This window comes from Acinonyx jubatus, chromosome B2 (assembly GCF_027475565.1).
Source record: "Acinonyx jubatus isolate Ajub_Pintada_27869175 chromosome B2, VMU_Ajub_asm_v1.0, whole genome shotgun sequence".
In the NCBI taxonomy this organism is placed as follows: domain Eukaryota; kingdom Metazoa; phylum Chordata; class Mammalia; order Carnivora; family Felidae; genus Acinonyx; species Acinonyx jubatus.
The window spans coordinates 137,880,598-138,099,453 of NC_069385.1; the positions used below are offsets into that span (position 1 = coordinate 137,880,598).

The 218,856-nt window shown below is 41.4% G+C and overlaps 1 protein-coding gene and 1 pseudogene across 3 annotated transcripts; both read left to right on the forward strand.

The window, feature by feature from the left end:
* Positions 1-32,228: 32,228 nt before the first annotated feature.
* Positions 32,229-33,113, forward strand: LOC128315788 (S-formylglutathione hydrolase-like; annotated as a pseudogene).
* A 10,294-nt stretch (positions 33,114-43,407) lies between these two features.
* On the forward strand, positions 43,408-193,765 carry CAP2 (cyclase associated actin cytoskeleton regulatory protein 2). Of its 3 annotated transcripts, none has more exons than XM_027040362.2 (13): positions 43,413-43,737; positions 68,808-68,929; positions 73,275-73,375; positions 104,300-104,377; positions 156,436-156,579; positions 156,881-156,966; positions 159,913-160,018; positions 179,650-179,839; positions 180,814-180,989; positions 182,110-182,233; positions 182,331-182,413; positions 188,686-188,826; positions 193,122-193,765. In XM_027040362.2, the coding sequence occupies exons 2-13, from the start codon at positions 68,809-68,811 to the stop codon at positions 193,203-193,205; spliced, it is 1,434 nt and encodes a 477-aa protein (XP_026896163.1). In that variant the 5' UTR covers positions 43,413-43,737; position 68,808; the 3' UTR covers positions 193,206-193,765. The 3 variants fall into 3 exon arrangements, with proteins under 3 accessions (XP_026896164.1, XP_026896163.1, XP_014926850.1); XM_015071364.3 differs by lacking the exon at positions 43,413-43,737 and adding an exon at positions 64,940-65,073; XM_027040363.2 differs by lacking the exon at positions 104,300-104,377 and having other exon boundaries at positions 43,408-43,737.
* The last annotated feature ends 25,091 nt before the right edge of the window (positions 193,766-218,856 follow it).

Sequence of the window (218,856 nt, forward strand, 5' to 3'; positions counted from 1 at the left end):
CCATTCTTAGTTCTCCAGATTCTTCTCCAAACCCCCCACTCATGCTCTTACACTTCAGCATTCTTCGGTTCTCAAACATGTTCTTATGTGCCTAAGTGGATTTGGACATATTTCCTTAGCAAGAGTCATCCTTGCCCCATCTTCTTGCTGTTGAAATCCATAATCATCCTTCAAAAGTTAGCTCAGCTCTCTATCACTTCCACTGTGGAGCTGCCCTCCTCTCGTCAGGCTGAATTGCCTGGGTCTTTTCTCTTCCCCCGAATGTCCTTTTATCATCACACTCACTGTGCTACACAATAACTTTTTACGCACATCCTCCCGACTGTAATGCCAACTTTTTATAACATCCCAACTAGCTCCATGCTCAAAAGAGACCAGACACCTGAGAGATACGCAACAAACATCCCTGGAGAAGATGAACGAGTCTTGTACTTCTAGGTTATCTTTCTTCTAAGAAGCATTGTTTCCAGTCTCCAGTTTACGAGCTGGAATTAATATTTCCTCATAACATTTCCCCATGGTACTTTAGACCATCCTTTTTATGTTTCTTTTGTAGGTCGTTAGAGAGGAAGTTAATTAGACCATCCATACTCAGTAAAATGACTGCCTATCTGCCAGGGGCAGAACAATGAGCTTGAAAACAAACAAAGAAATAATCCCTGGTGCTGTGAAGCTCACAGTCTTATGAGCAGATGACAGCATCATAGGACTTTAGGTCTGGAAGAGACTTGCAGACTTTAATCCAGCCCATCGTGTTATGGAAGAGGAAACTGAGTGGAGGAGAGGCCTTGCAGGCAGGCCGTAGTAAAACTAGGCTAGAACCTAAATTTCCTGGTAGGAATAATACAACACACACACACATACACACAAACACACACACATATGAGGAAGAGTAGAAGAATGATATAAGTGCATGAAGCATTAATGTTTAGTCAGGAAATGAAACCTACATAAAGAGTTGGAAACACTAGCCAAGTGGTGAGACCATTGTCTAGCCTTGGACAAGCAATGTAAACTCTTTGTGCCTCAGTTTCCTCATTTATAAAATAGGGGTAATAATGGCTCCCTTGCAGGTTGTTGTAGGAATTACAAAAAGATGAATGTATAACACTCTGTTAGCTAAGGATGCTTGGGTTGGAAACACCACAAAACCCGATCTATAGTATCTTAAACAAATAAGGCCTTGTTTTCATATTAAAGTTCTGGGAACAGGTGGCTGCTGGTGTTCATCCAGTGACATGTGTTGTTGAATGTTTCTCGGTCTTTTCTTAGGACTGTGGTTTCGTGGTGGCCACACAACTGACAAAGATCCAGACGTCATGCCTGCATTCAAGACAGCAATAAGGAGAAAGGTCTTGCTAGGATATTTATTCCTTTAATGGGGACAGAAAGTTTACCAAGAAACGCTAGCAGACTTCTGCTTGTCACATGTTCTTGTGCTATCATATTATCCCAAGCTAGACAAAAAGCTACAAAAAGCGAGTATTTGGCTTTGAAGCCTCTGTAGTGGGGACATGGAGGAAAAGTGAGTTGGGAATAGCTTTTCACTACTAATGAACAGAACCTTCCATAAGAACCTACCATATAAGAAAAGGCTTAATCAAGGGCAGGTTTTGGAATGTTGAATAAATCTTTGAGGTTTGCTCTGGACCTGTGCCATCATCGTGATCTTTCTGCCCTCAGCAATGAACTTCTCATTACAAAGGATGAATGAGAAAGTATTAGCTGGTTTTGGACGTAACTTCTGGGTTCACTGTACCATTTACTCTTCGCATCTTAAACATTTCTTGAGATCGCCCTGGGATTATGGGAATTTGGTGACTTGAGTCATAAATTCCATTATTTTGGAATTAACCTTCCGGGTATAGATCCAATACTAAGCTGGTCTTTGTATCTATTTTTAACATCTTGGATTGGACGGTAAAAAGGGATTAAGTGAAAATCCAAAACACACTGAGGATTTTGAAGTAATGGAAATATAAGTGGAAACATAAGGAATCAATGTGTTCTTTATCATCCTTAACAGCTTAAATAAAATGACTGACTATTCTCCGAGTCAAAAATAATTCAGAATTTAATTGGCAAAGGTATTTTAAGGTTCTGTCTTTTTCTATTTTTCTCCTGCTTTGGTGAAGCTATGAATTATGTTGCAAGCACAGAGCATCCTGGAATAGGAGTTACTAAGACAACGCCTTGAATTAAGAATTAATTGGATTTTTAAAATTCTCCTGGCTATATGCACACAAACAAAGCCTAATGGTACTGTGCTTCTCATTTTGCCTTGGCACATCTTCCTAAAAGAAACCTAGATACTCTTTAAATTTTCAAAGTCAATGTTTTCACACCTCCATTAGTAAGTAGAATCCTTTAAACACCATGAAGGATCTTCTTCCTAAGAGAAAGCTGCTTATTACATATTACAGAGTTGCATCGAATACTTGTTAGCATACCTCCAGGCTGGCTTCCACCAGAGTATAGGAAAGAGCTACTTTCGCCTAAAAGATGATTTCAGAGTTCCCATGATCATTTGTCAGTGGTGCGCTTTGTTTTCTGTGTGCTTACTTCCTTTCTTATTGTGAGCACCTGAGGTGCCTCTGAAGTGGGAAATTATGAATCTTGGATCTGAGCTTTGAAAGGGCTGACAGGTGCTACTGATGATATGAACCGAATATTCCAGGAGAATGCTGCTGTCTTTCTGGAAACATAAGCCTTCATGTGGACCCAAAAGGTTAAGGGCAAAGGCACTGTAAAGAGGACGCAACTCAACCTTACTTATGTGTCTCAAAGAATCACAGCACAGATTAGCTCACTTCTCCAAGACCATAAACCAGTGGCAGAAGTAAAATTACATCCCAGATCCTCATAAGCTTGAAAAATCCTTCGCACCCTTTTATGGAGATAATGCAGCCATGGTCCCCTCCCCATGGGCTACATTCCTCACCTCTCCGCTGAGTTCAAGCACCAGGCTAGGATGATAGGGCTACAAAAGGGACTGAGACATGATCTTTCTCTTAAAGAGACCACTTAGTTTTTCTCCCTCCAACACTTTGCCCTGCAAGGCTACGAGAAAACTGTCCTTCATTTCCTTCCTCTTGTTTCTTTTGGATCTGGTGACTCCCCAAGCTGTTGTCAATGCAGAACCCCTAGAAATCACAAGAGTGGAGGGTGGGTTCGCGGTGGGAGTAGGGAGGGCTCAGTAGGTTTTGTGGCTTGGGGGGGGGGGGGAGTTGTAGCTACACCCACCGCACGGTTTTTAGCCATGACTGAAGCAAGGCTTCCAGCCCTTTAATCCAGGCCAACTCTAGAGCAGGCGATGAACAAGGAGGGGCCATCGGCCCCAGTGTTCAAGATTTCCGCTGCATCCATACATCTCACGCCTTGCCCTGCGGGCACCAACAGGGGCTGGGGTAACACAATTGAGTCAAATGACGATCTCTCTACTGGGAATAGTTGGAATATTACTTGGTTTTCTACATTATAAAATCATGATGGTTGTCTTCATTGCAAAAGAATACATGTCATTGTTAACAGAAAAAGAAAAATGTTGAACTTAATATTTTGAAGCCCCACCATCTTTTAACTTAAAGCATGGCAGTGAGTTGTTGAAAAAAGGTTTGATAAATGAATATCAATATTTGACCACTGTTTCATGAAAGGCTCTTTTCTCAGCTTAAGCTTTGCAGTGGCACAATAATAGTAAATATATTCAGAGGATTCACTTGCATTATGTCGGGTATCTTGATTGGTAGGTGTTTTATTTTACCTATTTAATATTGTATGTATATTTTGTGCTCATAAATTTGGGAAATGTAAATGAGTATACATTATGGCAAGGACATCTTTGATCTGTAATCATCATAAATTAATGTCTAGTATTCTATGCTTTCTGGACATTGTGAAACACAAAAATAAATGCCCTCAAAGAGCTCACAGTCTAGTTGGGGAAGCAGCCATCTCATTGCTGCCAGAAACTGACCTCATTGTCTTGTTAGCAGCTACTGACTGTAGTCCAAGATTCTAAAAAAAGATATTCCAACTCACAGGTCAACTCCAAATTATAGAATAAATACAGTTGCACACTTAGCCACTGAGTCTATCATCTTTTCTACATCTCTGTGGCTACACCATACACCGTGCACTCACAGAGAAACATAACGGCTGCCGAGATGTACTACTCACACACTAAGATGAAAGACTGAGGAAATTATTCACATGGGTCAAGCCATTTGGGCTTTTAAATGACTAGATTATTTATTCAGAGAAATTTTTGCCTTGAATTACCTAAAGATCTGTCTTGGTTCTCTCATTCATTTTATAAGTATACCCATAAGAGAAGATTGAGTCATTTCAAAAGAATGCTTGTTTATCCACTTATCTGGTACACTAGAACAAGGAGGCATATTTCTCCAAATCTGGGTTGCTTGGCAACTACATCGGCTTTCCATTCTAGTTAACCAGCAGTGGATAAAGCCTGTTAGAATCCAAGGATTGAGCTAACACAAATTCACGGGCGGCCTCGAGCCAAGGTCAGTTATAGAAGCTACGATCTCAATAGAATTGATGCTTCTTGCATTTGTAGGATAATTAGATATAAGGCCCTCAAATTTGAAAGGACCCAAAATGTTATTTAATTTAAGTGCCATCCTGTCTGTAACTTCACAGAGGAGCTCTGGACCAACCGCTGGATGAACGTCTGCCAAGTTTGGTGAACTATTAAACTTGAAACTTTTTTCAACAATGTACTAGCATGCTTGAGTTTAAACAGATGGTGGGGTTTAAAAACATTAACACTGTTTATATCTCAACATTTTTTGCTTTCTGATTTTTTAAAAGGACACGCAGTCTTTTTTACAGTGAAGAAAACCACTGTTACTTATCCCATCAGTTTTTACCCATCAAAATTCCTTTTTTTACTGAGACAAAAACCTCTCTGTTAATTCTCCCCACTAAAGATAGTTTACCTGTTGGGACCTTGTAGATAAAATCTAATTTCTTTCCTATGTGATAGTCCAGTGATACCTTGTTTTCATCTAAGTTTATCCTTCAGGCTAACTTTTCCATTTCTTCAATCAAATCTCACACACAGAGTGCCAAGTCCCTTCATGATCTGACCACTCATCTCTAGTCTCTAACTAATTTTTACATGTTGTTTTGGAACTGGGATTCTGAGAGTGGAATGTGGCCCTCCAAGAATCACAGACAAAATTGAGACCATGCCCTAACTTGAGTTGATTCCATGCTTCCAACCAATGCAACTCAAGATTCAGCGAGTTATTTGATATACACAATATTTGAAGTTGATACATATCAATTTTATTGAAGACAAAAACTTCTGTGGTTTACCCATGTGCACAGCGATTAAACACAGTGTCCCCCATCACGTTCATGTGTTTTAGAGTTTTTGAACCCAAATGCAAGACTTTAAACATATCTTGGCAAACCTCATTTAATTGTGTCCCTCAAGTTAATCAATCAAAATCTTCTGATTCTTTTCTCCAACATAGCCTGTCTTTCAGCGTGGTGTCATATAAATATATGATGAACCACACCATTTATACTCTTCTTCAAGTAAATGACAAAGATGTTTAATGGGGTGGAAAGGGCATGTGGCTCCTGGGTGGCTCAGTCGGTTGAGCAACAGACTTTTGATTTCAGCTCAGGACATGATCCCAGGGGCATGGGATTGACCCCTGCATTGGGCTGTGTGTAGAGCATGGAGTCCGCCTAAGATTCTCTCTTGCTCTCCCTTTGCCCCTCTCCCCCCAATCACACTCATTCTCTCTCTCTCTAAAATAAATTAAAAAAAAAATAGGGTAGAAAGGGCAGAATCCCATGGTAAGTCTTGAAACCCATCCCCAGAATGGCAATAACCTATTTATGCACCCTTGATCATAGCCAGTGAAGAAGATTCTAATCCTTGTCTCCAGCCCCAAATCCTCTATCTTCATGGGGAGCATACCATGAAGAACCTTGTCAAATGCCCTGCAGGAGCCAAAAAAGAAAACTAATAATATACTTTTCCCTTCCTACATTCAAGTAGCTTTCTATTACCTCATTTGTTTATTCAACAAATATTTGTTCAACATCTACATGCCAGGTGCTCTTCTGGACTCTGGGAAAATACAGCAAAATAGGGTGTTGTGTATGACCATACATCCAGGTCTTACCCTCATTTTGCAGAGTAGAAAAATGAATCTCAGAGATGTGAAGTAACTCCCAATGAACATATAAGTGTCAGAGCCAAGATCCAACCTAATTTTGACCACATAAATGCTTGATGCTTTCCATGAAATCAATACTCATGGTAGCTACCCAACTCTCCCTCACTTCAATTTCCTCACCTTTTGCCTTCCATACATAATAGTTTCCTCTTTATCAACACCCTTGTCTCTAGAGTCTATGCCTTAACTATTGGTGACGGTGCGAATTACAGGCATCGCTGTAGACTGATTGGGAAAATGTCTGGGGCAACCAGCTATCCATTTGTAAGGAATCACTAGCTTTCTGTGTTTTCCTTGCAGCAACTCATGTTCTGGTTCTATCGTCATCCTCTTAACCAGGATCCACCGCTTGCAAAAAAATGAATGAAACTCCTGACGGAACGTAGACAGACTGAAGCACGTTCAATTCCATACTTATAAGTCATAAAATGCATCTCAATGATAGTGAGTTATTCACTATGCCATAGCCCCAAATCATGCCTTGGAGAAGAGGACAAGGGTTGAGGATTTCCAGTACCAGTTTTCAGATCCCAAAGAAAATAGTAGCATCGTGTTTAATGCAAATGAAACCAGCAAAGTAGTCCAGAGCCTCTTATATTTGGCTTGATTTGTTTAAGTAACAAATTGAAGTTCACGTGAGGTTCTTCCACAATTATTATTTTGTTCCCGAATAAAACCATAATTAACTACATTTTTATTGAAAAAGTAATAACTGAAACTGTATTAAATTTGTTTAGTAGAACAAAGGGTATATAACAAAACAGAAGCCTTCTGGATCTCCAAGTCTCTCTTTGCCACTCAGAAACAATTGTTGATTATAGTTACCTGTGTGTTCTTCCAGACCTCACATTTTCCATGCACATATTACATGTATGTGAGGTTTTTTTCCTTGGAGATCTTCCCATATTATTTTTTTTAATATCTATTTATTCTTGAGTGAGAAGAGAGAGTGTGAGCATTGGGGGGGGTGCAGAGAGAGAGGGAGACACAGAATCCGAAGCAGGCTCCAGGCTCTGTGCTGCCACCACAGAGCCGGACGCAGGGCTCGAACCCACGAGCTGCGAGATCATGATCGAAGCCAAAGTCTGACACCCAACCGACTGAGCCCCCCAGGTCCCCCAGATCTTCCCATATTAGGCAAGAGAACTTGCCACTGTTCTTGATACTTGCATGGAATACTCCTACATGAACATAGTATATCTGATTTAACCAGCATCCTCCTGATGGACATCTAGCTTGTTTCTAGACTTTGCAATTGAAAGCAATTATTTTAACTTAATTAATTCATTCAAAATATATAACAGGTACGAGTGCCAAATTGTGATCTAAGCAGTTTACAAAAGTCAGCTCACTGAATCTCTGAAATAACCCACTGAGGTAGGCAGTAACGTCATCATCCCTGTCTTACAGATGGGGAAACTGAGAACAGCGTGGCATGGCTCGTCCCAGGTCACATGGCTGTTAACGACAGAGCTGGATTCAAACCCAGGCTGTTCTGAGTCAAGAATAATTGCTAACCTCTGATGGGAATCAAAATTCTTCTCCTTCGCTACAACACAATTGTCTGTTCCCGAAGCAAATCAGTTGCTAGGCATAAGGAATGAAAGATGCTTTTAGTAACCAGCATTAGCATGTGAAAAAAAAATGAGAAAAAAGAGAAAAAATAGATGACAAAAGCCTCTAGAGCCACTTCCATTCCACTCTACCATGCCCGTCCTCGATGGCCTCTGCAAAGCTTTTTGAAAGGCAGACAGACAAACCCTCTTAAGTGACAGATTCTTCTGTGGCATGAAGTCCCTTCAACCAGACACACATCAAAGGAGTGGGAGCATCATCCAAAGAGCATTCGCTTTTAAATCCTGCAGAAAAACACTACGGACACCAACACGGTTTTGTGCAAAGCTTTGTCGGTGTGGACGATTTTAAGTTAAGGGTAAACAGTCAACAATCTCATCAAGACTTTTTAAAAGAAGAATTTGTCTCGAGACATCTTTTTATCAGAGCTACAATTACGGCCTCTCAGTCAGAAGAAAAGCAATTTTCTTGCTCTGAAAAGCTCAAAAGCCAAAATGCACTCCATGTTGTTGTTGTTTTTCCCCAGATGCAGAACAATTGGTTCTCTGATGCCAAGTTTCATCTTCCTTAAAGACGATGTTGCATGTTCCCAGTAGTAGTACTATTTGAATCTCAAAAGATTTGAGGGGAACCTTGTCAATGCTTTGGATTTTAAACTTGACAAACTCCACCCTTCCTTTCTCAAGTGGTAAATACAAAAACTAAATGCCACTCTCTCTTAGTACATACAATGCTCATTAGTTCACTGCTCTAATTTTATTTCTGGCCTTTGGTACAGCTGAAGCTTTGCTGGTATATTAGCAATGACATAAATGTTTGCACAGTTGTGGAATTCTGAGAATATGAATCACCTTGAGAGAAATAGCTTTGATCAGAATGTGAGAGCTACATCTGAAGTTTCTTTACCGTTACTCTTGGTGGTAGGAAGGCAACTTGAACTTCAGGATGAAAAATTTATAGGGAGTATCAATGAAGGGAGGGAGTTTATGCAGCTCTTGGATCAGGCAGTCAGAAGAGAAGAATTCAGAAAATGAATGGCTCATCCGGGAAACACAAGTTAATTTGATGATCTGAGAAAAGAAAAAAGATAACATTTCCCAAGATTTAGGATAATCTACAAATAAATTTCCAGAAATATTGAAAATCTTTGAACTGCTTCTCGATAGTTCATTCGACAACCCTGGAGGCTAGGATCACCAACAATTCAAAGTCTGCTGTGCCCTGATTTCCGTGCCTCATGGCCGATGCCTCCCCTTCCATCTAGCACGATCTCATTATAATACCACATGAGATGCACACTTCAAGAGGGAATTCGATCTCTCAGTGGCCATTCTAATCTTCTGCTTCTGCAAATAGAAGATGAATGTTCACCATTCAAAACTCAAATGTATACTGTTGCTCTATTTGGAATCAATGAATCTGACAGGTCTACATCTGCATCAAAAATACTGAGAGGGTCGCCTGGTTGGCTCAGTTAGTTAAGCATCAGACTCTTGATTTTGGCTCAGCTCATGATCTCACAGATCATGAGTTCAAGCCCCACGTAGGGCTCTGCACTGATAGGCACGGAGTCTGCTTTGGATTCTCTCTCTCTCTCTCTCTCTCTCTCTCTCTGCCCCTCCCCTGCTCACTAGCTCTCTCTCCCTCAAAAATAAATAAGTAAGCATTAAAAAAAAGAAATGCTAAGAACTTTAGACAAGAACAGGGATAATTATGTTTGGTTTTATATCATCTATGTAGGTAAAAACTGTGAAAGACTATGGATTGTACCAAGAGTTTACGGAGTGTTTTCAAAGGAAAACTGACAACTCTTCTTAGAGTACATTCTTTTGGGTTATCTGTGGGGGTTTAGGGGGAGTGTGTCTTTTATTGTCTTTGAGTTGTTTTACAACTCTGTAAATTGGAGATAACAAATCCAATGCAAATATTTTTTTGTCAATAGACCTGCAAATAATTCGGTTGATGGACAGACCGTTGCTTCCTCTCCCCTACCTGCAGAAATAGCCAATTTTTTGCATCTGTGTGCAAATTTATTTCATGCACTACCTAAACCCCCATTTTTTAAATTCTCCTTGAAATTGGTTGGAACATCTTATTGGTTCCCTTATTAATTAATGAATTAAATAAACTCTCTGATATGTACTCATTTTATATGTATAACAAAGTCATGATTGTACCTTTTATGAAAATTATTTTAGACAATTTAGTAAACTACTATATATTCCAATTTAATTGATTTTTAAAATTACCCAAGCCATCATTTCAGTTTGCAAGAGAATCTCTAGGTTCTCTTTCCCAAGAACAGAATATGGAAATACATTATTTCCCCCAACTCTGCTCATCATCCTTACCTTGCAAATAATTTTTTTTTGCATAATTTGTAGGGTGCCTGGGTGGCCCAGCTGGTTAAGCGTCCAACTTCAGCTCAAGTCATGATCTCATAGTTCATGAGTTTGAGCCCCATGTCATGCTCTGCACTGACATCATGGAGCCTGCTTGGAGTTCTCTCTCTCTCTCTCTCTCTCTCTCTCTCTCTCTCTCTCCCTCTGTCTCTCTCTGCTCCCCCTCTACTTGTACACACTGCCTCTCTCTGTCTCAAAATAAATAAATAAACTTAAAAAAATTTTGGCATAATTTTGTAAGATCTTCTGTTTCTCTTATCAATGCTTCACTCACAGACTTCCTTGGGGTCATAAGTCTGGAAAACTCATCAAAGAGGGAACATTATGGCTATTCCATTAGTGAGATAACTTTCCTTTTGGGGGATAATTTTTAATATATACTTTATATATCATTGCTATTCTTCTTTTTCTCTTTTTATCTTATAATATCAAAGTCAATTGAGCCAACAGAGTAAACCTACCTAACGTTTATGTAGCTGGTATGTTTACGATGGGGCCCAAATTCAAGAAATGCCTCCAAGAAGCCCTTTAAGCATAGAGATCTTTCAGTATCTGTTCAGATTCTCCTGGTGCATAAATTAATGCTGAGAGCATATCGGATATTTGAGAGAATAGAATCTCTAGCTTCCAGGAAATCTTCATAAATGAGTATTACAGATCTTTCAGCAATCATTACTAAGGTCTTATATATTATGACAACACACACATATGCCCTCACCCCAAAAGTACTGAGAAGGAAATATGAATTTTTCATTGAAGTTGATGTTAGCCTCAGACTTCCTTTAAAACAGATCAGCACAGGGCACCTGTGTGGCTCAGTTGTTTAGGCGGCCAACTTCGGCTCAGGTCATGATCTCCCAGTCTGTGGGTTCAAGCCCCGTGTCGGGCTCTGTGCCGACAGCTCGGAGCCTGGAGCCTGCTTTGGATTCTCTGTCTCCCTCTCTCTTTGCCCCTCCCCTGCTTGCTCTCTGTCTCTTTCTCAAATAATAAACATTAAAAAAAACAACTGAGATCAGCACATCCTTGACATAAGTGGAAACTTTTGGGACATGTCTGTAAATATGAGTATAAAAAGCAGACAGAAGACCAGCAGTTTGTAGGGATAGAATTTTATTCTATCACCCTCTATCTCTCTGTATCTATATTCTATAGAAATATTCAACTTAAAATTGATTCTTGTGGAAGCTGTAAGTAAAGAGACATAGAAGAGAGGGACTCAAGGATGACCAGAGACATTAGTTACCCCTAATGAACCTGGCACTCCTTGTAGCCATAGCCATCTCTACAAGGGTTGACGCTCACAAGTTTCTTTTTTCTCTTTAACTTATTCTTTCAGAAAATCTGGAAACAGGAACGGTTGTCAATTCTGATCCTTAAGCTCCCCAAGAAACAGTATTTATAGGAATAGACCCAAGAATGCTACTTATGCTTATAGATAAAGCAATCTTGTTTTAGTGTTATATTCACTAATGCTATAAATTGCAACACTTTCTGTAAAACTATGTAATATCAAAGTGATGCTTTGCATGCAAAGGGACTCTGCTGAGTCCCTTTCTGACCAGGAGTTCTGCTGGTCACCTGCAGGACATATGGGTGGCATTTAAGAGTCAAGTTAAATTCCACCATTTACTATCATTTGTTGCATCCCCAAATTCCCACTCTGGAAAATGACTAATAATGGTATCTATCTTAGAGGGCTGGTTTGAGGATTAAGAAAATTGATGTGTGTCAAGCATGGTATCTTGGATGCAGTAGGTACTCAATAAACATTTATTAGCAGCATGAAGGTCAAAGATTGAGTCAAAAACTGGTATATGTGAGGTCATGTCAGGCAATAATCCAGGAACAATCCACTCCAATTAGCACATCGCAGTCTTCCTTCCCAAGAGGATGAGAAGCAGAGAGCTCTTTGTCTTCAGAGGAGGTAGGAGTCAGAAGGTGGAGGGGCAACCCCTCCTCTCCAAAGAATCAACCAACAAAAGGAAGGTGAGGGATCTGTGAGTATTTGTTAAAGGATCTCCTGAGGCAGTAGTCTCAAGAGTATTTCTGATGGCTCTTAAATATCCTCCAGATGGTCTGTGAACTTACTTCCCTAAACACAGTGAGAAAAATTAGGAGTGCACCTTACTGCTATAAAAAAAAAAAAAAAAAATAGGTCTCCCAACTCAGATCAATTCTGTCCCAGAACACAGAGGCCACCAGGAGATAAATTTATTAAATAAATGTCCGTTGTCTTTAAGGAATCTTGGAGAATGAAAGACAAACCAAAAGATTAGAGAAGGGGAAAGTGTTATCTTCATATTGACAAAGGCTGTATTCTGTGAATGATCAATTATGCATTGAGTAGAGACCCCAGACAAAATTCTAAAGAATATTGTTAAATAGTTTTTAAGTACTTGGAAAATAAAGAAGAATGGGTAAAAATTAAAAAGATTGATGACATCTTATTTTAGTGAAGAAAAGACTATATACAGCTATGCTTTCCGAACTTCAATGACCGTGTGGATCACATGGGAATCTTGTCACGTGGTAGAGTCAGTGTGTTGGGATGGGGCCCAAAAGTCTGTTTGCGAAAAGCCCCCAAACCAACCAATTCTGCTTGTCAGAGGACCAGACTTTGCAGAGCTAGGCTTTAGGGTACTCTCGAAAGAACTATATATTGGAGAAAAATTTGTAGTATTCATTTGGATTTTAAAGTGTGCGTGCTTTTTAGATAGCAATTCTATTTCTAGGAATCTATACTACACGAATTCTTTCTCATTTGCTCACGATAAAAGGATGTTCACAGCAGCATTGCTTATTAAAGCAAAAATTTGGCAAAAACCTAAATGGCCAACAATAGGGAAGTAGTAAATTGTAGTAAATTGAGGACTATTTTGAAGCCATTAAAGAGAATATGTACCATCACAGAAAACCTTCCTCAGGTCCCTTATCAAATGAGGTAAGAGAGCATATTTAAGAAAGTGTGAATAATAACACATCTACATGTAAATATGTAAGAAAGTATGCAGAAGGATACACATCGATTTCCCAGTGGTTTCCTCTGAGTAAAGACATGAAACCAGAGCAGAGAAGTAAAAAGGAAACTTTCACTCTTCAGGTCGTTTCCTTCTGTATTTTACACTTTAACAAAGAGAATTCATTTACAGCCACGTAATTGTTTTCAGTAGAACAGCAAGAGGTGAGCGGTGGAAGCTGCCATGGGTTTGTTAGAAATATACCCGTGAATGAAGTTGAGAAGGAAAGTTCCAGACGTCTCTACCGCGATTAGCACCCACACCACTTCTGACACCAAATGTGTGGGTTTCCCACACGAGGCGATCCTGACACTGACTGCCTGGGGCTGGCATCACACCCCACAGTTGAGGGCTCAGTCCCACAAGATAGCCTGCACCTCAAGTGCCTGTCACAAGTACAGGCCTCCAGTCCTCCTGAATACAAAGCAGACATTCCCAAGACCCTCTTCTCAGGCTTTCTAATTTGCTAGAACAACTCACAGAATTCAGGAAAACAATGTGCTCATTATGACTGGTTTAGTTTCAAGGATACAAGTCAGGAACAGACAAATGGAAAAGATGTGCGTAGGGCAAAGGATGGAGAAGAGGTATGAAGCGTCCACGCTTGCTCCGGGCGCATCACCCTCCCAGCACTTAGGTGTGTTCACCAACCCAGAAGCTCTCCAAACCCCTTGGTTCGGGTTTGATATGGAGGCCTCATTATATAGGTGTGGTTGATTAAATCACTAGCCTCCAATGATTAACTCAACCTGCCACCCTTCTCCACTCCCTGGAGGTCAGGAGGTGGGGCAGAAATTTCTAGTCCTCTCAGTTGGTTCCTCTGGCAACCAGCCCACAGCCTCACAGGCTTTCCAAAAGTCACCTCATTAACATAAATTCAGGTGTGGCTTGTTATGAATAACAAAAGACACTCCTTTCTCTTCAATTGCTTTGGAGCTATTTCAGGAACTGGAGATAAAAACCAAATAGTATAACAAAGGATGCTCTTATCACTCTATGGCTTAGGAAATTACAAGGGGCTTCAGAAGCTCTGTGCCAGGATCTGGGGATGAAAACCAAATACATATTTCTCATTATATCACAACATCACAGTGTCCTCATGGATGGACTGGATTCGAGGACAACGAAGTAGATTTGTAATTGTTAGGAAAAAACAAATCCACAGCCTATCCACGGAGAAGAAAGGGGTCTTGTGGCGTGCTCCAGAACTTTGCTCTGGTCCTATTTAAAAACATTAATCTATGCCTTTCCTAGGGGGACACGGGGCATTTAATCAAATATTCAAATGATATGAAGCTGGGGAAAAACAGCTAAATACTTTGAATGGTAAAACTAGGAATTCAAAAATATCTTGACTGGCTGGAAACACTGATCACATCTAAAACAATGAAACTGATTTGCGATAAATGTGAAGTCCTAAAGCTAAGTTTAAAAATCCAACAACACAAGTACAAAGTGAGAAAGACGGGGTTTAATAAAATTGCATTTGATAAACTAGAGAGTTTAGCTGACTGACAGTCCAAATGAGCTGAGGATATAATTTGGCTGTCACAGACATCAAAGATTACACAGCTGAAAAAAAATGCTTTTTAAGACCCATACTAGGACCAAAGAAGGGAAGGTTCGTGAAGACAAGTTTCAGGTCAATACAAGGAAGACCTTTAGCCTAACAATAAAATAGACAGCACTCTTGATTTGCACTCTTGACTTGTGGAAATGTTGAAGCAGAGACCAAGCTACCTCTTGCTGGATGCAGTGGAAAAGCATCAGGTAGACAACCTAAGAGTCCAATTCTGGGATTCTAAAAATGTACATTTTTATGACATGAATTAATAATTGCCTTGTGATTTTTAGTGCTTAAAACCAAGCTATGGTATGACATCTTAAAAAATGTCATTCATATCAATTCTACCAAGAATGAATGTCCTTTGATAGGCTTAGAAAGTGTAACGAGGGTTTTCTGCCTCATTGAATATGGTGCAAAGTTCTTTATTAAAGATGCCTCCTTAAATTCCAAACCTGAAGGAAATTACAAACCTCTAGCCTAGAACGATGTCATTGAAAATGAAATAGAATTGTGTGCCTGAAGTAGATAGAATCCTTTGGGCTCAAGCTCAGCCTCTCCCCAGTGAGTAGAGCTGTGTTGCCTCCCTTCAAGTTTCTACAGTGGCCCAAATCATTCAAGGGCGTGCAGTGTCGAGGAGGGCTGTTACCACTTGAGATACCAGTAACAGTGACATAGCAATTCCTCTACCATACTTATATACCCTCATACTAATTTTTAATGATATTCAGGAAACACAATCCCTCACTCGTAGGCAATGGGGACCAGATCTACAGACAAATTTTCTGCCCTAATCCTAGCCCCTAGGGAGGACTTTACCCTGCCCTATGTCTGCTGATTTGACAATGCTAACCAGAGCTTTCCTGCCAAAAGGTTTCCATGTTGCCCTTGCACACACACACACACACACACACACACACACACACACTCTTCTGATATTTTCATGGCTTAATTTTTTTTAGGCCAGGAAATTTCTACTGACTACCTTGATTCTGGTGTTGGTATCCGTGTTGTCAAGTTAGGGAAAAAATAATGCTTCAAAGGAAAAAAGCAAATAGAGCAGCCATCTGGGGATTCGTGTTGTGTTAGGGGAGGGGAGGAATTTGTTTCTGTATGTGCGTACGATGCTGTCACTCCGAAGACTGATGCGGATGGGTAGGAGTATGCTAGTTGTGGTTTAACTGCCCTTCAGGAAGAAGAAAAACACTAATTTGTAGCAATTAGCCAATTTCTATGGGATAGATATTCCCACCATGGTTGATTTTAGCACAGACCCCACTGGATTTGGGGTTGGAAAGAGACACGCTGGTAGACTGATAAGTCAAGCCAGCCTCTTCAACTGGGAATTTAGTTAGGGATTTAGAGTAAAATCGCAAATTCTTATAACATTTGTTACCCGACGTGAATCTTTCTTCATAAAAGATTTTACAGAGGTTTTTAAGGCTGGCTTGGGCCTGGCACATTAAAGTAAAGGTATTTGTTTCTTTTTTCTGTCGCTATGCCAACTGTTTGGATCACCTGTCTAAATTTGCTTTCTTTTTAAAAAGCATTTTAAGAATGAGAATTGCAGCCATTCTAACATTTATCTTAAGGTCCTTCCCGTCGTGGTGAAGTTTAATCCATATTTTTGTATCGAAGAAGAAACCTCAATGACAATTAAAGCTATGTGGTTGTAAGAAGAAACATAATTATATGTCTTTAGGAGGATTCATTTACTAGCGATACCTCCTTTCCTCTACAAAAGAGCTACATACATGGTTCGATCCCATCCAAAGTAATGAAATCTGTTATTTAAGATTGATATGCTTTGGTGGAAAAGGAGACTGAGAAATTCTTGGCTGGATATCCTAATACCCATTCCCAGCCCCTCTTCCTTGCCTCCCTGAGGAAAGGCTGGACCAGTAAATGAACATTTTCCCAGACTCCCTTGTGATTAGGCTGGAAAACTCCATGTTCGAGAGGTCTGTGCAGTAAGGTGTAAGTAAAATGGACTTAGGGCATATGGGAAAAAAGGAACGGACACAACTGTCAAAATCCTGTTTCCTCCCCCTCCCTTCTTTCTGAGTTGACTACAAACAGAATGCTAGGTCAGTGGCAGCCTATGCCATGGGGCAGCTAGCAAGAGGGTGAAGGCTACCCCCGAAAGGATGCAGATTGGAAAGAGAAAGAGATTGGATGAATCCTGACAACCTGGTCGAACCACTGACTGTATCTGAAATATCTATATCTAGATGTCTTAAGATGAAGAAAATGAGCTTATTATTTTTTTACAGCCTCACTGAAGTATAACTGGTATAGCATGAAGTTCACCTGTCAGAAGTATACAAGTCAGTTGGCTTTAGCAAACTAACAGAATAGTGTCCTATCACCAACCACTTTTCCCCTCAACCCATTTTCAATCAGTTACCATTCCCAGCAATGGCCCCGGGCAAACACTGATCAGTTCTCTGAGTCTAATCTTACCTTTCCTGGACATTTCCTATAAAGAGAATCACGCAATGATTCCATCTTTTGCTTATGGCTTCTTTCATTTAAATAATGCTGTTGAACTTCCCATGCTGTAGCACATACGAGTATTTTATTCTTTTTCAATGCTGAATAGTATTCTATTTGTATACCTCATTTTGTTTATTGATTGGTAACTGGGTTGTTTTCAGTTTGGGGCCATTATAAATAATGCTGATTAGAACATTTATGTATAAGCCTTTTTGTGGATCTATGTTTCCATTTCTCTTGACTAGATTCCTAGGAGTGAAATATGAGAGTCATGTGGTAAGTTTATGTCTCACTTTTTTTGCTGTATATTTATTTTGAGAGAGAGACAGAGTGTGAGCGGTGGGGTGGGGGCGGGGAGGGGGTGTAGAGAGAATGGGAGACACAGAATCTGAAGCAGGGTCCAGGCTCTGAGCTGTCAGCACAGAGCCCGCCACAGGGCTCAAACCCACAAACCATGAGATCATGGCCTGAGCCAAAGTTAGATGATTAACCGACTGAGCCACCCAGGCACCCCTTTTATGACTCATTTTTAAAGAAATTGCCAAAGTGTTTTCCAAAGTGGTTGTGCCATTTTACATTTCCACCCGCAGCGTATAAGAGTTCCTATCTCTCTACATCCTTACCAAAATACTTGGTATTGTGTGTCTTTTTGATTATAAGCATTCTTAGTGTATGATGATATCTTTTTGTGGCTCTAAGTTTTATTTCCCTAATAACTAATAATGTTGAGCACTTTCTTGTGCTAATAAGCCGTTCATATGTCTTCTTTGGTAAAATGTCTATTCAAGTCTTTTGTCCCCTACAATTAGGTTGTTTATCGTCTTATTTCTCATTGTAAGAGTTTTTGTATAAATTCTAGATACATATTCTTTATCAGATATATGGTTTGCAAATATTTCTTTCAGTCTATGGCTTATTTTATCATTTTCTTAATCTTATCTTCTGAAGCAGAAGTTTTTAATTTCAATGAAGTCCAATTTATTAATTTTTTGTCTTGTATGGCTTGTGTTCTTAGTGTCATCTCTGCTAACCCAAGGGCATGAAGATTAACTCCTGTGGGTTTTTATAGAGATTTAACCCTTTTGTTTCTTCTTAGGGCCAAAAAAGTCCTTTGGAGTTACGTTTTTAACTCAGTGTGTTAAGATTCTATGTTTGTTGGTTTATATTATTTATTCCATTTTTTCCTTTTTGCATCTGGACATCCAATGGCCGCATCACTATTTATTGAAAAGACTCTCCTTTCTCTCTTTAATTGTCTTGGCATCTTTGTTGAAATTTAATTTACCACAAATGTAAGGGTTTATTTTTGAACTTTTAGTGCTATTCCATTGATTTGTATAGCAGGGTCACAAAGTATGGTCTGTGGGCCAAATTCAGCCCACCACCTCTTTTGTTCATAAAGGGTTATTGAACACAGGTGTTCTCATGTGTTCACATCTTATTTGAGCTGCTTTTGCACTGACAGCAGCACTGAGTAATTGCAACAGAAACTCCAAAGTGTCAAGTATTTACTATATGGCACTTTTTAAAAACAATGTGCCAAACCCTGATCAAATGCTCATCCTTCTGTCAATACCACGTTCTTGATCACTGTAACTTTACAATAAGTCATGATACCAGATGGTACAAGTCTTCTGACTTAGTTCTTATTAATCAAAATTGTTTTCATTATCCTAGGCACTTTGCATTTCCATATAAATTTTAGGATCAGCCTGTCAATTTCTGAGAAATAGCATGCCAGAGCTTTGATAAAGGTTGTGTTGAATCTGTAGATCAATTTGGGACAAATGACCACCTTGACAATATTGGTCCTTCCAATGCATGAACTTGACATCTCTCTATTTATTAGAGCTTTAATTTTTCTCAACAGTGTTTTTACTTTGCAGTATGCAAGTCTTTGATTTCTTTTGTCAAATATATTTCTAAGTATTTTATTATTTCTGATGTTGTTATAAATGAAATTGTTTTTTCATTTCGTTTTCAGACTTGTTTGTTTTTTAAGGTTTATTTATTCACTTTGAGAGAGAGAGAGAGAAAGAGAGAGAGAGAGAGAGAAAGAGAGCAGGGGAGGGGCAGAGAGAGAGGGTGAGAGAGAATCCCAGACATGCTGTCAGCGTGGAGCCTGATGCAGGGCTCAATCTCACAAACCATTAGATCATGACCTGAGCCAAAACCAAGAGTCAGGTACTCAACCAACTGAGCCACCCAGGGACGCCCCCCATTTTCAAATTTTTTATTGCAACACAATTAATTTTTGCGCACTGATCTTGTATTCTATGAACTAGCTAAATGGTTTATTGCTTCTTTTATGTTTTTGTGGATTTAAATTTTTTTTCTGCATATAGGCTCATGATATATGCAAAGAAACAGTAATTTTATTTCTTCCTTCCCAAACTGGACTGGATGTTTTTTGGGTTTTTTTTTTCACTTTTATACCGGCTAGAACCTCCAGCATGATGTTGAACAAAAGTGTTGATAGTGGACACCTTGGCTTTTTTTACCCTGATCTTATGTGGAAAAGCTTTCAGTCTTTCACCATTAAGTATGATTTTAGCTGTAAGTTTTTCATAGATGTCCTTCATAAGGTTGCATAATTTTCCTTCTATTCTTAGTTTGTTGAGGTTTTTTTTAAACCAGGAATGGGTGTTGGATTTTTTCACATGCTTTCTCTGAAACAATTGAGATAATCATGTTATTTTTGTTCCTTACTATCCTAGTAATATGGTGTTCTATATTAAGTGACTCAGTTGTTAAATCAACTTTGCGTTCTTGAAACAATCACACTGGTTGTTAGTGTAAAACTCTTTTCATATGTTCCTGAATTCTGTTTTCTAATATTTTGTCATTGGTTTTTACATATATGCTCATGATATTGGCTAGTTTTCTTTTCTTGTGATGTTTCTGTCTTCCTTGTTATCGGGATAATATTGGTCTTACAGAATGAATTGATAGGTGTCCTTCTCCTCTATTGTATGCTTTATAAAAGAGTTTGTGAGAAATTGGTGTTGTTTTTAAAGGCTTAATAAACTTTACCAATGAAGCCAACTAGACCTCAGCTTTTCTTTGTGAAAGATTTCTAATTACTAAATCAGTTTCTTTTCTTGTTGTAGGTATATTCAGATTTTCTACTTCTACACGAGTTTTCAGAATTTACATCTCTTCAGGATATTTTTCCATTTCATTTAAGTTGTTTAATTGTTGCCATAATATTGTTTGTAACACTCCTTATAATTCTTTACATTTTAATACAGCCAGTAGTAACATCCCATCTTTGTTCCTGATTTTTGTCATTTGTGTGTTCTCTCTTTATTTTCTTGGTCAGCCTAGCTAAGGGTAGTTTTATTGCACTTTTGGTTTAATCTGTTTTCTCTATGTTTTGTTTTTTTTTTTTCTATTTCAGTGATTTTTATTCTAATCTTCATTATTTCCACCCTTTTGCTCACTCTGGGTGTAGTTTTCTCTTCCTTTTCTAGTTTCTTAAGTTAAAAGTTTGTGTTGTAGATGTGATAGATTTCTCCTTTTCTGAAATCAGTTTTGATGTAGATTTGATGATGTTTCTTATCAAATTCAACTTAAAATTACCAGGAAAGGTGTGCCTGGGTGGCTCACTCCATGAAACATCCAACTCTTGGTTTCATTTCAGGTCACGATCCCAGGGTCTTGGGATGGAGCCCCACATTGGGCTCCACACTGAGCATGGAGCCTGCTTGAGATTCTCTCTCTTTCTGTCTAACCCTCTGCCCCACACACACTATCTCTCTCTCAAATGAATAAATGAATGAATGAATGAATGAATGAATGAATAAATAAATAAATAAATAAAATTACCAGGAAAAAACAGCACTTACATGTCAAACTTATAAGGTAGTGAAGTTGTTCGATAATTTTTAAATTACAAGTAATGTCAGGACACTTTGTATACCTCCTATTCTGGCAAAAGTTAAAACAAGAAGGAAAATCTCTATTTGAATTCTGATTATAAACTAAGAGAAAATCTAATAGAATTTTATGACTATCTTTCAAATTATGAATATACGCTATTAAAATCTTATGATTTCAGTTTTATGTCAATATATGGCAGTGCCTATCTGTGTAAAAAAGGCTTTTTCAAAGATGAAATACATAAAACCTCATTGCAGATTGGCATTAACAGATGCACATTTATATTTGACTGTTACAGAGGGAACACTAAAAATTTGAACCCAGATTAAACAACAACAACAAAAAATCAGGCCCCACAAGAATTCTTCTTATTACTAGATCTATCTTACAAAAGTGCTCCCAATTATTATGGTTATATTTTGCATTTCATCAATAAAAAAAAGTTTGAAAATTTACTTTCTTGTGTTATACAAATATGCACATAATATCCTTGATTTTGCCTCTTGGCCTACAAAACCTAAATTACTTATTATCTGGTCCCTTACAAGAAAAGTTTTCTCACCCCAGTCTAAGATGATATCTGCCAGAAATTTAAAGATTTACTTTCTCTGGAAGAAGATAAGACCTCTAGGACCTCTGGAATTTTCATACACAATGTCTGACATTCAAACAAAAATTACTAGGCATTCCAAGCAATAGAAGTAAATGACAGGAAAACCAAGAGAAAAAACAGAGGATAAAGATGGAGTTGTGTGTGTTCCAGATACTGGGATTATTAGGCAAGAATTTTATTCAGATAAGAATATTTTTTTAAAAGGAAATATGAAGAATTTCACCAGATCATTGGCACATATAAGAAAACATTCCAGGGGCACCTGGGTGGCTCATTCAGTTAAGCATCCAACTTCAGCTCAGGTCACGATCTCATGGCTTATGAGTTCAAGCCCTGCATCAGGCTCTATGCCCACTGCTCAGAGCTTGGAGCCTGCTTCAGATTCTGTGTCTCCCTCTCTCTTTGCCCCTCTCCCGCTTATGCTCTGTCTCTTTCTCTCTCTCTCTCTCTCTCAAAAATAAATAAACGTTAAAAAAATTTTTTTAAAGAAAATATTCCAAATATTACCAAATATAGAAAAAAATCGTAATACTTTTATTAACTAATTTGTGGTACAATACCACAGTGCTTTTTTACCAACTTTTTGGGCCACTTACTCTTTTATTGCCTCTGCATGATAATAATTTATAATACCATATATGGGAGCAACCGATGTATTATTTAGTCTTTTTACTGACATGGTTGATCATTTCCTGAATTAGTAACAATTATGGGTGCTGTTTCCTCAGAAAGCACCAGACTTTGTCAGGTAAATTGTTTGAGATATGCAAAGCAAAATTTAGCATATCGGAAGACCTAAAATTTGTGACCTCTTACAATAGTCACTCTTTGTGACCCTGTTACCGATTTATGTTCTACAAATGCGGAAAGACTTGTAAATGTTATTTTACACAATTCTCATCGGGAAAGAATGAATGGTACATTTATAATCATATATGCTATGTTACTGAGTATATTCATGACAGGAGAGAACTTTAATTTTGAGCAGGTGTCAGTGAGAACCAAATCCTCCATTGATAATTTTACATGTTTGTTTGAAATTTTCCACAGTCTATTTTTGACTCTACGTTTCCAACTTTGTTCCTCCTCCACTGTACATGTTTTTTTTAATTTTTAAAAAAAAATTTTTAGAGAGAGAGAAAGAGAGAGAGAGAGTGCAAATGGGGGAGGGGCAGAGAGAAGGAGACACAGAATCCGAAGCAGGCTCCAGGCTCTGAGCTGTCGCCACAGAGCCCGACACAGGACTCAAACTCGTGAACGGTGAGATCATGACCTGAGCTGAGGTTGGATACTTAACCGACTGAGCCACCCAAGCGCCCCTCCACTGTACACGTTTTTACAGAGTTGTGTAAACTATGACATATCCATTTAGTGGTATCATCTTTGGCCTTGTACCTATGGGCTATTGAGTGGTTCCATACAGTGTAAGTAGAAATAATTTCAGAACAGCTATCAAAAACTATACATGAAAATGTTATAAACCACATAAATATATCCTCATAAATCTAAATCACATGTATCCCTGATCCAACTTCTCTCAGGCTATATTCCAAAATTGGCTTCAACACTCGATCACCACCCGAATGAGGGCAAGTGTAATGGAGGAAAAGCTGAAGTGGAAAGAGACAGTGATCTTACCACAGTTGAAAATGTCTTACGTCTGCAACATTTACGAAAATATATTTCTTTGTGAACGCATCGTTGGGACCCTACCCAGGTTTTAGAAAGGATGCAGATAAGTGTCCTGAAGCTTAAGCGTCATTAGATAAAAATAAATGAGAGACAACTAACAATGAATATGCACCAGAAATTTTGGGACTGGGACGGAAGGAGACAGGGATAACAGACTTTCCAGTGTGTGCCTGGTTACCATTTGGATATTTGTATACCTATTAAAAATAGAAGTGTTTAATTGAGGCCAAATATTCTAAATTGGAAATGAGTGGCAGCTACATTAAGCACTAAGCGAGCACTGCCAAAAGCCAAACTTCCTGAGAAAAAAGAAATAAATCAGAAAAAAACTATGATTGTAAGTAAAACAGTCTATCCAAGGACTCTGAGGGCTTGCGACAGACCCCCGATTCTAAGCAAATAGTGACATCACCATTTCTCATTGACCCTCAGTCTCTCCTTCCCTAGAGAGACTATTATGCTAAGATATAGGCGAGTATTTCATAATGTGATTTCATGGGTGCCAAAATCTGCCATGATAAATTCAGTAAGTGTAGAATTTTAAGGTTGTACCATAGACCAAGTGACATGTGTTTATTGAGCACTTGAAATGTGGCTAGTACAACTTGAGATGTGTTGTAAATGTAAAGTGCTTACTGTGTTTTAAAGATTTAGTTCACTGGTGCCTGGCTGGCTCAGTCAGTAAAGCATGTGACTCTTGATCTCATGGTCATAAGTTCAAGCCCCACGTGGAATGTGGAGCCTACTGAAAAATAATAATAATAATAATAATAACATAAATTAAAGATTTTGTACAAATAAGAATCTCAAAAATAAATTTTATGGAAAATTAGATGATTACATGTTGAAATAATATTTAGAATACATCGAATTAAATAAAACATTAACATTAATTTCACCTTTTTTTAGCTATTGAAAGTATCACTACTAAAAAATTTGAAGGGACATGTGTCTTAAGTCATATTTGTGTTGAAAGTTGCTCCTCCAAAGGCGTACTTCACCTGCCCCTACCATTTATAGGACAGTTGAGGATATCACTTGACATAACTGTGCCAGCTTTATTACTTTTTAAAAAAAAATTTTTTAATGCTTATTTATTTTTGAAAGAGAGAAAGAGAAAGACAGAGCATGAACAGGGGAGAGGCAGGGAGAGAAAGGAAGACACAGAATCTGAAGCAGGCTCCACGCCCTGAGCTGTCAGCATAGAGCCCAACACGGGGCTTGAACTCATGAACCGTGAGATCATGACCTGAGCCAAAGTGGGCCGCTTAACCCACTGAGCCACCCAGGCGCCCTGAGCTTTATTACTTTTAAAGAGAAAGTTAAATTTTAAAATATCAAGAGCTTAAAAACTTCCAGAATGAGAAAATTACATATCTATCACCACGATTGAATAGATCCATTAAAGTGTTATGTAATTACATTGTTTCACAAGTTTGAAATCATCTCAAGAGTTTTCTTTAAAGTAATAAGCAGTTTCTCCAAATAGTTCATTCTGGTTTTTTATTACCAATTCATTTTATGCCTCTCTAAAATATTTTAAGTTATATAAAATGAGAATAATGGCCTTCCATAATCAGTAAAAATAATCTTACAAGAAAAAAATTATAAGCAAGAAAAAGACACAGAGCTGAATGATTTCTTCTTGAAATTGAAATTTCAATTGAAATTTTTTATTATGGTAAATATTGTGCTAGCCCACCCTTCAATATTAGCTAGTCTGTAGACCAAAAACTTATGTGAGATGGTTCAATATATGAAAATCAGTTAGTGTCACATAACATACCACATTAATAAGAATGAAAAAGAGCTACACAATCATCTCAATTGATGCAGAAAAAAGCATTTGAGGGGTGCCTGGATGGCTCAGTTGGTTGGGCATCCGACTTCGGCTCAGGTCATGACCTTGCAGTTCGTGTGTGGCTGCGGGAATTGGGCTCTGGACTGACAGCTTGGAGCCAGAAGCCTACTGGGATTCTGTGTCTCCCTCTCTCTGTGCCCCTCCCCCACTTCTCTCTCTCTCTCTCTCTCTCTCTCTCTCTCTCTCTGTCTCTCTCTCTCTCTGTCTCTCTCTTTCTCTGTCTCAAGAATAAATAAACAATAAAAAATTTTTTTAAAAAAGCATTTAACAAAATCCAGCACCTTTTTAATGATAAAAACACTTAACATACTAGGAATGAAAGGAAGCTACTTCAATGCAATGGAGGCCGTATATGAAAACCAAAAGCTAGTATCATACTCAACGATGAAGTGGAAACTTTTCCTCCAAGATCAGAAACAAGTGTACAATGCCCACTTTAACCACTTCTATTCATCATAGTACTGGAAATCCTACCCAGAGCAATTATGTAAGAAAAAGAGGAAAGAAGTAAAAAAGGCATCTGAATTGGAAAGGAAGAAGTAAAATTATTCCTGTTTTATAGACATCATGATCTTGTAGGTAGAAAACCCTAACAGTTACACACACACACACACACACACACACACACACACACACAAACACACACACAGGATACAAAATCAACACCCAAAACCAGTTGTATTTCTATATCCCAAAAGGATAACTAAGAAAATAATTCAATTTATGAAAACGTTTAGCCAGGAATAAAGTTAACCAAAAGAATTGCATGCTGAAAACTACAAAATGTTACTGAAAGAAATTAGAGAAAACACCAATAAATAGAAAAGCGTCCTACATTCATGAATTGAAAAACTTATTATTGTTATGTTGTCAATACTACCCAAATTGATCTTTGCAGTTCCTATCAAAATTCAATGTAATTCCTATCAAAATCCCAATGATTTTTTTTCTAGAAATAGAAAAGTCTATTCTTAAATTTATATAGACACTCAAGAGAGCTAGATGAGCCAAAATAATCTTGAAAAACTAAAGCTGGAGACCTCACACTTTCTGATTTTAAAACTTATTACGAAGCTACAGTAATCCAAACAGGGGGGTACTGGCATAAAGACATATAGTCAAATGATTTCGGAAAGCATACCAAGACCATTCAACGGCGAAAGAAGAGTCTTTTCCACAGAGGGTGCTGGGAAAACTGGATAACCACAAGAAAAAAATGAAGTTAAATCTTTGCATTGCTATACACAAAAATTAACTCGAAAAAATCTAATCCTGGCAATCACCAATCTACTTTCTGTCTCTACAGATTTGCCTACTCTCAACATTTCATATGAATGCAGTTGTACAATATGTGGCCTTTTGTGTCTGGCTTCTTTCATTCAACCCAATATTTTCATGTTGTAACCTGTGTCCGTACTTCATTTTTTTTTTTTAGGCCTGAATAATATTCTGTTGTATGATTGTACAACATTTTGTTTATCCATTCATCCATTGATGGATATTTAGGTTGTTTCTACTTTTTGGATATTATGACTAATGCTGCCGTGAACATCAGCATGCAACTTTTTACATGACCTTAGGTTTTCATGTCTCTTGACTAGATACCTAGACGTGGGTTGCTGGGGCACATAGAAAATCCATATTTGGCATTTTGAGGAACCTGCCAAACTATTTTCCAAAGTGGTTTCATTGCGTTAAGTCTGTAGATTGATTTGAGGATATTGTTATCTTAACAATATTTTTTAAATCCATGAATATAGGATCTTTCCAATTACTTAGAGCATCTGCAATTTCTTTCAATAATGTTTTGTAGTTTTCAGTGTACAAATCGTGTGCTCTTTTTTATTACATTTACTTTTTTTTAATGTTTATTTATTTTTGACAGGGGGGGGGGGAGGGGCAGAGAGAGAGGGAGACACAGAATCCAAAGCAGGCTCCAGGCTCTGAGCTGTCAGCATAGAGCCCGACGTGGGGCTCGAACTCACAGACGGGGAGATCATGACCTGAACCGAAGTCGGGTGCTCAACCGACTGAGCCACCCAGGCGCCCCATGGTTAAATTTACTTCTAAATATTTTATTGTTTTTGATGCTTTTGTAAATGGAACTGATTCCTGAATTTTATTTTCAGGGTTTCCAGTGCTAAAAATAAAATAATTTTTTTTTGTATGTTGATACTATACCCTTCAATCATGCTGAACATATTTATTCGTTCCAATAGTGTTTTTTGTGTGCTTTCTTAGGAGTTTCATATATACAAGATTCTGTCATCTTCAAATAGAGATAGTTTTACTTCTTCCTTTTCAATCTAGATGTCTTTTTGAAATGGTCTTATTGCCCTGGTTATCCCCTCCAGTACAATGTTGAACAGAAATGGTGAGAATAGACATCTTTGTCTTTTTTCTGGTCTTAGAGAAAAAGCTTTCAGCCTTTCATCATTAAGTATGATGTTAGGTGTGGCTTTTTGTAGATGTCCTTTATCAGACTGAGAAAGATTTCTTTTATTCCTAGTTTGTTGAGTGCTTTTTATCACTTTCTGCATCTATAAAGAGGATCGCATGCTTTTGCTTTTTGTGGGGGTGGGGCGAAATGTCTTTCTCTGATTTTGGTGCTGAGTTCATACTGGCCTCATAGAATGAGTTCAGCAGTGTTCTCTACCTGCACTATTTTCTAAAAGAGTTTGTAAAGAATTCATATTCTGTCTATTTATATTATAATTATAGTTAAAACTATTTGATAAAATTCACAAAGCCATAAGGACTTGGGCTTTTCTTTGTGGGAAGATTCTTAAATACTAATTCAATATCTCTTCTTGTATATCTATTTAGATCTTTTTCCTCTTCTTAAGTCAGCTTGGGTTGTTTGTCTTTCTAGGTACTTGCCCACTTTGCCTAGGTTATTTAGTTGGTTGATATATAATCGTTCACACTAGTCCTGTATAATACTTTTTCTTTCTATAAGGTTGATAATAATATCCTTTCTTCCTTTCCTAATTTTAGTATTTTGAGTCTTGTCTTTTTTTTTTAAATCTTCCCAAAGAAATTACTTTTGGTTTCGCTGATTTTCTCTTTTGTTTTTCTATTCTTTATTTTATTTATTTCTGCTTTAATCTTTATTATTTCCTTCTCTCTCCTTATTTTACATTTAAATTGTTCTTTTTTTTCCTACTTTCTTAAGGTAGAGGTTCAATTATTGATTGATTTCTCTTTCTTTCATATAGGCATTTACAACTATATTTTTTTTCTAAGAATTTCTTTGGCTACATCCTTTATGTTTTTGCGTTATTGTGTTTTTTTCTTTCATCCCAAAGTAATGTTTAATTTCTGTGTATATGTGACAAATTCCTTCTGTTATTAATTTCTAATTTCATTCCATTGTGGTCAAAAAACATACTTTATATAATTTCAATCAGTTTAAATTAATCAAACCTTGATTTTTTTGGCCTAACATACATACTATCCTAGATAAAATACCTTCTCTAGAAATATGTTCCACGTGTAATTGAAAAGAATGTATATTCTAGTCTGCTGTTTTGGGGTAGACTGTTTTTGTTGCTGTTGTTTTACAATTTCATTTTATTTATTTTATTTTGTTTTTAATGTTTATTTATTTTTGAGAGAGAGAGACAGACAGAGCACAAGCTGGTGAGGTATAGAGAGAGAACACACAGATTTCAAAGCAGATGCCAGGCTCTGTGCTGTCCGACAGCCCAACACAGAGCTTGAACTCATGAACCATGAGATCATGACCTGAGCCAGAGTCAGGTGCTTAACCAACTGAGCCACCCAGGCGCCCCTAAGATTTTATTTTTAAGTAACCTCTACACCTAATGTAGCGCTCAAACTCATGACCCTGAATGTCACATGATCACAACTGAGCCAATGGTTCTTGAAATTCACTTGGATATACAAGCGCTTTGGATTACAAGCATGTTTCTGGAATGAATTTTACTTGTAAACGAAGGTTTTACTGTATTTCTGTAAATGGTGTCACAATTGTCTCAATCCTTCAGACTTCAGAACTGGAAAACAATCTCTGGCTATTTTCCTTCTGTGCATAGTCATTTAATTTTATTGATTTTTCCTTTAAAGTTTATTTCTTGATTTACTTTTTTGGTAGGTGATTGGCAGTATCTTTTAAAAACTTTAGCATGCACATTCTTTGGCTGAATAATCATATTTAAAAGAATTTATCATACAATTTTTCTTAAACAACTGGGAAAAGCCTTATACATGTAGATATGTTTATTTCAATATTTGCCAAGTGGAAAATATTTGAAAACAAACTAAATGTCCACCACTCGACTGGTTCTGGATGTACCAGTATAAGTTATCTAAAATACTGTGTTTCATGAAAAAGGCAAGTGGCGAGATTAAATTTATACTGTTATTTTATTTTGTAAAACAAAACCAAAAAAGGATGCACACATAAACACGTATACTTGCATATGCACAGGCAATTTTTGGAATGTATTTTTCACTATTTAAAAAATTTAAGTATGGGGCGCCTGGGTGGCTTGGTCAGTCAAGCGTCCAACTTCGGCTCAGGTCATGATCTCACGGTCCGTGAGTTCGAGCCCCGCGTCGGGCTTTCTGCTGACAGCTCAGAGCCTGGAGCCTGTTTCAGATTCTGTGTCTCCCTCTCTCTCTGCCCCTCCCCTGTTCATGCTCTGTCTCTCTCTGTCTCAAAAATAAATGAACGTTAAAAAAAAAATAAAAATAAATAAAAAAAACATTTAAGTATAATTTACATACAATAAGATTGACCTCTTCTAGTGTGTAGTTCTGAGTGGTTTTTGACAAATGCATACAATTGTGTAATGACCTTACAGTCAAGATATAGAACAGTTAGGTCGGTCCAAAAATCTCTCCTGCACCATTTTGTGGCCCACCCCAATCCTCACCCTCAACCTCTGGGCACTAGTGACGTATTTTTTGTCTTACATACCTTTATCTTTACCAGGACGTTGTACAAATGGAGTCATTCAGTATACAGCCCCTTGACTCTGGCTCCTTTCAGCTGGCACCTCATATTTAGAGCTATCCCTCTTGCTAAGTGTATGAGTAGTTTGCTTCTTTTTATCACTCAGTAGTATTTCATTATATAGATAGACCACAGTTTGATTATCCATTCTCTAGCTGAAGGACTTTGGGTGTTTCCAGATTTTAGCAATTATTAAAAAAAAAAAAAAAAAAAAACAACCCACTATAAACATCTGAGATTAGGCTTGGGAATAAGTCTAAGTTTTTGTCTCACTTAGGTGAATTCAGGAGTAGAATTGATGGCTCATATTAAGTATATGTTTAGCTGTATAAGCAACTAGCACGTTATCTCTAAAATGGCCAAGCCATATTGCTTTCTCACAACCAACAGATGGGAGTTCTAGTTGCTTCACATCTTTGCCAGAACTTAGTATTGTCAGTATTGTTTTGATTATTATTTTACTCTCCTAAAGGGTGGTGTTTCATTGTGATTTCAATGTGCATTTCCTTAATGACTGATATTGAACCTCTTTAGCTGTGCTTATTTTACGTATAGGAATCTTTGAGAAATATTCGGACACACGTTCTTTTTCGTGATTACGCACAGTACCACAAGGGAACCACAATGGGAAGGATTTGCAGTAGCTGATGTGGGATGAGGCTTTTGCATTTACTCTTCTTTATGTACTATTTAAATTTTGTCAAGTGTGTTCATGTTTTTAAAAAATCTTTTTAGGTTAACTTAAAAAAATATTTCCTTTATACAAAACCATCACTGTGTTTTATTAATCCTCTTGTAGGTCTTCATATGCAAAATAGAAGGATAGTAGATTATCCAACCAACTACACGGTAATTCAGAATATAAAGAGGATTGTTTCTAGATCTATAAAAAGATCTCTTGCCTCCATCCTTCCTTTTTAGTTCTCCTAGTTCAGACCTCACCATAAGGTAAAAATTGATGTTATTTATTTCAGAGATCTCCAAAAAATAATAACCCATCACTTTGATGCACTTACTAAGAGAAGTAACAAGAAACCAGTGTTATATGCTCCAAACGTGCCTGTCAAATGAAGCAATAAAGCTTGAAAGGTGAGCGATATGGATTTTTATTTCAAAGTGGAACTCTAATCACAATGTGATACCATTACATACCTATTAGTATGTTTAAAATTGGAAAGACTAAATATATCAAGTATTGGTGAGGGTACAGAAGCCATGGAACTTCTGGTGGGAATATAAAATAGCACACCCAATTTGGAAAGCATCTTGGCAGTTTTTTTTTTTAAAGTTTCCAAAGACATGTGGCATATGACCCAGTCATTCCACTCTAGATATTTACCTGAGAGAAAGGAAAACATATGTCCGTACAAAGACCTGTACAAACATGTTCATAGCAGCTTTATTTGTAACAGCTCCAGACTGGAAATAAACCAATTGTCCAACAACATGTAGATGGATAAACAAATTGAAGGATTCCATACAATGGAATAATACTCAACAATATAAAGAATTAACAGGGTGAATCTTAAAATAATAATGCTGAGAGAAAAATGCCCAACCAAAATAAAATATATATATAGAAGCTGTATGATTTCACTTATATAAAATTCTAAAAATTGGAAACTAGTCAACAGTAACAGAAAGCAGATCAATGGGTGCCTGGGAATGAGAAAAGGGACATGGAGGGGCAAGAGAGAGGGATCACAAAGAAGCAAGAGGAAAGTCTTGGGGGTGATGGAGACATTCATTATCTTGATTATGGTTATGGATTCATAGGTATAAACAGATGTCAAAACGTATCCAATTATGCAGTTTAAGTATGTGCTATTTTTTGTGTGTCAATTAGCCATCAGTGAGAGCTGCTAAAAAAAAAATTGAAACCTAACAATATCTGAAAAGCATTTAGCCTTCTTCTTATATAAACATGCTGGTGAGTGTAGACTGTAGACATGTGGATTTTAAAACTTAGAAGCATCAGATGATGGTGGTCGGAGATGAACTGTTCTCCTCTCAACTTTCTCTCCTATTGAATCGCCCAGGGCTGTACTGTCCAAAACAGGATCCCTTAGCCATATGTGGCTATTGTGTCACCAGACACTTGAAATGTGTCTGGTGAAGCGCTAAACTGTTCCTCTCATTTTATTTTAGTTCACTTTTCAAATCAAACTTAGATGAACACCTACATCATTATAGAAAGTTCTCTTGGACAGCCTGGCTCGGCTCTCTGGAAGGCTGCTGAAGGTGTTTGAACATGACAGGTTCGAGCTCCCGTGCAAAACGAAATTTGCTGTCTGCTTGCTTCTAAAGCCAGGCACTAGAAGAGTTATGGGCCTCTACTAGCTGCAGCTCTTAAAATGCACAGAGCAAATGCTACAGTGAATCAGCCGCCATCAAGCGGGCTCAGAACACAGCCTGGTCGTCACTGTTCCAGACTCTAGGGGAAGATGAGATCTGGGACTTTGGCACTAGCGCGAGATTTTATGTGGGTAGTTGAAAAACTATCTGCAGAATGTACCCTTACATAATGAATAAGCTTCCCTCACTGATAAATGCCAATTTTCCAGAGGACCATGGAAAATTGGCTATTTTTGGCCACTCTGTGGGAGGCCATGGGGCTCTGACTTGTGCTTTGGAGAATCCTGGAAAATGCAAATCTATGTCAGTGTTTGCTCCAATCTGCAACCAGTTCTCTGTCTTTGGGTAGGTGGGAGGGCAAAAATCTCTCAATGGATATTTGGAATCCAATCAAAATAAATGAAAGGCCCGTGGTGCTGCCCTCCTTAGGAAGTTTTATTCAGGTTCTTGTTAGATGTGATCCAGAAGATGATAACTAGACATTTCACTAAACAGCGACTTCCTGACATCAATTGTTTTTAAGACTGTGAGAGGGTTATAATTAGAGTTACTTTTCATTACAAACCTTATTAATGACCACATCAGACTTCATGTAGAATTTCTGAATACAGGAAAAATCAGACACTAGAATGTCTTCTAAGCTATAGAAGTTAGAATAAAGAAAAATACAGTTATCAGGTTTTAAAATATGGGTTTTCATGTCTCCAAAAGAGCTTCATTCTGTAGTTGAATCATCTACAGAAATGTACATAATCCAAACAAAAAAATTTCAAGTATATAATTATAATTTCAGAAGGCTTATCAACCATCAAATACCTTTGGATGGCACCGCACAGTTATTCAGACTTTTCTGTAGTTGCTTTTTTAAAAATGTGGGCAACCTGGTCTTATTTTACAGATCTTTTTGACACTTTTTATGAGGTTATAGTAAATCATTCAAGACTTGTCTGAAGATCAAGTTTTGTTGAATGAAGGATGAATTTTCATTGCTACATCTGTGAGAAGTAAAGATATTAATCACTTTTTTTTTCAGAGTCAACGTAGATTTAAGTCCCCAGTGTTCTTCTTCTTCCATCATGTCAAAAACTTGAAATAAAAACTTTGCCCCATTCTGTGCTGTAGAATTCTCCCCCTTCCCATTTATGGCATTTTCAAAGGTTACCTTGATTTTATTTCATCCACTATTATTTCATCACTACTAGAAGAAATCCACAAAATTATAGTGAGATACTTTTATTTATTTATTTTATTTTAGACAGAGAGAAAGAGAGGGAGAGTAAAGGAGAGGGGCAGAGGGAGAGAGAGAATCTCAAGCTCAGGGCAGAGTCTGATGTGGGGCTCAAACCCACAACCCTGGGATCATGACCTGAGCTGAAATCAAGAGTTGGACAATCGACTGAGCCACTCAGGCGCTTATTAAAGTTCCCAAAATGCAGAATTTCACCCATTAGTGCTTTTATGATTCTTTCTTTTAATGTTTATTTATTTATTTTGAGAGAGAGAGAAAGAGAGCATGAGTGGGGGAAGGGCAGAGAGAGGGAGAGGAAGAGAATGCCAAGCAGGCTCCTCACTGTCAGTGCAGAGCCTGATTTGGGGTTCGATCCCACGAACCAACCGTGAGATCATGCCCTGAGCCGAAATCAAGTGGTGGCTTAACCGACTGAGCCACCCGGACACCCCTGCTTTTATTATTCTTAAAACATGAAACCTGGAGCATAGCCTCTCCGTGCTCCTTCTGTTTAGAGTCCGGACTACTTTCAGCGAGACCTGCCATGTGATCACGGATGGACTAGAAAGTTTTTGGGGGGCGCCTGGGTGGCGGAGTCGGTGAAGCGTCCGACTTCCGCTCAGGTCACGATCTCGCGGTCCGTGAGCTCGAGCCCCGCGTCGGGCTCTGGGCTGACGGCTCGGAGCCTGGAGCCTGCTTCTGATTCTGTGTCCCCCTCTCTCTCTGCCCCTTGCCCGTTCATGCTCTGTCTCTCTCTGTCCCAAAAATAAATAAACGTTGAAAAAAAAAATTAAAAAAAAAGAGTTTTTGTTCCAGCCAGGTCTTGGCTCCACCCCCCGCCCCAGGAGGGGGTGGGCATCTGCAGCCATTTTCCCCACCAACGCTGGCAGCGTGGGCTGGCCCCGGCTCCGACTCTGTCTGTCCGGTCTGCCCTGCACAGCATCCCACACCCGCCCCGCTGTCTCCTCCAGGGCGTCCCTCTCCGCATGCGCCGCCAGATGGATCCATGGGTATCCTGGCCTCCCTCTCTCATTCCCTCTCATTCGCTACACCTCTCGTGCCTCCAGCCTCCAGCCCTACCGATCCTTCACAAGCAGAAGCTGGGAAAAGAGCCAAGGCTAAACAAGGTCCCACTCCTCAGTTAGAGCTGCCCCCTTCCTCCTACCACCATTCCACTAATTATTAACAGATTTGCCAGGACCCAGAAAGTTTCTGAGATGACATAAAATGAACAAGGTATGGTCTATAGCCTAGGAAACCCAGACAGATGCTAATGGTCGAGTCCCACAGGAGATCACATTCAAAAGAACAACCTAAAAAAACCCAGCCGTTGCTGAAGGTTCAGACACGCTTCCAGGAGCACTGGTGGGTGCAGGCAGAGATACACCCCCCTCCCCCGCCACTACCACCAGAAACCCAGATGGGGTGACCCAGAGTGTGCCTGGTGACTCTGTTTCCTTAATTCAGGAATTTCCCTCTGTATGATCAGGTTCTTGTGTTGGCAGCTGAGAAAGCCGCTGACAGCTGGGGAGTTATTTTCTCCTTCAGTCACAGGATGATGGAGATAATCTAGGATGGGAAGTGTGGGGGAGAAAAGGAGGAGACAAATGCTTGCTGCTCTGAGCAGAATTGGGCAACATGGCTCATAGATCTTCCTTTCCTGTAGATCAGACACCTAAATAGCTCACGACTCTATCCCTTACATCTGATGGGAAACAAGTGGATCATATTTTTGTTGATGTCAGACACTTTGAGGTGTCAGAAAGAACGATCAAGTTTCTTTTTTTTAATGTTTATTTTTGACAGAGAGAGAGAGAGAGCGCGCGCGCGCGCGAGCATAAGTGGGGGAGGGGCAGAGAGAGAGAGAGGGAGACACAGAATCCAAAGCAGGCTCCAGGCTCTGAGCTGTCAGCACAGGCATGGGGCTCGAACTCACAGACTGGGAGATCATGACCTGAACTGAAGTCGGACGCTCAACCGGCTGAGCCACCCAGGCGCCCCTAGAAGGATCAAGTTTTTAAATCGGCCTTATTACTTTTCTCAGGATCATTACAAAATACTTGATTCAGGTTGCATTGTTTAAAAAAAAAAAAAAACCTGAAGAATGCATGAAAATCAGGAGAACACAATTTTCCAAGTAGGACATCTGGCTAAGAAAAGTATTTGAAGTTAATCTTTCCTGTTCTGTTGATGAGGGGGCTTCAGGCAGAAACTTGGACATCTAGGGTTGTTCATTGTAGAAACTTGTCAGGTGCCCTGACTAGGAATATACCTCCTTGGTAGGCGGGTTATTGTTTTGGAATTTTCCTCTTGCTATCTTAAAGATTCCATGAAATTGTGGGTCAATCCACTATTTTATAGGTATTAAACATACTCTATTTAATACACACTAAGTATATGATATGTATATATCACATTAAATTAATAATAGACCAATGATTATTTTCTTGTTGAAAATTATTTTGAACAAATAAAGTTCCTTCTAGACAAACATATTTTCCAGATTCTTCCTTTAGTGTTGGGTGTCACAATATGCAGTCCAACCCAATATCTATTGAGAGCCTTCTATGTGCCAGGTAGATGGATATTTTAGCATTTCTTTTACCTAAAAGGGGGTTGTTAATTTTGGCTAAGTTCTAGGTAGACTTCTCCATACCCCTCAGTTTTTCTTTTTTTGCCATCATTAGTGGCCCCATCTTGTAGCAATAGTATAAGTATTGTATACTATAAGTATATAAGTATATACTCTGAGCATAAAAGTATATACTTATATACAAGTAATAATGTAAGTATTTATAGTATAAGTATTTACTCCTGCCATGATTAAATGAGAGATCCAGGAGCATTCCACTTAATAAACATAATCTTATTTTAAAAACTGAAATCTAGGGGTGCCTGGGTGACTCAGTCAGTTAAGCATCTGACTTGACTTCGTCTCAGGTCATGATCTCCTATTTTGTGGGCTGGAGCCATGCATCGGGCTCTGTGCTGACAGTGTGGAGCCTGCTCAGGATTCTCTCTCTCTCTCTCTCTCTCTCTCTCTCTCTCTCTCTCTCTCTGCCTCTCCCTCATTCATACTATCTCTCTCTCTCTCTCAAAATAAACAACTAAACTTTAATTTAAAAAACCCAAAACCAAATTGTCGATTTTAGCTGTAACATTATGGCTTCACTTTTAACTTACAACTGCAAAACATATCACATAGGAGATATGAACAGAAATGAAAAAAAATACAAAAATACTTGCCTATTGTGTAGGATGGCGGGATTATTTTTGTCTGTTCTATATTTCCATTATTTTAAGATACTACCTCAAAATGAAAGATAAATAAGCTTGCCTTCTTACTAATAAACCCTTGTCTAACCATTGGCCTCTGGCAATTCCACCTTCTCAAGCCTTCTTTACACTCAGAGTCCAAGAGTTAAATACCATAGTGCACTTTTTTCTACTCACTCGGAGTTCAAATTGGCCTCTGGACCCCTTAAATTCTCTTGGATAATCTCTCTCCCTTAGGCTGTCTCTAAACTTTTGAATCTGGTTTTTCCCTTATTAGTTCTGTTTTCAAAGCCGTGATCTTATTTCTTCCCAATATTGGAATTTAAAAAAATACATTAAACACTTTTTTGCAATAGTCTTTTTTCTTTTCTGCCCTATTTTGGACAAATTTGTCTATTTCTCTGAGCTCTGACTGTAGGTCTGGATTTGATTCAGTGAAGTGAATCGACAAAATTGTGTATTGACCACTGAGGGCATGCCATTCACGGTCCTTGCTTAGGACTGCTGTGTACAGCTGGGCCGATGTGCCAGGCACAAGGGTCCCTGGCTCACAGGTGAATAGAGGCTATTTGTTCACGTGTGCCGAGAGGGAGAGACAATGGGTAACCTTTCCCTTAGCATTACCTAATGATATATATGAAATGAATTTGAGATATGTAAGGTTCCGCTTCGGGGCACTTAAACACGGACAGAGAAGACTTGGGAAGTAGAGAACGGAAAAATATTAAGAGAGGAATTGCTTTCTAATTTAATGAGTAAACTATAAATTTCAAAGGTATTCAATGATGAGATTAAGGGCGACTAGAGTATCTAGGTATAGCTCCGAGTCAGTGGGATATAAAAAGAATCCTTACGTGTAAGACCAGTGGTCTTTTCTATTTCTAGTTACATAAAATGTTCACGTAGGGACATCTTATCCACAAAGTGGGATGTTAGAGGCGTGCCCTGCTGTTTGAGTGCTGCCCACCAGCCCTTTCATCTTCTTCTTTTTTTTTTTTTTTAATTTATTTTTGAGACAGAGAGAGACAGAGCATGAACGGGGGAGGGGCAGAGAGAGAGGGAGACACAGAATCGGAAGCAGGCTCCAGGCTCTGAGCCATCAGCCCAGAGCCCGACGCGGGGCTCGAACTCACGGACCGCGAGATCGTCACCTGAGCTGAAGTCGGAGGCTTCACCGACTGAGCCACCCAGGCGCCCCCCTTTCATCTTCTTAAATGCTACTGAATCTCACCCCACACCCACCTCCTTGCCCGGGATTAGTAAATTATCCTTTTGCGTTAAGGCATGACCATCACAAGATGCTCTTAAAAAAAAAGAAGTTGTTCCCAAAAGGTTAAACCTACCAAACACGATCTGCCTGGATGATTCTGCTGAGCAAACCTGTTTATGCCCGGGCGCTGGAGAACCAAAGCCTGTGTTCGCCTGAGGTTGAGACGTTGGCTTTGCTGTGGGATGCAGAAAGAAAAGACACTTGTCTCTGTTTTACACTTCTGTAAATCATTGACATCTTGATCAATGTTTAGACATTGACTCGGATTTTTTTCGGAGCCAACACCGAAAAAATATGATAAAAGCTATGGATCATCTTCTCAGACAAATGCACAAAACTGAAACGTTACATATAGTTCGTGGGGCTCACAGAGTCCTGAAGCTTGATCGCAGGTTAAAAAATCCCTGTTCACTGAACACGAAACAAGTGTCATTTCTGGTGTCTCTGTGGTGCTGGAGAATCTGATACTGTTCACCTTCACTTTCTTCTATTTATAGTTCATCGCTCAACTTCTGAGCGCACCCTTTCCCCACCCCACCCCCGTTTGTGGGTGGACAGACCATCAAAATAATGACCAAGAATCCTGACACTGGAAAAAGATGGCTGTGTGCTGATGCCTCCGGTTTGCTTCCATGTGCTGGTGTGTGACCAAGAGCAAGGTGTAACCAAAGGAAGCCAGGGCTGTGTGTGGTTGGTGGTGGGGTGGGGGTGGGGGGAAGGTGGCAATGGAGGTGATATCACAGAGGCCCTGTGATGTGGCCAATTCTGCCATACTTTGTAGCCGCTCGGTCAAAGGCAAGCTCGGTATAACTCCTTCGTATTGGAGCAATTCAAGCCATGAGCATAGCCATCAAAGAGTTCTCTCCCTTTCACTGATGCTGGGCCAGGACATATGGAGGTAGATAAGGTAGAAATCTGTACTAAGGATCTTCATGTGGCAAAAGATCGGAATATTTAAAATTTGTTTCCGGGGCCTTTTACTTCTCTGGCACAAGCTTCCAAAGCTACAACAGAAAGAAGGAAGGTCAGGGTGACAGGGCTGAGCTACTCTGGTTCCTTCTTTGAGAAGAAAGAATAAAGCATTCATTTACTCAAAGCAGTAGGTTACTCACTGTTACCTCTGCCAAGGGAGTTTGTATCACAGGAATGGGGTGACATTTAGCTTCTATAATTGATCTCTGTTTATGTTTCGTGAACTCAAGGGAGTATTACTCACCTGCCCCTTTCTCTGTCATACTATAAAGCTCCATCATTTCTGTAGCTGGGTTTATACATTCCTGGTACATCAGCTCAGTGGGAGCAGGCTATGTTTTATTCCTAGATATTCTTGATGATGCATAGATGTCAATTCCTATCACAACTGTTCAGATACCTAGTCTTGTAGTAAGTATTTGTGCTATTATCCACTGGTAGTTTTCTTCTTCTTTTTTTTAAGTTTATTTATTTTTTTATTGTAATTTCTAGAGCCAACGTGGGACTCAGACTCACAACTTTGAGACCAAGAGTCACGGGCTCTTCCACCTGAGCCAGCTCAGCCCCCTCAATGGTCATTTTCCATTCATTCTTATTTTGTTCCTAGTGCTTCGTGGAAAGTGTAGTGGTTAAGAGCACGAAGTCAGGCCGGACTGATGGATCCAAAATCCCACTACCAATGTTGCTTTGTGATCTTGAGCAAATGGCTAAAGCTCTCTGGGCTTGGTTTTTCATTTAGGAAGTGTAGATAAGAACAGTACCTATTTCACAAGGCTGGGGAGTTAATCCACATAAGATACTTAGAACAGAGAGCTTGGCCCACGGTAAGTGCTCAGAGTTAGTTATTATTCTCTGTTTGCATAGAGTGTTGTATTCTTAGGGCCCAAAATGCGTGAATCAATCACTGGTAAAATTGCCATTGATAACTTTCCACTTGGGAGTTATTAAAATGTAAACTCTCGGGGTGCACTGGTAATGGGTTCTTCAGAACTTCTGTCTCCTGAGAAGGCACATTTGTGGGGGCGCACTGTCATCATCCTTTCCTCCCCAACGACTAGGAAAAGCTCCAAAAAAACATTGTGTTCACTGGGTGTTTTCCATTTGCCTGTCAGGTAAAGGAGAGTAGGCACGATAGCACGGGGGCAGTGGCCTCAGCGGTCTCAGCGACCATGTGTGTGGAGTGGGCCCCACAGAGACCTGGGGTCCTAGCATAACTTCACATAGGGTGCTACCTGGAATCCAGGGACCTATTCTCTTTCTGTGCTCTGGCATGGACCCTGTTTAAGAAAGAGGGTCTATTCAGGTTCATTGTTTCCAGCCACTACACCACTTTCGGGGAGACTTTTCACCAAGTCAACTCACAGATGGTTAGCCCCCAGTATGTCTGACACACAGGAGTCAGGACCTCGGGAGTAGATTCTGGGAGAGGAACGTGAAAGCCTGGATTCCACCTGCCGTTTGTATGAGCTTTATGGACTATGGATTTTAAGGTCCTGAGTCACCTACTGACCATCAAGATTCTAGCAAACCCCTTCACATAACATGGTTAATTTAAAAGTTTTACACTATATACAGAAAGGCAGAAAAACAGTAGAATTGGTCCAGCAATGGGCCCTTCCTCTTCCCCATGTGCCTACCATGTTATCAGCTCTCAGATACAGACATGGCTGGCAGCAATAGAAGTGTTATCCAAGGGGACAAAACCAATGCAGAGGAAGAGGCTTGGATGCAAGAGTATGAGCCCAAGGTGGAAGAAGACAAGAATATTATTAGCTTTGGGAAGGAAGGCGACATTAATTCGAATGAGATATAAAGAGCAGAGGAGAGGAGAGGAAAAATTGGGGGGCTGAAGGGAGAAGAGTGGAAGACACAGAAGCTAACAGGGCATCAGCCTCTTAGTGCAGCAGATCATGAGATGATTGGCTAAGGAAAATGGCAGGTTTGGGTTGGAATCTCAAGGAAGACGGAAAAGATTTAGAAGAACCCGGCTGCCGTCCTCTTCTTTCCAACTCCACCACCTTCGGAACTAATCCTGTAAAAGAAAAACGTTATCAGCAAATATGTACCCAATGACCTTTCTGTGTCAGCCTCCGGGACATAGCCTTGAGCCTTTGAACAGACATGATCCGTGCTTTCTTGGAACTTTCAGGTCTAGATGGAAACCATGGACACTAAATGTTAGAGCATCGTGAGGAAGAAGAGCTCACGGGGGTTGGCCCCATTGGGGCATATGTCAGCAGACAGATGCTGTGCTAGGTGGAAAGAGTTACAGAAAGAATTCAGACACCCAGTTAAGGCTCATTACTTTTCCCTCTAAACTAGTGAGTCTTTTCTCAGAGGATTTCTCTGCCTCTTCTCTCTTTCCAATCCCAGATAACCATTGTTATTGCTCTGCCCCAAATCTGTGCATAGTCCCCTGATGCCTGCCCCTTAGGGGTCAACCATTTTAAGGTTGGAGGCCTCCACCAGCTAGAATCCTTCCTGTATCTGACTCCTCCAGCTCTCCATTCCAGCTAAGGTCACTGGCTGTCCTTCCTGCATGTCCCATCCTTTATCACTTCTCCACTTCTGTCCTTGCTGCTCTTTTCACTGAGTGTCCCCCCCAGACCCTCCACTCCTCTTGTTTTATTTCTACTCCCATGTTCAACTCTCACTTCCAACCAGGATGTATTCTCTGACCCCGGTACTAAAAGCAACCTCCCTCTCTTCTGCATGTCCACAGACCTTCCATCATATTTCTTTTAGGATATTTTTTGCAGTCTTCTTTATACTGTGGTCACCTTATACTCCTGTCTTCTTCCTATTATATTGTGAACCTAAGGGCAGGATTTGGCCTTTTCACCTGTACAGTACTTCATACTCCAATGCAAAATATACTCAGCTAAAAGAAATGCTCTATTAATATTTGTTGATGTTAATTCTAGGAGAAAAAAGGTCCTATTAGACTGGATGCACGAATGTTTCCTGTAAACCTGCACAAGCTGGTTTTTATGGATATGTTACTTTTTGCATTCCTGGAACATAAATGCTCTAATATTTACATATATATATATTTCACATACATATATATATTTCATCCATCTATTAATTCATTTATTCATTATTTAGTAGAAATGTATTGGATACCTACCAAATGCAAGGCATGTGCATGATAGGGAAGGTGCTGGCTCATGGATATATGCAGTGTATGCATCCATTTATCAATGTTTATGCCATTTTGTTTCTCTCCTTTCCAGACAAAGGGGACCAAAGAGGCACTCCCCACCACCACTGTGGGCTAAAAGTGATGTGTAATAGCAATGACCTTCATTTAAGTTGTGACTATGGGGTCAGAATAAGCCTTGTAAGGCACAGAACCAAATTAGATGCAATTTTAACACTGACAGTGAATATTCATCCTCTTGTCTCGAAATTTGCTTTAAGAAGTATGAATTGCACACACACTGCCCCCCTTCTCTCCTCTGTTTAATTTTCCTGGCATTGCTTCAATGAAGAGTTTCAAACCCACGTTTTTCAGATTGAAATAAATGATGAAAATTGAAAATCAACGTTTTCCTTCTACTAATGTTAACAAAAAAGTAAAATGCCTCTAGTTTTATAATTATAATCAATATATAAAAGGGAAATGGCCACAAACAGACACAAAAGTAGACTGGTTTGGGATATGCTTATTTTTAAATAATTGGGTTTTTATTTTCTTTTAAAGATGCTGTGTGCAAGACACATCTTAAAAATACATTAGAAAATGTTTTTACAAGATCTGAATGCACCTGAACTTGATGCCCAGCTAATGCGTTAGAGGTCCCTCTCCTCCCAGGACCCTTATTCATATATTGGGGTCGGGGGACAGGCAGGCCTGTCTCTTGCCTCCTAAGGCCCCGTCATTTCTCTGCAAAGTCTTTGAAGAGCAAACCTATCCGTGGCTCTTTGGGCCAGGAGTCTCCCGGATCTTTCCAGACTTCTTTGCACGGCTGCCTGATGCGGTGAATTCATTGCTTTCAAAGCCGGGCGCTTGGCAGGCTCTCTCTCCTGCCCTCCCCACGTCCCTCTCCCGTCTCCCACGGCCCATCTGCCCCTCCCTTCCTCCAGCCCCCTCTCCGCTCTGCTCCCCTTTATTTCCACTCCCCACCCGCGGGGCTCTGCCCTCCCTCCCTCTCTCTTCCCCTCCGCTCGGCTGTATTTGGAGCTCCCGGAAGCCGCCGGCGACTCTCCCCGGGAGCAGCGTGACTGACACCGGCTCCGCTTCGGGGGGGAGGAGGGCGCGGGAGGAGGGTGCGAGTGGCCGGACTCGGATTTGCGCCGCCGGGGACCCGACCTCGGGGCTCCCAGCAGGTAACCGGGAGCGGCGGGCGGGCGGGCGCGGGCGGGGAGGGGCCGGGGCAGGTGCGGGGGGCGCCCCCGCGGAAGTTGCGCGCCGAACGGGTGGGGTGGGGCGGGGAGGGTGCCGGGACGCGGCGGCGCGCGAGTGAGAAAGGCGGCGCGGGCGCCTGCGGGGCCGGGGGGCCGGGGCCCGGGGCGGGGACGCGGGCGGGGCGGGGGCAGGGCGCCCCATCTGGGGCCGAGCCGCGGCGCCCTGCCCCCATCCCGTCCGCGCCGCGGGCGCCCCGGGCGGACGCGGGAGGGCGGGGTGCGCGCGGGAGCCGGCCGGGGCCTAGCCTTCCTGCGCTGCCGCCCCGGGCCCGTCTTAACTTCGGGGGGTTCTGGCCCGCTAGGCTGCGGGCCCCTCGGCGGTGCGTGCGGAGACGGGGGGCGGGAGGGGGCTGTGATTGGGCTGGATCCGACCGCGGCACCTCCATTGGAAAGTGCTGGAAAGAAACAGACCTGGCTTCCCCGCAGAACCTGACTTGAGGCAATGAGTCACTTTTAAAAAATGCAGAGGCAACTGAGGCATTGAGGGAGAGCTCTATGGAACAGGGCATCTCACACAGCTGCGTCCCCGACTGCTTTTGGGTAGAGGACTAGTCGGTGCGAGTAGCTGCGTTAGCATCACTTTTCGGGCTGCTAATAATTGCGTATGCAGATGGCCTTTCCTTTATTCCCATGAGAGTGGTGTCGGGCATCACAATAGGCTGCAAGTTTCAGCAGCATTTGAATTGATGCATTCTTTAAAATGAGGAAATAGGGGTGACTGCATTTGGGATGTGGAACTAGAATTGGGTCCAAAGGGCCAAAGCGGCAGATTGAACATTTAGCAAAAAAAAAAAAAAAAAAATTAAGAACCTTTGGTTCTATAGTTTTGGGAGTGCAGAAGTCTATGGGTCTCGGGCACTATAGTTTACCAGAATTGTTTGCAGGTACTATTTCCTTACTGCTTATATAGATTTCTTTTAATTTCGGGAGCATGCCTTAGAATTCTTGGTAAAATAATCTAAGCTCACTTAATGTAAGATTACAAGAGTGGAGTGATCTTTGGGGAAATTGTTGTGGTAGTTACTAGAGTCTAATTAGACTGTAAGCCTCTTGAGGGCAAGGGTGGGAGTTTTGATAGTTCTTTCAGCCCCAAAACTGTATTTCACTTACAGCATATATAATAAGCAAGCAATAAAAGTTTGTTAAAGTAATTAACTCAATAGCTTGAGTGGCTGGATCATGATTTCTTGAAGATAGAGCGTATTTTGCAAGGAAAGACTGTTACATGCATTCCCATATCTAAAAGTCCTTAATAGAATTAGAATCAAGGTGTCATATTTATTAAAGAGAGAAAGAAATTGAGAAATCAGGAAGGTGACTATTGACGTGGCCACAGCTGGTAGGAAGTAGGGTATTGGTGCTCCCTGTGGTCAATGAGAAGTAACTTAATTTGTTGATCTGGTGTAAGGTTTGGCAAAATGTTTGAACCAAGGGCTAGATAGTAAATATGTAGGTTTTGCTGGCCATGTGGTTGGTCTCTTTAGCAGCTACTCAACTCTGCTGTTGCAGCTTAAAAGCAACTATAGACAATACATAAAGGGATAGTGAGGCTGTGTTTCACTTTATTTATGGATACCGAAATCTGAAGTTCATAATTTTCACCAGTCACGAAATAGTCTTGTTTTTTTCAGGTATTTAAAAATGGAAAAATAATTCTTAGCTTGGAAGAGGAGGGGGAGACACAGAATCAGGAGGGGGGTAGGGCAGGCTTGTCCTGTTGGCAGGAATTTGCTACATCCACCTGCCATGTGATAGTTTGGAGAAGAGCCTTTGCAAGGATTAGTGAGCCAGATTGTCCGAGTGCCTCAGTCATGCCCACGAGTTGTTAAATACCTTCAAGAATAGCATTAACTTATTTGGGCATTACAGTGTTTTGTTTTGCCTTGAGTATTTCCTAACAGACATCTTTATACATGAAGTGCTGTTTTTAATTTGTTAATTATGTAATATTTTACACATAAAAATAATATGCTAAGTATGCGTACACTATAGCCATTATGTTCAAATGGCCACCTGTGACCCCATCACAGCACTAAAAACTACGGCTTAAGAACCAGATAATTGTAAAAAGAGAACCTACAGAGTGGGAGATGATGTCTTAAAATTATGTATCTGGTAAGGGACTCATGTCCAAAATATATAAAGAGCTCTCCCAACTCAATAATAAAAAAGATAACTCAATATAAAAATTGTCAAAGGGTTTGAATAGACATTTCTCCAAAGAAGATGTGTAGATGGCCAATAAGTAATGGAAAGATACTCAACATCATTATTCATCAGAGAAGTGCAAATCAAAATCACACTGAAATACCATTTCATATCCACTAGGATGGCTAGAATAAAAAGATCAGATGATTAAGTGTTGATAAGGATGTGGAGGAACTGAAACTCTTACTCACTGGTGATGGAGTATCATGGAAATAACCCAAATGTCCATTGACTGATGAATGGATAAATAAAATGTGGTATATCCACATAATGGGGTAATATTTGGCCATAAAAAGAAATGAGGTACTGATCTATGCTAAAACATGTAGAAGCCTTGAAAACATTATTCTGAACTAAAGAAGCAAGTCACAAAAGACCACATATTGTTTGACTCTGGTCCTATGAAAATGTCCAGAATAGGGGAATCTATAGAGACAGGAAATAGATTAGAGCTGGGGAAGGAGGGTAAGGAGGTGATTGTTAAAGGCTGTAGGGTTTTTCTTTGAGCCGATGAAAATGTTCTAAAATTGACTGTGTTGATGATTGCACATATCATTGAATCGTACACTTCCATTAGGTGAATTGTCTCATATGTGTTAGACCTCAGTAAAGCCATTAAAGAGAATAAACAGAAACTAGAAAAAAAAAAAAAACCCACCGTGTCGTTACCTGTACTGTTGCATCTTTGTGCTCTTCTGTGCCATTCCGTGTCCCTCCCGACCCTGAATTTTGTCTTAATTCCTGGTTTTATTGTAAAACTGTTATGACATAGGTATGTAGTCCTAAACCGTTATTTAGTTTTGCTTGTTTTTTGATCTATAAAAAGGGTGCAGGGGCGCCTGGGTAGCTCAGTCGGTTAAGCATCTGACTCTCAGGTCATGAGCTCACGGTTGGTGGGATCGAGCCCCACGTGGGGCTGCTTGGGATTCTCTCTTTCTTTCTCTCTCTCTCTCTCTGTCTCTCTCTCTCTGTCTCTCCCTAGCTCTCTGCCCCTCCCCTGCTCATGCACGTGTCGTGCATGCTCTCTTCCAAAAATAAATTTTTTAAAAAATTTGGAACTCTTTTGAAAAGTGTATATAACCTTCTCACTTAAAAAAAAAAACCCTCAACATTAAATTTTTAAGAATTATCTCTATTGTTGCAGCAGCTACATAGTGCTTCTTAGCAAACAAGCCACAGTGTGGTCATCCATTTTCTTATTGGCGGGCATTTGGGTTGGCCCCCACATTTTGCTGTTATGAAGTGTGCTCCTTTGAAGACTTTCTTGCGAGTGTCTTGGCACACGTATGCCAGAGTTCTCTTCTTCTGTGGTGTGACTGTATCGTATATTTTAATGACAAGAAGATAAAAGAAAAAGTTGGCTCTTCTGACTTGTACATCCCTAGCTTCTTCATTGCCTCCAACCAAGTGAATAGAACTGAGGTCCTGTCTTCTCATTCCATTTAGATTCTGATGGCAATATCTGTTATCTCTTGTCCCAAGAAGTGTGCAAAAGCACGAACTAAAACTGGACAGCTGAATTTCCCCACCACTTACGAGCATCTTCATTCTCTTTTATCACCTGGGTTTAGGACCGGACAGAGGACACCTCATTAAGCCAAAGGGACGTGGCTTTCAGCAAGGTACCTGAGTGGTTTCTAAACTTGACTAGCATTTTCCTTGTATGTGTGTCCCGCTGGGCAGTCCAGGATTTCTAACATGACTTAGTTTGTTTTTTCTGGTAGCAACAAACCAGTCGGCAAGCTGGGGTGTTAGCCTCGGGCGCTTTCTAGGCCTGCCCTGACTCAGGCTGTGAGCTTTTGAATTTCATCCTGGGTGTTTCTACTTGTACTTAGGAAGAGAGGAAGCACCGTAAGGTCAGAGTAGGCCATTATAAGGGATTTTCTAAGTTGTTGTTGTTGTTGTTGTTGTTTTTAATTAATGGTAAAATACACATAACATAAAATTTACCATTTAATCATTTTTAAGTATACAGCTCAGCAGCATTAATTACATTCACAAAGTTGTGCGACCGGCACCATCATCTGTCTCCAGAACCTTTTAATCACCTCAGACTGAAACTCTGTCCCCGTCAGACGATAACCCCCCCATTCCTCCCTCCCCCGCCCCTGGCTTCCACTGTTCTACTTTCTGTCTCTATGAATTTGCCTATTCTCGATGCCTCATGTAAGTGAAATCATACAATATTTGTCTTTTTACATGAGCTTTTACATCCATAGGAATTTTACATTGTTTTGTTTTTCTTAAGTAGACCCATTTCCCACTTAGGGAAAACATACCTTCTTTGACTGAGAAGTTATGTAATGGGACTATTTCCTTTTCAGGATACAGCCCTCTATAGGAAGGGACATAACAAGGGTTGTAAAACCAGAGGGAGAACTTTTGTTTATTATGGATTTATAAGAAGAAGAAGAAGAATTCACCTGACCTGTCTCATTAATTAGACATTTAATGGTCCTGGCTTCTCATTGACTACTTAGCCAAGTGGAGAAGGCAGAGAAGCACCAAGTTAAAAATTCACACCTATCTGATGACAGGATGAATTAGGTAACCTTTGAAGTTCCTGTTAGTCCCCAACTTCTAGAGTTTAAAGGCCATTCTACAATATAAAAGTCTGATCTAAAATTGATTCTAGTTTTGATAGGGAGAGACAAAAAAAAAAAAGAACAGGAAGGTTGTGGGCACTGAAAATAGATGTGAGGTGGTCTTCATGGCAGTATTGAAGAGGGAGGTGGTCCCTGGAGAAGCTGGGTGCTGGAGACACCAGAGATAAACCTTGTAGTACATAGGTGACATTGGTTGTCTTACATCTATACTTAATACACGATACGTACACAGGATAATGAGAAAATAACCGTCATTACTTTGTATCAGTCCACATGGAAATCCAGAGAAACTCTGGGATCCGTTGATTATTTCTTCCTTCCTCTATGTTGAATGACTATTGTATGCCTGGAACAGTGAAGATCGCTGGGGCTGCGAAGAGGGGTATCAGTGAAGGAAGATACAATGAACAGGAGGTGACCTAGGCTGTGAACGTAGATTTCAAATGATCTTCTTAGGTCATAGTCATCATTAGTTCTGACTTTGTTCCCATTTAGTTTTATCCAGAGAAAAATCACTGGATTTTTTAAAAATTTTTTAAATGTTTATTTGTTTTTGAAAGAGAGAGAGAGAGAGAGAGACAAAGTGTGAGCAGGGGAGGGACAGAGAGAGAGAGAGAAACACAGAATCTGAAGCAGGCTCCAGGCTCTGAGCTGTCAGCACAGAGCCCGACGCGGGGCTTGAACCCACGAACTGTGAGATTATGACCTGAGCCGAAGTTGGACACTTAACCGACTCACCCATTCAGGCTCCCCAAGAATCACTAGATTTTTACGAGATAAATTGATTATTATACTCGATGGCAAAAAATGGCAGTCAAAATGGACCACACTAGAAAACTAGCCAGTTGAATCTTCCAGAACCAGGTGAACTAGGCTTCCAAGGGGCGAATGCATATTTCAGTCTGATTATGGTCTGATATGTAAGCAAGGCTGTCCATTTTATGTATTCTCAGTTTAGAAGCCCAGCGTGTGTCGGTAAGGGGTTGGGAAGATAGGAGGGCGTTTTTTTCCTCTACTGAACACTGTCTGGGACTGGTGCTCCCCTCCGTCCAGCGGCAGGGCTCCCCCGTGTCTGCCCTAGTAAGTAGGTTGATAGAAGAGTCCCATCTAATTGGTTTCTTGCATTCGGTAGACCCCACACAGACAGCTTCTCCTGGCTGTCATCTTCCAGCATGTTGGAAGCTGTGGCTGGAGACTTTCAGGGCACAATGCAGGTTCTCCCGTATTTAGCCAGGATTCTTAAAAGTTCCACTTTTGATTCCTCCTTCATTTCCATTTCTGCTTCTTCATTTCTCAGTGCTCTCGTGGTGCGATCTGCGGACAGCCCGCCAGCCCCCTTTTTCCGTCCTGCTTCCGAACAGCCTCTCCCTTCCCGGGATGCCTCTTCCCTCAGCGTCTCTTCTGAGTGGAAGGTGAACAGTTATCTAATGAAAGTTCCTCAGTCCCTGGAAACTTTGAAAAAGAGGTTCGCTGATGCCGATGAGTCTAGGTAGGACAGAATTAGGGGTGGAACTCATTCTTGTGCTTCTTACTTTAGGCCAACAATCTTCACTCTGTGTACCTTAACTGTGTTTGAAGACTTCCCCCAGGTACATGCACACAGGTGTTTTGAGAAAGTCGGTTTCCAAATCTTCCTCTTCCAGGTGTCCTTTTTCCGAAGACTTGTCTTCTTGAGAGCAGGTGTTTCCTAGAGATGCAGATTCTCTCTCTCTCCCACCTTCTTTTCCATAAGCACCTTTCTCTCTTTTTACATAAGACCATCTCTAATCCATCTTCCTAGTTCATCTTATCAAAAAGGGCTGTTTCTCACCCATTTTTACTAAATTGTTGATCAAGGATGTAAAAATCTATGAGATAAGGAAGGGCGGGAAAGGAGGACATTTCAGAATATCAAGTTTAGGGGTAAGAAAATGAATGATTCCAGTGTCCGGACATTGCCAACGTATGTTTTCTAAATCTCTGTTAACACACACACACACACACACACACACACACACACATCAATCTGATCAATTTGTAAATTGATATTAAAGGGCATATTTTGAAGGGGATGAAGTCAGGACTCTTGTACAAATGAAGAGACAAACATTTCTAAACATATGAAAAATGAGAGAGCCAGTAAGGTCTACAGTCAGTTCAAAAAAAACCATTGATAAGAAGGTTGAAGTGAATTTGCTAAATTGACGTGAAATCGGCTTCTTCCACAGAGGGAGAGGAAAGTCCATTGGACTTCCTCAGGGTACGATCTGTTTACATGCCTGCAGATGATAATTACTTGCTTTCCGATCAGTTTTCTGCAAGTTAACTGCTGTCTCTGCAGAGTTGTAAAATGGCCCTAGTCAAAGACAGTGAGTGACTGACATAAGCCAGTTGGATGAGTAGTTAGGGCACTCACTAGTCAGTCTTCTCAGTTTTCCTTACACCGATGATTCACATAATTTTGATATTTCTTCACCATGTGATGTTTTGTACTCCAGAGTTCAAACACTGGCGTGACATTTCTGTCACAAAATGTCATCCGTTCCCATCTCCTCATTTATGTGAACATAGTTTCCCAACATTTACTTTGATAAGAACAAAAATTGAGAAACTGATGTTCAACCCTGACTCGTACTAGTAATAAATATACTCATCCACATATGCATTAAAAATAATTGAAAACTGAAAGTACTCAAGAGAGAGGGTTTTCCAGTAAGAATTACTTTTGTGTACATGTAGGACTAATTTGTTAACATTTGTAATATTTGTGTTGTTTTGATAAGTTGCATTCACAGTTGTGATGGTAACAATCGGAAAAGTATTTTTTTTGCCATTGAGTTTATTTTTAAAAATTTTTTTATGTTTATTCATTTATTGAGAGAGAGTGAGAGAGAGAGAGAGCAATCTGGGGAGGGGCAGAGAGAGTGGGAGAGAGAGAATCCCAAGCAGGCTCCGTGCTGTCAGCGCAGAGCCTGACGTGGGGCTCAATCTCATGAACCGTGAGATCATGACCAAGAGTCAGACGCTTAACCGACTGAGCCACCCAGGCGCCCTGCCATTGAGTTTAAATTTAAGTTTATAAACATATTTTTGATGCAGAAAAGGATAATAGAATAATGAATAAAAGACATTCAAGCATAAAATAAATAAAATGATGATAAATTTCTAAAGGGCCAGAGGAATGGAGACACGAGTTGGAGGAGAGAGTGTAATTATGCAAAATTTGTGACCGTCAAAAAGCAGCCTGCTCATGTATTCTTTGGAAATGAATGATGATGACTTTCATGGATGTATTTCAGTGAGTGAAAAATAGTTTTACTTTTATGGGTCAATATTTAAAAAAATTTTTTTAATGTTTATTTGTAAGAGATTGACAGAGCATGAGTGGGGGAGGGGCAGAGAGCGAGGGAGACACAGAATCTGAATCAGGCTCCAAGCTCTGAGCTGTCAGCACAGAGTCCGACTCAGGGCCCAAAACTTGCAAAGTGGGAGATCGTGACCTGAGCTGACTGAGCCACCCAGGAGCCCCTTTATGGGTCAATATGAACAGAATGCTAAAGGTGATGTTCTTTACAACCATTCACATCTTGGTGAAATTTTTTACGTGTCAATCTAAAAATGGGCAGGAGGGGTTTACAGAATGCATTCTGGATATTTACAAGTGAAAATTTGGAAATCCCTCTGTAGCTTGTCCTTCCTCTGGCTTTGGACCAAAAATCAGGGGTCAGTCATATGACAAACCCTTTCTGCAACTTTAGTGCTGGGAAGGGAACCAGTTTGTTGATTGACAGAGTTCTAGTGACTCCTGGTTTTGCTAGATTTAGGGAAGACATTTAAGGGCTAAAGAACTTGATGCTTGTGACGCCTCTCAAAAGGGAATGATAGCCCATCAGGTTTTATTTCTTTTTAAAGTTTTTTTTAACATCTATTTATTTTTGAGAGACAGAGACAGAGCCCGACCAGGGGAAGGGCAGAGAGGGAGGGAGACACAGAATCCGAAGCAAACTCCAGGCTCTGGGCTGTTAGCAGGGCTCAAACCCACGAACCAGGAGATCATGACCTGAGCAGAAGTTGGCCACTTAACTGACTGAGCCACCCAGGCGCTCCAGGTTTTATTTCTTTTTAAACAGTTGTATCTTCACTTTGCTCTTCTTTCTGGATCTCCCCTTGGGAGGCACTCACTGTGGGTCATCGTGTGTGTGTGTATGTCTGTGTACAATAACCAGATAGATACCACTGTTTGGATCTGTAAACATAAGCTTTCATCAAGTTTGGGAAATTTTTGGCCATCATTTCTTCAGGTATATTTTCTACCTCAATCACTCTGTCCTCTCCTGGGATGCTGAGGACCCTAATATTACACCTCCTAATACTATCTCACAGGCCTCTTAAGCTGTGTTCATTTTTGCATTCAATTCTTTTTCTCTCCGTCATTCAGATTGGATAATATATATACCAACAAGTGCACAGTCACCTCTTTTTGCAATCTCTATCCTGCTATTTGGCTCACCCAGTCATTTTTTGCTATTGTATTTTTCAGCTCTAAAATATTCGTTTTTTTAATGGGTTCTTTAAAAAAATGTTTTTTTCAACGTTCATTTATTTTTGAGAGTGAGAGGCAGACTGCGAGTAGGGGAGGGGCAGAGAGAGAGGGAGGCACAGAATCCCAAGTAGCTCCAGGCTCTGAGCTGTTAGCACAGAGTCCATCATGGGGCTCCAACCCATGAACCGTGAGATCATGACCTGAGCTGAAGTCAGATGCTTAACTGACTGAGCCACCGGGCGCCCCTCTTTTTTATAAGTTCTGTGCCTCTTCTGAGAACTTTGAGAACTTCTGCCTTTCCATTCATTTTAAGAGTGTTTACCTTTGGGGCACCTGGGTGGCTCAGTTGAGTGACCGGCTTCGGCTCAGGTCATGATCTTGCAGTTTGTGGGTTCGAGCCCCACGTCGGGCTCTGTGCAGACAGCTCAGAACCTGGAGCCTGCTTCAGATTCTGTGTCTCCCTCTTTCTTTACCCCTCCCCTGCTCACGCTCAGTGTCTCTCTGTCCCTCAGTAATAAATAAATGGTAAAAAAAAATTTTTTTTCTAAAAAGAGTGTTTACCTCTATCTCCTGGAGCATAGTTGACATCGTTCCTAGAAATCTGGTCATTCCAACATCGTCATTTTGGGGTTGGCCTTTGTGGATTGTCTTTTCTCTTGAGAATTGATCACAGTTCCCCAGTCCCTTGCATGTCACACATGTTTGGATTGAATTCTAGACATTTTGAGGATTGTGTTGTGAGACTCTCAGTCCTTTTGAAATGCTCATTTTTACTGCTGTTGTTTTCCCAGGCAGTCAGCCCAGTTCTCCCTTATAATGGTCCCAACATGAGTGCAGTTTTTAAAACTTTTGCCGTGCTGCTTTGGACTCCCAGGAAGCACTATTTAGGGCTTAGTCTGGGAATTGAGCACTGGCTTCTATTGCGGCACAGGTCTCAAAGCCTGTGGATCTGTCCCCCACATGCACACTATGGGGCAAGACTAGGGCTTGTACTCATTCATGCACAGAATGAAGGGATCCCCCTTTCCAGCTCTGGCTTCTCTGGGATTCTCCTCTGGCAGTGACATCAGAGAAGCTTTTTTTTTCATTTTTTTTTTAACATTTATTCATTTTTGAGACACAGAGAAAATGAGAGACAGAGACAGAGCATGAGTGGGAGAGGGGCAGATAGAGAAGACGACGCAGAATCTGAAGAAGGTCCAGGCTCTGAGCTCTCAGCACAGAGCCTGACATGGGGCTTGAACCCATGAGCTGCGAGATCATGACCTGAGCCAAAGTCGGACATTTAACCCACTGAGCCACCCAGGCGCCCCATGTCAGAGAAGTTTTTAGTGGCTTATGCTGCTGCTTGCTGTTCTGGGGTGCAGTTCTGTAACTAGCCACACACACACACACACACACACACACACACACACACACACAGACCGCTGGACTTTGCATCACATTTTTCCATCCGCAGGACCTCCTTTCCAGGTCTTCTGGCCAAACAGAGGAGGATTCTCTCAGAGATTTTGTTGCCTGAACCCCCTGCATAGCTTCAATCTTGGATCAACCCTGGAGAGAAGAGAGAAAAACAAACAAACAAAGCAGAAACACATTCCCAAATAAATCCCCTTTTCAAGTTTTGATTGCTTCCTTGAATTGGCCTGCTATTGTTTACCTTTCAGTCAGGGAGTTGCTTTTTATGTCTTGAACACAGTTTAGAGATAGGCTGTCATGGGCCAATTCCCTCTTCTTTTTTTAAATTATTTTTAACTTTTATTTATTTTTGAGACAGAGAGAGACAGAGCACAAGGGGGAGGGCCAGAGAGAGAGGCAGACACAGAATCCGAAGCAGGCTCCAGGCTCTGAGCCGTCAGCACAGAGCCCGACGTGGGGCTTGAACCCATGAATCATGAGATCATGACCTGAGCCAAAGTTCTACGCTCAACCCACTGAAGCTCCCAGGCGCCCTGGGCCAATTCCCTCTTGCACAGCACTGGTAGCTCCCTCCTTCTTTTGACACCTGTACCCTCCCCCATTCTCTTCCTTGTGTGTTGTCCACTTTCTCTGTGTCCCCTTTACTTTGGGCTTTCAGTTCCAAAGAACAACAACAAAAAAGAAGAGCCTGTAGTCTTTTGGTGGTCCAGAGCTTATTTGAAAACTCCAGTTTTGTTACACGTAATAAATAGAAGTCAAGTATGAAAGTAGACCCAGGGGGCTGGAGACAATGTGAAGAAGCAGAAGGGGGTTGGGGCCACACGCATCACCTGGCTCTTCTAAATCGAAGGATCGCCCTCACATTTGTTAACAAACGTCATACTCAAAACCGGCTTAGTTCTTGATCTGAACTGATCCTTGGTTTTTCTCTTAAAGAGAGTTGCTGAAGCTGCTATTCAACCGCATATAAAGCCTACACTGCATGCCAGTAAGTAAATTCTGAGATCAGAAGGAATTTCAGCAAACCTTGTTGTCTTCATTATTCCAGGAAGACATGGCATTCTTTTTTTTTTTTAATTAGTTAATTTTTAGAGAGAGACAGTGTGAGTGCGTGAGGGGCAGAGAGACAGGGAGAGAGAGAGAGAACCCCAAGCAGGCTCCGTGCTGCCAGCGCAGAGCCTGATGTGGGGCTCGAAGCCATGAAACCCAAGCTGAAACTGAGAGTCAGATGCTTAACGGACCGAGCCACCCAGGCGCCCCAAGACACGGCATTCTTCACATTGAAATGTCGGGGTTTAGCGACGTGAAATATTTTTAGTCAAGTCGTGAGAAGTAACTGACCATATAAAATGATATCCCCTTTTATGCTTTCAGCCACTAGTGTCTCTTGGTGTTTTTATGGGCTGTGTATGGCAGAACCTTCGAAGCGTGGTATGTGAGATGTCCAGGTCATCATGTTTAGGGGATCAGAGACCTGGTGACATGTGCCGTAATGAGCACTCACTGAGCACTCACTGTGTGCAGATCACTGTGATGAGTGCTGGGGAGCATTCAGAGATAAATCATAATAGTGACAGTTGGCCATCACTTTCTAGTTCACGAAGCTCCCCTCGTCATGTCCTCTGAGCTTCCCAAGAATCCCGACGCAGTTATTACTAGGTAGGTAATACTTGCAATTCCACCTTCGAAAGTCCCCTGGGCTTCCCTTCCCTGCAGCCACCAGCGGTCATCTCGGTGGCCCTTCGAACTCAGTGTCTCACACTGAACTCCTCCCCTTGGACACCTCCATTCCCTCTGTCTGTCCGCACCTGCATCGCCTGACCCTGAGACAAGGCATCTGAGACGCTCTGCCTTCTCTCTTTCCCTCCCAGCCCCACTCAAGCCCCGTGGTCCCCGCTCAGACCTCCTTCATTCTCCGACGTTCTCAGACCTTCTCCAATCCGCTGCCGCCTTGTAGTAAATTCCCACGTCCCCCCTCAGCTTTGTCCACCGCTCCTGCCAGCTACTCATCAATCTCTTATTTTCCCGTGAGCTCTTAGATAGCTTCTGGCACGTGGTGAATGAATGCCCAAGGAATATTTTCTAGCTGCAGTGTCTCCATGTCTTGGCACATGCTGGGCATAGGCTCAGGGATACATCTGCTCTACTTACCTTTCTGCTTTCGATAATGCCTCTTTGTCTTTTGAGATTCCGTTTCGCTCCTAACTGAACTCGAAGGGCCTCCTTACTTCCCAGGGCTCCCTTGAGTACATCCCATCTTGACCCCCACATCCCATGCACACATGCTCCCACAGCATTCCTGGGCACTTCTATGATCAGATTTCCCAAAGCGTGGGTCCTTTGAAGTGTGCTTCTAAGAAATGCAGATTGCCAGGAACACCCAGAACCACTAAATTAGTATTGCTGAGATGGGGGTGGGGTGAGGGGAGGGCAGGAATCTGCATTTTGGAGGCCCCACTTCTGCCCAGCGATTTCTGCTGCTGTGTGAAACACCACCGCTCCGCTCTGTCCCCTCCAGCTGGTTCTGGGAGCGGGAGCGAGGCTGTGGCCACTCAGGGAAGTCTCTGGTTAAGGTTAATTACCACCTGTGTCTTTGCTGGGAGGTGAGAGCAGCAAAGTTAACTCTGACTTAACTGGTTTTTGTACGGTTATAAAGGGGAGCTTGAGGCTTGGCATTAAGCAGCACAGGTTTGAACCACGCAGGGCCACGGAGTGCAGAGTTTTTCAATAAATACAGCAAATACACTGCTGCAACCATAGTTTCTCTTCATGATTTCTTAACGTTTTCTTTTCTCCAGCTTACTTTATTATAAGAATACAGTATATAAATACAGCATACAAAATATGCATCAATTGACTGTGTTATCGGTAAGGCTTCTGGTCAACGGTTGGCTATTAGTAGTTAAGTTTCGGGGGAGTTAAAAGTTATATGTGGATTTTTAATTGCATGGGGGATGTTGGTGTCCCTAAACCCTGTGGGCTCGAGGATCAGTTGTACTTGTTTGTTTTTGAAAACAACATTTATTGAGGTACAGTTTTGCATACCATAAAATTCACCCATTTTAAGTGCACAATTCAATGACTATTATTATATTTCCAGTATTGGGCCCCTACCACCATGATCCTGTCTTAAATCATTTCCCTCACTTCAAATAGAAACTTTATTCCTATTTGTAGTCCCTTCGCATTCCTAGCCTCAGCCCCAGGCAACCACTGATCGACCTTCTGTCTCTAGAAATTTGCTTTTTCTGGATATTCCTAGAAATTGAATTGTATAATACCTGATCTTCTGTGCCTGGCTCTTTCACTTAACATCGTGTTTTGGGCAGGGCGGGGGGGGGGGGGGCGCCTGGGTGGCTCCGTCAGTTAAGCGTCTGACTCATAATTTCAGCTCAGGTCATGATCTCATGGTTCCTGAGATCGAGCCCCGTGCTGTCTCTTCCTCTCTCTCTCTTTTCCCCTCCCCCACTCAGGCACCCTCCTGCCCTCTCTCTTTCCCTTTCCCTCTCTTTCAAAATAAATAAACGTTAAAAAATAAATATAATTTTTTTGAGGTTCATCCATGTTGCAGAACGTATCAGTGCTTCTTCCTTTTTCTATTGCCGGATAATATTCCGTTGTATGGCTATGCCTCATTTGTTTATCTAGTCATCAGCTGCTCCCCGTCATGTTTTGGTTATTATGAGTGATGATGCCATGAACATTTGTGTACAAGTGGTCCTGTGTGTAGACATGTGTTTTAATTGCTCTTGAGTAGATAATGCAAATGGTATGGCTGGGTCATATGGCAGATATATACTTGGCTTTTTAAGAAAGTTCCAAGTGGTTTCCATAGCAGCTGCAGCATTTCACATTCCCACCGGAAGTGTAGGAAGGTTCTGATTTCTCCATGCCCTCACTGGCACTTGTAATCATCTGTCTTCTTGGCCCTGGCCATCCTAGTGGCTGCAAAGTGGGATCTCATTGTGGTTTTGACCTGCATTTCCCTGATGGCTATTGATGTTGAGTCTATGTGCTACACTGCTGGCTAGTTGCATATTTTCTTTGGAAAAATGTTCAAATATTTTGGTCATTTTTTAAAATGTTTAATATTTATTTTGAGAGAGAGCGCGCGCGCGCGCGAGAGCACATGCACGGGAGTGGGGGGAGGGGCAGAGAGAAGGCAAAAGAGAATCCCAAGCAGGCTCCACGCTGTCAGTGCAGAGCCCAATCCAGGGCTTGATCTCACAAATTGTGAGATCATGACCTGAGCTGAAATCAAGAGTCAGATGCTCAACCTCCTGAGCCACTCAGGCGCTCTGTTTTGGCCATTTTTAAGTTGGAATCTTTGTCTTATTATTGAGTTGTAAGAGTTCTTTGTAAATTCTGCACATAAGGAGAGCAATACATTTTTTTATGGAGCGACAAAAGGTCCATAGAAGCCCTTCCCAGGCTGTGATAGATTAGCCAGTGGAGTCTCCATGACTGCTCGCCAGGATGTGGCCCTTGGGGAACTCCTGGAAACACCTTCTTGACCTACACCCCTTCCACGGCCTAAACAAGAGCAAAAGGGCAGTGCAGGGAAATAGGAAAGCATAGGAGCTTAGAAATGGGTCATGAAGTAAGTTAGGGGGGAGCTTCTTTTCAGTGAAGGGTCTCATTTAGCTAAGAGAGTTCACACTTCCTGATAGGGGAATTATTTCATTCCTGGTCCACTCAGCATTCAGACTCTATGATTTTATGACTCTGTCCTTACCCGTCACTACCACAGGGCACAGAGCCAGCCTTCAAGATATACTTAGACTTCCCCCATGGCCTTAGTTCCCACTGGGCTCTTCCTTGCAGCCTGGTGTCCTGGAGGGCTGGCCTGCCCCCAACAGCCAAACTGTCCATTCCTGAGGGGAATCATGGCCCCTGAGGACAGTCTGTGTCTCATCCAGCCGTGTAGCCCCAGCAGCAGCACAGAACTCATCTCAAAACACATTTGCATACAATTTTCTTCAGTCAGCGAATGAAGAAACAGGAATGAACTCCTGTATTAGAAGTGAATAAATTGAGACCCAGATGGATTAAATCATCTGCCTAGAGGGGTGTAAGCTGCCAGTTAAGGGACTGGATCTCAAATGAAGGTCCCCCGATACCAAAATGCTTTTTCTACCATATCAAGTTATGAGCCCTCACCTCTTATCTTCAGAGATTCCAACTTAGACCAGAAATATTTGTATCATGGGACGGATCAGGGATGCTCCTGAGAAGTGATACCACCGGAGTGGGGAGGGCGGATGGAATGGGGAGGTCCTTTCTACGTGTGGTTGATTATTTTACCCTTCTATGTCCAACTTTGGATTTGGTGGAGATGACAGGAAGTAAATGGCGAACCATAAAGCGAGGTTACCTCTGATTTGTAGGACACGAGGCAGCCTCTTGGGAGCGCTGAGTTGCAGAGAATGGGTGCGCCAGTGCCTGGAAGGACCCTTGAGGCAGTGGCAGCAGTAGAAGGGTGGGAGGGGAGAGGGAGCAGTGTGGGGGAGGGGGGCACGTTTGAGTTGTCTCTGCGATTGGGTCTTAGGAACCCTGTGAGTTATAGAGGGCTGGGGTGGGGGGGAGGAGGTCCTTTTGAAAGTCCAGCTGAAGAGAGTTTGCCTTTGTTCTCTGCACTGGGACCTTTGGAGGAATCCGTCGGCTAATCAGGATCTCCTCTGGTAGGTTTTCTCCAGTTTTGTGAAAAATTTAAAAGTGTTCTTTCATTCGCATAACTCTCTGATCTCTCCTATTCTGATATTACTGTCTCAAAATTCAGAGACTTTTGAAACTTCTTTGCAATGAAAAGAAAATGGTGGCTTTTTCTTTTTTCTTTTTTTTTTTTCTTTTTTTTTTTTTTTGATGTTTGGTGAAGCTGGCCCCAGCAGTGCTCTTTGGGAGGGAAAGCGAAAGATAGAAAGGCAGGAACCTTGACAATGGGAATGTGTCTCTGAGAGAACAACTCCCTGGCTTGACAGAGCAGGGTCTCCTTCCAGCCCCCTCCCACGACAGCTGGGCCCAGAAATGTATTTTAATCCCACTTGATTTTCTACCCATGAGCACTGTGCTGGGCGGGTAGAGGGGACTAACTGAATGAATGAACCCAGCGTATCCAGGGAGGCAGCCAATGAAGGGAGGAATGAAGACTGTGGTTTGTTTCTGCTGCACGTACTATTACCCCATCAGCAATACTGAACCACACGATTCCTTCCCCCCAGGGATTGGTAGCTTCTAGAGAAAGGAAAGGAAGTAATTATTACAGTCACAATAAAGAGAAATTAACATCTAGGACAGCCTGGTTCGATGGTAGTTCAACAAATCTTTCTTTAATTCGGGCGGATTTATAGAGAAAGGAGTCCATTGTGACTCTACTGTTTGCTCACACGTAAGCCAGCTGCCCAGTCTGACCATGAGAAAAAGTTAGAGAAGCTCCCATTTCCTGTCACCTCAAATCTGTTTTCTGTGTAAGCTTAGACCCATGATCTTTGGAATCCCTGGAGTCTGGGTCTCCTCTATAGAGTCAGAGGAGAAACGCTCACCACAATTATTTCTGCACCTTTGGCCTCATGAGAGCAGAACTTCAGCCAGCAGTCTGGACCCTGGAACACCCAGCCGTTGTGAACATGAAGATGTTACCGCAGTAGTGTTCTCCCTGGCTTGTTTTATGAACTTGCTGTGAGCGATTTACAAAATCCTTTGGACAGTGTGGAGTTTTAAAAATCTTGAAACCCCGAAGGAAAAAAGGAGCTGTGGAAAACCCGGGTTCACATTCCAGAGAGCGGGTGTGCTCTTGTAAGTCACGGGAAGAAGCCACCGCGGTTTTAAGTGGGTTAAGCTAACCTAATGTCTTCTTTGAAGCAGAAATCTTGGGGCTCCTGGGGGGCTCAGTCGGTTAAGCATCTGACTGTTGGTTTCAGCTCAGGTCATGATCTCACGGTTCGTGAGTTCGAGCCCCACATTGGGGTCCGAGCTGACAGTGCAGAGCCTGCTTGGGATTCTCTCTCTCCTTCTCTCTTCCCACCCCTCCCCCCACTCACTCTATCTCTCTCTCTCAAAAATAAATAAACTTAAAAATATATATACACTAAAAACTAAAATAAACAAGTGGGAAATTCTCCTGTGAAAATCTGGCTCATCACCTGAACTGGGATTATGCCAATGAGTGGGCAGGCAAGGGAAAGGCAGTGAGTGGTAGCCAATTAATTAGTCAATCAAAAAGTATTTATAGAATTCTCCGTGTACACGGCAGCAGGCAGGACTCAGAGGGAGATGCAAAGAAGAGTAAAAGGTAGTACCATAGCACATGGAGAGCTCAGACTTGTGGGAGGCAAGGTGTGTATGTGCTAGTGGAAAGATAGGATGAGGCAGGATTTTAATTGAGCAGAGGTGTCTTCTAGATGCCGAGACTGTAACACAGACAAGCAAGCGGTTATTCTGGGCTTATCACCATTGACGCTGTACCAGAGGGTGGCGATTTTCAAAGCAGCTATAATTGGTTAGACTAAGTAGTTCTGTCTTACCAGACCCCTTACCACTGAGCACAAGACGATTTGGATGAGACAATCTGAGGGATGAAGGAGCATTGTTTTCCAAACGTGATTGCACAGAGATTGGGCTTGTGTCCTTAGCAGAGAGCTCTTTTAAAGCAAACAAATCATTCTGGAAATGTGTAGGGGCCTCCAGTTAGAGGATAAAGAAGTCCTGGGGATGTAATCTACAGCACGGTGACTGTAGTTAACAATATCGTGTTGTATATTTGAAAGTTGCCAAGAGAGCAGATGTTAAAAGTTCCTAACACAAGAAAAAAATTCGTAACTGTGTATGGGGCTGGTTAATTGAGCTTATTGTGGGGATCATTTTGCAATGTACAGAAGTCACCCCCTTTTTTATTTTATTTTTTAAATGTTTATTTTTGAGACGCACGTGCGCACACACACACACACACACAGAGTGCAAGCAGGGGAGGGGCAGAGAGAGAGAGACACACACAGAGTCTGAAGCAGGCTCCAGGCTCCAAGCCGTCAGCACAGAGCCTGACGCGGGGCTTGAATTCCCAAACCTCGAGATCATGACCTGAGCCGAAGTTGGACACTTAATTGATGGAGCCACCCAGGCGCCCCCCCTCCTGCCGCCTCCCCATACAGTAGCCGCCTCTCATCCACAGTTTCAGTTACCTGCAGTCGATCACAGTGATAAAGTAGATACATGATCCTCTTTCTGAGGCCGTGAGGGCAGTAGCAGCCGTGTGCTGCTGTCACAGCGCCTACGTCATTCACTCACCGCATCTCATCACGTAGGCATTTTATCATCTCATGTCATCACAAGAAGAAGCATGGGTACAACACAGTGAGGTATTTTGAGAAAGAGAAAGGTCATATTTACATAATTTTTATTAGAGTACAGTATACTGTTGTAATGGTTCTATTTTATTGTTAGTTATTCTTGTTAACCTCGAACTATGCCTAATAGAGAAATTAAACTTAATCGTAAGAATGTGCATGTAGGAAAAAACACAGGATATACAAAGTTTGGCACTGTCTGTGGTTCCAGGCTTCCTGGGAGCATCTTGGAACAGATCCCTGAGGGATAAGGGAGGACTACTTTATACTATATCAAATCATTAGCTGTGCATCTAAAACTAATGCAGTATATGTTGATCAGTTCTGAATTTTTTTAATGTTTGGGGGAACACATATGACTGCCACACTAATTACATACCAAAAATCTCACATGGACTCGAGAAAGCCACTTTTAGAAATCTTGGCGGAATAAGTATGTGAGTAGAGGAAACTGAGACAAGGAAAAAAAAATTATAAGGGTATAATTATAAGGTATGACCTGAAATGTTTAGCTAGTCATTTCCATTGGCCAGGTTTTGTTTTTTTTTTTTTAATTTTTAAAAAAAATTTTTTTTTTCAACGTTTATTTATTTTTAGGACAGAGAGAGACAGAGCATGAACGGGGGAGGGGCAGAGAGAGAGGGAGACACAGAATCGGAAACAGGCTTCAGGCTCTGAGCCATCAGCCCAGAGCCCGACGCGGGGCTCGAACTCACGGACCTCGAGATCGTGACCTAGCTGAAGTCGGACGCTTAACCGACTGCGCCACCCAGGCGCCCCCAGGTTTTTTATGTTATGTTATTTTATTTTACTTACTTATTTTTCATTTTTTATTGAAGTGTAATTACGTTCAGGCGTACAGCATAGTGATTTGACAACTCTGTTGGCCAGGTCTTTTAGATGATTGCCCAACATTTAAAATGCACAAAGGCTTGATACAGTGGTTTGTAGATCTGTTTGCACCATTAGCAAAAATAAATGAGATGTCTTCCTAACAGTAGCTAACACATCTATCACTGATCATGTCACAGACTTTGTATGCCTTTCTATACACACTTATAGGAACCCTATGTACAGGTAGTAACTAAATAAAGCAAAACAAAATTAAGCTCTTTCCCAAAGAACTTCAGTTAGTGATTCCAAAAGCAGGGCCCCCTCTAAACAGCCCTGGTTAAAAAGAGGCAAACGATTGAGACCTTGTAAAAATGTTTGTAAGTGTGGGGAACTCTCCCTTTCTGGAAACTACTGTGGGAAAGGATAGGAATGTCGTCTCTCTTACTGTTTTAGTCATTGTCTTATTGCAGAGCATTGCACACAAAATTAGTATTAGGAACTATCTGTACTTTAAGGATGGGTTTTATGAAATGACCAATGTTATTTTTTAACTTTTAAGTGATACTATAAAATTAATATAAGTATAATATAAAAGTAATATATGAATAGAAATAATATAACACAAATATAATATAAAATTAATAAATTTTTAAATGATGACAGCCATCCTTTCACCTAGGAAAATGCTACCAAAGACAGTATGTGAGAGAATACTAACTGGCTATATTCTTAATGAAGTGTATGAAATATTTGTAAATGGGTGTATTTGGTGTAAAGGAGTTTAAATTGTTTATTTAGAATCCTAACTACTTTATTTGAAAAAAAAACCCCACAAAATTTAGTTTGTAAACTCACTCAGAGATAAACAGGATGTGATGCCCATTTTCCTATTTTTGCCACACCTTTTTGAAAATCATTAATTAAAACATTTGATCAACCCTGAGGTATGTCATTGTGAAATCCCAAACCCTTGAGGACAAAGACCCTGCAAACTTCCTCCAGAGAGGAAAACAAAGACTGCATCAAGGGATGAAAAATCGGAGAATCAGAACGGCTTTGGACCTCTCAACCGTAACCTAGGAAGCTAGAACACAATGGAGGAATGCCTTGAAAATTTTGAGGAAAACTTCCATCCCAGAATCCTACACTCAGCCAAACCTCCAAAGTGTGAAGGCAAAATCAATGTATTTTCAGACTTGCAGTTTCTCCACAAAAATTGTCCTTTCACATACTTTGTTTTCAGAAGAAAATGCTCTGAAACTAAGAAGACAGTTAAGAAAGTACACCAAGAAAGAGGAGGGTATAGAATCGGAAAAGCAGGTGATACTAGGTAAGAGGGCGCGGGGAGAAGGCCCTGGGGTAAAGGGGAAGGCAGATCTCTGGTCCCAGAGGCACCGTGGGCCTACTGAGCTCTCATGCACTTGGAGTGATTCTCCAGAAGAGATGCCTCTGAGAAGAAAGATGTAATAGCATTCCAGATGTGTTTGCCTCAACTGAAAGGAGACTTGTACAACTGGGAGAAGAGTTCGGGGTGAATAACTTTTAAGTATGTAGAGAAAACTGGGAAGTATGTAGAGAAAACTGAATAACATAGCTGCAGGGAAACAGGTTGTGAAAAAAGAAAATGGAGAATAATTTTAGGATATGTTGTGACTCAGCTGTGAATAGTCATAAACGTGTTGACCCTGATGCTTGGTCACATAGAAATTGTGACACAACAGTACTGGGCAGAAGGAAGTGTTCATGTGTCTGGTGGTGGGGATTGGGCAAAACCTCTTGGTTTTGGTGGGAACTCAGTGGATAATGCCTGGAACTGAAGAGAAACAAGATGCACAGAGATGGCAACATGTTATGTACAGATGAGGAGATAATTACTGAAAGAAACAGCTAAAATCATGGAAATCGGTTGATTCTCAAGGCAAAAATGGAAGGAGGCAGCCTCATAGAACTATTGTAGAGCTATTTAAATTCTGTGCATGTCTAAAGAGTTAAACTTTAAGAAGGGAAAAGTGAGGGGATAATTCAAATGAGGAAAAAAAACCAAGATGAGTTATACTTCCTATTATAAAGGAACTCAAGAAAGAATACTACCAAATTATTACAAAACAAGGAATTAAGATTCACCTCGAGTGTAATTTCCTAAAACAGATCATTAAAAAGAGAAGGTCATGGAATTCTATATTCCTCCCACTTTTTCTTTCCACCCACCCTCACACCCGGTCAGATGATCGTGTTTATCCTCTATAAGCCGGAGGTTATAGGGGACCTCATCTTGGGGTTGGCTTCTGCATGAATTGGAGGACTAGACAGTCTGGAGACCAGGTTTGAGCCTCATCATCTGACCTAGTCTCTTGGTTGCCCAGCTGTGTGTCTGGCTTCTCTCTGCTTCTCATCTGATTCTTAGAACATCTTATGTCTGACCAGTTTGCCATAGATCCCTTCTTCTGTTGGCTTCCTGGTCCAAATCCATCTGTCTGTCCACCTGGCTCTGACTCATTCCTTACCCTGACCTTGCTGTCTACATTTCCTGTCCTATCCATTTCCTCAGCCTGATTCCTAATTCCTGGCCTCATGAAAACTTGGCTAAATCCACTTTGAAAAACCAAGGCGAATGGAACTGCCTGGGAAGAATTTGGAGAATCTGTTGCTCTGTTCTTTCTTCATTCTTGAGAGCCAGGATAGCAGCTGAGGGCACATGTGGGGAGGGGTGTGTGTGTGTGTGTGTGTGTGTGTGTGTGTGTGTGTGTGTGTTGGGAGAAGAAAGCATAGCCATCTTGGACCCCATCATTCTCCCTGGGAATGCTACCATGTATATTTTGGATATCTTTCTCTTTTTTATTCTTTTATTTGTTCTTCCATTTCTCTTAGAAACTGTTCTAAAATTTTAAAGCCAGAGGCATCTTTCCAGCTTCCTTGCCTGGGTTGTATTTTGATCTCTTCAGAGGCTGTGACAAGACTCCAGTCCATGGTGATTTTACGCGAAGTGACATCTGATTTGTTTTCAGACTGCATTCCACACCAGTCAGCCTGGCCCTGCAGTGTGTGGGCTAACTCTTGTTGTCTCTCAACATATGGAGCGCTATTAGATAGTGTGAGTTTGAGTCTTGTCAGGGAGGCCGATTAAGCCCCAGTCGGGGACAGCCATCCTAAGTGTGAAATGTAACAGGCCTTCCTGAAATGGCGCTGTGAGCCTCTGGAGGTGGTGGGTGCCTTTCTGTTGGGGCATCGGGAACTTGCTAACAAAGCAAACACTTTTTTTTTTCCTTAGCATGGGCTAGGTCTATGGTGTAACATTTGGCAAGTTGAGTAACAGAGAACATAGATAACCGTGAACAGATGGACGCCTATTAAAAGATTTGAGGGGCTTTTACCATCTCTCAAATGGCCTTCACCCTCCTACAGGATACCCAGTTCCCTTGCACGATTACGTAAAGGGTTCAATTAAATTGCTTCTTTTTTTTTTTTTTCAATTGCAGTAGAAGCGAAAGCTCTGACGTTAAGAGGAAAAGAATAGATGAGAAACTTCTAATTTTGAATCCCCTTGGGATTAGATGCTGATTTCAGCCGTGCAGAGAACACTGCCCCATATTTTGAAAGCATAGCTGCTGGCAGTTTCAGAGGAGATGACTTTCCAAAATAGGCAGTGAACCCCCCCCATCTGTATCTGATGACCATCTGACGTGTGGATGCAGAAGTACAGAGCTACCCACATGTTTTGATAAGTCTAACCTTGCTCTTGAAAATGGCAGTGACATGTCATCATTATGAAATACAAAACACACACAAAAAAATGCATTACCTGGTTGTTTGCAGAAATAGAAAACATTACCTGTCTTAGAGAAATAGTATTTACTCACCCTCTGGGGCAGCCCTGTCTCCTCTATGGGAGCACGTCTATCTTCTTTGGCTTAAGATGATGCTTAGAAAGTTCGCAAGAGTGAGAACTACAGACACTGATTAAGATGGGGTGTGTTTTACTTTCTCTGGGGCAGCAGCCTGAATTTGCCAAAAGCAGTCGTAGGTTGGTATGGCGGGAGCTATGGTATCTCTAAGCTGGATCTCATGAACTTGGCCAAATTAGATTGGGTTCCATTCCTCAGCGGTTGCCTTTATAACATTACATTGTAGGGCCAGCAATTTTAAGGTACTCACCTGTGCACACTCAGGATAGCTCTCTAAGAAGTGTTTGGACGCAGAAAAGCTAGATACCCAACATGCCCACTCTTATCCTCAATCCCTTATTCAGAGTCAAACCCAATTTATCCCAGCAGAGACTGCTGGGGAACCAAAGCTTCCTGTCTCCAGAAACCACTCCACCTAAAACTAAACTTTGTCCAAAAATAATCAGCAGCAAAATGAAATATACACTGTTAATATTTTAAATTAAAAATTTCCACTATTCGGAATAATTGTAACCTAAAGTAATCCAGCGGCAGACACACTGAAGGTGGTAATAAGTAGAAGACAGCCCTTAGAGATGAAAACCCAGTCACCTGCTAAATGATATGGTTTCATAAACTCAATTCCGAGCTCAGCTGTTTGGCTTAAAGTAATTGAGTAGGTAAACAAGAATTACCAGTGGGTTTAGTGTCCCCTGGAGAGTTATACTTTCACAGAAAGAAATCATTGGAAATAGTTAAAATATGCTCCTACCATTTAGTAGGATAAAAGTTGGCAATATTAATTGTGAGATATATGTTCACAGGCTTTTAGTTTATGCTAGACATAGATTGTATCATAGCACAAGGAAGCATCTGAGGAGATACTTGTTAATGGTGTAGGGAGTGATTTTTTTGTGTATTGCATCTGGAGCTTATAAAGTCATTGAATCGAATAGAAACCAAGATCAATATAATTTGGGTTTTTTGGGGTTTTTTTTGTTCCAAGGTTTACGTTTTTTGGAGTTCCACATATTTTCCTGATGTATAGAAATACTCTGTAGGTAATGAAAGCCATTCCGAGTAATTTTTATTTTCCCTGTTGCTGCTGTTAAATTTAATGGTGTCAGCTTGCTAATCCTCCCTGACATTCACACGGACTCCATTTGTGCCTGTGTTTTTCTAGAATGGCAGAGATGCAAGGACTGATGGAGAGGCTGGAACGGGTGGTCGGCCGACTGGAGTCGCTGTCTGCAGAGTCACACCGGCCTCCTGGGGACTGTGAGGGACTTAATGGTGTCAGTAGAGGTAGGGACACTAACTGTTGTCATTACTTAATGTTCTCCCCATCACTTAGTTCTCAGGAAATATTTTTATCACCCTTTCTTCAGCTTTCGTACTCCTTCCTTCCTTCCTTCCTTCCTTCCTTCATTTGTTTTGTTTACTTTTTTTGAGATGCAGCGGGGAGGGGGAGATAGAATCCCAAGCAGCTTCCTCACTTTCAGCGCACAACCTGAGGTGGGGCTCAAACCCACGAACTGTGAGATCATGACCTGAGCCCAAATCAAGCATTAGACTCTTAACCAACTGAGCCACCCAGGCGCCCCCATACTCCTTCCTTTGTATGTGATCATGATATTCACCAGATGCAAGCCATCCCTGAAGAAGGGAAAGGAAATAAAGTTTCAACCCACAATCTGCAAAAATTACCAGTATCTGTGCCTATTAAGAGCATAATCTATGTGCCAAATGTCGTTATTCGTTTGCTCTAGTGTTTATACTGTTGTTCCACATTCCGCAGTGGCTATACATATATTATCTGAGTAATTTTATCAAAGAGAAATTAATGTTCTCGATTACAGTGTCAATTGGAAGGAATTATCATTCTGTAGATTTGAATTTTAAAGAGAACAAGTCATTAAATTTAAGAATTGCAGTTTTGAAGGAAGTGAGTCTGATGGGAAGCCAAACGTTGGTTCCAAGTAACATGATCACGTCGCATTGTGTCACCTGTGCCTGTTCCTAACCAAATATGCCTTTAAAGTCATATGCTAATGCCACTTAAAAAAAAAGATTTTAAATATATGATCAAACATAAAAAGTTAACAACATAACATAAAAGTTAGCTAGAAGAATACCATACATGGCAAACTCTCTAAGTATCGACAGTAATTTTTCCAGTTCCTTCTTGTCTGAGGTCGTAGATTTAGGAAATAAAAATACAGGACACCCAGTTAAATTTGAATTTCAGATGAACTACTTTTTGGGGGGGGGTATAAGTATGTTCCACACACTGCCTGGGGTATGCTGCATGGTACACACTTAACTCTAAAAATTTATTCATTATTTATTTAAAATTCCAATGTAACTTGGGGATCTGTATCTCATCTGGCAACTCTATTCTTGTCTCAAGTACACTTCCTCCTTATCTGACCCATTTTGAATCCTATCAGGCTTTGGGGACCGAGAAAAGCCTAGGGGAATGGGGGCTTCAAAAAAAAAAGCTTTCACTAGGCAAGATCCACATTGGTGTTTCTAGAATTTCAGGAGTATTTGGGGGCTGTGCCTTGTATCGGATGCCTTAGGACAAAAATTACTGCATGAACACACATGCACAGACTGGTTTTTCCCCCCTGAACATAATGAAAACTAAAATGTTTTGAATGAATTGAAAGGGGATGTTCTTTAAAGGGAGGCTGCCAGGGGCCTGTAAATTTCTTCCACATCAACTGAAACACATCTATGATTTCATTCTGAGCCTCTCTTTGTTAACTGTATAATTGGTGTAGGAGATTCAGTAAACCTCATTTGTAAGGAAATATTTTCATGTTCGCTTCAATAACTTGGGTTTCCTATTTCTTTGACATCAGGAGATCAAAAGACATTTCTGTACGATTGCTGCCCACAAATAGAAAGCCTGTAGATGCATAAAATATAAGTAAAATCCAACTCTCAGAACACTGTGTAGCGTTGTTGAATAAAGGGGGGAAAAACTCAATAATTTGAACCTCATTTGACTAAAGAGGTACTAGTGTATTTTCTTTGTTACAACAGTAATTTTCAGGGAAACTTAATAGACTAAACAAAATTGGAAGGTGTATAATTAAATTACTTAAGTATTTAAACAGATATTTTCTAATACAGAAAATTGTTCCAAACCAGTTATTAGAATGAGGTCTTTTAAAACAACTTACCCAGCGGTTTATTATCCTACTAGGAATGCAGTAGGGTCATTGGTAAGCAGGATAATTAGTAAAATATCTGAATGATAACCATCCTTAAAACATTTTACAACCCTAAACAGCATGGCTTTCATTTCTTCTTAATTTAGTAAGCTTTGATGGTTTTCTAAATTCTATTTTTAACAAATCCTTAAGGACACCCTCTCACCTGAAATATAAAACATCGTTATTATGGTGATGTTATAACTGAAGTTAAAAAATTTTTTTTGATTTAGAAAGAAACTTTTAGGAGCGCCTGGACAGCTCAGTTGGTTAAGGATCCGACTTCAGCTCAGGTCATGATCTCACAGTTTGTGAGTTCAAGCCCCACATCAGGCTCTGTGCTGACAGCTTGGAGCCTGGAGCCTGCTTTGGACTCTCTGCCCCTCCTCTTCTCACTCTCTCTCTCTCTCTATCTGTCTCTCTCTCAAATAAATAAACACTAAAAAATTTAAAAAGAAATAAAAAGAAATTTTTAGATGGAACCCTGTCCACTACATCTGTAATATGCAGAAGTCAGCGAACTGCCTTCTTATGATACAGGTGCTATGTTGTGTTTTATGGTGGTTTTTTTCCCCCTGACGATCAGGTAAGTTTGGTTCAACAGTTGAAGAAGTATTTTTGCACGCACACCAAGTAATGAGTACTTTGTTATATATGAGGAAATCTAAGATGGATTATATGCAGAATCCTCCAGAATCTTTGGTCTCCATGCTTTGCTATTCAGGGCCACAATTGCTTTGATTAAGGGATGCTCACAAGATGCAGGCTGGGAAGAAAGACAGGTCATTAAGGGCTGCCCAGAGGAGGTGTGAACAGAGCTAAGTGATGAAAGGAAATAGGAAAATAATTCCCTTTTATAACCGTTCCTTCTGCTATGTAGAGTCCTTTGTCTCATGTCTCAAACTCTCCAACTTTAAATACATCGCAGACACCTCTCAGGTGTCTCCCCCAGCAACGAACGGGTTTATCTGCTTCCAAATGGACCCCTAAGGAATCTGTGGGCTTGCCCCCCTTTTATATTCCAGAAGTTGGTATGTACTGTATTTTGAACTTTAAGGTTCAGCTTCAATAGCCTGCTTAGAAGTTAGACTGTAGGTGCACAGCACTGTAAGCAGCTGTTTTCATCACCTTCTGGGCCTGTGGAAATGGGCATCTGGGAAAGGAAGGAAGCTTTATCCTACAGCTTTATGAGCATGGCTACTAATGTACAGTTTGAGAAAGGGAATCCTAGGTTTTGGTTTGGATTTTAATTGCCTATAGGGTTGAGTTTTTCAATACTAGGGACATGAAATCTGGGACTAAGACACAATTTTTCTGTTAAAACGCAGGGAAAGAGACACAGAGCACTCCAGGTTAGGCCGTTGTCGCTTGGGTTTTTATGGTAATTTGTCAGATCAAAACTTAACATGAGTTAACTCAGCAGACTTTTTCATGCCTCCCAACTCTGCCTCCCTCCCCCAGGAAGTGAGGACAGGATGGAACAGAATGTGTGACATTGGCATTGTTTTCCTACTTACCAGAGTTTGTTATTGCCTTTTAATTGTCCTGGGTAATCTTGGTAACTGTGTGCAAGGTCTCACAGCACCTGGGCAGATCAGTGTAGTAGAAAGTACACTTGGCTTATGTCAGTTCTTGGATCTGCCTCTTATTTCACTATAGTTTTGGTCAAGTCATGTGCTCCGATTACATCTCCATTTCCTCAACCAGTAAAACTATGATGGTGCTACTTAGACTCGTGAGTTTGGGGAAGAAACAAATTCGTATGTAGGTGAAAGTGCTTACTCAAATAGGAAAGCATTGTGTTTTCTTGAGCCACTGAAAAATGTTTCAGGGGCGCCTGGGTGGCGCAGTCGGTTAAGCGTCCGACTTCAGCCAGGTCACGATCTCGCGGTCCGTGAGTTCGAGCCCCGCGTCGGGCTCTGGGCTGATGGCTCAGAGCCTGGAGCCTGTTTCTGATTCTGTGTCTCCCTCTCTCTCTGCCCCTCCCCCATTCATGCTCTGTCGCTCTCTGTCCCAAAAATAAATAAATGTTGAAAAAAAAAAATTAAAAAAAAAAAAAGAAAAATGTTTCAGGAATACTGACCGAATGAGAATGGCATGGGCGATATTAAGCTTCCATAGGGCCTCTGGCAAAGCAGTATCAGCTTTTCATTAGACTCCTGGGGATTGGGGCACCTGGGTGGCTCAGTCATTTGAGCTTCCTACTTCAGCACAGATCATGACCTCAACAGTTCATGGGTTCAAGTCCCGCGTCAGGTTCTGTGCTGACAGCTCAGAGCCTGCAGCCTGCTTCAGATTCTGTCTCCCTCTCTGTCTGCCTCTCCCCTGCTTGCACTCCATCTCTCTCTCTCTCTCTCTCAAAAATAAATAAAAACATTAAAAAAAAAAAAAAACCTCTCAGAGACTGACAAAATGTGATTCTTCCAAAGGTGTGGCACCCTCCGTGGAAGCCTTTGATAAGCTGATGAACAGCATGGTGGCGGAGTTTTTACAGAAGAGTAGGATCCTTGCTGGCGATGTGGAGACTCACGTGAGTACTTTTCTCTCTTTGTCTCTGTGGAGGAGATGTCTAGTATTTAAAAAACAAACAAACAAACAAACACCCCAGAAGTGACAAGGGTGGGTGAGGATATGGGGAGAGTGGGGTCCTTGTTCACTGCTGCTGGCAATGCAGAGTGACATAGCCAGTGTCGAATCCCGAAAGCAGGATCCCGAAGAGCTATTTGTGTACCCACGTTCCCAGCAGCATGATGCACCAATAGCCAAAAGGTGGAAGCCACCGTGTGTGTGTGGACAGATGAAAGGGCAAACACAATGTGGTCTATGCGTCCAAGGGAATATTATTCAGCCTTAAAAAGGAAGGAAATTCTGACATGCACTACAACATGGTCGCACCTTGAGGATATTTCGTTAAGGGAAATAAGTCAGTTACAAAATGACAAGGACTGTATGATTCCATTATACATGAGGTGTCTATGAATCCGTTGAGCTGAGGGAGGTACCTAGAGTAGCCAACCAGACTCACAGATACAGAAAGTAGAATGCCGGCTGCTCGGGGCTGGCGGGAGAGAGAAGTGGGAACTTGTTTAATGGGTATAGTGTTTTAGTCTTGCAATGAAGGCTAAACTCCAGAGAAAGTTTTGGAGATCTGTTGCAGGACGATGTGAATATACTTAACAGTACCGAGATGTACACTTAAAGATGGTGAAGAGGGTACCATGTGTATTTTACCACAGTGGAAAAGTGCAGCCTGAGGAGGAAGCAAAACCATAGAATTTGATAATCCTTGGATTGATAAAGACCTTTAATGATATCTGGGCCAGACTTCCAGTTTTAGACACTTTGGATACATTTAAAAATGTTTAGGGTCACTTGGGTGGCTCAGTTCATTGAGCGTCTGACTCTTGGTTTCGGCTCAGGTCATGATCCCAGGGTCGTGGGATCAAGACCCGTGTTGGGCTCTGCGTGGAGTGTGGAGTCTGCTTGAGATTCTGTCTTTTCGTCTGCCTTTCCTGCTCTCTCTCTCTCTCTCAAAAATAGAAAAATTTAAAAAAATGTTTAGCATCCTCCTTGACACTAGTCATTATTTGCATGCATTTAGTGAAAATCTAATGTCATAGCCAAACCAATTAAAAAACCTAGGAGAAATTTATCTCCAGGTTCTTCTTTTTTCATTTGCCTTTGTTTCTCACAGAGGATTAAATTCCAAATCCATCTGCTCATGGATTTCTCAGCAATGGCAAAACCATTTTCAGTGTAGATTCACAGAAAACCTGATTCTTGAATAAAGCTGAGGTTTGCAGTTAAAAAAAAAAAGCAACCATAAAAAGGGATTCTCTCTTACTTGTCCCCCAATTAGACATTATATGCAGCACCCAACCCCAGTCTTCCAGGTGATCTGGTGGCTCAGGTGATACCAGAGACTCCAGGATTGTAATTAAATAGGTGCCTGTCTCCTCCCGTTTACAATGCGTGTGTTCGTCACATCTAAGAAAAAGGAAGATTCGTCTCATGACCTCCATTTTTATTAAAATCCCTATGGAAACGCCTCTTGGCAGAAGAGGGGAAACTGTGCTGTACATGGGTTCTAGAAAAGTCCGTGTAATGAGACGTGTTCACTTCCAGTGGATCCCGGAGCTCAGTGGTTACTCGGGTCTGTTCTTGAGCTTAATGTGCTTGTTCTCGAGAAACCTTGTATGCAGTAAGACAGTAGCTGGACTGCTTCTGTTTGAGGCACGACAGCACCTGAAAACTAACACGCAAAGTGGAATATTCCTGCCACTACACTAAGAGGTTCTGAAGAAGCTGACAAACATTTACTGTCTTAAACTCTATTACAAGATTACTGGATCATTACGGTTCCTATCAGTTAACATTGACATTGTACTTGTGAGGTGCAGAGTACATTGTAACTGTCATTAGCAATATCTCACAAAATTAAATATAGAAGTGTTGTACCAGAGCATTGAATTTGCCCTTAAAGAAAACACGCCGTGTTTGCATACCAAGTAAGTCTCTTCAAATTCCATAGTAAACAGTTCCTTTCAATTCTTTTCAGAACAAAGCAAGTTCTAAATAAAGTGTAGCCCGGTTTATATCACGTGTTTTCTCCTCTCCACTCGTCAGCCTGAAAACAATATGACTCAACTGGAGGACAGTTCTCAATAATGGGTGCAGAATGCTTAAAGAAAGGCATGTTTTTCACTAACAAGTTTTTTGAAAAATGAAAGGAGAGAAAGAAGGAAGAAAAGAGAGGGGAGGGGGAGAAGAGAAAAAGAGGCAGAGAAAACCTTGTCATCTCAAAGTTTAGACTCTGCTTCTACAACACAAAGGAAGTACAGACAGCTATTGTCCATCTGCCCATGACTTTAATACACTGAGAAGGCGGTTTATTTTCTCTCTTATAGAACCATGTGTCATTGACATTAAGCTTGCAGCTGCTGCCTCTCACATAAGCCAGAAGTGGGGGTTGAACATTGTTCCAAGAACACACCTGTTGCCTAGAAGAAGAAAAAAAACCCCTCACATACCTGATTGTACAGTATGGAAATCTGAGAATGACACAAATGTGCATCATGTTAAATCCTATCCGTGTATTTAAAAGCTGTTTCACAGATACTAATAATGAATAAGGGCAGCCAAGCTATGATTTAACGTCTGCTTCGATGTGTTGGCTGCTGGCTGGGCTTTAATTTACTGATCACTCAATAGTCCATTGACAGACCAGACCACAAAAAAGAGGAACTAATAGCTACAATTAGGAAGCCCTGTTGAACCAAAGAACATAACAGGTTTAGAAAAGATTAGATCTTGTAAAGCCTTCTTGTGTGCAACATAAACCCAAGGGCTTATTTAAACTAGTCTTCAACCCAGGAACACTGGCGAAGCTTGCACCCCTTTTAAGAAAGAATCCACAGTGCATAATTTTATAATACCTATTTAGGTTAAATATAGTCTTCGATGTCAAAGGAAAGGATCCCCCAGAAACTGGGTGTATGTAATACCGAGCTCTTGGCCAGGCATCATTTATCCTTAACTGGACTTACGTGATTGTTTTTCATAAAGCTGGCCTGCTGTTATTCACAGTCAATGGACCCAATCTCAGGCTATTTCTAAATGATTTGACAATCGCAAAACGACTATGAATCACATAGCTCCTCTCAACGCAAACCCTTTTTGGAGATTTATAGAATTTACATTTTAAAAATGTCTCTGGAAGTCTGGAACCATTTATTTTCTGTTCTTGATTAAAATGGATAAGAAAGAAACACTCTTTTATTCATTGTTTCGTAAAAATGAGAGAACCATACTTTGAATCCAAGGGGAATACAATTCAGTTAAGAAGTACAGCACACTTAAGCATAGTGTGATTAAGTCACAGTGCACCGTGTTATGACCTTGACTTCCCTGCCTTTGTAAAGGACGAACATTTTTAGACAGTTATGATGGGGGCACTCCTGATGGGTCACAATCACTCTAGATGTTTCTAGTCTTTGTTATTTATTTAAATCATCTCTAAAATGTTTTGTTTGTCTTCATGCCATGTTCAGAGAGCGGCTGACTAGGACTAGCAGGTTGTATTTGCATTTTAGAGCTGGCTCGACTTTTTACAGTGTAACCTTGAGCTGGTCCCTTACCCTCCCCAGTGATGAGGCTGGACGACCTCCCTCCCAAGGGCCTTCCCTTTCTCACAGCCCGATGGAGCGACTCCCCCCTGTGTCAGCATTAAAGCATGAGGGAGGGGCTGATGGGTTTCCACACAGGGCTTGCGATAGGGTGTTGTCACCCTTATAAACGTATCTTGAGTCATGCCAGGGAAAGTACCTCAATCATCTGGACATCCCATACAAGCAGAAGGAAACACAACAGAAAAAGGACACAGCCAACAAAATATCATCCTGCTTTACTGTGATAGAGAAGAAAATCAGACTCCTTCATTTCAAGAGACCTTGAGGCCCCCGTGAGTCTGTCCTTTTTGGTCTTAAAGGTTGTCCCTTATTCCTTTACATGGACCTTTTCTCTGGAATAATTAATAACTCTGTCTCTGGAATGAATCACACAAATACGTGTGCATATTAAGTCTACTCATTGCATCCATATCTTCCTTTGACTTTAGAAAATATTCATGGGTAAATCATACTCATTTAAAAAGTGACCATTTGCATTTTTGATGCTTTATAATGGGGGTCTATATAGGACCCTGCCCTTGCCATAAAAAAATCCTCCAAAGCACCAATTTGGGGTTGACTCAACCAAGCAGCCCATTCTACATAGATCCCTCTCATCCTCTCCCGCTCGTCTTCCGCCAAGTTATTTCTCTCATTGACTTCTAGTTTCCTGCTCATTGCTTTATTTTAAACATTTATTTTTACTGTAACAAGATATAGAGTACTTTAGCAACGTCAAGCCCAAAGGATCTGTATGTCTTTCAGATTCTCCACGTGGCAGAGAACCAGAAAATGATTTGTATAAAGAATTCTATGCCGGGGTGCCTTGGGTGGCTCAGTCGGTTAAGCGTCTGACTCTGGATTTCCACTCAGGTCATGGTTTTACGGTTCGTGAGTTCAAGCCCAGGCTCTGCTCTGGCAGTATGGAGGCTGCTTGGGATTCTCTCTCTGCCCCTCCCCAGCTTGCTCTCTCTCTCTCAAAGTAAATAAATAAATTAAAAAAAAAAAAAAAAGGATTCTGCCCCTACATTTCATACAGACTTCGAGTTGGGATTTTTCTTACTGTCTTAGCCAGTTATGATGGTCAGAATTTTTAGAGAAGGAGATACCTTCATATCATCCGTTCTAATATATATCCCCTTTTCCTTTTCTTTCTCCCTCTGTCTCTTTTTTCCTTCCTTCCTTCTTTCCTTCCTTCCTTCCCCCTCTCTCCCTCCACTCCTTCCTTCCCTCATTTCTCCCTCCCTCCTTTCCTTTCCTTTCCTTCCCTCCTCCCTCCCTCCCTCCCTCCTCTCCTCCCTCCTTTCCTTCCTTCCTCCCTCTCTCCCTACATCCCTTCCTTCCTTCTTTCTTTCTCTTCTGAGAGAGGAAAACACACACTAGAGAGGTTAGGTGACACTGGTGATAGGTTGCATGATGAACCATGGCTTGGTTCAGAGCCAGAGTCTGGTCTCTACAGTTCCCAGTCACCATTGGGTGGGGAGATGCCTGCCTTTGACCCTGTGGGCAGCTGTGTCCCCCGTCACCTTTGTGGGGAACTGGGTCCCTAGTGAGAAGCAAGTGGCACTTAACTGCCTCCTTCCTCCCACCCTCTGCAGTCCATAGTGGTTCCCGACCCCCCCCACCCGGTTTCCACAGTATGAGGAAAGTTCATTAGGACCGCTGACTCAGACGAGGAGAAAGGAGAGTGTGGAACATCACCTCTGCTCGTGTGTGAAGTATGTCCTCAGAGCAGTGCTGAGTGAGGCGACAGGGAAGTTGGTGGCCTTCAGGACAGATGCACCGTCTCCCTCATGGGTCTTGGTTTCTGCCCCATCACACCCACCTTGTCCCAGCCTGGTTATCACTCACTGTGCTGTTGGTGCCAAAGTTGCAGAATTCCAGAAGGTCACAGATATCAGTTTCTGTCATCATTTCTTCCCAAGAACGTGAGAATTTTTATTCTCGGCATTGGACACATACTTTGCTACCCAGCATCTGCTCTGACGCACGGCCCACTCCTGCTACGTCACTAGCCTTAGTGGGACATCCCTGAGACTGCTTTTTAACTTAAGGGCGTTTGTGTTTAGGACATATAATCCCCAACTCTTCCCCTGAACATTCTAGTCTGATACCACATTTAGAGCTTTGGAGACCAGGTGGACTTAGAATCCAAACATGTCTTGAAGGGCCACCAGGCATCACTAACCACCAGGATCTCCCCGTCTACCAAACATAAAATGGCACCAAAACATTTTGCTGAAGTAATGAACTGGGTGCCATGATCTTGCAGGTTAAGGCTTTTTCTGCCTTTTTTTCTCCCCCCTTCCTGGATAGTAAATTTGCTTTTACCAAACTCATGCCTGAGTGCTTTTTTTTTTTCCTTGAAGGAAAACTATGGAGTGCTAGTGTTGGTTATCTGTGTCTGTTCTGTGTTCACTAGCACGAGCAACAAGGAAAAGCACGGATGCATTCTGACCGTGCCCAGGCCTGCTGTGCTTGGGGTAAGCAGTGTCCCCCACCAGCTGGCACCTGTTGGCCTGTACCTAGGAACAGAGTAGATTACTGAGTCTCACATGAATGGCCTTGCTCTGTGCAAACTCATAGCAAGAATCTACAGTTCAGGCCACGTCAGGAGTTCCCAAGGGTAACCAGCAACTTCTCTCCGTACATCTTTCTCCTGGGCCGTAACTCTTTCTGAGGGTTGCTTACCATCCATGTCAGAAGTCAGTCATGCTACCCAAGACCGGAAAGTACACGTCCTTGTCCTCACCCTTTTCTTTCCCCCATCCTTCCTTCTTTTCTAAAACGACACCGATAATTGGAACATTTGTTGTTGTTTTCTATCTAGACTTCAGGATAACTTAATTGTCTGCCTGGAGGCTGCTTCAGCCTCTGAAAATTAATACTTTGTCTAAAAGAAATGACCTGATTTCATTTAGATTATCTTGTTATTTCTATCCATGCACCATCCCCACAAAACACACGCACGCGCACACTCGTGTGCATATCCACTATTCACCTAAGAATTCTTTGTCATGCTGTATTAGCTACATGTAAGACAGAGGTCTCCATCAGATATATGGGATGTCAGGTTCAAGAGTCACTCTGTAAGAAATATGTTTGCAGATTTGTCTGTATGCCTAAGGCAATTATAAAATACGCTTTCTTGCTTTTAGTGTTAGTATTTAGATTGTTACTCATTCAATGTATCTATTAGCATACTTAGTATTTAGGTTGTGGTTTACCAACGTAAGTTTTAAAATATGAGAGTTTGTACATTTTATAACACATTACAAGCCAAGTCTTTTTAAAATATCAAATATAAGGGGCACCTGGATGGCTCAGTCGGTTGAGCATTCGACTTCGGCTCACGTCATGATCTTGTGGTCTGTGAGTTCGGCCCGCGTTGGGCTCTGTGCTGATGGCTCAGAGCCTGGAGCCTGCTTCCGATTCTGTGTCTTCCTCTCTCTCTCTGCCCCTCCCCCACTCACACTCTGTCTCTCTCTGTCTCAGAAATAAACATTAAAATTTTTTTTTTTTTAAAAAGGAGAAATTCTAAAACTGAGCTTTGGGGACCACACATCTTAAAAATTAAACAAAAAACAAAAATTCCAGGGTGGCTCAGTGGGTAAGCGTCAGACTGGCTCAGGTCATGATCTCACAGTTGACAAGCTCGAGCCCCTTGCTGGGCTCTGTGCTGACAGCCCAGAGCCTGGAGCCTGCTTCGGATTCTGTGTCTCCTTCTCTCTCTGCCCCTCCCCTGCTCATGCTCGGTCTCTCTCTCTCTGTAAAAAATAAATAAACATTAAAAAATAATAAAAAAATAAAAAAATATCAAATATAAGATGTGTTAGGGATGTAAAAGAAAACAAGGTATTTAATGAATTAATAATTTATCATTCATTAAAGAAGATGTGTATATCATAAATAATCCATTACACACATGCACACACACACTCAGCCGTAAAAATGAATTGCCATTTGCAACAATATGGATGAACCTAAAGGGTACAATGGTAAGTGAAACAAGTTAGACAGAAAGACAAATACCATATAATTTCACTTACACGTGAAATCTAAAAGCCAAACAAACCCGACAGAATAGGAGCAGAGTTATAAATGCAGAGAACAAAACTGGTGGTTGCCAGAGGGGAGGGGAATGGGGGGGATGGGCCAAATGGGAAGAGGAGTAAGAGGCACAAGCTTCCAATTATAAAGTAAATAACCTGGGATTGTAATGTACGGCATAGGGAATATAGTCAGTAACATTGTCACAGCTTTATATGGTGACACATGGTAACCAATGTATTTCAGTGACCATTCCATCCTGTATATCGATATTAAATCACTATGTTGTACACCTGAAACTAATACAGTATTATATCTCCATTATTCTTTAAAAAAAAATAATGATATCACTCATATGTGTTTGCAATAGAAATCCTCTCCTTTTCAGAAAACACTTTTTTTTAAAAAATTATTTATTTATTTATTTAGAGAGTGAGTGGGTGAGGGGCAGACAGAGGGAGACACAGAATCCAAAGCAGGCTCCAGGGTCTGAGCTGTCAGCACAGAGTCTGACATGGGGCTCGAACTCACAGACCGTGAGATCATGACCTGAGCCAAAGTCGGACACTTAACCGACTGAGCCACCCAGGCACCCCTAAAAGATTTAATTTTTAAGTAATCTCTACACCAACGTGGAGCTCGAACTCACAACCCTGAGATCAAGAGTCGGATGCTCCATTGACTGACCCAGCCAAGCACCCTGGGAAAACACTTTTCTAAGGCACTTGGAACATTGATACATGACTTTCAATTAGTGTTGTTAAAACTGACTAATATATGGATAAGGTAGTATGGTTTTTTGAGAATTTGGGGCTCGCCTGTTGAGTGCTGGGGTCTATTACAAGGTTCCAGAAGTATGCTATTTCCTCTGACCCTGGGAGCATCTAGCACTGTGCCCATAGTGAGTGGTTAATCAGTGCTTCGTGAACGAATGAATGAAAATGAATGTTTGAATGAATGAATCAAATCATTAACGAATTAGTGAATCAATGGATAGATGAATGTGCCATAGCCAAAGTTTAAATTAAACAGTATCCTAGACTACCAGTTAAAAAAATACCAAAGCCAAGTATTAAGTCATGAATTAGCAAGTAAAATATGGAAAAACATAGACTCTGTAGATTTTTGTTTCTCTCTCTCTCTCTCATTCTCTCTCTCTCTCTCTCTCTCTCTCTCTCTCTCACACACACACACACACACACACACTCTGAATTTCTCATAGACCTGACAGTTTATCTAGTACCTCCCTCATTCCCTTCATTCTCATTTAAAAAAGCTAAATGAGAATTTTTTAAAATTTATCTGAGGATAGTTGACACACAACATTACATTAGTTTCAGGTATACAATGTAGTGATTCATCATCTCTACTCATTATGCTGTGCTCATCACAAGTGTAACTACCATCTGTCCCGATACAGTATAATATCATTGACTATATTCCCTGTGTTGTGCTTTTTATTCCTGTGACTTACTCATTCCATGACTGGAATCCTGGATCTCCCACTCCCTTCACGCATTCTGCCTGATCCACTCCCCCCCCCCACCCGGCTACCATCAGTGTGCTCTCAGTATTTATAGTTCTGGTTCTGCTTTGTTTGTTTGTTTCTTTGTTTTGTTTTTTTTTTTATTCTACATGTGTGAAATCATATGGTATTTGTCTTTCTCAACATGATATATTTCACTTGACATAATATCTTCTGGGTCCATCCGTGTCACAAATGGCAAGATCTCATCCTTTTTTATGGCTGTGTATATCTGTGTGTGTGTGTCCTCTTTATCCATTCACCTATTGATGGACACAGGTTGCTTCCATATCTTGGTTGTTGTAAATGCTGCAGTAAATATAGGGGTGCATGTATTTTTTGAGTTAGTGTTTTTGTTTTCTTTGAGTAAATACCCAGTAGCAGAATTATTGGATCACATAGTATTTTTATTTTTAATTTTTTGAGGAACCTCTATATTGTTCTCCACAGTGACTGCACCAATTTACGTTCCCACCAACAGAACACAGGGTCACTTTTCCCCACATCCTCGCCAACACTTGTTATTTCTTGTCTTTTTGATTTTAGCCATTCTGACAGATGTAAGATCTAAATGAGAGTTTATAAGGATGTGAAAATCCACCAATATATTGACTGATAGTCACTGCCACTAGAAATCCCATGATCTCTATCTGAGACAAGGTATTTTTGTGAGCTTTACTGTAAGTATTTTAAACTGAAGCCCACATTTAAAAAAGGAATTGAATTTTGTTTTCTGTTTGCATTGTGGTTTGACGTGTTACTTTCTCCTTTGATCGTTAACGTTCAAAATGATAGAGATCAGGTGAGAAATAATGTTGGAGTCTGAAGGGGCCAGTTGGGAAATTCAGTTCTTGTTTGGAACTTCACTGTGTATTTCCAATAATCAACTTTCTTGGGTTCCAAGAATCTTCAGCTGTATTGTTGTAATTTTAAACATCTGGATGAAAACTAAAAAATTGAGTAGATTGGCTCAATATGTCGAAATACTAACCATCCCAATGTTTTAATGGGGACTCTCACCCCAAAGTTCATTTATATTTTAAAAAAAATTTTTTTAATGTTTATTTATTTTTGAGGGAGAAAATGAGCCCAACGGGGGAGGGGCAGAGAGAAAGAGAAAGAGGGAGACACAGAATCTGAAGCAGGCTCCAGGCTCCAAGCTGTCAGCACAGAGCCCGGCGCAGGGCTTGAACCCACAAACCGCGAGATTGTGACCTGAGCTCAAGTCGGACGCTTCACCGACTGAGCCATCCAGGCGCCCCCAAAGTTCACTTATAAATTAGTTCTTAGAAATTTGGAAGACATTTTCCCATAGACCTCATGTAAGCAAGGAGGGGTTCAGTTCCAATGAAAAGGTATGGAAGAACCTCGCTGCGTGTATGGTATGCAGCCTGCTGAGATCTACAGTCTCTTTGCTAACAGTTTGCCACAAGATAAGCACAAATTGTACGACTTTGAAAACTTTGCTAGCAACCCAACAGAGTAATTTTATGTCTGCTAAATCTGGTAATTTAAAAAAAAACTAGGACTTGTGCTTTGTAGGTCTGGCTTTTTAATTTCATTTTCCTAGCAAGGCTCTTTTATTTATTTTACGAAAGTATCAGTCTGTGACAGATGAGAAATTAAAAAGAAAAACCTTTAACCAAATGTTTTGTGAGCAGCACTTATGTAATGCAACATGCGAGAAAAAACTCTTCCACTCTGCTTTTAGTTAAGTGAAGCAGGAAAACAGTAACGTTAACTGCAAAGTAGTTATTTATGGTGAATGCTGATTGATGCCTGGACTGTGAGTTTCATTAGAGAAAGACAAGGAGATAGGGATTTCTATGCAAGTTTGTGTACTTTCAGCTGGTATTTGGCCTGATTCCTTTCTACTCTTGCCACCAAAGATGGGATTTTTCTTTTTCTTTATATGAGTGTAGAGTTACAGCCCTTTGATACTGAGCAACTATTATAAGGGTAGCTTTGAGATTCACAAGTGGCACAAAAAAGGCAGGAAGAGAAATTTTTTCTGAGGATAACTGAGCAAAAATTGAGGGAAGAGAGAGTGAAGAGGTGATATATACACTTAAGAAAGATTCGCTTTGTCAAAAGTAAAGTCTGGAAGGATGTTCATTGAATTGCTGACAATGGTCATTCTGGGGGTGGGGCTGTGGACTTAATGGAAACATTTACTTCCTAAACAGTCATGTCTTTTGAACCTTTTATATCAGGTATGTGCTATGGTTATCATCAAAAGAGGAGGAAAAGGAATGTCTGATTCTGGAAGAAAAACTCTTGGAATCAAGGTATTGCCTAAAAAGGAGTTCGCTGAGCAGGAAAAAACAAGTGAAGAGAAAATACAGGCACTAGGTGGCGCCACTTGGCCCACACACTTGGCTGCTGGGCACCCTTGTGGTCAAGAGTCCAGGGTGCCTGGGAATCCCCTGGGAGTGGGGGAACCAGTGTCAGTCAAAGACTTTTTCATGGGTCAAGTGTTCATAGTAAGAGCTCAGTCTAGATGGATTGATATTGACCAGACATGGTTGATGAATGAACACAATCTGGTTCTTAGCTAACTTTTGTGGTTACTGGAGATCGATCTTATTTCCCTGCCTCATTTTCATTTTCCATATCAGTGAGAGAGGCAATTGGAAAGAAGGGGAAAGAGAACGAGCATTTGTTGAGAGACTGCAATGTGCCAGGCACTCTACACAGCTACTGACAAACCTTCCTTGGTCGGTAGGAGAACCTTTAAGACAGAAGACATTCAAGATGAAGAAGCCAAGCTCAGAAAGACTTGCTTGTAGCCATACATCTAGTAAGGGTTAGAGTTGGATTCTATCTCAAGCCTATCTGAAGGTCTAAAGCTCATGGTCTCTCCACCACACTGCTTTCCAGTAACTTAGGTCTTTCATTATTAAGCAGTAGTTCCTGAGCTTCTGTTGTACCAAAGACCCTTCTATGGAGGCACCCACTGGCCTCGTCTTCAAAACATGCCACCTAGTTGGAGACACAAGGCATGTACACATGCGTGGAAGTTACATAAGAATAGGGCTTAAATAACACAAGTGAGAAGACAGTGCTTAGTGTCACAGTGGCATTCTAGAATAAGGAGAACCTTGTTGTCTCTAGTTTTTGAGACTGGTCTCAGCAACCAAGTACCCTTTCCTTGTGTAGACCCAAGGCTCATTAACCACGAAGCAGTTCTGGCTTACTAAGTCAAAAGATTTGATTTAAACATGTTGATAAAATGCGTTAGATTCCTTAAGTGTTAAAAAAAAAATTAGAGAATTTGGAGAGGGGCCGATCTGCCAAGTATTTTTTAACCACACAGGGATTGAATTTGAAAATGAAGTTAATTTAGGAGAATAGTTTTGTTCAGAATACAGACTTGTAACAATATTCGTACCTGTCAGGAAAGCAAATGGATTTAAACATAGAATGGTGTTTTTTTCCCCTATTCCCATGCCTTGAGAAATACTCAGTGTTTTTCTTTCACATGTTTGGCCTTTTTAAATATAAACTGCAACAGTGAGTTATTTAGAAGAGTTTTGTTGTTGTTGTTATTGTTGGGCTTTTTAAAACCACAGCGATTGTTTTTATATTAGATTTTGCTTTTTTCCCCATTTTTAAAAAATTTATTTTTTAATTCACATCCAAGTTAGTTAGCATACAATGATTTCAGGAGATTTCTTAAGCCACTTACCCATTTAGCCCATCCCACTACCCACAGCAACCCTCTGTTTGTTCTCTATATTTAAGAGTCTCTTATGTTTCATCCCCCTCCCTGTTTTTATATTATTTTTGCTTCCCTTCCCTTATGTTCATCTGTTTTGTATCTTAAATTCCTCATATGAGTGAAGTCATATGATATTTGTCTTTCTCTGATGGACTAATTTCGCTTAGCATAATACCCTCTAGTTCCATCCATGTAGTTGCAAATGGCAAGATTTCATTCTTTTTGATTCCTGAGTAATACTCCATTGTAAATATATACCGCATCTTTATCCATTCACCTGTTGGTGGACATTTGGGCTCTTTCCATACTTTGGCTATTGTCGATAGCGCTGCTTTAAAGTCTTCTGCACATTTTATTTTTGTAAACTGCTTGTTTAATTTAGACTGTATCTTCTGATTCTCTTACCATGTCAGTAGGTTGGAGTCTACATTATCATTTTTAGTGACTGCATAGTACTTCATTTTGTGGTTATACCGTAATTGATTTAAACACTCAAAATTGTATCTCAGTGAAATATAATGTATATATAAGAATGCAGGGCCCAGACTAGGGTGATACAAGTAAGGTCCTCGGGTGTGACCTTGAGAGGGAGAAAGCCTGGGCTTCTCCCCAGTGTCGACCTGGTCCTGTCCCTGCAAGGCTATTTACAGTCATTTTAAAAAGTAGTAACATTTGGGGCACCTGGGTGACTTAGTCAGTTAAGCATCTGACTCTTGATTTCAACTCAGGTCATGATGTCACCATTCATGAGTTCGAGCCCCACATTGGGCTCTGCACTGACAGCGCAGGGCCTGCTTGGGATTCTGTCTCCCTCCCTCTTCCCCTCCCTCCTCTCAAAAATAAAGAAACATTAAGAAAAATCAGTGTTTACAATATACTATCTTAAAAAAAAAAAAAAGTAGTAACATTTGACTTGTTTTCAATTTTTTCCCCAGTTAGAAACAAAACTTCAGTGGATATCCTTGCACAAACATCATTTTATTATTGTACAATTATTTTCTCAAAGAAAATGCCTACAATTGGAAGTGCTAGGTCAATAGTAAACGCTGCCTAATACTTACTGCCCCCCCGCCCTTTCCCTCCCCACCCCCCACCCCCAGCCCCCGACACACACACAGTACTGATTCATATGCTCATAATGTCTTCAAGTTCTTTAGGCAATTTGGTGATAATTATGAACTAGGAAAATAAGAATTTTAGGGAAACAACGCATGATTTGAATGCTTGTTAATATTCGTAATGTTGACTCTAAAAATGCTTTGCCCTCTGCTGGGTGCGCAGGGAAATAAAAACAAAGCTATTCTTCCCCATATAAACAATCTTTTTTTGACAACGAAAACCATCTATCAGTGCTGTCTTTTACTAACTTGACACACCAAGAAATAGGTTTAAATTTCCTCTTTGGTTTGGGGTGGGGTTGGTTGAGCGTTGAGTCACTTTGACTGAGACCACTAATACAGCTGAGCCATATAATAGAAGATTCCAGGCATGGATATAGAAGGGACACATCGGAGCTCTTCTCTAGTGTCAGAAACATGCACCGTGGTTGATGTAAATACTTATGTGAGTTGGAAGTTGCCAAGGCAACAATCCTATTAATGAAGAATAAACCTCTTTTATTATCAGCGCCTGAATGATTACTTTTTTTATAAACTGCGCCTGGAAGTCTAACATTGACGTTCTTAATCTACCTGCTCATCTTTGCTTTCCAGACTGCAAAACTATTGAGCTGTATTCAATAAGCATGCCTCCTTTCTCTGCCAATGAAAGTGGAGTTATCGGGGGAAAAAAATTAGTCAACTGTAAGGGCAGTAAAAATACTAATTTATAACAATTACCTAATATAAAATTATTGCCCTTTTGATATATACTTTGACGAAGGCAGAGCCTGAAATTGACTGAACTCGTTTGGTATTTGAGTGGGCCAGAGTCTTTAAATTAACTTGTCTTTATGATTTAACGGAGCATTGCCAACATATTTTTAAATAAGTGGAGTGTGACATTACTGCTTCCTGCCCCTAGTCAGACTGTAAATTTAGACTCCATTTTATGGCGTGCACACTGGATATTTGAAAAAGGGCAGCTGTGGCTGAGTCATAAGCTTTAGGGAACTCTGTTGTCTCAAAGGACCAGGGAGCCACGTTAAGGGAAATGATGGTTAGAAATGAGTGGTTTCGAAGTAATGCTTCTTGGGTTCTACAGAGAAGGAAATCTTTTCTTCACAAAGGAATACATTCCCTTTTAATGAGAGTGCTTCTTGTGTGTTGTCAAGCTAACCAGATGTTGTCAGGCTTACCCTTTCAATCGTGGGTTGGTGATATCAGCAATCCGTTCCTTTCAGGATTGAATGTTTCTTGTCTGTTCTGTATAATTAGCACCTTATCACTTATTACTCATATCCGTTAACCATTCTCTGTATTCATGACTTGTTTCCCCCATTGAAACCTGGTGGCACATAGGCACTTAGTAGGTACTCAGAAAATACAGTTCAGGGGCGCGGTGCCTGGGTGGCTCAGTCAGTTAAGGGGCCGACTCTTGATTTCAGCCCAGGTCATGATCTCACAGTTCATGAGTTCAAACCCCACATGGGCCTCTGTGCTCACACCAAGGAGCCTGCTTTGAGTCCTCTTTCTTCCTCTCTCTGCCCCTCCCCAACTTGTGCTCTCTTTCTCTCTCGCTTCCTCAAAATTAATAAACATTAAAAACATTTTCTAAGAAAATTTCGATTGTGAAATTCAATAATAAATTTCTGTCTTACTCAGTTATTTATATCTTTTGCATATTTTTCCCAATAATACAATTTAAAAGTTTGATGAAGAAAAATTTCAGAACAAATACATGAGGAAGAGAACAAAAGCTACTCATATAGTTTCAGTACTCAGTGATAACTGCCTTTGATATCATGGCATATTTATTTCATAAGGACATCGTTCCAAGTCCTGTTTTCTCCTCGGTGAGTTAGAATCGACCCTGTAATTTGTGCCAGCCATTTGTATAAGGACAAGTGACACACGCCAGGCACTGACATGGCACAGGTAGTCCAAGTGAGGCATTAGGATGTTGACTGAAATAATGGTGCCATTCGTAGTCTAAGCAAAGCTTGGCCCTTGTCCCGTGTCACTGTGGCAATTTGAAGTTCAACAACAAATTGTCCATCTGATTTCTCCTTTCTTCATTTTTAGCTTTCGACTACATTACTGAACACACAGATCTGCCCTCAGAACAGGTTTTAACACACACGGATGTACGTGTCTCCTTATTAACGGCAACTCAGCTGGCTTGCCTGATGCCTTTTCCTAATGGCACATTGGGAAGGGATAGAGCCGTTGCCCAGCTTATGCAGAATAGCCAAAGGTCTGTGGGAACTAAAGTGCTAGGGAGGAAACATCCCATCCTTGTGTGTTTTATTTTTGGCCGTGACGACATAAAGGAGTGGTCTGACTGTCGCTTTAGTTCCCCACCTCAGTAATCTCCATAAGCACCCCCAGATAAATATGATAAAAATAACAATAGTAAACACAAAGAAGAAACCCTCGTGTAATGAGGATAAAAGCTTCTCTAGAAAACTTTGCTATTTTTAACAAACAGAACAATCCAAGTGGAAATAGTTTTTATCATAGTCTCTTAGTGAGCCCCGCCCCCATCATCATTGTTCTACCACTGTTTCCACGTGATAACTGTCCCCAAGGCCCTCCTACCTAGGTGTTCACAACACCTCTGTGTTCATAACCTCCCTCCCCATGCCTTATCCACATTCCCATGTAAATACGTCAAAAAGCAGGGGATGAGGAGATGTTCTGTCACCAAGAGGATGAAGACGGGATACGAGGTCAAAGATGTCTCAAAATTTAAACAGGATAAATTTTTCTTGCTTAAAAAAAAGTGGAGAAAGGACTTCTGTCTTCTGGGGCCACATTTAAGGAGCTTGGAAGTCACCACACCATGCCAACAACAAGTAATAAGCTGAACAGTTTGAAAGACCAGCAGCTCTGTTTGGATCTGTAAGAGAAGGGAGGACCCAGGGCAGACTGCTGTCCCCGGGGACCAGAGAAACAGGTGACAACAGGAGTTCCTGCATCTGGGAGCAGAGACTCAGGAGTGACGTTGCCATGGGAACCAGCGCCCCGGTGGGAAAACAACCTGAACTGTAATTGATGGATTGTTGGAAGCTCAGCGCAGACGACTCTGAGAGTTCAGAAGTCCAGGAGGACCCAGTTGTTGGGGTCCCCCACAACACTGTGACATTGCCTATGGCAGTTCAGTCAGGTCCCCACAGTAAATATGGAAGAAAAATGCCCTCAGGCTTCTGGCAAGGGGAGGGGGGAAAGGAAGCATTTTAAAATCAGCCAGAGCACTCTGTTCTTAACAAAACCTGTCCTGGGGTGCCAGGGTGGTGCAGTCGGTTAAGCTTCTGACTTTGGCTCGGGTCATGATGTCATGGTTCGTGGGTTCGAGTCCTGCGTCGGCCTCTGTGCTGACAGCCCCGGAGCCTGAAGCCTGCTTCAGATTCTGTGTCTCCCTCTCTGTCTGCCCCTCCCCTGCTTGTGCTCTGTCTCTCTCTCTCTCTCTCCCCCTCTCAAAAATAAAGATTTTAAAAAAGAGAAAAGACCTGTCCTCAGTGGAAGCTAGTTAATCAGAGCCTAACCTGGTAGGGTATTGTCACAGCCCAACTGACCAGGAAAGAGAAATCCCCAACTCCAGCTGGCACTAGTCTTCCACATGGGAAGGGGACACACCCAAGTCCAGATCACTGTAGCCATCCTGTCCCACCTAAAGAGGAAGGAAAAAAATGTGAGAAACACTTGTGAAGTTCACATCCCAGAGGCACAGACTCACTTAAGACTGAGACCTAATCATAGGACTAAAGTACACTTCCTTGTCTTGTCACCACCCCATTACTGAAGTCCTATTTATAGCAGTTTCTGAGGTGCCTGGGTGGCTCAGTTGGTTAAGCATCCGAATTCGGCTCAGGCATGATCTCATGGTTTGTGAGTTCGAGCCCCCCATTGGGCTCTGTGCTGACAGCTCAGAGCCTAGAGCCTCCCTCTCTCTCTGTTCCTCCCCCACTTGCGCGTGCGTGCACGCGCTCTTTCTCTCAAAAATAAACATTAAAAAAAATTAGATAGCTATTAATGGCAGTTTCTCTCACCCAAGTCTGGCAATCAAAAAAATTACCAGATGTAAAAAATTATCAAAAAAATTACAAGGCATACCAAAAGGCAAAAACTCAATTTGAAGAGACAAAGCAAGCCTGAGAACCAGACATAACAGGGATGTTAGAATTACCTAATTGGGAATTTAAAATAACTCTGATTAATTTGTGAAGGGCAATAATGGAGGAAGTAGACAGCAGGCAAGTACAGATGGGCAATGAACAGAGAGACAGAAATCCTAAGAAAGAACCAAAAAGAAATTCTAATGATAAAAAACACTGTAACAGAAGTAAAGAATGGCTTTGATGGGCTTATTAGTAGACTGTACACAACTGAAGAAAGAATCTCAGAGCTAAAGGATGTACCAGTAGAATCTTCAAAAAAACAAAAAGAACAAAGACCAAACAAAACAGAAGAGAATATCCAAGGACTTTGGGACAACTACTAAAGGTGTAACATACGTATAATGTTAATACCCAAAGGAGAATAAAGAGAGAAAGGAATAAAAGAAATGTTTGAAACAATGATAACTGAGAATTTCCCCAAATTAACATCAGAAACCCAACCACAGATCCAGGAAGCTTAAGGAATACCAAGCAGGATAAATACAATAAATAAATAAATAAACAAACAAATAAACAAAAAACCCAAAAAAATCCCTACACCCCAGCATATCCTTTTCAAATTATAGAAAATAAAAAAAAAAAAAAAGAAAGGAAGAAACCAGAAGAAAATACTTTTTCTGTAGAGGAACAAAGACAAAAGTTAAATCTGACCTCTCAGAAACCATGCAAGGAAGAAGAGAATGGAAGGAAATACTTAAAGTATTAGAGAGAAAAAAACCTACCAACCTAGAATTTTGTACCCAGAGAAATTATCCTTCAAAAGTGAAGAAGAGGGATGCCTGGGTGGCTCAGCTGGTTAAGCGTCCAACTTCAGCTCAGGTCATGATATTGCAGTTCATGAGTTTGAGCCCTTCATCGGGCTCTGTGCTGACAGCTCAGAGCCTGGAGCCTGCTTTGGAATCTGTGACTCCCTTTCTCTCTGCTCCTCTTCTCCCCTACTCACGCTCTGTCTCTCTCTGTCAAAAGACAAACGTTAAAAAAATTTTTTTTAAGTGAAGGAGAAATACTTTCTCAGACAAAAATTGAGGGGAACTTGTTGCTGGTAGACCTACCTTGCAAGAAATGTTAAAACAAATTCTTCAGAGAAAAATAATATAATTAGCTCAGAAACTTGTATCTATATAAAGAAGAATATCAAGCAAGAAATAAGTGAAGGTAAAATAAAAACTTTTATTTTTCATTTATTTTCATTTATTTTCATTGTGTGTGTGTGTGTGTGTGTGTGTGTGAAATGAATGACAGCAGTGATACACAGGACAAGATGAAGAGATTAAGATTATTTTGTTATTGGGTCACCTGGGTGGTTCAGTCAGTTAAGCATCTGACTCTTGGTTTTGGTTGAGATCATTTCCTGTGTCTTCATGGGTTCAAGCCCTATATCAGGCTCTGTGCTGGCAGTGTGGAGCCTGCTTGGGATTCTCTCTCTCTCTCTCTCTCTCTCTTTCTCTCTCTCTCTCTCTCTGCCCTTCCCCCACTCATGCTTTATTTTTATTTTTTGATAAAACTCATGTTTTATTTATAAATATATAAAACTTTTTAAAAATATATTATTTTGTTATTGTAAGGTATTCATGCTACTATGAAGTGGTATAATGTTATTTGAAAGTGGACTTGGATTAAATGTATGTGGCGAATTCTTGGGTCACCAGTGTATGATATGCTAAGGAAGGAGAGAAAGTAGAATCATCTAAAATGCTCAGTTAAAACCACAAAAAGCAGAAAAAGAGTGGAAGACAAAAATAGGAACAAATAAGGCAACAAATAGAATATAGTAATGAATATGGTAGATATAATCCAACTATAGCGGTAATCATTTTAATGTCAGTGGTCAACATGCACCAATGAGAAGATAGAGATTGTCAGAGTGGGTCAAAAAACACAACCAACTACATGTTCTCTATAAGAAACCCATTTTAAATATGAACGCACGTATAGATTGAAAGTAAATGGATGTGGAAAATATACCGTGCTAACACTAATTAGAAGAAGGCAGGAGTAGCTGGATTAATGTCAGACAGAGCAGACTTCCAAGTAAGGAAAGTTACCAGGGAAAAGAAGAGCATTGCATTATGACAAAAGGGTCAATTACCCATAAGACCTAACAGTTCTTAACAGTGAATAGCAGTGTGCTCTGAACAACAGAGCATTGTACTCATAGAAGAGCAAATCCACCATCCATGAGAGCGTTACCCCACTATGACAGTTGGAGACGTCAACACCCCTGCCTCAAAAACGGACGGGTCTATCAGGCAGAAAATCAGTAAGGACGTAGCTGAACTCAACTCCATCAATCATAGGCAGACACCTATGAACTATCGAACAACAACAGAATACACATTTTTCTGAAGCTCACATGTCACATTCACCAAGACCACATTCTGAAACACAAAACACACCTTACCAAATTAAAAAAAAAAAAATCAATTCATACATTGTCTGCTCTTAGACCACAGTGGAATTAAACTAGAAATTAATGACAGAAAGATAACTGGAAAATCCTCAAATGTGTGGATGTTAAACAACACGTTTCTAAATGACACGAGTCAAAGATGTTAAAAATTGTTTTGAACTCGGATGTTAACTAGATTTATTGTGGTGATCATTTCACAATATACACATATACTGAATCATTATGTTGTAACCTGAAACTAATACCGTGTTATCTGTTGATTATACCTCAACTGAAAAATATTTTGAACTAAATAAAAATGAAAACAAGATCAAAATTTGGGGAATGCAGTGAAAGCAGTGCTAGGAGGGAAATTTATAGTATTGAATGGGAATGTTAGAGGAGAAGAAAGATCTGAAATACATAATCTAAGCTTCCACCTTAGGAAACTAGAAAAAGAAGAAAAGAAATAATAAGAATTAGAACAAAAATCAATGAAATTGAAAACAGGAAATCAGTAGAGAATATCACCAAAACTAAAAGCTGGTTTTTTGAAATGATCAATAAAATTGAGACGCCTCTAGCCAGGCTAAATAAGTAAAAAAAAAAAAAAAAAAAGAGAGGACACAAATTACTAATGTCAGAAATAAAAGAGGGCATATCACTACAAATCCCATGGAAACTAAAAGTATAATAAAGGAATACTGTGAACAACTCCATGCCCACAGATTTGATAACCAAGATGAAATGGACCAATTTGTTGAAAGATTCATCTGTCACATCTACCAAAACTCACACAAGGAGAAACAGATCATCTGAAAGGCCTATATCTATTAAAGAAATTCAATTAATAATTAATAACCTTTCAAAAATAGAAAGCATCAAGCCCAGTGGGTTCACTGGTGAACTCTACTAAACATTTAAGGAAGATACTATACCGGTTTTCTACAATCTCTTCCGAATCTTCTTCCAAAGAGAAAATACTTCCTAAATCATTCTATGAGGCCAGTATTACCCTAATACCAAAATAAGATAAAGGTATTATAAGAAGAGAAAACTATAGACCTATAACTCTCCTGAACATAAATGTAGAAATCCTCAAAAAAAAAAAAAATATTAGCCAATTGAATCCAAAAAAGTATAGAAAGAATTATACACCATGGTCAAGTGGAATTTTTCCCAGGTATGCAAGGCTGGTTCAACATTCAAAAATCAATTAATGTAATCTGTTCCATCAGCAGACTAAAAAAGAAAAATCACATGGTCATATTAATAGGTGCAGAAAAAGCCATTGGTAAAATCCAATACCCATTCGTAATAAAAATTCTCAATAACCAGGACTAAAGGGGAACTTTCTCAACTTGATAAAGACTATCTACAAGAAACCTACAGCTAGCATAATTAATGAATGGTGAGAAACTCAGAGCTTTCCCACTCAGATCAGGTACAAGGCAAAGATCTCCCCTTTTGGGCATTCCTTTTCAACTCAGACTGGAAGTCTGTGAAATGCAATTAGACAAGAAAAGGAATTAAAAGGTATACAAATTGGCAAGGAAGACATAAAACTGCCCTTTATTGCAGATAATGTGATCATTATCTATCAAGAAAATCCAAGAGAATTGACAAAAAAGACCTCTTAGAATTAATAAGCAATTATATAGCAAGTAGTATTTGTTAGAAATGTAAATTCTCAGGTTCATGGAAACCTACTGAATCTGAAACTTGGGGGATAGGACTCTGTTTTAACAAACCCTCTAGGTGACTATAATACACACTTACGGCTAAGAAGCACTGGTGTAAGCTTTCTTTATGGTTCTTAATATGTCAACCCAGATGCCTTTCATAATCTGACTTTATAGAATTGGTGCTTACGTTCGTTGTTACAAAATTAGGCATCTTCAGGGGCGCCTGGGTGGTTCAGTCGGTTAAGCGGCCGACTTCGGCTCAGGTCATGATCTCGCGGTCCGTGAGTTCGAGCCCCGCGCCGGGCTCTGTGCTGACCGCTCAGAGCCTGGAGCCTGTTTCAGATTCTGTATCTCCCTCTCTCTCTGACCCTCCCCCTTTCATGCTCTGTCTCTCTCTGTTTCAAAAATAAATAAATGTTAAAAAAAATTAAAAAAAAATTAGGCATTTTCAATTTATTTTAAGCAAAATTGCGAAGTGGTCAAATTTGTTTTTGTCATCCTGTCACCTCTTTTCATCAACCCATTTTCTTTGTCTTGCTTTTATCTCTCAGGTCCCTCTTTGCTGAAACTCAAGGAACTTCTCCTTTAGGGTTAAAGGCCCCTGATTAGAGGCCCCTAAGGAATAAAATCTAAAAATACAAAATCTCTAATTATAAAATATAGGGCATTGGCAGACTAATTAGGGAGGGCAGTGGGGATGGCATTGACCATGACCTTTCCAGAGTCCACGTATTGCACCCAAAGACAGATGCCCTTTCCCCTGACCTTAGAAGAGGAGGACCCCCTTCCCTTCACTGTCTGGTTCTCAAGAAGGCTGATGCTGTTTCAGAAGACCTGGGAATCCCTTCATTACAGATGCCCTGATTGGGTACTTTTTCGTCTCCTCCATGTTTTTCCTGCACCCTTTCTCCCAGTTGCACCTGTTCATTTTTTCATCCACATGGTATTTTTCAGCCTGTAACATTCCCTGTGAAATAATGCAAAGATTTGATGAGTATTTAGAGATCACTTGGGCTTCCCCAGGGAGCCAGTTCTCTCCTGAGGGGATTAGATGGAAATGAGTCATATTTGGCTGGCATCTCCTAGTCCTGAGGTTTACTTTAAACTGATTACCAAAATTCATTCTCCTACTCTGTCCTACTGTGTGCTTCTAGGGCAAAAAACAAAGTGGTCCACAGTTCCATCTATCCAAGAATCCCATTTACCTAAGTGATAGTGGATTGAGTTTAAACCAAATGCATAGCCTTGAGTCTTAAATAGTCTCCCTTTCCTCTCTTCACACACGTGCTCAGAGACAGATAGATGCACATATACACCCACAAAGGTCATTGGGGCTCTCTGAGCCCTGCACACATGTGATGGACAAACTCAGCAAAAACCCGCAATTATTTGTTGTTACTGAAAATCCCTACGTTTGGCATTTTCTTTCACAATGTTTTGAGCTGCCTGGGTGAGCCAAATTCTCCCTTTTGAGTTATCAGAACTCAGCAGGTTTAGTAAAATTGCTCCTAAATAGGATGCTGTCTGGTTGAGGGGACTCACAGAACGTTCCAGTAGAAGCAGGTAGATCACAGTATCTCAAGTGTGGAATGAAAGTCCCTTGAAACATGGGCTGATGAGTTAAACATGAATGTGCTTTATAGTCTGCTAATTACGCCCAGGGTTTTAGGGAGCTGGGAGAAGTGCACAGCTGAATCCTCAGAACGATTTCTCTTCATAAGCAAAGTGAAAGAGTTGAAGCGCGTATCTAGGTATTGAGCCATTCTCCACTCCAACTCCGCCTCTCTTGTTGAGTGGAAGGCCATGTGGGGAAGGATTCTAATTAATACAATTGGCCGCCTTTCTGATTAGAGCACCAGAAAATTACTCTACTACCAACAGCTAAATATTCTTTGTAGGGAAAGTAAAAAACACTAACGATAGTGTTCATCCTGAGATAACTACAAAAATATTGTCAATGCCACCTCTGAGCTAGCAGTTCAACTACCGAAGTTAGGCAATCCTGAATTACTGTTCCACAGCAACTATAGTTCAGTCAACTCAGCAAGGCTTGTCATAGATGAGGACAATACTCTATATTATTGTGGCTGAGAGAAGTGCAGGTATTTTATTTATATCCAAGCTGTGGAAAGCGATATTTCATAGTTTTCATTTTGGAAATGTGGTCATTAGAGACTGACAAAAGTCCTTCTGAACCACTGAAAATACACACTTTGATATGTGGATAAACATTCATGCAACTCATAACTTTGCATTCATAAGGTCATAATGGCCTCCAGGACAATAAATATTGAAAATCCTCTATTCTTCCTTAAGGAACATCCAAAATTTGAAATTTTGAGCAATATAATCCCAGAAATCAGGGTACCAGGACAAATAGAAGAGGAGATAGTGTACTATCTACAAAATGGAGTGTACTACAAAATGGAGGATATACCCTCATGTAAACATTCATGAAACTTACTCTGGTATGTTGATGATGATTGAATTTGTTGTTTTAAATGTAAATGGTCTACAAATCTTGGTTTGATCTGAAGCTTTTTTTTTCCTCGGTAGAAAAAATTCCTTGAATGAGAAATGATGAGAAAAGTTAGAAACAAGATCAAGGTGCTCATTTCAGTAAACATTTTGGAAAAATTTGTCAGATGCCAAAACATACTAATGAAGTAGAATGACAAGAACTAGTCACTACCCCCCTCATCACTTTATGGAATGTAGTATTGGAAATCCTGCCATAGCAATTAGGCAAGAAAAAGAAATAAAAGGCATCCAAATTGGAAAGGAAGAGGTAAAACTGTCACTATTTGCAGATGACATGTCCATAGTTTATATAGAGAAAACCTTAAAGACTCCACCAAAAAACTATTAGCACTAATAAATTAATTCAGTAAAGTTGCAGGATACAAGATCAATATATAGAAATCTGTTTCTATACACTAATGATGATGTAACAGAAATTAAGAAATTAAGAAAAGAATTCCATTTACAATGACATCAAAAAGAATAAATTACCTAGGAATAAATTTAAACAAGGAGGTAAAAGACCTGTACTCTGAAAACTATAAGAATTGCAGATGACACAAATAAATGGGAAATTATGCTGTGTTCATGGATTGGAAGAATTAATATTGTTAAAATGTCCATACTATGTAAAACAATCTGTGGATTCAGTGCAATTCCTATCAAAATACCAATGACATTTTTCAAAGAACTAGAACAAATAATCCTAAGGAACCACAAAAGACCCCGAATAACCAAAGTAATGTAGAGGTAAAAAAAGAACATAGATGGAGGTATCACAGTTTCAGATTTCAAACTATACCACAAAGTTATCATAATCAAAACAGGACGATACAGGCACAAAAACAGACATACAGATCAATAAAACAGTAGAGGGAGCCCAGAAATAAACCCACACTAATATGGTCAGTTAATCTATGGCAAAGGAGGCAAGAACATACCATGGGGAAAAGATACTCTCTTCAACAAATTGTCCTGGGAAAACTGGACAGCTACATGCAAAAGAATGAAACTGGATGACTTCCTTACACCATATTCAAAAATTAGCTCAAAATGGATTAAAGGCTTAAATGTAAGACCTAAAACCATAAAATTCCTAGATGGGATTTTTTTTTTTTTTTGGATTTGTTTCCTCAGGCAAGAGCAACAAAAGCAAAAATAAACAAGTGGGACCATATCAAACTAAAAAGGTTTTGCAGTGAAGGAAACCACCAGTAAAATGAAAAGGCAACCTACTGAAGGGAGAAGATATTCACAAATGATGTATCAAACAAGAGGTTAATATCTAAAATGTATAAAGAACTCATACAACCTAAAATAAATAAAAAAAACAATCTGACTTAAAAATGAGCAGAGGTCCTAGATAGTCACTTTCCAAAGAAATACAGATATCCAACAGGCACATGAAAAGATGCTAAACATTACTAACCATCAGGAAAATGCAAATCAAAACCACAGTGAGATATCACCTCACACCAGTCAGAATGGCTGCTATCCAAAAGACAAGATATAACAAGTGTTGTTGAGGGCATGGAAATAAAGGGAACACTTGTGCACTGTTGGTAGGAATGTAAATTGGTGCAACCACTGTGGAAAACAGTATGGTGGTTCCTCAAAAAATTAAAAATTGAACTACCCTATGGTCCAGCAATTTCACATCTAGGTGTTTATCCAAAGAAAATGAAGACAATAATTTTAAAAGACACATGCACCCCTGTGTTCATCGCAACATTGTTTACCATAGCCAAGATATGGAATCACCCCAAATGTCCATTGATAGATAAATGGACAAAGAAGAGGTAGAATGTTACTCAGCCATAAAAAATAACGAAATCTTGCCATATACAATAACATGGATGGACCTACAGGGTATTTATGCTAAGTGAAATAAATAAGGCAGAGAAAGACAAGTGCCATGATTTCACCCATACATGGAATCTGAAAAACAAAACAAACAAAACAACAGAAGTGGACTCATAGATTCAGAGAACAAACTGATGGTTGCCAGAGGGGATGAAAGTGGTAAAGGGGATTAAGAAGGACAGTCCTCTAGCTACAAAATAAGTAAGACATGGGGATATAAATTACAGCACAGGGAATATAGTCAATAATATCGTGACAGATTTGTAGAGTGACAGATGGTAACTTAGAATTATTGTAGTGACCATTTCATAGTATATATAAATATCGGATCACTATATTGTACCCCTGAAACTAATATAATATTGTGTGTCAATTATTCTTCAATTAAAAAAGTTGTAATTTCCCATTTGGTTGATACATTTATCCCTCCAGCCCAGAAAATTGTTTGATATTGACACCAGGATGAAGTGAACCTAATCCTAATGGTCTAGCTATCTGTTATTCAAAATGTATTAAATGTGTTATACTGGTTCTTACCTATTTATCCCAGAAGAAAGAGTTATCCCTGGTGACACAGAGATAGAAACTGCCCCAAACCAGATGTGACACTAACAAAGAAGAGATGAAAGGTGAAATCAGAAAGTTAAAAGATACAACCTGTGACCAAAAAAACACAACTGAATCAGAATTGTACAACCACGATGAGCCAAGAGAAGAAAAAAGAAAAGAGGTAAAAAAAACAAAAAAAATTCACTAATAGTAAGTAAACAAGAAAGCGATAACCGAAAGCAATACATTTCAGTAACTGATGGCTAAGCAGCTTTTGGTTCATAGCTCTTCCCCTATTCTCCACCCCCTTAAAAACATACCTTAAAGGAAATGAAATCAGGAGAAGAAAATAAAAGGGAAAAGGGAACCATAGGGCTGCTTCCCTGTGTAGATGATGGTTCATGTCTGGGTTCTGAATTGGAGGGATGATCTAAAATCTGTGGGACCACTCCATCAGAATGGTGTATGTCCCAGGAATGTGGAGCAAATCATGGCTTAAGATACTCAACTTATTCTCAGAAGAATGAGTAGCACCCAAATTCTCAAAGACTGGACATCACCTCACTGAGCTGTCCCTCTCGTCCCATTCCATCAGGCTCTAAAAGAGTTGACAGAGCACAAACCCTTGAGTGAAGGGGAAAATAACCCAGCCCCCAAAATGGTAGCAAAAGGCTCATGGAATCACCTTCATGACAGCTAGAGGTAGTGTGTCAGACAGGAACATAGCATGCAAAGGGAAAGCACAGGCTCACACTCAAAGAAAAGGAAATGTAAGGAACAGACACAGATTCCTCACAATGGCTTCATAAGAGTATAACTTACACTCTCAGAACTTAATAAGAGTATAAACAGTTTTAAATAGCTTAAAGACGAGGTGATAGAATAAGAGTGAAATGCAAAGGAAAATTGTTAATAAATCAAGAACAAAAGCAACATTCACGCAGAAATGATATATAAATTTAAATTGTGAATGTATATAAGAGATCCTGTTGAAAAATCTGTTAACTCACAATAAAGACTTCATATGATCACAGTAAATACAGATGAAAGACAAAGAAATTAAAGACAGAGAGAATCTAGAAGATACAAAGACACTCAAATATTTCATAATCTAAAGATGATGAATGGAGTCCCTGAACAGAGATTCTAACAAATGGAACAGAGGCGTCTTGAATGATGTAAGGAAACTCTCCTAGAAACAAGTAAAGGGCCAAGCCTACTCCAGCAGATATAACACAGAATACTCAAGACCCAAACGCGTTGTGGTTACGCTGTTAAACCCCAAGGATGAAGAAAGAACTCTCCAGGTGTCAAACTAGAAAAAGCCAATTTTCTGCAAGAGAGAAAAACACCAAGCTGGCTTCGGATTTCTCCATTGCCACATTTAGTGCCATGCTATCTGAAAATGGAGGAAGAAAGCGACCCAAGGAGGTTATATTCAGCCAAGATTCTGTGAAAACATAAAGACAACAGGGAGACGTGTCCAGACTTGAAGAACGAAAAGCAACTTGGAGATCTTTTTTTGAAGAAAATAGTAGCTAATTAGGTTCGGCCAGCAAAAAAATTATCAAGATAACCTAGATCTGGAGAATTCATGGTAAAATGACTGGTGAGAAACATAGGTGTGTTTAAACATGGAACTGATCCTCAAGTCTGTGAATTAATGTTACAAATAGGATATGTATGTCACAACGAGAGCAAAAGAAAAATGAGTAAAAACATAGGAAATATAGGGAGCCAGAGATAGAAAAAAAGTAGGAACATACTTTATATTCTCATCTTTATCAGTAAGAAGTCAGTCAGTTATACCAGGTAATTTAAAATGCAAATACATAATTATTCCAATCTCTTAATGTTATATATATATATATATATATATATATATATATATATATATATTTTTTTTTTTTTTTTTTTTTTTTTTTTACCTTGGAATGATCATTTAGGACATACTAATTATAACAGTGCAGAAGCTTTTAAGTTTACCAATTCTTTCTCTTTCATGTCTACTGCTCAACCATAATCAAAATTTATACTTTTTTTCTTAAAAAATAGTACCTTGGGTATGGTCCCATCTCATAAAAGTCTGTGCATATAGATCTTAAAAGGTGATACAATGGTGTTCATCTGTTGTTAATAAAGATTATTTCTAGATCGTGAGGCATTTTATTAAACTTTAATATTTGTAATTATTTGCATTTAAAAATTATTCTAAGTCATTATACTTTGTCTTCTGAAATCAGTGCATTTTCTTGAAACCTAGAAACATTCTGCCAAAAATGGTCATTTGTAGGTGATACAAGTATTTGGAATGATTTTCTTCTTGGTATTCTTTTTTAAATTTTTTTTTTAATTTTTAATGTTTATTTATTATTGAGAGATGGAGAGACACAGAATGTGAGCAGGGGAGGGGTAGAGAGGGAGGGAGACATAGAATCTGAAGTAGGCTACAGTCTCTGAGCTGTCAGCACAGAGCCCGACGCGAGGCTCAAACTCACAAACTGTGAGATCATGACCTGAGCTGAAGTCAGTTGCTTAACCAACTGAGACACCCAGGCGCCCCTCTTGTTGGTACTCTTATGTGACTTTTTAAATTTGAAAAATTAAAGAATTAATAATTAAGAATGAGTTAGAGGGTGAGGATAAAAGAATATGATAACCATGTATTTGAAGATATTCCCTCCTGCACGACTGCTTAATAGCACTGAAATCTCCAGGTGTGTCTTTTTTTTTAAACGTTTATTTATTTTTGAGAGAGAGATTGAGAGAGAAACAGCACAAGCAGGGTAGGGGCAGAGAGAGGGAGACACAGAATCTGAAACAGGCTCCAGGCTCTGAGCTGTCAGCATGGAGCCCGATGCGGGGCTCGAACCCTTGAACCGTGAGATCATGACCTGAGCTGAAGTCAGCCACTTACCCGACTGAACCACCCAGGACCCCTCCAAATATGTCTTAATGGTTAGTTGTAGAAGCCACTGGCTCATGGGGAACATATATTTATGGGAATGACTTAAGGGACAACTTTCTTTCCACTAGAAGGCATAGAACACACAGGTCTGGGCACCCCGTGAATGAGGACGGGAGAGATACCTTTTGAAAACGATGGTACTTTGGGACTCAGACATTTTTTAACAGCTTTATTGGGATGTCATTGGCACGTAATAATATTCACTCTTTCAGGGTGAACAGTTCATTGGCTTTTACTGTACTCCCCAAGTTGTGAAACCATCAGCACTATGCGATTCCAGCATCACCCCCAAAAGAAACCTCCATTCCTCTCTCCCACAGCCCCGGGCAACTGCGAATGTCCTTTCTGTCTCTCTAGATTTGCTTATTCTGGACATTTCATATCAATGGAATCATACAAATGTGGTCTTTCTGACTGGCTTCCTTCGCTCAGCATGTTTTTAAGGTTCACCCACATTGTAGCATGTATCAGCATTTCATCTCTTTTTAATGCCGAGTAATGTCCATTGTACCGATATATCACATTTCGTTTAGCCATTCATCACTTGATGAACATTCTGGTTGTTTCTACATCTTGGCTATCATGAAGAATGCTGCTGTGAACATTCATTAGCAAGTTTTTATGGGGACATATGTTTTCATTTTGGAGGTTTATACCTAGGGGTAGAATTGCTGGATTATATGGTAACTGTGTGTTGAAGCTCAAACATCTAAACTTGCCTCTTTCTCTTTGTTCCCAGGCGGAAATGGTGCATAGTGCTTTCCAGGCCCAGCGGGCTTTCCTTCTGATGGCCTCTCAGTACCAACAACCCCAAGAGGTGAGAGTGTATATCGAGAGACAAGGCGGCCTAGAGAATGGGTAGTGTAAGACAGAACAAGGAGGCAGCAGAACCATTTACTCTGAGAGACATCCCCAAAGTGAGACATGTAGCATATAGGTCTGTCTCTGGCGTGGAACATTTCTTCTGTCTTCATAATCTTTTCATGGCCAAATTCATACTATTACAATTGACATCACCAGGTTAAAAGGTCAATCTCTTTATGTCTTCTGTAGCCTCTTCTTTTTCTTTGATTGAAATGTAGTTGACACATACAATGTTATATTAGTTTCAGGTGTATAACATAGTGAATTGACAATTCTGCACATCACCCGGATAAATGTAGTTACCCTGTCTCACCATGATCAGGGGCGCCTGGGTGGCTCAGTTGGTTAAGCGTCTGACTTCGGCTCAGGTCGTGATCTCGTGGTTCGTGAGTTTTAGCCCCGCGTCAGGCTCTGTGCTGAAAGCTCAGAGCCTGGAGCCTGCTTCGGATTCTGGGTCTCCCTCTCTCTCTGCCTCTCTCCAGCTTGCACTCTCTCTCTCTCTCTCTGTCTCTCTCTCTCTCTCTCTCTCAAAAACGAATAAACATTAAAAAAAGAAGATGTGATCAGGTAGATAACTAGATAGATAGATAGACAGACAGACACGCACCATGGAATATTAGCCATAAAAGAGGGCCTATTCTTTTTACCAGCCTCACAACTGTTTTATTAACTAAGGAAGACTTTACCACTGATTTTTAGCTGTATTTTGTGCTACTTTGTTATCAAACCTGTTCACATCTATCATCATCTATAAATTGCCTGTATGAATTCGATTAGCTTTGATTTCATAGTTGGCATAGATATAGGCTGTCAACGCTTCTTAAATGTATTGCGTATGTGGATAGTTAGGGAATGTCAGTGCAGTCTCTAACAACTTTTAACCTAACATCACATTGCTACATAAGGCCCAGAGTAAACTTTCATATAAAAATAATGGTGGATGTGGGGCGCCTGGGTGGCTCAGTTGGTTAAGCATCCGACTTCTGCTCAGGTCATGATCTCACAGTTCACAGGTTCCAGCCACGCTCGGGCTCTGTGCTGACAGCTCAGAGCCTGGAGCCTGCTTCAGATTCTGTGTCTTCCTCTCTCTCTGCCCCTTCCCCACTCATGCTTGCACTCTCTCGCTCTCCCTCTCAAAAATAAGTAAATATTAAAAATTAAAAAAACGTAATAGTGGATGTTAAGAGCAAAGTGATGGCTGGAAGGGCTCCTTCTCAATCCCCAGGCCATTTTGAATTTACCACATTCTAAACCCAGCACCGCCTCCCCACCCCGCCCAAACCACAGACATTGTCTCATGTAAATAACATCGTGCTCTCTACCAAGGATTCGTAATAACAATGTTCTGGCCATATTGATTGTGTAGTGAATGAAATTATTCATTAAAAATAGATCTACAGTCTTTAAGCATCTGACTTTGGCTCAGGTCGTGATCTCACGGTTTGTGAGTTCAAGTCCCACACCAGGTGAGCTCCAGCCCCGAATCGGGTGAGCCCCACTTCTCTGTCTCTATCTCTCCCCTCCTCCATTTATCTTTCTCCCTCTGCCCCTCCTGGGATTCTCTCTCTCTCTCTTTCTGCCCTTTGCTCATTGTGCCCTCTCTCAAAAAAAAAAAAAAAAAAACACAATAAAACAAAAATAGATCTATGACCAGCATACATTGTTAAACAAGAAAAAAATAAGAATTGTTCTTTTCACTAAATATTCTGCATCAGAGGTTTGGTGACGACCATATAAATATAAAAGGGACACCTGGGTGGCTCAGTAGGTTGAGCATCCGACTCTTGATTACGGCTCATGTCATGATCCCAGAGTGGTAGGATCAAGCCCTGTCAGCGTCTCTCTCTCTCTCTCTCTCTCTCTCTCTCTCTCTCCTCTCTTTCTCTCTCTTTCTCTCTCTCTCCCCCCATCTGCCCCTCCCTCATGCACACCCATGCTCTTTCTCTCACAAAATAAAATAAAAAAATTAAAAATATAGAAGATAATTGGATGGTCATTTTAATACAATAGCTTAAATTGAATAGCTCCCTTTGAACTCTAAAACAAACTCTTGAAATTGAAAAAGTTTTGCTGAGAATCCTGAGAAACTGGGACTTTGACTTTCAGGGGAGGAAGCTCTCAGCTCCATAAAGGGGCAAGACCCCCAACCCTCCCTGGAACAGCGGTTCCCAGCCCCACCTGTGCAGTGGCATCACCCAGGACATTTTTTTTTTTAAATACCGGCGCCTGGATCTCTCTTTGAGAAGGTCTGGTTTAAGTGGTTCAAGGACTGGTCTTGGCCTTGAGAATTTTATGGGCTTATCAGATGATTTGAACTTGCAGCCAGAGTGGCCAGCCATCCCCACTGCCCCACCATGGATGGCTGTATCACTCCCCTCCTGTGAAATGGGGAGTTAGCGCACAGCCCTAGGCAGGCAGCTTTCTAAGGATGGAGATACTGTGTGTTCTGCTGTGGATGCATTTTCCTCCCTGGCCTCCTCAATCCCTGCTTTCCCACCCCCTCCTTTGCAAAAGGGAACAGTGAAACTAGAAGATCACAGTGCGCTGCATTCTAGATGCGGCCTTAGCCCGGCTTTTCTGTGATTGAAGTAGGAGGAGAGGCCAGTTTGGTGCATCCCTGGGAGTCTCAGGTGCAGGGAAGAGCCATGACCTTCCTGGCTGGTGCCGCCTTCCCCCCAGTCCCTTTTCTAAACACAAGAGACCTCTCCATGGGCCTTGTGGGCCTTGCACATAAAAGTCACCCGTTAAATACTGCACAAAGTGAACGAGTTAAGGAACAAGTTAAGGAATGAATGAGTGCTGTAGAACCATGGCATCCCAAAGTGAGCTGCAGTCAGGGATGCGTATGGGTTAGCATGTGGCTGTGCAGACCATTGGGAATGACAGCTGGGGTTCCCGTTCTTACTCTACTACATTCTTTTTTGTTACTATTATCATGTTTTTATTTATTTTTGAGAGAGAAAGAGCGTGAGCAAGGAGGGGCAGAGAGAGAGAGAGGAGACACAGTATCCGAAGCAGCCTCCAGGCTCTGAGCTGTCAGCACAGAGCCCGACACAGGGCTCAAACTCACGAACCATGAGATCATGACCTGAGTCGAAGTTGGACACTCAACCGACTGAGCCACCCACACGCCCCTCTGTCGCATTCTTGGTAAAAGGGGGGAGGCCTGGATCTGTTCCAGGGGACTCCCTCCCAGGAAGTGTTTTCTGTAGCACTCATCACAGCACTTCAAGTGCAATCAGGCCCAGCAGGATCAAGGAGGCACAAGGCAAAGCAGTTGTTTGATGTCCCCTCCCTTTCTGTACCCTGCTTCTTTACCCACAGCTTTGTCCTAGTACGTCCACCAGATAGAAAAGCAGATTTGAGAGGTCATCACCATGGTAAAAAGAGTCCACAGCCAGGCCTTGATTGTCCCCGTGTACCTTCTAGAAGATACAGTATAAAGAAAGTGACCACGAAACAGGTGGTATTTTCTCATGGGGACAATGTGATAACCATCCCCTTCGTTCAGGAGAGTAGTAACTCCTGTTATTTCAACTCACTGGTATGTGACAGAGGCTCCCAAACTTCGGTGTGTATGAGACTCATATCCAGGGTTGTTAAAACACTGGTTTCTGGGCCCCTTTTACAGTTTCTGAGTCAGTAGATCTTGGTTGAGGCCCAAGAATCTGCATTTCTGAAATAAAGTTCCTACGTGGGGCACCTGGGTGGTTAAGCGTCTGACTCTTGATCTCCGATCAAGCCCTGTGTCGAGTTCTGCACTGACAGCTTGGAGCCTACTTGAGATATTCTCTCTCTCTCTCTCTCTCTCTCCCTCTCCCTCTCCCTCTCCCTCTCCCTCTCCCTCTCCCTCTCCCTCTCCCTCTCCCTCTCCCTCTCCCTCTGCTGCACCCCCACTCAGGCCCTATCTCTCAAAAACAAACAAAAAACAAAAAACGGTTTTTTGTGATGGTGATACTGCTGGTCCAGGGACCGACCACACTTACGAACCTGTGGAATGTGGGTTGCACCCAGTTACACCTCTAGCTCAAATTTATTTCAGGTGCTTCAGACTCTCATTTCCAGTTGCCTCTAGGCCACTGATTCTCAAAACTTTAATCTTCACTTGAATCACCTGGAGGTACAAAGTCTGGTTCAGTAGGTCTGGGGCAGGGCCCGAGAGTCTGCATTTCTAGTCAGCTCCTGGTGACGCTAATGCTGTTGGTCTGTTGCTAATAAACTGTGTGCAGCATTAGATGTCACCACCTAAAATCCCCACAAGCACAAAATCCCTTAGCAATCAATTGTCAACCCCCTGTGCTTTCCTCCTGACATTTCTGCATCGAAGCAGATGGTGTTATGCTGCCGTAACAAACATCTCCAACATCCTAGGGGCTCACAACAGCAGAGGTTTCTTTCTTGCCCACTACATGCCTATTACAAAGCAGCTTACTTCTTACTGAATGAGTTACTAAATAATAACTCCTGTATTTATTTCTTTAGAGTTGTAATAGAGCTCCAAGAGAAAAGGGTAGAGAATGAATCTTTAACAGGAGATTCAGGCATTGGGAAAGAAGATATTTTATGACAGGTGCACCTCCCAGGGGGTTGCCTTCCATCCCCGTTAATGAAGAAGACCACCTATGTTACAGAAGCATAGCACAAGGTCAAAGCTACATTAGGTCAGTTGCGGCCTGAGGGTAGTATAAGCTAGATGCACAAGACCAGGTAAGCATCCCGGCCAGCTGGAAGCTAGCAACATCCTAGAACACAGAAGAGCACTGATAAAATACAGGAACCCACAACAATGTAAGTTCAAAAGTATTCAGTCAACAAACATATTTTTTTGAAGTGCATACCGTGGGCCAGGCACCATAAAGATACCCATGTGATGGGGCAGGGCTTGGAGACAGGCAGATACAGATTATTCAGTGCGAAACGACCTCAGAGATCATCTCTTGCAACACTTTCAGTTTAAAGGGGATCCAGGAGAGGTTCAGAGAGAGGGTAACAGGTTTGCTCATTAGTCCCTAAGCTGATAAATTACCCCCAGATAACTCGGGTCCCCAGAAATCTCAGCCACCATGCTTCCCACTGCACAGCTGTCTCCAATGTTCTACACTGGGGCCTTAAGCCAGAGTTCTGGCCTTCAAAGAGACTAAATTTAGTAGGGGGTGACCATCGACAAGTATTTTATATTTCTCAATTTTATATTTCTCAACTCTATATATCTCAAGTAATTTATATTTCTCAAGCAAACTGCCAATCAAGCAAGGTAAACCATTAGTGTTACCAAAATCTAGAGAAGAAGGATCTCATAGACAAAGGTGATCAGGAAAGGCATCACAGAGGGAATAAAACGATAATACAGGAACAATAATACAACTCTTTCTAGTATAATAGTAGTATTACAGCCATATTAATGTTAATAATGTGGTGAATTGAGTTAGCACAAACCCGAAAAATATTTTCAGGGTTAAAGATGTTTGGGGAAATCCCATATTCTGTTCAGTAAAGAAATATGTTAAATGTTATTAAACCCACATTTTCCCAAACTAAATTGACCGTGGAGGCTCTTTTTTTTTTTTAATGTTTATTTATTTTTGAGAGAGCATGAGTGGGGGAGAGGCAGACAGAGAGGGGGAGGGAGGATCTGAAACGGGCTCTGCACTGACAGCCCGATGTGGGGCTCAAATCCATAAACTGAGGTCATGACCTGAGCTGAAGTCAGATGCTTAACTGCCTGAGCTACCCAGGCGCCCTGACCGTGGAGGCTTTTTGAAGAGGGACATGTATTGATGTCCTGCAGAAGGCTGACACACCAGGTTGGAAAATGCAGACGTGCACATTTCTTTTAGGCTGTTCGAGATGCTTGATGGTTGTTGCTTTATGTGGATTGTAACTACCAGGAGGCTGTGGTATGCAGAATTCCAAGATGGCCTTAAGATCCCCACTGTCTAATGGACACTCCCAGTATAATCTCCTCCTCTAGAATGTAGGTGGCATCTGTGAAGATGTGGGATAGCATTACTTTGATTAAGTTATGAGCAGGGAGATGGGACATCACTCCTGCGATTGTTATGTCACCCAAGACCGTCCTGGTGGCTGGAGAGAGACTCTCCTGCTGGCTATAAAGACCTGAGCTACCAAGTTGTCAGAGGGGCAGCCTCTAGATGCTGAGAGGGACCCCTGCCAATGGCCAGCAGTGAAACAGGGATCAATCTCTCCAACAACCCATGTGAGCCCTGGAGGGGACCCCAAGCTGAAGATGGAACACTGCTGACACCTTGATTCAGCCCTGACACCCTGATCAGAGAATCTGGCTTGACCTTGCCTAGATTTCTGACTTGAAGACACTGTGAGGTGATACACGGATGTTGTTTTAAGCCACTGACTTTGTAGTAATTTGTTATGCAGCCATAGAAAACTAATAGAGATTGCCTCCATTCCCTTCTTCTTGCCAAACTTTAAAATAATTAATCAGGTTCTTATATAAGACTGTGAGCCACAAACCAAAGCATGATGCCTCCCTACCATTTGCTTTCTCTTCCCTACCTGCACCCTCATCCATCCACACTCACTCCTCCTTCTGTCTGGGAGAAGCAGGGTAAGAGGTGTGTCTGCAGCCCCAGTTGACAATGATGACATCCATTTTCAAACTTTCCTCTCTTACTTTGGAGTAAAAAACGGGTTTCTTATATTCTCCAACATAAAGGCTTCCAAAACTTTCTTCAACTGTTGACCCATAAAAAAAGTATATCTTGTTTCACCACCCAGTTCTACAAAACCACAGTAATGCTTACCAGGTATACCACATTCTCATATTTTTCGTCTAGTCCCTTCTGTGGACCTACTGAACTGATTTCATGAAGGACTAATGTGATGGCTCATCACATCTCGCACTTTGAAAGCCTTCCTCTCATTGACCTATTCCCACACTCGTGATACAGAACAAGTTCTAAAACATGGGCAGAACATCTCATGCTTTTCTTCTCTCTCCTTGTTGTAATTTACAAAAATAATCTTTAGGCGGAAGAATGGCCTAGTCCTTACAGTATTTTTGTCTAGGAATTGGAGTGACAATTTATCAAGCTTGGCTTTTCCCAGTTGAGGAAAGGATTCTCACATGGAAAATGACCAAGCTCCCGTTCCATAAGTGCAGAATTTTTCAAGGCAACTTGGAACACTCAACTATGCATTTATTTTTACAACAGGCGGTTACAGGGAAAATGAGTTATTTCTAACCCATCAGCATGAAAAATGAAGTTCAGTGACATGTTAATGACCTGGGCACCGGACCTAGGCTTGGGCCCTGTTCCCTTTGGAACCCCTCTCACCATGCAGAGTCCTTTTCACAGATACTGCATACAAGAAGAGCCACCCTGCACATCATTTATAGGAGTTTCATGTCAGAATACAACTGTAGGGGCGCCTGGGTGGCTAGTCTGTTAAGCATCTGACTCTGGATTTCAGGTCAGGTCATGATCTCACAGTTCATGAGTTCGAGCCCCGCATCAGGCTCTGCACTGATAATGCAGAGTCTGCTTGGGATTCTCTCTCTCCCTCTCTCTCTGCCCCTCCCCTGCTCTTGCTCGCTGTCTCTCAAAAATAAAATAAACATTAAAAAAAGTAAAATAAAATGTAGGAAATGTTCGCTTAAATAGGGAGAGGTGAAACACGTGTTTTTTGGCATTGAAATATCTCACATCACCTGGGAGAGATGTGAAACCTGATCTTTAATCATCTCCATCCTAGGAGACCCCAAAACTCTGCCCTGTGCTGAAAATGTAATCTCCAGTAGACCAGTGCTTCTGAAGCCAGGTATGGGCATCACCCCCAAGGAAGGCTGTCACCACGGGGTTCCCAAGAGGTTTCCCTCCAGGCCCACTACCTCAAGCCCCAGTTAATTTGCAGGAGCAGAGAGGAAGCTTCAGCATGGTGAATTGCACCTGCCGTGGGCAATTACAGTAGGCATTCTTGTTCCCCCCCACATATACTTTCCATATCTTCTCCAACATTTCTCATGCTGCCAAGACCTGACAGTGAAATGAAGTGTGTGTGTGTGTGTGTGTGCGTGCGTGTGTGCATACACATATGCACATGTGCACATGTATGTGTGTGTTCAAATAGAATTAATGTGCACCAGTACATGGAGAAAAAATATTAATCCTAAATTCCAAGTTCAGGGAAGATGATTTATGGTCACTGCCACTGTGGATTTTATTCTATTGAAAAGACCAGGAAGTCTGGGTTTTTTGTTCTTCCAGAAGAGAGAGAGAGAGAAAAGTTTCTTCTACTCGCTCTTCTTTTCTGTCTCTATCTGGACTTGCACTTTAAAAGGAAATAATACCGTCCTGTGTATTGAGCAGGACTCTAAAACTGATTGTCCTTTCATTGCTCACATAGTCTGGAAATTAGAAGAGGAGGGAGATGAGAGGTGGCCATCCCTCCATCTATGAGTGAATGCACATGCCCCCGCACAGTGGTCTCCTCAAAGTACCCATTTAACAGATTTTGCATGGAGCATTAGAGTTTATTAATAATTTGTTCATCTTAAACTAATCAAGAAAGCTTAATGGCAGTAACCTTAGGACTTTACGTAATTGCTTGGTGTATGATAGATCGAGATTACTACTAGGCATAAATATACTTGAGACTTTTATAAAACATACTAATTTGTGAGGGTCATCAGGAATAGAAACTTTGGACTTGGATCTACTCATTGGCTCTGCAAATCCAAATGCAAGAAAAACAAATTTATCAGAGTCTCCTTAAATTGGAGAATCTTCTCTCTTTTTCTGAGTGACCACTGGCAAATTAATCTGGTAAAGTCCCCAGTACATTTACAGTGAGCCATTCTAACCAAACCAACTCGTGTAAGTTGCCCACCTGGGGAAAGACAGTTAAACTCAGCCCATGTTTCCTTATCTTTAAAATGGGAGGGTCACCTGGCTGGCTCAGTCAGGAGAGCATGTGACTCTCAATCTGGGGGCCATGAGTTTGAGCCCCACATTGGGTGTGGAACCTACTTAAAAAACAACAACAACAAAAAATAAAGTGGGGATAATAGTCCCTACCTCAGAGAGCTAATGTGAGGATTAAATGAGAAAAAGCATGGGAGTGTTAGGTGACTGAATAGAAGAATTCAGTGTTAGGGGCATCCAACTGCTTTAGGAAATAGTCCCCAGATCTCAGAGGCATACCATAGTAGACATTTTCTCCTTGCTCAGTAAGGTCTGCTCTGGTGGGTTTGGCTGACAGTCAAGGTCATTCAGGGAACCAGGCTTTTTTCATCTTGTCCCACCTCCTCTACATCCTCAGCCATTGAATTGGGAACGAGAAGGCTGGATCATTCCTGGGAAGGTTTGATGGGCCAGGCCTGGAAGTGGCATATATCACCTCCACCTTCATTCAGTTCTGCGGCCATTCCTAGTTGCAAGGGATGCTGGGAAATGTCATCAACCTGTATGCTGGGAAGAACGTATCCTCAGGTGTGGTGAACGTCTAGCCAGTCTCTGTGGGTAACTTGGTTTGGCTAACGTGAGGTCTATCTCATGAGAAAATATTGTCTTTCTAAACACTCCTTTGGGTTTTTCCAAATTAATCCCCCAGGAACCATCCAGAGAAAGACAAGAAAACCTTCAAATCCAACAGCTGAATTTGTTTTTATTTTACCTGGATATATATAGAGAGAGAGAGATACAGACATAGATACACGTATACAAATATCTTAAAGGTTTGTTTTTTTTTTTTGATGTTTATTTTTGAGACAGAGAGAGACGGACCATGAGCGGGGGAGGGGCAAAGAGAGAGGGAGACACAGAATCCAAGGCAGGCTCCAGGCTCTGAGCTGTCAGCACAGAGCCCAACTCGGTGCTCAAACTCATCAACTGCGAGATCATGACCTGAGCTGAAGTCGGACGCTCAACCGACTGAGCCACCCAGGCGCCCCTTAAACGTTTTTTGTTTTTTTTTTTTTTAACTGGAATGATTTAATCCTGGTTGCTTCTGTTGTGTTTTACCATAATAACTACATGGTGTAGAGTTATTGTCCAGTATTTTAAAATGCCAGACAAAACCGTTTTGTGACTTTGATCTCAGAGCATGCCTTGGGTAATTTAGGTAGTACGGGTGGCAGGTCTGGAAATTGTAAAGGAAAAGCAAACAAAGCCAAACTCCCAAGTGTTGCCTAAGTCCATGCCCAGAAAATGTCACCACGTCGCTGGGGTTGCTGAATTTTCTTGAGAGATTTGGCCATGATTAGCACTGCTAAGTTCTCTTGTGAGGGGGCATATGACAGATAACATAATGCAATAAAAGAATTCTGGCCCTAATGTAAAATGAATGCCTTCTTTAAAGTATTTTTTTTTTAAGTGTTTTTTTTTTCCCCTGAGGACGTTTAGAAATCAAGACATCAAGAAAATATTCTGCTAAGTAACTATTGTGAATATGTGCCAAGCAAGTATTTTAAGTGGATTTTTTAAATATGTGATTCCACATTTATCCTGAAAAAAAGAGAAGAGAAATAAAAGATAAAAAGTTTGTATCCTTTGTATCATAGCTATGTTTTCGTTTAGTACTGGTATTTCCCGGTGATCTGGAGGAGTAGCCCGTTAGCATCGAACCAGCGGCCTACTTTATAGCCTTTTCCAAATTAACTCTGTATTCACACTTCATAAATATGCACAAGTTTCTGCTCTTACTGATATTATTAAATGGACTGGTTCTGCCTAAACTACTGACAAAAAGGCAACCAAAGGCAATACATATATGCTTTTAATTTCTGGAGAAGAGTACGTAGACTTAGGCCCAACTAAAACCTGTGCTCAAGAACAGTCTGTGAAGAGCGGGTAAGACTGATTGCTTCCTGATACATGTAGGATTGCCCGTGTGTAATCAGCAGCCTTCTGAGTAGATCGGTGTGGTGTGGGTGGAGAAGTGGGGGCCGAAAGAAGCCTTTGCTTTCCGTGTGCGCCTTTCCATGGCAAGAAAATTACCCTGGAAATTACCCCCTGGCTAGGGTGTGAAGGCTGGAGAATAATGGTGGTTCACGAAAAATAAAGCACCAGGGAAGGAAGGAGAGGAAGAAGATTGTGTGATACCATCAGGGTCTGCTTGAGTTGACAGCCTGAAGCTACCCAGTCAGTGCTGAATGCCAACAGGAAAGCTAATCATTAGTTTATCAGGATGCAGAGAGGAAGATAATCAGAAAGGAGGGTAATTCTGTCATTCTTCTGCCCAGACTGTTTGTTTTAGGAACATAAAGCTGTCAAAGGGCCTGTGAGCTGTGACCGTGGGTTAGTAGCTTTAAAGGTATTTAGCAACCCAGGACTTTGGAGGCAGAAAGGATTTGCTAAGATCCTGTCCTGTTGGCCATCACTCGTGGTGACTTTTTTTTTTTTAATCTGATAAGGCACATTAGCTCATCTCTCTTTGTGTAAGACTTGAATTAGATAATGAATGACTGCCCAAAGGAAGTGAGGTAGTTTTCACACACAAGGGATTTGGGGGATTATCCGAGGGGTAAAGGTTAATAAAGAAGGATAACGTCCTTTGTTTTATCAACTATTACATACGAAGTTTGTTCCATTCCAGACTGCCTTGAAGGCAAATTCTCCGCAAAGGCTAGAATATGACCAGGGAATTTTTCGTTCTCCATTTACTCAAACGTTGGGATCACTTTGCATCTTTAATAAAATAGTTACTGACTGTTTATCATTCTCCATTGCGAGGCTAAATATTTGGTTGCTAGTCACCATAAAGCCGCCGCAAAAAAAAAAAAAAAAAAAAAAAAGATTGAAAAGGCCGCAAGTTTTTCTTGTAGGACCTGAGTCAGAAATTAATTTAAAGACAGGCAGTGGAGTCATTCCACAAATCTTTTTTAAAAGCCACACGTGTGTCGGCCGTCAGATTTACCATTTGCTTGCGGTTTCGGTAGCCTTAACTCGGGCCCTGTTTGCAGGACATAGATTCTGTGCATCTGTACAAAGCCGTACGTGTGAACACAACAGACCGGGAGAAGGTAACTGCAGCTGGCATTCTAGCCTGGATCCGCCGGCATAAATTACTTAGCAGAGGGCACGGTCCGTTACTTTTTATGGTCATGTTCTATATTTGTATGTGCTGGGGGACGGATCACATGACAGAAACCATCATTTGATATTAGTGTTTATGTGCACCGACGAGGGAGGGCTAGATTTAAGCCTCGCCGTGCAGGACTTTTAATTTGTATAGTTAGCTCTTAATTGAAAATGCAGACACTTCCCTAAATACCCTCACCACAGATAATCCAGAATAAAGTGTCCGAGAAAACAAGCTACTTACTGCACACGCTGATTGAAATGTGCTGTGCCCTCCAGAGATTGTAAAACGTAAATTTTGACCAGGAGCGAGTCAACCCTGCTAGAATAATAGACCCAAATTCACCGCTTTACAGCCTCTCTCACCTCCTAACTTGAGCAAGAGAGCATTTACTGATGGCAGCTTCTTTTCCCAAACTTGGAGAGAAGAAAACACACGCAAGCTTTTTTCCTTACCTTCCCCACATTGTTTCCCTCACTGCAGCTTAATATTTATTTAGGTTTCCAGTGGCAAATACCTAGAGAATATGCTTCTCCTTTGATGATTACTTCTTTTCATAAATGAAACAAGAAAAAAATGGTCTTGTCAGATTTTGGCAGAGCAGCTGCTTCGAGGACTAGTGTTTTCTTTCTTTCTTTTTTTTTTTTAAATGTCTATTTATTTTAAGAGGGAAAGAGAGAAAAAGCAGGGGAGGGGCAGAGAAAGAGAAAATCCCAAGCAGGTTCCACACTGTCAGCACAGAGCCCTGTGCAGAGGCTCGAACTCAGGAATCGTGAGATCATGACCTGAACCAAAATCAAGAGTCAGACGCTTAGCCGACTGATCCACCCAGGGGCCCCATATCTGGAATCACTTCTTAGATACATTGGCCTGAGTAGTTGTTTCAGGTCTCCACTGGGGCCTGTTCATCTTCTGTACTCTAGCCCTCTTTAATTCTTATTTCTTCAGGCTTTTTTTTTTTAACCCAACATTTACCGGATGCCAGCTACAGAGCTGTCCTAACATTTGGCACTTCTGTACGTGTCATTATCTCATTTGTGTGCGAACGCACTTTGGAAAACTATGGTGTGGGTGCTGTTCTTTGTCACGATTCATGTATTCCTGTACTTTGCCCTGGTCTTAGCTGTTACCACACTCCTGCCCCTACCATGGCCACCCTTTCAGCTTTCCTGCCCACTCTCCTCTCCTCTATTAAGGAGCCTATTAACTGTGCCTTCTGATGGTGTCTTCATAGCCTTGAACTTCCTGAGCGCCTATAGTTTCTGTCAATGCACAGATAACTTGTTTATGTGTCGTTTCAGAAACGTGCCCGTTATTTTTTTAGACATATTTTCCATCCCTCTCCCCAACAAGATTCTAAGAGCTTCAGAGATCGTTTGAGTTGATGCTTTTATGACGCAGTATGGTCCTAACTATTTTATTTCATGTCAAGTTTGCCAAGAAGGGAGCCTCAGCAAACTGAGGCTCAGCAAACTGATCACTTTTGGTTGGAAGAATAAAAGCTTGGTTAATGGATTACAGTGGCACAAGAGGGAACAGAGTGGAATGATACTTTTGTTTAGTGATACTGGTGTCATTTACCTAAAAAAAAAAAAAAAAGAAAGAAAAGAGATAGATATTTGGAGGTCAGTTTGGTATGGATTGAGATATCAGTTGAGGGTATAACTGGTAAAATGTAAGTCATGGATCAACCAGGTAGAATTAGCCGTGAGAAAGTATTCCAACTGGGAATGTGGGAAAGGTAAGTTAGAGGAAAAACAGGTGATTAGGTGTTGGAAAGGCATTTTATTTCAAAGGTACCATTTCCTTTATGTACCCTTTTAAAAAAGGAGTGCCTTTAAGGCCTACCATAGAATGGTTCATATTTAGGAGCGTGGAGCATTTAATGACAAGAAGGGATCACAACCAGATTTGGGTGACAGATGTAGTTCAGGCATTCAATGATTATAGAATATAGGTTCTGGGAAGAATGTGCTGATTAAATTCACATGGGTGATGGAGATCCAGCTGGCCTGATATTTAAATGCTGTTGAAAATTTTTCCAATTAGATGGATTCTTTCCTGGGCAGAGTTTTCACATAATGGTGGAAAACAATCCTTTCTTGAGGCTGTGAAATTGTCGTGAATGTCCAGTGTCAACCCTCTGAAGCTGGTAATTATGCCTTTAGAACCACAGACGCTGTAGTGCAAACTTCTGGCTTTATCCCATCTCTGCCTGGACGGATTCTCCACATAGAATGATGGGTAGCACATCACACAAATTGGATTTAAGTCATTCAAACAACAGGAACCCCACCATTCTCTTTGGCTGGGTATCCTATAGCTGAATGTATACAGGATTCCTCTTGGGAAGTCAGAAGTTGGATTATAAGTCCTGTAATGCGGGCATAAACATACTGCTCACTTGTAATAACAAGTCCTTAATGAATTCTAACCGCATATATAGCTCATAAAATGCCCATATCCTACCTTACCTATCTGAAACTGACGGTGGCCACAGGAGATATTTATCACTATAATTTTACTTGACTTTGTAGAATTTGAAGGGTCTTTTTTGGTAGACATATGCTGGATGATCCATGTCTTTAAAATACTTTTTGTGGGAAAATGAGAGCTCTTGCCTTTCCTTGGCGTCTCTTGACAGCATTTCTCTGGCCTGGATGGAGACATTCAGAGTCATTCAGTAGTTCTCAGTACTGTCCTTGAGATTGAAGTATTCTTTTCAAAAATAGCCACCAAAGAATCAGAGCCTTCAGAGACCTTACCAAGAAGTGCATTTGGGATGGTTCTTTTGGCCTTAGTTTGCTCAGTCAACTTTTCGTTGTTCTTCCATCTTACAAGATTTCAGGGAGGAGTCCCAAGAGGAGCAGTGGGAGGGATATGAAGAAAGAGGGTGGAGAAGGACAATCACATCCCTATGGTTTTATCAGTGAGAAGCAGGGGCGAGGGGGAGGGAGCTGTGAGCCGAGCGTGCGACCATACACCTTAGAACTTTCTAGCACGTGACTCCTCTGAACCGCTTTGCTCTCATTTTGTTCTCATTTTAACTTCTTTTGACTTATCTTTAGTATCTTTGAATCCGGTCACCCCACACTTAATGGTTTCCCTATACTGATTGAGTCTTTATGCTCTTATGTTGTCCATGGCACCAAATGAATTTGATTGTTGACGTAGGTAGAGAGTAATCACATAAATTACCACCAGTAAGTACTAGGAAGGGACTAAGATGTGGTAGAATGTGATTATCCAGTACTTGTGAGCCATGATTGCCCAGCCTGTGCCCAGTGCCCATTGTAGGTGCTCAAGAAACAGAGTGAGTAAACCATCCAAAACCAACCAGACCCCAGATATTCTGGATGATTAAAACCGTCTCCCAAGATCACCCATTAAATGACTCTCTTGGAACCTCCTCTTGTCTCTGTGTTTGTGGAAACAGTACATAGAAAGTCAACCCTATCACTTTTTACAGTATGAGAATTTCAGGGAGTCCAGAAGAGGAGATTTTTCTTTCCATATTTATGGAGTGCATGTTTTCTAGCAGAAAGGAGATTGACACTCAACAAGACCATCATGAAAGGGCTTAAGCATGATTATCCCTGGTCTATGGATTGGTTATGAACAAATACTCTTATTCTCATGTGGATAAGGGATAAAACACAAAAATATATTTGTCTGGTATCCTTCCAATTAGAGCAAAAAAGTGGAAAACCAAGGTTTTCCAATTCTTTTTTTTTTAATTTTTATTTAATTTATTTTTTTAATTTACATCCAAGTTAAGTAGCATAAAATGCAACAGTGATTTCAGGAGTTGATTCCTTAATGCCTCTTACCCATTCAGTCCATCCCCCCTCCCATAACTGCACCAGTAACCCTCTGTTTTTTCTCCATATTTATGAGTCGCTTATGTTTTGTCCCCCTCCCTGTTTTTATATTGTTTTTGTTTCCCTTCCCTTATGTTCATCTTTTTTGTCTCTTAAAGTCCTCATATGAGTGAAGTCATATGATATTTGTCTTTCTCTGATGGACTCATTTCACTTAGCATAATACCATCCACGTAGTTGCAAATGGCAAGATTTCATTCTTTTTGATTGCCGAGTAATACTCCATTGTGTGTGTGTGTGTGTGTGTGTGTGTGTGTGTGTGTGTGTGTGTGTATACACCACATCTTCTTTATCCATTCATCCATCAATGGACATTTGGGCTCTTTCCATACTTTGGCTATTGTTGATACTGGTGCTATAAACATTGGGGTGCATGTGCTCCTTCGAAACAGCACACCTGTATCTCTTGGATAAATGCCTAGTCGTGCAATTGCTGAGTTGTAGGGTAGTTCTATTTTTAATTTTTTGAGGAACCTCCATACTATTTTCCAGAGTGGCTGAACCAGTTTGCATTCCCATCAGCAGTGGAAAAGAGATCCTCTCTCTCTGCATCCTTGCCAACATCTGTTGTTGCCTGAGTTGTTAATGTTAGCCATTCTGACAGGTGTGAAGTGGTATCTCATTGTGGTTTTGATTTGTATTTCCCTGATGAGGAGTGACGTTAAGCGTTTTTTCATGTGTTGGTTGGCCATCTGGATGTCTTCTTAGGAGAAGTGTCTATTCATGTCTTTTGCCCATTTCTTCACTGGATTGTTTGTTTTTTGGGTGTTGAGTTTGGTAAGTTCTTTATGGATTTTGGATACTAACCCTTTATTTGATATGTCGTTTGCAAATATCCTCTCCCATTCTGTCAGTTGACTTTTAGTTTTGCTGATTATTTCCTTTGCTGTACCGAAGCTTTTTATTTTGATGAGGTCCCAACAGTTTATTTTTGCTTTTGTTTCCCTTGCCTCCAGAGACGTGTTGAGTAAGAAGTTGCTGCGGCCAAGGTCAAAGAGATTTTTCCCTGCTTTCTCCTCGAGGTTTTTGATAGCTTCCTGTCTTACATTTAGGTCTTTCATCCATTTTGAGTTTATTTTTGTGTATGATGTAAGAAAGTGGTCCAGGTTCATTTTTCTGCATGTCGCTGTCATTTTCCCAGCACCACTTGCTGAAGAGACTGTCTTTATTCCACTGAATATTCTTTCCTGCTTTGTCAGAGATTAGTTGGCTATATGTTTGTGGGCCCATTTCTGGGTTCTCTATTCTGTTCCATTGATCTGAGTGTCTGTTCTTGTGCCAGTACCGTACTGTCTTGATGATTACAGCTTGAAGTCCAGAATTGTGATGCCTCCTACTTTGGTTTTCTTTTTCAAGATTCCTTTGGCTAACAGGGTCTTTTCTGGTTCCATTTCAGGATTGTTCTTTTCTAGCTCTGTGAAGAATGCTGGTGTTATTTTGATAGGTATTGCACTAAATATGTAGATTGCCTAGGGTGTAGTATTGACATTTTAACAACATTTGTTCTTCCTATCCAGGAGCATGGAATATTTTTACATTTTTTTGTGTCTTTTTCAGTTTCTTTCATAAGCTTTCTATAGTTTTCAGTATAGATTTTTCACCTCTTTGGTTAGATTTATTCATAGGTATTTTATGGTTTTTTGGTGCAATTGTAGATGAGACCAATTCCTTGATTTCTCTTTCAGTTGCTTCATTGTTGGTATGTAGGAATGCAACCAATTTCTGTGTATTGATTTTATATCCTGCCACTTCGCTGAATTCATGGATCAGTTCTAGCAGTTTTTTGGTGGAATCTTAGGTTTTCATATAGAGTATCATGTCATCTGCGAAGAGTGAAAGTTTGACCTCCCATTGGCTGATTTTGATGCCTTTTATTTCTTTGTATTGTCTGATTGCTGAGGCTAAAACTTCCAATACTATGTTGAATAACAGTGGTGAGAGTGGACATCCCTGTCTTGTTCCTGATCTTAGGGGGAAAGCTCTCAATTTTTACCCCACTAAGGATGATATTAGCGTTGGGTCTTTCATATGTGGTTTTTATTATCTTGAGGTATGATCCTTCTATCCCTACTTTCTTAAGGGTTTTTATCAAGAAAGGATGCTGTATTTTGTCAAATGCTTTCTCTGCATCTATTGAGAGGATCATGTGGTTCTTGCCCTTTCTTTCATTTATGTGATTAATCACATTGCTTTGTGGGTATTGAACCAGCCCTGCATCCCAGGTATAAATCCCACTTGTCGTGGTGAATAATTTTTTTAATGTATTGTTGGATCTGGTTGGCTGATATCATGTTGAGGATTTTTGCATCCATGTTCATCAGAGAAATTGGTCTATAGTTCTCCTTTTTAGCGGGGTCTTTGTCTGGATTTGGAATCAAGGTAATGCTGGCTTCATAGAAAGAGTTTGAAAGTTTTCCTTCCATTTCTATTTTTTGGAACAGCTTCAAGAGAATAGATGCTAACTCTTCCTTAAATGTTTGGTAGAATTCCCCTGGAAAGCCATCTGGCCCTGGACTCTTGTTTTTGGAGAGATTTTTGATTACTAATTCGATTTCCTTCCTGGTTCTGGGTCTGTTCAGATTTTCTATTTCTTCCTATTTGTTTTGGTAGTGTATATGTTTCTAGGAATTTGTCCATTTCTTCCAGATTGCCCATTTTATTGGTGTATAGTTGCTCATAATATTCTCTTATTGTTGTTTTTATTTCTGCTGTGTTGGTTGTGATCTCTCCTCTTTCATTCTTGATTGTATTTATCTGGGTCCTTTCCTTTTTCTTTTTGATCAAACTGGCTAGTGGTTTATCAATTTTGTTAAGTCTTTCAAAGAACCAGCTTCTGGTTTCATTAATCTGTTCTATTGTTTTTTTGATTTCTATAGCATTGATTTCTGGTCTAATCTTTTATTTCCTGTCTTCTTCTGGTTTGGGGTTTTATTTGCTGTTCTTTTTCCAGCTCTTTAAGGTGTAAGGTTAGGTTGTGTATCCGAGACCTTCCTTCTTTAGGAAGGCCTGGATTACCATATACTTCCCTCTTAGGACCGCCTTTGCTGCGTCCCAGAGGTTTGGGGCTGTGGTGTTATCATTTTCATTGGCTTCCATGTCCTTTTTAATTTCCTCTTTAACTTCTTGGTTAGCCCATTCATTCTTTAGTAGGATGGTCTTTAGTCTCCAAGTATTTGTTATCTTTGCACAATTTTTCTTGTGGGTGATTTCAGGTTTCATAGCGTTGTGGTCTGAAACTATGCACAGTATGATCTCGATCTTTTTGTACTTGTTGAGGGCTGATTTGTATCCCCAGTATGTGATCTATTCTGGAGAACGTTTCATGTGCACTGAAGAAGAATGTATATTCCACTGCTTTTGGATGAAATGTTCTGAATATATCTGTTAAGTCCATCTGGTCCAGTGTGTCATTCAAAGCCGTTGTTTCCTTGTTGATTTTCTGTTTAGATGATCTGTCCAAAGTGGGGTGTTGAGGTTCCCTACTATTATGGTATTATTATCAATGAGTTTCTTTATGTTTGTGATTAATTGATTTATATATTTGGTGCTCTAACCCAACATTTGGAGCATAAATGTTTACAATTATTAGGTCTTCTTGATGGATAGACCAATTAATTATGATATAATGCCCTTCTTCATTACAGTCTTTATTTTAATGTCTACATTGGCTGATGTAAGTATGGCTTCTCGGGTTTTCTTTTGTCAACCATTAACATGATAGATGATTCTCTACCCCCCCCACTCTTTTTTTTAATATGAAATTTATTGTCTAATTGGTTCCCATACAACACACAGTGCTCATCCCAACAGGTGCCCTCCTCAATGCCCATCACCCACCCCACCCCCACCCCCCATCAACTCTCAGTTTTTCTCAGTTTTTAAGAGTCTCTTACGATTTGGCTCTCTCCCTCTCTAACTTTTTTTTTCCTTCCCCTCCCCCATGGTCTTCGGTTAACTTTCTCCATATCCACATAAGAGTGAAAACATATGGTATCTGTCTTTCTCTGTATGACTTACTTCACTTAGCATAACACTCGCCAGTTCCATCCACATTGCTACAGAAGGCCATATTGCATTCTTTCTCATTGCCACGTAGTATTCCATTGTGTATATAAACCACAATTTCTTTATCCATTCATCAGTTGATGAACATTTAGGCTCTTTCCGTAATTTGGCTATTGTTGAAAGCGCTGCTATAAACATAGGGGTACAAGTGCCCCTGTGCATCAGCACTTGTGCATCCCTTGGGTAAATTCCTAGCAGTGCTATTGCTGGGTCATAGGGTAGATCTATTTTTAATTTTTTGACGAACCTCCACACTGTTTTCCAGAGCGGCTGCACCAGTTTGCATTCCCACCAACAGTGCAGGAGGGTTCCTGTTTCTCCACATTGCTCTCCAGCATCTATAGTCTCCTGATTTGTTCATTTTAGCCACTCTGACTGGCATGAGGTGGTATCTCATTGTGGTTTTGATTTGTATTTCCCTGATGAGGAGTGACGTTGAGCATCTTTTCATGTGCCTGTTGGCCATCTGGATGTCTTCTTTAGAGAAGTGTCTATTCATGTTTTCTGCCCTTTCTTCACTGGATTATTTGTTTTTCGGGTGTGGAGTTTGGTGAGTTCCTTATAGATTTTGGATACTAACCCTTTGTCTGATATGTCATTTCACCATGATCAAGTGGGATTCATTCCTGGGCTGGAGGGCTGGTTCAACATTTGCAAATCAATCAATGTGATACATCACATTAATAAAAGAAAAGAACCATATGATCCTGTCAATCGATGCAGGAAAAGGATTTGACAAAATTCAGCATTCTTTCTTATAAAAACCCTTGAGAAAGTCAGGATAGAAGGAACATACTTAAACATCATAAAAGCCATTTATGAAAAGCCCACAGCTAATATCATCTTGTACGGGGGAAAACTGAGAGCTTTCCCCCTGAGATCAGGAACACGACAGGGATGTCCACTCTCACTGCTGTGGTTTAACATAGTGTTGGAAGTTCTAGCATCAGCAATCAGACAACAAAAGGAAATCAAAGGCATCAAAATTGGCAAAGATGAAGTCAAGCTTTCACTTTTTGCAGATGACATGACATTATACATGGAAAACCCAATAGACTCCACCAAAAGTCTGCTAGAACTGATACATAAATTCAGCAAAGTCTCAGGATACAAAATTAATGTACAAAAATCAGTTGCATTCTTATACACTAATAATGAAGCAACAGAAAGACAAATAAAGAAACTGATCCCATTCACAGTTGCACCAAGAATCATAAAATACCTAGGAATAAATCTAACCAAAGATGTAAAAGATCTGTATGCCGAAAACTATAGAAAGCTTATGAAGGAAATAGAAAACTTATGAAGGAAATGAAGATACAAAGAAATGGAAAAACATTCTGTGCTCATGGATTGGAAGAATAAATATTGTTAAAATGTCAATACTACCCAAAGCTATCTACACATTCAATTCAATTCCAATCAAAATTGCACCAGCATTCTTCTCAAAGCTAGAACAAGGAAGCCTAAAATGTGTATGGAACCACAAAAGACCCCAAATAGCCAAAGTAATATCGAAGAAGTCCAAAGTGGGAGACAACACAATCCCAGACTTTAGCCTCTACTACAAAGCTGTAATCATCCAGACAGCATGGTATTGGCACAAAAAACAGACACATAGACCAATGGAATAGAATAAAGACTCAAGAATTGGACCCACAAAAGTATGGCCAACTTATCTTTGACAAAGCAGGAAGGACTATCCAATGGAAAAAAGACAGTCTCTTTAACAAATGGTGCTGGGAGAACTGGACAGCAACATGCAGAAGAATGAAACTAGACCACTTTCTTACACCATTCACAAAAATAAACTCAAAATGGATAAAGGACCTGAATGTGAGACAGGAAACCATCAAAACCCTAGAGGAGAAAACAGGAAAAAAAAAACCTCTCTGACCTCAGCCGCAGCAATTTCTTACTTGACACATCTCCAAAGGCAAGGGAAGTAAAAGCAAAAATGAACTATTGGGACCTCATGAAGATAGAAACCTTCTGCACTGCAGAGGAAACTATCAACAAAACTAAAAGGCAACCGACAGAATGGGAAAAGATATTTGCAAATGACATATCCATCCCCTTACTTTCAACCTGAAGGTGTCTTTAGGTCTAAAGTGGGTCTCTTGTAAACAGAATATAGATAAATCTTGTTTTCTTATCCATTCTGTTACCCTGTGTCTTTTGATTGGAGCATTTAGTCCATTGATGTTTAGAGTGAGTCCTGAAAGATATGATTTATTGCCATTATGTTGCCTATAGAGTTGGAGTTTCTGGTCATGTTCTCTGGTCCTTTCTAGTCTTTGTTGCCTTTGGTCTTTTTTTTTTCTGTCTTTTCTCCCCTCAGAGACTCCCCCTTAAAAATTCTTGCAGCACTGGTTTAGTGGTCATGAACTCCTTTAATTTTTGTTTGGGAAATTTTTAATCTCTCCTTCTATTTTGAATGACAGCCTTGCTGGATAAAGAATTCTTGCCTGCATATTTTTCCGATTCAGCACATTGAATATATCTTGCGACTCCTTTCTGGCCTGCCAAGTTTCTGTAGATAGGTCTGCTGCAAACCTAATCTATCTTCCCTAGTAAGTTAAGAACTTTTTTTCCCTTGCTGCTTTCATGATTCTTTCCTTGCCCTGAGTATTTTGTGAATTTGACTGTTGGTTTGCCTAGTTGTTGGTTGGTTTTTGTTGAATGTAATGGGAGTCCTGTATGCTTCCTGGATTTTTATGTCTGTGTCTTTCCCCAGGTTAGCAAAGTTTTCTGCTATGATTTGCTCATATAACCCCAGGTTAGCAAAGTTTTCTGCTATGATTTGCTCATATAACCCCAGATTAGCAAAGTTTTCCGCTATGATTTGCTCATATAACCCTTCTACCCCTTTTTCTCTCTCTTCATCTTCTGGGACCCCTATGATTCTGATATTGTTCCTTTTTAATGAGTCACTGATTTCTCTAATTCTTAAATCGTGCTCTTTTGCCTTAGTCTCCCTCTTTTTTTCTGCTTAATGAAAGCAGACAAACTCCTACGTTTGTCCTCTATCGCTGATTCACTGCTCTGCCTCATCCATCTTTGCCACCGTGGCATCCATTAGAGATTGCAGCTCAGTTATAGCATTTTTTTATTCACCCTGACTAGTTTTTGCTTCCTTTATCTCCACAGGGAGGGATTCTAATCTATTTTCGACACCAGCTAGTATTCTTATTTTCGTGATTCTAAATTCTGGTTCAGACATCTTGCTTGTATCTGTGTTAAGTCACTGGCTGTTGTTTCTTCCTGCTCTTTCTTTTGGGGTGAATTCCTTCGTTTCATCATTTTGAAGGAAGAAAATGACTTAATAAGGTAAAAAAAAATTAAAATTAAAAAATTAAAAACAACACACATACACACACATAAGTCAAATAAATGATGCTAGATCCTAGGTGTGTTTGGTCTGGTTATTGAAAGGAGCTTGATAGATTAGAGAAAAAAGGGGGGGGAGGGGAGAAAAACAAGGAAAACATTTGAAATTTTGAGAAAATGAATACAATGAAATAGAATAAAATGAAATGAAGGAAGTGAAATAGAATTTGAAAATTTTACGAAAAAGTAAAAAATATAGTGGAAAAAATAAAAAAAATTTTAATAAAAATTGAAAATAAAAATATTTTTTCTCTTTCTGTAATCAAGGGAAAAAAAGAAAATTGAATAGATGGACCAGTGAACAGACTGAAATACGATTAAAATTAATCATTTTCCCCTAGAAGTCAAACTATGAAGCACTTTATAGTTCGTAAACTAAGCAGGCAGAGAGATTTGTGGTGTTCCTGAAGAGCGAAGTTGGCCCAGTTGGGCGGGGCTTAATGTAACGGCTCTGTTCTCCACTAGATGGCGATGCTTACTGGGGTGGATTGTTGTGGCGCTTGTAGGTGTGTATGTGCATGCGTGGGAGTGTTGAAAATGGTGTTACCCAGCTAGCTACCCAATTTCTAGTATTAGAACTCTGTGCTCTCCCCACCCAGCAATTGTGCATCTGTCCTTTGTCTCAGGCTTCCATCCACTACCCACTTTTACACTGTCCGTGACAAAGCCATCAGGTTGCCAGACGACACCTGCCTCCTGAGTTTTATCTCAGATGCGGCTGGGTTTCCTGACCCCTCACTTCTGAGGGACTGCGGCTTTGACCTGCTTGGATCCTCTGGGGGAGTGTCTCACCGAGCAATGTCCGGGTGCCCGCCCGCCCCCAGGAACGTTCACAGGACCATGCTGCTGCCAATGCCCAGAGCCTGCAGCTGGGTGCCAGCTCACCCCAGAAAAAGTTCATGCGATCATGTAGCAGCAGCATTTCAGGGATTATGGAAAATCACAACACACACCTGGCACCCGGCTTCCCCCTTAATGACCTTGTTCCGGCACCAGCGAATGTGGTGGTTCTCTGGGATCTGCTGGGACCAGGTGACCACACAGCCTCTACCAGAGGCTTCCAGCAGTGGAACCACTTCTCCCCATGTGGCCTGAGGACCTCCTGGACCCCACTCTGCTCCTAGGATGCGCCCTTCCCACCAGAGCACCGCCAGGTGTCAAGCTGAGGTGTTTCAGACTCTGCGCTCCCCCTGTTTATAGAGTCTTGATGGAATTTAAGCCCTCTCCTTTCTCCTTTCTGCCTTTTTAGTTCAGGCCCTGCAGCTATTTCCACTTTTCCACTTTCCAGCTGCTTTGGGGGGCAGGGCCCTTTTCCTGTATTCTCCCCATCTTCTCCACCCTCTCTCAGCACGCAAAAACAGCTCCCTGCTTTCTGTGGCTTCTCTCTCCCCCAGTTCACCTGTCCACGCTGCGTACCTGCTAAGTTCTGTGGTTCAGGTTCTGTTGATCCTCAAATCAGTTTTCTAGGTGTGCAGGATGGTTTAGTGTTGATCTGGCTGTATTTCATGGATGCGAGATGCAAAAGAAACTTCCATGCTGTTGTTCCACCATCTTGGCTCCTCTAAGGTTTTCCAATTCTGAGCATGAATGTATCACCCCAATTTCTCTTTCGTTTGGTTTGTTGTTGTTGTTTTCTTTTTTTCCTTTAAATGCTAATTAAATTTTATTCTTCCTACCTGAGCATCAAGATAACTGGCTTATAAGATCTCCCACGTAGACATTGCCACAAATTTCACCATCGAGCTCTTTATTGCTCTGAGATGCTTTATGTGGTTTTTAAAAAAAAATTTTTTTACATTTATTATTTTTGAGAGACAGAGCATGAGCAAGGGAAGGGCAGAGAGAGAGGGAGACACAGAATCAGAAGCAGCCTCCAGGCTCTGAGCTGTCAGCACAGAGCCCAACGCAGGGCTCGAACCCACAAACCGTGAGATCATGACCTGAGCTGAAGTCAGACGCTTAACCGACTGAGCCACCCAGGTGCCCTATGTGGCTTTGGTCTTGTTTAGTTTTTCTAAGTGGAACATTTATTTTACTATTGACAGGACCTGGAGATATATTTGTCTCATTTAAAAAGAGTACTTTTGCTGACATTTTCTATAACCTGCTAGTTTTCTTAACTCTTCAAAGAGGATGACCACTGTTCCATTTTGTCCCTGATTTTTGGTTTTGTTAAAAAAAAAAAAAAAGTAAAGTAAATTGAAGAAATTCTAAAGGAAATAATTTGATGAACATCATTATCTAATGACTTATATTATTTCACATTCTCCTCAGTTTTGTGTCAGAGTACTTTCTCTGCTCTTTGTATGTAATATAACTAAATATTCACATCTTCTTCTATCATCCTAATCCATGTTATTTGTCATCGTAGTAGACATTCTTTATTTGGTAATTATCTATGACATCATTTGAGTAGGCATTCTATTTTTGAGTTAACTTTTGGTTAATCATAAATTCTTATGATCCATATCTTCATTCTTTACCTGATTCTCCAATAAACTTGAGCCCATACATATAAAACATCATTAGTATTTTTAAAGAAGATTGAGTAGAGAAGACCAGCAAACAAATAAGCCTTTATAAAGAGGAAATACCACCCAATGCCTTCAGCTGAGCTTGGGGAGAAATCCTGAAGAATTGAGACCAAAACAAAGATTCAGGAGTGGGGTTCTAAAAGAAATGTAAGAGCACAGGGGTTGGGCCATGGCTTGCTTCTTTAATTGATATTATTTATAAGAAAAAATTTTCTAATTGTATGGTGTTACTTAAATGGAATTCAGTTGATACTGGTTTTCTAACATTGTGGAAGAATATTGTAGGTATATTTTTTTAATGTGTCTTTGTCTCCCTTATGTGATAAATGGTGGGAAGAGATCTGTTTTTAGTGAAAAGAAAATATTTTTTAATTCTGTCATGTTTCTGTTTAATGTTTAATTAAACATGTTTCTGTTTCATGTTTAATTCTCTTTCCTATGTCTGTTAGTTTTTCCTTACTTTTTTGTAAGTTTCAATTTTGTCTGTATTCTTTGTCCAGGCATGTCCTGAATAGAGTTTGTTATGCAGTTACTCTTTTACTTATTTCTTCTTGCTTTCCCCCCACTTCTCTTTTATGTATTTTTTTATGTTGCTTGGGACATAAAAATGTACTATATTAGATAGGTTGTGTCTGTGGCAATCCTATAGTGACCCCTCATTGCTTTTATTCAGAATTCTCTTTTTGATCTGATAACATCATGAGTACCCCATTTATGTGACCACCTCCTGACTTCTCTGGAACCTTATCTAATCAATCGTTCCCTCTTTCTCTCTTTACTGGCTCCTTCTGTTTGGTCTGTCAACCAAATCAGGGTTCTTTCTCCTTTAAACAAACAAAAAAAACCTCATCATCCTTGACCACCTAAACCCATCACGTTACTTCCCTTCATCGCCAGACTTTAGAATACTCTGTCCTCCCTGATTTCATGTCCTCACTTCCCTGTCACTCTTCAGTCTCCTGTCATCTGCCTTCCTTCCTTATCATTTTACCAAAAAAGACTTTCCCAGTGCCCTGGGATCTTCCTGGTTGTCCTCATTCCATTCAACCTCCCTGAAGAAACTTTACTACTGACTGTTCCCCTCTAAAAGTTTTTTCTTCCCTTGCAAATGAAACTCTATTCTCTGCAAGTTGTCTCTCCCATTTCATTTCTTTCTCTGGCTTCTCTTTCTTCCTCTACTCATTAATTATATATATTCCCTCAAGATTTCATTCTTTATCATCAGAAGAGCACTTTCTTGAACCCCGTCTCTCCCTGATCAGTATCCTCAGTTTCCATGGTGGTACCAGTCACCCTTGTGCTAATGGTGCCGATTATGCACCTCCAGACCCCAGGCCCTTACTCCTTATCCCGAGGACTGAATGCTCTACCTGAACCTCAAATGCACCTTGTCCAGAACCCGCACATACACACCTTGGTCAAACTGACCCCCACTCTGATTCTTTCTCTCAGTTGATGGAACCACGAACCACCCTGTCACTTGAATTAGAAATTCCTAAATTCTTTGGACTCCTTTTCCTTCAGCCCCCACATCTAACCAGTCTCTGAGCCCTGACACTGCCCTGACCATAAGACTGTGGAATCTGAAACCCTTACTCCATTCCCATTGCCCTAATACAGAGAGGAAGAAAGGATGACTGGGTTACAGAGGGGAAGGTTTTAAATTTTTTAACATAAAAGTATTCCAAGCTTGCTCTTGAAACAACCGTGAATAAAGAAAGGACAAAAGAAGGGGTGCCTGGGTGGCTCAGTCAGTTAAGCATCCAACTCTTGATCTCACCTCAGGTCATGATCTCATGATTCATGAGTTCAAGCCCCATGTCAGGCTCTGCACTGCTTCCTCTCTCTGACCCGCCCCACTCATGTTCTCATTCTCTCTCTCTCTCAAAATAAATAAACTTAAAAAAAGAAAGGACAGAAGAAGAAAGAAATACCACCACTCACTGACAAACATTATAGGAATGGACTCTCCTAACTAGTTTCTCCACCGTCTGTGCCCCATTCTTTGATCGTGGGCACTGTGACAAAGCAGAGTCAACAAACAGAAAAGAAACTAATCTGGAATCCTGCAGTCAATCCCATAGACCCCATAGGACGACATTCAGGGCCCTTTGCAGCTTGCCGTTTCAGCATCCGAGTCCCCTCCTCTCCCCCAACCCCTTCCCCCAAGCAAATCCAATACGCCATCACAGTGAGCAGCCAAAGTTCTTACAACAGTGTACTTCCATGCCTGTGTTAAAGAAAAGCCCTGGAATGTCCATCTCTATCTTCCAAATCCATTTATGTTTCATTTTGATGGATACATCATAGTCCATCATTTGATTAGCTAGGCTTAGAGACACCAAGAGCTGCTTTCTGCAGGAGCTCAAGGTCTAGTGAGGACCAAAGATCAGTCTAAATGTGGTGCTCTGTAATAAATGCTGAGCTGACGGGGCCCCCCCCGTAGCAGTCTGGAGCGCTGCGTAGGGGTTGGGGAAGTTGCAGACACGGTCACAGAGAAGGGGACCCTGGAACCCAGTCTTGTAAGACAGGCAGGATTCAAGTGTGTGAAATTGCGTCGAACAAATGGAAAAGCCCAAAGTATCTCTGCTCTTGTAGTTAAGTGGGTTAAATCTCAGACCATTCTCCCCCACCCCATTGATCAAAATGAGTTGGTACTAAATATATCTTTTAACAGCAGATTGTTGGATTTTATTTTTTTCATCTGGTCAACTACTGTTTTTGTTATAATAAGCAAGTTCAGGCTGTTCTTGTTTATTTTTGATACATTATTTATCCTTAAGCCCAATCAGTTTATCTCCTATTGTAGTCGTTTAATGCTTTCTCTTTTCATTTCTGTGTTTTCTGTGCTGGATTTTAAACTCTTTATTTCTTTTTGAGCTAGGCCAAAGGATAACCCTAAGTGGTCTGTTCGTTAACATTTTAACATTAATGTATTTCAGAGAAACCATTTTAATTGCTTCTATTTATTTCTACTATTAACTAAATAAACTTTCATTCCCTTTTAGGAATCAGAAAGAGTCTTTGTTTCCCCTTCTAGTATTCATTCTTTATAGTTATTATCTGAGATCCTTTTAGGGTTCTGCTAATACTTGAGAGTTCCAAGAATTTATTTGCTAACTTACCAACTGTTTTCATTATTAGTGAAAGGCGTATTAATTAATCCTTGCTTAATACTCTAATTCATTTGTTTCTCAAAGAGATCTTTAAGTCTCTGTCTAGCCTTAATTATCTCCTGCAGTGACATAATGGGTATGAGTCTTTGTGACCCACTGTTTCTATTTTTAGTTGGTCATTGTTTCAAGTCTACTAAATCTTAAAATATTCTCCTTTGCCCTTAAAGAGCAAGATGACCCTGGTCAAGTATTTTTTCTTGGGTTTGTCATTTCTCCACCCAGGCCTGTTCTCCTCCAAAGTCTAAGGAGAGAAACCAAATTACTTGTTCTCCTTAAATCATTAAATGCCAACTTCCCTTATTTATGGTCGCTTTAAAACTTTCCCTTTACTTTATTTTTTTTTTAAGTGATAGACAAGCCTGTGAAGGGAAATATGGGCATGCCAAGTCACTCGTTACTGAGTAGATTTGTCGGGATTCTCCCGACATCCACGCCAAAGTTCCCTTCCCGGTTAGAAAATTTTCTGTTATCTCTGCTCCTGATTTTGTGCTTATCACAATCCTGACTCCACCATGTGCCTATTCGTCCAAGCTTGAGATTCTCCAGCCTATTAGTCAGGTGTATTCGTTTGCCAGAGCGGCTATAACGAAACACGACCACAAACTGAGGGCTTACACAACAGAAATGTATTGTCTGACAGTAGTGGAGGCCAGAACTCCAAAATCAAGATGGTGCTCTCCCAGCGTGTGTGCCTCCTTATCCAAATTTCCCCTTCTTGTAAGGACACCAGTCATAATGGGTTAGGAGCCCACCCTACTCCGGCATGACTTCATCTTAACTAATTACATCTGCGACACCCCTGCTTCCAGATATGGTCATGTTCTGAGGTACTTGTGGTGAGGATTTCAACATACAAATCTAGGGGAGGCATAATTCAGCGGTTAACACTAGGCTTGTCGGGGACAGTTCCAATGTTACTCTCTGTGTAATGCAGCCATACTTTGGGCCAGTTGTTCTGGCTTGTCATGGTAACACTAACCATCTGGGCTGCACGAATTCTTCTCTTGGTGTTTTTATTTGTCCATAAATTTGCAAGTTTTGCTGAGCTTCCTATCCCTCCTGATTCCTTCATAGTGACAATTATTTCTTCTCTCTCTCTTTGGAAGCTGTTGTCATGAGCTCATTCGGACATGTTTAGGTGGATAGCCCCAGGTCCATGGTTTTTGATGTTGGTGGTGGTGGGTTTTTTTTGTTTCTTTGTTTGTTTTGCTCATTCCTTCTTCAATTGCAAAACTTTTACATGGGACTCAGGCTGTGAATTGGTGAATTTTATTTGTTTGACTTATTTATTATTTATGAAACTTATTATATGGTACTTGTTGTTTCTTGTTTTTCTATTTCAAATCATTTTATGGGGAGGGTGGGTGCTACCATCCCCCCAAATTCCTTCTCAAGAGTCCAGGGTACATCACAAACAGCTGTTTTCTTTCATTCTTTTTTTTCCCTCCCCATTGTTTCCTTTCTAATTTTTCTGGACAGTTCTATAAGAATCCCTGTGACTCCTAAGATGTCATGTGTACACATGGAATGCATATCAATGTGGAGGAAAGACCTCATTGGTGTGCAGGTGGCCACACCTCAGGGAGACGTAACCCACGGTAGACCCGCTCTACAGAGTGCAGATAAGGTAACGATAAAGGACCCAGTTTGACTATCATTATTACAGTGGGATAAAGTTGGGATTAGGCACCTGTGCAAAAGAAGCAAATACCAGTCCATAAAGGGAGGTGTGGAAAGATGGAAATTCAAACCTGCATGGAACCCTAGGACCCCTTGGTAGAGCCTTCTCACATGCCCAGGTCCTGTCACTAGACACAAAGCCCTCAGGAAGGCCAGCCTTAAAGGCAGTTCAGTTATCTTTCCCTGTACTGCCAACAGTATTGTTTTTACCAGCTCATTGGTCAGTAAGAGAAGTAGACCGGGCTCATAAACTATGGACAAGGGGACCCTGAAAAGAACCAGAGGAAGAGCTTGCCCTAGAAAATAGCCCTGTGGGTTCTCTCCTGTGTCTCCCCTGTGTGCCCTCTGTGCCCGCACAAGTCACTCTTATTTGCAGTTATGCAAATCTGGTGGGAAGAAAAGTCCCAGCGAGCCTAGTGGGAAGAACTGGTCCGTTCCCATATTTATGTCCTTGGGGACGTGTCTAGTCTGCTGCTCTGAGATGAGAACCACTTTTGTAGACCCAAATCGAAGACTCCATGTGTTTTCTTCCCAGAACCCTTCCCTGACAGTGAAGATGTTTGTGGGCAGGGCAAGATAGAAGAGAATCCTTTCTACACTGCTTTCAAGAGTCTACTCCAGTGGGTTCGACTCGTGGGTGGGGCTCCCTCTCAGGCAAGCCCTTGTCACGAGCTCCCTGCCATGAATTGTTGGAACCCGCAGCCTGGCTCAAATGACCATAGGGTGTGTCTTTGTTAGACACACGCTGTGCATCTGGCGACATCGCCGGGAGTAACGTGATAGGGCTCGGGATCTTAATTTTAACCAAAAATACATCTGTCACGTTCATTTCAGCTGACAGGATAAATATCGTATTTCTTTACTAGTTTGTAAACACCTTGGTTTTCATCTGGATCTAACGTGTTCCCAGGTGTTTTACAAATGGAAAAGTCAAACAGGATACACATGGAGCTGAGGGTGTGTGCTGTGAGTGTCGGTCAAGTGTTGGGGGAGCTCTATGTGGAACTGGGTCCAGCACAAGCAACGCATAGGTGCGTGACCAGGAAATCTGACCGTGACCACACCGTAGAATTGTCTGGAGTCAGGAAACTCCATAAACAAAATGGTTTTGAGACCACTGAACAGCTGCCTGTAGACACCCGGAGTTATCCCTAGTACAGAAGAAGGAGGATTATGTCATTGTCCCAGGATCCACATCCCCATTGCTTCTCTGGACACAAACTGCCCTTAACTGAAGATGATTTTCTTTCACTGCCTTTGAAAATCATTCTTTCTTATTTTCTAGTATAAAGATTCTTCTAAATGAACCCAAAATGCCAGACTCAAATGCCATTGTCTGATTTCTCTGCTTTCAATAAAAGTGCAGATATAGAAGGGACAGTACTTGTTTTTGAAGTTGGGGGGGGTGGGATTCAGCGGGCAGAGAATTTGAGATAAGTAGAATGGAAAACAGAAATAGTAAAATCAACGGATTTCCCAGTCCTGAGGGTTTTTCCCCCAACTCCTGATGTAAATGGCATAAATACTGATGGCATTTTATGTGAACATTTCCCAGTAACCTTTTAATTCGAGGATCTCGAGATTCTTTTATCACCTGTTAGTTTCCATAATGTCACACAGGAGTGCATGGATAGTAATGTTACACTCCATCTACAGATGGAGACACCAAAGCTCACAGATGTTCCGTTACACAACTTGCCAGAGACCTGCAATGATCGGCGGGGCTTTTACCAGCCTAGAGCACAAGCTTCCGGTTCCCAGTGCCACCAGCTTTCTCCAGCCAGGTTTGCTAGCCAGTGACACTGTGGCCCAAGATGGCAAGGGAGCTAACCCTGAGAGCCCGGTCCTGAGAGCTCTGGGTGTAATGGGGTGAGTGTGGGCATCACCCTGTTGGCTGCCATATCAGCATACTTTTCCTGTCATGCAGGCTCCCACGTCACATCCACTCTTCCTCCTTTCTTGTCAGCCCCTTTATTGCTCTTGGTTGATTTGCATTGACCCTGAAAAAGGGGTTAATTGATAACTACGGGGGCTAATAATTATGAATAAGGTTGTTCTTTTCCAAAAAGTAAATGGATTTTGGAAGGAAAATCTATATGGCAACCATGTCTCTGCAGTCTTAACTTCCTTTTCCTGTTTCAAATGCTCTTCCCTTCATTGTCAGGAGCCAGAGACTCCCAGAACGTTCTATTGAAGTAGCCCTCAAACCACCTCCATGGCAGGCTCTGCGGGGTCCCCACATAGTGCAGGAGCTTCTGGGGATGAGGAGTGAGAAGGAAAGAAGGAATGGGGGAGGGTGAGCTGTGTATCTTCCCACCTTCCACCGTGCCATACTGCTCAAAGAATGAAGGAGTGAAATGGGGCAGTTCCGTGAACCTAAACATTCCTCCTATTACAATAGCCCCCTATGTTTGTGACCAAACATGTTCTAAGCAACAATAAAATAGGAAAATCCGACAAAATAATAGGAAGTAGGACTCCAGGATTTTGTGTTTATAATTTAACTATCTTCAGGCAAGAAACCTAGGTAAAGAACATAATATTCAAGCATGGCCAAGGAAATCATGAAAACACTATAGGAATACTTCTTAAAAAGGATCCCAGACACCACCACATGGGATCATGAAAGGCTAGCAATCTAGAAGTGTTTTCTCTTATCGACTCTGTGACCACAACCCAAAGGCCAGCTGAAGTCACTCTTCCACTTAGGACTCAGACAAGAGCTTGAATTCTCATTCCGCATCCTGCAGAAAGCCCATGCTTGGTAGTCCTTGTGCGCCATGTTCTTACGGTTGCCTTTGGCTTGAAAGATGATTTGCTGGGGACGCAGGGTGCCGTCTCCATCTGCTCATGGAATCCAGCAGCTTCCTTGACTTTATCAGCAGGAGGCAGCAGCAGTTTTAATAGCGTCCTCTAGACAGGGAGCCTTGGAGTCATCCTCTGTGTCTCCGTTTGGTGTCACTTCTCATTTTTACCTCATTCATCAACTCAGCACTCAATTATTGAGTGCCTACTGTGTGCTGGGTCCTCAAGAGGCAGCAGAATAGAAACAGAAGGCATTCTTGTCCTACATGCCTCTCAGATCCGGCCCCTTCTCATGGTCACCCTAGCCACTGCCTTTGTCAGTCCCTCATGAATGCCTTAGAAACACCTCCTACTGGCCTTGCTGCCTCTGCTTTGGTGCTGGTCCCACCCCCGTGCCTTCCTCTGAGTCTCTCCTCCCCACCAGGCTGGTTATTCTCAGTCTCCGGTTGGGGCACTGCTCTGCTTAAAACCCTCCAAGGAGTTCTCTCTAAAATCTGCATTGCTCAGCACCACACGTGGGGCTCCCCAGGCACAGATCCTTGTCTGGCTTGGCAGCCTCATCACCCACAACTCCCCACAGGATTTGCGTTCCATGCCTTCCAGGAAAATTTATTGTTTCCTGCACACTGTGACTTTTTATGCCTCTGTGTCTTTGTTTTTTATAGGAGTGTGTGTATTTTTACCTGCTGTACTCCCAGCTTACAACTCTGCACATTTCTTCTCATTTTTAAAGAACAAGCAAACAGGGGCGCCTGGGTGGTTCTGTCGGTTGAGCGTCGACTCTTGGTTTCAACTCAGGTCATGATCTCACAGTTCATGGGATCAAGCCCCACGTTGGGCTCTTATGCTGACAGCACAGAGCCTGCTCAGGATTCTCTCTCTCTCTCTCTCTCTGTGCCCCTACCCAGCTCGTGCTCTCATGCTTTCTCTCTCTCTCAAAATAAATAAACATTAAAAAAAAAAAAAACAAGCAAAGCTGGCCCCTCTGGATTGTCCCACCTGACCCCACCCACCTCAGACCAGGTCCTCCCCAGTTCCTTCATGGACCACATCTCACCAGGCTGTAGCTGTGCATTCGTGTGACCTTCTTACTCCTTTGGTAACAGCATGGTGGTGGCAATGTGGTCATTGATGCAATTAATAGTAATTGTTCAATGAATTTCGTTCCCTTTTTTATTTTATTTTTTATTTAAATTCAAGTTAGTTAACATACTGTGTAGTCTTGGCTTCAGGAGTAGAACCCAGTGATTCATGTCTTACATATGACACCCAGTACTCATCCTGAAAAGTGCCCTCCTAAATACGCATCACCCATTTAACCCATCTGCCACCTACCCCTCCCTTCCAGCAACCCTCAGTTTGTTCTCTGTATTTAAGAGTCTCTTATGGTTTGCCTCCCATTTCCCATTCCCCTTTTTTAAAAAAACCATTTATAATACAGGCCAACTTCAGAGATAAATTAGTAAGTGTGCCCAAACCTCAGTTTTGTCTGCTGAAACAATGGGATAATAATACTTAATTTCAAAGTCATTAGCAAGAATCAGCATCTATCAAGGTAGACACCGAAGTATCAGTCACTCGGAGGCATCTCACTAGGTAGTAGTTTTTGTTAGTCATTGGACTTTGCCCTCTGAGTTGTCACAGTTGGTCTCAAAGTATACCTTCCAGAAGCATAAGGAGGAAGGGCGTTAATGAATATGAACACCTGTTGCTTCACATCTGTTCTATGAGGTGAATGTTATTCTCTTGGTCAGTAAGAGGCAGAGTTAAGACTAAAATCCTAGGGGCGCCTGGGTGGCTCAGTCGGTTAAGCATCCGACTTCGGCTCATGTCATGATCTCGTGGTCTGTGGGTTCGAGCCCCACGTTGGGCTCTGTGCTGACTGCTCAGAGCCTGGAGCCTGTTTCAGATTCTGTGTCTCCCTCTTTCTCTGACTCTCCCCTGTTCATGCTCTCTGTCTCAAAAATAAATAAAAATGTTAAAAAAAAAAAATTTAAAAAAAAAAAAAAAGACTAAAATCCGAGACTGACTCTGGTGCCTGCAGTGCGTGGCAACTCCATTGTGCTGCCCTTCATATCTGAAAGGTCTGTAGCAAACAGAACGTTCTCCCACTAGAGGCTGCCATGTGTCTTGCCTGTGGCACACTCTTGCTAACGGGAAAACACTTGTACCAGCAAGTCTAGGAAGGATATGAGTTCCAAAATTTACAAAACTGATGGCCACAAGAGAAGTTGTCTTTAAAGAAAATCAGTGATACGGTGACGACTAATCAGTAGCGACTGCAACAGCGAGGTCTCAGAGTCCAGCATGGTGTCAACACATGAGAGGTGATACAATTCCACCTGGCATTGACCTTGGGCAGCCTCTCCCAAAGACTGTTCCTCAGTGCTCCAGTCATTGTCACGGTGCTTCAGCCTATGTCGTATCTAGGAGTACACGAGTAAGTGGCCTGGGAGTCTCAGAAGAGAAGACCTGAGTTTCTACCTCATCCAGGATGGCCTGCGCTGAAAGCTCGTCCTGTGACTACAAATTGTGGGCTGTCGGTTCTCTTACCAGTGATGTTTCACTGAGCAATATATTTTGTTTGGCTATCAATGGCATACTGTTTATTCATACATACAGTCAGTAAAATCTTTGAATAATGGTGAAAATAACAACAGGTCCCATCTTTAGGTCTCTGTGATGTGTATGTGTCAGACGTTATACACACGTTATCTTATTTGGTCACAGATGAGTATTACTCCTTTCCTAGAAGGATTCTGGGGCTCAGAGAGGGGAAGTTAGCCCCAACGGGTGTGAAAGGTGTGGTTTAAACCAGGATGTGCCCTGCTCCAAAGCCAATGCTTTCTTCGTTATGCCTAAGAACATAAGCTTTGAGAAGCAGACATATCTGAATTCAAATCCCAGTTCTGTCCAGATGACCTTGAGCATATCACTAAGTATTTATTGAACTTATCCCCTCATTTGTAAAACAGGAATAATAATGCTAATTTTTCCAAGGTTTTGTGGTGTTTAATTAAGATACAGAATGCAAAGTATAGTACCTGACTGATAGTAGGCAATTCATGTCCTCCCTACCCCCAAACTGATCCCCATATGAGGCTCACCACTGAAGGTCTTATACAGACTTGTGTGGGGTTCCTAACATGGCCTGATGATGAGGAACAAATCCCATTGACTGCCCAGGTCAGTTCCTCTTGGCCTCAGCCTATCTCTCTGTGTTCTGGAAGGAGCATCTAATGTGCCAGAAGGAAGGAAAGAGTTTGACCTTTCAGCCTTTCATTTGCAGGCATTGTATTTTGTACTTAGCAATGCGAGTGTGTGATGTTGGAAAGGTACATCTTAGTAATTCAGAGAAATTTCCTAAAACCAACCATGGGAAACAGTTGTATATTTTCCCTGCCTGTAAATTTACCAACTTTTTATGATGTTGCCCAGTGGTAGGGTACATGTATTCACATTTTAATTTTGTATTTTGGGGTCACCAAAAAAAATCTCTGAGTATATTTAATTTAATAAAGTAACGCTATGCACTGGAAGTCAGAAGGACCCAGAGCTGACAACATGTACCTACAAGAAAAAAATCAAGATTGGTAACACAGAGGTGGTCAAGCAGGTACTAGAAAGTATACTTGGCACATTTTATTCTGTAATGCTAATCAGCAGCAAGCATATTATCCTGTATTGTATGCCAAGGTCAAGACTATCTGAAATTGAAAATGAACTATAGCTTTATGAGCGGCTGAATCCAGGTTAGCCAGTTCTGGGGTGGGAGTGGGGGAGGCAACTTTTATTCCTTTCCAATTCCTATTTTCTCCTCATTGAAATTCCATATTCCACTCTGATCAGCTGCTAGCATGTGACAGGATTGGCTAGAATAAACAGAATTCACCAAATAGTCAAATATTTCAGTCAGCCAGACCTTCTTACCTAAGCCTTTTTACGTTAATAAAACTCCCCAGCACCAACATCCCTTTTTATTGCTCTACTTTTTTTCAACGTAAGATGTATTTATCATGTATATTATTTGCTGTCCGTTCACCACTTACAAACCCAGTAGAGGAAGTCTCTCTTTTTCTCACTAATATATTCCAAATACCTAGAATTAAACCTGGCATATCGTAGGTGCTCTATAAATATTTTAACAGATAATAGGAACAAGAAAGCTTGATGAGATCAAGGTGGATACCATGCAAGGAAAAGCTTATGAAGGAAAACAGAGGAAGAAAACATAGAAAAAAATACCTGATCATTGTGTTCACTTATGAATAAAACAACACATGTATCAAAGAGGATAAACTATTGCCATAGTAAGTAAATAAGTTTATTTCTACTATCCAGATCACGTCTCACTTCTCAGAAGGTTCATTTTTATTTATTACTTCAACATTAATATGTTTATTTATTCATTTACCTGTTACGTGACAAGCACTGTATTTAGCATAAAAAATGCAAGCAAGGGGGCGCCTGACCGGCTCACTAGGTAGAGTGTGCCACTCTTGATCTCAGGATTGTGAGTTTGAGCCCCATGTTGGGTGTAGAGATTATCTGAAAGTAAAACCTTTAAAAAAAAAAAAAAGAGAGAGAGAAAGAAAGAAAGAAAGCTAGATCACCCACAGACACGCATACGACATGATTGGGTCTACCCCAGATCAACCATATTAAACAGTATGTCTCCATCCATTACTCTGATTAGTTAAAATATGGCACAGATGAAGTTAAGTCCAAAGGTTTGAGCTCTCTGTGGGCCAGCTAATTTCAGGATAGAATGAGTAATTGACCTGGGAAATTAACAAAAAAATTTTACCGCCAACCCCAGGATGTACCCATTATCCAGGTGACTTGTCTCGCAGACATTTGCTGCTGGCCAGAGTGGATGACTCAGCACAAACCATCACCAGGAGAGAAACGGCACCGAGCTCACCTCCTGCTGATTGTGGGCCAAAGGCACCATCCTTGTGTATGAGGAGCAACACATGATACACTGTGTTGCACTGAATTGAGAAGGGAGAAGGTGCTCCCGAGCATGGAAACCAGAAAGGAATCAAGCTTAGAAGCAAGGAGGGGAGTTAAGGACATCGGGAGCCGCTTTGCAGACAATCTTAGTGAAGTGTGGCCCTTGGGAAGGCAAGGTTAAGGGTAAACTAAAGAGTGTGTCAACTCTGAACTCCTGGTCTTCCTCCTAAAATCTGTTCCTTCTTCAACTTCTGCTTCTCAGGTGACCACAACTCCATCCTAATTGCTCAGGTCAAAAACCAAGGAGTTATTCTTAACTCCTCCTGTGCTCAGATAGCCCACGTCCAGTCCAGAATCTCCTCACAGCCTCCGCTACGGTCACGCTGGCCCCAGCTGCTTCTGTCTCTCATCCAAATTCTCGCAGAGTCTCAAATACGATCTTCCTGCTTCTACCCTCCCCCTTCCCCCAGTCTATTCTCGGCACAGCGGCCAGAATGATTCTTATAAAAGAAAATCACATCATGTCATTCCTGTGCTGAAAACTCTGTGGCGATTTCTGTTTCATTCAGGATAAGAGCCAGAGTCCTGTCAACAGCCCATGTGATTCGTTCCCCTGCTCCCCACCATTTCCTCTTCCACCTCTTCCTCCAACTCATTCCAGCTCCACTGGTCTTGCTGGCTGATCCTTGAACCCTGGAGACACATTCCAGCCTCAAGACCCCTGTGATGGTTTTTTCCTCTTGAAAAGCTCTTTCTGCTTCCCCCAGACAGCCCCACGGCTAATACCCTCCTCCAAGTATTTATTCAAATGTCACTTCCCTCATGAGACCTCTTCTGGTCATCCTATTTTAGATTGCAACCCATCCCCACATGTATTTCTGATCCCCCTCACTCGACTCCACCTTTTTTCCAGTGGCTTTTAACACCTAACATACTATATAATTTAGTTATTTATTATTCTTTGTTCTTATTGATACCCGGCCCCAATCATCCTTAATCAGAAATCTGCTCCCCGCAGAGTGTACTCTGTCTCCTGTTGTCATGGGTAACTTTATACGTCAGCCTCACTAGGCCATTGGGGTGCCCAGATATTTGATCAAACGTTATTCTAGCTGTTTCTGTGAGGATGTTTTTGGATGAGATTAACACTTAAATCAGTAGGTTGAATAAATAAAGCACCCTAATGTGGGTGGGCCCCATGTGATGAGTTGAAGGCTCAAATAGAACAAAAAGCCTGACCCTCCCCTGGGTAAGGGGGAATTCCTCCTGTCTGACTGCCTTCAAACTGGGACATCAGCTTTCTTTCTGCTTTTGGACTCAAACTTAACACCAGTTCTTCCTGTGTCTCAAGCCTGCCGGCCTTCAGACTGGAGCTCTGCCGTCAGCTCTGGGTCTCTGGCTTGCCAGCTCACCCTGCAGATCTTGGGACTTGCCCACCTCCAAACCCGTATGAGCCAATTCCTTCCCCACCTCGCTTGAACAAAAGAGGGCAGGGATGTAAGAGTCGCTGTATCGTTTGCTGCTGCAAACTGTCTGTATTGGGGTGCCCTACCCCAGCACCTCTGACCGGCCCTGGCACATAGATGGCCCCTGGCATATATTTGTTGGATAAATGAAGAAACAAACAGGTAACAAGATGACTCTCTTTAGAGGCATAATGAATACAATCATCTCCATTTTACTACATAGTCAAGATCAGTAGGCCTTATGTCTAATAACTAAGTCAAAGATCAAAGATGGTCTTCCTGCACATACCTCATAGAAAGTCGTTCTGGATGTATATCATGTTTTGTGCTAGCTTCACACACCCTGTTAGCCGCACTTCCCCTTAGAAGTCAGTGTGAAACACCAGGCACAGGAATCTATAAGCACAGAGAAGACTGAGCCCGTGAGATTTACAACATAACAAAACCTTAAATCAGGAAACTTCTCTGCAGCTGGAAGCAGCCAGAAATCCCTCTTGGATACCAAGAAGCATCCCATGGCCATGGGGCAGCCCAGGGAGAAGAGACAGCTCAAGACCTGGAAGGACCAAAGGCAAATGTCATTAGCCATCAGTTTGCTCTGCAGAAGAAAAAGAATGCTGTGTTTTGTAGGGAGTCTGCCTTTCCACCCAGGGTTCGATCTGCAAGAGAAAAAAAAAGAAAACAAAGATGCTAAGGAGAAGGGAGAGGAAAGACTGGAGCTGCAAATGGTGGGCGTGATTAGAAGTGGGCGCCAGGCGAGTCAGAGAAGGACTGGCAGAGGGATGGGAGTAGAAGACAGAATCTCAGTGCAGAGGGGGGCGGGCTGTGCCAACAGCCCTCCCAGTGTGGGTGTGGGTGTGGGTGTGGGTGTGGGTGTTGGAGGGGGACTAGAGACTTCTTTACCTCCATTAAATGCCCTTGGAAGTATCTCAGTGGTAATGAGCAAGACCAAGTGGAGAGGAGGGGAATGATGGATACCCAATGAGCAGCCCTACAGACTTCTGGGAGTTCCTGCAGCCGCCCCCACGGACTCCCTGGAACAGCATTTCCCACGCTCTGTCCCACAGAGTATCAGTTCCCTAGAAAACCAGGGGTGGGGAAGAGAAAAGGTTCTGTGGGCAAAAACAAAAAACTGTAGAAACATCAGGTTAAACAAAGTTAAATAGGTTTCTTTCGTACTTCTCTAGCAGTATTCTGAGGTGAATCATGACTCACCAAAAGGGGGATACCAAACTCCGTTGACCAGGAAGCACTATTGGTGCTGAGCTGTTCACCAAACTGGATGCCCAGTGGGAAGCATTGTGCTTGATAAAATCGGACAGTGGAATCTCATGGAGATTGTGCTAACCTTAAAAGAAAAAGCAAGTTTCTAATTAAGGATTATTGGAGCTAAGCATTAGTAGCTTGAGACAGTTAATGGTTCACCTACCATGTGACTTAAGACTCACAGGATAGTTGTTGAAATTTTTCTTATCTCCTGAGTTTGGAAGGGAAACTATAGATTTGGGTCATCTCAGCAATATTCTGCATAAATGAATCTCAGGGAGATCTAGCCATGCCTCTACCATGGGCCGCTTATTGAGGGGGAAGATAATAACCCGGTAAATCCAGTTGACTAGGCTGGGATTTTTCAAATGATGCTTTGATAGTTTAAACTGAGATTTATCAAAAAAAAATAATAATAATTAAAAAAAATAAGCTGAGATTTATCAAAAAAATTAAAAAAATAAACTGAGATTTATCAAAAAAAATTAAAAAAACAGATTTATCAAAAAAATTAAAAAAATTAAACTGAGATTTATCAAAAAAATAAAAAAAAATAAACAGATTTATCAAAAAAATTTAAAAAAATGAACTGAGATTTATCAAAAAATTTAAAAAATCAACTGAGATTTATCAAAAAATTAAAAAAATAAACAGATTTATCAAAAAAAATTTAAAAAAATAAACAGATTTATCAAAAAAAATTAAAAAAATAAACAGATTTATCAAAAAATTAAAAAAAATCAACTGAGATTTAGCAAAAATTTAAAAAAATAAACTGAGATTTATCCAAAAAAAATTTTTAAAAATAAACACATTTAGCAAAAATTTAAAAAAATAAACTGAGATTTATCAAAAATAAAAAAAATAAACTGAGATTTATCATTAGAAAGTAGACACAAGTGACTGTATGGTGCTTGGCATACAGTTAGTGCTCAACAAATGTTAATAGGAGAAAAAAGATTAATGGCAGTTCAGTTGTGTGTTTTTTGGTTTTTGGTTTTTGCATTTGCAGAGAACTAATTTCTGATCATAGTATATTGTTGTAGATTTTGTAAAGCTGGTGAATCTGGACAGTTTTGGCAGTGTTCTCCAATTTATGCCCGTAGAGATTGTTAGTGAAGTCCCTGTGCGTTTGAGTAAAGCACAAAATGAGACCTGCTGTTCCTCTCTAATGTTCAGTATCCCATAAAGTAAAATTATAGATCGTTACAAAATTCATCATTCTTAGATGCCAGGTGATACCTCCCCAGATGGGGTCAGAGTTGATATCTTCTCAGCTGGACCCATAAAATAGGCTGAAAACATAACAAAGTTCAAGATAAGATTCTTCTCGGCCACCCAGTCTCCTCTCTTGTGCTCTCTGTGGGTAACCAGGTTAAGTTGTTGATTTTCAACTTAATTTGTTAGCCTGCACACCCATGCGTGAATACAAAAGATGTGTTTTCTCTGTCTGGACTATTCTCTTTTTGTACTACCAGTGAAAGACTCTACCTATCAGAACAACTATAATGAAAACAATAAATCTCAACCTGAGGGAACAGTTAATGTTACAGGGTTTTTGTTGTTGTTGTTGTTGTTGTTTCCATCTTCTGACTCCCATTGTTGCAGCAAGATTCAGGATATGAGGTGTTATAAGGACACAAATTGTTGTGGGTCATTGTGTAAACATTTTGATTTTCGTTGAACTTGACTTTTTATATCTTGTACCTACTCTTCTGAGACATGTCAAACATTGAGAGCTTAGAGAAAATTGTGGTCCACATATCATGTCAGCAGAACTGTGTTCTTGTTCTGATGAATCAATTGTAGGTTTTGGTAGTACACAACAAAAACTAGAAATGATGAGAGATAAGGCTCACCCCTGTGAACAGTGGCAAAGACAAAAATATAAGTGGGGACTGACAAAGTGTCTACTGCTCAGTGTCACGGGCCGTGAAATCCTAAATAAGGCTTTGAATGTTAAAACATATAACTTACAATGTGTCGGTAGCAACAGTGCAAATTATTATTTGTAGTATTATCTGAACAATTAAAACATTTATTTGGAGAAGGCTCTTTACCTGTGGTTTGCTGAATGCTTTTGCAGAAAAGATTTTACGTTAAAAATGCCCAATTTGTGGGAATGTAAATTGGTGCAGCCACTGAACAGGTTCCCCCCAAAATTAAAAATAGGGACCCCTGGGTGGTTTCATCGGTTAAGCATCCGACTTCGGCTCAGGTCATGATTTATCCGTCCATGAGTGCGAGCCCCTGCTCAGAGCCCGGAGCCTGCTTCCAATTCTGTGTCTCCCTCTCTCTCTCTCTCTCTGCCCCTCCCCCGGTCAGGCTCGCTTGCTCTCTCTCTCTCTCTCTCAAAATAATAAACATTTTTTTAAATGTGTGTGTGGGAAAAAAATCAAAACTAGAATTATCATATGATCCAGTAATCCCATTACTGGATATTTTTCCAAAGGAAACAAAAACACTAACTTGAGGAGGTATCTGCACCCCGTGTCCATTGTGGCATTATTTACAATAGTCAAGACTTGGAAACAGCCTGAGTATCAATCAGGATGGATGGACGAACTGGGATACATATACAATGGAATATTATTCAGCCATAAACAAGAATGAAATCTTATAATTTGCGACAACATGAATGGACCTTGAGGGCATATGCTAAGTGAAATAAATCAGAGAATGACAAATACCATATGATCTCACTTATAGGTGGAATCAAAAAAAAAAACCAAACTGATAGAACTGAAAACAAAAACCACCAAGCTCATAGATAGAGAGGACAGATTGGTCGTTGCCAGGGGTCAGGGGTGGAGAATGAGGTGGGCAAAGTGGGCGAAGGGGATTAAAAGGTACACACTTCCAGGTATAAAAGAAAGAAGCTGTGGGGGTGTAACATACAGCATGGTGACTAGAGTTAATAATACTGTACTGCATATTCAAATGTGGCTAAGAGAGTAAACCTTAAAACTTGGCACCAGGAGAAAACATATTTTGTAACTGCATATGGTGGTGGATATGAGCCAGACTAGTATGAAACCATTAATTATACACCTGAAACTAATATAATGGTATATGTCAACTATGCTTCAATTTTAAAACTGCCCGATTTGTAACTACAAGCGCACAGTTCTACCTTTATGAGAAAAATGGAACAGGCTGACGTCGAGCTTCTGTGCCTTCCCTGAGGTTCTCTGTCCCAGGCTCCAGACCCTCGCATGTCCAACCATCCTTGAGCAAATGTCAGTAAAGGAACAGCATGGTGATGGTCCTGGGCCCCAGTATTCAGTGATGTTTCATATACATGCCTACCTATTAGTCTCTATGCTTTTATGCATGTCTGAAATGGTTTGTTTTTTAAAAATTACTGAAAGAAAAAGTGCTGATGAGTATAATGGGTTGTTGAAAGATTTGCATTAAAAATTTAAGTAGGAGCTCTCTCACTTGGTCTCTCTCTCTCTCTCTCCCTGAATAAATAAATAAACTTTAAAAAATTAAGCAGGAGTTTTTGTGTTAGGAGCTTCTCTCTTGGGTATCAGGACAGTGCAACTCTCCAAAGCAATTCATTCCCCAAGGAGCCAAGTCTCCATGGTTTTACTCTTTAAAAATTATTTTTAGGGGTGCCTGGTGGCTCAGTCGGTTAAGCGTCTGACTCTCGATTTCAGCTCAGGTTGTGGTCTCACAGTTCATTAGATCGAGCCCTGCATCTGGCTCCACACTGGGCGCGTGCAGGCTGCTTGGGAGTCTTTCTCTCCTTCTTCCTCTGCCCCTCCTTGCCCCCTCTCAAAAACAAAAAAAAAACAAGTAAAAAAATTTTTAAATGATTTTTAAGGAATATAAGCAAAAGCCGAGGATGCTTAAGTGTATTTTTTAGGAGAGTTTAGCAAACGCTGAAATAAGATATGGAATGTAAATCCTTATGAACATAAAAAATATCTTCTATGAAAACTGTCACAATGCAAGATAATGACAACTACTACAATATCATGTATGTTTGCAGTGCTCAGTAAGTTTCGTTTATTTAGACTGACTTCTGTGACAGTTTTGCAATTGTTTTCAATTTCCAAGTTGTCTTAACTGTACCAGTGTTTCTGAAAGTATTTCCATGAGGCATATTCTCAAACCTCCAAAATGTTCCTGGACAGTGGAAAATTTTTATGTAACAGGAACATTAAGGGAAACTAGCCTGGGGAAGTGTCTACAACTGCACCAAAGTGAGTGAACTCAAATTAATGTTTCTGATAAAAAATATTTGCTCCTAACTTAAAATGGTGAAAACAATTGCTTCCTTTATTAAAACGTGCCCAAATAACATATTTTTAGAAACAAATATTGTTCCCGATTTGGGTAACCTTTGCCTGAGAAAATGCTATAAGTATTCTTCAACTGAATAACTCATTCTGATAATTTCTGAAGATGGTTTCCTGAAACGACTTACCTCATGGTAAGGAAGAGGCTTAACCTTTTTTGATACATGTAAGTTTAATAGCACCCATTAAATTCTTTTCTACCACTGAAGGTACAAAACTAGTTAGTATGTTTTAAAACTTTTCCCCTAATAACAGAATAAATGGGTGTACAGGTTAGAAAATTCAAAATATATGAAGGGGCACCTGGGTGGCTCAGTTGGTTAAGCATCCTACTTTGGCTCAGGTCATGATCTCATGGTCCGTGAGTTCGAGCCCCACGTCGGGCTCTGTGCTGTGCTGACTGCTCAGAGCCTGGAGGCTGTTTCAGATTCTGTGTCTCCCTGTCTCTCTGCCCCTCCCCTGTTCATGCTCTGTCTCTGTTGGTCTCAAAAATAAACAAACATTTTTTAAAAAATTTTTAAACAAAGAAAATTTAAAATAATATGAATAAACCTACAAGATTGAATAAGAAAAATTTTAATGTTAACTCTTTGATGTGTATGTTTCCATATGTCTTTTGTGCTATAATTCATGCACATGTTCACACATGCACCTAAGTGGAATCAATTGGTAAAACTTTGCACAAAAACACATTAGCCAAGGTAATAATTATTGATATTTGGTGGCATGCTTGGCTAAGCATTCTTGTTTGATGTAAGTTTTCTTAGAATTTTAAATGTAAGTAGGATTCAGATATTTAAAATCAAATACTTTCTTTAATGCTGTTGAGCTTGTCTGCATTGTGATAGTAATGCTTTTGTAGTATTTACATTTAGAACATCCTTTCTACAATTACAGAATTCTCACAGTACTTGCCAAGAATATATTGATGGGATTTTATTTGTGTCCTTGCTTATTTTCATTGAAACTGCTGGAATCCCACTCTTAGGACCATTCTTTACGGTCTTAATGGCCATTATTTTTAAAGTAATTATTGTTCTTTTCCAAGAGAGCTCTACTAAGTCTATGTGCCAGAAAAAAAAAATAAAACATTTAAGTAGGGCTTTTTTTTCACGTGGCAGAATTAAGCATGTTTATTGTTCACCGACGTCTTCCCATCTGTTTTTTTTCCCAGCGTTTCACAGAGAGCGTATGTTAATTTTATAACCAGAAAAAAACAAATTATTTAAAAAGGAGTAGCGATAGATTGATCCGTTCTCTACCTCGTGAAGAGGACCCCATGAAAACCCTGGATTCCAGGAATAGGCTTATTTCCTTCCACTCAGTGACACATCTCTGAGGTCAAAGTCCAGGGAGTCTGTTCCATTTCTCACAAAATAGCGTGAGTGGAAATTTGGTTTTCCTTTTTGGGTAAAGTTTCTACAGAGCTTGCTGATAAAGCTCTTTAATTTTACTTTCTGCAAAACAATTATTTCTGGAACTAAGCTGAGATGAAGTTGATGATACTGGATCTCAATTCTTCAACTTCAAGGCAGAAACTAGGGTCATAAAGACACCGAGTCCTGAAATACTCTCCAAAGCACAGTCCCATCAAGCTGAGACAGTCCTGTAGAACATTTCCTGAAACTAACAGTCAGCTGATGTCTCTCTCTCCCTTCCATTTTGGTCATTTTCTCCTTCTGATAAAGCCCACAGAAACTGGGGGAAGGGGAAGAGAAGATTTTCCAGTTAACCCTTCATTTGAACCTTGCAAAATGGTTTTCTTCCAAGGAAAGGTCTCTCAGAGTAATAGAAACCTGAGTTTAAAGAAAGTCATCTGGGGCACCTGGGTGGCTCAGTCTGTTGAGCGTCTGACTTTGGCTCAGGTCATGATCTCACAGTCCATGAATTCAAGCCCCGTGTCAGGCTCTGTGCTGACAGCCCAGAGCCTGGAGCCTGCTTCAGATTCTGTGTCTCCCGCTCTCTCTGCTCCTCCCCTGCTCACACTCTGTCTGTCTCTCAAAAATAAATAAAGATTTAAAAAATTTTTTAAAAGGAAGGAAGGAAGGAAGGAGGGAGGGAGGGAGGGAAGGAAGGAAGAAAGGAAGGAAGAGAGAGAGAGAAAGAAAGAAAAGGAGGGAGGGAGGGAGGGAGGGAGGGAGGGAGGGAGGGAGGAAGGAAGGAAGGAAGGAAGGAAGGAAGGAAGGAAGGAAGGAAGGAAGGAAGGAAAAAAGGAAGGAAGTCATCTGAATGAGACCTGGGTACAACTGGCCAATCCCAAGTCAGCCTAAAGCTAGATGCAGTCTGAGGAGCCATCACCAATGCATCCATTGAAACAACCCAGGACACCTCCTAAATGTATCCCCTTCTATGAGTGGAAAGCCCTTTTGTAGTGTTCATTGACATGTGCCTTTCAGCCTGTATTTATTGAGTACGCCTAGTGCCTGCTCAGTACTTAACAGGTGGAAATACTTGTAACTGAAAGCCTCTCTCCCATTTGCCTTTCATCTGACATCCCTACACAGTCAGCCTTGATGGAAATCACGCCATAACCCTACTGTTCTCTGTTTTTGATTCCAGCTGTGAACGTTCAGGATGAGCTGGAGAGTGTTAGCCTAGCTTGCAGTACAGGAGAAATCTGGCACCGAATAAAAGCTATAGTGTTTATTAAGGTTATGCAAATAGCTGTTTTACTTAGTTCTCTGAGCCGGTCTTTCTTTCTTCCTTTTCTTTTCTTTTCTTTTCTTTTCTTTTCTTTTCTTTTCTTTTCTTTTCTTTTCTTTTCTTTTCTTTTCTTTTCTTTTCTTTCTGTCTTTCTTTTTCTTTCCTTCTTTCCTTCTTTCTTTTTCTTTCTTCTTTCCTTCCTTTCTTTCTTTCTTTCTTTCTTTCTTTTTCTCTCTCTCTCTCTTTCTCCCTTCTTCCTTCCTTCCTTCCTTCCTTCCTTCCTTCCTTCCTTCCTTCCTTCCTTTCTCTCTCTCTCTCTCTCTCTTTCTCTATGTCTTTCTTAATGAGGACAGTTCTTTGTGCAATTGCCAAACCAAGGCAAAAGGAAACTTTTCTCAATCTTTATGATGCTTTCATCAGATAACCAATGTATAATATCCTTCTGTCTCCTCAGACTTTAGAGTTTGTTCTTGGGAAGTTAGAGATAAATGAAGATGGCCTTAATAAATCTATCTAACTGTAAATACAGTGTTTCTGGTTATTTTTCCCCTTGGGGCAATAGGCCAGATATCGCCAACAATTCAGATATTCTGGCCTTTCTCAGAAATGTCACTGCATCAAGAATATTACAGCTTAGCAAATTGTTGGAGGAAATTAGGATGTTTTTTAGTAGTTTGCCATAAGCAAAAATCAGCTGCCTTCTAGAAATACCTATAACACACCTTGGATCTGATGTAGGATTTAGACTAAAAAGAATCCCTTGAAGAGGGCAATGTTTCCCTTCTAAAGAGTGAAATTCCAGGGGTGCCTGACTGGCTCTGTCTATAGAAGATGTGACTCTTGATTCTGAGGTTGTGAGTTCAAGCCCCACATCGTGGGTAGTATTTACTTAATTTAAAAAAGTTTTTTTTTTAAATAAACAAATAGTGAAATTCCAAGGAGAGCATTTAAACCTGACTTTTGGCTGCCATTAACAAACAAACATGGAAGAGGCATGGAGTTTTGAGGCAAGGAGTATTTGGTGGGGGGGTGACTGTTTTATTCAGAGGTTGATTTGGGAGTTGTTGTTGGGGGTTTGGAGGTGTTTGCTTCTCCTATAAAGCCATCACGCCCTTAGGTTATTTTTCTACAGGTGCCAAAAGGAAGTACCACAGACTGGGGGGCTTAAACAACAGACATTTACTTTCTCACAGTTCTGGAGCCTGGAAGTCCTAAATCAAGGTGTCAAAAACAAAACAAAACAAAACAAAAAGCGTGCCTCTGTCCATTTGCATATCCCAACTAGGAAATCTCTCTTCTTGTGCTTGCATACAAGTGATAAGAGGGAACTGGTCGGTGAATGTGGGCGATTGGAGGCTTCCCTGGCAGAGACCTTGAGATCACGCCCTGCTTGCAGAGCACCCCAGTGCACCTGACTCTATACCGAGTACAGACAGCTCCCTCTCATTCACTCCTCCTAACAGTCCAGTCAAGTGGGTACCATTATCAACACTATTTTGCAGATGAGGTCATGGAATCATAGACACATTTGGTAATCTGATGAATGGCCTGGGGTTTAGTACAGTGGGGAGCAAGGACTTGAACCCAGGTGGTCTCTTTCCAGATCTGAGCCCTTAATCTCTTCACAATACCTTCCCCTACTCTTGCTGGCAGGGAGGAAACTTGTGTGTGGAGAGCTAACTGTATTTTTCTGAGCACCGGATGCAGAAAGTTGTTTCAGGGCCTCCCAGAAGACCTGGGTTCTAGCCCCAGCTCTACTAACACTGGCTAGCTGATCTTGTCTCCTAATTACGTGAAATGGGAGAACTGGATTCCATCCACACTTCTTAAAATTTTAGACTGAGATTCATGATGAGAAATACATTGTACACACGCATGTACACGCACAGGCACTGGGTAACTGAAACAAATGTTTGGGACACACCCACCCACATGAAGTACATGTGAATGCCCTCTGATACTTTTTCTTTGTTTCAGTTACTTTTTAAAACACTGATCATGACCTACTCAGACGGGTCTATCAGAACCTGAACTAGATGACCCAGTTTGGACTCCTGTAATCCTAAAATCCTATTAACCTAGGTGGATATTTATTTGGAGCCTCTCTTATCTTAAATGCACAGACACTTACTTGAAGCAAAGGAGTATTACATATGCTAGAGGACATCCCTTTTACTTCCTCACCGAGCTAATTACAGAAGAGTAAATCTTGAAATGAAATGAAATGAAATGAAATGAAATGAAATGAAAGCTTGAAATGCTGTATGTCCTGTAGTCTACAGGCTGTAGGTATTATCTCTGAATTACAGATGAGGAGACCAAAGCTCAGATTAAGTCATTTGCTCAAGGCCGCATCAGTAGTAAGTGGCAGAGCTGAGATTCGAACCAGTGTCAGCTCTTAACATACATTTCTTGTAGGGAAGGGTATATAAAAGGGTCAAGAAAGAGAAGTGAGGTCTGGAAGCTGCTGCGGCCGACTGTGGCTTCTTCCCCAACGGTCTGCCGTCCCTGGCAGGAACAACTGCCCTTTGGGGTGCTAAGCCATCACTGTAGCAGTGATTAAAATCTGCCCCTGAGGAGCATTTCATTGGTCTGGAGGTGAAATGCTCCCCCCACATCCCTACCCCAGACCACCTCCAGACCAGTGAAATCACAGTGTTTCAGGGTGGGACCCAGCCCTCTGTTTTTCAAAGCTCCCAGATCATTTCAATGTGTGGCCAAGGTTGAGAACCTTTGCTCTGAAGTCTCAGTAAAAGAAATGAAAGAGCTTTAGGGGCCTTTCCATTTAACATTCTGCAAACACCATTTAGTAAAATATTGCCGGAGTACAAGCTGTTTCTAGTTCTTTGGAACACATAAAAAAAAAAAAACAAAAAACAAAAACAAACAGGTAATCTTGTATCTACTTCAAAACCAAAGAGAAGAGACTGCTCCAGGGGTGGATGGGGAGGGAGTACAGGCTCCTGTCTCTGTGATACTTCATAACCGGCTCACATAATTTTGAAAGTCATTTTCTGCATGACTAGAGAAGTCAGTTGTTGAATTAATCACAAGTGAGAGTAACCAGTAGTTGTTGGCCAGGTTCACGAGGCACAACGTAGAAAGCCAAACCAGACTAAGGTAACCGTAAATATTGTAAGCCATCACATTTTTTTAAAAAAGAGCCACCATGGAAGATCTCCACTTTTTCATGTGGATTATGGTAACTGGTAAAACCAAGACCCTCCCTCGCATCTATTCCCACAGGAGCAAGAAGATACCTTTTTACTAATGTCTCCCCCACCCCAGATTTTATTTTCATCTTTTTTTTTTTTTTTTTAATTTCAGCTCAGTGCAGAGCCCAACATGGGGCTCGATCCCACGACCCTGGGATCATGACCTGAGCCGAAACCAAGAGTCAGATGCTCCACTGACTGAGCCACCCAAGCGCCCCCATCACCCACCCTGATTTTAGATCTGTGTTATTCCAGTGTGTGTGGCCTATACATTCCATTTCGAAATTAAACTGACCACACTCAATTTCCTTGTTCATGCTGCACTCTAAAACAGGCGCTGTATCATATGCTGGGTTTCTTCCATGTCTCAGGAGACGGCATTCATAATGTTAAAAATATGTACAATTTTCACACTTCAGAGAATGAAAACATAGTATTACAGTAACAACAGCCCTCCGTTCTAGTCTGAAAGCCCCTGACCAATGGCAAGTACTCCTGCTGAGGCCAGCCTGGAGACCTGAACTCCTGCCCTGCTCTTTAGTAACAATGTTCAATGTTTGCTTGCAGAATGATGTCGCTGCGCTTCTGAAACCAATCTCAGAAAAGATCCAGGAAATCCAAACTTTCAGAGAGAGAAACCGGGGGAGTAAAATGTTTAATCATCTGTCGGCCGTCAGCGAAAGCATCCCTGCCCTTGGGTGGATAGCTGTGGTGAGTCTGGCCCCTGCACCTGTCATTTTTTGGAGTGTTTAGGAGAACTTTGGGCTACCTTCGGGCTCCTTCCTGTCCCTTACACCCCAGGAGATTCCTCTCGGGGTGAACGCACCAGCTCTCTCTTACCCTGTTTGCAGTTCGATGCTTTGTGCTCGGAGATGTGGAAATGTCTCACTTATCCTTACAGAACAAAATGTTTGTCTCCACCTTTCCATGGCTTTTCTTCATCCTTAAGACATTTTCTTTCTTATCCTGTTTTTTTTTCTTCTATGCTGGGGTGACGGTCCTGTTCGCCCAGTCCCCCAAACCTGGTCCTTATGTCAAGGAGATGAATGAGGCTGCCACCTTTTACACTAACAGAGTCTTAAAGGACTACAAACACAGGTACGTCCCTTCTTTTACCGACCAAATTTTCAGGTGCTCGCTTGTTAAACATGTCCCCGAACTTAATGTAGTGCGTTCCTGATTCCTTTCAAAGGCTAGCTTACGGTAAATGTTAAGGGAAGAGCCCATCTTTGCGGCTAAAGCAAAGTGGAAAGTGAGGCCAGTTATCCAGATAATGGATGTGCTTTGGAAAATCTGCCACAGTTCTCTCGTGATGATAAACTCCCCACTTGAATACGTGCCATTCCATACGTGTCCCCACGGCGGCCAGAGGGCTCTGTGATGGTTCGCGGTGGACCCGTCCTATAAGGGCACAGCTCTTTCACACTGCCCCAAACAGGGCTGGTGGGCAAGCAGAGAGAAGAAAGGAGGAATCAGGAAATGAAGTGTGAGTGAGGAACAGGAGTGAGCTGAGACAGTGAACCAGGCCCCTGAGAGGGGAACCAGCGAGGGCGTGGAGACGAAATACAACTGGGGCTGATGGAGAGACATCTCTAAGAAGGGCAGTACAGATGAGCCCCAACCAAGGAGCTTTGCCTGCAGATCCAGCTTCAACAGACATCGCATTCCACAGCACAAATAATAGGTCCTGGAGACACTTAACACTGGGTTTGGAATTGAAAATGGGCTGGATGGAGACAAGCCGCAGTGTCTCCGCTGCAGGAAGGGTTATGAGAGTCCTTCCCCTCCGATAATGGCATGGCCGGCCCTGTCAACAGCTGGCTGTATGTGATGGGGCTGATGTCGAGTCATTCACGGAGGGAATGAGGCAAAAACAAGAGCCTCCACCCCCTGGGTGCTGGGCTGGAGAGCGGCTCCCCCTCTGAGCCCTCAGGCAGCAGAAGTGGAAGTGCTTATCGGTCAGCAAATCGAGGGGCTCCCGCACCTCACCGGCCGGCCCAGACTGTTCAGTGGGAAGGAAACGTGAGGACCAGGTCATTGACCAATACTGCGTCTGTTTCGGGTTATTTTCAGTTTTCAGAAGCATTGAGGAGATACGAATGAATATTTATAAAATATACGGAAAATATAATCACAACACAAAAGATAGTCCTATGTCCACCACTCAGTGTAGGAGATACGTACTGGGAAGCCCGGGTGGCTCAGTCCGTTAAGTGTCTGACTTCAGGTCATGGTCTCACAGTCCATGAGTTCGAGCCCTGCGTTGGCCTCTGTGCTGACAGCATGGAGTCTCCTTCAGATTCTGTCCCCTCTCTTTCTGCCCCTCCCCCCTCTCAAAAATAAACAAACATTTAAATACATATGTATCGAGGGGTGCCTGAGTGGCTCAGTCGGTTAAGCATCTAACTCTTGATTTCCACTCAGGTCACAATCTCACGATTCGGGAGACTGAGCCACACGTGGGGCTCTTGCACTGACTGCACAGAGCCTACTTGGGATTCTTACTTTCTCCCTGCCCCTCTCCCGTGGACACTCTCTTCCTCTCTCAAAATAAATAAACAAACTTAAAAAAAAAAAAAGAAATACGTCCTGATATTTTTTACCGCCAAAACCAGACACACTCGCCAATTCTACTCCAAGGTGTATCTCTAAAAGAAATAAAACATGTTCACACAGAAGCTTGTGCACAAATGTTTGTAGCAACATTGTTTATAATAGCCCCAAAGTGGAAACAACCCAAATGTTCATCGACTACTGAACAGATAAATAAAATGTGTGTGCACATACGATGGTATGTTGTTCAACCGTTAAAGCAACGAAGCATTGACAGAAGAGCAACATGGATGAAACTTGAAAACAGGCTAAGTGAAAGAAGTCAGACACACAGAAAACCCCACATATTGTACGATTCCATTTCTGTGACATGCCAGAATGGGCAAATCCGTAGAGACAGACAGTAGCTTAGGAATTGTCCAGAGCTGGGGAAGTTTGGGGGAAATGTGCAGTAACGGCTAATGGGTGTGGGATTTCTTTCTGAGGTGATGTAATGTAAAGTTGACTGTGGTGATGATTGCATGGCTGCTGACCTAAACCATTGGATTATACACTTTAAATGGGTGAATTGAGGGGCAACTGGGTGGCTCAGTCAGTGAACTGCCCGACTTCGGCTCAGGTCATGATCTCACGTTTTGTGAGTTCGAGCCCCACGTCCGGCTCTGTGCTGACAGCTCGGAGCCTGGAGCCTGCTTCCGATTCTGTGTCTCCCTCTCTCTCTCTCTCTCTGCCCCTCCCTCTGCTTGTGCGCTCTCTCTCTCTCTCTCTCTCTCTCAAAAATAAATACACATTAAAAAAATGTTTTTAAATCAATGGATGAATTGTATGGGATGTGAGTTGTATGTCAACAAAGCTGTTCTATCAAAACAAAACAACACAGAGCAGCCACAGTGCCGTGCTCCCCTCATACAGTTTGCTCGCTCTGTCTTGGAAATGGGGGTCTGGTTGAGCGGTTGTGCCCAATGCTACAAACCCCACGTTGTGTTAGGGACTGGGTGTTACCTGTTTGTGGGAAATCGTCTCCTTGCATCAGCATCCTCCTTACTACTCCCTTGGCCAAATAAACCAACCAAATTATTAGAAAGCCAAAGGACTTTTTTTTTCTTCCAATACCCTTCTCCCCTCCGAAACACATTGTTCTCATTCTGCACCAGAAGCAGGTACAGAAAGAGATAGTCTCTTCCATGGTCACCTTCTAGTTAGAGGTCATGTGAGGGCGCACGGCCCAAATTGCTGGATCTGCTCCCCGGGGTCCCCTTGGCCCCTCACCTGGAGCTCAGGGAGGGCACTCGGCCCCCCTCAGGTGAGACCTGGGCCACCAGCCTTTCAGGGTCCTTTCCGGAAATTGGTTCACGGTGACTGACCCAGAAAGACAACTGGTCCAGGGTCCTCCTGAGCCTTAGTTACTGGATTACCACGTTCCTGTTAGTGGTTTTTAAATTTTATCTTAGATCCTAACTCTACTCTCTTCCACCCTCTTTTATAACAAAGCGATTTACGCCATGTGGATTGGGTGAAGTCCTATTTGAACATATGGAGTGCTCTGCAAGCATACATCAAGGAACACCATACCACCGGCCTGACTTGGAGCAAAACTGTAAGTACCAAGCTGTCTGCCCCCTGGAGAAAAAAAGGCCATAACGGTGTTCATTCCTGGTAGCCTAGGATCCTTACACTTTAGAATTTACCTCAAGGAAAGCGTAAGATAAATAGATACGTAGAAACTCTTTATGGAAGTGTCGTTTGTCATGAGAAAATCTGGAGACTACCTACCTGACATGCAGAAAGGAAATGGTTAAGTTGGTCATGGTGAGAACCCAACGAAACCTCTACAGCCATTCAAAAGAACATATATGAGGGGCTCCTGGGTGGCTCAGTCGGTTAAGCATCCGACTTCGGCTCAGGTCACGATCTCGGGGTTTGTGAGTTCAAGCCCCTCATCGGGCTCTGTGCTAACAGTGTGGAGCCTGGAGCCTGCTTTACATTCTGTGTCTCCCTCTCTCTCTCTCTGCCCCTCCCCTCTTCTTTCTGTCTCTCTCTCTCTCTCTCAAAAATAAATAAATAAACACCAAAAAAATAATAACATATATGATGCCTACATGGGAAATGATTTACCAGCCCAACGTGCTAAAGTGCAAAGGTTTTGCATACTAAGATGGCATATGTAAAGAAACTGTGTGATAAAACATTAAAGGAAATAGGTTTGAAAATAGTTACAATTTTAAGAAGATAGAATGATTAAGAAAATGTCCTTTTAAATGTTTTAAATGTCTTTTTTTGATGTTTACAATTTTTTTTTGGATGACACGTTTGAACACTGAGGCAATCCTAGCGCCTCAAGCGTTATCTTAGCCCTAGGACAAAATCCCAGCCTGTGAGAGGTTGGCCTGACCTTTGCCCTGTCTTCAGCGTGGTCTCTCCTCTCTCCCCGAATCTCGCTGCTTCCCAGCCCTCCCAGACTGCTGGTGGGATCCTCAGCACATGCAGTGCTTAGGCCAAACCAAATCAAATTATTGTTTCAAAGCTTGCAAATCTCATATGGTTTAGCCTTTTTGCAACGTCCCAAACATACATCATGCTGTCTGACCTTCCCTGGGGGGAAGCACCTGTCTCTCTTCTCCAAGACTCAGCTCCAACATCACTTCTTTAAGAAACTTCCATCGATGTGCATCAGCTCCCCACCTGGGATGGGGATTTCTCCTCTATGCCCCCTTTGTATTTCGAGTATAGCTCAGCTCATGCGACTGTCATTTGTACGTGTGTGTCGGGGTCTCTCCCACTCAGTTGGAAACTCATCTCTGTCTCCAGCCCCTAACACAGTACCTGACATGGAGTAAGTACTCAGTAAATGGTTTGAACTAAACTGTGAGACAGGGGACTCTTAGAATCTTCCTTGCCCTTTTAAGTCTCTGCACTTGTCATAGAAAGACTTCCTATGGAAACCCCCTTCTGTTAGAAATGAATGTTACCTTTAAGGGGTCACGGTGGATGATCTAACCAGAGTGCATCTGGAGAAAGTGAAGGGGCATATTTGTGAATTCTGTTCAGGGGTAGAACCCCCCCCCCCCATTCTTCTGGTTGGCCATGCTCCAGCACCTACCCCTTGTCCTGAATGTTGATGTCAGTGAGGTAGGCTTAATAGCAACACAGAGTGTGCGACTTTCCAAGGGAGTGTGGGATTCCTGCCTTTGCTCCCTAACACTTGTAACAAACGTTAACATTGACCCCCAAAGGTGGACCCTTCCTTTTATTTTCTACTTTGCCTATTTTCTCCACAAGCAGAAACGCACAGTTGTAAAGTGCAACTAATTGTGTCTTTTTCTTCTGCCCACGACATTATGATTTCTGAGAAGAGAGTTCATAGACACTCGAAGGGTTTTAACACAGAACATTATGATTTCTGAGAAGAGAGTTCGTAGACACTCGAAGGGTTTTAACACAGAAAGGTGACCATGATGCAGGTGGGTGTTTGGGTGGATGGGTTAGTGTTATTTTTCGTACACTTCCAATGAGATGCTATTTTGTTATAGATCAGTTTGTTGTAAAGGGAGATTGTCATGTATTTGCCATGGAGATAGGTCACCACTAGAGAACAGTAAACTAAACAGCAAGAGTCCTTGGATGTCTTACATCTCATGGTAGATAAATGGAAAAGGAAAGAGAACCCATTTGTGGAAAATAATCATGTCAACAAACACCAGCTCATTAATTCTCTAATGGCGCCCATGGAAAAGGAATAGAAAATTCTCTTAAATGCTTTCAATACCTTTTACCTCTGAGTAATGGTGTTTTGAATATTTAAGATAAGAATCAAATATTAATTATAGAAAAATAAATGTAGCTATTTTCCTTTATTCTGGAGTGAATACTGTGTTTTCATTATTTTCATGAGAAATAAAAGCCTTGTAACAATGGCTTTCAAACTTTTAAAGGCAATTAGTGGTAAGAAATACAGTTTACACACACACACACACACACACACACACACACACACACTGTTCATAATACTAAAACATGTTTCGTGAAACAGTTCTGTCTCTTACCACATGAAATGCATTCAAATATGTTTTCTATTTTATTTCATTTTTTATAAAATTCTGGCTGAGACCCACTAAATTGATTTCATGACCCACTAATGGATCACAAAGTACATTTTTTAAAACATAAATGTTATATTTATACAAATGTGTATATATGTTATATAAAATATAATCCTGGGGCACCTGGGTGACTCAGTTAGGCATCTGACTTCAGGTCACGATCTCGTGGTTCGTGGGTTTGAGCCCCACATCAGGCTCTGTGCTGACAGCTCAGAGCCTGGAGCCTGCTTCAGATTCTGTGTCTCCCGTTCTCTCTGCTCTTCCCCTGCTCATGCTCTGTCTCTCAAAAATGAATAATCGTGTATATAATCTTTGGAGAAGACACTGGGCAGTGTAGATTGCCATAATAATAATGGCTGTTATTTACTGAGCATGTTATGCTATGGGAAAATTCTATTTAAAATGGCAGTTATTACAAAGCAGAGCAGCTACTTCACTTCTTTAATGGTAAAGTGTTGGCCAGATATTGAAAGTGAGGAATGATTATGGTAAGAAAGTGTTAGTTCAGAGATAACATCATCAATGCATAATCTTTTAGCAAGTTTTAAGACATATGAAGTATATTTCCTAATATTTTTGTCCTCTTCTTCTAAAGTTTGGGATAAAAATACATACATTACCAACTGTGTTATAAAAACCATAGTTTTAAATTTTAAACCTAAATGACTAAAATCTATTTAAGATTCCAAAACACAGGGGCACCTGGGTGGCTCAGTCGGTGAAGCATCCAACTCTTGATTTTGGCTCACGGTTCGTGAGATTGGGCCCCAGGTGGGGCTTTGTGCTGGCAGCGAGGAGCCTGCTTGGGATTTTTCTCTCTCCCTCTCTTTCCCCTCTCTCCCCTGCTCGCACGCTCGCGCGCGCTCTCTCTCTCTCTCTCTCTGTCAAAATAAATAAATAAACATTTTAATTAAAGATTAAACATCTTTAAAAAGATTTCAAAGCATAATCCACAGCCTAAATCAAACTAATTTCTCTTCACTTAACGATGATGTGTCAACGTAGCAGCAAAATGAACAATGAGCGATTGTAGCCACAATCACAGCATTCTTACGAGGACTGTTAGAATGATCTGATTAAATGGCCTTTGGGAAGAAAAAATAAATAGGAATAATTTCGTTTATTTGCCCTCGTTTCGTTTATTCACAATCGTGCAAACAGTTCGTATTTATAAGATGTTAAGGATCCAAGAGCAGGTAGGAAGATGAGGTGTTCATGTTCACTGATATCACAACATTCAGAAGGTTTAGGAAACGCATTCCTTTTTAATGGACACAGTCAAAACGCTGATGGTGACTTAACATCTCAAGTATTTTGAGTCACCGTGGTTTGTTTTTTTTTTTCTCTGTTTTCAAATTGGATTTTGAGATTAGAGCCCCATGGGAGTTTCAGGGACCAGCATCGAGCTAGCTGCCCAGGGCCCTGAGCTTCCAAGAACGCACTGCCCTAAGAAGGGATCGCTCCCCCTGAGTTGACAGTTGGAACTGGATTTGCCAGCTCCCACCTCCTGACATTGGCCTTCAGACCACAGCTGTGCTGGGCAACTGTGGCTCCCGTCAGTTGTCAGGGTGGAATGTAAAACTTTGAGGCCGGTTATTCTCCGGGACAGTGATTGCAGGGCGAGGGTCTATGCACAGGTGTGCGGGCGCCGGTGGGGACCATGAGCTTGGAGGAAGACGCAGCTGTGGAGTGATCCACGTAGGATTTCTGGTGACGTTTACTGTGGTAAATGGAACCTTCTCATTTCTGTAAGCTTTTCTTCAACGTGACCGTGGTCCAGAAGGACTGTATGCCAGAAACAACTTGTAGTTTTCCATTTAATCATTGGCAACTCTTTTACATATTAATTTGCACGGTTTCCTCTGCACTGGGTTTCAAACGCGCTGTGCTGGATAAATCAGCTTTTTGGCAGGAACCCAGCAGGGACACTGTTATTTATCATCCCTTGCTGTCGGTCGGGTTTGTGATATTTGTCGGCAGTTCCTGCAGATGAGATAATAAGCATTGAACGGCTAAGGCCGCATCTTTGCACTGAAAATTACCGAAATAACTGATTTTTTTTTTCTATGCATTGGCCAGATCAACATTCAGGCTATGGTTCCGTTCTGTGTGGATCTGGCCAGAAAAAGGTCACGAAAAGAATTCCATGAACGGGATAAAATGTGGTTGTTTTCTTCACTTTCTGGGGTTAAACTTGCTGACATCTTTCTGTCCTTTTTCATGTCTTTCTTGAATTCCTTTAGCGTTGGGAACACCTAGGGTATAATTAGGTGTGGAAAGGATAAAACTCCACATACGCGAACGTGAAGGAAGTCTTATGTGATGGTGACGTAGTTAGTTGTCAGTCATCCGAACCTCCAGAAGGAGACAGGTAGTTGGGGGTGTTACAGTCATAGACAAGGTGGGGTTTTATTTTTCTCGAAGCCAGACATTTTGCTTCACTCCTTTATTCTCAGGGTAGATCTTTCTCTCCAGCCTCTTTCTCGGTGGAAAGGCCAAATGTTCGTTAACAAAGCGCAAAGTGTAACAGTTTGCCGTGAGCAAATTAAAACTCAGCCAGAGGGTATTCTGACTTATAAATAATGTAGGCCCTGTAGCATCGCATTAAATATGTATGTCTTATAAGTTTTCCAGTCTTCTGGCCCCTCTGGCTCCCTCTTGATTGGTACAAAAGAAAACTGTTCTCCGTCTTTTCGATCGAAATTTTCATTTAGAACTTGTACCAATCCTGTGCGTTGCATTCATTCATCGAAGTGAATTGGTAGAGCCTTAGACGGCGTGTTGCTTGTCCGGATCACAGAGCTCCTTGATCTCTTCCATGGGGCTCTGGGGCTGCGGGGAGTGGCTGTCTCCTGTCTACCTTGACCACAGCTGCATTCAGTCGACTTAATTGCTCCTGGGTCTTTAGCTCCCTTTTGGGGCTTTGGGTAGCCAATTACTTTTGTTCTCTTATGGAAAAGATCCAGACTGCTCAGAAGGAGTTAGGAGTATCATTGACTAACAAAGCAGCTCCAAATGCACAGATAATGAAGTAAACTTGGAAATGGCTTGGAGTTCAGCCTGAGAGACACTAGTAATTAAACAAACGTAGTGTGCAGCACCTAGCATGCAGCAGGTTCTGGGCCAGGTGCTGACAATGCAGAGAATGGGTATATGATGCAGTCCGTACATTTCTGTCCACTGAAACTCACGTTCTACCTAAGGAACATATAAACAGATACAACGTGATATAACTGTCACACTACCAGTAAACACAAAGCACAGATGCTTGCACAGAACATGGAAGGAACACACAATCCTTCAGTGCAGTGTGGTTCTGAGGCCGGCAGTAATCTGGAAACTTGTTTGAAATGCAGAATACAGCACCCCACTCCAGACCTCCTGAATGAGAACCTGCATTTTAATAAGATTTCCCCAGGTGATTTATATGCATAGTAAAGTTTGAAAAACACTGCTCAAATGTATTCAAGTTGGACCAAAAGAGTCCAGAGATCTTTGATTTTTACTCATTCATTTATTTAGCAATTCATTTACTTAATAGCCATTTATTGGCTACCTACCATGTACAAGGCATACAACAGACATTCTATTTATGTTACAGTTTCTGCCATCAAGCAGCAAGTTTTAAGTATGATGCAGAAATGAATTACAATAACCAAGGCTGTGTTGGAAAAGAAACCTTGGCTAGTTAGACTTCCTGGGTAGGCAGAAAACACAAGAGAGGGGCTGATGTTTGATTTGGGTCTTGAAGGATGAATAGGAGTTTGGAGAGCCCTAGGTAGATAGTAAGGAAAAGGGCAGGTTTTTTTTTTTTTTAATGTTTATTTATTCTTAAGAAACAGAGAGAGACAGAGCATGAGCATGGGAGGGGTAGAGTGAGGGAGACACAGAACCTGAAGCTGGCTCCAGGCTCTGAGCTGTCAGCACAAAGCCTGACGCGGGGCTCAAACCCACAAACTGTGAGATCATGACCTGAGCCAAAGTCAGACGCTTTACCGACTGAGCCACCCAGGCGCCCCGGGAAAGGGCAGTTCTTATTCTTAGCAGAGAATTCAGCACATGCATATAGGACATGAACAAAGTACTTTGAGAGAAAAGCTGGTCGTTTTCTGAGCTGAAAATGGTGAGAATTGAGGCCAGAAAAGCAAACTAGGGCCAGATGGTGAAATCTGTCTGTATGTCTTTTCCTAAAAAGATGGGTCTATATGTGGTATGCAGGGTTTTTTCCTTCATCATAGGTTTTTGAGCAAAGAGATGGTGATTTGGAAGTTGTGCAAGATAGACGGAAAAGGGGAGGAGGTTAGAGGCCCCCCGATCCTTGTTGGGAGGCTTTAATGGACGGCTGGGACTGGGACAATTCGTACGTGACCTGGAGGGTGGGGACGGCAATGGGAAGAAAGAGATAGAGTGGATGCTGAGATGAGGACTTTGTCTTTCCTTTGAAAGAGAGAGAAATCAAACCTAAACACCCAAGTTTCCAAGTCTGGAAATCTGGGAGAATCATAGCAACATCAGTACAACAGGGAACTCCACAGAGGAGCAAGACAGCCTTGACATGAGCCTTCCCCGTGCTGTTTGGGGTGCAGGTGAGACATTCTCCATAGAGAGGTGCAGCAGGCAGGTGACATCACCAAGGGGGAGGCCTAGGGACGATCGTTAAGTGGCTGCAGAGACAAAAAAGGAGGACACGGTGGAGGAAAACACCCCGGGGGACCGCGTTTTCTGGGGAGTGGAGTCAATCCGTTAAGGAGACAAGAGAAGAAGAAGAGAAGAAAACCAGAGTCCAGGATCTCCAGACTTGAAGAAGCGTGGGCTGGCTGCCACTATCCACTGTGACAATGTGGGGAATGCAGGGACTAGGCAAAAGCTGCCATCATCCACCTTATTGGTGACCTTTATTTTATTGACGTGTAGTGCAATACTATATGGGTTTCAAGCATATAACACAGTGATTCGGCACTTACATACATTACGAAGTGATCACCGCCGGGTCTCGTGACCACCTGCCACCATGCAGAGTTACTACAATGTACTGACCATATCCCCTAGGCTGTGCTTTTGGTTCCCGTGACTTCCTTGTTTTGTACCTGGAAACCTGTCCCTTCTAATTCTCCTCACTTGTTTTGCTCATCTCCCCCCACCCCTGCAAACACCACTTTGTTCTCTGTATTTATGAGTCTGTTTCTGCACTGTTTCGTTTGTTCGTTTGATTTGGTGTTTTAGATTCCACACAGAAGTGAAATTTCCTTTAGTATAATACTGACTTATTTCCTTTAGTATCATACTGTTTAGGTCCTTCCATGTTGTCACCAATGGCAAACTCATTTTTTACAGCTGAGTAATATTCCAGTGTGTGTGTGTTTGTGTCTATGTGTGTGTGTGTGTGTGTGTGTTTGCGCGCGTGCAGACCACACCTTCCTTATCTATCCATCTACCAGTGGACATTTAGGTTGTTTCCATATCTTAACTATTGTAAATAATGCTGTGATGTATTAATGACCTCTAGAAAGCAACCTTTCTAGAGAGCTGAAGGTAGGTGCAGTTTTGTAGAACAAAGGAACACAACTGACTTTGTGTAATGATGTCTTGACCATTTGTAGACCAGTTGTCTGATTTAATGAGGGATTGCTTAAAGCTTCAATTTCTGCCTTTTGAAGTTTTGGGGATTGTTCGAGGATTTTATTTCTACTTGAGCTATATCTTCAGTAGAGTAAGCGTAAGTCAAAAATAAATATCTACAATTTCATACACAATAGTTTAGAATTAGCTGCACTATGAAGCTCTAAGTAAACCTTTTATATTTAGAACCATTTTTATTATCTCATAAATATTCTTGAGTTTTATTGGTGGTTGATAACAATACATAAATTTTTTAGAGTACTTAAATTTTTCTCTTCCTAAATCAAAACAGTAGTAGCTTTTAAAACTGCCAACCTTAACAATCAGGGTTATTTTATTTACTAGAACTTCTTTCTGACCAAGAACTTGAACTCTCTTCACCTGAGGGCCAGCAAATTAATACACATTCCTAATTTATTTAAACCATCACCTTTGGGAATATTTTAATTAAGGTGCGTTCATTTAAAATTCCTTCACGTGTGACATTGAAGGCAGTGATGTACTTGGCCTTGTCCTGTTCCCTGCCCTCTCCTTCAGCCCCTCCCAGGAAAATCAGGAGGTTGTGATTTAGGGGTGCAGACAGAGGTGCTCCCTAGAGCAAAGCAGGGGGTGCCTGAATAGGAGGAGATGTTGAATGAGGTCCACTGTCAGTCCAGCCCAGAGCTGAGCCCAGAGCTGAGCTGAGGCCTGGGTTCTCATTCACCCCCAAGGAGCCACACCTCTGGGGCGAAGCTCAGCCCTTGCTCCTGGGGGACTTGCCTGCTTCCTGAAACCAGGCCCCCCCAGGAATCCCTGCCGTGGTCGAGTAGCTCTGTCCCTCTCCCTGTCCATCATCTCAGTGCCATCATCCACCTTCTTGTCTCAGTGAGAAAGGGCAAGGGCAGATAAAGTCTTCAGCCCATCCTTTTTAGGGTAGTACATGGTAGCCAATGTTCCTTCTTTAAAAGCAAATTGTGGGGCGAATTGTGGGGTTGAACGTCTGACTTCAGCTCGGGTCATGATCCCATGGTTTGTGGGTTTGAGTCCCAAATCGGGTCCTCTGATGTCAGCGCAGAGCCTGCTTCGGATCCTCAGCGTCCCTCTCTCTCTGCCCCTCCCCCATGCTCTCTTTCTCAAAAACAAACATATTTTTTAAGTGACTTTTATCTTTTCAAATGGCCAGAAGCCTTTGAGACCCTCTTTGGAGAGGGATTAAGTCAAGCCATACTCTTTGCAGTCAGAAGGGGCAGAGTAGAGCGAATGAGTGATTGCTTGGTGCGTTATGTTTTTGTAAATAGATGTGCAGGCAGTCCTAAAGGAGAGTCTTGAGGAGTGGTAGTTGGGTTAAACAAGTGTGTCACTTCAGAAGGTGATGCCTGGAAAGGCAACATGAACATGGATCTGTCAGTTCTCGTGTGATGCTAACATTTCAGTTGCAGTTATCTGTTGTCACGACAACGCTCCTGGAACCCCCTTCCTCTTGCTTCCTTGTGCCAGATCTGACCCATCCAACCTTCAGTGCCATTTTCGCCTGGCCTCCTTCCCAAGAACCGAGTCGCCTGTCTCCTCTGCTCATCTCCATGCCCGAAGGTGGAAGTTATCCTTTTCCCTCCACAGACCGCCCCCTGGCACCTCTTAAAATTTGTACTTCTTTTATGATGCTTAGCACTTTCTACCTTATAAAGCAGTTACTTACTCACTTCAGTAAATACTTACAAAGCACCTACCAGGTGTCAGGCGCTGGGCCACAGTACCAGTGACTTTGGGATGAATAATGAGTGACTCTTTAGTGCTCAGGCTCATGACCAAACCTGAATGCACAGACAGATAATTACAGTGTAGCGTGAAGGATTCTAATAAGCGTGTTCCTCACGGGTCCTCGTAACAGAGAAACAGGAAATTTGCTCTTGGGAGAGACAACGTACAAAAAGGAAGAGATGTTGGAGTCGAGCCTTGAAGGATCTATGAGGGTTTTCCAGATTATACGTTGGGGAAGAGCCTTCTAAACAAAGGCATAGCCTGAGCAAAGACATGAAGGCAAGAGCTGAGTGCCTGTTGTCTGGGAACACAGAAGTGTCTTGTCTCTCTTCCGAGGCCGGGAGCTCCTGAAAGCAGGGCACTTTCCCCATTCTGCTGGGAACCAGCAGCTGCGGCTGCTACGGGGCCTTAAACACAGTGCCCGGTCACATTTGCTAAGTGAAACGCATTCATGTGTAATCACATTTCTTCGCAATGAAATTTCTACCATGTTATTCCATTAACTAACTACAGATTGTGTTCCTCGTCCAAGAGCCGCATATGTAATATTTCTTTACTTCTTCCATCAGATGGCGGTAACAGAAATGGACAGTGCATTTTATTACAGGCGGCGGAATATTGGTCACAGATGCCTCCCCTGCACCTGTCCCTTGCCACCTGCTTGCCACAAATTCCCAGCTGATAGAAACTCACTAAATGCTCGCTTCATTAGATGGAGCCAAAAGAGTTTCTTTTTTTTGTTGTTGTTTTTAATTTTTATTATTTATTTTTGAGAGAGACAGAGACAGAGTGGGAGCAGAGGAGGGGCAGAGAGACAGGGAGACACAGAATCTGAAGCAGGCTCCAGGCTCCGAGCTGTCAGCACAGAGCCCGATCTGGGGCTCAAACCCAGGTGCCCCTTAAATGCACTGTTTTAAAAAAAAGAAAGAAAAAACAGTAAATTAACTGGTTTCCCCAAACTCACATAGACTATGTATGTTTTTCCCCAGCTGTGTTCCACCTCAAAGCTTCTCTGAAGGGACTTTTGTTTGTTGCTCTGTCTTTTCTTCATCTACTGCCATAGCTCACACACCCCTCCAGGTTCTCAAAGGAATGATGTACAGAGACTCCATGAGAGGGAAACCATCAGAAGTCATGGACGAGACCGTGAGATGTATTTTCATGACCCTTCCTCTAATTCTTTTTTTTTTTTTTCAAGTTTATTTATTTATTTTGACAGAGAGAGAGAGAGAGAGAGCGCATGTGCAGGAGAGGGGCAGAGAGAGAGGGAGACAGAGGATCCCAAGCAGGCTCCACCCCGTCAACATAGAGCCCAGACATGGGGCTCAATCCCAGGAGCCGTGAGATCATGATCTGAGCCGAAATCAAGAGTCAGCTGCCTAACAGACTGAGCCCAGGCACCCTGCTCTCATACTTCTTGAGATAAGGGTGTTTGGAATCTTGCCTCTGAAGAAAAGTGATCCACATGGACCCACATTCCCTTCATAATTGTGAGACCATGGTTTTACTTCAACAAGTGCCATTGGTGCTTTGTGGAAACCTAAAACTCAAGCAGTGTTCTGTTGCCATAGATGAAATAGGAAATACTCCCTAAATTGACTTTTTAACAATTATTAATAAGCAGGTGCTTAAAATACTATATAGTACTTCATTGTAGTATTTTTAACAATTCTGTTTTCTTGGAAGGGCCCCCAGAAACTTTGTTTTCTTTGGCAGAAGAAGTCTCAAAATTACAGGAAGCGATAAAAATAAGAAAATAGAGACTAAAGCCATAATTCTCTTTGGCTTATCCTTATGTTGTACGGGATGGTCATCTGTTAGTTTATGTGCAATCTTTTTTTCTCGATGATACTTGTCTGCCAATGAAAGTGTGATGTAAATATGAAAGTAAAATTCACAAGTACTTATAGAAATTGATAAATTTGGAAATGTATCAATTTCACGAAGTTCTTGATCAAAGTGCATCTTGCAAAAAATAGAAATTTTGATTCTAAAATATAAACAAACCCTAAATCATAAATTTGTGAAGTATTTTTTTCTGCAGTGAGAACGGTCTGACTTCTGCGCATAGAAAGTCTTTAGTTCTGAAAGTGCTGCGTCTTTCATTTAATCCCTCCCTCCTGTTTTGGTACATGAGTGGCTTTCTCACACTTGTATTTTGTGTGCCGTATTTGGGAAAATTAACAAACAGCACTTGACCCCAAAGTTCAGCTGTAAAACATCGTCCATTCCCGCAGCTGTCGCATGTTAATGAAAGTATATTTGCGACTAAAATGGCTTTGTAATTTTAAAACTGCTTCTGACGTGTGTAATTGGGCACACGTAAGTTTTCACTGCTGCCTGCAGAACATAAAGCATAAGCCAGAGTGGGTTGCCTAGGTGGCTTAGTTGGTTAAGCGTCTGACTCTTGATCTCATAGTTTGTGGGTTCGAGCCCCGTGTCAGGCTCCCTGCTGGCATCATGGAACCTGCTTGGGATTCTCTTTCTCTCTCTCAAAATAAATAAACATTTTTTTAAACAAAAATATAAAAAATAAGTAAGCCATTAAGCCAGGGGATTGATGGGTCAGCTTGGCCCTGAGGTGGACAGCTCGAGAAAGAATCTGACCAAGAATCAGAGGACAGCCATCTGTGCGTGTGCGTGTGAGGGGAGCCAGGGTGGAGGTCACAAGGAGGATGGCTGGGGGCTGGGGGCACTGGCGAAACCCATAAACAATGCCACTGCACGTCAGATGGTTCCTTTTGTAGCTTGATCTGTAATCTTCACAAATACTTAGCAAGATAGGTGGCTCAAAATATTACTATCTCTAAGCTAGTTTCAGAGAGGAAAATTGTAACAAAAGTTCCGTGGTATGGGACACAATCCACTGCTTCCAAGAGGCTGCCCCGTGATATTTTTATTTTCTTAGTCTCTGCTTTTCTAAAAACTGGTAAAAACACAGGCCAAGATACAGGTTGGCTGACCTATTGTTAAAGGTGGAGATTAATTTTTAAAAAAAGGAGGGGGGCGCCTGGGTGTCCCAGTGGGTTAAAGCATCCGACTTCAGCTCAGTTCGTGATCTCGTGGTCCCTGAGTTCCAGCCCTGCATCGGGCTCTGGGCTGACGGCTCAGAGCCTGGAGCCTGCTTCTGATTCTGTGTCTCCCTCTCTCTCTTCCCCTCCCCCGTTCATGCTCTGTCTCTCTCTGTCTCAAAAATAAATGTTAAAAAAATTTTTTTAAATAAATAAAATAAGATAAAGGTGGAGATTAATGTGATCTGTATGTACGTTACTCCCTCTTACTCCCTCATACCTCTCTTTATAGACCCCTGTCCTCTACAAAACATTCGATGGTATGGCCCAGGTTAGGCACAGCAGCCCTTCTGCGGCCCCGCTAACCCCACTGTCTTGAGGAGAGCCGGTCATGCCCTCCTCTGTGCCCTCATGTCCCTGTTCATGTTCCACACGGCACATATCAAACTGCATCTGCAATTATTTATTTGTGCCCTTAACACCCCTCCTAGATGACGAGCTTCTTAACAAACAGGACGTCTGCTGCTTCTTCACGGCAGGCCTGGTTCCTTGCAAGGAGGCGCTCCGTAAATGTTTGTTGAATGGACTGACAGACGAACCTCCTTATCCTGATTCATTATCAGTCTATCTGTTAAAGAGTTAAGTTCTATTTAGACCAATCCCCTGCTACCTTTACTGTTGGGCTTGAAAAATCTTGTAATTTAAAATGTGAAAGTTGAAAATTTCCAAACAAGTCAGTTATTGAGCAGAAAAATCATAGATGGAAAACTGGTAGCTGAGAGAGAGAGGATAGACTTTTTTTTTTACTTAAGCAGCTGTGTTGATGGAAAACGTTTAGCCGAGAGAGAGAGAGAGAGAGAGAGAGAGAGAGAGGAGAGAGAAATAGATTTTTTTTTTTTTTTTTTTTTTTTACTTAAGCGGCTATGTTTCACTTTTGGCTTAATTTTTCACAAAGATAAGAACCTCTGTCTAATTCTACTGCATTAGACCCACTTTCTACAAACTCAACAAAGTGGATCATGGGAGTCTTTTTGGTAAATTAGATAGATCCAAAGCTACACTGTACCCAAACTGGTGTTTGTCACTGGGGAAAGAAGTGAGTTGTTAATTACATTCATAATTGCCAGCAGCAAAACAGTGAAGAGGCTTCATTTGAGAGCCCGAAGTAGCTGCTTCTTCAGAATAAAATATAAATTCTAAAGTAATAAAATGATTAGTTATTAATTCAAGTAACATTTAATGGAAAGTTTTGACGCATGTTAGTACACAATTGTATTACTTGTATATTACTTGTACTATTACATATGTATATAGCATATATAACTGCAACATGACAAGCTTTGCACATGCTGCATACAATGGTTTCATTATTTTACAGTTCATATATTTAAAATCAGAGGAAGCAGCTGTTCCCAGGACAGTTGAAATTAACTTAGAGGAAGAGATTTGCAGACGTTTTTGAGTCTTTGCCCTCCCCACCTCCAAAGAAAAGTATACAATCAAACATCTGCTCTCAGAATTAATCCGAATAGCTTTCAAAAGCAGCATTTTCAGGTTTTATGCTGTGCTCTTGCTGCAACATGGGTGAATTTTGCACCTTCAATATGGCCATTTAAAATCATAAACATGAAAGTCAGTTAAACATCTGACTCGATCTCAGCTCAGGTCTTGATCTGAGGATGGTGAGTTCAAGCCCTGCGTTGGGCTATACACTGGGTGTGGAGCCTACTTAAAAAAAAAAAATAAAAAATAAATAAATAAAATAAAGTCCTAAATGTGCTGCTTTTCTTTAAATTATAAGCCATTGTTACAATGACTTTGATAAAATGTATATTTCAGTTGTTACCAGTCTGGGGCTCTAAGATACTTGAGACATCAATGTATCAAAGTATTTTGTACCAAATACAGATACCAAAGTATTTTTTTAAGTTTATTTATTTATTTTGAGAGAGAGAGAGAGAGAGAGAGAGAGGGAGAGAACAAGCAGGGAAGGGGAGAGAGAGGGCGAGACAGAACCCCAAGCAGGCTCCTAGCTGCCAATGAAGAGCCGGCCATGGGATTTGAACCCAGGAAATGTGAGATCACGACCTGAGCTGAGATCAAAAGTCAGATGCTTAAGTGACTAAGCCACCCAGGAGCCCCTCAAAGTAGTATTTTTAAAAAGCATCTGTGTGTCGGGGGGGGGGGGGTCGGGGAGGGGGGGTCATTGCTGCCCAGTGAGGCTCAGCCTTTCTTCCTGCTGGCCCAGCATCATTCCCCACTTTCACCTTCTGGTCTGTGTGACCTTGTGCAAGTCATGTGATATCATAATCCTGTAGGTCTTCAGCTTTAAGCTGTACGATTCTTCACTTGTTAGGGTAAAGCACACCGTAACGGAATTTTTTATTAAGAAAAAGTTTCTTTTAGAAGGAATAGAAATATTTAGATAGTTTGCAAGTAAACAACATCTTTTATTAAATGTCTTTATTTTATTTTATTATTATTTTTTTTAACGTTTATTTATTTTCGAGACAGAGAGAGACAGAGCATGAACAGGGGAGGGGCAGAGAAAGAGGGAGACACAGAATCTGAAACAGGCTCCAGGCTCTGAGCTGTCAGCACAGAGCCCGACACGGGGCTCGAACTCACGGACCGTGAGATCATGACCTGAGCCGAAGTCGGACACTTAACCGACTGAGCCACCCAGGCGCCCCTGAATGTCTTTATTTTAATCCACATGTGTACGTGGGACCCCATAGCCTGTGTTCTAAGAAGTGAATGCCGTCTGCAGGCTAATTAAAAGCTCTCGCCTGTGACTCTCCCCGGACCCCTCATGTTCCTGGAGCAGGCACGGTTGGTCCGAAGGCTCTTCCCAGCTCTTGTTCCCGGCACCTCCAGGCAGGCTTGCCCGTCTGGGAGCCATCCTCCTGTCTCCTTGCAGGGACCCAGCTCACAGCGTGCACTGTGTCCTCCCCGTGCTGCTTTCTTCTCTGCGCTCTGCTTCCCACAGGGCCTACATCGCAGTGACAGCAGGTTGTGGTGGATCACTCCACAGGCCACGGAGGCCGTAGCCCTGATCTGATCCACTACGTCTCATTCAGTCTAGACCACCTGGTGCATTATCTGTAATAGGAAGTCACACCAAGAGGTGATGCCCTTAAATCTCCAGTCCCCGGTGGGGGGAGGATCAGGTCCCCATCCCAGAAAAACTTGAACCCTAAGGCAAGGAGCCATGATTTGGGTGCAAACACCCTATTACTGGAACCAGTAGGTACTCAAGAAAAGCGAATAAGGCAAGAGGCCAGTTTCTAGAAGCACAGGCTCAGAGTCACAACAAACCAGCGTCAAGGATGTTTGGATGCTGAGGGGCCACTGTCAACACCCAAGACTTCCTAAATCTCCATAGGATATAGGGGTCCTGGTCCCAGAGTTGGTCTGTAGGAGCTCAGTCAGCCACGGAGGCATTAGAGAAACAGAGCAAGGAATAGTGGAGATAAAAATTAAGCCAGCTCTTACATCACCTCCCCATACTTGAGTCATGTATATTCTAGCGAGAGGCCCAAGAACAACACTACATATGTGTTGACGTAGCCTATACCTCTGGCCCTTTAATTTCACTAGTGACTATTTTTAAAAAAATATTCTAAATATAACATAAAAGATTTCCCTGAAGAAGGCTTTAGAATCAAGCAGATTGCTTGAATTATGTCTCTGCCATTTACTAGCCATTTAATATTGGGTCAGCCTTTCTGATTTCCTGCTTTGTTTTCTGTTAAGGAGGGATTTCAAGACAGTCCTAATGATATTATTGTGAGGACTAAGATTAATCTCCGCACGTAGCATGGAGTGATTCTTCCCAAACTTGGCTGAGCACTGGAATCACCCAGGAAGCTTCAAAAAATACAGATGTGGCTCCGTTGGTTAAGTGAGTGACTCTTGATTTCAGCTAAGGTCATGATCTCACAGTTCTGGGGTTCTAGCTCCACCACAGGCTCTGTGCTGATAGCATGGAACCTGCTTGGGATTCTCTCTCTCTACCTCCCTTTCTGTCCCACCCCCACTCATGCGTACGCGCTCTCTCTCTCTCTCTCTCTGAAAGATAAATGAATGTTAAAAAATAAAAATTAAAAAAACAGATGCTTCCCACCTCCCCAGAGAGTATTTCTGGGACACGGGCTGGGTTTTTAAATTTCTAACAGATTTCAGAATGATTCGAATGCTCACACAAGTTTGGGAATAGAGGCATAGAGGCCGTCCTATACTGAGCATTAAATGTCTTGTTACATGAACAGAAGTACCTGGAACACCTGGAAATACTAGACTTTCCAGAACTCTTGGCTCTCTTCCCTTCCCTGACCATCTATCTCCCTTCTGTCTCTACTGGGACACCTGAAGATTAGTGCTGGGCTGCGATCAGTGAATGTGACTGCCACTTGTGGCCAGGCACATGTGAGAATACAGAACACTCTGTACCAGGTGCCGTGAGATCCTGCGGGAGGAAAAGAGGAGGAAGAAAGAGGTAAAGACCGGGTTCTGCTACAAAGTAGCCCCCGAGGCCTGTCAAGGGAATGCCTACCAAGTTTGCTTTTGAGTCTGCAGGAAAGCCCCTGAATGCTAATTGTAAAGTCCCCTTGGAAATGGAGCCTAGTTTTGTCCTCTCACTGGGGCTGAGCCAGAAGGCGCTCAGGATAAGTTGAGTTTCAGCTGGTCCTGAGTTTTCTTATATTTTGGCTTTTATATTCAACAGTTGTTGCAGTAAATCCTTTGTTTGGCGTTCCTGGGTCAGCCATCTGAAGGTATCAAAGTTCCAAAAAGTTGTATCTGTAGCTTATTGGTTTCAGTGTCCTTTTAATGGCTCTTAGAGAGACGCTCTGAATTCTGAGAGCAGGGGCGCCATCAAAATCAGTCTGAGATAGAGAAGCCAGTATCCTCTATCCTTTCCACAAAATAGGACTGCAAAGCTGCAGCGTTTCAGAAGTGAGGAAGGGGTCTGGCCCTCCACTCACTCTATGAGCTATTACGTGCTTATGAGTAAAAGTAATGTTGGTGGGGGTAGTGGGGCTTTCAGGGTCTGGAACTAAGGACTGAAATATTGCTTGATGTGCAAAGCTTCTCTTACATGCTATTGATGATTCAGAGCAAATTCTCAAATTTCACCCTAGCAACATAATGGGAAACATTTAAGATACGAAGAAAGAAAAATTGGCCAGCCTCATGAATTGTGCAGTCCTGGTTTACTTGACTCAAGCATTCTGATGGAGTCAGGCTGGTCTTCCTTAGAAACAAAAAGCCATCACAAATTACAGCTTCAGGAGACAAGACCTCCAGCCCACTCAGTTTTTCACACATGCATTCTGAATAAGAGAAGAATCTTTTATCTTTAGAGTAATTCTGCACTTAATAGAGATTATATAAGTACTTTGAAAATGGCATGTTGGGTTTTTTTTTGTTGTTGTTTCAACTGAAAACTACTACCAATTAAAACTTCCCAATATTGACACTTGGGAATACTGACTTGCTTATGAAAATGAGAATGTGCTGTCTTCGTTAATATTTAGCACTTAGATGTTTTACATTTTATATTTGGCATTGGAAATACATGAGCCTAAACCACATGTCCATTACTCTCAACTTTTTTAATTTTCTATTTTTTCATTGAATTCACTTATAATGCCTTATCCTAGATACAGAGTTCTACTTCAGGTTTATTTTTTTAACATTTATTTATTTTTGATTGGGTGGGGAGGGGGTGGAGGGCAGAGAGAGAAGGAGACACAGATTCCGAAATAGGCTCCAGGCTCTGAGCTGTCAGCACAGAACCCGATACGGGGCTCAAACCCACAAACCGTGAGAACATGACCTGAGCCAAAGTCGGACGTTTAACCGACTGAGCCACCCAGGCACCCCTCCGCTTTAGGTTTAAAAGTAAAATATTGCATCACCCAAGTTTGTTGTATATGTGTGTTTACATGGGGGAGAGGGGGTGATTTTCTCAAAACATTCAAACATACTCTTCTATTGTCTAGCACCTTTTACTGTCATATGAATTTGTTAGAACTTCAAACCGAAAACAAACCTTGAATTTCACATAGCAGCGAAAATAAGTAAGCCTAGATCTTGCTCAGAAAGGATTCAATTTTTAATTGGTTCATTAACAATCAACATTAGATGCATGAAACCATCAGATGGGTCCTGGACCCTGATTTGACAGGCATCCAGGTCATACACGGCCCCCACTTGGGGGTCAGTGTGAGGCATGCATACTTGGAAAATGAGTTGCAGAGAAAGAGTTTCAGTATCTCTCTCTTGAGCTGCTCAAAAAGGTTCAGAAACACCTAATATCCACTGAGTATTTTTGCCACTCTCTCTCTTATTGGTGGTTGTGATTCCCAGCAGCCCAAAAGAGCGAATTCTCTTATCGGTTGAACTACATTCTGCTTATGATTCTCAGCTGGCCAAGGCCTGGTTCCATTCAAGTCCTGAGCTTTGGATGTGACCCTGTGAATATGGCTCTGTTTGCCTCTGAGTTGGCAGCATGAACCCAGAGCATGCAGTTTCTGCCAACAGGGCCCTCCAGCTCAGTCATGCTCTGTTCCCCAAGGTGCATCCCCCGCCCCTGCCCTCGGAGGTCCCAGTGCTCCAGACAGACCCGTGGTGCCCGTTGTGAGTCTTGAACGCCACTTCTTCATTGGTAGCAGGTTCTGAGTGACAGTGGCGAAATCCCAACTCTCAGCGAGAGCGTGAGTCTGAAGACAATGCTTTCTGTCTTCTCTCTCCCTCAGGGGCCAGTAGCATCAACCGCATCAGCATCGTCTGTCCTGTCCCCTGGGCCTGGCCTTCCTCCGCCCCCTCCCCCACCCCCTCCTCCAGGGCCACCTCCACTTTTTGAGAATGAAGACAGAAGAGAGGAGCCCTCCCCTTCACGCTCAGCTCTATTTGCCCAACTTAACCAAGGGGAAGGAATTACGAAAGGTGAGAAAACTGGACCTTGACTCTGTCTCCCTCTGCCTCCAAGGCACATAGCTTCCCCCCAGAGCCTACAGTGATGGATGCATCATTCCATCCCCATCCCCAAAACACGGGGAGCTGTGTGGGGAAACAGAAGCCTGCAGCGTTCTTCATCTCGAGGGAGACGGGCTCAGTGGGCTGTTACGTGGACCATCAGGAAGAACTCAGAGACTCTGGGTTCCAAGTTAGCACCACTCACAGCAGCCTCGATGCTTCGGCACCATCTACAACCGGGGCATTAAGACCAAGTGAAATAAAATGACAAACAGTAGTACCTCTGTCCTCAAGCAGTGGACAGGCTTGCCAAATAATTCTGTCATTGAAGCACATTTGTCATCACTGTGAACGGTTGTTTTTAATCATACCTTTAAGATATATCAGGATGTACATGCATTCTGAACAGTAAGGTTTATGCAAATGTATTTTTGTTTTAGACCAGTAATAGGAGTTATGGTGTAATTGTCCCTGTGCACTGGGCTAGGAGCTAAGAGCCCCAAACTCTAAATTTTCCTCTAGCTCCAGCTGGCTGGGCTGTCCCCTCATCTGCAAAGTAAGAGAATGGACTCATAACCCTGAAGTCTATTCCATACTCTATGGCGTATACTTACTGGAATGCCCTGTCCTTCTAGGCTACACCTGGGGAAAGCATTAGCCATGAGAAAAGAAGTAAATCATGTGATCTTTTTTTGGCCAGGTGCTTTGCTTTTTTATAGAATTTTTATCTATCTTACCTCCTTAAAGAAGTTCCCTCAAATTTAAAAAATGTTTACAGTGCTTCTAATTAACTCTAAATCTATAAGGTCTCTGACTGTGCATATTATTAACCTTGAGAATAGCATTACCAAAATTTCTTGTTCTGTTTATATTCATCCAAGAAGTTAGAGGCAGTTCCCTTTGCATAAAATACAAAGAAACGTGGCAATGTGTTCCCTTTCCAGGGCTCCGGCACGTCACAGATGACCAGAAGACATACAAGAATCCCAGCCTACGGACTCAAGGAGGACAAACTCCATCTCCTACCAAAAGCCTCTCTCCAGGCTCCAGGGACCCCCCATCTCATCCTCCTCAGAAACATGCTCCCGTGTTCGAGTTGGAAGGAAAGAAATGGAGAGTCGTGAGTGAAGCCCTTTAACCTTAACCTTCATTCCTGGCATGCTCCAGTGACAGGACCAAGTGCTCACCCAGGTCTTCAGGGTTTCTGAGTGAAAAGACAAAGGCACAAGCCTCTGGCTAGAGCAAAAACCGGGGTGTTTCTGAATGCTTCCATCAACTTCTTTTTTTTTTTTTTTTTTTTTTTTTTTACTTTTTGGTTTTTCATTATTTCTCATGCATCCTTTTCTTCACGTTTTTAAAATCATTTTCTTCATTGTGGTAAAATACACATAAAATTTACCATCTTAGCATTTCAGTGACACCTAACGTTTAAGCGTACGTACTGACTCACGGACGCCAAGTGAGTTCGCATTGTGCAGCCATCAGCACGCGTCCACAGAACTCTTTCCATCTTGTCAAACTGGAACCCTGTACCCCTTAAACAACAACTCCCCACTCCCCCGCTCAGCCCCCAGACACAGCCTTTCTACTTTCTGTCTCTACGGATTTGACAACTCTTTCCACAAGCTTTTAATCTGTTCCCCATTCTGGTTGGATGTAGGGTGTTCAGGGCCATGGACAGAGGCACTGATGTCATCTGCTGCTTCAGCCACCACTTGCCTGGTTGTGTGAACAGGACAGAGACACAGAGAATGTGCACGAGACCTGGTGTTCCCTGCCAATCCATGGAGCTTTCCCAAAGGTTTCCGAAAGACCAGATTCCCGAGAAAGGTTGTCTTGGGCTGCAGATACACAGGGACTTAACACCACGGTCGTCACCAACCTAGTTGCCCAACTCCTTGACGCGGCACATTTTACTGCAGCATTAAGGCCAGACTCAGCAAAAAGACTGAACAAAAAGCTCCAGCCCACCACCCAGCAGCCTTTGGGGCGCCTGATACTGGTTTGCAAATGGACACTGACCCCCCCCACCCGCTTCCAAGCAGTGGTTCCATTCATTCCCATCATTACAAAAACAGAGTAAGACCTATGGTTTGGCCTATTAAAAAGTGGTTCTGAAAGGAAGGGCATATCGAAAAGCTAGAATTAATGTTGAACCCCACAGTAATTTCAACATGCGGAGGATTCCATTTATCTGCATACATCCTTGTATTCAGTATTTGCATGGGTTTTCATTTTAGGAGTATCAAGAGGACAGGCATGACCTTGTGATTTCGGAGACCGAACTGAAACAAGTGGCTTACATTTTCAGCTGCAACAAGTCCACTCTACAGATGAAAGGAAAAATAAATTCCATTACAATCGGTAGGGCAGCACCCGGGGTCACTTAGGATGGTCAGTTGCTTTGCATAAACATGATGCATGTGCCTAACAGAGCTGTGTTTCTGTTTGCTTCCTCTAGACAACTGTAAGAAGTTTGGCCTTGTGTTTGACAACGTGGTAGGCATTGTGGAAGTGATCAATTCCAAGGATATTCAAATGCAGGTAGGTGGCCTGTCAAGCGTGCGCTCTGAACCCACTGCCACTTTGCTCTGATGATCCAGCTGCCCCCCCCAAGGGGCCGGCCATGTCCACCTAGAGAATTCTTCCCTTTCCTCCAGACACAGCTCTGTCATCACCTCCTCTCTGAAGCCCTGTCTTTCTTCTTAGACAGTGTGACTTCCCCCCTTTCAGTCTCTTAGACTCTAACACATCCTATCTTGCACATGCCTATTTCAAGAGCAGATAACTAATCTTTGCAGCCACAGACACTGGCTCAGCACCTGCACATAGTCAGTGTCCAATAAATGTTTGGTGAGGTAATGATTGGGATGAGTCAACTAATGAATGAACACAGACTCTAAGAGATTCTCCTAGAGGATAGCACCATCCCGAAGAGAATTTTCTTTTCTCAGGGACAGTTGGTTCTGAGTAAGGAGGAAGTAGAGTTTTTGTGAAGAGTCGGTGAGATTATCAGACTAACAACCTGGGACGTAGGATTGGAATTGAATTTGCAAACTAGGAGAAAATGTGCACTCCTTTAGTAAATTTTGGTTTAACCCAGTGGGATTTTACAGTATGCCAAGAGTTAATGGGCTTCCTGCCTTTGGCCAGCGATAACTTCCACCTTCGATTACACTCTCTTCATGTTGTTATTTTTTATTATTTTTTCATTTTTTAAGACTTCATTTTTATGTAATCTCTACACTCAACGTGGGGCTCAAACACTCAACTCCCGAATCACAGGCTCTACCGTGACAGGTTTCATACATTTAATTAACCCCTTGTGACCTGATGTTTCCTGATAATGTTTGTTAAAATTGGATTCTGGTTTTATAGATATTTCTCTCGTTTTACTGAGCTTTTTGCCACCATCACTTTTTTTTAAGTTTATTTGTCTATTGTGAGAGCGAGAGAGCACAAGTGCATGAAAGACAGAGGGAGAGAGAAAATCCTAAGCAGGCTCCATACTGTCAGTGTGGAGCCCAAAGCAGGGCTGGAACTCATGGACCATGAGATCATGACCTCAGCTGAAGTTAGACACTCAACCAACTGAGCCACCCAGACACCCCTACCACTGCCACTTTTACTTCAAGTACATTTGAATGGACATTTTACATTTCACTCACTACTATTTAAGACATGGTTTTGTGTGCGTCCATTTAATGGAAAGAGTCCTGAACCCTGAGCCCTGGGCAAGGCCCCAGTTCTGTCCCCACCTGCCATATGCATTTGGGCAGTTGGCTTCACCTCTGACTCAGAGTTCCCTGCCCTGAAACCCAAGGTTAGCTGAGGGATTCTAAGTCCTCTGCAGCCCAAATTCTAAATATCCTTGCCACATAGGCTCTGTGGATACATGTATCTCTTTCTCACTCAGTTCCATGTATTGTCTGTGGTGCATCTGTGTAAATCTCCTTCCCTAACCATTCTGCTTCCATTTCTTCATAAATTTAATTTCCTGATAGAAAACTACTTAGGAGAAAGCAACCAAATAACTCCGCACAGGCATTTACTATATTGTTATCTTCACCACGTACACAGGGAAACTTGACTGGAATCCTCAGCTCACACTTTAGTTTCAAAAATGTGAGTTATCGGGGTGCCTGGGTGGCTCAGTCAGTTGAGTGTCTGACTTTGGCTCAGGTCATGATCTCAGTATTCGTGAGTTCAAGCCCCACATCAGGCTTGCTGCTGTCAGTGCAGAGCCCGCTTCGGATCCTCTGTCCCCCCTCCTCTCTCTGCCCTTCCCCCCCACCTTGCATTGTGTCTCTTAAAAATAAATAAATATTTTTAAAAATTTTAATGTGAGCTGCGTGCTCAAGGCCACTTAACATGTAACACACTCATTTCATTCATTCATTTGCCAAATCTTTGTTGAATGTGTCTGATGTGCCAGGTACTGTTCTCAGCACAACAAATACCAGTGAGCAAACGAGACAAAAATTCTTGTCCTCGTGAAGCTTACATTCTATAATGCCACCTTCTAATGTAGCATTTCTGAAAAACACATCCATCCATTTATTTAATAGTTCTATTTCTCCCAAAGCATTATGCATGAAAATTTTAAGGAAATCACTCATCATCAGAAAAAGTCCAGTTCTGTGGTGCCTGGATACCTCAGTCAGCTGAGTGTCTGCTTCTTGGTTTCAGCTCAGGTCATGATCCCAGGGTCGTGGGATCAAGCCCAGCATTGGGCTCTGTGCTGAGCATGGAACCTGCTTGGGATTCTCCCTCTCTCTCTCACCCTCTGCCCTCCCCCCCCGCCCCCCGCTCATGTGTGCACTCTCTCAAAAGAAAATAAACGTTAAAAAAAAAAAAGGAAAGGAAAAGTCCAAGGGTATATTATTATACTCAAGGATAAATATGGTTCATGTAAACCTAATAATAAGTCCACAGTTTCTGAAGAACTATTTTGGATAGTGAAGTTTCTACACAAAGAGCCAGGCTTTCTCTCACTTCACATTATTTTTAAGCAACCCTCCCCTCCCCAAAGTCACAGAAATAATATTCTGTGACTGAGGTGAGAGCACATATTTAACCAGGTGAAAAGTATTCTGGAAATAATCTAATCTACCCCCTCTGAATATTAGAGAGTATATTTCAAGCTTCCTTTTATTCTTACAGAAATGAGATTGGGTAGCACTGATGATATATAAGGAGTTAGCGTTTTTTAATGAAAATACATCATGTTCAAAATTAAAACCAATTGAATTAAATACAAAACATGAAGCTATAGTAAAGTGGAAGAAAACAGTTTTAAATACTCATAAATTTCTGGAGAAATAATTCTAAATTGAGAAGTAATAGAAGAAATTATCAAGAAAGCTATGTCTACTTAGAAATTTTAAATTTCTGGGGCACCTGGGTGGCTCCATTGGTTAAGTGTCTGACTCTTCATTTCGACTCAGGTCATGGTCTCACGGTTTGTGCATTTGAGCCCCTTATCAGGCTCTGCGCTGACAGTGTGGAGCCTGCTTTGGGTTCTTTCTCTCCCTCTCCCTCTGCCCCTCCCCTGCTCGCTCGCGCTCTCTCTCTCATTCTCAAAATAAATAAACATTAAAAAAATGTTTTTAACTTCTGAACTCTATATAAAAATGGCTACCGCATAACCATTTTTAAAAGTGATCTACAAAGATATCCATGATAACCTTGTTAAGAGGAAAGAACACTTTTGTACGATTATGTAGAGCATGATTTCATTTTTCCATATACACACACATATATATACACAGATATATTTGTATCTGATAATCCTAGAAAAAAAAGTCATAGAAGATATACTACCTTCTGTGACCCAATTAAAGGCATCTATCAAAATCCTATAGTGAAAATCAAACTTCATTTGAATCTTCAAAATTCCCCATTAAAGTCAGAAATAAAGAAAAAATTCCTTCTATCATTGCCTTTGTTCCATAATGCTTTAAGGGTTGTAACCCAGCCAATGACAAGAAAAATCATTGGGAAATATAAAACTGGAAAAGGAAGAGATGAAAATGAGAGAGGGGTAGTGAATGCAGTGGTGGGTAATACAGAGGGGACTTCGACTCGACTGTAACATTATAGTCCTAAAAAAAAAAAAAGGAAAGAAAGAAAGAAACCAAAATGTTAAACCCTGACAAAGCTGTTTGACATATGTATATTTGCGTGTTATATTTTCTTTGTTGCTATGTTTGAAATAGATCATTCTAAAAATAACCTGGAAGGATAAACTGTGGTTATCTGTCCAAGAGGGACTGAAACTTGGCAACGGGGTTCAGAGACCAGAGAGAGACATTTTCTTGAATCCTTTCCAAGCTTTTGGATGTTAAAATCAAATGAATGTCATTATTTAAAACATTTAATACATTCTTTTATTTTTTTAATTTTTTTAAACACTTTATTTATTTTTGAGAGACAGAGACAGAGCGTGAGTGGAGCGGGGGAGGTGCAGAGAGAGAGGGAGACATAGAATCCGAAGCAGGCTCCAGGCTCCGAGCTGTCAGCACAGAGCCCTATGTGAGACTCGAACCCACAAACTGTGAAATCATGACCTGAGCTGAAGTCGGACACTCAACCAACTGAACCACCCAGGCGCCTCTAATACATTCTTTTGAAGGGGCTTGGTTACAATGGAGATGAGTGGTTGGCCAGGGAGTGAGGACGGGGTTTGACTGTAATTGGGCACTAGAGATATTTGGGGAGTGATGGAAATATTCTAGACCTGAGGCGAAATGATGGTTGCACACATCTGTAAACCTACCAAATACCGTTAAATCGTGCACGTGAAACAGGTGAATTTTGTGTTTGCGGATTTAACCTTAATGACTTAAAAAAGGTTGAAGGGAACAAAGGGGCATTCACCTAAGTTCATATGATTTGGTCCAGGAATTCCGTTTTTGGCAAACTACCCTCAAAACATGCACACAAATTTTAAGAAAGAAAAGAGACTCAGATATTCTATGGAAATTTTTTAAATTGTTATAGAGAAATAGGGGCACCCAGCTGGCTCAGTCTGTGGAGGTGTGACTCTTGATCTTGGGGTTGTGAGTTTGAGCCCCAGGTTGGGTGTAGAGGTTACTTAAAAATAAAATCGTAAAAAAAATTTTTTGTAGAGAAATACATTTATGGAAAAACCAAACTAATACAGAAACAGATTAAATGCTAGAGCATTGGCCTGGGCAAGGTCACACGTCACCTGTCACTCAGCAGAGGAATGACTCTTGGACCCAGTTCCCTTGATAAGAAGCCATTTCTGTTCCCAAAGTGCTCCCAGACCACCAGGGCACAAAGAGCATGTCTACAATCTATGCTCATGCAGTGTTGACCAAAACATTGTGGAAAAGAGCATTCATACCATATTGGGGCAATGGTTTAAGGTCTGCTGTTGCTTTTTCAGACTTTCGGAAACATGGAGTGTTTATGCATTTGTAATACAATATAGCAATATATAAATATCAGTAGAGTGGATTAGTGTCCTGTGCTTGCCTCAAGGGTCCCCATTCTGCCTCACAAACAAATCACCAAAGACCCACTGACAGTTTATCTTTTCTCTTGACTTGCCTGGCTTCCATATCGTTCTAGGCAACTGTAAATGCTTTTCATCACTGGAAGATAAATGGAGAAATCACCAAAACATTACTGCTGACACATTTTTGAAATATAGATCTATGTATTGTTACTGTTTTAGTTTATTTATGGCAAATCCCATGCTTACCTGACCTTGAACTACCTCTGCATTTTTTTTTTTTTTTTTTTTTTTGGCACTGGGGCTCATTGCTAACTCGGTGTCCAGTTTCTATGGAGAGAGGGAGAAAACAGAGAAGTGTGGTGACCTGGCTAGACTCCCCCTGAGGAATTCTTTACATCACCTGCACCATCGACAGGAGCTGCTCCTTGGGTTTGCAATCCAGCCTTTTCTTCAGGGTGAAACAGCAGATGTCTTTATCACTTCCAATTACCATTACAAGAAGGAAAATTATAGAGTTGTAATATGGTCATTGTGGAACAGGGTGCCCCTATAGAGATTGGTAGGGGGGATGTCTCAAAACTGTTAAAACAAGAAATTTGAAACTGAGCAATATTTTTATAGCACTTAGATATTTGCAAACAATACAAAGAACCCCCCCTCCCCCTTGTGGGTATGATCCTGTTTATCTACCCAATGAGTGGCCTCAACCAAGTCCCCGGTTTTGGCTCCTGGAATTAATACATTTCAAAATAACCTAGACACTCAACGTCTTATTCAGGCTTCACATTCAGCCAGTGAGATTTTTATCCGGAAAAAGACTTATGGGAAAAGAATTGTAGTGTTTCTTATTTATTCTTATTTAGGTTCAAGAAAAACCTACTCGATTACAGAATAGTGTATTTACTCTTAAGTGGCAATATTAGTATTTGTTTTAACCTAAGATTAATAGATTTGTCAGAATGAAAATTGTAAGCAAATAAAAGCAAATGCTCCTTGTTGCTTTTATCATGAAATCAAATATATGTTGCAAATCCACTCGAGGGGGGTGAGACTTTTTCTGAACACTTAGCTGCTGTTTTCACATTAATCCCTTCATTTTGTCTCAGGAAAGAGACCCTGCGGCTTGAGAATCCCTTTGTGTGGTCCTTTCATTCTGTCCCCAAATGACACCCACCAGTTCAGCCTGGACACAGTGCCATTAAGCAGCCTCACTAGCCCTGACCCAGCTCTTCCTAAAGCTCCGGGAAGCCCATGCACCATGCTTATTCGAAGACATTCTAATTTTTATTTCTCTACGTTGGTCCCAGGATTGTTCTCTTGTTTATTTCAGGTCATGGGGAAAGTGCCAACGATTTCCATTAATAAGACGGAAGGTTGCCACATCTACCTCAGTGAAGATGCACTGGACTGTGAGATCGTGAGTGCCAAATCATCTGAAATGAATGTCCTGATTCCTCAGGATGGTGATTATGTAAGTACCTTTTAAAAGCCGGTAAAGAATTTTTCTTGAGCATTTTTTATTAGCATTCTTTTTTTCTTCATTTTTTTAATGTTTATTTATTTTGAGAGAGAATGTCAAGCAGGCTCTGCACCATCAGCACAGAGCCTGATGCGAGGCTTGAACTCACAAACTGTGGTGAGATCGTGACCTGTGCTGAAATCAAGAATTGGATGCTTACCTGACTGAGCCACCCAGGCGCCCCATCGTTATTAACATTCTTAGAGATTGATTAATCAGCTCCCAACCTGTGAACTTCATTTGTAGAATAATTCACAGGCAGAAGAGGAATTCGGAGAGTTGCCTTCCACAGTTCTTCTCCCATTAGTTTCCTGACTGGGCTCATTCCTGGATTTGTGATTCTCTAGGAAGTTCACTGATAATTACCTTAACGGGCTAGCTTTTCTCAAATGGTACCCCCTACATCTGAGTTCATGGTATTGAGGACTGACTGTTTTCCTTTGCTGGGGTGGAGGCAAACAGAAAGGAAGGAGAAATGCCTTGGGGAAAAAATGGGAGGGAGGTCGACAATAAGTAGACCTATTTCTCCTGTAGGTATACTTACAACAGGGGTTCTCAAACTCAGTGTAAGGATCAGCTGAGAAGCTTGACGAAAATGTCAGCTCCCAAAGTCTGCACCTGCAGGTTGGATTCAGGGGGCTTTGGGCGGGGTCTGGGGATCTGCACTTTAACAGGCATCCCGGGTGATTCTGATGCCATCAGCCCATCCAGCCCCTCTGAGAAAGACAGCCTAATTGATTCTGCAACTATTTCTTCTCTATGCCTCCTCTCCCCAACAAAGCAACCCCTAAAAGAAGCACGCAGATGCTCTCACACATCGAAAAGGAAGTCTAAATGAATACTTTTTTCTGCATCATTCAGTGTGGTGAGCTTGCTGGTTGATGCAACTTGGAAGCAAGTTATTGCTTCCTTCTAGTTGTTGCTTCTTGGAAGAGTACAGATCAACCCAGAGGTGATTCCCTCTGATTCTAACTGTGCAGGAAGGGGGAGGGGGGGAGAAGGGACAGGGAAGCAGGGAAGGATGGGAGAAAAAGGAACTTCGAAGGCACTGCATCAGCCTGTGGTTCAGACACCAGCCAACTGTCTACACAGTCAGTATTCAGGTTGATCTCCTTAGGCAGACGACATCCATGCTCACACGTTCTCTTTGTCCACCTGTCTTGAGTACTACCCAGCCTCATGCTAAGTAGCACAGCCTAGAATCCATTCTGTCAGGCTGAGAAACAGAAGTCCGCCAGCACTGGGCCATGCCTCCCAGCTCGGTATTTGGCCGGTATAACCCTGAGCTGGGGAAGAGTCTTCTCACGTTCTCCATCTCCTCACTGCTGAGGAGCTAAAACTAATACAAAGCAGCTTCGGATAAGAGAGCTGAAACTTAGGGTGGTCCCTGGCCTTTGAAGCTGTGTAGGCAGAAGGCTCAGTCTGCACGGGAACTGGATCTTCTAAGAAAAACAGTGGGTCTGGACCACCTTGCCGGAGTGATTGAGCTAGCATCCCTGGGCGTGGTCCCCGGATCTGCATTTGTTAAAGCTTCTCTGGTGATTCCAACATGGAGCCAAGCTTGAGATCCACTGACCTAAAGCATGAGTAGGGGTCAAAACCTGAGCTTCCAGTCTTCCCTTTATAGGTAGAGTATCTTATGCCCTCATTCCAGCTTCTCTTCTTCTTTTTTTTTTAATTTTTTTTAACATTTATTTATTTTTGAGACAGAGAGAGAGAGCATGAACAGGGGAGGGTCAGAGAAAGAGGGAGACACAGAATTTGAAACAGGCTCCAGGCTCTGAGCTGTCAGCACAGAGCCCGACGCGGGGCTCGAACCCTCGGACCGCGAGATCATGACCTGAGCCGAAGTCAGACGCTTAACCAACTGAGCCACCCAGGCGCCCCATCCAGCTTCTCTTCTTACATTTTCTAGTTGGAGGTGGAAGGAAGCAATACACGGGTCCAGCCGTGGGCATAGCAGTCTGGGGGTGGATGGTGGGGATGACTCATCCTGAAGGAAATCAGTCGCCCAGAGAAGAATGTCATCACATTACTGTCACTTCACTCCCAAAAAAGATGTGAAGCAGCTGAATCATGGTTACTAGCAAAGAAGCACCTCCACTCCGGGGTACTCCCCACCTGACCTGTTCTTGAGAGCAACCACCAAGCCTCCTTGTCTACTCATCGGGAAGAGACCCAGATGGGATACTGACCACACACACACACACACACACACACACACACACACACACACACTAGGTTATGAAGACTTCGGCTTCTTTGCTTCATCTTAAGGCTTTCCACTACAGATTTCACTCAGGGAGAATTCATCGCTCCTTAGAGAAAGGGCCTTCCCTAAAATTAAAAAATTTTAATTTTTGTTTGTGAGTTCAAGCCCCGCGTTGGGCTCTGTGCCGTCAGCGTGGAGCCCACTTCGGATCCTCTGTCTCCCTTGATCTCTGACCCTCCCCCACTTGTGCTCTCTCTCTCCCCCCCCCAAAATAAAATAAAGAAGAAGAAGAATTTTAAAAAAGGGCTTTCCCTTTAAAATAAATATAGCTTGTTCCAAAAGAAGCAGTTGCATCCCACAGCTGAAAAGATACGGACTTGCGTGTATATTTCACTGAAACATTGCATCCCCTTGATGGGTGAGTGCAGACACCAGCTTGTCCGATACTTGGGGTTTCAGCAGTGCTGTGTGTTCAGGAAGTCCAGGGAGACCATGGAAGCCAGCATCAAGAGTACTGCTTCTCACCTTCCTTTTCGATCATCTTCTTTTTTTGAACGTTTATTTGTTGTTGAGAGAGTGAGAGCGAGCAGAGGAGGGTCAGAGAGAGAGACAGGGAGACACAGCATCCGAAGCAGGCTCCAGGCTCCAGGCTCCGAGCTGTCAGCACAAAGCCCGACGCGGGGCTCAAAGTCACGAACCGGGAGATCATGACCTGGGCTGAAGTGAAGTGGGACACGGGAAAGAGTAAGCCACCCAGGTGCCCTGGATCCTCTCCTGAAATGACCGCAGAATCACTTTCTGGGGAAAAGAGAGATTCCAAACTACATTTGTTTTGGCTCTCCTGCATCCCCCCTCCATCCCCCACACATCTCTCTCTCTCTCTCTCTCTCTCTCTCTCTCTCTCTCTCTCTCTCTCGGGCATATATTTCCCAGTGGAAAGAGATGGTGGCAGGATGCAAAGAAATTTATAACCCGAAGCACATTTTCCTATTTCATCAAAGGGTACACCAATAACACCGGGATAAAACCTTTCTACTCAGCGTGACTGGACATCAGCAGCCTCAGTGTCCCCTCGGAACTTTCTGGAAATACAGATGACCATTCTCTTCCCCAGATCTCCTGAATCAGAATCTGCATTTTTAAGTTTATTTGCGAGAGGGGGTGGGGAGGGGCAGAGAGAGAGGGAGGGAGAGCGGGAGAGGGGTGGAGACAGAGGAATAGAGAGAGAATCCCAAGCAGGCTCCGAGCTGCCAACAGGAGCCCAAGACAGGGCTCAAATTCACGAACTGTGATATCATGACCTTAGCTGAAACCAAGCCCAATGTTTAACGGACTGAGCCCCTCAGGGGCCCCAGAATCTGGGTTTGAACAGGACCCCCAGCTGATCCTGTGCAGGTTCGAGTTTGGTGGAGAGGCTGTCCACCGCTGGCCGCTCTGTTCACAGCAGTAGCATCTTAAGCCAGTTGCTTGACCTCCCAGACCTGTTTCCCGTGGATGGCGTCTCAGTAACACCTCACTCACAGAGCTATCAATTGACCGAGTCCTTGTATATCTAGTACTTAGAAGAATGCCTCATTCTTAGGGGGTTCTAGGTTTCCCCCACACACACCCTTTTTTTTCAAATTTATTTATTTTGAGAGAGAGAGAGAGAGAGAGAGAGCGAGCATGAGCGGGGGAGGGGCAGAGAGAGAGAGAGGGGGACAGAGGATCCGAAGTAGGTTCTGCACTGTCAGCACAGAGCCCGATGCAGGGCTCGAACTCACGAACTGTGAGATCATGACCTGAGCCAAAGTCAGACTCTTAACCAACTGAGCCCCCCAGGCACCCCAGGAGGATCCAGCTTTAATCATGATGCCCGCACAGTAACAGAACTGACACATAACTATCCGGGTCTCCACATGACACACAGGACCGCTCCACAACACACGCTTGGGTCCCCTAAAATGTCTTTGTCCATCATGTGACGCTATTCAGGCTCCCATCTGTTTGCAGAAGAAAGCCCGGGTTCAAGTAACTTTGTTCTTCATTCTTCCAGAGAGAATTTCCTGTTCCAGAACAGTTCAAGACAGCCTGGGATGGATCCAAGTTGGTCACGGAACCTGCAGAAATTATGGGCTAACCTCCAGAGAGACTGAGCCCCCTGACCTGAACCCATCAAAAAAAGAAACAAGCAAAACAAAAAAAAACAAAAAAACAAGCAGCATTGAAGACCTAGAAGTCGCAGGAACACCTACTGCTTTAGTTTTGGCTTCCAGCAGTTCTGTGTTCTAGAAACAGCATCATTTCTGGCATGCCTTCGTGGGCATTTTGAAGTATTTACTGTTTCTTCATGATTTGCCTTTGTATGTAATTTGAGTTCCACATGATGACTAGTGAGCATTACACATTTTAAGGGGGAGGGGAGAATTCTGTCCCCCTAATATCATGAACACAGTAGCTGATAGGTAAAAATACTGCATGATTCAATTTGACACTTCAGTTTAATTGCTAGTTGGAAAATAAAACCTTTGAGAATCTAAGATGTACATTTTTACCCTTGAGACAGTTTCAGTGTGATGCAGTAGTAATATGCTCTGAAAAGTTTTGACCTTTGTTCCCTCGTTTTTACCAAATGTTCACCTTTGTCAGCGTGGATACATTGTCAGCATGATACATATTTCAAGGCACTTTTTTTTTTTTTACAAAACGTAAGAAAATTCCATCCTAAAGACCATTATCCAGTTTCTTGGTCCTTACAAGACTTGTATTCTTTACAGTTACTAAAACTTAAAACTAAAAGTCATTTCTAATTTTTCTTAAAATATTCCTCTGCCATTGTCAAATGGGAAACTTTTACTTTTCTGCAGAAAGTTTTTTTTTTTATGCCAAACGATTGGTGGGAGGAGGCAGACAGATTACCTCACAATTTTGCTCAAAGATCAAGCTCATAAATTTTTTTGTTTCCCAGTGTTGAACCTGTTGAATGAATAATCAGATGCCTTGTAAAGTATGTCATTAATGTTTTGTTATAGACTTCCTTTTTCGCTTTCCAGACTTCTAACCAGTCTCAAAAGGATGAGAGTTAAAAAGCCATAGATGTAACACTTCTTCCAAAACCTAAGAAATCGTTTGTTGGCTTGACTTGCTGCTCCTATTTTGTAGTATTGATAGAACATGCTTTTCCAGTACAAGAGAAACTAGCATATTCCTTTGTATCCTTCCAGTACACAGCGCTGAACAATCCACAGCTGGTTGGATCAGTGTAGTGAATTCTAGTATAATGTTTGCAGACCCAATACAAGCATATATATATTGTGCCTCCTACAGCCTTTGGGATACGTCGTTTCCGTTTTTTAAATATCTTCTATACCCATATAGTATTCAAATTACTAATGCTCATGTACCAAGGTTTTGCTATAAAAGTTTTGTTCATATGAATTACGCGGCTTTAGTAAATATCTTTTTTTTCAACTGTAAACTTATTCTAAAATAAAGTAAAATTCTAATTGTTTAAATCCTGTGATGAATTCTGGGTGTTAAAATTGTTATTTTCCACTTTGATTTGCCCCCTTGCTCATATGTCAGATATGTCAGATTCAGGAAAGACGGCTGAGCCCTTCTGGTTGAATTGGGGAATGTATCCAACATGCCATCAGCTTCCCTGAAGAATGGCTTCTTCAACGTACCAGATAAAGCCATTTGCAGTTGGAATGACTGTCAGTCAGAAAAGTCTAGAATCCAGCTCCATTATTCAAGTCCTCTTCACTAGGAAAATCCCCCTCATAGACCTTCATTAATGTAAATATCCCAGAAAATGAATTTACTTTTTAGTAGGATACAATAATACATATACTATATATTTTAATGTATAATATAAGGAAAAGTAACTTACAATAAATTTGTAAAGAAACTTCTGGAGGAAAAATTTTAAGTGGGAAGAAAAGACTCTAAAAAGGACATGCTACATATCCATTAAATAGTAATAATTTACATCACTCATCATCAGAGAAATACAAATCAAAAACCACAATGAGATACCACCTGACACCTGTCAGAATGGCTAACATTAACAACTCAGGCAACAACAGATGTTGGCGAGGATGCAGAGAAAGAGGATCTCTTTTGCAGTGTTGGTGGGAATGTAAGCTGGTGCAGCCACTCTGAAAAACAGTATGGAGGTTCCTCAAAAAACTAAAAATAGAACTACCCTACGACCCAGCAATTGCACTACTAGGCATTTATCCAAGGGATACAGGTGTGCTGTTTCGAAGGGACACATGCACCCCAATGTTTATAGCAGCACTATCGACAATAGCCAAAGTATGGAAAGAGCCCAAATGTCTACTGATGAATGGACAAAAATGTGGTTCATATATATAATGGAATATTACTTGGCAATCTAAAAGAATGAAATCTTGCCATTTGCAACGATGTGGATGGAACTAGAGTGTATTATGCTAAGCAAAATAAGTCAGAAAAAGACAAATATATGGAATTTTAAAAAGATGAACAAAAGGGAAGGGAAAGAAAAATAAAAACAGAGGGAGGCAAACCATAAGAGACTCTTAAATACAGAGAACAAACTCAGGGTTGCTGGAGGGGAGGCTTCTTAGAGGATGGGCTAGATGGGGGGGTGGGCATTAAGAGGGCACCTGCTGGGATGAGCACTGGGTGTTATATGTAAGTGATGAATCACTAAATTCTGTTCCTGAAACCAATACTACACTGTTAACTAACTTGAATTTAAATAAATAATTTTTTAATTAAATGTCATAATAACAAAAAAGTAGTCCTAATTTTATATTGAAAAAGTTCACTTAAAATTCTTAGACTCTGTTGGCTGGCCTTGGGCTTGTATCAGGCTTTCAAAATGCTTCATTACAGATACTGAGAATTTGGACTTGAGGTTCAATTATTTTACCAGCCCTGGGGCCCTAAGTTACCTACTGGTTTTATGAGTAGGTTGAATTTATTGAAAAAGGAAAGAAAAAAAAAACAATAAAACTTCGGCATATATAGGAAAATAATTACCAAGACAATGCTGCTTTTGCAATATGCTTGTTTTCTTGCACATTATGGAATTGCAGTGTTACCAGTGATATGAGGACCTAATAAATATTGGCAAAGGGGTAAGAAATCCAAAGTAGCACAACTGAATGTCATGTACATTCACCAAAAAAATCAGAGCAAAAATAAATGTCAGCAAATCAAGTGCAAGGGTCTCCTGTATCTCTTTGCTTTGTGATGTTACCAACTATCCTTTTGTAGGATCAAATGATTAAAGAATCCAGAGTCTATTGTTTTGAAAATTCTTTCCTTGATAATATAGTTTCCATCAGATAATCTATTACTTGTAGTCTTATTTTCACAAGACGTCTTAAAGTGAGAGGTCCATACAAACCACTTCTCCTTATTTATGGAAATTCTTTCTAGAACTGGTAGGAAATACATACAGTTTTATTCATTCACGCATTCATTCAGTTGAAAATGTCTACTTCAGGGGCGCCTGGTTGGCGCAGTCGTTGAGCGTCCGACTTCAGCCAGGTCACCATCTCGCGGTCCGTGAGTTCGAGCCCCGCGTCAGGCTCTGGGCTGATGGCTCAGAGCCTGGAGCCTGTTTCCGATTCTGTGTCTCCCTCTCTCTCTGCCCCTCCCCCGTTCATGCTCTGTCTCTCTCTGTCCCCAAAATAAATAAACGTTGAAAAAAAAAAAAAAAAAAAAAAAAGAAAATGTCTACTTCAACTTCTTAGAGTCTAGATGAGTTTATCTAAAGAGTCCCTTCATTTTAAAGAAGAAAAAACTGAGGTCCAGTGACATTAGCAACTTGCATAAAGCAAGCAACACTGTTTTATAACTGTTTGATAATTACTATAACTTGACTTTGAGTCTCACCACGTTTCTGAAAACTCTCCAAGGACATTAAATCCAGTGGTTTTATCCCACTCCTCATCCACTGAAATTGTGGACGCTACCGTTTCCCTGTTAAACTCTATTTGATTTTGTGATGCCCAGTAAACATCTCTGGTTCCTCTCCCTTCTTTTTCTCCCTTTCAGATGCCCATTTGTCTCGCTTAACTTCATCTATCACTTCTGTGTAGATGACTGCCAAATCCACATCCCCAGCCCAGTTCCAGTGTCCCCAGTGTCTTAACTCCAAGTGCCTATAGACTATTTCTACCTGCCTGTCCCCAGGGCATTCCCCGTGCCAAAAATTAATACACGTTTGCCACACATATCCGTATCTTCCTCGTCTGCCTTTCTAGCTGCAGTCAATTGTCATTGACAAATCTACAACTGGACATTTCCTGTGACAGGAAACACCCAAAGAGAACCAGATCTGGAAGGAACCATGGTTTAGTCTTAAATGTGCTTAATTCCGGATATCTTTGTGACATTTAATTGGAAATGAAGAGCGTGCAGTTGGTTATGGGTCTTTTCCAATGCCTGCGACATGAAATCTTTAGGAAGCATTTCCTAAGTTTCATGTTCCAAAAATGACTTTCATTAAACATACTCATTTCAAAACAATTATTTTAAACCATTGGCACTTTCTGTACTTCAGATACAGATACAATTTAAGGACTTTTAATGGCTTTGGCAGACAAGTTGATATAAGCTTGTATCTGTGCTACAAGCGAAAAGTAAGCCAGTTCTAGTTAACCAATGATGATCCATCCAGATTTCTCCAAACGGTTTTCATTCTTCTACAGTTTGTTTTGTGACTTTGCACAGAACATGCAACTAACAAAGGGTAACATTTGCCTATCAGGAGAGAAGTTTTTTCACGTTTCCCTCTAGTACAACCTAACACTTTATATCGAAAGATGCTTTTTGCCCAAAGGTACAATTTTGAATATTTGAGTTCTAAGTCCCCTTTATTGCAATGCCTTGCTTTTTATTAAGACCGTCACAGTCAAAAAATGGTATCCCATACTGCCATGAAGAGTCAGGTAAAAGAAATGCATCGTTGACCACACTTACTAAACCATAATGTGTATTTTTAAATCCCATTCACCAATATCACAAAGGTGTGCCTTATTCACATTCAGTTACAAATTTCCCATGACATCAATAATCCATCTTGGAAACTAATCAGAAGGTGTGCATTTAAAAAAAAGGGGAGGGTTGTTATTTTTAATAATAACTGCATGACCTCATTTCTTCAACTTGTAAATCAATAGACTTCTAACGGACCTTCTTCCCATGAACATAACAGTTTTGTAGATTTGTTTGGGAAAGTGAGATGTGTTGGGGAAGACTTATTTTTTTTCCTGCTCGTTGTCCTGTGGGGGACATTATGTTTACACATAATGAATGGTACACATGTCCTAGCAGGGGTGAGCTAATGACACATGTCCCCCAGCAGCCTGCCCTGTATGCAGCTGATATTATGACACCCCCCTGTTTCGGGCATTCTTCTTCAGAAGAAAATACCCGAGTTAGGCAGGTGCAGACTGCTGGTTCCAGGTGACTGACTGCCATCTGCGATCAAGCATGCTAAAATCTATGCTCCTCTATGGACATTTAGAGACACAGCCCTGTAACATTACTGAAAGATGTACAGAGATCTAGAGAAATATTTTAAAGACGCATATATGATATGTATTTTCAGGAAAAAGATAGAAATATATGGCAATATGGTATTTATAGGAGTTGTATGTCCTATGTACTCTCCATATCCTGGGATAGAGAAAAGTTGGACGAATAACCAGGAATTTTCCTCACTCCTACAGACCTTACTTTGTCAGCTCTGACGGCAATGGTAAATCAAAACAGAAATTTTGCTATTTATCTAACTGAAGCAAAACAAAATTAATTGGATATGCCTACTGGGAAAAAATAGTATTTGAGGGGCGCCCGGGTGGCCCAGTCACTTAAGCATATGGCTCTTGATTTCGGCTGAGGTCATGATCTCGGCTGAGGTCATGATCTCACAGTTCATGAGTTCCAGCCCTGCGTAGGGCTCCGTGCTGACAGCATGGAGTCTGCTTAGGAATCTCTCTCTCTGCTCCTCCCCTGCTTGTTCTCTCTCTCTCTCTTTCTCTGTCTCTCTCAAAATAAATAAGTAAACTTTTTTTAAAAATTGTATTTGAAAACCTAAGTTATCCAAATCACCTGTCCACATTCACTAAATAAGTGGTCAAAACTTCCCTATATATATATGTACTCAAACACTGCTGATATGTGAGTATCTGAATAAAGAAGGAATATTTTAATGTAAGCCCATTCAGTGGATGTGGAATTCAGAGAGTGATATCCCATGATTAACAACCAAAATCCAGTTCTCTAAGGAGTTATCAAAATGTTCTCTCGTTTGTTAGCATCTAAAATAACTACACCAGCAATATGGTCTACATTCTGTAAGATGCTCCTACTGAATGGCTATCCAACTATTACATCAAATTAAATCAATTCCATACTCTCTAGTTTTCAGAAATAAGTCTCTTCAACATCTCACCAGATAGGCATATTTCCAACAGGGCTTATCTTCTGAGGGAAAAAAAAGCTCATATTTCATTAACTCTTCAAGAGAGTAAAGCAGGTCTTGCACTAATTAGAAGGAACGCTGGCATGGAAGTCAGAAGATCCGGGATGTGCTACTACCCAGCGGTGTGTCCATGTGACAAACGCAGGTGACACCTTTAACGATGTGTAATTCTTCTGATAGAAAGAGTTTGGAAGTTTTCCTTCCATTTCTACCCTTTGGAGCAGCTTCAAGAGAATAGGTGTTAACTCTTCTTTAAATGTTTGGTAGAATTCACTTGGGAAGCCATCTGGCCCTGGACTCTTGTTTTTTGGGAGATTTTTGATTACTAATTCGATTTCCTTACTGGTTCTGGGTCTGTTCAGATTTTCTATTTCTTCCTGTTTCAGTTTTGGTAGTGTATATGTTTCTAGGAATTTGTCCATTTCTTCCAGGTTGCCCATTTTATTGGCATATAATTGCTCATAATATTCTTTTATTATTGTTTTTATTTCTGCTGTGTTGGTTGTGATCTCTCCTCTTTCATTCTTGATTGTATTTTTCTGGGTCCTTTCCTTTTTCTTTTTGATCAAACTGGCTAGTGGTTTATCAATTTTGTTAATTCTTTCAAAAAACCAGCTCCTGGTGTCATTGATCTGTTCTACCATTTTGTTTTGTTTTGTTTTGGTTTTGTTTTTGTTTTTTCAGTAGCATTGATTTCTGCTCTAATATTTATTATTTACCTTCTTCTGCTGGTTTTGGGTTTTACTTGCTGTTCTTTTTCCAGCTCTTTAAGGTGTAAGGTTAGGTTGTGTATCTCAGACCTTTCCTCCTTCTTTAGGAAGGCCTGGATTGCTATATACTTTCCTCTTATGACCGCCTTTGCTGCGTCCCAGAGGTTTGGGGCTGTGGTGTTATCATTTTCATTGGCTTCCATGTACTTTTTAGTTTCCTCTTTAACTTAGTTAGCTCATTCATTCTTTAGTAGGATGGTCTTTAGTCTCCAAGTATTTGTTATCTTTCTACATTTTTTCTTGTGGTTGATTTCGAGTTTCATAGCATTGTGGTCTGAAAATATGCACAGTATGATCTCGATCTTTTTGTACTTGTTGAGGGCTGATTTGTGTCCCAGTATGTGATCTATTCTAGAGAACGTTCCATGTACACTGGAGAAGAATGTGTATTCTACTGCCTTTGGATGAAATGTTCTGAATATATCTGTTAAGTCCATTTGGTCCAGTGTGTCATTCAAAGCCATTGTTTCCTTGTTGGTTTTCTGTTAGATGATTGCTGTTAGTGGGGTGTTGAAGTCCCCTACTATTATGGTATTATTATCAATGAGTTTCTTTATGTTTGTGATTAACTGATTTATACCTTTGGGTGCTCTCACATTTGGAGCATAAATGTTTACAATTGTTGGATCTTCTTGGTGGATAGACCCCTTAATTATGATATAATGCCCTTCTTCATCTCTTGTTACAGTCTTTATTTTAAAGTCTACATTGTCTGATATAAGTATGGCTACTCCAGCTTTCTTTTGTTGACCATTAGCATGATAGATGGTTCTCTATCCCCTTACTTTCAACCTGAAGGTGTCTTTAGGTCTAAAGTGGGTCTCTTGTAACCAGCATAAATGGATCTTGTTTTCTTATCCATTCTGTTACCCTATGTCTTTTGATTGGAGCATTTAGTCCATTGACGTTTAGAGTGAGTCCTGAAAGATATGAATTGATTGCCATTATGTTGCCTGTAGAGTTGGAGTTTCTGGTGGTGGTCTCTAGTCCTTTCTAGTCTTTGTTGCTTTTGGTCTTTTTGGTTTGTTTTTTGTTTTTTTGTTTTGTTTTGTTTTTGTTTTTTTCATCTTTTCTCCCCTCAGAGAAAAATCCCCCTTAAAATTTCTTGCAGGGCTGGTTTAGTGGTCACAAACTCCTTTAATTTTTGTTTGTCTGTGAAACTTTTAATCTTTCCTTCTATTTTGAATGACAACCTTGCTGGATAAAGAATTCTTGGCTGCATATTTTTCTGATTGAGCACATTGAATATACCCTGCCACTCCTTCCTGGCCTGCCAAGTTTCTGTGGAGAGGTCTGCTGCTAACCTCATCTGTCTTCCCTTGTAGGTTAAGGACTTTTTTTTTTTCCTTGCTGTTTCATGATTCTTTCCTTGCCTAAGTATTTTGTGAATTTGACTATGGTATGCCTTGTTGATGGTTGGTTTTTGTTGAATGTAATGGGAATCCTGTGTGCTTCCTGGATTTTGACATCTGTGTCTTTCCCCAGGTTAAGAAAGTTTTCTGCTGTGATTTGCTCACATAAACCTTCTACCCCCTTTTCTCTGTCTTTATCTTCTGGGTCCCTTATGATTCTGATGTCATTCCTTTTTAATAAGTCACTGAGTTCTCTAATTCTTAAATCATGCTTTTTTTTCTTAGTCTCCCTCTTTTTTTCTGCTTCATTATTCTCCAGAAGTTTGTCCTTTATATTGCTGATTCACTGCTCTGTTTTTTCTATCCTTGCCATTGTGGCATCCATCCGAGATTGCAACTCAGTTACAGAATTTTTGTTCATCCTGACTAGCTTTTACTTCTTTTATCTACACATAAAGGGATTCTATTTTATTTTCAACCCCAGCTAGTATACTTATTATTGTGATTCTAAATTCTGCTTCAGACATCTTGCTTGTATCTGTGTTGATTAAGTCCCTGGCTGTCATTTCTTCCTGTTCTTTCTTTTGGAGTGCATTCCTTCATTTCATCATTCTGAAGGAAGAAAAGGAATTAATAAGGTAAAAAAAAATAAAGTTAAAAAATTAAAAACAACACAAAAAAATCAAATAAAGGATGCTAGATCCTAGGTGTGTTTTGGTCTGGTGTTGAAATGAGCTTGATAGATTAGAGAAAAGAAAGGGAAATAGAAGAAAAGAAAAAAAGGGGGACAAAAAAGAAAAATAAAATGTTTGAAAATTTGAAAAAATCAATACACTAAAATAGAATAAAATGAAATGATGGAAGTAAAATGGAATTTTTAACAATTACAAAAAAGTAAAAAATAATTTAAAAAATAAAAACTTTTTTAATAAAAATAGAAAATAAAAATAAATTTTCTTTCTGTATTCAAGAATAAGAAAAGAAAAAAATTGAATAGATGGACCAGCGATCAGACTGAAATACGATTGAAATTATATCCAGTTTCCCCTAGAAGTCAAACTATGAAGTACTTTATAGTCGGTAAACTAAGCAGGTGGAGAGACTTGTGTTTGTCAAGAGCACTCTTGGCTCAGTTGGGCAGGATTTAGTGTAATGGCTCCATTCTCTACTAGATGGCGCTGCTTAGCTTACGCGGGTGGATTGTTGCGGCGCTCATAGCCGTGTACACGCATGCGCGGGAGGTGTGAAAATGTCGTCACCCAGGTACCCACTCTCCAGTGTCAAATCTCTGTGCTCTCCCTGGCAATTGAGCACCCCTCCTTTGTCTCCGGCTACCTTCCACCCCCCGCTTTTACGCTGTCCGTGACCAAACCGTCAGGCTGCCGAGAGGCACCTGCCTCCTGAGTTTTATCTCAGATGTGGCCGGTTCTGACCCCTCACTTCTGAGGGACCGAGGCTTCGACCGCTCAGATCCTCTGGAGGAGGGTCTCACCGAGCACTGGCCGGTGCCGGAAGCCCCCAGGAACGTTCGCGAGACCGTGCTGCTGCCGATTCCGCGAGACTGCAGCCGGGTGCCAGCCCGCCCCAGAAAAAGTTCACGCGATCGTGCAGCAGCAGCGTTTCAGGGATTATGGTAAGTCACGACACACAGCTGACCCCAGGCTTCCCCCTTAACAACCTTGTTCCAGCGCCAGCGAATGTGGTTGTTCTCTGGGGTCTGCTGAGACCAGGTGACCACACAGCCTCTACTAGGTGTCCTCCAAGCAGGGGAACCGCTTCTCCCCGTGTGGCCCAAAGACCCCCGGACTTCACTCTGCTCCTGGGGATTCGCCCTTCCCACTAGAGCACCGCCAGTTATCGGGCCGTGTTGTTTCAGACTCTGTGCTCCCTCTGTTTATAGAGTCTTGATGGAATTTAAACCCTCTCCTTTCTCCTTTCTCTCTTTTTTGTTCAGTCCCTTTGTTCACACTCTTTCTTTTCTCTCCAGCTGCTTTCAGGGGGTGTGGGAAATGCTTTCCCATCGCCAGCCTCCCTCCGCGGCTTCTCTCTCTCCCCAAGTTCACCTCCCCACCCGGCGCACCTGCTGAGTTCTGTGGTTCAGGTTGTGCGGATTGTTTTGTTGATCCTCAGATCAGTTTTCTAGGTGTGCAGGATGGTTTAGTGTTGATCTGGCTGCATGTCAGGGGGCGAGAGACACACAAAAAAAGCTTCCATGCTGTTCCAGCATCTTGGCCTCTCCTCTATTAGTCAATATTATTGTCATCGTTATAGCATTGAGAAAAATACTATTTAGAAAGATAGCAACATGGCAATAATGGCTATCTTTGGAATATGAGGTAGGAAGGAAGGACCTTTTCTCTTTCTATTCTTTATTGTTTGAGTTTGTCAGAATAAGCATTATATGCATTTGATTACTAAAATTCTCATAATCCTCTGTGTTATTAAAGACCCAATAATTTTTTTAAGATTTTATTTTTAAATAATCTCTACACCCAACATGGGGCTCGAACTCGTGACCCTGATATCAAGAGTCACATGCTCTACCAACTGAGCCAGCCAGGCCCCACACCCAGTGAAATTTAAAACACATTCGAAAGAACATAATTACCTTTTAATTTATCAATTTATTTTTGTCTGCTACAGATTACAGGTTTCTGTTTCAAAAGAGCACACATGAAGAAAATGTTTTGTAATCAACATGAAAAAATACAATCCAAAGGGAAAAATCAAATATTTTTAAGTGCCTTTGAAAAAAATTTGAAAAAAAGTGCTAAAAGCTATTTAACCAGGACACTTGCTTAGAGCCTAGTGATTTTGATTTGGCAAATGAAACATTTTTTTAGACACTTTTATGTGATTGGGACTGAGGATACAAGGGGACAAGTGTCACAGTCTCTACCTTGAGGAAAAATATAGGTTGAAGATGCTTTAGAAAAAATTAAAATTTTCTTTTTAATTTCTAAAAAAAAATTATTAAAAAATAAATGCACCCATTCTAAAACATGAGGAGAGAAAACAAAAAAGTTATATGCCAAAGTACAGAAAATAAAAGGAAGAATGAGATAGAAGAAACAGCAAGAGGAAACCTAAGATCAAATTTTTTGTAGACACAGGGTTTGATAAATGTGATACATTATAGCACAGGAAAACAGAAACTCAATTCAACAAGTGTACACACTATTTTTAAAAGCCCCATCTAAAACCAAGCATCTCAAAATATTACAACTAAAAGGATGGGTAAAGAAAAATAGGGGAATGTAAAAAATAAGAAAGTGGGAGTCGCATTACTAATACTATATAATACAATAAAATTCAAAGAAAATACATTAAGCAAAAAATTAAAGGTTACTACTTTATAATGATGAAGGATATACATCACACTGAAAACACAACTCTCAGAAGTCTTTATGGGGCTGTGTTAGCTTTCTATTGCTGCATAACACATTACCTCACCAAATGGTTTCAGACAACACCCACTTATCCCATCATTTCTGTCGTCACAAGTGTGACGCGGTGAGAGCTCTGGTCAGGGTCTCGCGAGACTGAAATCCCATCAAGATGCCCTAGAGCTGTACTCTCTCCTCTAGAACTTGTCCAAGGCTTGAGGTCCTCTTCTAGACTCAGATTATTAACAGAATTACATTCCTTGAGGTCGTAGGTCCAAAGTCTGTATTCCCTTGCTGGATAATCGTTCCCTTGCTGGGGATCGTTCTTAGCTTCTAGAAGCTGCCCTCAAGTCCTTGGCTCACAGCCCCTTCCATAAGCAGTTCACGACAGGCCAGCATGAGAATCTGTCTCTCCCCGCAGCTCGCAACCTCTTTCATCTCTGACCTTTAAACTCTCTTTTAAAGGACTCACCTGATTTGGTCAAGCGCACTCAGAATAATCTCCCTTTTGATTAACTTCAAGTTGACTGATTAGATATGGTTAATTTTATCTGCAAAATCCCTTCTACCTTTGCCATATAATGTAACCTAATCATGGGAGTAACAGCCCATCATATTCACAGAACTCTTTCACACTCAAGGAGAGAAATTATACCCAGCATGTCCTCCAGGGGGCAAGGATTTTGGAAACATTTTTAGAATTCTGCCTGCCACAGCGTTGAATTGTTTTTCATGAAAATGTTTCAGCAATAACTGTTAAAAATGCAGAAAGATGAATCTTTTAAAAATACAAAGTAGTGGGCTCTAATATGTACTTCTGTCTTGGACAGACTGAGTACGCAAAATAACTATGACTCTGATTAAAAAAAATCAAAATTATATTATTAATGAGATTCATTTCAAAGATGATCAGAACTCTAAAAATAGAGAAAATACTTGTTTTTCCAGTGTCTTATGGACTTAATCCTTTATGAGGGTTAAATGAAAATTGAAGAGCCTAAAAAGTAAATATTATATGGGCCATGGTGTTTGAGGACAAGGTAGTAAAGCTAAAACCAAGAAGAGAAGATTTAGTAAGATAGCCCAACCACTGAAAAAGTTTACTCTTCTAAATAATTTTTTTATATACAGTATCTACAGTCTTTTCAGGCTTAAAAATTTTTTTTTTTAATTTTTGGGTGCCTGGGTGGCTCAGTCAGTTAAGTGTCTGATTTTGTCTCAGGTCATGATCTCAAGGCTCATAAATGTGAGTCCCGTGTCAGCCTCTGTGCTGACAGCTCAGATCCTGGAGCCTACTTTGGATTCTATGTCTCCCTCTCTCACGGCCCCTCCTCTGCTTGCACTCTGTCTCTCTCTCTCTCCTCTGTCTCTCTCAAAAATAACTTTTTGAAAGCAAGGGGCAGAGAGAGAGAGGGAGACAGAGGCTCCAAAGCAGGCTCTGCACTCTGAGAGCAGAGCCCAAGGTGGGCTTGAACTCACAAACCATGAGATCATGACCTGGGCCAAAGTCAGACACTTAACTGATGAGCCACCAAGGGGCCCAGGCACCCACTTCTAAATAAGTCTTGAACCAAAGAAGACAGCAATACTGCAATAATAAATTAGTAACAATGGAGACACTATATGAAAGATTATAGAGTGATAAGCATACTGGCAAAAAAGTTAAGAAAGGGAAACAAACCATATTAAAGGAATGCTGGAGAAATAAATTAATAAAGCAAATATTAAAGAGTTGTAGCAATTAAAATATTTTTTATGTTTGAAAAAGAAGACAAGTCGAAAGATCTATATAGACAACGTGACCATCCGTTGGGGTGCAAAGATATTTCTTTGTGGTTTGAATTTGTTATAACAAGCATATTTTACAATTAAAAAATAGATGACAGGTAGGCAAATAAGGAATATTCTGGCTTTTGCAGGTTAGCTAGAAAGTGCCACTTACATTGATTATTTTTCCAATACCTTATGAAACATTTAAAAATTGATCATACAGTAGTTCAAAATTAGTATCAAGTTCTAAAATGCAAAAAATACACAAGCATCATTTCTGAGCTTAAGACAATGAGGCTAGAAAATGAGAATTAAAAACTAACTACAAGATTAACCATTAAATAGAGAGTTCTTTGATTTTTTAAATTTTTTCAGTTATAAGTATCTTTAGGTTTTTGTGTTCTTGAGCAACTTTTAGCAACTTTTCTTTTTCTAAAAAATAATCCATTTGGATTATTTGGAATGAAACTGTCACATTGTATCAATGTATCTTCAGTACATTGAATAATGTTCATCAGAAAACATAGGTAAAAAGCTCTGAAGGACCAGCTGTGTAAATGAGTAATTATTTTTCAGACATTCTAGGGTATTATATAATGTCTTCTGGACTTGGTCTTGAAGTCTGTATGGGTCAGCCTCAGTGGTAACAAACTGCACTGCTACTTGGTTTGGAGGACAAATTAGACTTTAGCCCTCCTGGAGCTTGAGTTCTTGGTATTAAAAACCATAGGAATAAAATTATTGAATTTCCACAAAGGATTGAGGGCTTGAGGCTTAAACTTAAACTGTTCTTCCTTGGTGTTCAACACCTGTAGTCTCTTTTTTTCTTTATTAACATTGCCAGAATTTTGTTCATTGTATTGGTTTTTTCTTCAAAAAACTAGTTATTGAATTTATTGACAGATTACACTACTGTTCTGATTTCTGGATTTTAATTTTTGATGGCTATCCCATTTATTTTCATTGTTTTACTTTTACAAATAATCCTATAGGAAATATGCTTGACTTGTATTTTTATACCCTCATGCTCATATTTCTGAAAGGTGGATTTCTAAAAGGGGAATTAATGAGTCAACAAAGCTCAGATGTTTTGAATGCTGGTGGATGCTACCAAATTACCCTTCCAAAAAGTTGTGCAAAATTACACTCCCTCCAACTGTGCATGAGTAACCTATTTCTCCATACCTCATCAACACTGGGTACCATTCATCTTGGTAATTCTTCCAGTCTGATAGACAAAAGCATGATATGGCTTATTTTTTTAATATGAAATTTATTGTCAAATTGGTTTCCATAAAACACCCAGTGCTCATCCCAACAGGTGCTTTTCTCAATGCCCATCACCCACTTTTCCCTCCCTCCCACCCCCCATCAACCCTCAGTTTATCCTCAGTTTTTAAGAGTCTCTTGTGGTTTGCTTCCCTCCCGAACTTTTTTTTTCCCTTCCCCTCCCCTGTTGTCTTCTGTTAAGTTTCTCAGGATCCACATGAGAGTGAAACCATATGGTATCTGTCTTTCTCTGTATGGCTTATTTCACATAGCATAATACTCTCCAGTTCCAACCATGTTGCTACAAAAGGCCATATTTCATTCTTTCTCATTGCCATGTAGTATTCCATTGTGTATATAAACCACATTTTCTTTATCCATTCATCAGTTGATGGACATTTAGGCTCTTTCCATAATTTGGCTATTGTTGAAAGCACTGCTATAAACATAGGGGTACAAGTGCCCCTATGCATCAGCACTCCTGTATCCCTTGGGTAAATTCCTAGCAGTGCTATTGCTGGGTCATAGGGTAGATCTATTTTTAATTTTTTGAGAAACCTCCACACTGTTTTCCAGAGTGGCTGCACCAGTTTGAATTCCCACCAACAGTGCAAGAGGGTTCCTGTTTCTCCACATGCTCTCCAGCATCTATAGTCTCCTGATTTGTTCATTTTAGCCACTCTGACTAGCTTGAGGTGGTATCTCATTGTGGTTTTGACTTGTATTTCCCTGATGAGGAGTGATGTTGAACATCTTTCATGTGCCTGTTGGGATATGGCTTATTTAAGTACACAAAATTGATTGGGGGTGGGGAAAAGCTTATTCGATATAAAGAGGGTAAGTCATCTTGGTAGTAAGAATAAAAAATTGAGCCAGGATATTAAATTTAGAAAAGGGTGTACAGGTCAACAAAACTCCATGTCAAGAGAGAAAAATGGAGAAGCAATGAGGAATTATGGAATTTTTCCTTCTTTTGACCCCAAGAGTGAGGAGGCCAAGAACAGAATGGGAACTGGATGAAGTTGGGTTCCAGTTTCTGTTCACATCCTGCATATTTCAACTCCAGACTAGCCTGGCAGTGGGGCCCCACTTTATGATAAGGAGAATACATGGGGGGAAATCGTGTAAATAAAGTAAAATAATCATGAGGAGGGAAAGAGTGGCATTAGGCTAGTGGGCTCTGCTTTGGAGGGAGGTTAGGGAGAGATTTGGATGGAGTGGTGTCTGAGCCAAGGGTGAAATTCTAAGAATCTGAGTTGAGCATAAATAAAAGGGCTAAGATGAGCTGGCTGTTCAAGAGCTTTTGTGGCTTTTCCCTGGACTGGTTGCTTTCAGTGCTAATAAAGAAAGGTGCAGACAGAGGCAAAGGAGTGTTTTCCCCATTCATTTGTACCAACAGCTTTGGCCTTTGTCTTTCATAATATATTTGGCCTTTGTCTTTCATAATAGCTTTCTATTGCTGACTGGGTGGGAGCCACACTCAGCCTTCCACTGTGACCTATCTGGGCACCATCACTGCTCTCCAACATGTGACCTGGGCACTTTTTCTGTTGGCTTCTTTCCTCTCGATGTCAGTCACTTTCTTCACACATCTACTTCTTTTCAGCTTTTTACCTTACACTGTCCATACCTTTCGAGCTTTCACTTCAGCCCCGCTTCTCATATTTTGCAAGTAATATCTAATTCAAATCCCAAAGTAGTCCTTCCTTTCCTGCATTTCCTGGGCACTAAGTGTATATGTAAACACACCCGGGAGCTAGTTGACAGATAGTCGTGGGTTTCTGTTAGTATAAAATGAAGATCCAGATCTATTATTTTAAAGATCCTCTGGTTCTGGAGTTGGGTTTGGATAGTGTGGTGGAGTTCTTAGCTTTGGAAATTCCTCCACCTACTGGTTGCCTAAAGTCAAGTTTACATTCTGTGAGGCTTGGGTTGCTTTCTGAGTTTTGCCCATTTTTAAGAACGTGTGCATTTTGTGAATGCTGAGGGATTTATAAATTGCTTTGAATTCCTAAAGCCAAAAAGTCTGTTGCAAAGAAAATATATCCTTATAAAATATTTAAAAGATGATACATTTCTCGATGCCTTTTAACAACCACTAGAGGGCAGAAAAGCATCAGACAGAAATTCACTCCAAGTTTGGTTGGAGAAGGAAAAGGTGCCTTATTTTATGTCTTTCTAAAATCCAGTAGCAAAATCAAATTATTTTTAAGTGTAATATTTTATTTGGTGCCCTGGACATCTTTTTGGAAGAAACTTTTGGTTTCTTTTGGTGGTGGTTTTATTATTTCTTTCAAATTATTTTCTTCTATCACTATATCAAATCAGACAAACCTTGATTCTGAAGTAGACATTTTATTTATTTTTTTTAAAGTTTACTTATCTATTTTTGAGAAAGAGAGCAAGAGAGCGAGCCAGGGAGGGACAGAGAGAGAATCCCAAGCAGGCTCTGTGCTGTCAGCACAGAGCCCAGTGCGGGGCTTGAACTCACGAACAATGAGATTATGACCTGAGCTGAAACCAAGACTTGGACGCTTAACTGACTGAGCCACCCAGCCGTCCCTTCGAAATAGACATTTTAAAGAACAATTTTCCCATCATGGGTGACTCTGTCATATACAATTAGTAAGAATAGGTGAAATATGTTGATAAACGAAATCTCACTAAACATTAGAGAAATCAGTACTAAGACAAGATTCATGGCTGCTGTTTTCAGGAACTCCTTTTCTGTTGTCTTAGCAAAACATGGGTTTAAATATAGCTAAAAGTAATTAGCTACTTTCCTAATATATTCTCTCCTAAATCAAACTCCTTGATGAATGCAATTATCTCTACCTCCTCACCTTCCTTCTCTTTTCAATTAACATTTCACCCTTCACCTCACTGAACTACTCACTGACCTCCTAATGGCTGAATCCAGTTAAGACCCTTCAGTTACAAAGATCATAAACCAGCACTTGCTAATCTACACTTAAGAAGAATTTATTGGGAGGCACCTGGCTGGCTCAGTCAGTAGAACATGGGACTCTTGATCTTGGGGTTGTTAAGTTCCAGCCCCATGTTCGGTGTAGAGATTACTTTAAAATAAAATATTTTTTTATTAAGAAAATGTTTTTTAATGTTTATTCATTTTTGAGATACAGAGAGAGACAGAGCACAAACAGGGGAGAGGCAGAGAGAGAGGGAGAGAGAGTGATAGAATCTGAAGCAGGCTCCAGGCTCTGAGTCATCAGCATAGAGTCCGACACGGGGCTTGAACCCACAAATCGTGAGGTCATGGTCTGAACCAAAGTTGGATGCTCAACTGACTGAGCCACCCAGGTGCCCCATAAAATGAAATATTTTTTTAAAGAATTTATTGGAAGGCTATCACAGCCTCTAAAATTAGAGAAAGAAATGTCAATAGCAACAGATAATTCACAGTCCTCTCTCTCTCTCGCTCTCGCTTTCTCTCTCGCTCTCCCTCTCTCCCGGGAGAGAGGGAGAGGGAGAGAGAAAGCGAGAGAGAGAGATTATCATAGTTTGATGCTGACGTGAAATGTACACCATCTCTGTGTCACTTGGGTCTAGTTTCCAAGTCCCAAGAGGGTACGTCCAATCGGCTGACGAAGCTTGGGTGGCGTGCCCACCCCGCCAGCAGAATTTCTGCCCTCCCCAACAGCCCCGCCAGAGTTGCACACAGCAAGAGAGGGGTGATCAGCAAGGCGAGACTGGACTGCTATTACCAAAAGAGGGAGAGAGAGGCAGGCTGGTCAGAAAAGAAAAAAAACCCACCACCATTTTCGTTGTCCTTGATTTTTTTAGGATTTAGACACCAGATGTAGCTCCCTTCTCATGGAAAGTCTCCTACTCAGCCCTACTTTCCTTCCCACCTATTTTTTTTCTTGGTCTTTTTTTTTTTTTGGTCCTTCTTCAGTGTTCCCCTGGCCTCTGTTCTTGGCTTTCTTTTCTTGTCATTTCATATCTACCACCTGCTCGTTATTTCAAGGACTACCTGCATGCTTATGACTCCTCTGTCAGTATCTTTACAGACACAGTAGAGTCAAGAGCCAGTACCCCTTGGACATCCCACAGGCATCTTACCGGTCCTCCTTTCCACCATCTTGTGCTTCCTTCTGCCTTTGATCTCCATGAATGGCATCACAGTCCACTCACTCGGGCATCCAAGCTGGAGACTGAGCTTCTCTCTCTCTCCCCACATCCATCCAGTCACTAAATTCTGCAAGTTGGGCTTCCTTGCTTTCATTCAAATGCCTCCTCTCCTTTCCATCTCATTGCTGTTGCCTTGGTTCTGGCTCCCCCCGTGTCATCTACGTGACAGTCTCCCACCTGCAGTCCCTGTCTTCAGTCTTACACCTTCCCGGCCCACCTCCCACGTGGTCCTGGACAGAGGTTTCTAAAAAAACTATGACCTCCCTGATTAAAGCTCTTTGATGGCTTCTGCTGCCCGCTGGATAAAGTCCCAAGCTGTCTTGTAAGAGGCAAAGGCCCTTCCCAACCTGGCCCTTCCCAACTTTTCCAGATTTATCCACCTCAGATCATAAATATCAGCTTTGCTATTTCCATGGATTTTTCCCATGTTGCACCCTCTCCCTGGAATCACCTTCCTTAGTAGTTCTTATACTTGTAAGGCTTACCTCAGCTCAGGGTCACCCTCTGTATAAAGCCCTTCCTGAATCAGACCTCCACGTTCTTGTGAGTAGAACTGGCTGCTCCCTCCTTAGGCTCACGGTTTTTTGGCATTGTGGCATTGTACTTATTCACCTACCAATCTCTCCCATCTATGCTGTAGTCCCTCAAGTATGAAGACTGGACTTAATTCACCTCTGTACTCCTAGTAGCTGGCATAGCATTCAGGATTTAAAATGCTCAGGAAAGGACTTCCCTGACTTATGATGGTCTGACTTAACAAATATTTGACTTCATGATGGTACAAAAGTGATAGGCATTAAGTAGAAGCCATACTTTGAATTTTGAATTTGGATCTTTCCCGGGGCCAGCGATGTGTGGTGTGGCCCTCTCCTGTGATGCAGGGTGGCCACAGCTCCCACTCAGCCCTGCGATCACGAGGGTGAACCAGTGATACACAGATGGCCATTCTGTTTTCAATTGTAGTACAGCGTTCAATCAATTACATGAGATGCTCAACACTTGATTATCAAATAGGCTTCGTGCTAGATGATTTTGCTCAACTGTAGGGTAATTTTGGGCATGTTTAAGTTAGGCTAGGCTGAGCTGTGAGGTTCCGTAGATTATGCGTACTAAATGTATTTTCCCCACTTACACAGGGTTTCTTGGGACACAGCCCCATGGTAAGTTGAGGAAGGTGGGTACAGAAACGAATGTGTGGCTAGAGGAGATGGAGAACATCTACACTCGAAGAGGTCAGGGAGAGCAGAAGCACCAACACTTTTTGGTTAGAACCAGCTAGGCCAATCTAGAGGTGCACTGCATGTGTCAGTGACTCTCTCAAATCTGGTTGCACAGAATTGCCTGGAGACTTTTCAGGAAACGTGGATCGCTAGACCCTAATCAAGACCTATATTAGAATCTTTAGGGGTGGAATCCAGACATGGGTGGTTTTTTGTTTGTTTGTCTTTACAGAGAGAGCACACGAGTAAGGGAGAAGGGCAGAGGGGGAGAGAGAGAATCTTAAGCAGGCTCCGCACTGTCAGCATGGAGCCCGATACAGGGCTCGATCTCACCACCCTGGGATGATGACCTGAGCTGAAACCAAGAGTCAGACACTCAACCGACTGAGCCACCCAGGTGCCCCTTCATGGGTGGTTTGTAAAGGTTCCTCAGAGACTATAGTGTGCAGCCAGGATTGAGACCACTGGTGCACAGTACTCCTGAAATTGTGACTATAGCCAGACTATGGGACAAGAAGGAGCAGAACACCCAGGTGACTAAGGGCTCCCACCAAAGGAAGAGCATCAATCAACACCACTGGTCTCTGACCTGGGCGCTGGTTTGTAATCAATGAGGAAGAATGCTTTCAAGAGCAACACCAAATGGTACCATTTAAATATTTTATGATCCAGCTCTAAGGAAGTTTATTGAAAGTGAATACTGGTAGGAAGCTATAAACAGTGATCTACCTTCCTCCTCCTCATGGAGAACATTGCAGGAGAGAACTTGTAAGCTATTTAGTTCAACGACAGGACAAAAAAAGGTGAAGAACTTCGGAACCCCACTCTGTATTCAGATTCTTTTGGTTGTGACAGAAACAATGGAAAAGGGGACTTACTAGCTTGAGCAAGTCTAAAATTCAAGGAGATTGCTTCGGACATCACTGGGTCCAAGAGAGAAACATGTCACAAGAGTATTTTCTTTGTTTCTCCATCTCTCAGTTCTACTTTTCTCTATGTCAGTTTCACTTTCAGGCAAAGTCATTCACATGGCATCAAAAATGGCCACCGGCAGCTACAAGTTCATACCATCCTGGCATGCATCTAGCAGTCTGGTGAACCACAGACACCCTTTTCAGATGGCAAAATCCCAGAGGTTACTCTATCCCTGAACCTGTGGCTAGGGGGTTACTCTCATGTGCCTACCTGTAGGGCCAGAGGGGTGCAGTCAGTCTCGTCAGAACCACAGATTAAGAATGAGGGGAGACAAGGGCGCTGGGTGGCTCAGTTGGTTGAGTATCCGATGTCGGCTCAGGTCATGATCTCACAGTTTATGAGTTTGAGTCCCACATCAGGCTCTGTGCCGACAGCTCGGAGCCTGGAGCCTGCTTGGGATCCTGTGTCTCCCTCTCTCTCTGCCCTTCCTCTGCTCACACTCTGCCCCCTGCTCTAAAAAATAAATAAATATTTTTAAAAATGAGGGGAGACAGACTTCTCCAGTGAGGTGCTGAATAGTGAAAAATGAGTCTATTTTGTGTGGCTCAACTGGTACAGTTTTCCGATTAGTATCCTGTTATGGTTACTATTTTGGGGTTATAATCCCAAGAATCTGACTCTGGCTAACAAGAAAAAAAATAGTATTGTCAGAATAATGGGTCACTCACAGAATAAAAGGGAAAGGTGAGCAGGACTCTAAAGTGATCAGGAACCGGGGACAGTCCAAGGATCCAGTCACAGAAGCTCACGGATGGTCTGTTTAGACTGATGGGTATCCGACCACCGGCAGTCACCATTCAAGACTGAAGTTCTACTGGGACAAAAACTGGATTGGCCCACATGTAAGGAGGAGCGGGCAAGTTGGTAGAATGGTGCTTGATGGCCCCATTCCCACAAGAATCGAAAATAGTGGCGTGAGACAGTTTTCCAGATCATAAGCAGGATGCGGTTGCTCAAAGGGGAAAAGGACACTCAGTAGTAAAAGCCAAAAGCTAATGGATAGCAAGTTAGTTATGCAAGAGGCATAGTTGTAGAGATCTGTACAATACAGTATCTGTAATTAACAATACTGTATCATCCACTTAAAAATCTGTCAAGAATAGATCTCATGTCAAGTGTCCTTGCCACTCACACCCAAACACTAACTCCTCCCAAACCTCAGAGGCCAGAGTAAGGATCAGAGAAAGAAAAAGCCACCTTTCTGCAATCCTTTTACGTATAGCAACTAAAAATATCAAATGTGTTTAAAGTAAAATTTTCCAGTCTGGATCTGAAACCCAAAACGTTTACTAACAGAAGAAGAAATAAAATGGCCCCTTTGAGGGGCGCCTGGGTGGCTCAGTGGATGGAGCAACCCACTCTTGATCCCCCGTCTCTATCGCAGGGTGGCGTGGTCAAGCCCCGCATTGGGCATGGGGCCGACTTTTAAAACAAATTATAAATGGCTCCCTTGACACTTCATGGGCAGCTGCTGCGGATTTTCCTGAGCTTCCCAAATGTATGTTCTGTATAGCAACCTAGGATGGGGGTGGTCGTTTCCAGTATCAATCACCTGGGGAAGAGGAGGATGTACAGGGCTCAGGAAAGGTACAAAAGGTGTTATCTTTTCTCTTATCTCGATTTAGAGGAAATCTGTCTATAACAGTGTAGGAAATGAATTGGAGCAGGTCAAGACTAGAGAAGATGAAGCAGGGAGGCCAGTGGTATGGTAGGTATCACGGTAGTAACCCTACTGTAGAAGTTATAACAACTGATGACAGCCTGCTTTGCGGTAATAAAGACAGAAGTGAATTTGTTGCACAATTTTAAAATACATGTTGTTTTTTTTCAACTAGGTAATAAGGTCCCATGGTTCAAATATCTTTTTATCTTCTTCCTTAAAATCCAGTTTCCATCCTCGATAGGTAACCAGTTATTTCATGTTTGGCCTTCAAGAGATTTTGTCAACACACGTAGAGTCAATGCATTATATATACTGCTCCTTTTACTCCCACAAATGACAGCACTCAAGAGATGTTCTTCTTCACTTTGCTTTTGCAGCTTAATCTGGAGACATTGGTATAACTTATCTGGGAGATACTGGTGCATGAAGAATGTGCTCATTTTGATTACAGCTACACAGCACTGCATGGTACAGATTCACCAGTCCTGTAATTTCCAATCGAATAATGCTGCAACCTTGTACATAAATCATTTTGTCTGCATGCAGATTAACTGTAGAGTTCATTGCTGCAAGTGAAAATGGTAGCTCGGAGGGTACGCGAATTTCCAAGTATGACTGATACTGTTAAATTGCCGTACATAGGGATTGTGCACTGCCCACAAACTTCAGCGTGCTTCAGAATCAACTGGAAGCCTTGTTAAAATACAGATTGGTAGACCCTCAGGTCTAGAGTCTCTGATTTAGAAGGTCTAATGTGGGACCCAAGAGTTTGCACTTCTAGCACATTCCCAGGTGATGCTGCTATTTTTGGTCCAGGAACCAGACTTTGTAAAGCACTATGATAGATTTGGCTTCCACTGCTCCCTGGTACTGTTCTCGCAAAGTCAGCAGTGTCCTCATCAATTCTATGGTCTTTTCTCCATCTCCATTTTCCTTGACCTTTCTGCTATATTTTAAACAGTTTCCTTGTTGTTGTTTTTTTTTAATCCTCTATTTCTATTTGATTCTGTAAATATTCTTTCCTGCTACTGTTGTCTCCTTTCATGGACTCTCCTGTCCCTTAACTAATGTGCACACAACTTTTATTAGCATGCAACTTTTCACCCAAGAAACCACGCACCTTCTCAAGACTAGGAATATGGAATCTGAAGGCTGAAGTGTTTGTTTGTTTGTTTGTTTGTTTTTTGATCCTAACAGCAGAGTTTGCATTCCTGACACAGAAACCAGATCCTGGTGACATTATTTGAACCCTCCCTATTCCTCCGTACTTGAAGTCAGCCTCCCATTTCTTCTTTCTTTTCTTTCTCTTCCACCCTTCCTTCCTTCCTTGCCAACAGAGTAATATAGTTTGTTTTTTTAATCACACAATAGAAGAAAAACGGCAATACTCTGTCCCACCTTTCCCTGCTCCGAGCACCACATCCTACTCCCTGGAAGCAAGCTCACTGGTGTGCAGGGTGCTGCAGAACCCTAGCAGGTGTATTCACAACATGCATATTGTTTATTTTCTTGCTGGTGGCAGTGGGTTTGTGTGTGTGTGTGTGTGTGTGTGTGTGTGTGTGTGTGTGTGTGTATGTGTGTGTGTTTACAGAATCAGGATACTAAATTAACTTTCTAACAGGTTTATGGGTCTTGAAAAAGGGGAGCCTGCATTTAGTTTCCATGAAGGCAACCCTGAGCACTTTCAAGTCATTTGCTTCCATATTTATGAATAATATGTGTACTTCAACTTCTTTATATCTGTTTTAGATACCATGTCATTTAGGTGTCTGTTGACTCTTTAGTAGGAGATCTGCCTTGAGCTACCTTCTGCCTTCCCCTACCATCTCTATTTCTCTTCCTCTCAAAGTAATACATCATGATTTCGGCTAAAATAATAATATTGACATTATTACTCTTGTAAATATTATTCAATGACAAGGGAAGTTGTAATTATGATTATGTTTCCTTTCCTCTCTTGAGCTTTCTAAAAAATTTTCCTGATATATTTTTTAACTGTTTATTTTCCATCACCCTTATTTCCATCATCTGCTTAAACATCTGTGGAAGAACAGCCTGAGACTATTGGTCATTTCTAGCCATTCAGGGGTCCGGGCAGTGGGAACCACAGGCCACGGCAGGCTGAGCTCTCCAGGCCCCAGTAGGGACCTGCCGCATAGGCAGAGGGCGCTGGCTCACCTCCAGGCCAGTCTCTGACCTCAGGTGGAATGCCAGTAAACTTGGGACCTGGAGCAGTCCACTTATGCTGCAATTCCTCCCTGGCCATGGTCTTTTCATCAGCAGTGCGATTATCAGTCTCTTTTCAATCCCTTCAGGATTTCTGTTGACATAGAGATCAGGCATGATCTCCCATGGGTGCTCACAGGAGACAGTGCCATGTATGCACCGAACTCCAGGGCCAGCACCCGCCACGTCAGACCCGCTGAGTGAGCTCCTTGTTGTTGTAAGGGAAGGCAGCGTCCACATAGCACGGAGGACAATCTGTGTTTCACAGAGCAGGGTCGACAGGTTACCATAGACATGTCTCTGAGAGGCTGGCAGTCAACCCTGGGAGGGGTATCCGCCAGAAGGTATGACTCCCAGAAAACAACCTGGATCTACTCGGTGAGGGTTACAGGAATGAGGCAGCCAGTGATAAGAGTGGCCCCAATGGCTGCAGCACACTTTAGCCCAGCTTGCTGGCCAGGATTCCTGGAGGATGTGATATGACATCAGCCAGGTTTTCAAAGGCAACAATGGCACGAGC

Excerpts from the sequence above, each read along its gene's own strand:
- CAP2 (XM_027040362.2), top strand. The coding sequence starts at position 68,809 with ATGGCAGAGATGCAAGGACTGATGGAGAGGCTGGAACGGGTGGTCGGC. Across the intron at positions 160,019-179,649 it reads GCCTGACTTGGAGCAAAACT|GGGCCAGTAGCATCAACCGC; the intron begins GTAAGTACCAAG and ends TCTCTCCCTCAG. Across the intron at positions 188,827-193,121 it reads TTCCTCAGGATGGTGATTAT|AGAGAATTTCCTGTTCCAGA; the intron begins GTAAGTACCTTT and ends TCATTCTTCCAG.